We start from the raw sequence: 283,960 nt of genomic DNA, 5'->3' as shown, positions 1-283,960 counted from the left end.
TCATGCCATTTTGACAGTAAGTGTCAAGAAGGTGGTGAGTTGGAAGACCCACCATTCTAAATTTTTATAAATTATTCAGGTGGAAGCCCATTTGACCAGGGGCTTTCTCAACCTTTAGTTGACTAATTAAGCATTTACTTTCAATGAGTCTCATGGTAGCCTATTCTGAAAGATCACAGTGAATAGAATCTTGCTCAAAAATATCTGCTGATGGACCTCCCAACACTCATTCATGAGATCTCAGGCAATATGTTGCGTTGCTGAGACTGTCCCATAAAATACACAGACCTCTCCTCCCATTGTCATGATTTTCCTTTTTAGATCTGTTTGACCCCCCCCCATGACCCAGTAACATTTTCTAAAAAAAAAATAACTTTACTTCCTGCCCCTAGACTTCCCTCCTCATCTCTGCATATTTTATTTTCTGAAAGGGTGGGATTTTGAAAATCTGCTTCCCAAGATTCTCTGTGTTTTGCTACACACATATAAGAAACAGGACCAACTGCCTCCCCCTTTTCAGAACCCGGAGAAGAAATTCCATCCGTGTTCTAAAGAGAATCAAAAAGAGAACCGGAACTTTGGGATGGAGCTCGCCTAGAGGCTGTCGCTTTGAACATTTCTGAAACTTCTCAGAATACCAGTTGTTCATACCATGACAACAGAATGTGGGAGTGAAGACGGTTCTTACTCTGGAAGCTCAAACAACTTCTGTGAAGGATGTTCTGTGAAAGGAATCGTTTGAACCATGTAATAGATCTGAGAAGAAATGCCACCAATGAGGAGGTCACCAGGCTGATACCACTCCTGAGGCACAGGCAGAGGGTCATTCTCAGGACACCTTGTGCTACTTACTCTCCAGGCTATGAGAAGCAGGGACAGTCGCAAAACCACTAGCTTCAGCATCCTGAGAAGCTTCTCTCTGGATCTCAGACAAGAGAGCTCAAATGGACAATGTTCTGCCTAGTTCCTTTTCCTTCTTCTCAATGACATTTCATAGCCATTTGTTGACTGCTTTTCGTCTCCTGCGTAAAAGCCACTGGAGCTTTGATCAGTGGAACCAATTACAGTGATGTGGATAATTGCAAGGGAAGGTAATTACCACTCTGAGGTTCGGCCCCTCATTGACACACTTGGTATCATCCCCACCCCTCCTTGAACTTTACCTCTAGTCTTGACATTCCTGATAATAAACAGGAACTTTGATCCAATTCTCCATGAAGAATAAACACCAACAACTGGCCCTTGTAGAGTTACTGTAACAACTTCTAGATGGGGAATGGGGTTCTCCAGGAATTACAGCCAATATGCAGACTACAGAGTTCATTTCTCTTTGGTAGCAACTCCAGCTGAAGAGGATGTGGTCTATGGCAGGGGTGGTAAAACTGTGGCTCCCCAAATGTCCATGGACTATAATTACCATGAAGTATGGCAGCCTTTCTCAATATCTTTACCATTGAGAAACCCTTGAAACATTCTTCAGGCTCTGAGTAACCCTAGAAGTTGTGTGATCATGCAAAATATGGCTGGGAATAATAGTTATATATATGCCTACACATTCCTATACCCATCAGTATCCGTTTGGGGGGGGGAGGTCAACTTGACCATATATGGTCATGTCACTCATACATGTTTAATAAATTTAAAATATATATTTTAAAAAAATTAATTAATTCTCACCCATTTGGGAAATCCTTCCAGGGCTGTCAAGAAACCCCAGGTTTTCATGAAACCTTAGATGAGAAAGCCTGGTGTATGGTATTAGATCCCAGTGAGTTCCCTCTCTGCCCAAAACTCCCCAGGCACTCCCCACCCAAAAAAAAAAAGTCTTTAGGATTTCTGCTGTCAGACTTGACAACCCCTTGTCAAGCAAACCTTTGTTAAGTCGTGTCATAAAGCTATTGACTGTCCTGCAAATATGATCCATTAGGTTCATTGAAGATATTTGTAGTCTGGTTTTATGCAATTGCTTCCTACTCCTCCCACCAGCAGTGATGCAGGGACCTCACACAACTGCACCCATGAGATGTGACTGGGCAGCTGTGGCAAAGAAGAGGTGAGAGATTGCTGCCCCCTGTGGCAGCCCCATATTCCTCCTAGCATTTTGGCTTGAAGCCTCTCTCAACCTTTTTTTTAGCAGCAGTTGCTTTTTGCATGAAGCAAATGACTTTCTGATCCAGCCTCCTTGAAAGGGATGTTCCCAGCATAATGTTTTAGATTTCATTCCCCCTTCAAGTCTTCTGAACTCGGGCCAGAATCCAGATCATGGAACTGGGTCCCTTGATAAGTTTCCTCTGGCTCTTCTCAGCATGTAAGACGGCCTCCTAATATCCCCCTACAGAGTTAGGATCTGAGATTCAGGACTAATTCTCCTTCATATCTCTTAATAATGGTTTTACATTATTGTTGTTTTTTTTTTACTGGCCTATAGGTGTTTCTTCCCAGACTCTTGTAGAGACCGGTGGTGGAGTGAAAAGACCCAGAGAATCTTTACGACTGACCTGTACAGTGTCTGGATTCTCTCTCACAAGCTATAACGTACACTGGATTCGTCAGCCACCCGAAAGGGGACTGGAGTGGACTGGAGGTATCTGGGCAGCCGGAGGCCTTTACTATAACAGGACTCTCCAAAATCGACTAAGCATCACAAGGGACACCTCCAAGGGCCAAGTGTCCCTGCAGCTAAATCTCCTGACACCTGAAGACACTGGCATGTATTACTGTATAGGACACTATGAGACAAGCCCTATCAGAAACTGCAGAACAGCTGCCCTCTTGGAAAACCAGGCATCACTCCTGCATGCATTCATGTACAAAAGCAGGAGACCAGCTCCTCTTCCATCCTGTTCATTTCCTTAGCAGGTGGCATACATTTTTCATTCTGCAGTACCATTTCTTTGAAGCGGGGATACTGACAAAGGGAGAGGGGGGGGCCTAACCAGTCCTGGCTAGCCAACGTTCAGCCTCTGTGGTCAGTGGGATAGTCAGAATGTCTTTTCCATCAGAAGAAGACTTCTCAAACAGATGGATTCTGAACAGATATGGTTAGGATTGCCCTCTGAACCTAGTGTACCCTGCATCAAGAATTGCTCCTGTACATTCAAAACCCATTTGTGCAGTCGTGAAGACCGGAATCTTTCTAGGAACCAGGGAGAGTTCAAAGGAACTGTACAGAAGACAAAGATCGGGGTAAAACCAATGTCTTTTGGGAATAAAGACAATATGGAAACCTCTCAGTTAAAAAGAAACCGTAATGTCTGAACAAAAAGCCTGTAACTAAGAATTATAAACTAAACAATAACTGATGTATAACTACATCCCCTCCTTGTGAATAAAATATTGTATTGGTTCACTTATAAAAACGCCTCAGTGCTATTCTGATTGAGGGGTCTAGCCCTTCCCAGATGCTCCCAAAGTGACAGGTTGGGGCAGTGAGCTTCATTTTGGAGGGAATTGTTTCCTCACAGAGGGGGAAGGGCATAGAAACACAGAGTATAAGATTTTTCAATCCTTTAATTCTTTCTTCTGATTATCCCCTCTTTTGTGTTCAGCTCAGGCCTGAGTAGAATAATGTAAACCTTTGGGGAAAAGATACAACCCAGTAAGCCAGCACCAGAAACCAAGATAGAGAAGATCTCCATGGCTACCACATATTTCCCTTTGGTGCTCAGGTAAGTTGGCACAAAAGACACCCAAACACTGCAAAACATCAACATGCTGAAAGTGATGAACTTGGTTTCATTAAAAGTGTCCGGCAGCTTCCTCGCTTGGAAAGCCACCATCAAGCTGATGATGGATAGAAATCCCATGTATCCCAGGACAATATAAAACATGGGAGCAGACCCTTCATTACAGAAGGCCACAATCTCTTTAGTCAATGACTGCATGTCAACATCTGGGAAAGGGGGAGAGGTTCCTAGCCATATTGTACAAATGCCTATCTGAAGAAAGGAGCAGGAAAAGACTATGGAACTGGCCAGTTTTTTCCCCACCCACTTCTTCATGCTGGACCCCGGTTTATTGGCCATGAAAGCTACAACTACAGTGATGGTTTTGGCCAACACACAGGACACAGCCAAGGTGAAGATGATGCCAAAAGCAGCTTGACGGAGGAAGCAGGTCGCCTTCTTAGGTTGTCCGAAAAAAAGCAAAGTACAAAGGAAACAAAGCAGAAGTGAGAGGAGTAGACCATATGTGATATCCCGGTTGTTGGCTTTGACTATTGGGGTATCCCTGTGTGTAATGAAAGTTCCTAACACCAAAGCTGTGATTAGTGAAAGAGAAAATGCTATTGAAGTCAAACTGATCCCTAAAGGTTCTTGAAAGGATAGGAATGTTGTAACTTTAGGGATACATCCATCTTGGTCCTTGTTTGGATAGTGATCTTCTGGGCATTCGACACAGACTTCCATGTCTGAAACAAGCAAAAGGAACAGGGGTCTTTACAGTGACAACTCATGGTCAATTCTGAAGGAGGACAATCAAGGGAAATGTTATCCGTGTTTAATACTTACTGCTTGGAGTAGGGGCTCACAATTTTCAAACAATTTGAAACCATGGGGAAAATAATGTTTTGTTTTTTGGGTGAATGGGGGATCTGAAATTTCGGTGGAGACCAAAAGATATGCAACATATAGTTCCTATCAAATCCGTACTTATTTGATTGATTTAATAAGATTATTTATAACAATATATTTTAATAATATAGTTTCACAGAAACATAGAATAACAGAGTTGGAAGGGACCATCTGAATCATCTACTCCAAACCCCTGCACTATGCAGGACGCTAACAACCCTATCGCTCACCGACTGTAACCTCCCACCCACTTGAACCTTCCCAGGTTTTAACTTAAAATATATAATAACTCTTTTATTCATGTCACTTTATTATTTGTACTTTTTTGTTGTGACCTGCCGTGAGCCAGCTGGGAAGGGTGGGCTATAAAATAAAGTTATTACTATCTTATTATATAAATTTTTCAATTCAGTATTTTATGAAAATCAAAAATAGTAATATTTTACAGAAATTCCAAATACGTCCAATATTTGAAAAAGGTGTTATTTTTCAGTGCCGCTGTGTCCGTGCCCCCCAACTCCATGCCATGGACTAAAGTTCAAAGACCCTTCATCCTCCGTCTTTTGCTTTCTCGTTTCCCTCCCTCCTTCCCTGCCCCACGCCATGCCCTTGACCCACACACAGGCCTTTCTGTCTTTAGTAGACAGAGAACTCCAAGCTAAAAGGCTCATTGCGACTGATTTCTTCATGAAGTCAAATTTACCAGTCAAACCTCCACCATCACATACCCTTCTGGGTGGCTACCTTCCCTTCTGGGCATCGAGCACAATCGTAGCAGCAAAATTTCTCCCCTTCCTTCTTTTTCTTCTGATAACCGGGAGGGCAGTAATCGTTGCACACAGACAGAGGCTGCACCTGTCCACAGGTGAAAGAGTTTTGGGATGGGAAATACAGAGAAAATATCACAGCATTGTTTGACATGTAAAGAGGAGCTAAAGCAGAATCAAACGGAATCAGGACGATTGTAGTACTATGCTAGAGATGTCAAAGGTGGTTTTTATTTTGTACTCCATTTCTTTACCAAATCAACAATCTGGACACTGAAGTGGCCTCTAAGAAGGTTCTGAAATGCAAACCTGGTTAAAACTTGCTTGCCATGTAATCATATCTTCATCTATGATGAATTCTTCTCCTTCCACCCTTCCCACTTTCACGCTGCTAAAGGTCTTGTTTGGGAAGGTGACCAGGTTCATAATATCCAGTCCAGTTTTCCTCTTGCCAGTCTTATCAAAAGATATCCTTTCTCCTGCTGAATTGTTAAATGCAATGCCTTGCAGAATGAGGTGCAGCTAGATGCCGAAAGGAATAGCAAGATACTTCACCCGATTATATAAAAACATATCTTCTTGAAGACAGACTTTACTTCAAACCCAGACAGGCTATTTTTCAGTGAGTAGGAAGACAAACTCCCCCCCCCCACACACCAAAAAAACAAAACTAAAAATAAATAAATTTCGTAGACTCAGAGAATTATAGAATCATAGAGTTGAAAGGTACCTCCAGGGTCATCTAGTTCAACCCCCTGCAGAATGCAGGAAATTCAAAACTTCATGTCCACCATAGTGACCCCAATTCCATGGCCAGATGATTGCCCCCCCCCCCAAAAATAAAAACCCCTCCAAATTCCTGGACAGTCTGACCTGGAGAAAATTCACTTCTCGAATTTCACTGAGTGGACATTACCTGCCAAGGCTGAACATTTTGAAATTCAAATCTTTTGCCACTTATCGTTGCTGCATCCTTGGATTTTGACGACAGCAGGACATGTAGAGCATGTGCTACCGCATAGACTGCATTGTAGATGCTGTAGCTGTGGCCGGTCATGCACATTTCAAAAACAGGATACGGCAGGCTCTCTAGCTTCTCCTTTCCAGTACATATGTCATTGTCCTTCAAGAGCTCCAGAGGACTTGGAAACGTGCAGTCAAATACTTGCTCCCAGAAATCCCGGAGGAAACCATCTCCTTCAGTCAAGTCAGGTTTTAGGTGCTGAAGAAATTTCTGGAACCCTGGAACTGCCATTGTGTGAATCGTGAATGAAATCGCACCTTGGAAGTACTGGAAATCAAAGTACTTATGATGGCCTATTAAGACATAATCCATCTGGACTGTCATGATCCACACCTTTTTCAGTGCAGCACTTTCCTTACATCCAGGATCTCCTAAAAACATAAATGCGCTGAATGTTACTATGCCCATAGCATCTCCATAGAAAATAAGTGCACTGGCTTTGGTAGCTGGAAAAGTTTCATAAATCTTGGAGGCAAATTCATTAATGTCATCCATGGTGTTCCAGAAGAATCGTTTCGGGACTCGCATTGTGAAGTCCAAACAGATTTCATTTTGGGACAGCAGCAGCTCCATGGTCTGCACAAAATGTTCTCCGCTTTCATCTTCCACGATGAACAGCCCAACCCAGGTCCATCCAAAGTGGAGAAGCAACCTGACAATCCCCATATACTGATAGTGTTCATTTGGAACCATGTGGTAAAAAGAAGGAGATTTAGTTGCATCCGTATCCTCAGGGGCAAACGAGCCATAAGTGAGCTAAAAGAGGAAAGAGGCCATCTGTCACTGGTGGAACACAAATGGTCCCTGATCTGGTTCCTGGCATCTTCAGCTAAAGGGCAATAAGTAGGAAGTGCAGGGAAAGACTTTATCTGCCTGAGAATCTGGAGGTCCATTGTCCATCAGTTAGATGGGCCAATGATTTGACTTAGCCATACATTGTTTTAAAGATGGCCAGGAGCATATGTTTTGGGCAATTAATGCTCCCTGACTAAATTTGAAGCTTCTGCAACAGTTAAACCATACAAATGGGCCTGGATTAATTCTCTCACATGTTGAAATTTCTGGGAAATGAACATGGGGCAGAAATCTACCTTTTCTTCTTTCCCCCCACCTCCGAAATAACAATATGACATCCCCCCCCAAAAAAAAATACCCATGATTGAAGACTGTATTTGAAGTCAGTCATATATTTTCAGTCAAACCGCTTCCAGATAGACAAGAATGTATTAAGCAAAGCATTACTGTAATATACACATTCTACCTGTGGAACCTTGTAAAGACTTAAGATGTCGGCCAGGTGGAAGGAAGTCTCAGCCCCGAGTCCCCCAATGACAGCAACGAGGTTCTTCTGGGTGTCACATATGTAGTTGGGGACAAATCTCTGTGATTTGAAGAGCAGGTCCAGAATGACACGGTAGGTCATCTTCACATCATAGTAGCTGTCGTAGATGTGGGACCCAAGAGTGACATTTGGCAAGATCCTGGGATCCTCGTTGATCTCATTGATAGCAAACACCAAGGCAAGACTGTGCTGGTAGAATTTTGTCACTATGCTGTGAACAGAACAGAACGCTCTTCAACAGGAGAATGCTACAAGCAGCATGCCTTCCACCACTCAGCCACATTCTGACGGTAATATCATAATATGTAAAGGTGGGATGTTCTGGAAGAGGGAACATTCCGGAGAGGGAAGAAGGAAGATCTATTTTATTTCATTTGCTTGTTCTGGCCTCGACCAGAAGCCTGGTGGAAGAGCACCACATTACGGGTCTTGCGGAACTGAGTTGTAAGGACATTTTTACATTTTTCACTGATATTTCTGAGTTTATCAATATTTTGGCTAAATATCAATCATGCTGAATTACAGAATTTGTGGTCAGCATGCAGCCCCCAAATATGCAGCTACACTAAAGATGAACCCTTTCCTAATTATAGATGAAGAGATGAACTTGGCAACCATTAAGATGACAAGAGGGAATACATCTACCGAAAGAAATATTATTTCATTGTTCACTAGTATTTCAGACCGATGGATGATTTGAACTCAGCCCCTCAGACCTTTTTAAACTCACATTTCGCTGGTCCAAAATATACCTAAGTATTAGAAGAAGAGGTGACTTATATAACACACTTTTCCCTAAGAAATTAGTCTTAAAGAGGCTTACAATTACCTTTCCTACCTCTCCCCACAACAGACATCCTGTGAGGTAGGGAAGGGCTAAGAGAACTCTGAGACCACTTCTCTGTGAAGAACAGCTCTAACAGGACTGTGACTAGCCCAAGGTCACCCAGCCGGTTGCATGCGGAGAAGTGGGGAATCAAACCCAGCTCGCCAGATTAGAGGCCATCGCCCTTAACCACAACACCAAGTCATTCTCAACACACTGAGTTCTTATATTACAGATTACAACTGCCCTGGTGGATAGGGTGGAGGATGAAAGAAAATGGCTTACGTTGGGTCCTCATGCCCTTGCTTTGAAGGATGCTTCCTGAATGATGAGGTGTGAAGAGTATATGTGATCAGAGAGGAAATCCCACCCACCAGAAGTTCCCCAGGCTGGAACTGCTCCTGTGGAATTGGGAGGGGGTCAGGCTTTGGGCACCACATTGTATGTACTCTCCAGTCCACAGGTGGGAACAACATCAGAAGCACCACCAGCCTGAGCATCCCAGCAATGCATCCCTCCAGAGGCATGCCAGCTTGCGCTCATCTGCCGTGTCACCGGCTACCTTCTCTGGTGGCTCCCTGTGGCTCTACCATTTGATCCGTTGCACATGCATGCCTGAAACACTAGCTCAAATTGGCCAGACTCCGGACTCAAAGCAGAATGCGGTAAATCAAACTGGCACAGCTCAGCTCAGCTCAGGTCTCTTGGCCTGCCAAATATTTGTTGGACTGTTCTTTTTAAAAATAGTCCCTTTCCATTTTGCTTAATGAATGTTTCCTAGAATCTTCTGAAAATCCCGCTGGCCCTGGGCCAGAACGAGGAAATTACCATGACGGAGCTAATTGCGGTGGAGGGAGAGAGAATTACATGGACAGTGTTTGGACTGTTAGTGCCACATTTGGAACGAAATGCTCTTTCCCCTCCCCCACACACGACAAGGGATTTTCTGGCTTCTTGTTTTCCAGATGGAACCGCTGCCATTAGCAAAGTCTGGCCATACCAGGGAGGCAAAGAAACAGTGCGGAGTTTCACTTTGGGATTAAGGGGAGGGTGTATGTACATCAACCAAGTGCAATGCCTTAGAAATCACCCTGCAAAGCAGCCATTTTCTCCGGAGGGAGTCACCCCTGTATTTTGGAGATCATTTGTAACTCCAGGAGATGTCCAGACCCCATCTGGAGGTTGGCAACGTGGTTCCCTGGAGATCAAGGGGACCCTGAGGACTGATGTAAAAGGGGAGTTGGAATGAGTGGAAATCGTATTTATTTATTAAGTTTATATACCACCCCTCACTGTGACATCTCGGTATTGTTGTGACGTAACACAAAACTTTGCAGGCAAAAATATAATTACTTTTTCTTTTTAAAAAATCCTGTCATTTTATCATCCATTAGATTACTTTGAACATCTGAATTGCTAAGACTGAAGCTATAAGGGAGCCAAAATATATCATAGAGGAGGCTCAATGTAATTGTTCTGACAAAGACACACAAAAACAAACGTACACACAGATGCGAAATATTGATTCTTAATTTTTTCGCATGAGGTAAAACTTCTTATTCAGTTCAGGCTTCAGCAGAATTAAGTAGCATTGGGGGGCAAAGATCCAACCGAGTAAACCAGCACTGGAGACCAAGATGGAGAAGATCTCCACAGCCACCATCTGTTTCCCTTTGGTGCTTAAGTAGGTTGGGACAAAACACAACCAAACACTGCAAAACATCAACATGCTGAAGGTGATGGATTTCGCTTCATTAAAACTATTGGGCAACTTCCTGGCAATGAAGGCCACAAGCAGGCTTATGAAGGACAGAAGTCCCATATAGCCCAGGACAATGTAAACCATAATGGCAGACCCTTCATTGCATTGGGCTATAATCTCTGCATTCAGGGTCTGTGTGTCCAAATCTGGGAAAGGGGGAGAGGTTCCTAGCCAAACCACACAGATGCTTGCTTGAATGAGGGAGCAAGAAAGGACAATGAAGCTGGCCAGTCTTTTCCCCACCCATTTCCTCAAGCCAGACTCTGGCTTGGTGGCCATGAAAGCGACCACCACAGTGATGGTTTTGGCCAAGACACAAGACACAGCCACAGAGAAGGTGATGCCGAAAGTAGGTTGCCGGAGGAAGCAGGTCACCTTGGTTGGTTTTCCAAGAAAGAGCAAAGAGCAGAGGAAGCAGAACAGCAGGGAGATGAGGAGAGTGTAGGTGATATCTCTGTTGTTGGCTTTGACAATGGGAGTATCTTTGTATTTAATGAACATTCCTAGGACTAAGGCTGCAGTCATGGACAAAGAAAGAACGAGTGAAACCAGACTGAGTCCTAGAGGTTCTTCAAAAGACAAGAAGTTTGTAATTTTGGGGATGCATCCATCCTGATCCATGCTTGGATATTGATCTTCTGGACATATGAAACAATCATCCATATCTGGAAAGAAAGGGAAGAGGGGTTATTCCAGTGCTGATTAAAATATGCTGTAACCTGTAGCTACAGGTATCTCTAAAGGTATAAAGAAAGAGCTATAATTATCCCCTAAGGTTTTTATTTTGTTAAATAAAGTTCAACAGTGCAGGAGGTATGCAAGCGATGTGCAGGAGATGCGCCATCTTTTGAATTTTTCCTTTTCTTTACACAAAATTATCAACCTGTATTTTTTGGGATCTTGTTCTATTCTTGTCTGACACATGCAATGGTGAATTATCAATTTATTAAACAGACTTCTATAATAATGGTCAATACATAGGAAACCCAATTCACTGCATTACCTACCTTTGTGGCTGGAAAACTTCCCTTTTGGACAAGGAACACAGCCGTAGCAGCAAAATTTCTCCTCTTCCTTCTTTTTCTTGTGAGAACCAGGGTGACAAGGATCATTGCACAGAGAACTGGGCACCACCTATATCGGTATATAAAAAAGAGTTGAGGATAGGAGAAAATATTTATTGCTCACAGAATATATTCTAAAGGTGAAGCAGAACATTATCCAAGAAACGTAAAGTTTCTGGTTATGGCAGATAATATTTTTGCTGCATTACAAAGAAGAGCATTTGATGATTCAACTCAGTGCCTAATTTCAAAGAAAAGGGAGTGACCAGTTACTGTGGCCATTTATGACACTTGAAGACCTTTGCTATAGGTATCAGTAAGTGGTTGGGCGCTTTTTGTGAGATGAGATGCGGGAGCAGAAGGATCGCTGGTTTGATATGCAGTGTCCTCCTTATGTTCTTATTCCTCACAAATCTTTCAAATTTTGAGGAAGGTCCAGAAATTCTACAATAGTCCTTTTTCTCAAGATGCTCTGAAGAACAGAGATATACAGGCAGGGAACCTGTGAGGCAGTACCTCATTTTATAGACTCTCATAGAAAGATTTCTATTTTGTGTTCATGGCTTGAGTCTCCAGATCTAAGTATCCGCACATGGAATCATGTTAAGAATAAGATACATGGATGAGACTTTAATGGTTGCATCTCTTACTAGTCCTTGGATGCAGTGTGAGACTCACACTATTATAGAAACCAATCCTTCATGAGAGGGGCTTTGAATTTGGGGGTGGATGGGGAACAACAACAAACAGTGAATTCAGTTTTGTCACAAGAGAAGGTCCCCAGGAGTATCTTGCAACCCGTACCTGGTTAAAATGCCTGTGCCATGTAATCATATTTTCATGAATGACAAATCTTTTTCCTCCACGATCATCTACCTCCACCCTTCCAACTTTTACTCGAAGGAAGGACTTGTTTGGGAACATGACCATGTTCACGATGTCAAATCCAGTTCCCATCTCCTTATTCTTGTCAAAGGACATGGTTTCTCTGGCTGAATTATTAAAGGAAAGGCCTTGAAGAAAAGAGTGGAGCTAGGTGAAAGAGGGAAGGGGAGATCAGAGTATGTTCCAAATAAGGGTCCAGTCCAATGTCAGAAAGATTACACAGCTGGAAAAATTATCTGCTGCAGTTCTTCCTCACTCCATAGACCTTATATGTTCAGAATATACAGTCTTCACTGATATTTATTTTATTTATTTATTTATTTGATTTCTATACAGCCTTTCCATATGGCTCAGGGCAGTTTACATACAACATCACAGGGGGATACATGGAATGAATCAACATACAACAGATTCAAATATGGTTAATGCACTGTCCCACCCTTAGATTTAGCCTGAAAAAAACAGGTTTCTTGCTATGATGAATGGCTGAAAATAGTAGCAATTATAGGATGTTATCTGAACTCACAAAATGAGGTGATTAAAAACATACACAAAAGTGATCTTCCGGGCCATTGCTGAAAAGCAGTGTTGATTGTCATCTCAACAAGTACTTTGACATAATATATTTATTTTTATTTGTAGCTGGTATTTTTCACTAAAACTCAAGATGTCCTGCTCAGTTTTAAATATTGCAGCCACAGAATTCAATGTAAAGTCATCAATGTAATAAAACAGGGTTGTACAATTGTTTTATTGCACTAAACTGTAGGTGATGGACAATAACACGGAATGCATACAACAAATTTATGAAATAAAACTAGATTATAGTGTTTGGGTGTCCACAATGGTATCCACAACAAGAAAACAATAGAAATGGCCTTAAATTTCACAGATGTTAGAATCATAGAGTTGAAAGGGTGCATACAGACCATCTAGTCTAACCCCCTTGCTCAGTGCAGGATCAGCCTAAAGCATCCAGGATAAGTATCTGTCCAGCTGCTGCTTAAAGATCGCCAATGAGGGGAACTCACCACCTCCTTAGGCAGACTATTCCACTGCTGAACTGCTATGATTGTGAATTTTTTCCTGATATCTAGCTGGTACCATTCTACACATAGTTTAAACCCATTGCTGGGCATCCTATCTTCTGCTGACAACAGAAACAGCTTCCTACCCTCCACCAAGTGACAACCTTTCAAATACATAAAGAGAGCCATCATGTCCCCTCTCAACCTCCTCTTTTCCAGGCTGAACATTCCCAAGTCCCTCAGCCAGATCATCTTCATTGCTCTCCTCTGCACCCTCTGAATTTTGTCCACATCCTTTTTGAAGTGAGGCCTCCAGCTGTACAGAGTACTCCAGGTTAGCTATGACTCTACCTACATTATAATAAGGCTCTCCTGGACCATTAGAGAAACAATGTGATGTATAACACATGACAAGATGTTCAAAGCAATCAAGCTATTTTATTCTGCTAAACTACCTTCCAAGGCTGGCTTTCATCATTTCTTGTTGCTCTACAGTGAGATCTAGAAGAGTACATGCCATGTAAAGCCAGTGCCACGGCATAGACAGCATTATGGATGCTGTAACTGTGACCCAACATGGGCATTTCAAAAATGTGCCCAGGAAGACTCTCCAGTCTCTCCTCTCCAGTACATGTTTCATTGATGTTTACCAGGCCCTTTGAATTTGGAAGGATACAGTCAAATGCTTGTTCCCAGAACACCTTGAGAAAAGCATTGCCTTGTTTCCAAAAAGGATTGACATTCTGAAGAAACTTTCTGAATCCAAGAAGCTCATTGGTGGAAACTGTGAATAAGAGGGAACCTTGAAACAGGTAGAAACTCAAACCACTTAAAATGGTGCTTTGTATGAAATCAACTTGGGTTGTCATAATCCATATTTTTCTATATAGTGGGTTTTCTTCATATCCAGGCTCTCCTAAAAACAACAGAGTATTCATTGTTATCATGGTCATAGATGTTCCATAGATAATAAAAGCATTGGCTTTGCTCCGTGTCAAAGGTCGATATACTTTTGAGATTAAGTCATTTACATCACTCAAAGAATCCCATCTGGATTGGGTTGGGATGTTTTCTGTGAAGTCCAAACAAATTCTATTCTGGAACAACAATGTCTCCAGGGCCTGCAAGAAAAGTTCTCCGCTATGATCATCTACTGCAAAGAGGCCAACCAGCATCCATTCAAAATAGAGAAGCAAGTGAACGATCCCCATGTTCTGAGGCGTTTCGTTTGGAACCATGCGGAAAAAGGAAGGGAAGTCTCTCTCCTCAGGTGCGAATGAGCCATAGGTGAGCTGAAAGAAAACAAATATTTTAGAAATCAGTTACCAGAATGATGAAAATGGTAAACAGAATAAATTACAAATGGAAGGATCCTAACCTAGTTCAGTGGTGGACAATGCAAAAAGAAGTCCCAGAACTTCTTGCTAACTCTTCTCTCCAAGAATAATTGGTGAGATCATAGCTGACAAGCAGAGTGGTCAAGGAAGTCCCTTAAAAGGCCCATCTCCTCCACCCCCCACTGCCCTGAGCTGGCTCACTGGGAGGGCAGTATATAATTTAAATAATTAATTATTATTATGGGCCTTTTAAGTGCCTGAATGTTGTACCGTTGTCCCTTTCCTTCTGCCCCCATTGTCAATTTACACTAATTTTGGCGTTTCGCTCTACGCGTTCTAGCAGTCAGAATTTCCCTTCCTTTGTTACCTACAAAATAATCCCAAGAAAGAAAGAAAAAAATGACGATGCATCAATGAATTCACACATCCAGGCTGTCATCCTACCTGCGGAATCTTGTACATTCCTAAGATATCTGCCACATGGAAGGAGACAGCAGCATCGAACCCACCGACAAGGGCTATCATATTTCTCTGGGAATCACATTTGTAATTAGGAATAAAACTCTGTGTTTTAAAGAGCAGGTCCAGAGTGGTCCGGTAGGTCATCCTGGCATCATAATAGCTGTCAGAGATACGGAACCCGAGGGTGAAGTTGGGCAGGATCCGGGAATTCTCATTGATATCATTTACGGCGAAAGCCAAAGCTAGGGCGTGTTGATAGAACTTAGTCACCATTCTAAGGAGGGAGAGCAAAATTCTCTGTTTTAAGAGGATTCTACAACACCTTGGTACATTTTGAAATAACTGCGGAACATTCCGTGTCTGACTTAATGTCCTCGGTGTAATTCTGTCCATATATGTTTCCATTTCTATGTCTCGGATAATGATAGCCAAACGGCCTGATTAGGGTTCTTTTGCCCAGCCCCAATTAATCACACTGAGAGAAAAACCTTTTTATATATATTTTACTACAGAAGAAATATAGATACAGGGGAGCTCCCAAATCAGCGCAGAGAACAATAGGATTGATGTTGTTGTTAGGTGCGAAGTCGTGTCTGACCCATCGCGACCCCATGGACAATGATCCTCCAGGCCTTCCTGTCCTCTACCCTTCCCCAGAGTCCATTTAAGCTCGCACCGACTGCTTCAGTGACTCCATCCAGCCACCTCATTCTCTGTTGTCCCCTTCTGCTTTAGGAATTAAAGGTAAAGGTAAAGGTATCCCCTGTGCAAGCACCGAGTCATGTCTGACCCTTGGGGTGACGCCCTCTAGCTTTAGGAATTACACGGTGTTAAATACCCTGTTCTCAGAGGTTGGAAAAGATGACAGTCTTGCAGGATGAACCAATAGCCTGGGGTCTCTACCTCCCCACTCCACCTCCTGGGGAACATCCTCCAGTCCTTATGCCAGCCTTCCAGGAATTGCTGACAGGTCCAAAAAGCTGCTTGCATTCTCCCCCCCCCCCCCAACCTCCAGTTGTTTACATAAACAGTAGTGACACACTCTTCTTCCATTTCTCTAGCCTTGAGATAAGGACTCGGCTATAGCATAAACTTTAGGTTTGTGAGAGAGCTTATCGAAAAATACATTCCAGAGAAGAACAGGCTGTTTTCTCTGTCTGGTAGGAACTAAAGACTTGGACTAGGACAGACCAATACCTAATAACTATGATCAATCAGAAGGTTGCATTTTTTTTTTACCATGCCATCAAAGCTAGCATTGATAATGCAGTTATAATTCATTATAGAATCAAGTTTTCCTTTCTCCATATCATATTGATACTTTAATGTATTTTCAGATGGATGGATGGATGGATGGATGGATGGATGGATGGATGGATGGATGGATGGATGGATGGATGGATGGATGGATGGATGGATGGATGGATGGATGGATGGATGGAAAGATTCTTACTCTGGAAACTCAGCTATCTTCAGCGAAGGATGTTCCGTGAAGGGAACCTCATGAAGCGTGTAAATGATCTGAGAAGTAACTCCACCAATGAGGAGGCCACCTGGCTGGTACCATTCATGTGGCACAGGGAGAGGGTCCGTCCTGGGACATTTCCCGCCGTTTACTCTGCATGCCACACAAAGTAACAAGACTTGCAAACAGCCCAGCTTCACCATTCTGAAAAGCTCACCTCTAGTTGCAAAATGTGAGATGTTGCACTGGCAAAGTCCTGTCTAGCCCCTTCTCCTGCTTCCGGCAGACAGAGGGGGGCAGTTCACAGCCACTTTCAGATCTCTTGACAGGTGTTCTGGGTTCTAAAAAGCACTTCTGAAAAGCCACTGGAGCTTTTGGGTCAGTTGGGCCAATTACCGCAAAGTCGATAATTTCAGGGGGAGATGATTACTGCTTTGAAAACAAGCCGACAAAATACAACTTTGGCACCATTTGTTTTTCTTTTCACCTAACTCCTAGTCTCCACATTTCTGGTGGGAGTGTAAACAGGATCTTTGAGCCAGCCCTAGACTGTAGTAAAGTTACCACTCTCCAGCTAAGAGCTGGAGTTCTTTGGACATTAAGTGACATCTTGACCAACAGTCAGTTCCCTTGGAGGAAACTGCAGCTGCAGAGGACATGAGTTATGACAACATATCCCCACTGAGCTCCCTCTCCTCCCCAGTTTTCACCCTACCCAAGCAACTGGTCCAGTTCCCTGGGACTCACCTTGGGGGACTGCCCTCCACCCTACTTGAAACTAGGCCACAGGGAGGGATGCAGAGCACCCCAGGCTAGCCACAATGGCAAGTCCTCACAGGCGGCAGTGAGACAAGCAAGAAAATCGGGGCCGAGATGGTGGGACACGGCAGGGCTCAAGCTGACAGCAGCCAGCAGGAGGACCAGGACTTGCAGCTGAGGTGACCAGGAAAGCTAGGCTGGGCCTGTCTGAAGCAGCAGGCTCAGCCTGACTGCAAAAAATGGGAGAAGGAAGAAGGAAGTTCTTAGACTGCACTGCTAGGAGCAGAGAATCTAGAGCAAGGAAAAATATAATATTACTTTATTCTGCTTTGGTTAGAACTCATTTGGAATAGTATGTGCAATTCTGGGTCTTGTAGCTCAAAAAGGATATTGACAAGTTGGGGCGTGTTCAGAGAACGGCAACCAGGATGGCTGAGGACTTGGAATCCATGTCTTAGAGGAAGAGGTTGAGAGAATTGGGGATGTGTAGCTCGGAGGAGGGCAAGGGGGTGATAGGACAGTCTTGTTCAACTATGTAAAAGGTACACTCATTGAAGAGGGGGACAATTTTCATTTACAAATTGTTTAGGGATGGAGAAAGTATGCCCTGGTTTGCAATGTGTGTTGGGGAATTCAGAGGAGACTCTTATTTGGATTCACATATGCAAAATTCATCCTTATTGTAGAGGGGAATAATGGACGACACGCCCTTCTTGGTTTAGTGGTTAAAAGTGGCAGGCTCTAATCTGGAGAGCTGGGTTTATTTATTTATTTATTTATTTATTTATTTATCATACTTCTATACCGCCCTCCCCGGAGGCTCAGGGCAGTTTACATTATAACAGAGAACCATACATAAAACAGTCTGTAGAACATGTACATCAATAACCAACAATTTGATCCCCCACTCCTCTCCATACAGCCAGCTGGGTGACTTTGGGCTAGTCACAGTCCTGTTAGAGTTATTTTCACAGAGTAGTTCCATCAGACCTCTCGCAACCCCACCTACCTCACAGGGTACCTGTTGTGGGGAGAGGAAGGGAAGGCGATTGAATCTCCCTTGGCTAGTAAAAGTGAGGTATAAAGACCAACTCTTTTTATTCTTCCAGGAGCACAGTGGTCTCCTGTGTGGGGGAAGCTGGAATGACTGGTAATAGCTTTTTCTCATCTTCATGTAACAGAATACTCATCAGGAAAAATATAATTACTTTTTCTTTTTAAAATGTCATATAATTTAGACATATATTGAGCTGATTAGGACATCTGAATATGTGGGATAGAAGGAAGTTATAAGGGAGCCACAACAAATTCTAGAAGAGTCTCAATGTTCTTGTTCTGACAAAGACACACAAAAAGAGGTGAAATATTGATTCTTAATTCTTTCGCATGAGGTGGCCTTTCTTATTGAGTTCAGGCTTCAGCAGAATTATGTAGCACTTGGGGATGAAGATACAAGCCAGTAAGCCAGCACTGGAGACCAAGATGGAGAAGATCTCCACAGCCACCATCTGTTTCCCTTTGGTGCTCAGGTAAGTTGGAACAAAACACAACCAAACACTGCAAAACATCAACATGCTGAAGGCGATCGATTTGGCTTCATTGAAACTATCAGGCAACTTCCGGCCAATGAAGGCCACAAGCAGGCTTATGAAGGATAGAAGTCCCATGTAGCCTAGGACAATGTAAAACATGATGACAGAGCCTTCGTTACATTCTACTATGATTTCTACAGTCAATGACCGAGTGTCCAGTGCTGGGAAAGGGGGAGATGTTCCAAGCCACACGGCACAAATGCTTACTTGAACAAGGGAGCAAGGAATGACAATGAATCTGGCCAGTCTTTTCCCCACCCACTTCCTCAAGCTGGAGCCTGGTTTGGTGGCCATGAAGGCTACCACTACAATGATGGTTTTGGCCAACACACAAGAGACAGCCACAGAGAAGATGATGCCAAAAGCAGATTGTCGGAGGAAGCAGGTCAACTTGGTAGGTTGTCCAAGAAACAGCACAGAGCAGAGGAAGCAGAACAAGAGAGAGACGAGGAGAGTGTAGGTGATATCTCTGTTGTTGGCTTTGACAATGGGGGTAGCTCTGTGTTTAATGAACATTCCTAGGACAAAAGCTGTGGTCATGGACAATGACAGAGCAAGTGAAACTAGACCAATCCCTAGAGGTTCTTCAAAAGACAGGAAGCTAATTATTTTGAGGATGCATCCATTCTGATCCATGTTTGGATAGTGATCTTCTGGACATGTGAAACAGTCATCCATGTCTGAAAGAAAGTGGAGATGAGCCATTTCAATACTGATTTAATTGTGACAATTCTGTGTTTCAAAAAATGTGATGGTAAATCATAATTTTGTTAAATATATTTCTCTATTATTTCTCAATATTTTGGAAATCCAACTGACCACCTACCTTTGTGGCTGGAAAACTTCCCTTCTGGGCAAAGTGAACAAGCATAGCAGCAAAAGTTCTCCCCTTCCTTCATTTGCTTGTGATGTCCAGGGTAGCACGGATCATTGCACATGGAAATGGGCACTACCTACGCCAGTGTGTGAAAAGTGTTACGGCTGGGAGAAATTATTCATAGCACATTTATATTTTCTGATGAGAACAGATAATATGCTGAATATGAAGCTAACCCATCTTATAGAAAAGTATGGATTCTGACAGCCCTGAGCCTTCAGGGAGGGTGGTATATAAATATAATCAATAAATCAATATATCAATAAATAATTGATAATTAATCTCGTGCTTGGTTGAGGAGAACTTGGATTCCAGAGAAAACCATTTGATTATATAACTCAGTAACTTATTCAAAAGAAACAGGACTAACCATTACTAAGTCCAGCTTATGATACTTGAATCTGGGTTCTTCATATCCTAGGCCGAAACTCTACTGCAGGAGTGGATGGAGGCCACTGGCCTGGGTGCTCTTAATGACCAACCTTCATGTGAGATATATGATATTGCCAATCTCTCAATTGCTGATGGTCATCCAGGGTAGAATAGGGATTCAAGGTACTAATATGTCATAGAATCCTAGAATTGGGAGGGTCATCTAGTCCAACCCGCTGTAGAATGCAGGAAATTCACAACTACTTTCTCAAAAGTAGACAACACAGGCTTTTGTGCTGCTGAACTGTAGCAATGAACCATGCTTAGGTAAGCAGCGAGGCTGGTTAACAGGAAGTAGCCCCACAGTTGATGGAGGGCTTCTGGGTTTTACAAAAGGATAACCGCGTTAGTCTGTCTGCAGCATCAGAAATGAGAAAGAGTCCAGTTATCGCCTTAAAGACTAAGAAAATCTGTGGCAGAGTATGACCTTTTGTGGGTCACTGTTCACTCTGTCATATGCCTGCATCTGAAAAATGAGCAGTGACTCACAAATATTCGTATCAATCACCAAAGTTTGGTACTCTTTAAGGTGCCACTGGCCTCTTTTCTGCTGTTACACTGATGAGACTTCAGTGTTTACATCTCTAAGACTGTTTATGCAATGGGAACTTCACTGCCTCAGCTCCTGTGCAGGAGCACAGATCGGGGGTGGATGAGGTGGACCAGGCCAAATGCTCTCCTGTGTGGGTCCAGGAAGAGGTGGGGCAACCTGCCATGACTAAAACTCCAGCCTGCAGCCTGGCATGAAACCTCCAGTGCATAAACGGTCTTACTAGTTCTTGAACACAGGACCAACTTTATTGTGGACCCCAGTCTTTCATGAAAGATCCGCTTCCAATCTCTGGATCTAAGTGTCCACCGAAATAGACATCCTGAGAATAAGCTACATTGATAAGACTTTAATGTTTACATAACATGCTAGTTCTTGAATGTACCATGGGACTCTCACTTCACAATGGAACCTAATTTCTCATGAAAAGGATAAGGAATTCTGGAGACCCAATCTGGAATTTGTTCTGTCTCAAGAAGGGTGTGGTCCCCAAGAATAGCTGCCCACCCATACCTTGTTAAAATATCTGTTCCAAACAATTTTATTCTCATGAATGATTAATCCTTTCCCTTCAAGAACTTCGGCATCTACCCTTCCAACTTTCATTCGAAGAAAGGACTTGTTGGGGAACATGACCATGTTCACGATGTCAAATCCAGCTCCTATTTCCAAATTCTGATTAAAGGACATGGTTTCTCCAGCTGAATTGTTAAAGGGAAAGCCTTGAAGAAAAGAGTGGAGCTGGTTGAAAGAGAAAAAAGAAGAAGAAAGGATGCTCCAAATAAAGGTCCAATTAGATGATGAAAATATTACACAGTGGGAAGAAGAATCAGGGCATCAGTTCTGCACCATTCCATAGAATTTATATGTTTGGACTGTAAATTGCTTTTCCTCATTCATACAGTTGAAACGCTGCACTGCTAAGAGTTTTAGCCTGAAAAAGCAGCTCTTTAAATTGACTAAATCCCTTTTCTTTACAATTCCAACAATAGGATCTGAACTCACAATAGTTGGCCATTAAAAACAGCCGCGAACCAACTTGCCCAAGTTATTGCTGCAAAACAGTGGTGAATGCAACCTAAACAAGGTCTTTTATCTATACCTGTCTTTATTTTTCATGGCCTGTCTTTGTCAGTAAGACTCCAAAAGGATTGCATAACTTAACAATATACGGTTGCCGTATGCTAGGTAAAACAATTTAATAATAAAACCAGACGGCAGAATTGCAATAATACACTAAACTTTAGGTGATCAACAAGAAAAGATCATGCATACGACAAACAATGAAATAAAACATGGTTACAGTATTCGGGAAACCCTGGAAGAGTATCACGTAGGACAGCAGCACAGCGATGGAAGTGGCCGTACATTTCACAGATGTTTGCTATGATTCTTTTCATGCAACAGTGGAATGTATAAAATGTCATAATATATTAAAGGCGATGAAGATATTTCATTGTGCAGAATTACCTTCCAAGGCTGGCTGATAGGAGGTGCATCTTTTTTGCCACCTACTGTCCCTCTATGGTTGGATCTTGGCAAGACCATGGCATGTAAAGCCAGTGCCACGGCATAGACAGCATTATGGATGCTGTAACTGTGGCCCAACATGCGCATTTCAAAAACATGCCCAGGAAGACTCTCCAGGCTCTCGTCCCCAGTACATGCTTCAGCGATGTTTATTGGCTCCTCAGCAGTTGGAAGGGTACAGTGAAATGCCTGCTCCCAGAACTCCCTGAGAAAATCATTTCCTTGTGTCTTGTAAGGGCTGATGTCCTGAAGAAATGTCTTGAACCCGAGTGGATCTTTGGCACCAACTGTTATGGAGAGAGCCCCTTGAAACATGGAGAAACTCAAGCTGTTTACAGTGCTGGTTTGCACAAAATCAACTTGGGCTGTCAGAATCCATACTTTTCTATAAGATGGGTTTTCTTCGTATTCGGGATCACCCAAAAACATCATAGTGTTCATTGTTATGATGGTCTTAGATTCTCCATAGATGATAAAAGCATTGGCTTGGCTCTGTGTCAAAGGCCGATATACTTTTGAGATCAAGTCATTCAGATCAGCCAAAGTATCCCATCTGGACTGGTTTGGGATATATTCTATGAAGTCCAAACAAATTCTGTTCTGGAAAAACAATGTCTCCAGGGCCTGCAAGAAACGTTCTCCGCTGTGATCATCTACCACAAACAACCCAACCCACGTCCATGCAAAATGGAGGAGCAATTGAATGATCCCTCTATATTGAGGGGTTTCGTTCGGGACCATGCGATAAAAGGAAGGGAACTCGCTCTCCTCAGGTGCAAATGAGCCATAGGTGAGCTGAAAGGAAACATACAGTTACTTTAGAAATGATTTATAGAAATATAGTGCATTTTTGGTGGAAATTGTCAATGGAAAGGATTTGCCTGAACGTTCAAGACATTTTCACATTCTGTATTTTCCCGTTTTCTCCCTCTTTGTTACCTACAGAATAGCTCCAGGAAATAAAAGGGATGACTGGTGAAATCATACACATATGCATGCACATATCCAACCTGTGGTATCTTGTAGAGGTGTAAGAGGTCTGCTATATCAAACGAGACCGCAGCATCAAGTCCACCAATAATGGCTACCAAATGTCTATGGCAATCACAGTTGTAATTAGCAGAAAATTTCTGTGATTTGAAGAGCAGGTCCAGGGCAGTCCGATAAGTCATCCTGGCATCGTAGTAGCTGTCAGAGACATGGAACCCGAGGGTGAAGTTGGGCAGGATCCGGGAACTCTGATTGATGTCATTTACAGCAAAAGCCAAAGCTAGGGCATGTTGATAGAACTTAGTCACCATTCTTTAAAAAAGAAGAAGAAGAGAGCAACATTTTATATTATAAGAGATTTCCACAACATCCTCTGACATTTTAAAATGATTCTGGACCATTCTGTGTCAGACTTCATTTCTTCCATGTAAGGAGAGACAGGCAGACAGACCAACAGACATGGATGGATGGATGGATGGATGGATGGATGGATGGATGGATGGAAGGAAGGAAGGAAGGAAGGAAGGAAGGAAGGAAGGAAGGAAGGAAGGAAGGAAGGAAGGAAGGAAGGAAGGAAGGAAGGAAGGAAGGAAGGAAGGAAGGAAGGATGGATGGATGGATGGATTTTCAAAATCTCACTGTATAAGTTAATATAAAATATGCTGATAGAATCATAGACTTGGAATGGGCCATTCTGGCCATCTGGTCCCACCCTCTGCTCAATGTAGAATCAGCCTGAAGCATCCAGGAGAAGGATCTGTCCAGCTGTTGCTTGAAGACCGCCAGTGAGGGGGAGCTCCCCACCTCCTTAGGCAGTTGATTCCACTGCTGAGCTACTCTGACTGTGAAAAATGTTTTCCTGATATGTAGCTGGTATAGTTCTACACATAGTTTACACCCATTACTGTGGGTCCTTTCCTCTGCTGCCCACAGGAACCTTTCCCTGCCCTCCTCCACGTGACAACCTTTCCAATACTTCAAGAGAGCCATCGTGTCCCCTTCCAACCACCTCTTCTTCAGTCTGAACATTCCCAAGTCCCTCAGGCTTTCCTCCTAGAGCTCCCATATTTTTTCGGCATTTTGCTACAACTTTAAAGTACACAAGGCACAACACTGAGTGTACATTCAGTTCCCAAGAGAGATCACAAATTCCATACGGGCTGTGAACAGAACAGAGAAGATTGACCAAGTGATTGGGAAACGAGGAATGGAACACAGAGATGGACCATGCCTACAGGTCCTTTGAGGAGTACAGCTGTTGTGCCTCCCTTGAACCAGAGGGGCCCTTCTTACTCTGGAAGCTGAAATAACTTCCGTGAAGGATGTTCCGTGAAAGGAACCACGTGGAACGTGTAGAGGAGCTGAGATGAAAGGCCACCAAGGAGAAAGTCACCCGGTTGGTACCATTTGTGTGGCACGAGGAGAGGGTCAATCTCAGGACACCTCCTGTCATTTTCTCTGCATGCCACAAAAAGCCACTTGAGTGATAAAGCTAGCAGCATTTGCATCCTGGAAAGCTTCTTCCTGGCTTCGAAATGTAAAAAATTGAACAGGCAACACCCTGACTTGTCCTGTCACCCACCTCTCAATGGCATAGGGGTATATCATAGCTACTTTCAAATTTGTTGACTGCTTTCTGGCACCTTTTGAAATCCCCCTGGGGTTGTCATTCCTGGACTCAATTACACCGATACAGATAATTTCAAGGGAAGATAATCACTACTCTGAAGTTTGGACCATAAGTGACAAGATTCGGGGAGTTTAATTTTAGAAATACCAACGAGCCATTTTTATTCCATCAGGAGTTGGCTCTCTTGATATTTTTTTTAAATAGTTTTCTGCAAACCCTATTATTCTCCTTCGTTGACGCATGGAACACCGAGCTAGGCATGGAGAACCTCCATTGGGAAACCTTCCGCTTATTAACCAAAAGTTTTCCAGAGGAAAGGAGGACAAAACATTTAAAAGGGGAGTTACTAATTTTTTTGAATACTCAAAGCTGTAGGCAATTGAATTGTCAAAGGGTTTCATGGACAGAGTCAACTGGTTGTTGTGGGTTTCCTGGCCTGTGTGGCTGTGATCTGGTAGTTTTCATCCATGATGTTTTGTCAGTAACTGTGGTTCACCTTCAGAGATAGGTCCCGGCAAGATGGGAATCTCTACACTTTGGCATGGAGAGATATTATCTTGTTGTGTTCCACCTCTGAAGGTGCTAGCCACAATTAATGGTAGAGCGTCCGCTTGGTACGCAGAACCCTGGTTCTATCCCTGGCATTTAAGAGACCCGGGAAGAGTGAAAACGCCTCTCGTAGGACCCATCTAGTCAGAGCTGACAATATGGACCTTAATGAATCAAAGGTCTGATTCTCTGTATGACGGCTTCATGTCTTCATGTGTATTGAAGCATTTCCTGGTGGGGTCGCTCATGTTCCACGGAACTGGCAATCCAAACAAAATGACCTACTAAGGGAAACCGCAGCTCTGTCCCAAAGAGGGAGATCTAATTTTAGTGCAGGAAGCAGATGTCTAAGAAAGCCCCCTCCCCCCTTCAAGGGAGAATGGGAGTTGAACAGAGGGAGAACTTGAATTTTTAGTCCACCTTTTCCATCTGCAGTGCTCCTTAGATTTTAATTGCAGCCTTAGCCTTCCCAATGAAGTTGTCAAGCTGCTTTATGTCAGCTTAAGGCAAGGGTGGCTGAACTGTGGCTCTCCAGATGTTCATGGACATCTTCAGAGGGCTTCAGAGGGCTTCTAAATGAGTAGAATCCCAGACCTCATGCAAATCGCTTTGTAGTGTAACCTTCATAAAGTCAAATGGCAGCTAGAGGACAGAGTAGGGAGAGCCGCTGCCAGAATAAGGAGGGCCTTCAAGTCCAAGGCATGGAACTGAGGTTCTTCATAAGTTTCATCTTGATGCTCCCTACATGTAAGGAAGGATCTCATTTTTTTTCTTATGTGGATGACATTATAGCCTTGTGACATCTTTTTAACATATTTGTGCTTTCAATCTTTGTTTCTGTATTCTTTCTGAACCATGCAGGGGTTTCTTCTCAGAGATGTACCGAGACCGGAGGAGGGATTCAAACCTCCGGAGAGACTCTTCGGCTGACTTGCACGGTGTCTGGGCTTTCTCTGGAAAGCCATGCGATGGCCTGGTTACGCCGACCTCCAGGGAACAGAATCGAGTGGCTGGGAGATATCTGGAGCAGTGGAGGCACGGCCTATAGCAGTGTTTTCCAAAACCGAATCCTTATCACGAAAGACAATTCCAAGAGCCAAGTGTTTCTGCAACTCAGCAGCCTGAATCCTGAAGATACCGCTCTGTATTACTGTGCAAAAGCCACACACTGATGAAAACCACAGCCACAGGGGCACGAAAACATCCCTCCCAGCAAACACAGGGTCTCTCATGCCTGAAGGAAACAGAGAATCTCTGGGTTCATTTCCTCCTCCTGTATTGCATGACAGACCTCTCCAGCAACATTACAATATTGGATGTTTTATTCTCAACCCTAAAACAGAGTTTGTCTTTTTCAGCGCTGCAGCACACTGGGTTGACCCTTTCATTGGGCTGTCCACGATCACCGTTCTTTCCGTCTTTGTTGTTGTTATTATGTGCGAAGTCGTGTCCGACCCATCGCGACCCCATGGACAATGATCCTCCAGGCCTTCCTGTCCTCTACCATTCCCCGGAGTCCATTTAAGTTTGCACCTACTGCTTCAGGGACTCCATCCAGCCACCTCATTCTCTGTCGTCCCCTTCTTCTTTTGCCCTCAATTGCTCCCTTCCTTCTCATGAGGTGGCCAAAGGATTTGAGTTTCATCTTCAGGATCTGGCCTTCTAAAGAGCAGTTAGGGCTGCTCTTTCCGTCTACTTCTGTTCAATCCTACGAGATTCATGATTTAGATCTTGTCTTCCCATTCTTTGAATACATTACTCCTGTCCTGTTATTTGCAATTGTATGGTTATTTGCTTATGAATTCATCGCATTAAATGTGCAGTGTAGCCAGGAGATCAGGGGAGCGTCTGGCAGCTGGGCAAGGGACGTCCAGTGGTGGTGCACCATTTCCTGCCTCTGGGGCATGGCCCTTAGTCTTCTTTGGAGGAATTCCATCCAGATCCTTGGAGGTCTCCCATCCAAATATTAACCAAGGTTGACCCTGCTTAACTTCCAAGGTCTGACAGGATTGGGTTTACCTGGGCTAGCCAGACCAGAGCTAGTACTATGGTAAGGAGAAGGGTTTTCCCATTCATGCATATGGGGTTAAGCACATGACGATTATCACTGCCAACGAGCTGTAGTGTTGCTCTTTTATGCTGGGCCGCATGCAAATGCAAGGACCGCTTCCTGTTTTAAATCAGCCCCGTGCCAGTCCCAGTGGCACTCAGAGACACCATCTTCGGTGCCTCATACCTTCCTAGTCTTATTTTTTCCATCCGAGAAAGGAAAGAAAATGATACGGCAGCTTCAGATTGTTTTCTTTTTAGCAATACTCAGAGGTAAATTTTCATTTGCACAGAGCAAATAACGGCACTGAGATGTAAATGGAAAATGGGCATCTTTAAAATGTCTTTCTTTTCAGGTGTCCTGTCTGAGGTCCAGCTGGTGGAGTCTGGAGGGGACGTCAAAAGGCCCGGAGCGTCCCTCCGCCTCTCCTGTCAAGCCTCCGGGTTCACCTTCAGTAGCTACAACATGGACTGGGTGAGGCAGGCTCCCGGCAAGGGTCTGGAATGGGTGGCGTATATAAGCAGCAGTGGAAGCACCATATACTATGCCAGCTCTGTGCAAGGGCGCTTCACCATCTCCAGGGACAACCCTTCCAACATGCTCTATCTGCAAATGGGCAGCCTGAAAGTGGAAGACACGGCCGTGTATTATTGTGCAAGAGACACAGTGAGAGGAAGTGCCTGTGAAGTCAGGCAAAAACCCACCCGTGCCTCTGGTGTCTGTCCAGCGCTGATTGTGCTGAAAGAGGAACTTAAAGTGCACAGGCCCACACTTTTGGCATTAAAATCAATTTCAGCTGGACTTCATTGATTAAAAAAAGACAGCACCTCATGCCGCACTGAGGTCAGTTCATACACACCAGTGTCCTTAAGAGCTGAGATAAGGTGGGCAATTGGCTCACATACGACATGCACAGATTCATTCATTCATTCATTCATTCATTCATTCATTCATTCATTCATTCATTCATTCATTCATTATATTTATATGCCACGCTCTTCTGAGGCTCAGGGTAGTTTACGTGGAACTGGAGAAAAACAGTATAAATAACATGATAAACTGAACAATAGCAATACAGTCATCCAGGAGGAACCATATCATAATGGAACAAACATGATAAGGACTTCCATTTAACTGTAATGTCCTGACGGCCCTGTGGGATGGACATATCGGGGGTGGTTTTCGTGGGAGGGGGCTCAGGGGCCAATGGAAGGTGATTGAATTTTAGTTGGCAAATCAGGGCCACAGCTTTTTTTAAACCATTTTGGGAGTGTCAGTGTCTTGGCACCCCGTATTTTAAAAATAATTTTTACTGTAAATCTGCCTTTCTATCATATTTTGTAACTCCGCAATTCCTGTCCTGTGGGATTGTCACAGGATTCTTCCACATCATCTGCACTGTGAATGCAGAAGGAGGTGATCCCATAACCAAAGGGTTTTTATGCTGAGGTGTATGCAAATCCAGGGCCAGCTTCCTGTTTAAATCAGTCCCGTGTCACTGGCAGTGACACCAAAAGACTCCACTGTATGCACCGGAGAACTTCTAGTCCTTCCTTTTTCCTCAAAAACCTGGAGGAAAATGCTGTTGCAGCTTCCATTCCTTTTCTTTTTGGCAATATTCAGGGGTAAGTTTTTTGTTCTTTCAAAGGCAGAGCATACAGTAGTTACACTGAAATCCTAAAGTCAGACCTGTCTGAAACATCTTCCTTCCTCCCCTCCCAGGTGTTCTCTCAGAGGTCCAGCTGGTGGAGTCTGGAGGAGACCTCAAAAGGCCCGGTGAGTCCCTCCGCCTCACCTGTAGAGCCTCCGGCTTCACCTTTGCTAGTTATTACATGGCTTGGGTGAGGCAGGCTCCCGGCAAGGGTCTGGACTGGGTGGCCTATATAAATACTGATGGAAGCAGCCAGTGGTATGCAGACTCGGTGCGAGGACGCTTCACCGTCTCCAGGGACAACCCTTCCAGCACGTTGCATCTGCGGATGGACAGCCTGAAGCCTGAAGACACAGCCCTGTATTACTGCACCAGAGACACAGTGAGAGGAAGTGAATAGGAAGCCAGACAAAAACCTTCCCCTGGTGATTCTGTTGGCTGAGCTGCGATTAAATGAGGAAATTAAGACACACCAGAATCTGCCCTGAAGAAGACAGTGGGTTTAAACTTCCCTTTGTGGATACAAAATGCAAGAACAGCCAGTGGCTCTTATGTCAGTTCACGAATACCACTATGTACACCGTGCCCTTAAACTCTGAGGAGTTTGCAGTTAGCAGGGAGACCGGGGGATTTCTGGGGTCTCTGAAACGCTGGCTTTGCTTCCACTCATTGAAACACTACAATTGCAGCCAAGCAGTTTGAAAAATCCTAGTCAACAGAAATGTTTTCACTTCTCACAAAGCAGTTCACTGAGTGCTCTCAGCCTCACCTCCCTCGCAGGTTGAAAGGTTGTCACTTGGAGGAGGGCAGGATGCTGTTTCCATTGGCTGCAGAGGAGAGGATGCGCAGTAATGGGTTTAAACTTCAAGTACAACGATATCAGGAAAAAAAATTTCAGTCAGAGTAGTTCAGCAGTGGAATAGGCTGCCTAAGGAGGTGGTGAGCTCCCCCTCACTGGCAGTCTTCAAGCAAAGGTTGGATACACACTTTTCTTGGATGCTTTAGGATGCTTAGGGCTGATCCTGCGTTGAGCAGGGGGTTGGACTAGATGGCCTGTATGGCCCCTTCCAACTCTATGATTCTGTGATTCTGTGATTCTATGATTCTATGATTCTATGATTCTCTTCCAGCAGGAGGCAGCAGATTCATGACATATAGCCTATCCTTGTAGGGAAATAAAAACAGATAAATGCCTTTGTTATGATAAAAAATATTACCCTGGCTCTCTTGCCAGTTCCCCTGTGAATCAATGCAGTCAACTGGCTAAGCGGGCATTTTATGGAGGTCCTCCAATGCTTTGTTTAAAGGGAAAGGATGCATGCAAATCACCTATCCCGTAGGCTTTAAAGGCACTCCCACGGTTCAGTTGAGGAGGAGCCATAAATCTCCGCTCCGAAGGCGTTTCGCACCCCAGGGACAGACCCAACACCTGCACAATATGGCGCCGGTGATACAAATCTTTCTGACAATTGCAATGCTAAGAGGTATTTCTCTCTGCTTTTCAGCCCGACTGTTGCGTGCGCGGTGCCTTCCTCAAAGAGCATCGAGGTCGTCAGGCCAAAACTTGCTCAAGATCCCCAGAGAGGTATGATTAGCCTTGGACCAAGGCCTGGGCCTTTTCAGCCTTGGCTCCAGCCTGCTGAAAGAGATGAGGGCCTGCAGGTCCTTCGCCAGTCCCGCAGGGCCTGCCACTTGGAGCTGTTCCACCAGGCCTACGGTCAAGGCCAGACAGGACAACCAAAGTGCCAAAGTCGAAAAAGATCAGCTTCTCCACAGAGACCTGGAAATACGCCTCCCACCCCAGGCTTACGGAGGGAGGCTGAAACATGTATATAATGTTTTAAATGTTTTAACTTATGTCGTTACACACCCTGAGCGACCAAGAAGGGCAGGATATAAGTTATTGTTGTTGTTATTTTCAGCCAATGGTATCATCCTCCATTTCAGCATGGCGTAGTGTTTGACAGCGGTGGCTTCTAATCTGGTGAGCAGGGTTCGGTTCCCTGCTCCTCCACATGCAACCAGCTGGGTGACCTTGGGCCACTCGCAGTCCTGATAGCACTGTTCTCACAGTGCAGTAATGTCAGGGCTCTCTCAGCCTCGCCCGACCTCACAGGGTGTCTGTGGTGGGAGGAAGAAGGGAAGGAGACTGTAAGCCACTATAAAAAACAGCTCTTCTTCTTCTTCTTCTTCTTCTTCTTCTTCTTCTTCTTCTTCTTCTTCTTCTTCTTCTTCTTCATTGTGTCTTTATTTCAGGCATCCATATGCAAGTTCAGCTGGTGGAATCAGGAGGAGGCATCAGGAGACCCGGGGAATCCCTACGCCTTTCCTGCAAAGGCTCCGGGTACAATTTTGGAAACTTTCAAATGAGCTGGATCCGAGCAGCTCCCCAAAAAGGACTGGAGTGGATTGCCTACATAGATGTCACAACGATCTACTATGCAAACTCGGTCAAGGGCCGATTCACCATCTCCAGGGACAACTCCATCAGCACAGTGTACTTGCAAATGACCAGCCTGAGAGATGAAGACACCGCTCTCTACTTCTGTGCCAGAAGCACAGTGAGTGGAAAGCTACCCTCAGACTGACAAGAACTTGATAAAGGGCAGGAGTGCTGTTCTCATTCCTGTGACAAAAGGGGGCAGCAGACACACAGCTGTGGAAAGAAGAACCTTCCAGCGAAGATCCATCACCCACGGTTGGACGCTCTGCAAAACATGACACTTCAGCAGGAAGGCTGATAATACTTCCACTGACTTTATACAAAGATGCATAAGGTCTAAAATAAGCCCTGTAGGAATTTGGCAGAAATAAAATTCTGAATGTCACATGTACTGTTCCCAAGCGCCCTTGAGAACTTTCCCTCCTTCCCTTCTTCCATACTTTGAAAAGAGTTGTCTGGGGCAGCCCCAGAATCTGGCGTGGATCGTAGCTCATATTTCATTTGTATGCCAACGGATACATTCAAATTAATCAACGGGGGAAGATTCAAACATCTGCTTGGTCTTCAGAAGGTCAGACTGGAGAAGAGGAGGTTGAGAGGGGACCAGATTGCTGTCTGTAAGTATTGGGAAGGTGGTCACTTAGAGGAGGGCAGGGAACAGATCCTGTTAGCAGCACAGAGAGCAGGACCCACAGTAAGGGGTTTGCACTATGTGGAGAATGATATTGGCTAGAAAAACCCAGGTCACATTGCCAGTGTCGCACAGGAAGTGACATCATCACACCAATGACTTCCGGGTGATAGCAAAGAGTGATAGAGTAAAGGCTGATAGAGTTTTTGCCCAAATACTAGAGCATCTTCCAGGTCTTGCTGGTGTGATGTCACTGCCTATGAGATACAAACAACGGGGACTTGGCCTCTCACTTTCTCCTGCTAGGAGTGACCTGACAACTCTGAACAGGTGAGACATGGGTTTACATAGGAAAGAAATTAATAATATAGATCAGTTGCCTTTTTTAATACTTAAGGTTAACCATAGGCTTATTATTCATTTCTAAATACAGGAGCCATAATTGGAGAGAAAACGTTCAAGGAAATTGAAATCACTCTATAAGTTTACCCCACGCCCAATGGCCATGCTTCCCTTTTCTTGGTCCCACCCTACAGTTTAAAGAAACGATGGGTTAAAGAAACTATAGGGTCCCGCCCTATAGTTTAAAGAAATGACGGTCTGTTGGAGGCGCTCCAGCAGCTCTTATAACCTGGAGTCCATGCAAATTAGCGGCCCCATTTTGTCTCCTTAAAACCCACGATGGCCAGCACAGTCCTGGCTGTTAATCCTCTCTCCGCATCATCCAACACAACAAGAGACATGATCTTCTGTCTGAAGCTTCTTCTCCTCCTTGTGGCCCTTTGGGGTACTTTTCTTCTTTCCTATCTACACTTTGAACAATAGTTCTTGTTTTCTTTTTGCAAACAGTTTCCCCAAATCCGTAACTTGCTTTTCGTTTGCAGGCTGCCACTCAGAAGTCCAACTGGTGGAAACCGGAGGGGGGACTGTTGCGCCTGGGGGCTCCCTCCGTCTCTCCTGCAAAGCTTCAGGGTTCACTTTTACTGACTATGCAATCTCATGGGTCCGTCAGGCTGCAGGAAAAGGGCTGGAGTGGATCGCTAGAGTAAGCCAACCCAGTGGAAGCAGCCAGTGGTATAACTCCCAGGTGCAAGGAAGATTCACCATCTCCCGAGACAATTCCCAGTCGTCAGCCCATCTGCAAATGAACAGCCTGAAGCCCGAAGACACAGGCCTGTATTACTGTACGAGAGACACAGTGACCATTTAGAGCTTCCTGCTGGTACAAAAACCTTCGGAGCAGAAAACGAAACCAGTCTCGCTGGTAGGAAGCTGTGGCCGAATGAGGGTGCCAGAGAGCTATGATTTGACAGGGACACGGCCAGAAAAAGGCAAAGATTACAGGAGAAAAAAAATAATTTCCAAAGTCATCAAATCAACCATAGACCTGGCAGAAGAGCTCCATTTTGCAGGCTCTGCAGAACACTGAAAGAACATAAGAACATAAGGGAAGTCAGATTGGACGAGGCCAGTGGCCCATGAGGCTCATGTGTGCAAATGTATGGATCAGGTCTTTAAAAAGCAACATCAATAAGAAATGTTCAGAAGAAGGAGAGCTGTTTTCCGTATCTCGCTTTCTCAACCCGAAGGAGCCTCAAAGTGGCTTACAGTCGCCTTCCCTTTCCTCTCCCCACAACAGACAACCTGCGAGGCGGGTGAGGCTGAGAGCACTCAGTGAACTGCTTTGTGAGAACAGCTCTAAGAGAACCATGACTGACCCAAGATCACCCGGCTGGCTGCATGTGGAAAAGCTGTTCTTAACCGCAAGGCCACGCTGCCTTTATGTTCGGAGTTCAAAGACTTGGGTGGGTGTCATACATGTCCTTGGAGCATTACCATGATTTTGTGGCATTTCATGGGGCCTTCACTCAGAAAAGAGCTGGTGGCAGAATTCTTCTATGCCTCCAGCTTCAATCATAACTTCTCTCCTTTTGGCAGATGCAACTACTATGGAAACCCGAAACAAGGCCTTCCCTCGGCTCTGCTTCTGACACCTCCTTTATAACTCATGTAGGAGGGAGGACTCATGCAAGTCCCTACTGAAAGCCCTCCCTGAAAGCGAATGCTGGCAGGGGCTCCTGGGAATTGTAGTTCATGGACATCTGGAGGGCCGCAGTTTGACTACCCCTGACTTAGACGTGGCCCCACCCTGATGGAATACTCTGCTGCAAGAGATCAGGCCCCTGCAGGACCTTAGACAGTTCCACAGGGCCTGTAAAACAGAGCTGCTCCACCAGTCTGACCATTGAAGCCTATAGCAACGTCTAGCCACTCACTGCTCTGCTTGTAGCCACCAAAAAGGAGACAGAAAGAGACCTCGCAGTCTAACGCTTGTTCTTTCATTCTGTCTGCTCCGGAGGCAAGCAGGAAGTCTCCAGCTGAGCAGGAAGAGATGATTTGGAAAAAAATACCCAGGAGTTCCTGTTCTGACTATGCTAAATGCACATCCCCTTCAATGCCCCCTGGAGGATCTTTTCCATGTATTTTTGAGTCGTGCACACTACAGATCTTGCCTATTCTAACACAGAGAACGCTCTTTTTAAAACAAAACTGGTCAAAATGGGCTGGGTCAGATTGGTCTATTCCCAATTTGAAGTCCAACCCAGCACTGATCTTTGCTGTAGGTACACGGGCCAGTTCACTCATGGCACCAGTGAGAGCTCTCATCCAGGAAAAGATGCAAGAGGGAAGGGTCAAAACATCTAGTCTCTCAGTGTCATTGACTCCCCCCCCCCCTGATCCAGGAGTGGGCCAACCTGCTCACACTTTTCTATTTTCTGCCAGATTTCAGCCCTTGATTCCATCCTCTGGAAGGTGGTCTTTTAACATCTGCCGATGGCTCTATGTAAATGCCATGCAAATCCATGCCCGGCGTGATTTGCTTCAGACAGAACCACGGCGTCCAATAAATCAAACCACCAGACGCTGGACCAGAGGGAAGAGATTCTCTAATTGCACACCATGGACCTTCTCTTTGCCTTGCTCTTCTTCTCAGCCTCTCCACTGTGTAAGTACCCACCAGATACATGCCAAGCATGAAATGGAACTCAAGTCAGGATTTTGATTGACAAATGTTTTGTTGTGTTGCCTTCAGACGTCCTCTGCAGCGTTCAGCTCGTGGAATCTGGACCGGGCACAGTGAAGCCAGGAGAATCTCTCCGGCTAACCTGCACTGTGACTGGGGACTCTGTTAAAAAAGTATTCTGGGAATGGATCCGGCAAACTCCTGGAAAAGGCCTGGAATGGTTGGGGCAGATTGACTGGAGTGGCGGATGGCGTACGTACTATGCCCCGTCCATCCAAGGTCGAAGCACCCTCTCTGCCGATTCTTCCAGCAACACCTACCATCTCCAACTGAACGCCCTGACGGCTGCGGACACAGCCACATATTATTGTGCCCGAAGGCACAGTGAGGCAAAGGAAGGAAGGCGCTGTACAAAAAAGGAAGCCAATTGATTCTGACCCCTTGGAAATGCACACAAGAGGATGTATGCAAATAGAGAGGGGGAAGTGAGGCTCAATAAAAATGTTGCAGTTAACAGAAGAATCTCGGTTTTCCAATGATGTTAACATTAAGAATAAAGATAAGTTCTTGTCTTCAGAGTCTTGAAGAACGGTCAAAACAAGACTAGAATCCTAGGGGGTGTCTAGTTTCATTGTAAGACTTCCTCAGCTTTGAAATAACAATGGCTGTGAATTGTGAAGTGTAATGTATCATTATTCTATCCCTACGATAGAATTTGAAATAAAGTTGCAAAGCTAATGTGCTTAACGTGCAAACAAAGCATTTATGTCGGGGAGATTTAATGCTTTCCCCCTTGCTGTTCTCCTAGGGAGATTCTCAAAAAAAAAATAATAATAATAAAAGCCCTACTCTGAAAGAACATGTTGTGAATTTCCTGCATTCTGCAAGGGGTTTCCTGCATTCTGCAGGGGCTACCTTTCAACTCAGTGATTCTATGTCCCTGTAATTCTGGCAGTGCTTAAGAGCAGTGGTTTGATTCCTGGCTCCTTCATATGCAGCCAGCTGGGTGACCTTGGGCTAGTCAGTTCTGATAGTGCTATTGTGGCCAAGCAGTCCTGTCAGAGCTCTCTCAGCCTCACCTACCTCTCGTAGTGTCTGTTGTGGCAAGGAACATGTATTTTTTTTTCCTGTTTTCTCTTTTGTGTGCCAATAAAGGCCTGATTAAGAGCATTCCTAGCGCAATGATTCCCCATCATTTGTAAAAACAAAAAACATCTGCTTGGTCATGAGCAAACATGGAGACCACCTGAAATAAACCTACCTGGAGAAGAGTTCTTATTGGCTGGAGCCTCATCCGGTTTGATCTGCCTCAGTCCAGGCTCAAATATGCATATTTGTCACTGAATGAGCAAATGTCTATTTTCACTGATTATAAACTACTTGAGCTCTAATACTCAATCTGATACCCATTCAAACACTATTTGATCAATAGAGCTCAGGTCTGCTTCTGACACCTCTTTTATAAGTCATGTTGCTGGAGGAAGGAATCATGCAAATCATTTCCAGACACCCCCCCCCCCCCCCGTAGGAAGATTTCCTCTTCAAAAGGAGCCCCCTCACATTTAGGAACCCCACTTCCTCCCCATTCTCCAGAATCATCCTTCCAGCCCTGCTAGCATATTTCATTAACACGACCATGAAACCAGTCCTATGTTTTGTGTGTCTCTTGGCCACCATCCCAAAATGTAAGCAAAGTTCAGCTCACATGGGTGGATTCCCGTGTTATCGGTCGCTCTCCATTCATTGCCGCTTTCTCTCTTTCCCAGGGGCCTCTTCAGACACTCAGTTGACCTCCTCTGGACCAGGAACGGTGAGACCTGGGGAGAACCTCGGCCTGCTCTGCAAAGTGACCGGCGTCTCCATGTCAAGTTCTAGCTACGTCTGGAACTGGGTCCGTCAGCCCCTGGGGGAAGGCCTGGAATGGGTTGCGAGAATATATTACGACGGCAGGAAATGGTATAACCCTTCTCTCCAAAGCCGGGCCACCATTTCTGCAGACTTCTCCAAGAACGAGTTCTCCCTCCAGCTGAGCTCCCTGACGGCTGCCGACTCGGCCGTGTATTTCTGTGTCCGAGAAGCACATTGGGGCAAAGTCTATTGGAGCTGCATCAAAAAGAGGAACATGGTTATCCTGTTCCACCAGAATTAACTTCAGCGTGAAGGAACAACACACGGCCGCATAAAACACTGGCACAAATGCACAACTGAGCCAAGTGTTGGCTCATGGCTGGTTAAGCAGCAATCATGTGCATCACCACTACATCATGTGCAGAAAACTTTTAAGGATTCTGCTGCTGCATTTGAAATGGGAATGAGATGGCCCCAGAAGTCAGTTCATGAAATTGCTTCTGCTTCTGTGCCTTTAAAAATGGAGTTTCCAAGCTGTGCAACATAGTCTGGTAGCTTTAGTCCCTGGTGTTTCACCAGGATCTGTTGCTGGTATTCTCAGAAGTACAACATGGCTTTGCACATTCTCAGAGGTACAGCAATGGCCAAAATGTGGAGAGTGAAGGCAGTTGTTGCGTATCTTATTGACTTCTCGGAGGTACACATATTCCTGCCTTATTTGGGAGTCTCTCAGGGGGTGGGTTGGCAGTAGGAAGCACTTTACCTGCGCCTGGCTGGAGTTCATTAGCAAGTCCATTAAGAAGTGTTTTACTGTGTCGGGATGGTGTTCATTAGAAAACCCATCAGTTAAGGTCTCTGACAATCCAGCCACAGTTACTGGTGAAATGTCAGGGGCCTAAACTACCAGACCTACATGGCCTGGAATACCCACAACAGCCAGTTCACTCTGACAATTCATCAAACTATGGGGACTTGACTCTTGCAACCCATGTCTTGAGATCTTAACACCAGGGAATATGTATTCATCTGGACTTAGCAGACATAGCAGAGCACAAAAAAATGTTTAAGCATGTACACTGCACACGATCCTTTCCCGCTGATGCTTTGATATCAGCCTCTTCAATCCTAGCTATTCCACAGATGCAAAACTCTTCTCTTATGTAGGGACATATCTTCAGTCATGCAAATGGTATGAGGCAGAAGCGTTCTATAAGAGCACACAAGAGGCTGGCCATAAATTCAGTTGCTGATGAGGCTGGTAGAAAGAGTCCCAGCAATGAGAAATATGTGGCTTTCCACAGCTGTGTTACCAATCTTCCTGGCCAGTAAGGGATCCTCATGGTTTCTCTTTGTTGTTAGATTCCATGGCCCTCTTCTGTTCCCATCATTACAAATCAACGGTTTGGATTTTCTTTGCCCACACTGCAGGTGTTGCATCTGAGGCCTTCGTGGAGACAGGCGGTGGGATCAAAAGCCCTGGATCAGACCTACGACTGACCTGCACAGTGTCCGTCTCTCTAACAAGCTTGCATGTATGCTGGATACGCCGGTCAGTGGGGAAAAAGCTGGAGTGGATGGGAACCGCCTATAATAATGGAAACATGAACTATAACCCTGCTTTCCAAAGTCGGATCACCCTCACAAGGGACACATCCAAAAACCAAGCTTTCCTGCAGCTCAGGAACCTGAAAACTGAAGATACTTCCATTTACTTCTGCGCGAAAGACACACAGAGAGAAAAAAAATACAAGAAACAGACCAAAAATTCGTCTTGTAGGAATAAGAAACAGTTGGTGCCTGGCCAGACATAACAACCACCAGGAAATCTCTAGTGATGTTTATTTCCTCAACTGTTTGGGCATGGAATCAGACCACACGTACCATGCCACTGTGCCTAGCAATCTTCAAATCTTTCAACAGTTGTTCTCACTCCTCCAAGGACTCTGGGATTGCGTAGTTGTGTGAAGGCAGCTAACAGCACAGCAGACAATTCCCAGCCTCTTAAATTTAACTACAGTTTCTGGAACATTCTGGAACGTTCTGGAACGTTCTGGAATGTTCTAACCCTTTCAACTGGCAGAAAAGCCATATTTCTTGCCAGTGCTGTTTCTTGGATCTCCATAGCAACCCCTCCTGATCCCCCACAGAGAAAAAAGGCTTCTTCAGGAGTCTGGATCTAGGCTGGCTTTCTCTTCGACTTGGTCGTTTTGATTTTGGTTACTTAAACACAATCCAATGCTTCATTTGTATCTCACAAGGGGGCAGAAGTGCTTCAAAGACTACAAAATGTCCTTGGCCAGGTGGAAAACGAAATGTTTAGTCACGCATGTCAAAGCTGTGGTTTCAACTGTGAGCCACAAGATTTCCTCAGAGGTTCCTCAGCTCCGACGGAGGCTTTTGACTTGCCTCTTGAGAATTTGTCTCCCCAAGGGACTTCCTCACAACGGCCTTGTCGAAAGCCAGTCGAGAATTAAGACATGAAGCAAAAGGACTCATGAATAGGCAAATAGGTTTTCGTGGTGCGGTCTCGTTTGGAAGCCAGTATACGGTTCTTCTCATCATAGATCCAAGAGAAAGTTGCAGTGCTGGAAAAAGTACCAAAAATGCCGACCAAGGTGATTAAGTGGATGTTTTCCTTGAGGAAAGACTGAAAAGTCTGGGAGAGTTAGAAAAAAGGGGGGAAGAGAATGGAGGGGAGGCATGATAGACATTGGGCACTTCCATGTGTACTAAATGATGTAAACCGCCCTGAGCCTCCGGGGAGGGCGGTATATAAGTATGATAAATAAATAAATAAATAAATAACCCACTTTTGATGCACTTTGCCGATGAATTTTACTGTGTGAAAGCACAAAATCCACTTGGAAACTGCCAATCCTGTGGATTGAAACAGCCATATTTTGCATTTATGACATGGCAATTTCTAAAATCATGACAGTGGATTGGGAGAACATTTTCTCCCATTCCCAGTCTGCCATTCCTTGAGGGCACCTAATGAACTAGATGGAAAACCAATTCAGCATGGCCTGATGTATTTCCATTCAAGGTCTGTTTACTAAGTAAGAGATCGGAGTATGAGTAAAAGATGTCGGAATTCACTGGCAAAGAATGTGGTGATCATCTCAAGAGGGGATTATACGGATTCGAGGAGGACACATCTTTCAGGTGCTACTAGCTGTGCTGAGTGAAGGGAACCTCCACCTTTAGAGGCAGTCAACCTCTAAATCCCAGTGGCAAGCTACAGCCTCAAAAGAAAAAGAGAAGATCTGGTTCTTATATGCCGTTTTTCTCTACCAGAGGGAGTCTCCAAGCAGCTTATAATCGCCTTCCCTTCCTCTCCCCACAACAGAGCCCCTGTGAGGTGGGTGGGGCACAGACAGCTCCAAGAGAACTGGTGATGGCCAAGGTCACCCAGCTGGCTGCATGGGGAGGAGTGGGGAATCAAACCCAGCTCGCCAGATTAGAAGCCACTGCTCTTAACCACTACTCCCAGTAGGGAAAGGCCTCAGCCTCTCTGCCCTGTTCTTGGCCCTCCAGATGAACTGGTTGGCCACTGTGTGAGACAGGATGTTGTGTGAGACAGGTTGGCCACTGAGACAGGATATTGGACTAGAAGGACCCCTGGTCTGATCCAGCAGGTCTCTTCTTATTTTCTAATGAAGGCCTTGGCCTTTCTACTCTGTTGATGGCTGTCTGGAGGAACTGGTTGGCCACTGTGTGAGGACTAAGTAGACTATGGGTCAGACCCAGCAAGCCTCTTCTTAGTTTGTACACCACTTATCCTGTATTTGGTTCTGTGTTTTAAGGCGAGGTCATTCTTAACTTAAAACTACATTCCCATTCCTTGAATACATTTTTCCTCCGCTAGGATTTACAATATTATGGTAAGCATTGGCTCTTCCAGATCTGGCACAAGGTGACAACTGTTGCCGGTTAAGTTGCATTGTTGCTCTTTTATTCCGGGTTGTATGCAAATGCAGGCACAGTTTCCTGTTTAAATCAACCCTGTGCCAGTCCTACAGGCACAATCTTCCGCAACTCGTACCTTCCCAGGCGGTTTGCCAGCCTAAGAAATCAAGGGAGAATGATAGGGTGGCTTCAATTTGTTTTGTTTTCAGTAACGCTCAGAGGTAATTTCTGCTCATTCACACAGAGAAGATCATTGCGGTGAGATGTATATGTGCAACTGGCCTCTTAAAAATGCCTTTCTTTCCAGGTGTCCTGTCTGAGGTCCAGCTGGTGGAGTCTGGAGGAGATGTCAAAAGGCCCGGAGAGTCCCTCCGCCTCTCCTGTCGAGCCTCCGGGTTCACCTTTGGGGACTATGGCATGAGCTGGGTGAGGCAGGCTCCCGGCAAGGGTCTGGAATGGATTGCACGAATATATTACGATGCGAGCAAGAAATTTTATGCCAGCTCGGTGCAAGGGCGTTTTACCATCTCCAGGGACAACCCTTCCAACATGCTCTATCTGCAAATGGGCAGCCTGAAAGTGGAAGACACGGCCGTGTATTACTGTGCTAGACACACAGTGAGAGGAAGTGCCTGTGAAGCCGGCCAAAAACCCTCTTCCTTCCTGGACAATTCTAATAGTTCACAAACACACCATTTTCCAGGTGGCGGAAGCTTCACAGGGAGCGCTGGGTTTGGGTTTTAGGCTCCTTTTGGTCAGAGAGTCTTCTGCCGTCTTTGTAATCTCTGATTTGTTTGCTTCTGCTGAAGCAAATCATCGCTGTTCCCAAAATGAAGAGAATCAAAAAAGAATCTCAATCCCCCCCACCTCCATTTTCTTTCTCCCTCTGGACATTGGAAACAGGGGTGGTTGGATAGAGCACCTTCTTTGGGTGCTCATGGAATTGGATCCCCTGGTCCAATTTTATATTTAAACTTGGGGGGATCTCTTGAGGAGAGGCTCCCTCAGTGATGCTAAAAATTTGGCACCTCGACCTCAAACCCCACCCCCCCTCCTCCAGATCATTGAATAGACAGAAAAAGGGGGGAGATGTTCCCTTGAAACTGCCTGCTCTCCACATGGCCAAATTGCATTTGAATTGTGATCCAGCAAATGACCAAGACTGATTCCAACCATTTAATGGGGAGGTGTGATTTGTACCAGATTTGTCCAAACAGTATCTGAATCGACATTGATTTGGGTGCTTTTCGGACTATGCACAACAAGTCACACATGTCTTTGTATGGGAAGCTAGGGTTGACTGTAGCACCCATATGTCACTGGAAAATCAGGTGGGAAATAAAGTTAGAGATCAGTTTTAGGAGGAGACAAGGACTTGCAATACCGAAAATGAAGAGCACTGGACAATCTTGACAGATTAGCTCCAAAATATTCCTCTCACCGTTGCTATGGACCAAATGGTCTACTAATAAACCATACTTATAAATGATCTGAATGCAGGATTATAGGGGGTGCTTAATAAATTTGCCAATAATACTAAACTGGGTACCCAGTTTAATGAGTGCCCAGCTTGCTGGGGGGTAAACGGTAATGACTGGGGAAGGCACTGGCAAACCACCCCGTATTGAGTCTGCCATGAAAACGCTGGAGGGCGTCACCCCAAGGGTCAGACATGACCCAGTGCTTGCACAGGGGATACCTTTACCTTTACCTTTACTAAACCGGAAGGGGGAGCAAACACAGCAGAAGGCAGAATCAGGATACAGGATACAGGATGATCTTGACAGGCTGGAAAACTAGGTTAAAACGAATTTCAATAGATATAAATGCCCAAATACAGCCCAGTAGACAGTGGAGGGGGGGGGGAATCTGGTCCGCTGTAATTATTGCAGCTCTCTTCCAGTAGGAGGCATTACAATCTGTCAAGAGCACCATTCATATGTAGACAATATCATTTTGTTTGTGGGGAGAGGGGAATACCAATAAACATGGTACCAGAAATATATGCATTACTATGGAGGTTTCTAGAAAAAGTAGAAGAGCTTAGGTGGCATGATGGCTACTAAACCAACAAAATGCCTCAGTCAGGCCCAAATGTATTTCCCCGATTGACATTCAGCAAGGGGTATCCCAGAAGGTCATTTCATCTTAACTTTCCCCTTGTGGGTATACATCTACTGGTTGTTGTTGAAAACCTGTATGAAAGGAGATCCCATAAATGATTTCTTGCATCAAGGTCCTCATATTTTATTGATATAAGCATCCAATTTAGACCTCTGCTATCCCTGGACATTCTTTAAACCTAACCCGAACCTTAAACCTGATGCTTTTCTTCTGGACCCCAATAAACTAGGAGAGAGAATTCTTCCAAATCAGGCGCACGGTGTGTGCACAAGGAGGCACACCATTGCCAGTGCCCTGGGGTGTGGCTCCTTTATAGGGAGCGGCATGCAAATGCAGAGGCCCTGTCCTGTTTAAATCGACACTAAGCCAGTTCAAGAGACAATCACAGAAACAAGTTTTCTGCAGCCTCCAAGGCGGATTTCCAGTCAAAGGAAGCTGAGGGAGATGATGCTGGGGCTTCAGATCATATTCCTTTCAGCAACCCTCAGTGGTACTTCTGCTTCCTTTATACAGAACAAACAATAACTTCAAGATGTATATGTGAAGCAGGCCTCTTTAAAATGTCTTTCTTTCCAGGTGTCCTGTCTGAGGTCCAGCTGGTGGAATCTGGAGGAGATGTCAAAAGGCCCGGAGAGTCCCTCCGCCTCTCCTGTCGAGCCTCCGGCTTCACCTTCAGTAGCTACGATATGCACTGGGTGAGGCAGGCTCCTGGCAAGGGTCTGGAATGGGTGGCAGGTATCAGCTACAATGGAAACAACCAGTACTATGCCGGCTCAGTGCGAGGACGCTTCACCGTCTCCAGGGACAACCCTTCCAACATGCTCTATCTGCAAATGAACAGCCTGAAAGTAGAAGACACGGCCATGTATTACTGTGCAAGAGACACAGTGAGAGGAAGTGCCTGTGAAGCCGGCCAAAAACCCTCTTCCTTCCTGGACAATTAAAATAGTTCACAAACACACCGTTTTCCAGGTGGTGGAAGCCTCACAGGGAGCGCTGGGTTTGGGTTTTAGGTTCCCCTGGATCAGAGAGTCTTCTGCTGTCTTTGTAATCTCTGCTTTGTTTGCACAAGAGGAAGTGGATTATTACCATGCCCAAAATGAAGGGAATCAAAAAATATTCTCTGTTCTTGCCTTTCCCCCCCTCAACATTGGAAACAATGGAGGTTGGATGGGGGGCACCTTCTTTGCGTGCCTGTAGAATTGGACTCCCTGCAGGAAGATGAGTACCAGACTTCTGTTCCTTCTCACCTGTTGCAAGGACTAGCCATGTGGGAACGAAGGGACACATTAACTGGCCTTCTGGGACTAGGCCTACCTGCCCTTTGGTCAAGGATGAGTCTTAAAATAACCAATGAAAGGATCAAAGTCAGGTGCCACCATGGAAGCAAATTCAGGAAATGGGGACGCAACCAAGGGAAGGTGAACATGGAGGGGTGGATGTGCTTCTCATGTATAAAGCCATGCACGAATAGCAAGTTAGCAACTCCTTCATTTCTAAATAAGCAACATATTCCGGTTCTGATTCTGAGATGCCAGTCCATGACTCTGGCACAACTGAAGAAGTGACCCCTTTACTGAAGAATTGTTGCCTATGTGATATCCTGTACCTGTACCTGTACTGGTGATGTTGCATGATGTTATATTAAGACTCTAATTGCAACCACTGAAGAAGCAATAGAAAGCGGGACTGAATACCTGGGACCCCGTCCTGGTTCCGAAATTATTTAGAAGACATGACTTTTTGCCTATTGGTTTCGTTTGCTTTGGGTATAGTCCATGACTCGTAGCATCATAGTTCCTGCCTGCCTGCCTACCTATCATATTTGGAGGAGGATTAAAGAGGTGAAATAAAGTTGTCATGTCTATTCCAGCACGGGGGAACCATGGAAGGTCATTTCATCTTCACTTTTCCCTTCTTCACAACCCATCTATTGGTGGTTGTTGAAACCCAGCATGAACGGTGGTCCCATAAATGATTTCTTGCATCAGGGTTATCATAGTTTATGGATGCAAGGGTCGTAATTTAGACCTCTGCTGTCCCAACACATTCTTTGAACTCCTGGTGCTTGTCTTGTTGATCTCAGTGCACTGTAAGGAATGGTTCTTCCAAATCAGGCACACGGTGTGTGCACAAGGAGACACACCACTGACAGTGCTCTGGGGTGTGGCTCTTTTATAGGGAGCGGCATGCAAATGCAGAGGCCCTGTCCTGTTTAAATCGACACTAAGCCAGTTCAAGAGACAATCATAGAAACAAGTTTTCTGCAGCCTCCAAGGCGGATTTCCAGTCAAAGGAAGCTGAGGGAGATGATGTTGGGGCTTCAGATCATATTCCTTTCAGCAACCCTCAGAGGTACTTCTGCTTCCTTTATACAGAACAAACAATAACTTCAACATGTATATGTGAAGCAGGCCTCTTTAAAATTTAGTCCTTCTTTCCAGGTGTCCTCTCAGAAGTCCAGCTGGTGGAGTCAGGAGGAGATGTCAGAAGACCCAGAGAGTCCCTCCAGCTCTCCTGCCAAGCCTCCGGGTTCACCTTCAGCAGCCACTGGATGTACTGGATCAGACAGGCTCCTGGGAAGGGGCTGGACTGGGTGGCAACTATAACCAGTGATGGGAGCAGCCAGTACTATGCCAGCTCGGTGCGAGGGCGCTTCACCGTCTCCAGGAACAACCCTTCCAGCGTGATGCGTCTGCAGATGGACAGCCTGAAGCCTGAAGACACAGCCCTGTATTACTGTGCGAGAGATGCACCGTGAGAGGAAGTGAGTGGCAATCCAGGCAAAAACCCTCCTCGGTCTTTGGCCGCTTTCCAGAACGAGGCTGAGCTGAAAGAGGCTAAATGAGGAAATTCACACACACACAAACACACACCCTTCATATTAACTCAGTTGAGCTTGTTTTCATTGATTCTAAAAGGCAGAAACACGTTACACTAACATACACACACTAACACTTCTACACGCACCATGTCTAGGGTGTCCGAAGGCAGTACAAGCCTTGAATCCATTTGCTGGAAGATGAGAAGTCCTGGACCATTTCCGCACTGAGGACTCACCTAGTCCTCATTTCACAAGGACTCCCTGTTTTCAGGCGCAGGATCACTCCCCGAATCCCAGACCATTTCCGATTTCTACATTTGGGCTTTCTTCCCCTAATTGTCCAGGCTGCAGATTGCCATTTGATTTCCATATTGGGGTGAGAAGCCATAATGCTTTCATTCAGGGTTTCATGGTGCCCACCATTTTGAGTGTTTGGGCATGTCCCTTCCATCGTCACTAACCTCCCTCCCCCTCCTTCCCTCCCCCTCCCATGAGAAAGGCGTCCTCATGCTCAGCTCTTCCATATGCCCCATGTTCTCCCCCTCCTCCTTCATTCCACAATCCTACAACAGGCAACAAAACTTAAATTCTGCACAGGAATGCAATACCAATTTCCAATCTCAAAGAAAATTGGATTCTTCAGACACATTGGCTCTCTGTGGTTTTTTTTTTTTTTTGAGGGGGGGGTTAAACATGGTGTGGAAAAGGGATCTGGGAATTTTCAGGAATACTCAAACTCATATTCCCAAATGCCCAAATGCGGCCCAGCAGACAATGGAAAAAATCTGGTCATCTGTAACTATTGTAGTTCTCTTCCAGTAGGGGGCAGCACAATCCTTCAAGACCAGCATTCATTAGAAGGCAACGTCATTATGTGTGTGTGTGTGTGTGTGTGTGTGTGTGTGGAGGGGCAATACCAATAATCATCACGATACCAGAAATACATGCAGTACTGTGAAGGATTCTAGAAAGAGAAGAAAAATCCTTTTTTTCATTTTGGATCTTCCTTCTCCAGAGGTTTCAAGAGGAAACTTCCACTCCTGCAAGAAGTGGTAAAGACTTCATGTATCAGCAGCTTCAAGAAGAGATTGGAGAAACAGATGCAGAAGTCCATCTCAGCCACACAGTATAGATGGAACCCTGTCTGGGGCAGGGATGCTCTGTCTTCTCGGTGCTTGGAGGGGGGCAAGACTGGGGGGGGGGGCTTCTGGAGGTCTGGAGGTCTGGCCCTGCTGGTGGACCTCCTGGAAAACACCTGTTTTTTCAGCCATGATGTTAGACTGAATGGGACACTGGCCTGATCCAACCTAGCTTCTCTTATGTTCTTTTGTCTGGGGCAGTGAAGCCCTGTTTTCTTGTTGCTGGGGGGGGGGAGCAGGAGGGCTTCTGGAGTTCTGGCCCTACTGGGTTACCTCCTGATGTCATCTGCATTTTGGCCATTGCGTGACACACAGTGTCGGACTGGATGGACCATTGTCCCGATCCAACATGGCTTCTCTTGTGTCCTTTTGTTTACTTCCTCCTTGAAGAAGGTGAGAACTGAGAGGCATGAATGGTGCTGGGAGGACACACAACTTGGAATAGCTTGAGCTCACTCAATCTCAGAAGCTAAACAATGTCAGTGCAGGAAGACTCTGAGGAGGAAGGTGATAGCAAATCCCCTCTGCTTCTCACTTGCTCTGAAAGCCCCTTGGCTGGAGTGACCATTAGCCAGTTGTGGTTGGTCGGACGTGACCTGCATCATCTGTCAGAAGGGCTTCCTCCTTTACCCAAATGCTGTCTCCACGTATTTTTATCCCGGGCTATATGTAAATGCAAGGCCGGCTCCTTGCATAAATGAGCTGCCTGTCTCAGCTACATCCAGAGACACAAACTTGGTGTCTGACAAGGGTTCTTCCAGCTCCTCTCAAAGCATCCTGATTGGGGGAAATGACATATTCACTTCGATATGTTTTTCTTTTGGCAATGTTTACAGGTAAATGTTCGACTTCTGGATAAAAGGGAATAAGAGGAGGATGGTGCTGTTCTAGGGAACGGGGTGCAGAAGGCTTAATGATTCTCTTCCTAGGTATACGGTCAGAGATCCGGCTGCTGGAATCTGGGGAGAAGGTCGTAAATTCCGGGCAGTCCCTCCGCCTCTCCTGTCAAGCCTCTGGGTTTGATTTCAGCAGCTACTGGATGAGCTGGGTGAGGCAGGCGCCCGGGAAGGGTCTGGAATGGATCGGACAGATAAGTCCAAGTTCAAGTGAGGTATATGTGGCGCAGGAACACTTCGGGCTCTCCAGGGACAACCCTTCCAACAGGCTGTATCTGGAAATCAACAGCGTGAGGTCTGAGGACACGGCCATGTATTACTGTGCGAGAGACTCACAGTGAGAGGAAGTGAATTTGAATCATGGTAAAAAATCAAAACCTTCCTCTCCCTTTCGCAGCTCCGCAGTGTGATTCAACTGAAACTGACAGATGAAAATAGAAGGGTGCAGGAACCAAAAAGTGTTAACAAAAAGAGCTCCCTGAGAGCTCCCCGGGGACTCCCTGGCCTTTCCCCCATATCCAGCCTTAATGGGCTCAACCACTAGCTGTTCCTAGGATTGCCTAGAAAGCAGGGAACTGGGCATATCCATTGACCTGGGGGTGATGTTGTCAAATGTTTACCATGCCAGGGAAAGGGGGCAGAGTCCGAATGGCTACTCCTGCCTCAGACTGCTTCCTCTCTACCCTCCCCACCCAGGTCCTCCTCAGGTATGACCACTTCCGGCCTTTTCAGTTCTTGCCTGATTCTGGGCCTCCTTGAGAGCTGAAAAAAATATTTCAGGGGCACTTCCATGGCCAAAAGGTTGAAAAGGGCTGCTATAGGCAATATAGAAGGAACATAGATAATAGGGCAACTAATGCTTTCTCCTTACGAGTTGTTCCCTCCTGTTTAACTCAGGCCTCAGCAGAATAATGTAACATTTGGGGGAAAAGATACAAGCCAGTAGTCCAGCACTGGAGGTCAAGATGGAGAAGATCTCCACGGCCACCATGGATTTCCCTTTGGTGCTCAGGTAGGATGGAACAAAACACATCCAAACACTGCAAAAGATCAGCATGCTGAAGGTGATGAACTTGGCTTCATTGAAACTGTCAGGCAACTTCCTGGCTAGAAAAGCCACCGTCAAACTCACAATGGACAAAAGGCCCATGTAGCCGAGAACAATATAAAACATGAGAAAAGATCCCTCATTGCATTGTACTATTATCTGTCTCGTCATTGACTTGGCATCTAAATCTGGGTAAGGGGGAGTGGTCCCTAGCCACAATGCACAAATACACATTTGGATAATGGAGCAGGCAAGGACAATGGCGTTGGTCAGTCTTTTCCCCACCCATTTTCTCATCTTAGACCTGGGTTTGGTGACCATGAAAGCAACAATCACTGTGACAGTTTTGGCCAAGATGCACGAAACAGCCATGGTGAAGATGACGCCGAACGCTGACTGTTGGAGGAAGCAGGTCACCGTTCTAGGTCTTCCGAGAAAGAGCAAGGGACAGAGGAAGCAAAGCTGGAGAGAGACCAGGAGACCATAGGTGATGTCTCGATTGTTGGCTTTGACAATGGGGCTGGATCTATGCCTTATGAATATCCCAAGCACCAGGACTGTGAGCAGGGAAAAGGCGATGGCAATAGAAGCTAAACTGATCCCCAGAGGTTCTTCAACAGACAGGAAGCTTATCGCTTTGAGAATACATTGATCCTGGCCTGAGTTTGGATATTGATCTTCTGGGCATCGGATGCAGTCGTCCAAGTCTGAAAAGGAAAAAGGAAATGGCTTCAACGCAATTCCAGACCTTAATGCCAGTTCCCATGAACATAAGTGAAATCGAATGCACTTCCTATATCAGGGGTAGTCAAACTGCGGCCCTCCAGATGTCCATGGACTACAATTCCCAGGAGCCCCCTGCCAGCGTTCGCTGGCAGGGGCTCCTGGGAATTGTAGTCCATGGACATCTGGAAGGCCACAGTTTGACTACCCCTGTATATGCTTCTTTATGCTATTGCCCCTGTATCCATTTAGCCTAGAATCTTAAATGCGTGTGCATGATTTTATTACAAGACCTTTATGATTCAGGGTTTAATGGTTCAACTGACAGCACAGAAACATTCTGGGTTCTTGGACTTGTGCACAAATTACCATAAATTTCTGGCGGGATGAGACACTGTGCTAACATGTTTTGCATAGCGAGTTTGGTTCTTGGTCATCAGTATTACCAGTATGTTGGAAAGTGGGGTGTACTACCAGCGTCATCCGAAGCAGAGTCACGCCCATCTAAAGACCTTGAAGTGTAACATTACGTTGTTTTAAGGTTGCACCTTACCCTTTTGGCTTGAAATCTGTCCTTCCGGGCACAGGATGCAATCATAGCAGCAAAACTTCTCTCCTTCCTTCTTTTTCTTCTGATAGCCAGGCAGGCAGTAGTCATTGCAAATGGAAATGGGCACCACCTATCAAAAACATGAGGCGATTGGGACAGGACACATTAGAATAGATGCTCACCTGTTGTAGTATAAGTCCCAATATATTCCCTGTTGAGCCCTGGCCCCAGAGAGATCCAGATGGCCTTGACCAGAACCAGGGCCTTTTTAATATTGATCAGAGCCCTGGTAGAGCTGCCAAAGTTCTGTAGGGTCTTTAAATGTTGTTCTTTCACCAGGCCCGTGGTGGAGGCCAGGCTGGTTCAGAGGTGCTTGGGACTTCCTTCCTCCCCTCTTTAAATCCCCCTACCTTAGTCTTCTCCCTTCCCCCTACTGCTGAAATAAAATTGCTAGCAAGACCTATGGCAAAATGGTGAAGCACCTTATGAATTATATTGATGTTTATAATATTTTTATGAAGTATGGTTTTAAATATTTAAAAGAGTTGTTGTAAACCCCCTCAAGCCCACTCCCGGCCTAGAAATTAACTTAGAAATCAATAAATATATAAATGCAATTAAACCTTTGAGATTTGCAATGAAAGAACATCAACTCTCCAGTGAACTGACGGGCAGTGGAACTGAGGACTGTACAGAGCTGCTATAGAATCATAGAACCATAGAGTGGGAAGGGGCCATGCAGGCCATCTAGTCCAACCCCCCTGTTAAAGGAAGCCAATAAATAAACACCTGGTTAAAACCTCTCTGCCACACAATTAGATCCTCGTGAATGATGAATTTTTCTCCTTCCGGAGCATCGGTGTTCACCTTTCCAACTTTCACTCTTTGCAAAGACCTATTTGAGAAAATCACCAGGTTTGTAATGTCGAAGCCAGTACTGATTTCCATCTTCTCGTTAAAGGAGATTGTTTGTCCAGCTGAGTTGTTAAACGAAACGTGTCGTAGGAGTGAGTGGAGCTGCATGGAAGACAAGTGAAGGAGTCATAAGGAAGCAGAATTTTCATCCCACGTTCTCTTTCAAAATCTCTGTTCCTCCACCTGCATCTGCCCTGTCCAGGCACAACAAACAAATCTTCTGTGGCATGAGACATAACGTGCTTCCTTGAGCCATAGGTTACCTGCCAAGGTTGGACGCCTTGAAGGTCAAGTCTTTTCTCTCCTACCAATGATCTCTGTTTGTATCGGGATACATAAAAGGCATGCAGAGCATGGGCTATGGCATAGGCAGCATTATAGATACTATAGCTGTGGCCAAGCATGGGCATTTCGAAAACAGGCCCCGGAAGAGTTGCCAGCCTCTCCTCCCTGGTACATGCTTCGTAGGTGTCCAGGTGGTCACTGGAATTTAGAAAAGAGCAGATGAACGCTTGCTCCCAGAATTCCTTTAAAAAACTGTCTTGTTTCGTCCAGTCGGGTTTGATATCTTGAAGAAACGTCTGGAAGCCTGGGAGCTCTTCAGTGTGAACCGTGAAGGAAATGACACCATGGAGATAGGCCATATCCCAGTCCACGATGATGCTGGTCATTGCGAATTCTGCTTGTGCTGTTGTAACCCACACCTTTCTTAATGCCCCATCTTTGTTCCTATCAAAACCTCCCATCGCTGCAAAGACGAACAACGTGATAATAGTCCTGGATTCCCCATAGAGGATAACTGTCTTTGCTTTGCTGCTGGCAAAGAGCTGAAACGTGCTCGAAACTGACTCCCAAATGTCTTGCAGGCCTTGCCAGTAGAACTGGTTATTGATTCTTTTGGCGAAGGCCAAACAAATTCCATTTTGGGCAAGCCGCGGCTCCAGCGTCTGCAAGAAATGCTCCCCGCTGTCATCATTCACAACAAAAAGCCCAATCCACGTCCATCCAAAATACTGGAGCAGCCAAATAATCCCCATGTACTGCTGGTCTTCTTTTGGGACCATGGAGTAAAAGGAATGCAACTGGGTCACCTCATCCTCCTCTTGGGCAAATGGCCCGTATGTGAGCTAGAAGGAAATGTGCAGATATTTTAGAGGTGACTCAGAAGGAGCTTTGGTGATTCTGTCCCTGTTTATGCAAAGAAGACTTGCAGGAGGAATTTTCAGCATGGACAAGAGTTCAGCTCTAGGATGCTCCGGTTGAGTCCTATCTGGTTGCGGTAATAAGAGACACTTTCATGGCAATGGTCATGGAGCAAGGATTTTCTGAAAGACTGCCACATTACTCTCACCCTAATGCCTTGGAGACTGTTCCCATTTCAACTGGTTCTTTGGCGCAAAAGTTGAGATTTTATTTTTGATCAATCACACATCTCCCTCCATCTGATACACACGAGATCTCCCATCATTAAATCTCTCATTCTTCCATGCACAGTTCTTACTTGTGGAATTTTGAAGAGACTTAAAATATTGGCCATGTGGAAGGAGACATCAGAGCCAAGTCCTCCGATGATGGCTGTTAGCGTTTTGTGGGTGTCACAGTCGTAGTTGGGAAAATATCTATGAGATTTATAGAGCAGCTCCAGAATGGAACGGTAGGTCATCTTTTCATTGTAGTAGCTGTCGCAGATGTGGAATCCAAGAGTGATGTTGGGTAAGATCTTGGGGTTGTTGTTGATCTCCCGGACAGCAAACGCCACAGCCAAGAGGTGTTGGTAGAACTTTGTCAGCATACTTGAAAAGGAATTCAAATATTGTTTAAAGGAGAATTCTATAACATGCCACCAAGTTACCGAAAAACAATTCTGGTTTGAAATGATTCAGAGTTATGGGCCTCAGTAGAACACATAATTGTCTATATCACAATACAAGTAACAAACTGAGGTTTGTGATAGTTAACATTTCAATGGGCATTGCTTACATTCCTACTGTCCTTGACCACAGAAACTCCTTACTGTACAATATTTTCTTCTAGAAAACGAGTGTCTCACATTTGCCTCTGGTTATATCACAGCTTTTCAACATCTTCGCATGTTATTTCAGACACATTTGAAAGTTGACTTTTTTCAAATAAAACTTTTTAAAATGTTTTTCAACACTATACATTCAAGACATCGACGAATCTGACTACATTCAAAGAGATCACATGTGAAACAATGCACGCAATCTCCCCTTCAGTCTCCAGATAGCCCCTAACCATCCCAAACCCAGAAGAACAAATAAGATTCAGAAAGAGATGGTAAAGAAGAATGGCTTAGCTGGGTCAAGCTGAAATGTTCTTTCAAGTCATAAGAAGCAGGACGCGGACGGTCCTTTCCTTACTGTGGCATTTCTAATATATTGGGAGAAGGATATTCATCAAATTCCAGCACTCGAATCTCATAAAAGATCAGAGAAGTCATTCCACCGATCAGGAGGTCTCCTGGCTGAAAGAACTCATGAGGAACAGGGAGGAAATCTTTCATGTGGCACTTCATTGTATCCGCTCGTTGGGCCATGCAAGAGAGGATCAGCAGAAACAGCAGTTGGCCCAACATCTGGATCGCCACCCTGGTCTGGATGCAGCCTCGCCTTGCCCTGTCTTCACCTTGACTGAGTCCACCTTCTTTGCGTAGAGGATAGATCTATCAATACACTTTTGAAAGGTGAATGCTAGAATCTGCCTCCATGGCTTTGTTTCCAGCTGGGTAAGAACTGCAGGGCAGAGAACACCAGCAGAGAGTGCCGTCACGCCCCTCACACGTCTGGCCGTCAGCAAAGCGGGACGTCAGAGATCAAGCTGACAGATTCACTAAGCCAAGTGACTTGTTTTAATACAACATCCCAACTATGCATAGAGCCTTCAGGCTGTTTTTGAAAGTTCTTGGGAATATTGCTGAGATGTTCAAATTATAGTGATGGGTATAATTCCCGTAGGAGCTCATTGTCCCGGCAGTGTCTGGGCTGTTATTGGCAAAGATGGTCACAAACATGTTTCTCACCCCATAACTGGCCGCCCAAATGTCCTGTGTTCCATAATATGTCAAATCACCTCCCACTCCCAGAATTCCACGGTGAACAAACACACACAGGAAAGGCTTAACATGAAGCCAATAATTTGATTCTTGAAGAATTGTATGATTCATTGAGAAGGCACACATCACTAAGGAGTGGTGCCTCAGAAGTGAGCCCAAGGGAATTCAGTGGACCTAACTTGCTTGTAGGTATACTTAGGTTTATAATAGAGGTATGGGGGGGAATGATAGATAGATAGATAGATAGATAGATAGATAGATAGATAGATAGATAGATAGATAGATAGATAGATAGATAGATAGATAGATAGATAGATAGATAGATAGATAGATAGATAGCTACACTATTCATTTTGTCTCTCTATCACCCCCTTCTATCTTCTGCATGAAAGGACCATGTTCTTGGACTTTGTGATTTCAGCTGCTCCACATTGTGCCTTTTCATTAAGACAATCTAATTCATCCTGACCTTTCCCCTTCTCCTTTCTAAGTGTCCAGATCTTGAATCTTTTAGAGTGACCCGCAAGGATCCTCCGCCATACTTCAGATAAATAAACAAAATGAACATTTGCAGTGCATCACCTGCCATATTTTTAGTGGACCGCTTTATGTGATGTTGAGAGCCCCTTGTGGTGCAGAGTGGTAAGGCAGCAGACATTCAGTCTGAGGCTCTGCCCATGCGCCTGGAAGTTCAATCCCAGCAGCCGGCTCAAGGTTGACTCAGCCTTCCATCCTTCTGAAGTTGGTAAGATGAGTACCCAGCTTGCTTGCTGGGGGGTAAACAGTAATGACTGGGGAAGGCACTGGCAAACCACCCCATATTGAGTCTGCCATGAAAACGCTAGAGGGCGTCACCCCAAGGGTCAGACATGACCCGGTGCTTGCACAGGAGATACCTTTACCTTTACCTTTTATGGGATGTTGACAAGGCAATATCTGAGAGGGCAGGCAGTTGTATGCAAATAGGCCTCTAACCTAGAGTAGCATGTCTTTCACAAAAGTGTGTAACAAAACTTCTGGCTAGATTCATGCAGGTCACCAGGTTGGTGTGAAGCCGGAGAACCAAGTTTGAATCCAGGGGCAACTTTAAGACCAACAAAGTTTTATTCAAAATATAAGCTTTCATGCGCATGCATACTTCTTCAGATATAAAACTCAACAAACCATAAGGCTGGTTCGGATCTAGTCCCCTTCCTTTTTTTTTTCTAATGGTAACATCACCCAGTACCACTAGATCACATCTCAAGAAATCCAGAAGTGGCAGAAGGCAGTTCTAGGAATCCCTGGCCATTGCAAGAACTACCACGCATCATTTTCAGACTTTCCCCAGAAATTACATAGCAACATAGCCCACATCATTCATCTACTCCCATTTTTCTCTTCCAACATTCCCTCTAGTTGCCAGGTTTACAACGTCTGTGTGGATTGACTGGGGAAGTGTCACAAACTTTTCAGACCATCACTATGCAAGGATGCTAGGACACATACTTATGGGGAAGGCAACTACAGCAACTGTCCTCAGTCACTCAGTTGAGTTCATCACTATAAACAAATGTGATGAGTGAAAATCATGAATAAGCATGCAAGCATATTTTATTCCTATTAATTTGTTGGTTTTGTTACTTTGGACATGCAATGGCATGATCTACGAAATATGCTTCATTAGTTTTCTTTCTTCCTCTGTTCTGACCTACAAACCATGAGTAGTATCAATTAATTCCAGCTGTGACTAAGAAAAAAAATTCAAGTCAGAGTGGGTAGACTATACCTTATTAGAGAAGCTGCCTGAACTCTCATGACCAAAACAAGGAAAACAGTACACACTCATGCCTTCCATGTTCTTTCCATGAGAATAAATAAATATTGTAGGAATCTTAGACACTTTAATTCTTCCTTCTTGATAGCAGATCCCTGTTGTTCAGCTGGGGCCTCAACAAAATAATGTACAATTTTGGAAAGAAGATACAAGCTAATAATCCAGCACTGGAGGCCAAGATAGAGAAAATCTCCATGGCTACCATGGATTTACCTTTAGAGCTCAGGTAGGTCAGAACAAAACATACCCAGACACTACAAAACACAAGCATACTGAAGGTAATGTGCTTAGATTCATTAAAATTATCTGGTAACTTCCTGGCAAAGAAGGCCACAGTCAGGCTGATTATGGATAGAAGTCCCATGTAGCCTAGGACAATATAAAACATGATGGTAGATCCTTCATTACATCCTACAACAATCTCTTTAGTCAATGACTTTGTGTCAAAATCTGGGACAGGGGGCCAAATTCCTAGCCAGATCGTACAAATGACCACTTGAATCAAGGAGCATGAAAGCACAATGGAGATGGCTAGTCTTTTCCCCACCCACTTCCTCATGCTGGACCCTGGTTTGGTGGCCATGAAAGCTACTACCACTGTGGTGGTTTTGGCCAAGACACAAGACACAGTCACTGAGATGATGCAAAAAGTAGATTGTCGAAGGAAGCAGGTCACCTCATTTGGTTTCCCAAGAAAGAGCAAAGGACATAGGAAACAGAGCAGAAGAGAGATGAGAAGAGTGTAGGTGATACTCCGGTTGTTGGCTTTGACGATGGCGGTTTTGTTGTGCTTAATGAAAGCTGCAAACACGAACACTGTGATCTTGGAGAGAAAAATGATAGCTGACAACAGACTGATCCCTAAATGTTCTTCGAAAGACAGGAAGCTTGTAACTTTAGGAAAGCAATCGCTTTGGTCTTTGCTTGGATAATAAGCGTCTGGGCAACTGATGCAATCATCCATATCTAGGGAGAAACAAAAATTAAGAGTAGCCATCCCAGTAACAATTAATAATTGCATAAAGATTACCTTGTCTGTCTCTGATAAGTGAAGAACTCTGTAGATCTTTAAGCGATGGGGATCCTGATTCTTTAGTTCTGCCCAAGAGGAAGGCTGTGGCCCTGATCACATATTACAGTAGAGCAGAATTCCCTCTTTTTGGAAGGTTTTGTATTGTATTGTATTGTAAACATGGGAAATCATGTTATATACATTTTAATTTCCATTAACCAAGAGTACTGGGGAACCAGTAGGCTACATCCTGTACCTATCTGGTTTGAAATCTTCCCTTCTGGGCAGGCAACACAATGGTAGCAGCAAAATCCCTCGCCTTCCTTCTTCTTCTTGTAATAGCCAGGACGACAATAGTCGTTACACACAGAACGGGGTGGGATCTATGCAAGAAAATAAACAGGGATATTTGACACCCTTCCAGTTCCGCTCAAATTCTGATTTGCAGTTGTAATCAAGAGGTACTGAAATAAATGAACTATGTATCTGAATGGATCATTATTTCCATGATTAGAGTCCATTTTGCAATTTCTGATAACCCGGTCCCCCTTTCCAATGCAGCTTCCTCCTACTCCGATAGCTAAAAGGCATACTTTTAAGCAGAAATATGATTTTTTTTTTGGCGATCCTAACTACTGTCTCTGTACGCTTTCAATAACTCCCAGGCCAACCATCCTGAAGGAACACCCTAGAACCCATACCTGGTTAAAAGCTGCCTGCCACACAAATAGATCTCCATGGATGATGAACCATGCAGGAGCACTAGGATCCACCCTTCCGACTTTGACTCTGACGAAGGACTTATTTGGCAATGTCACCAGGTTCAGTATATCGAATCCAGCCCCCACTTCTTTATTCCCGTTTAAGGACACTGTTTCTCCAGCCGAGTTGTTAAATGAAAGGCCTTGGAAAAACGAGTGAAGCTGTAGGGACGAGGGAAAGAAACAAAAAGTTGTTTCCAGGTGAAGGTACCTGTTCTTTCCTTTGTGCCTATTTGATAATGACAGACCCCAAAGCTTTCTCTCGTTTGGAGGGGGGGAAGAGAGCCCACCAAACAGCTGATAATTGCAGACATGTCAATCCCTTTAAATACCGTTAACGACAGTCGTGCCTGAGAGAAAGTGGGGGAAGGCATTTAAACTGGCCAGATCATGATTCAGTCACTACTGATCCAGCCCGTTTAAATTGAAGGGCTGGGTGGTTTGGCTTGGATACGTCCTAAAAGTATCTGAATAAAGGTATTTTGTGGTGGAGAGATTACCTGCCAAGGATGGGCTTCTTGAAGGTCAATGCTTTTTCGTCCATCTTTTGTTCCAGGATTCAGCCTGGATGTAGACATGACATTCAAAGCATGTGCAACAGCATACACAGCATTATAGATACTGTAGCTGTGACCTGTCATTTGCATTTCAAAAACGGACGAAGGAAGACTCTCCAGCCTCTCCTCCCCAGTACACGTGTCCTCCATCTCCACCGACCCCCAAGGGTCTGGAAATGTGCAGTCAAACGCTTGTTCCCAGAAGTCCTTCAGGAAACCATCTCCTTTTTTCGATTTAGGTTGTATGCTATGAAGGAATTTCTGGAAGTCAAGAACCTCACGAGAGTGGATGCTAAAGGAAATGGCGCCATGGAAGAGGTCAAAATCCCAGCTCCTTTGGAGCCCAGATAACGCAAAATCAATTTGGGCTGTCAAAATCCATACCTTCCTAAACATGGCATTTTCCCTATAGGTTGGATCTCCCAGAAATATCTTATTATTCATTGCTATCATGGTCATAGATCCTCCATAAAGAATAAATGCGTTGGCTCTGCTGTCTGTGAAAGACTGGTACACATTTGAGACTAAAGCACTGATGTCGTCTAAATTATCCCATTTGCCTTGGTTTGGGATTCTGCCCCTGGAGGCCAAACAGATTCCATTCTGGGCAAGCAGTAGCTCCAGGGTCTTCAAGAAATGTAGCCCGCTCTCATCATCTGCTGTAAGGAGCCCAACCCACACCCATCCAAAGTGGAGAAGCAACTGGATAATCCCGGCATACTGATAGGCTTCATTTGGAACCATGCGATAAAAGGTGGAGATCTTGGCTGTATCCTGCTTCTCGAGGGCAAAGGAGCCATACGTGAGCTAAAAATGAACGAGGATTTTACGGATAAGTGTGGAGGTATATTTTGTATTTTTGCATATGCGTGGCATGAAATTTTACTGAAGGAAGGGTTAAAATCCCGTTCTCTCGTTGCTACTTGTTTTCACGTTGTGATAAAATATCCTAGTTCGATACATGCTAAAAAATCCCTAGGTGATATCACACTTTCCTCCCCCACTTTTCCTGTATGAAGCAACGCCTCTTTGCAACTTCTTCTTCACACTGAAGGAGAAGAAGAAGAAGAAGAAGAAGAAGAAGAAGAAGAAGAAGAAGAAGTAGAAGTAGAAGTAGAAGAAGAAGAAGTAGAAGTAGAAGAAGAAGTAGAAGAAGAAGAAGAAGAAGAAGAAGAAGAAGAAGAAGAAGAAGAAGAAGAAGAAGAAGAAGAAGAAGAAGAAGAAGAAGAAGAAGAAGAAGAAGAAGAAGAGTTGGTTCTTATATGCCGCTTTTCCCTACCTGAAGGAGGCTCAAAGCGGCTTACAGTCGCCTTCCCATTCCTCTCCCCACAACAGACACCCTGTGGGATGGGTGAGGCTGAGAGAGCCCTGATATCACTGCTCGGTCAGAACAGTTTTACCAGTGCCGAGGCGAGCCCAAGGTCACCCAGCTGGCTGCATGTGGGGGAGCACAGAATCAAACCTGGCATGCCAGATTAGAAGTCCGCACTCCTAACCACTACACCAAACTGGCTCTCTAGAAGGCTTTTTTTTTTTACCTATCCATAATAATAATTCTCCTACCTGAGGGATTTTGTAGACTCCCAAGATGTCTGCCATATGAGAGGACACGTCGGCCTCAAGTCCCCCAATGGTGGCGAGAACATTTGTCTGAGTACCGCATTTGTAGTTTGGGAGGAATCTGTCTGAATGGAAGAGCAGGTCTATAGTGGTACGATAGGTCATCTTCGAATCATAGTAGCTGTCATAGATGTGGAACCCAAGAGTGACATTGGGCAAAATCTTGGAATTCTCATTGATCTCATAGACAGCAAATGCCAAGGCCAGCAGGTGCTGATAGAACTTCATCACCGTTCTGTAAATAAAGTTTAGACATCATAACTTCATATGTTCTTTTCTCGTCTTGGTGTATTTCAGAATACACTTAACTACACATTAAATTGATTTCTTCGTGTTTGTAATAATCTGCTCTCTGGCCCATAGTACATGAAGAAAGTGAAAAAAATAAACAAATATAAACCATTAGTTTTACTGTGGCAGGAAGCCATCTATAATCCAGAAGATAAAAGCTTGAGAAATGGCCTGCTTGGTGAGACCTGTGGTCCACTGAGGCCAGCATCCTACACCACACAATGACCAGGCAGCTCTTCTGGAAGGACACCAAAAGAACATAGAATTTCAGGGTTTCCCCAGTGTTGATTCTGAGCGCTGGTGAGCATATGAAGCTCCATTATGCTAAATCAGACCAGTGGCCAAAGTTCTATGTTGTCTAATCTGATTGGCTGCATGTCCCCAGAATTTCTGGTAGAGATCTTTCACATGCTTCACTACCTGAATTGTTTTCCAAGTTAGCAATCCTGGTCCTATGGCATTCGTTTTTGGAGGTCCTTTCCATCTGGTTAAACTTCTCAAAAATTGCAGTTTGTCTTGTGATCTTTCATAGAATCAGAGAATAATAGAGTTGGAAGGGGCTTCATGGGTCATCTAGTACATTTTTTATTACAAGTTTTAAATTACATTGAAAAGAGCAAAAATGATAAAAAAAGGAAAAGTTTAAAATAACACAAAAAAGGGAAAGAAAAAGAGAGGAAAAAAGCAATAGAAATTCCAGACATACAAAAATCTTATTAAATACTGTTCATCAGTCTTACATTTATCATATTAAAATGCATTAAGATATCTTCTTATAGTCTAAATATCCAATCTAACATCATTCCGCGTTTCTATATAGATTAATCTAACATGCTTCAATAACCCCTCTGTGCAGAAAACACAATCAGAGATGTGACCAGCCCAAGGTCACCCAACCGGCTGCATGTGAAGGAGGAGTGGGGAATCAAACCCGGCTCACCAGATTTGAAGCTGCCAATCTTAACCATTAAACCCAGCTGTAAGAGCAGTAGAGAAAGATATGGGACAGGTACTTCTATAAACCATTGCGAGAGTGCATGAGATGGAGAGTGGAGGGGAAAACTTACTGTGGAACTCCAAACGGGTCTATCAAAGAAGGTTGTGCCTCAAAAGAGAGTGAGTGAACTTCATAAATAATCTGGGAAGCTATCCCACCCACAAGGAGGTCTCCTGACTGGAACCATCTGTGTGGAATGGGGATGGCTTCATTCCTAAGGCATTTCATGGTACATCCTCTGGATATGATATGAGGTAACAGGAAGAACCCCACCATCCAAGCAGAGACACATCTCTCCTCTGGCCATTCCATCTGCCACATTACAGGAGACCTGGAATGGCAGCAGCAAACAGAATCAATTCCGGAAAGAGAAATCTATCAGCCATGTGCCTTCCAGTTCCAAAACAGGAGGCATCATATTCACAGTGTCCTACCAAGGATCCTCTCCTGGTTCTCTGTGAAAAAGGAGGGCTATTTTATAACCGCGTTCAGTCTTGTTGATGGGCTGTTTCCTGGTACCAGATCAGAGTTTTTGATCAGATGAACAAATTATAGTGATGTGACTAATTGTGTCCACGGTGTGTGTGTGTGATAATAACTTTGGGATAATTTAGGCTTTGAAATTGTCTTTGTCCCCCTACTCCCACCCGGCCATCTCACCACAGGTCTCCTGAGTTCAGTACAAGGAAAACAAGGGGAATTATGGGATGACAACAACCCATCTCCAGACTCAGAAGCTAGAGATTCAAATTGATCACCCTGCAAATGGCTTCTTAAAAATACTTTTAAAAAATAGCAGAGCCTTTGGGGACTGCTTATTCTTCTTGGGCCTCCGTAAGGCAACGCCTCGACTCAGGAAACAACTGAGCCTGTGGGTAGCTTCTTGTGAGGGGGTTATAGGCTTGATGGAATCCTATGGGATTCTTGATGACATTAATTTAAGAATGGGATTATTCCCGGGGTACGCCTGGCTAAGTTGTTTCTTTGCTTTCCTTTGCTCCGGCCTTGTCAGGAGTACAATACTGCAGGGGTTCGCCGTCTGGAAATGGGGGTTTAATGGGGTTACCTGTTTTATTTTTTTACTATGTTTTATTGTATTATGATTACTGGAGTTATGTAACCCGCCGCGAGCCAGCTGGGAGCGGCGGGCTAAAAATCGAAATAATAATGAAATAAATAAAATAAAATAATAATGTATTAAATATATAATAATGAAATAAATAAATAAATAAATAGTAGTTCAGCAGTGGAATCGGCTACCTAAGGAGGTGGCGAGTCCCCCTTCATTGGTGCTCTTCAAGCAGTGCCTGGACGGATCCTTCTCCTGGATGCTTGAGGCTGATCCTGCACTGAGCAGGGGACTAGACTATGTGGCCTGTATGGCCCCTTCCCACTCTATGATTTCTCAATTCTCATTTCACATAACAAGACCTTGAAACACTCCCTTATTCTCACAAGGGGGCAGAAGCACTCTAACGAAGGCAAAACGTAACCATCCCTGAAAGAAGGAAAATGAAATGAATTTCCAAGTTGCGGTTTCAGTGGTGAGGCTGGTCATTTCCTCCGCCATGTGTCAGAAAACTGCCATCAGACCAGTCTTTCAACCTCTTGACAGCTCAGGGGACTTTGCCACAGTTTTCTCTTAAAGTCTGTGAACCTCTTATGCAGCTCTAAGCTCTGGGGGGGGGGGCGTGCTAAAAAATAGGAATCCCTTCCCCCCAGTTACTAATATGCAAACTGGATGGTTTAGAACACTTAAAATATTCATTAATTAAATCGTTCCCCGCTGTTTCCAAGGTCAATTTGTAAGTCATGGTAAAGCAGGGGGAAGATGTACCACATCCTACCTGGATATATGGCAGGATATAACGATAAAATCAGGATTCGAGTTAAGAACATGTGTACATTATCTCTTTTTATGATGCTGCTGGAAAAGGTCCAACCATGGTGTAGGGATGGGCACAAAACGAAACATTCTGGTTCACTTTTGGGTTCCAGACAGCCCGTGAACCGTGCCCTGAACTGAGTCAGAATTTTCCCAAATTGAACCACTCAGTTCAGACCCCTTTCACCCTTTTTTGCTTCCCCTCACCTGAACAGGTTACATGGCCCAGAGACATTTAAACCTAACGGCTGACGTATGGACAAATTTAAGTAGTCCAAACAGCCAAACCGAATTGGACCAAAATCCAGTGAATGTTCGGGGAAGGCACTTTCCTTGAACTTTGGTTCATGCCAAATGTTGACTTGGGGACCGGTGCATGCCCATCCCTACCGGTTAGCCCATTGTCAAAAAGAAAAGGGTGAATAGGATTGTTCATTGATCTAATCCTGTTGTTTTCGAAATTTGTAACTGTAGTTTATAACTTGAGATCCCATAACCGTTTCTGAGGTTTGTGCTCATCCCTCCAAGATGGTTGGATCCAGCCCAGAACCATTTCCATCAATGTCATAAAAAGAGAGGACAAATCCTGATTGTGTTATGATATCTTGCCATATGATATGATGAGTGGATAAAGAGGCAGAGGTGGCCCCAGAGCTCTCTGTTTGTGCTTTTATTCTGAGGCATATGCAAATGCAGGGCCGGCTTCCTCCTTAAAGCATTCGGACACTCGCCCTGACCCAGCAGCACCCAGAGGGACAACCTTTGTGCACTCACCCATTTTCCAGTCGATATTTATCAAAACAGTAGAAAAAATGATTTTTTGGCTCCATGTCCTCTTTTTCACTGTATTCCAAGGTAAATTGTTTTCCTTTAAATACTGACTTGGGAAATATGGGGCACTCATGGGCAACGGGTCTCTTTCAAGTGTCCGTTCTTTCCAGGTGTTCAATCGGAGATCCAGCTGGTGGAATCCGGAGGGGATGTTAAAAGGCCTGGAGACTCCGTCCTTCTCTCCTGTCGAACCTCCGGGTTCACCTTTGGGAGCTACTACTTTGCCTGGGTGAGACAGGCTCCTGGAAAGGGTTTGGAATGGGTGGCCTACATAGGCACATCCTCCTCTCCCATTTATTACTCGGATTCGGTGAGGGGACGCTTCACCGTCTCCAGGGCTGATTCCAGCAGCCTGCTGAAGCTGCAGATGAACAACCTGAAACCCGAAGACACGGCCGTGTATTACTGTGCGAGAGACACAGAGAGAGGAAATGAATTGGCAGCCAAACAAAAACCATCTGTAGATCAGGAGAGGGTCCTCCAAGCATTTTAATCTTCAGACTAGGGAATGGAATAAATTGGAGGGGTGTAACAACACTTGATGGATCACATTCCTCCTCCCAAGGCGTTTCATTTCAATGGGCTGAAAATGGTGTGCCTGTTTAGGACGGCCCAGTTGCAGTAACGCATGAAGGACATTTTCCTGGGAGTAAACCATACTGAATATACTCGATCTTTGCTTTTGTTGTCATTCACCTCATTCCATTGGCTTTGAAACTGAGCTCAGGCGACCATCCCTGAGCTGCTCTCTTTGCATCTTATTTTTGCCTCAATCTTAAAATTAATCTGCCTTCTTTTCGCACACTTAAAACCCAAAATGGTGTGGCTTCATATATGTTAAGGGAGGACGTTGTCAACCCTGACCTGGATAGCCCAGGCAAGCCTGAGCTCAACAGATCTCAGAAGCTTAGCCGGATGGACCCTGGGTAGTATTTGGATGGGCGGACTCAAAGGAGAATGGGGGTCATGATATGGAGGCAGGAAGTGACAAAATCATGTCTGAAAGTTCCTTGTCTTGCTGCCAAGCAAGCCTGGAATCTCCTAGGATCTCCTGGCTACACGACACACACCATCTGATAAATAAATAATAATAAATGTATGATGTCCTCCCAGGATGCATGGATAAAGAGGTACAAGGGACCCCGGGGCTGTCTATTTGTGCTTTTATTCTGAGGCATATGCAAATGCAGGGCCTGCTTCCTCCTTAAAGCATTCGCACGCCCTCCCCATCTCAGCAGCACCCAGAGGGACAGCCTTTGTGCGCTCACCCACTCTCCAGGCGATATTTATCAAAACAACAGAGCAGAGGGGAAAATGATACTTTGGTTCAATTTGTTCTTTCTTACTGTATTCCAAGGTAAATCGTCTTCTTTTAAATACCAAGACTTGTGAGATACGGGGTGTTCGTGAGCAACTGGCCTTTAAAGTGTCTGTTTTTTTTTCCAGGTGTTCAATCTGAAGTCCAGCTGGTAGAGTCTGGAGGGGATGTTAAAAGGCCTGGAGGCTCCATCCTTCTCTCCTGCCGAGCGTCTGGGTATAACTTTGGAGGTTACAGAATGAACTGGGTGAGACAGGCTCCAGGAAAGGGTTTGGAATGGGTGGCCTATATAAGTACATACTCCTCTCCCATTTATTACTCGGATTCGGTGAGGGGACGCTTCACCGTCTCCAGGGACGATTCCAGCAGCCTGCTGAAGCTGCAGATGAACAACCTGAAACCCGAAGACACGGCCGTGTATTACTGTGCAAGAGACACAGTGAGAAGGATGATAGCAGAACTCAAACAGAAACCCTTAGTGGCTGCATGAAGTTTGGGGAGAAGGCGACAGAAGGGGGCACCAAACAGCCACAAGCTAACCAACAGAAGAGCAGAAGGCAGCGGGAAAAAACCCAACTGATAGTTGACAGCTGTTAATTCTTGGCCCAATTCCAGCCTGCCCTGGGTTGCTCCAGAATTGTTTCATAAAAGTCCTATCGAAGGACCCTTTCCTCCAATTGGGCCTGAGTAAACCGCAGAGTAAACCTGATTAGACCTGCTGTGCCAGGGACACAAATAAGTTGAACCAATAGAGGTCCCAAACGGTCCTTCAAAAAACAACATCAAGAGAATCCTTAATAATAACCAGGATCCCCTAAGTAAAGGCAATGATTGATAAGGATTTCTTAGCAGCCCAAAATACTGAGTGGGATTTCATGGGCCTTGAAGCACGTTTGCAGTGTCTATGCACTCTGATGCCCTAATTGTCCGGTTCCATGAGTCCAGTGGGCTAAGTTCTCAACATTTCCAGGAGCTTCATGCATAAGAAATTATTAGCATTGTGTCCGCAACCCACAGGCTGAATGTGGCAAGTCACAGAACTCTCATCTTGAAGATTAAGCTTCAAGGGAGAGGAGCTGTAAAAATGGCCTGATATTGTGTGGCTTTAATAGGAGAACAGGCACACATTGTGACCCCTCAAAAAACTTCTTGAGCATAAATACCTGCTACCCTCATTCATTTTGTCCTTTCTTGCTGTGCCACATAGATTGAAGCTCAGCTTGGTATCTCCCAACCTCCTGATCTGGCAGAAGGGACCTAGGAGTTCGCAAAATCACTTCCTGCTGGCCAGCTCATCCCCCTCCAAGCAGATGGCTGTCATGTAGATCCTTGACATGAAACAGGCATGAACTTCATGCACCGTCCCCTCCATCCAACGATTTCTTTTTTCTGACCTTCTGTTGACAGGTCATACGCATACAACGTTTCCTTCTGGTATCCCACCACCTGTCACAGGTCAGAGACAGGCTGCCCACTTTCACACTTGATGGGAATGTTGTAAAATTTAATGTAGCGTGCATAAGTGTTTTGTGGGACCTTCCATCTGATGGCCAAAGAAGAATGGCACAGCAAGGGAAACAGGAATACAAAAGCTACAAACGTGGGTGAACTTTCATCTCCAAAAATATACACCATGAAGCCTGGATGAGCTGGGGCTTCCCTGATGGGTCCTGAGAGGCGCTATTGATTTCAGGACCCAACCATCAGGATAGCCATAGAAGAAGTGTCCCACCCCAATGATGAACCTGTCAGGACAAAATGACAACATGGACCAGAAAGAGGAACATGCGGAGAAGTTTGTCCCTGATGCTTGGAACCAATAAGACAAGCCACACATCGCAGGGCAATGGAGCTCCTCCCCTTCTTGGAGTCAGTAGGAGATCCTCTACTAATACTATGAGGGGGGGAGATTGCATGTTATAGCCCAATAACATCAGATCCTGGAAGCCAACCAGCATCAATGTATGGATGGGAGACCACCAAGACAGTAGCTGTAGAGGAAGGCAATAGTGAACCCCCTCAGATTCTCAGTGGCTTTAAAAGCCTCTTGCTGGGATGTGACTTGAAGGGCCTAAAATATTATTAGTTCCGATTATGCAAAGCTAAGAGCCCTTCCGCCTTTTATTTAAACCCTTCAGCCCCCATTGCCTCTCACTCTCCCGCTGCAGCACAAATGGCTCATCGGAGAAATATCATTGCTCCCGTGATGCCATCCTTACTGCCCATACTCCTTGCCCTGGCTGCCTTCTCATGTATGTCAAGAGGCATTTTCATTCCCTTTGCCACTTCATTTGGATTTTATATGATAATCATGGTGGGATTTTTTAAATTTTTTTTTGCCAACTTCTGCTTTTCTCCTCCAACCAGGTGTCTCCTCACAGGTGGTTCTGACCCAGTCAGAAGCTGCGCAGAAAAAACCTGGAGAATCTCATCGGCTCACCTGTGCCACCTCCGGGTTCACACTTAGCAGCACCTGGACAGCCTGGGTCCGAAAGAAGCCGGGGAAAGGGCTGGAATGGCTCGTTAACTACTACGATTCTCGCTCTGGCAACCAATTTTATTCCCCCGCCATCCAAGGGCGATTCACAGCCTCAAAGTCCGGCTCCAATTTCTACCTGCAAATGAGCAGCCTGCAAGTGGAGGACACGGCTGTATATTACTGTGCAAGAGACACAGTGATGGACATCCTGGCCGAGCTCAGACAAAAACCCTTAGTTGGCTGCATGAAGTTTGGAGAGAAGGCAACAGAAGGGGGCAGCAGACCGCCACAAGCTCACCAACTAAAGAGCAGTAGGCAGGACCCTCCCTCCCCCCCACCCCAGGAAAGAAATTCTATTGATCATCAATGGTCAATTTTCTCTGGCCCCCTTCCAGCCTGCCCTGAGTTGCCCCAGAGTCCTCCTCTTCCAGGGCAGAGAGCATTCTCTTCTCTCTCCCGGCTTTCTTGCACATGTGGCTGGTCAATATTGCTGCCAATCAAAATATTCTGTTCTTATGAGCACTGAGAAAGGCAGGTGTGCCTCAGGTGTAGAAGACTCTGCAGAAAGTAGGAAGGAAGGTAGGTAGGTGAGTGGGTGGAAGGATGGAGAGAGATAGATGATAGGGAGAGAGAGGGAGGGAGGGAGGGAGATAGGGAGGGAGCCTGACAGACAGACAGATATTGTGTGTTTGTGTATGTGTGTTCCTTATTCATTATGCATCCTTCTCTGTTGCGTCCCAGATAGGAAGAGAAGATTGGGTCACATCTCAGAAGCGAAACAGCACCAAGGCATGGATGGGAGAGCCTTCTGCCGGAACGTGACTTGAAGGCCCTTAAATAGTATCCATCCCATCGCTTCCCACGGCAGTCCCATCATGCAAAGCTAAGAGCCCTTCCGTCGATTATTTAAACGCTCCGGCCCCCATCGGCCCACACCCTCCTGCTGTAGCACCCAGAGTTCATTTCAGGAATATCCTTCCTTCCGTGATGCCATCCTTACTGCCCATATTTCTTGCCCTGGCTGCCTCCTCATGCATGTTAAAAGGTAATTTCATTATATAATTTATATATGTTATATAATGTTATATAATATATAATGTTCAATGTAAACCGCCCAGAGCCGCAAAGAATGGGCGGTATAGACATCCAAATAAATAAATAAAATGAATAAATTCCTTTTGCCACTTGGCATAAATTGTATATGACAATCAAAGTTTGATTTTTTTTTTGCCAACGTCTGCTTCTCTCCCCCAACCAGGTGCCTTCGCCCAGGTGGTTCTGACCCAGTCGGGGTCTGTACTGAAAAAACCTGGAGAATCTCATCAACTGACCTGTGCCACCTCTGGGTTTGATCTTAGCAGCTACTATATGGATTGGGTCCGGCAGAAGCCGGGAAAAGGACTGGAATGGCTGGTTCACTACTACAGTTCTAGCAACCAATATTATTCCCCCGCCATCCAAGGGCGATTCACAGCCTCAAAGTCCGGCTCCAATTTCTACCTGCAAATGAGCAATTTGAAAGTGGAGGACACGGCTGTTTATTACTGTGCAAGAGACACAGTGATGGGCATCCTGGCCGAGCTCAGACAAAAACCCTTCGTTGACTGCATGAAATTTGGAGAGAAGGCAACAGAAGAGGGCAGCAGACTGCCACAAGCTCACCAACAAAAGAGCAGGAAGCAGGACATTTTTAAAGTGGGTGCTTTTGAGGGATAAGTCAGGGGGATGAAGCACGATTGATCGATCAAGGGGTGGGGGAACTGAACTCTACGTGCTCGGAGGCGCCACACCAATTCTTCCTGGTTCCACCAATTGTATCAGTCCGGAATAAATCACTTCTGGCCTTCCTCGTGGCTGCTGACTCCGTTGGTAATAGAAAGCCAGCCAGCCGCTTTAGGTGTTGCTCCCTATCTTTCACACAACAAGGCAAATGCAGCTTTCTTAAAGGCAGAGGGCAGAAAAGAAAAAAATATCTGTGGACATGTCAAAGAAGGTCAATGAAACTGTGTTGCACTAGCAAAAAGGCAAATTTTATGTTAGGGATAATTAGGAAAGAGATGGGGAAAAAAGTTAAAACTTGATATTGTAATATTATTGTATAGATTCATGGTGTGGTCTCCTTTGAAACACTGAGTACAGTTCTGGTTATCTTATCTCCCCCCCCCCCAAAAAAACAACCCAACAAAAGCAAGACATCACAGAGCTGGAAAATATATAGAGGAGGGTGACCAAGATGGCTGGAGGGCTTGGAGCATGAGATTATTTTTATTAATAATATTATTATTATTTAAATTTCTATAGCGCCTTGCCCAAACTGACTCAGAGCAGTGTTTGTAACAATTAGCAATTAGCAGGCCATTAAAACCAACAGAATAAAACATTACTAATGATTTTAGAAACCTATTAGCAAATTAGTAGCATCTAGATCAATAGCTGGGGAAGGCCCTGGCAAACCACTCCGTATTGAGTCTGCCATGAAAACACTAGAGGGCATCAACCCAAGGGTCAGACATGACCCGGTGCTTGCACAGGGGATACCTTTACCTCCTAGATCAAGAGCAGTATCAATATGTTGTCTTATTACCCAGAAGGTAACCACAACCAGTGACTCTTTCCCAGACTGGATGTGTCTATGGGAGTGTTTGTGTCAGGGAGGGCCTGAAGATGTTATGAGATCATTGGCCCAACTAAAAGTTTCTTGGACTACTATGAGGAGGGGGGATTGCATGGTACAGCCCAATCTCATCAGATCTGAGAAGACAAGCAGCATCAATGCATGCATGAGAGACCGCCAAGAAAGGCCCTGCAGAGGAAGGGAATGGCAAACCATCTCTGATTCTCATTTGCCTTAGAAGCCTCATGCTGGGATGTGACTTGATGGGATTTAAATATGATCTCTTCCCACTGAGGTCCCATTATGCAAAGCTAAGAGCCCTTCCACCTCTTATTTAAACCCTCCAGCACCCATTTCCTTGCAACCTCCTGCTGCAGCACACAAAGTTCATTTCAGGAATATTCTTCCTTCTGCAATGCCATCCCTTCTTCCCATACTCCTTGTCTTGGCTGCCTCCTCATGTATGTTAAGAGGCATTTTCATTCCCTTTGCCACCTGTTTAGGCTTTTGTATGATAATCATAGCTAGATTCCCCCCCCCCCTAATTTCTGCTTTTCTCCCCAAACCAGGTGCTTCCTCACAAGTGGTTCTAACCCAGTCGGAATCGGTGCTGAAAAGACCTGGAGAATCTCATCGAGTGACCTGTGCCACCTCTGGGTTTGATCTTAGCAGCAGCTGGATGAACTGGGTCCGGCAGAAGCCCGGAAAAGGACTGGAATGGCTAGTTTATTATTATAAATCTGCTTCTGGCTACGAATTTTATTCCCCTGCAATCCAAGGACGATTCACAGCCTCAAAGTCCGGCTCCAATTTCTACCTGCAAATGAGCAGCCTGCAAGTAGAGGACACGGCTGTATATTATTGTGCAAGAGACACAGCGAGGGGGATCCTAGCCGAGCTCAGACAAAAACCCTTTCCTGTCTTAACTCTGGAGAGCAGACAATAGAACATTGCACCAGGCAGTCATGAGCTCACCCACCAAAGAGTGGAAATCTCCCCCCAGGGAAAGAATCATTCTGACAGTCTACACAGTACAGATGCTTTTTGAATGAGAACACCGAAAAGAATGAAGGAATCAGACCTCGAGCTAATTCCTAAACACTGCAGGATTTGGGGGGGGGGGCAGAATAATTAGGTTTGATAATTTATTCTTCGTGTCAACAGTTCTCTTTGATTAAGCTCAGGCCTTAACAGAATCACGTAGCATTTAGGAGAGAAGATACAGCCTAGTAAGCCAGCACTGGAAGCCAAGATAGTGAAGATCTCCACGGCCACCATGTATTTCCCTTTGGTGCTCAGGTAGGTTGGAAGAAAACATAACCAAACACTGCAGAAGATCAGCATGCTGAAGGTGATGAACTTGGCTTCATTAAAAGTGTCCGGCAGTTTCCTGGCTAGGAAAGCCACCATCAAGCTGCTGAGGGACAGAAGTCCCAAGTAGCCCAAAACACTATAAAACATGATGGCAGATCCTTCATTACATTCTGCTACAATCTGTGTATTCAGGGACTTCATGTCTAAATCTGGGTACGGGGGACAAGTTACAAGCCACAACGTACATAAACCTGCTTGAATAAGGGAACAAAGAAGGATGACAGAATTGGTCAGCCTTTTCCCCACCCATCTCCTTGCTCTGGACCCTGGTTTGGTGGCCATGAATGCCACAACCACAGTGATGGTTTTGGCCAAGACACAAGAGACAGCCACTGAGAAGATGATGCCGAAAGCAGATTGTCGGAGGAAGCAGGTCAACTTGGTAGGTTGTCCAAGAAACAGCAAAGAAGAAATGAAACAGAGTAAGAGCGTGACAAGGAGAGCATAGGTGATGTCCCGGTTGTTAGCTTTGACTATGGGAGTGTCTCTTTGTTTGATGAAAATTCCCAGGACTATCATAGTGATTAGGGAAAAAGAAAGTGCAGATGAAGCTAAACCGATCCCTAGGGGTTCTTCATAAGACAGAAAGGTGATTACTTTGAGAATGCATTGATCTTTGTTCTTGCTTGCATATTGACCTTCTGGGCATTCGACACAGTCTTCCATATCTAAACAACAATAAATAAAGAAGGTTGTTTCAGTGCTACCACATATTCACTTTACGTACTGGTTACATTCTTCACTATTGTCGATCAAAGCATGAATCACACCCACAAACCTACATGCCTCCTTTCTCAACACTTATGATCTTTACCAGCAAGGTTGAACTGGCTGCTCTGAAAAGAACTAAGTCACCCAGATGTTTTAACACAGTGAGGAAAATCCCCTAAACTTTTGGCAGCATGAACAATGCACTGGTTTGTGTACACTTTCATAAACCAGCATTTGGTAAGCAGTGGTCAGAATTTACTTTGCATGCTGGAAAATGGAGGGTGATATATTTCCTACCCGTGCCATTTGCAATCTTCCCATTTGGGCACGAGACACAATCGTAGCAGCAAAATGTTTCCCCTTCTTTCTTTTTCTTCTGATGTCCAGGATAACAGTGGTCATTGCATACAGAGAGGGGAATCACCTATTCAAAAACACAATGGGATATTTTTTTGATGTGGAAGAAATCAGGAATCTTAATGTTCATTTGATGAAGTGTACAGTAGACATAAGTATTTAGTTTATTAAACCCAAAACAATACCAAAAAATACCCTTATCAATATTTTTCTGGCCTTGAAAATCCTATGGGGTCTCTATTAGTCAGGTGCTACTTCAGAGCACTTTCACTATGCAAAATGTAGGAATTCTTAACATCCTTAATAGTGTCCAAATATCCCAAAAGGGAAATTTCTCAACCAGGAAACACCCACCCCAGCAACAGAAGAGCCCTTGAGAACATCCCAGAAAGGAGACCTGGTTAAAACTTTGCTGCCACTCAATCATATCTTCATAGATGATCAACTCTTTTCCTTCCGAAGCATCAGGAGCCACCTGCCCAACTTTCAGCCTATGGAAGGACTGGTTCGGATATGTGACCAGGTTCATGACATCAAATTCACCGCCAATTTCTTTATTGTCATTAAAGGACACTGTTTCGCCTGCAGAGTTGTTGAATGTGATTTCTTGGAGAATGGGGTGCAGCTATAGGAAAAATGCACAAAGAAATCAAGTTGGAGAATAATGCTGAAATTTGCTAGCAACTTTATTCTCGGATAGAATTCTTGGCTACTTGATAGCTTCTCGATGTAGATATGTTGCTGTGATAGGGGAAAAACTTATCATGAACATTTTTAACACTACAAGGACAAAAACGTATAGATCAAGGAGCTGGGGATGTAAACAATTTATTATCTTTTGAACTCCCAAGATTAGACCAGATCCTGATGAGGATCAGGTTTCTAAAAACATAAAAGTATAGATTTCAGGTATCATAGAATCATAGAGTTGGAAGGGGCCATGCAGGCCATCTAGTCCAACCCCCTGCTCAATGCATGATCAGCCCAAAGCATCCTAAAGCATCCTAAAGTATCAAACAGCATCCTAAAGTATCAAACAGCATCCTAAAGTATCAAACAACTTTATGTGATTTAGGAAGGGGGATTTTGCTCAGAGTTTGGGTTCAGGCAGCCTTTTTCATCTCGCCAGGCTTTGAGAAACCCCAGAAGTGGTGCAATCATGCAGGATATAATTGGAAAGCATAGCTGTGTAAATGCCCACCTAGGGTCCCTCCCCTTCCTTCAAATCCACCATTGTCCATTTTGGGAGGGGGTGGGTGGGTCAACATAACCATATATTGCCAGATCACTAGATACATTTTTTTTACAAATTTAACTTTAAATGGAATGTCCATGACAATATACATATTTCATTTGGGAGTTATTACCTGCCATGGCTGGAATTCTTGAAAGGTCTCTCTTTTGTCACCACCCATCATTAGTCTATGTATGGGGTGAGACAGGTACACGGCATGAAGAGCATGGGCTACAGCATAGACCGCATTATAGATGCTGTAGCTGTAGCCAGTCATGTCCATTTCAAAGAAAGGCCCAGGAAGACTCTCCAGTTTCTCCTCCCTGGTGCATGTTCCCTCAATTTTAGATCTTTCCTGGGAATTTGGAAGTGAGCATCCAAATGCTTGTTCCCAGAATTCCTTGACAAATCCATCTCCTTGCGTCCAATAAGGCTTTATGTTTTTAAGAAATTTCTGAAATCCGAGAACCTTTTGTGAGTGAATTGAGAAGAAAATGGCGCCCTGGAAGCATTCAAGTCTCAAGTGCCTCTGAAGGCCAGTTAATGCAAAATCAATCTGGGCTGTCATAATCCACACTCTTCTAGAAGAACCATATTGTTTGACTCCATAACGACCCAGAAGTATAAATGTTACCAGCGCTACAAAAGTCCTAGGTCCTCCATAGAAGATTGAAGTCGTGGCCTTGCTGTCTTCAAAAGACCAAACAGAATGTTCAATGAAAATGGAAACATAAAGGAAATCATTCCAATGGGCTCTGTTTAGAATCCTTTCCATGAAGGCCAAACAGATTCCATGTTGGGAAAGCAAAGGTTCCATTGCCTGCAGGAAATGTTCGCCACTGTCGTCGCTTACAACAAACAGCCCGACCCAAGTCCATCGAAAATGCTGAAGTAAATGAACAAGTCCTATGTATTGATGGGCTTCATTGGGAACCATGTGGTAAAAGGAAGAGGTCTTCGCTTTGTCTCCATCCACCAGAGAAAGTGACCCATAGGTGAGCTAAAGGAAACAGAAAGTTACATTAAAAATTAAATGAGTTCCGGTGGGTCTGGAAGGCAGAGCTATGCCATCAGGCTTATGGGTGGGGCCCAAAATGAGATCAACCAAAGATCATGTTCTCACCACTGTGGAAAGAAAGAAGAGCAACTCCTATCTTCAAAAAACCCTTTCTGGAATTTTTATTGTGGACATTGGTTGAATCAATAATGTTTTAATGCTTTATGGTGGTATGATTTTAGAGTGTTGTTAAAGATCCTGAGTGTCACGGAAGGGTCCGCAAAAAATAAAGTTTTAGTAGTGGTAGTAGTAGTGGTAATAGTATTTAAAAATTAGCGGTGTCTGGGCCTGTCTATAGGTTAATATTTTCAAGTGAAGTTAATATGGTGCGACTGGTGATAAGACATGTCATAGGAAAGGAGTCTGCTAAAATGACCTTAGCTGCCCTCTCCTCCCCCACCCCATTGCCGCTTTCCATTTGGCTATGTTGGCTTCAGATATCATTTCTGTCTCTCAGATAAACCTCTCCTTCCTTTGAGTCATTTCCAGCAAGAAACGTACTTTGTTATTGGAAACCTCCCCATCTTTGATGCCGATGGCCTACCTGTGGAATCTTGTAGAGACCTAGGAGGTCTGCCATATGGAAGGAGAGATCAGAACCGAGACCCCCAATGACAGCCATTAGCTTTTTTTGGTTGTCACATTCATAATTGGGGAAGTATTTATGCGACTTAAAGAGCAGATCCAGAGTAGTTCGGTAGGTCAGCTTATCATCGTAGTAGCTGTCATAGATGTGGAATCCAAGAGTGGCGTTGGGCAAGATCTTGGGGTTCATGTTGATCTCATTAACAGCAAACGCCAAGGCCAGAGGGTGCTGGTAGAACTTTGTTATCATACTATTAAAAAGAGTGAGTTAATCATAGACATTTTCTGCCCCAATTCAAGATGACCTTTTTTCTCTGATGCTGAAAAAGAACCTTCTGTTTCCACAGACACACACACCAATATTTATTAGGCTGTGGGTAATCAGAATGTTAGGATAGACAAGGCTAAATTAAGCAGACTAAATTGGTTTCCAGTTTTTTCACGGCAAACTATCTCACCAAATTCGAGATCCAAAATTCCTTCCACAATGCATTTGTTTTCGAAAAACAATTCCTTTCAATTGCATGCCCCTTTGATGATCAGCTCTCCAAGACACAATTTTTCAATACTTTGAAATAAAATTGTAGATGGAGCGGCTTTTCAAAATCTAAAACCAAGGCTATGTGATAATACTTATTTAAAATAAATATTAGGAATTTAGGTGGGTTTTCTTAGTTTATTCATTCTCTGCCCATCTAACCACACATATATGTGATGCCATTAAATCCAGACAACTGTACAACCCTACTTGTTCCCTGCCCCCCCCCTCAATGAATGAATAAATAAATAAAAATTAAGAGTGGATATGATGGGAGAAGAAAATTCACACAGAGAACTCAAATAAGATTCTGAAAGTTATAGACTAGGAGGAGTGCTAGACTAGGCCATGTCTTTCTAGGTGTTCCAGGTGACAAGAAACTGAAGAAAACCAATTTCCTTACTGTGGAACATCAAACAAGTCCTGAGGAAATTCCGTAAAGGGTAGTGTTTGAAAATGGTAAATGAGCTGGGAAACTATCCCACCAATGAGGAAGTTCCCTGGTTGATACCATTCGTGTGGAACAAGAATTCCTTTTGTGGTGCACTTCATTGTATCTGCTTTGTATATAATGCAAGGCAGTAGCAGCAACAGCACCACTAGCCTCAACATCTGGACAGCAACCTCAGCCTCTGGATACAACTTCTCCTGTCCTCATCTGTAGCATCAACCTATCTTAAATTGGCTTCCTTGGATAAGGGCTGAAACTGTCAATACTCTTCTGAAGTGGAAAAGCAGACAGCAGCCAACAATTTCCAAGGAAACACAAAGGACATCGATAAAGCAGCCTGACAACATCCACTCGCTCAGCAGCACAAGGGGGGGTTTAATCACTGCTTTTCGGTCGGCTGTTTTCGGCACTTTCTTCAACTCTGTTTCAGCTTTGGTCAAGAGGAAAAATAACAGTGATTTGGAAAATCCCCCTGGGAAACAATTGTGTAGACAGCAGTTGGAGCCTAAGTAAAAATGTTGGAAGCAAACTTTTTTTTTTTTTACCCCACACCTGACTGCACAAGTCTCCTCTGCTCCTAGGTGGCTGAAAATTGCCTCTGACTTCCATGGTGAGCAAAAACTAACTGAGCAATCAGGGCCCAAGAACAGAACCTTCTTTTGGGGGATAGAATCGTAGAGTTGGAATGGTCCACACAGGCCATCCAGTCCCCTGCTCAATGCAGGATCAACCTAAAGTATCCAGGAGAAGTATCTGTCCATCCACTGCTTGAAGACCACCACTAAGGGGGAGATCACCACCTCCTTAGGCAGTCTATATCACCGCAGAACTACTCTGACTGTGAAAATTTTTTCCTGATGTCTAACTGGTATTGTTCTAAAGGTAAAGGTAAAGGTATCCCCTGTGCAAGCACCGGGTCATGTCTGACCCTTGGGGTGACGCCCTCTAGCGTTTTCATGGCAGACTCAATACGGGGTGGTTTGCCAGTGCCTTCCCCAGTCATGACCGTTTACCCCCCAGCAAGCTGGGTACTCATTTTACCGACCTCGGGAGGATGGAAGGCTGAGTCAACCTTGAGCCGGCTGCTGGGATCGAACTCCCAGCCTCATGGGCAAAGCTTACAGACAGCTGCCTTACCACTCTGCGCCACAAGAGGCACAAGAGGTATTGTTCTACACATAGTTTAAACCCATTGTGGTGGGTCCTGTCTTCTGCTGTCAACAGGAACCTTTCTCTGCCTTCCTCTAAGTGACAGTCCTTTGGCCAAACCTAGGTTTTATTGGTGGGGAAAACTCTTTATTTCATTTATTAGGAATTTAGGATGCTTTAGGATGCTTTGGGCTGATCCTGCATTGAGGAGGGGGTTGGACTAGATGGCCTGTATGGCCCCTTCCAATTCTATGATTCTATATGATTATAAATAATTTCAGCAGTAGGGATTGGAGCTTCCCATGAACCTTGGAATCAATCCAAAACGCAGTCAAGTGGTATCTGCAAGAAGACTAAGATGATAGAGGATTTCGTCCAAGTAGACTTGTTTAGGAGGTCAGAACATCTTTCGAAATCGAAACCTAGGAAGATGAGATAGTGGCTGTGGGCAGAAACACGGATCAGGTCACAGACCTTCAGGGGTGCTTATGAAGCTTTTGCATGGAGTTACCCCAAACTCACTGGAAACTCATATATTAAAATCAGGTCCAATGACTGCATATGATGGATGACTGCACTCTGAAGTAAAATTTTCCCTCCAGAACACCATGTTCCCTCACAGAATAAACTGCCACCACAGCATGGTTTTCTTTGCTATAAAAATGAAGCTCACCGCATCACTTGTCACTGACATTTCTTTTAGCTTTAATTCAGCTTTGGAATTTTTTTCAGAAGGTGTAGAGCCCTCTTTTCTTATTATCAGAATGGCACTAAGGTGTGGTTAAAAACAAACAGAAGATTTTATTTTGCAAAGAGGAATAGGGAATTCAAATGAGGAATCAAAGTTTTTTTTTTCATACAAATCAGTACTTTCACAGTTCTTTGTTTCAGGCTTTTGAGATGTCCATAGATTTTTCTTTCAGAAGTTAATATTTCTTTCAACCTGAGATGTTTTATTACTATGTTTATCCACAAGCGTATCTGTCTTCCTTTGTTCTTTATGCATTCCACTGAACTCCCCTGGCTTCTTGAAGGTGGTAACTCTTGCTAGGACCACTACTAGCCTCAAGTTATCTCTTACGCATTACAGAAGAAAACAATAGAAAAGTTATATTTCACGAATTCCTTCTCCGTATTAACTGTCCCTTTGTATTTAGTTCAGGCTTCATCATAATAATGTAGCATTTAGGAGAGAAAATAAAACCCAATAACCCAGCACTGGAGGCTAAGATGGAGAAGATCTCCACGGCCACCATGTATTTCCCTTTGGTGCTCAGGTAAGTTGGGACAAAACATAGCCAAACACTGCAGAAGACCAGCATGCTGAAGGTGATGAACTTGGCTTCGTTGAAACTGTCAGGCAACTTTCTTGCTAGGAAAGCGACAGTCAAGGTGATGAGGGACAGAAGTCCCAAGTAGCCCAAAACACTATAAAACATGATAACAGATCCTTCTTTACATTCTGCTACAATCTGTGTATTCAGGGACTTCATGTCTAAATCTGGGAATGGGGGACAAGTTACAAGCCACCACGTACATAAACCTGCTTGAATAAGGGAACAAAGAAGGATGATAGAATGGGTCAACCTTTTCCCCACCCATTTCCTCATTCTGGACCCTGGTTTGGTGGCCATAAAAGCTATAACCACAGTGATCGTTTTGGCCAAGACACAAGAAACAGCCACTGAGAAGATGGTGCCAAAAGCAGACTGCTGGAGGAGGCAATTCACCTTCCTAGGCTGTCCAAGGAAGAGCAAAGAAGAAACAAAGCAGAACAGGAGAGAAATGAGTAGAGTGTAGGTGATATCCCTATTGTTGGCTTTGACTATAGGGGTATCTCTGTGCTTAATAAAAATGGCCAGCACCGAAAGAGTGATTAGGGAAAAAGAAACAGCAACTGAAGTTAGACCGATCCCTAAAGGCTCTGCATAAGAGAGAAAAGTGATGGTCTTGGAAATACATTGATCTTGGTCCTTGTTTGGATATTGGTCTCCTGGACATTTGATACAGTCCTCCATATCTGAAAGAAAGCAATAGGAATGGTTCTCAGCATTTCTCCTCCATATCTGAATGAAATAAATATGTTTCTGGCTATATCTCTGGGTATATCTGTTAACTCATGATTACAACTTGTCATAGCTACATCAGAAATAGAAACTTTCATATCAAAACATACGTTCACCAAATGGCTTACATTCTTAGCTGCTATTCATTAAAGTATGAACCTCATACACCAACATATCTGTCAATTTCTCTGCACCTAAAGTCCTTACATTGTTGGATCGATTGGTGTCTCTGGAATGCACAAAGTTGTCCAAACGTTTAACACAACAGGGAAATGCTCCTAAACTTTAGGCAGGATGTCACAAACAACTGGCTTAAGTGCACGAATAAATTAGTCTTTGAAAAGGCTTGTCAGAATTAATTTGTATGATTGGGTAATGCATCCCCTTACATTACTTACCCATGATATTTGCAATCTGCCCGTCGGGGCATGGAGCACAACCATAGCAGCAAAATTTCTCCCCTTCTTTCTTCTTCTTCTGATAGCCAAGGTGGCAGTGGTCATTGCATACAGAAAGGGGTAGCACCTATTCAAAAACATGACAGGGGTATTTTCAAGACGGAAGAAATTAGGAATCTTACTATTAATTTTCTGTGTTGTTGAAGCAAGAATCTTAAGTAATCTAATTTATTGGGATGCTACTGTTCATGCCAGAGGTGAAATGTAGCCTTGAATTCCAAACACAATCAAATCACACTTGACAGTGTGCCAGTGTACCGGAAAGTAATTTCTCAACCAGGAAACAACCAGCAAAGCAATGGAAAAGCCTCTGAGAACATTCCACAATACAGACCTCGTTGAAACTTTGCTGCCAGACAATCATATCCTCATATATGACCAGTGCTTTGCCTTGCAAAGCGTTAGGATCTAACTTTCCAACTTTCAACTTATGGAAAGACTTGTTCGGTAACATGACCAGGTTCATGACATCAAAACTGCCTTCCATTTCCATCTTATCATTAAAGGACACTGTTTCTCCTGCAGAGTTGTTAAACGAAATGTGTTGGAGGACAGAGTGGAGCTATGGGGGAAATATGGAAAGGTAATTAGTTGGAGAATCACGGTGGGAGTTACAGACAGCTTTCTGTGGTGATAAAATCCTTGGCTATTTCATTGACATGTACATGTAATGTAATGGCTGCAAGTTTGTTGTTCACACTAAGTTAACTTCTGTTTTACCTCTGTGTCTCTGGTCATCTCTCTTTGGGCTATGTATCTCTGTGCAATGGCTTCCAATGACCTCCCTTGAAAGCCAGCTTCTGAATGACCCCATGAAGAATGTCTCCATCAGTCTTAAAGAGCCATCTACTTCCTGACACACAAGCCCTTTGACAAAATACTCCGAAGCAGAATAAGATTTTTCCATGGCCTAAATGGCCAAGCCAGAATACTGTTTCTCCTTTACTCCCTCAAGTTGCCTCATTACCAAACTAAGCTGAGGGAAGGGAAGTCTCCCTTCGACCAAACGACCCGTCAGGGCAGTTTGAACTTAACTTCCAAACATTCATGCCATACAAAACCAAATCTTATTCACAGTATTTGTAGTCTGTCTTTTTCGCAGGAATTCAACAAAAAAATGGACATTCAAGAACCCGTGCTTTAGGGCAGGGGTCCCAACTTGAGGCCCCTTTTTCTGTGCTGCAGAAAAATTCCCACTTTGAAAAAATTCCCACTTTGTAGTTACATGTCCGTGGCAATATCAATATTCCATGATGGAGACATTACCTGCCAAGGCTGGAAATTATGACAGCTCTTTCTTTTGCCACTCACAATGTTTCTATGTATAGGTTTAGAAGAGCACAAGGCATGTAAAGTATATGCTATGGCATAGACCGCATTGTAGATGCTGTAGCTGTGACCAGTCATGTGCATTTCAAACGCAGATGCGGGAAGATTCTCCAGCTTCTCCTCCCCGGTACAGGTTCCGTCAATCTTAGATGGTCCCTGAGAATTAGGAAGGGAGCAGTCAAATGCTTGTTCCCAGAAATCCTTGATGAAGCCATCCCCTTGGGTCCAGTAAGGTTTTATGGTTTTAAGAAATTTCCGAAATCCTAGAAGATCCTGCGAGTGAATTGCAAAGAAAATGGCTCCGTGGAAGAATTCAAGGCCCCAACTCCTTTGAAGGCTTGATAATGAAAAATCAACTTGGGCTGTCATAATCCACACCTTTCTAAATGTATTTCCTTTTAAGTCAGAATTACCAAGAACAATAAAAACCAGCATAGCGATAAGAGTCCTAGACTCTCCGTAGAAGACAAATGTGGTGGCCTTGCTCTCTTCAAAAGGCCGATAACTGTTTGAAATGAAATTTAAAATGTCAAACATGTCGTTCCAGTGGGCTCTGTTCAGGATCCTTTCTGTGAAGGCCAAGCAAATCCCATGTTGGGAAAGCAACGGTTCTATCACCTGCGAGAAATATTCTCCGCTATCATCACTCACGGCAAGCAGCCCGACCCAAGTCCATCGGAAATGCAGAAGTAACTGGACAAGCCCCATGTAATAATAGGACTCATCCGGAACCATGCGGTAAAAGGGAGGTGATTTTGTTTTGTCTCCATCCAGTAAGGAAAATGACCCATAGGCGAGCTAAAGGGAACAAATAGAAATGAGGAATTAGGAGAGGCTGTTCCTGTCTTTATTCTACCTTCCAAAGTTATGGGAATATGGTGCAACAGATGGGAAATGGTCACAGGAAACTGCTAAAGGCACCTGCTGTCTCCTCCCACTCCTCTACCTCTCTTTGTACTTTGCAGCAACTTTCCATATAGCTTTGTTTCTTGGTCCATCAGACATGGACCTCTCCCTCCTTCGAGTTATTCCCAGTCTGAAATGCAGGTCATTCCTGAAAGCTTGCATTCTTCTATGCGCACAGCTTACCTGCGGAATCTTGTAGAGGCCCAGTATATCTGCCATGTGGAAGGAGATATCACCACCAAGTCCCCCGATGGTGGCCATTAGCCTTTTCTGGTTGTCACATTCATAATTGGGAAAATATTCACGCGACTTAAAGAGCAGATCCAGAGTGGTTCGGTAGGTCAGCTTATCATCGTAGTAGCTGTCGTAGATGTGGAACCCAAGAGTGACGTTGGGCAAGAGCTTGGGGTTCATGTTGATCTCATTAACAGCAAACGCCAAGGCCAGGATGTGCTGGTAAAAGTTAGTAACCATCCTTTAAAAAGAGTTAATGTATCATGGTCAACTCAACAACCCATAGTCAACTCAACAACCCACTTTCCTGTGCTGCCGGAAAGCTTTCTCCAGTATACTTGACTTTTTCCTTTATACCTGGTAGGACTGGTCAGAATATCAGATCATGCTAAAGAAAAGGCTAAATTAAGAAGGCTGGTTTCCAGTTTTCTCATAGCAAACTCTGCTCCTAAACTCATGATCCAATATTCCTCTTATAATAGAGTCATTAAAAAAATTTCCACTCTACTACACACTCCTTCCCCACTATTTTCAGAAAAAAAATACTTTTGAAATTAAATTGGAGATGGAGGGGCTTTTTAAAAAATCTAAAGCCAAGTTATATATGGAAACACTTAAAATAAACATTAAGAGTTTGGTGCTATATCCCATTTAATAATTTCAGTGGATTAAATAAAATGATTTAAATTTAATGTGTCACCAGACGAACCCTCTGAACTATTGTGGTCATTAGAAGAAAGACAAAGCATTACAGAAGGTCCTTTCACACAGATAAAAAATAACTCTCTTTCAATCCGCTTGCAATGGATTTTGCAACTGGGTTGAAACTGCATTATTTAGCATGTGTGAAATCACAGTTCTGTATAGACATGGTTGTTTTTGAGCTGCCTGTTTCTTTCAAAAAATGGCCTCAGTACGTCCAGATCACATTACATACATTTGAATGTTGAAGGATATTTATTTATCACCACCATCCTCATTACAATATCACGGATTCTCATATGTGCATATCTAACAACATGCAAATGTGATGTCCTTAGAAACATACATGCTACAAACCACTACTTTCTTCCAATCCCTCCCCCGAGAAAAAGAGCAGGCTTTCTGGGAGATGAATGTATGGCAGGCAGAGAAGCTAAATAAGATTCAGAAAGTTGTGGGGAAAGGAGGAATGCTGGTCATGTGTTCTCGGGTTTCCAGGTTACAAAAAAGCTGAAGAAAATTGATTACGGGTTGAGTCCAGGACATATATAAATAAACAACTACAGGCCACCCCCTACATACATACACACACACACACCCTTTTTTCACCATCCAACAGGAACTGCCCTGGCAAATACTGGATTGATTCGTGACGAATCCAAGTTTTATTGATTATTGATTATTTATACTCTTGCGGTTTTATCTATGTTGCACTTTATTCATGATGTTCGCTGCCCTGAGACACTGAGTGAAGGGTGGGATATAAATGCAATACCAATAATAACGGCAATAGCAGTCATAATAATAACATCCTTACTGTGGGATATCATACAAGTCCTGAGAAATATCTTCGAAGGACAGCTTATGAAAGTGGTAAATGATCTGAGAAGCTATCCCTCCAATGAGAAAGTCTCCTGGCTGGTACCATTCATGTGGAACAGGGCTCTCTCTCACTGTGCACCTTGTTGTGTCTACTTTGTACGCAATGCAAGGCAGAAGCAGCAGCAGCAGCGATAGTGAGTTGAGCATCTGGACCATAACCTGAACCCCGGAATACCGCTTCTCCTGCACCTGTCTACAGCACCAGCCCTAGCTTAAGCTGTCTTTCTCAGACAGCACCTGAGACGATCGATCCACGCCCAAAGCTGACAGCAGGTGTGTTCTCTTTAGCATGCATGGAATCGGAATGGGAAAGCTGAGCAGGCCATTTGGGGAGGCTAGTGCTCTGATTAACACGGGGGGTTAAACAAAGCGAAATGTCACAGACCGAACCGGCAGAGGCCTGACTACGTCTAATCTCATATTCTGGCTCTGAAAAACACAAGGGGAATTATAATCTTCCCCCTCCAAAAAACTGGCTCGTTGACTTTCGTCATTTCTGTTTTCATCCAACTCTGATCAAATTAATAAATTATAGTGATCTAGGTAATTCCAGGGGCAAATAATTATGTCTATGGAGTTTGGGCACTATCTAGCAGATGGAGTAGCAAGCACATTTTTTCCCCCTTCACACCTGGCCAGAAAAGACTCCTTTGCTCCTAAGGGAGTCAAAGTTTCCTCTGGCTTCCAACCTTGGTTGGTGAGCAAACAAGAAGATAGAACAAAGTTCGAATCCTGCAATATCTTAACAATTAAAGGCTTAGAGCTAGGGAAGAATTTAATGAGATTTTTAGGAAAAACCATGGGATGTATAAACATTTTTGGCATTATTTTATTTGTAAAAGATATGTTAAAAATAGGCATTTTTCAGGGTAAATTCTCAAGTTAGGGTTATGAATCACTTAGGTAAAGTTTGGGTTGGATAGATGTCATGTTTAGCGGGAATTTTAGGGCTGTGGAAGACTTAGTGACATAGTTAAGAAAGTCCATGGGATGTATAACCATTTTTTGACATTATTTTACATGCAAAAATATGTTTAAAAATAGGGATTTGTATCAGAGTAAATTCTCAAGTTAGGGATAGGGTAAGCTTAGGTATGGTTCCGGTTGGGGAGTTTTTAGATTTAGTGGGAGCGTTAGGACTGGGGAAGACTTAGTGACATAATTAGGAAAGGCCATGGGATGCCGAAATATTCCCTGTGTGGGATGAGCCCTATAATGTTTTCCTTGTGGAGACAGAAATTCCTGTGGATTATTCCCCCCATTAACCAGCAGGGGGAACAAGTTTCACACTTCCGTGCTATTCTGTTCCAAAAGCACCCCAGATCTCATTCTGCTGCAATATGTACTCTGCTGCACACGTCCCTCTTATAGCGGGACATAACGCAGGAGCAGAATATGCAAAACAGGCCAATAATGTGTCCCTGCTTAAATAGAAGTCTCAGGAATGGCACGAGCCATCTTGGAAGACATCATGGAGACCTTCATCCTAATTCTTTGTGTCTTTTCAGTGCTTAAAGAGGGTCTGTGTTCCTAACAGAGATTTCTTTTCTGCTAATGAAAAATGGACGGGGTGGGGGATAATTCTGCCTGCTTCCTTTATTTGATCTTCAGACCCTTCAGAGAATTTCAGATGATGTTTCATTAAGCAGCTCCATCTAAACCTGTGCTTCTGACCTATCGTATGGATCTTTTAAGGAACACGGGGGAAATCTGCCACTTCAGGCAAAGTCGGATAATGACTGTCCATGAAAATCTCTCCAACAGCCATGCTATGTACTTTCCCACTTCGTATCTTTGCTCAATTTCTTTTTAATGATTGCCTTTTCTTTTCTACCAGTGGTCCCCTCTGACATCCAGCTGACCCAGTCTGGTATGGGACTGGTTAAACCCGGGGAGTCCCTAAGATTGACCTGCATGGTCTCCGGAGCCTCCATTACTGATGGATACATTTATGTTTGGATCCGCCATCCACCCAACGAAAGCATGGAATGGCTAGGAAGGAGGTACTACAGGAGTTCTACCTGGATCGCAGACTATGCCTCAGTCTTGCAGGGCAGGGTCTCCATCTCTCCTGACACCTCCAAGAATGAGCTCATTCTCCAGTTGAGCTCCCTGACAGCTGCAGACACGGCCAAATATTACTGCGCCCGACGGCCACACAGTGGCACGGTGCCAACCTGCCGTCAGCACAAAAAAAGGGGAAGCTGGCCTCGTAAGCAGATAGTCGCCTGGGGCTACAGACTCCTCCCCCACGGCACGGCTTCGTATTTGTTGTAGCCTGCATCCCTAACGCCACTTGTAACCACGTGATAATGAAACAGGGATTATTGACCCTGTCATGTCCTGGAATTCCAGGTGGGTAAATAAGTTGCAAAGAGCAAAACGTTCAAGATTCTTAAAAGCACAGATTAAAAACAGGCGCCTTTGCTCAAGAAGGACGTGACAGGGGGCAACCAAATTTGAAAATTGTGCAGCATGCTGAACCTCTCTTGCAGTTTACGGGCTGCGAATGCCAGCATAAAATTGACGATTGACAGAAGCCCCATCATCTCCGATCTCAGGCTCAGGGCTGCCAACTGGAATGCATATGAAGGCCCACCAAGGGGCTGAAGGGTCCACCAAAGCCTGGCAGACTTGATCTTGGGACTACACAGCAAGGAAGGAAGTGATCAGCTGACTGGAACCTATATTCAGCCGATATCAGAAGGCAGAGAGTGCTACTAGGGGAGCGAAGGAATGCCGGGCAGTTCCAGGCAAAGCACGTCCTAACAGAGGCTCATTTCAAGTACCCATTGGCATTCCAGATAATCTGATCATAAACTTACACTCCGCATCACCAAACCAACAAGCAAGAGGGGGATCTGAATGAATTTCTCCTCGTGGAATGTATTTCTCCTCGTGGGGAGAGAAAAATGCAAGAAGACGCAAGATGAGGAGCGAATTCCATATGCGCTGCAGAGTCCCTCTTATAGCTGAACATGAAGCCGGAGCTGAATATGCAAAACAGGCTCTTCGCCTGTCCCTACTTAAATAGAAGTCTCAGGATGGTTGGGAGCCATCTTGGAAGACATCATGGAGACCTTCATCCTAATTCTTTGCGTCTTTTCAATGCTGAGGCAGGGTATGTGTTCCTAACGGAGATTTGTTCTCATTGTTTTTTGTCTGATGGAAAATGGAAGCAGCGAGGAGGGGGGAATTCTTCCTCATTCCATTATTTGATGTTTAGGGACCCTTCAGAGAATTTCAGATGTTAAAGCGTTAAGCAGCTTCCCCTAAAACTGGGCTTCTTATCTACAACACAAACCTTTTAAAGAGCAAAATAATCAGCAGGTTTGGCCAGATTTGCACAATGCCTGTACTCGACAACCTCTCCCAAATCTTTGCTCAATGTCTTTCTACCATGATTTCTTTTTTCTACCAGGGGTCCTCTCTGCAATCCAGCTGACCCAGTCTGGAGGAGGAACAGCCAAACCTGGGGAGTCCTTAAGACTGACCTGCACAGTCTCTGGTGCCAAGATCACTGATGGATATGCTACCAATTGGGTCCGCCAGCCGCCCAACCAAGGGCTAGAATGGATAGGAAGGAGATACTACAGCAGTTCTACCTGGCACAGTCAATATGCCTCGGCCTTGCAGAGCAGGGTCTCCATCTCTCCTGACACCTCCAAGAATGAGTACACGCTCCAACTGAACTCCCTGACAGCTGCAGACACGGCCAAATATTACTGTGCCCGAGACACACGGTGACACAGAGCCAAGCTGCCGTCTGTACAAAAAGGAGAAGCTGTGGCACTGTGTGAAAAAGAGCTTTGGACTAGATGGGCCTTTGCCTGGTCCAGGGCCACTTCCCTTATGTTCTTAAGACATGAACACAGGGACTGTTCGTTGTGATGGAGCAGTGAGTCCAAACAGCACCAAGCCAGAGTGAGAAGCCATAAGAACCCTGCCAGAGACAATTCCACCAGAGACTGGAAGATCTTGGACTTAGGGATGCATGGCAAGAAAGGAAGTGACCAGCTGACTAGGGTCTATACTAAGCCAATATCAAAAGGCAGAGAGTCTTACTAAGGGGTTGAAGGAATGTGGGGCAACTACTCCCTCCACCATGCACAGCCCATTCTAAGATGTGTTCAATCCAAGTCTCTTTTCCTCAAGGACATCTAAAACTCCTTCCAGATAATTTGGGCTTGAACTCATGATCCTGTTCTCCCAAAGACTAAGCGTCTGGGGGCACCTGAGTGTATTTCTCCTCATGAAAGGAAAACAGAGGAAAAGGCAAGATGAGGAGCAAATGATGTGCATACTACAGAGTCCCTCTTATAGCTGAACATGAAACCGGAGGAGAATATGCAAAGCAGACCCTTCATCTGTCTCTGCTTAAATAGAAGTCTCAGGAATGGAAAGAGCCATCTTGGAAAACAATATGGAGACATTAATCCTAATTCTTTGTGCCTTTGCCATGCTGAAGCAAGGTAGGCGTTACTAACAGGGATTTCTTCCGACAAAAAATGGAGAGGGTAGGAGGAAATTCAGCCTGCTCCCTGTATTTAGTGTTTAGAGACCGGTGGCAGAGTTTATTCTTTTTACATTTCTTTTCAAATTTTATGCTGCCCTTTAAGTTATTCAGCAGTTTCCACTAAAGCTTAGCTGTGCAAAAAAAAAAACCCAGCCACTTCAAGCCAATTTGGACAGTGACTCTACATACAACTTTCTCCTTCTTGCCAACAGCCATTCTATGTACTGTACCATTTCATAACTTTGATGGATTTCTATTTGAAATTATTTCTTTTCGACCAGGGGTCTTCTCTGCAATCCAGCTGACCCAGTCTGGAGGAGGAACGGCCAAACCTGGGGAGTCCCTAAGACTGACCTGCACAGTCTCCGGCACCTCCATTAATGATGGAGCTGCTTATCATTGGGTCCGCCAGCCACCTAACAAAAGCATGGAATGGATAGGAAGGAGATTCTACGGCAGTTCAATGTGGCACAGTGAATATGCCTCAGCCTTTCAGAGAAGGGTCTCCATCTCTCCTGACACCTCCAAGAATGAATTTTCTCTCCAGCTAAACTTCGTGACAGCTGCAGACACGGCCAAATATTACTGTGCCCGAGACCCACGGTGACACAGAGCCAAGCTGCCATCTGTACAAAAAAGAGAAGCTGGCTACTCAAGCAGATAGTTGCCCGGTGCTGCAGATTCTTCCCCTAAACAGTACTGTGGCTTTTACCCAAATACAATGTGACAAGTATGAAACGGGGACTTATTTTTCTCATTTAATCAAAATAGTTAGCCCCTGCCTGATATCCTTGAATTCAAGGTGGCTAATGTTAAAATAATAAAGTCACAAATATTCATCGAAATCAGGGATGAGATTCTTAAAAGCACAGATCAAAAACAGTCAGATTAGCTCAAGCTGGATGTGACAGCTGGCAACCAAACTCTGCAAACGATGCTTCTGTACCACTGGGAGATGTTTTCTCATCTCAGTTCACCATCTGCCCAATGACTTTGCTGATATGAGCTTGGAAACCACAGCCAAAGAATGTGGGGAAATGCCATTCATTGTATAATGAAGGAGCTGATCTTTGGCTCTCTTCTCTTTTCTCACATCCACCAGTGCTTTTGTAGGGCAGGGTTTGTGGTTTTGTTGTTGTTGTAGAGTACAGAAAGATAGCTGACTGTGCAATTTGGGTAGCATAGTCTCAAGAGACAGAGGCAAGACCAACCCTGCAGGTTCATCTCAGGGCTCCATGGCAAGGAAGGAAGTCACGACCCAACCGGAGACTATACTAAGCCAGTATCAAAAGATGATCTTGGTTATTTTTGTCATCTTGGTTATTAGATGTCTCTTCTTCTGGATTGTATCGATGGACATAGTGCAATATTCTTGGGGTCCCAATGAGAAAGGCAGACAATAAATATGAGGGTAATTAAAAAAAAAACTTATTGCTACACAATCAGAGAAACCTTTATTAAGCAAAAATATAAAAACGTGAAGCTGTTGTTTTTCAACATATCCTCTGTTTAAGCCTAGGAGGTGCTTCCATTCTGTTCCTTTAATTAAATTTACAATTTTAAACTGGTGATGTGCAAAAAAAGAAGAAAAATCTAGTTGTATGCCATCCGGAATAAACTGTCTTCCTCTGCATCTTAAAGATCATGAGTGAAGGGGGCGGGCAAGGCAGATTGTTCCTTTACAGTGGAGCTGGCACCAAAAAAACCCTCCCTCCAGATAGGCTTCTTTGGTTGATGATAGTTTTAGCAGGTGGTTGTGTTGATCTGTGCTGCAGAAATTAGATTTTCGCTCAGTAGCACCTTAAAGACCAATGATATGGTGGGGGGGGGGGTAGAATTTTTCAAGAGTCAAAGATGTGATGCATTTAACAGGAATACTATACTCAATTCTTTTTCAGTATTAACTGTTCTCTCCTGTTTAGATCAGGCCTCAGCAGAATAATATAGCATTTGGGGGAAAAGATGCAAGCCAGCAAGCCAGCACTGGAGGCCAAGATAGAGAAGATCTCCACGCATACCATGTATTTCCCTTTGGTGCTCAGATAAACCGGAACAAATGACAACCAGACGCTGCAAAAAAGCAACATGCTGAAAGTGATGAATTTGGACTCGTTAAAACTGTCTGGCAATTTCCTGGCTAGGAAAGCCACAGTCAAACTGACTAGGGACAAACACCCTACGTAACCCAGAGCAAAATAAAGCATGACAACAGATCCTTCGTTGCATTCTGCTACAATCTCTCCGGCCAATGTCTGCCTATCTAAATCTGGGAAAGGGGGTGAGGTTCCTAGCCACACTGTACAAAGGACTGCTTGAAGAAGAGAACAGGACAGGACAATGGAGTTGGTCATTCTTTTCCCCACCCATTTCCGCATCCTGGATCCTGGTTTGTTGGCCATGAAAGCGACCACCACAGTGACAGTTTTGGCCAAGACGCAAGAAACAGACACTGAGAAAATGACTCCAAACGCGGCTTGCCGAAGGAAACAAGTTCCCTTGTTTGGTTGTCCAATGAATAGTAAAGGACAGAGAAAGCACAGCAGAAGGGAGACAAGGAGGGTATAGGTGATATCCCTGTTGTTGGCTTTGACGATGGGGGTAGATTTGTGCCTAATAAAAATACCCAGAACCAAAGATGTCATCAGAGAAAATGCAAGAGCAACAGAAGTCAAACTGATCCCCAAAGGTTCTCCATAAGACAGAAAACTTATTGTCTTGGATATACATTGAGCTTGGTCCATGCTTGGATATTGATCTTCTGGACATTTGATACAGTCATCCATATCTGAAGATAGAGAAATAGGCCCAATCTCAGCATCGGTTCACAAGAGTTTTTCAGCTGATTCTAATTGCAACATTTGAAGTTGGAGTTATGAGGGAGAATCTATGAACCTCTTTTTTTTGGGGGGGGGGGTAGGGCCCTGATATTAACTAGGGATGTGCACCGAAGAAAAATTCAGTACAGTTTAGTTTCAGTAGAAAATTATTCGGGTATATCCAAATCACTGACATCCCTTTATCGGTTCTTATTATTGAATTATTTCTATGTTTTCTTAAATGTCACGCATGTTGATGATACAATACAATTACGAAAAATTAGACCAGGGATTTTCAACCAGGACAATGAGTATATATAAGTCTGTACTTGTGAGTTGCCACTTGCATTCTGGATTTTTTAAAGACATCGATTAGAGGTGATCAACATCAGATGTATGATCCTGCACAGAAATTCTCTAGATTCCTTTTTAGAATAAAACTTGGCAGGGTTATTGAAGTGGCTACTAGAGCACAAACTGATGACACAACCTTTTTTTTGGGGGGGGGGGGTGATTATCAGAATTTTCCCGTTTGCATCACCTACCGATCTGATTTGCAAATTTCCCTTCCTGGCATGGAACGCAATCATAGCAGCAAAACTTCTCTCCTTCCTTCTTTTTCTTATGGGAACCAGGCTGACAGTGGTCATTACAGACAGAAGTAGGGAGCACCTATTCCATAGCATAACAATATAGTAAATTATTTCATTCACTAATGAGCAGTTAAGATACTATACATGGAACAGTCATCTAGTAGTCCTGTGATTATGGCAGGTGTTTGCCGTCACATCCTTGGTTGGAAACTGTTGGGGACTAAGAAAGAAATCATCCCAAAAGACAGGCAAGGTCAGCAAATCCATTTTCCCTTTCTCTTTATTAAAGCATTATTCAGTTTTGCATAGCCTGTGGGAAGCCAGGTGAGTGGGTCCCTTCCTGATCTCATCTGGCAGGCCATTCATTAAGGCAGAGGTTTCTGGGGGTTGAATTATTATTATTATTATTATTATTATTATTATTATTATTATTATTATTATTATTATTAATTAGATTTATAAGCCTCCAGCTCCAAAGTCAGGCTTTGGGTGACAACATGGTTATTATGAGTACAAAGTTTCCAATGAAAACAGTTCCACAATAAAAACAATAAAACAGTGACCCTGAATGCTCAGTTGCTTATTTCTTGGACCTTGATTATCTTTTTGTTGCTAGTGGGCAAACTGGGAGAGAGAGGAGGCCCATTCGATTGTATTCAGGTGAAATGGCCTCAACCAAAGGCCTGGTGGAATAATGTTGTTTTTCAGGCCCTGCAGAACTTTGCTAGCTCTGTCAGGGTCCAAGTTCCCACTGGCAACATATTCTACCCTGCTTAGGCCAGGGCAAGGCCATGCACACATTTTTAAATACTTGAAAAAGTTACATATCTTTAGCTTTGCATGTTTAGGCTGAAAGTCACACTGGCTTCAGTATACAGCCAAAGACTAACTATCAAGGACTATGTCAGAGTGTTTCCCCCTAAGATATATGTAGAGAATAGAATTAGCCCATAAAATACCCAAGAGTCAACACCTGGTTGAAAAGCGGAGGCCACACTATTTGGTCCTCGTAAATGATCAATTCCTCTCCTTCGGGAGCGTCAGGATTCAGCCTTCCGACTTTCACTTGCAATAAGGAACCGTTTGGAAAGGTGACCAGATTCATTAGATCAAATTCAGCCGCCATTTCCCTCATACCATTAAAATATACGGTTTCGCCTGCTGAGTTGTTGAACAGCATTCCTTGAAGAAATTGATGGAGCTACGACAAAAGGAAAAACAGAACGAAAGGCAATCCATCAGAGTGCCTATGTCAAGTGTTACAAATATGTGTAGTGGTGGAAAGGGTTGTCAAATCACAGCCAATTCATGGCCACCTCACAGGGTTTCCAAAGCAAGAGATGTTTAGAAGTGATTTGTCATCGTGACACTCTGCATAGCAGCCATGGAATTCCCCAGTGGTCTTCCATCTGAATAACCCAACCCTGGCTCACCCTGCTTAGCTTCTGAGATCTGATGGCATTGGGTTCACCTGAGCCATAGAGGTCACATCTCAAATATTCTCTCCATTACTTCAGCTAAATCTATGCCAAGGTAAAAGAAGGTCAGCTACAAATTTGTACATTCTAAAATAATGCCAACCTAGAAAACATTCCTTTTTGGACACGACAACCAAGTTCACAAGCAAGAATGGACACCACTCACAATGCTCTTGCCACATGGAATCACAATTTTGCATGGATAAAACATCTCCCTGTTGACACTATATGTTGACAATGTGTATCGAGAGTTTTGCAAGTATCACACCCTCCTGTTACTGGATTTCTAGAATGTAAAGCTGGGACATCTGAACAAGAAAATTGTCCACCAAGAAACACACGCGACATCCTTTTGCCAGTTATTCATGTTGGAGAAAGTTGGAAACACCCTCTTCCAAAACATATTTTCCTTACAAGATTGACAACTGATTGAAAAGCTACTACCTGCCAAGGTTGCAGACTCTGAACTTCAGGTACTCCCATAGGCACCATTGGTTTGCGGCTGGATCGGAAAGACTGCAGCGCATACAAAGCATGTGCCACAGCATAGACAGAATTATAGATGACGTAGCTGTGGCCAGACATGCTCATTTCAAAGATCGGTTGAGGGAGGCTCTCGAGCCTCTCCTCCCCAGTACATGTGCTACTATCTTTCAGGGGCTCTTGGGTTTTTGGAAATGAACAATCAAAAGCTTGTTCCCAGAAGTGGCCGAGAAAATCATCATGTTTCCGGTAAGGTTTCACATGTTGAAGAAATTTCTGAAAGCCTTCTGGGCTATCTGAGTGAATCATGAAGAAAATGGCTCCTTGGTAAAACTGAAAATTCCAGTTCCTTTGAATGCCTGTCAGTACGAAATCGACCTGGCCCGTCATAATCCACACCTTTCCTTGGGGAGGATTGTCCTTATATCCAGAATCTACAAAGGATAGTAAAGTCATCAGCCAGGTAATGGTAGTGGGTCTTCCATAGAGGATGAATGTACTTGCTTTGCTATATCCAAAAGCAAGGTATGATGTGGAGGCGAGGTAATTAAAATAGTCTAGACTCATTGTAAGTGACTTTGATAGTAATCTTTCTGTGAAGGCTAGACAGATTCCATTTTGGGTAAGTAATGGTTCCAGACTATGTGAGAAGTGCTCTCCAGTTTCGTCATCCAACACAAAGAGCCCAACCCATGTCCATCCGAAATGTTTAAGCAACTTCATGGTCTGATGGGCTTCATTGAGTGCCCTGTGGTAAAAGGAAGGGAGTTGTCTGGTGTCCTTCTCCTCTTGAGCAAACAATCCATATGTGAACTAAAGGGGGATGCAGATAGATAAGAGAGGGGAAGGATCTAATTAAACATTTGCCAGGATCTGCCTGTTGTTAAGATGCCTGTCATGGTCTCTGGATGTTCTCACTATAATGTCATCTGTCAAAGGTTTACTGCTCTCAAAATGCGCAGTACAATGTATATGCACAATGAGCCTGAATGTTCTGAGATCATTGGAACGTGGTGCAAAGCCCAAGGATGCAATCTCTATAATCCCTATGATCTCACGACTCGATGGAATAATATTCCTTTCAAGTTTCCACTTAGTTTGTTTTTCTTTTTGTATCGTGTAAGACTTCCTTTCCTTCTGACTGCTTGACCTTGCAAGTCACAAATCACTCCCGGAATGAAAAGCATCTTTAACCAAACAATCATGGTCCTTGGCACAGAATTTACCTGTGGGATCTTGAAGAGATCTAAAATCTCTGCCATATGGAAGGAGATCTCAGAGCACAGTCCACCAACAACAGCAATTACACTCTTTTCAGTGTCACATCTGTAGTTGGGGGAAAAACTATGGGATTTGAAGAGCATATTCAGAGTACTGTGATAAATCATCCATTCGTCATAATAGCTGTCATGGATATGGAATCCAAGCGAGACGTTTGGCAAAATCTTTGGATTGTTGTTGATCTCATTAATGGCAAATTCCAAAGCCAGGACATTTTGGTAGTTTTTTGTCATCATGCTGGAAATAGAACGCAATATTCTTTTGTAAACCAAGGACTCTGAATATTGTTTATACTAGGAAAAGACTGTAACATATAAACTGTTTTGCCAAACCCCTCCAATTCCCTCTCTTCAGAGAGCCCCAACAAAGGTGCCCTTACTCAACACTGGTGGACACAATCACAAACAGACACACATACACAGAGAGAGAGAGAGAGGGGGGGCATCCTGATTGTTGCCAAAACCAGATTTCTAACAAACATTGAACCCTGGATGGAGAAAAAAAAACAGCACATACTCATACCAACTCTGTGAGGAGGGTCAGGCTGAGAGGGTGTGACTGCCCCAAGCAAACTCCCAACCTTCCATGGCAAGGGGAACATTTAAACATGGGTCTCCTTGACCCTATATTCCAACATTCTAACCATGACGCCACACGGGCTTTGAAAGATCAAGGAAGATGTGGTCCCCTTTGTGTAATCCCAGAGGAGATAATTTCCATTCCCGCCACTTCTGCGAGGACTTACGCTCTCTAGCTCATCCCTGAGTTTAACAACTGTAGTCACTGTACATTTCTTGTGTCACACTGGTTTATGGGTATTGCAAGAAAGGATGATTGATATTTGTAGTGCATTTCTGACCCAAGGATAAATTGCAAGGCCCTCAAATGGGAACAGTGTAGGCTACCCCAGAATTAATAACTATAGTATACTTCACCCTTTGCAGGAACTTCATCACTATACGGCTTAAGGCCAAGGTTTGTAGAACATAATCAGAGCATTTCTAACCACGGTCATAAAATGTCTTGCCTCATGTAAATCTTGGAGGAGAGGGGAATCTTATTTACCAACAGTACCCAATTTGAAAATCAATAAATCAATAAAAAGACAAACATGAAAGGAAGGGTTCAGAGTGCAGACCAAAAATAACCCTTATCCTACGTGGACTTTCTATGCGTGTGATCAGGACTAGCTCCCCAGAAGGTGGGGGGGGAAATATTTTCTTACATCGTATTCTCAAACACATCCTGGAACGGCATTTCTCTGAAAGAAAATTCGGGGCGAAAATTAACAATCTGAGAGATAATTCCACCTAATTGGACGTTCCCCGATTGATAACTCTCATGCAGAATGGGGAGGAAACCCTTTGAGTGACAGCTATTGATTTTGCTTGCCACGGAAGGGAACAGGAACAACAATGTGACCGCCAGCAGCACCATTGAACAGCAGTGATTATCTACTGATACAGAAGTCCCCGTGCCCATCTAAAGTGCCAGCCCCTTTTAAACAGGCTGCCTGGGATGGCAACAGACACTGTCAATACCCGTCTCGAAAGACTCCCTTTTAGCATTAGTAGAGCTGGAATGTTACGCCTTCCTCCTGCATGAGCTTTCGAAAGCTGTGCTCAGAACCACAGAAGCCTGCCTGCCTCTTGCCCTTTGTCATTCAAAAGGGATATGTTTTATAACCAATACAGACTTGCTTTTTTGTTGATTTCAACCAACTTCTGGAACAACACTGGAGATTTAGTAGCATGTATAAATTATAGGGATCTGAATCCCTCTGAGTGGAGATAATTACCTCTGCAAAATTTGCCTCTGGTCAGCAAGCAGCAAAGGAGAAAATCAATCTCATCCCAAATCTCCTCTGCTTCTTGGTGGAACATGAGAAAAATAGTCAGAATCTTGGTAGAAGTTTATTTAGGGTGGAGGGCTTGAACTTCTTGCCATGCATTGGTCCTGAACTGAGTGGTTGTCATATCAGCAGTGTGACTTAAGGATTTCAAATGGAGAAGGGGTGTGCTACTTCTTCATGGACTCCCTAAATCTGAGTGTCCAAAGCTGATCAAGACATGTGTGAGACAAGGGGCCAATAATCTTGTTTGTTCTGGTTTTACTTTTGCAGTTTCGCCTACCTCACAGAGTGACTGTTGTGGGGAGATGAAGGGTAGACAATTGTAAGCTGCTTTGAGGCTCCCTGGAGGTGGGGGTACAAAAAACAGTTCTTCGACTTTTGAGAAAAGAGCTAAGGAACATCTGTTTTTAGACCCTGCTTTTCACTACCCAAAATGTTCTAAAAGGGCTTACAATTGCCTACCTGTCCCCTCCCCACAACAGACACCCTATGAGGTCCTTGGGATGAGAGAGCTCTGAACAGCCTTGCTACAAACCATTAACCATATAAATAAATGAAAACAAATTTGATGTGGTGCAGAATGTATTTTTAATCATATATGCAACAAGGGAAGGGGCAGATATATCATGTGGACTCAATTAGATAAATAAGTTGATGCACAACTAACAACATAAAATAATGACAAGGTTTCTCACTGAGTGATGTTTCTGACAGTTTTGTATGTTGGGATTACATGGAGCATTTGAATACTATATTAGAACCACTAGAATCTGTGCTTTGAGAAGTTGTAGATTCTGGTGTTCAGCCGTGGGCCCTTTCCAATACTCATAGATTAAACCATAACCTCTACACTAAAATGGAAAAAAAATGTTCAAGAGGTACCCTAAATACTTTAATTCTTTCTTCTTGTTAGCTGCTCCCTGCTGTTCATCTCAGGCCTCAGCAGAATAATGTAGCATTTAGGGGAAAAGATACAAGATAGCAGCCCAGCACTGGAGGCCAAGATGGAGAAGATCTCCACGACCACCATGTATTTCCCTTTGGTGCTCAGATAGGTGGGAAGAAAACACAACCAGGCACTGCAAAAGATCAGCATGCTGAAGGTGATGAACTTGGCCTCATTGAAACTGTCAGGCAACGTCCTGGCAAAGAAGGCCACAATCAAGCTGATGACCGACAGAAGGACCAAGTAGCCCAAGACAATATAAAACATGGTGACAGAGCCTTCATTACATTTTAGGATGATCTCATCAGTCAAAGAGAGGATATCAAACTCTGGGAAAGGGGGAAAGGTTCCAAGCCACACCATACAAATGGCTGCCTGGATGGAGGCACAGGAAGAAAGGATGGTGTTGGCCAGTTTTTTCCCCACCCACTTCCTCATGCTTGACCCTGGCTTGGTGGCCATGAAAGCGACCACCACAGTGATGGTTTTGGCCAACACACAAGAAACAGCCACTGAGAAGATGATGCCAAAAGCAGATTGTTGAAGGAAACAAGTAACCTTCTGAGGAAGTCCAAGAAACAGGAAGGTGCAGAGGAAGCAGAGGAGAAGAGAGATGAGGAGAGTGTATGTGATATCCCTGTTGTTGGCTTTGACAACAGGGGTATCATTGTGCTTAATGAAAATTATCAGCACGAAGGTTGTGACTAAGGAAAAAGAAAGTGCAAGAGAGGCCAATCCAATTCCCAAAGGTTCTTCAAAAGACAGAAAGTTCAGTGTCTTGGGAATACACTGGTCATGGTCTCTGCTTGGGTATTGACTTCCTGGGCATTTGACACAGTCATCCACATCTGCAAAGAAAGAGTATGATTCAGCAACACAGTGGCTAATTTCCCGGCCATCTTTGCTACAGAAAATGTTCTATTTTTCTTGCCAAACACATTTCAGAGTTGGGATTCTTCTACTGGTGTTCCTAAACGTTTGGGAGCCTGTGCAGATGAATGGCCAGCTTCTCCCTCTCTGTGCCTCCACTGCAGAGATGTGGCAGAAGTGGCAACATGGGCACAAATCTACTCTGCATGCTGGTACAGTACTCCACTTACCCTTCTGGCTTGAGATCTGGCCTTCTGGACACAGAGCACAATCATAGCAGCAAAATGGCTCCCCTCCTTTCTTTTTCTTGTGATAACCCGGGTAGCAGTAGTCATTACACAGAGAAAGCGGCCGCACCTGTTCCCAAACATGAAAGAGGGGGTCGGATGTAGGAAAATACATAACATGATATTTTTTGTTCACTGAGCAATACAAACCTGGTTTCGGTCAAAATGAACTAATGATGCAGCCACTCCAGTCCTTCTGCTGAACAAAATTTGAGTCCAAGGGCACCTTTGTGACCAACAACATTTTCTTCAAGGAATGACCTTTTATGTGTATGCACACTTCCGGAGACAATGCGTAGGCACATGGAAGCTCACACCTTCAGTAAACGCTGGTGGTCTTAAAGGTGCCATTGGACTCAAAGGTTATTGTCCTACTTCAGACTAACATGGCTACTCACATGAATCTCGTTTTTCTGCAACTGGTGTTGGGAAGGCACATCAAGTCATCATTGACAAATAAGAAATACACACACAATGTTCAAGGCAAGAGATGAACAGAGGTTGTGTGGCATTCCTTGCCTCCATGTAGTAACCCTGGACTTTCTCAGTGGTCTTACATCCAAGTAGTAAACAGGGCTGAACTTGCTAGTTACTGCATCTAATAATATTGACCTAGACCAGGCAGTCCATGTCAGGGAAGAGAAATCATAACACGTAGAGGAAAAAATAGGAAAAATTACTGTGAGTATGGTAGAACCATCATGACAGAAAAGGATTCTTAGATGGTAGAAGACTAAACTAGTGTAGGACATCCAAGACAGGGCACTCCCATATATTTTGCTGTCTAATTGCTTTCAAATGATAGCAGAAAATGGGATTTCAAAACATCAGGACTGCATCTTTCTTTAGTAGTTGCTTGTCAAATATGGTCATATCATTGCTATAGAGCCTGAAGAAGCAACAAAACAGACTAAAATAAAGAACAGAAATTCCCCAGTGTCTGAAACAAACATTTCAGGAATGGCGTGTCTCCTAATAAGATCCAGCAGTCCATACATGGTTAAAACTTGTTTGCCACACAATCTTCTCCTCCTGGATGGTGAATTCTTGTCCTTTGGGGGCACTTGAGTCCACTCTGCCAACTTTCACCCGGAGAAAGGACTGATTTGGGAATGTGTTCAAGGTGGTTATGTCAAACCCACTGCCTACTTCCATGTCGGCGTTCAAAGCCACTGTTTCTCCAACTGAGTTGTTAAATGAGATGCCTTGAAGAAATGGATGGACCTGTTTAAAAGGAAAAAACAAGGGCCAGAGGTTGCTGTTGGTGGTTTACACTGTGATTTCAAAATGTCTTTCCTTCTTGATACAACTTTTATCACAACATTTGTAAATAAATTTTCTAGATTCAGCTGGGTCATCATATTGGTCTGAAGCAGACCAATTTTCCATTTCACCCATTGCTACCAGGTGCCTATTTCTGGGGCCAAACTCAACCAACTCACCATGGACACGTACAAAGGCATATAAACATACATGAATATGTCAGAAACCTGTTCATGGCCATTGAATTTGGAGACATTACCTGCCAAGGTTGAAGATCTTGAAGTACAACTGGTTTGCTGACCAACAGTGCTCTGCTGTGGGATTGAGAGGAGCGCATGAGATGTAAAGCATGTGCCACAGCATAGACAGCATTGTAGATACTGTAGCTGTGGCCAGTCATGTGCATTTCGAAAACCGGTCCAGGGAGACTCTCCAGACGCTCCTCACCAGTACAGATTTCATTGGCCTGCAATTCCTCCTGGAGATTTGGAAACATACAGTCAAATGCTTGTTCCCAGAAATCCTTAAGGAAACCGTCTCCTTGTGTGGAGTAAGGATTCTTCTCCAGAAGAAATGTCTGGAATCCAAAAGGCGTATTTGCTTGAAACATGAAGGAAATGGTACCATGGTAGAATTGGAAATCCAAAAATCTCAGTGAACCTATCAATGTAAAATCAACTTGGGATGTCATAATCCACACCTTTCTAAATGAAATATTTTTCTTGATATCAGAGTCGCGCCAAAGCAGCAAAAAATTGAGTGCCATAAATGTAAGAGATTCTCCATAGAGCACAAATGTCCTGGCCTTGCTCCTTGTGAAAGGCAGATATACCTTATCTGTGAAATCATTTATTTCATCAAGGGCATCCCAATGGATTTGATTAAGGATTCTTTCTGTGAATTCCAAGCAGATACCATGCTCAGAAAACAATGGATTCATTACCTGCAGGAAATGGTCCCCACTGTCATCATCCACGGCAAAGAGCCCAATCCACCTCCATCCAAAATGCTGGAGTAACTTGATGATCCCCGTGTATTGCTGAGTTTCTCTTGGAGCCATCGAGTACGAAGAAGGGAAGTCTATTGTTTCCTTCTCTTTTGGGGCAAAGGAGCCATAGGTGAGCTAAAAAGGAAACACAAAGACATTTTGGAGAAGATTTGAAAGGAACACCTGCAAATGTACTCTTTCTCATTTGGAGGAGAAAAGCTGAAGTTTAGGAAGGCAGAGAATCAAAAATTTTAACTTCACAATTGGTGGCAGTGCAGATTCTCTGATATTATTACAGCAAGGATATCTACTTAAAGCACCATATTCTACCTTATACTAGCTGCTACAACCCCTCCATCCCCTGCTGGGTCCATCAATTCTTTTTGGCACTTCCTTTACTTCCACAGTGCAACAGGAAGAACTTGCTTGTGCCACATACATACCTCTCTCTCCCTCTGAGCCCCAGACCAACTGCTAGAATAAAAGGGATATTCTCAATTTGTTCCTAGATCCTTTCCTGGAGCCTACCTGGGGCATCTTGTAGAGACCTATGAGATCTGCCATATAGGAGGAGACTTCCAAGCTAAGTCCACCGATGACAGCAATTACGTTTTTCTGGATGTCACATTTATAATTGGGAGCATATCGATGCAATTTGAAGAGGAGGTCCATAGTGGAACGGTAGGTCATTCGCACATCATGGTAGGAGTCGTAGAGGTGGAACCCAAGGCTGACATTGGGCAGGATCTTTGGGTTCTCATTGATCTCCTTCACAGCAAAGGTCAAGGCCAAGAGATGTTGGTAGAACTTCATCACAACACTCCTAAAAGATTTAAAAACACTTCAATTATCGCTTCTACTTGGAACATTTGGAAGACTTCTGGAGTTGTGGTCTTTGTGGTGAATCTCCTGATAGCTCGTGGGTTTTGGTTGCTGTGAGACACAGAGAGTTGAACTGGATTATGTACTGTCCTAATCCAATATGGCTGCTGTTAGGTTCTTACATATAGATTTATATCTAGTGCATGTAAGGACCTTATCCATACCTTGCTAAAGCCACAGAGTTGAAAATGAAACTTCTGTACATACTAGTGCTTGGGCAATGGATCTAAAGTTTTAAAATATTTTTAAAATCCTATTATGACTATGATAACCATTTCAGAAGGTATTCAAATAATCTGCATGTTTATTGTCAACTATATGAATCTTTGAAAGTGATTGGACATGAGGGTGACATGCTCAATGCACTTTTATTGTACAACTGACTCGTATATTTATTTATAGTCACTGTCTGCCATTTACACAATTGATATTGGTGCAATCAACAGAATTAGACATCTAACGATATGTAGAACTAGGATTACTGAAATCTCAAACAAAGCGTACAGTATGAGACCTCAGATGTTAAACAATGAAGATATTCAGTCATTGCTGTAACACATACAGCAAACAGGCAACCAAGTTGACTTGAAATCATAGGAAGAGGATTCCTTACGAAAGAGTCTGAGACAAGCCCTGATTGGGAACTTCTGTGAAGTCGATTTTATGGAAATGGTAAATAATCCGAGTAGCCATCCCTCCAATGAGGAGGTCCCCTGGCTGGTACCATTGATGTGGCACAGGGAGGAAATCATTCAAGTTGCATTTCACGGGATCTGCTCCAGAGACTATCAGTGATGGGAACAGCAGAAAGAGCACCAACATCAGCCTCAGATCCAAATTTCCCTCCAGCACTTTTAGTGTCAGCCTGCCTTTCATAGTTTATGTTGGATGAAATTTGACTTGCTTTTTTCCAAGGAAAGTCAGAAGTCTTTGAAAAAAGCATCAGCAGGCTTATAATGGCTCAGATTATTTTCCAGTAGGGACGAAATGACAGTGATTTAGATCATTCCGATGATGCAGATAATTATCTTGGCAACATCTGGGTTTTGAGAGACACTCCCTCCCCCATGAAGATTTGGCTATAAACATCTTTTTTCCCCTGGGGTGGTTTCCAAAACCAAACAAAAACACCAAGGTGGCCTGAAGAGGAAGCCAGGAGGTCAGAGAAAGGACATCATCTTTATAGTTCTTTATTATTTTATTATTGTCCACTTTCCTCCCTGAAACTCAACATGGTCTTTGCAGGAAGTCTAGACAGTCAACAGGATAGGACATCCTATGAGCAATTAGACCAGAGTCCAGGGGGAGTTAGCGTCTGAGAGTCCAAACTCAGGCCTTGCAAAGTGAAATCCAGGGCTTCCTTTGTTGCTTTGATTCAGTCCCCCTAGTGTTGTTGTATCTTTCTCTTCCTGTTTTCCCCTTCGACTGTTACCTGTTTTAAAAGGTCCTCCTAAACAAATCAGTTTTGCATCATTTGTGGAATGTCGGGATAGGGCCAATACAATTATTTCTATTGCTTGCTTTCATATTTTGTCTCTTGCTGACCCCACCAGAAGTATTTGAGGCAGCTTACACAAAACAAAAGTATTACAGTCATAATTTTAAATCATCAGTACTGAAGAGAACATCACATTCCACATCATATTTCGTAACTCAGTCCTAACATATTCTTTTACCCCATCCCAATGAGAGGTCAATGGCGGAGGGGCAATAGTGTCACATCTCAGAAGCTAAGCAGAGTGAGCGCTAGTTAGTACTTGAATGGAAAACCAAGAGTGTCTAGGGCTGCTCTACAAAGGAACACCACGACAGACCACTTTTCTTCTTCCCTTGCTTTAAAAACCCCTACAGGATCAACAGATCAGCAGAAGTTGGTTGTTAACTTGGTGACATGTTCCATGATCATTTAAAGCTCCTTCAGCAAGGAAGTTCCAGACCAAAAAGAAACCACAAGACTTGCTAGATATATTATTTAATTGTGCTGCAATCCTGGACATCATCATCATCATCATCATCATCATCATCATCATCATCTATTGTCCTCCCAGCAGACCAGTTCAGGGCAGTGTACAACATGTAAACATAATGCCATTATTTAAAACATACAATAAAATATGACTTAAACTAAAATGAAATTACGGAACAATGGCAGCATCAACCAGACAGATGTTATATCGCTGAAATGGGAGACATTTGTTAATCTCTAAATGATAACTGAGCAGAGTCCATTTAGGAAATGGGGTTATTTGTTACTGCATAAATTACATATTTTCACTACCACACTATATATTCATTGGTCCAATAGTCCTTCTTCATTCATAAACATTTGTCACACGCTGGTTTCCTTTCCATTCAATATGAATCCCAGGCAAATAAACAAAGGCAACAGACATGGATTTGGCCAAACTGAGTCTCACACTAACTGCACAGTCTCCATTCTGTAGATACCACATAAGAAGTAAATATGACAGTCAGATTCTTGATGTTTTCTTCAATGCTAGTTGTTCCCTGCTGTTCAGCTGAGGTCTCAGAAGAATGATGAAGCATTTGGGTGAAAAGATACAAGCCAGTAACCCACCACTGGAAGCTAATATTGAGAAGATCTCCACAGCCACCATGTACTTCCCTTTGGTGCTCAGGTAGGTTGGAACAAAAGACAGCCAAACGCTGCAGAAGATCAGCATGCTGAAGGTGATGAACTTGGCTTCATTGAAACTATCTGGCAACTTCCTGGCTAGGAAAGCCACAATCAAGCTGATGAGTGAGAGAAGCCCCATGTAGCCCAGGACAATATAGAACATAAGAACAGACCCATCGTTGCATACTAGCACAATCTGATCCGTTATTGATTCTTTATCTGCATCTGGGAAAGGGGGAGATCTGACTATCCACACTGTACAAATGGCTCCTTGAATAAGGGAACATGAAAGGACAATGGAGTTGGTCAGTCGTTTCCCCACCAACCTCCTCATGCTGGATCCTGGCTTGGTGGCCAAGAAAGCGACCACCACGGTGATGGTTTTGGCCAACACACAAGCCACAGCCAAGGTGAAGATGACGCCAAAAGCAGATTGTTGAAGAAAGCAAGTAATCTTCTTAGGCTGCCCAAGAAATAGTAATGATGAAAGGAAGCAGAGTAGAAGGGCGACCAGGAGTGTATATGTGATATCTCGGTTGTTGGCTTTAACTATGGGGGTATCACTGTTTTTAATGAAAATTCCTAACACCAAAGCGGTGATCAGGGAGGAAGACACTGCAACTGAAGCCAACGTGATCCCTAAAGGATCTTGATAGGACAGAAAGCTGATTTTCTTTGCAATACATTGATCTCGGTCCTTACTTGGGTATTGATCTTCTGGGCATTTGAAACAATCGTTCATGTCTAAAAGGGGGGGAAAAACAGAGGGGCCATATCATTGCAGGTACATACGGAACCCTTGGGTGATTTTCTTCACCATTTTCAGGATGAGAGCAACCTGTGAGATGTTCTTCATGCTGATTTTAGCAACTCTTTCTATGAATGAAAGTGTTCCTCTGAAGAGCTATATTTTTGGCTGTGTGGTTGAGGCTGCCCACGCATCTGTCTTACCACTCCCAATGGCACCAACAGCTGCGGCCCACCCACCCCTCCACTTGGATCAAGAGCACTTGGTGGTGTGGTGGCCCAATGAGCCATCAACTATCCAGGGTTTTTACGTAGTGTCCTCAATGGCCAAACTTACCCCTACATGAACTGCCGCTCTATAGTTCTATTATTCTACATCACCTACCCTTCTTGTCGGAAATCTTCCCTTCTGTGCATGGATCACAACTGTAGCAGCAAAATTTCTCCCCTTCTTTCTTTTTCTTTAAATAGCCAGGATGGCATGGGTCATTGCACACCGAGAGAGGCACCGTCTACCCATAAAGATGAAAAACGTGAAGGCAATGAATAACTCATCACTGAGAGGCAGTTCACAAGGTGAAGGGGGAATAAAGCCCTCCTAAGAACAACAGCACACAAGGATCAAGAATGGGCAAACATCTGGTTTTGATGACCATCCATCCTAGCTCTACAGGTAGCGACATAGACAGCAAAGGTGCATGACAGGTAAGGTAGATAATATATTAAGAGGTTGGATTCCAAGTACTCTATTTAAGTCAAGAAGACTGTGAAATGTGCATGGAAAGAAATCACCAGTCCATGACACGTATCTCAGCACAGCAGTGATTTAAAACAAACAAACTTGTATTCAGTGCCTGATAATAGCTTGACCACTGAGTACTGTTGAAATAAAATGGGGGGGGATCTTTCTTTGGCTTTTGGAGGGGGTTGGAGATAATGATTCACTATGGAGACTTATCAATTATGACAATACCAGTAAAATAAATATCTCTCACACTAGTCCTTTTCGTGCCGTCTCAAGCAGAGTCAGCCCTTCTAAGCCATTTTATTTCAGTGGGTGCAACTCTGCTTGGGGCTGCACTGCTAAGATCCTTTCCTCTGGTCCGCAGAATGGAATTTTCCCCAAAGATTCCCCGGAATCCACACCTGGTCGAGATGGGATTGCCACACGATCTTCTCCCCATTCATGGTGAAGTCTTCCCTTTTGGAAGTGCTGAGATCCACCCTTCCAATTTTCCTTCTGAGGAAAGAATAGTTTGGGAAGGTGACCAGGTTTATGATGTCAAATCCGACTCCCATTTCCTTGTCATCATTGAACGACAGTGTTTCTCCAGCCGAATTGTTAAACAAAACACCTTGAAGAAATGGGTGGAGCTGGTGGAAATTTAAAAAAATAACAATAGCATAGCATCATATTGGATTATTCATACTGAGGTTCCCCAACAACTTTGTTGATCACTCTCTTTGATATCATTCCATCTACAGCCCAATGCAAGTAATCTGCAAGGACAACCCCTAACAAGACAACAAACAATAAGGAAAATACCATTTCGAGTAAGACTCATGGGGAGGAAAGAGGGGAGTTGTCTCACCTTGTATTAATCTATTCATGACAATAACATAATTTTACCATGACAGCATTACCTGCCAAGGATGGAGATCTTGAAGCTCAACATGTCTTGTCCCCGCAAATGATCTGTTCTTAGATCTTGATGTGTACATTGCATGCAAAGCATGTGCCACAGCATAGACAGCATTATAGATACTGTAGCTGTCACCAGTCAAGTCCGTTTCAAAAATGGATCCAGGGAGGTCTCCCAGCCTCTCTTCCCCAGTACACATCTCCTCAACATTCACTGGTTGCTGGGGTTCTGGCAATGGACACATGAAAGCTTGCTCCCAGAATTCCTTGAGAAAATCATCGCCTTGTGCCTGATAGGGTTTCACATCTTGGAGAAATTTCTGAAATCCTGGAAGCTCATTTGAATGGACGGTGAAGGCAACGGCACCGTGGAAAAAATGGAATCCAAGTCTTTGAATGATGGTTGTTGCAAAATCAATCTGCCCTGTCAAAATCCACACCTTCCCAAATGTTGTGTTTCCCTTATCACTTCCCATGAACATAACAGTTTTGAGTGATATAATGGCCATAGAATCACCATAGAAGATAAACGTATTGACTTGGGCATCTGTAAAATATATATTCTCGACATTGGAGAAGATATGCTGAAGGTCCTTATAATCTTCCCAGTTCGTTTGCCTTGGGGTTCTTTTTGTGACAGCCGAACAGATTCCGTAGTTGGAAAGCAAGGGTTCTATGGCCTTGAGGAAATGCTCGCCACTGTCATCGTCCACAGCTAAGAGTCCAACCCACTTCCATCTGAAATAGAGAAGCAACTGGATAATCCCCATATACTGATGGGATTCATTTGGGACTGTGCGGTAAAAGAAAGGGAACTTGGTCATCTCCATCTCCCCCGTGGCAAAGGAACCATATGAGAGCTAAGAAGAAATATATGAATATTTTAGATAGCAGATAGGCAAAGAGGTGGGACCTCACGGATTGAGGACATTTGATCCCACAAGCAATCCATGGCATCTCAACTCAAAGGATGCAAGGTATAAGGAAAGGTATTTTTGTATCTGAGATTCTTGATAGCCAGTGCCAGTAAGGAGAGGAAGTAGCTAGCTGTCCCAACAGTTTGACTTGGCACATATGTGGAATTTTGGAAAAAGAAATTTACTTTCCCATATGGGATGAAAAATGGTATAGTATGGCACAATCTAGTCAGAGCTCAGAAGCTAAGCAGAGCTGGAAGACTTTGCATAAGAAAGTAATGGCAAGCCACATATGCTGAAGCCAGGATTTCTCAACCAGGGTTTCATGAAACCCTGGGGTTTCTTGATAGCCCTGGAAGGATTTCCCAGATGGGTGGGATTTAATTAATTTTTTATACATTTTTAAAATGTGTTAAACATTTAATGGGATGATATGACCATATGTGGCCAGTGATAGGCCTGGGGGACCTCAGGTGTGCATGTATGCAGCTCTGCTTCCCAATCATATTCTTCGAGATACCACCACTTCTAGGGTTTCTCGAAGCCTGAAGAATGTCTTAAGGGTTTCTCAATGGTTAATCGCTTGCCTTGAATGCCCTATAGGGTTGAAATAAGTTGCCTGCTCCATGTCACTTTACACACATGTAACAACTTGAGTAGACCATAGCTAGACCATTGCCTAGTTGTCTGATTTGGTACATACATGGCCTGTTTCATTGTCCCTGTTTAGGGAGTTAATGTTACTGAGAAAAGTTTCATCTTTCACTGTTGTTAGTCAGGAGTAAGTGAGACTCATTGATGAAAATATGATATGGTTTCTGAAAAACGGAAATGGACCATAAATTTATTCAATACTATTTCAAGTGCTCTGTATTTTTGACCTTCCTCTATGCACAAAGATTGCAAACAACTTGGAACCGCTCCCGGAATCATTAGAACATACTCAATAAAATTACTCATGTCTCAACATGCACACCCACACACATCCTACCTGTGGAGTCTTGTAAAGACCTAAGATGTCCGCCATGTGGAAAGAGGACTCAGGATCAAGTCCTCCAATGACAGCTATGAGGTTTTTCTGGGTGCCACATTGGTAGCTGGGGGCCAGCCTCCGTGATTTGAAGAGAAGACCCAGAGTGCTACAATAAGTCAACCTCACATCATAGTAACTGTCAAAAATATGAGATCCAAGAGTGACATTGGGCAAGATCTTGGGATTCTCATTAATTTCACTGATTGCAAAAGCCAAGGCTAGAATATGCTGGTAGAACTTGGTCACCATTCTGTAAAGAAAGGGAAATGCTCTTTAACTGGCAAATTCTAAAATGCACCAAATCATTTGTTCTGGTCACCTCTGACACTCATTTAGTTGCCAAAGAAGGTACATATATGCTTAAATTTGTTTAAAAATATTTCAGAGTTAAATAACATCTTCATTTTGGGCTCCCTTGAGATTGAGGATGCCTCAAAGCCCCATTATCTGGTTATGTATAGAGCACTAACTACAAAATATGTTTCCACTTGTCCTTATTTAACAGAGACATGACTTGCACCTGGTTATGTTATGCTCATTAAGGTTTTGTTACTTCAAGGTTAAGCTTCCTCCCCTAAGTCTCTGGAAGAAAAAAATGACTGATTATACCTTGCAACCACCCTTGCCTTAATGGCTCAGGATAGTCTGATCTCAACAGATCTCAGAAGCTAAGCAGGGTCAACTCTGGTTAGGACTCGGAAGGGAGACCACCAGGAAAATCCAGAGTCACTATGCAGAGGCTAGATATGGCCAACAGCCTTTGGCTCTTGCCTTGAAACCCTCTGTGTCACTATAAGTTGGCTGGGCCAACTTCTTGTTTCTGGGATACATACATACAGTCTTCAAGCAGTGGCTGGACAAATCTAATCCTGGATGCTTTAGGCTGATCTTGCACTGAGCAGGGGGTTGGGTTAGATAGACTGTATATGCCCCTTTCCAACCCTAGGATTCTAGAATTCTATGCACATCCATCATCCCCAAGGAATCTAGCATTCTGCAGACATCATGTCTAAAGGCATGTTTTGACCTGGCTACTATCATTTTCTCGGGTTGTGGGACAGTGTTCTGGTAGCTTCTGCTCCAAATGTTTTGCCTATATCCATGGCTGGCATCTTCAGAGGTCTGTCACAGCACGACGTCTACCCCTCTGTAAACACTTGAAGCACATGGCAGGATAAGCATAGTTTCTTCCCTTGTCTGGGCTTTCCAGGATCTTTTTTATTATTATTTAAAAGACGAGAGAAGAAAACTCACAGAGAATGCCAATAGAGTGGAACATACTAAACTTCCAACAGAGACTGGGGAGGAGGTGAGGTGCCGGGAAACTGTTGGACGATGCACAATCTGTATTGGGCATGACTGAGCAGACTATGAGGAATATCCTACAGGAGACATGGGAGATCAGGAACTTCCTGAGGTTCTTCTTATAGATTCCTTCTATGCCGTGACTGGCTCATGTGGAGACTTCCTGCTCCTTTGAGCCACTTCCTCCCTGACTGGGTGGACAGGTTGAAGAGAGGGCCAACTTGTTTCCTGCAGCTTTAGAGACAAGGACTAGGAGCAAGGGGCTCATATGACGGGAAAGGAGGTTCCACTTAAATATCAGGAAGCCTTTCTTGACGTAGAGGGCTGTTCGTAGATGGAATATAGGGAAGTGGAGTCTCCTTTGTTGGAAGTCTGTAGGGGGAAATTGAATGAGCACCTGTCGGGAGGGTGCATGTTTTAAGTCCATTAGAAGGTAGGGGGCTGGAGTGGATGGCCCTTGGTGGTCTCTTCCAGAACAAAAGAATGATGCAAAAGAGAGCACAAAGTCAGGACTCTCCCGCTCCTCTTCTATACATAGTCATTTCTATTCATAAATAAAACAATTTCATTCTTTAAAGCAACCTGGTGCTCAGCCCTCTTTGCATAGTGACACTCCACCAACAGAAAACAGCCCTTACAGAGACACCAACCCTAGTCAAAACCATGATTGCCATCTGGCCAGTTTCACAGGAAGGGGGAAGGGAGGGAATGCCTTACTGTGGAACTTGATACATGTTATTCGAAGGATGTGACTGGAAGTGAAACTGATAAAAAGTGCAAAAGATCTGAGAAGCCATCCCACCGATGAGCAGGTCCCCCGGCTGGTACCGTTCGTGCGGAATACGGAAGGGGTCCTCTGCAGGGCACTTGAAAACATTGCACACCACAGGAAACAGGACGGAGAAGAACAGCACACGTCTGACCATCCTGGGGGGACAGACTTCTTTCTGAGCACAGTTTCTCCTGTGCCTGACTACAGCAGAAGGAGCAGAGTGGGATAACGGCTGTCCAATGCTCAATGAAAGGACAGTGGATCTGGGTCAAAGACACGTTCCTTATAGACACCAAGACATGCTCTGAATGCTAGCAGAGATCACACACATAATGAATGGGGAGATTGTCACAGCCCAAAGAAACAAGCAAAAACAAAGGTGAACAACATGACAGAATCCTGCCTGGGTTTTTTTTTCTTTCTTTCTTTCCCCCCAGTTGGAAGGGTTTTATAATTTCATTCAGAGATCTTTGCTGGTTATTGTCTCACACCTGCTAAATGTCATGGGATTTGGCCAGGAAAGAAATCACAGTGATCGGGATGATAATACCTTAGGGAGATGATTATCTCTGCAGGGTTTGAGTTCTGACTGGCACCACAGCTAGCAAACATGTGCATCCCCCCCCCACCGAATACACACACAGGAGTCCTGTGGAAGTGTGTACTATATACAATCGATGAAAATGGTTTTGAGTGAACTGTCTTTGCAAAACTTTTGCCTGATGTTGTATCTGAAGAAGTGTGTGTGCACACAAAAACTCATCCCTCCAATAAAACTTTGTCAGTCTTAAAGGCGCCACTGGACCCAAACATATGTTTGGCACCCTGACTGTCAGCATCCAACCTAGCCACTGTGATCCATACATTAGCCACCTCCAGATCTGACTACTGTAACTCACTGTGCGCCGGGCTGCCCTTGAAACTGCTCTGGACCCAATGGAGAGCACATATTCAACCTATGCTCTCCCAGCTGCACCGGCTCCAGATTGAAGACTGAAACAGAGTCCAAGTTTTCATGCTAGCCTTTAAAGATCAAAACCATCTGGGACTACTATATCTGCAAAACCGTCTCTTCTACTATGCCCCCTTCTTTGGAGGGGCATAGTAGAAGAGACGGTTTTGCAGATATAGTGCTCTTTGGGCACTAAGGTCTAGCGTTAAGAATGTGCTCAGAGTTCTTGGCACCAAAGAAATAAAATTGGCCTCAACCAGGGCCAGGACTAAAAGGCCTGGGCCCTGGACTGGTGGAAGACTTTTATCTAGTGAGATCAGGGCCCTCCAGGGTCTTAATGAGTTTCCTTACAGCCTGTAAGTCTTAGCTGTTCTCCCAGGCATATGGTTGAGGCCCAGAAATAATTCCCTGTTAGGAAGTGGAATCTGCGATCTGTCGGGCTTAAATTTTAAATGTAATTCTAAATGTTATAATTAGACTATACCTTTTCTATATTATCTGAATTTTAACATTGTATGGAATCTTATCTGCTCTGAGCTGATAGGAAAGGACAGAACACTCGGGAAATTAAAATAAATTAAATTATGCTCTCAAATTATTTCTCAGTATTAGCTGTTCCCTCTTGTTCAGCTCAGGCCTCAGCAGAATAATGTAACATTTGGGACAAAAGATAAAAGCCAATAACCCAGCACTGGAGGCTAAGATAGAGAAGATCTCCACATCTCCCATAGACTTCCCTTTGCTGCTCAGGTAAGCTGGAACAAATGATAACCAAACACTGCAAAATACCAGCATGCTGAAGGTTATAAACTTGGAATCACTAAAAGTGTCTGGCAACTTCCTACCCAACAAGCCACAGCCAAACTGATGAAGGACAGAAGCCCCATGTAGGCCAAGACAAAAGAAAACATGATTACTGATCCTTCATTACATTCTGCTATGATCTCTTTAGCCAGTACTTGAATATCAAAATCTGGGAAGGGTGGAAAGATTCCTAGCCACACTGCACAAAGACCTACTCGGAGAAGAGAACAGAAAAGGACAGAGGAAGCTGTCAGTCTTTTCCCCACCCATTTCCTTATATTGGACCCAAGTTTGGTGGCCATGAAAGTGAGAACCACAGTGAGAGTTTTGGCCAACACACAAGAAATAGCTACTGAAAAGATGATGCTGAAAACAGATTGCCAGAAGAAACAAGTCACTTTGGTTGGTTGTCCAAGGAACAGCAAAGGACAGAGGAAGCTGAGCAGAAGTGAAACAAGAAGAATGTAGGTAATATCCTGGTTGTTGGCTTTGACTATAGGGGTACCATTGTGCCTAATAAAAATCCCTAGAACCAACAACGTCAGCAGGGAGAAAGAAAGAGCAATGGCCATTAAACTGATCCCTAAAGGTTCTTCATAAGACAAAAAGCGTATAGTTTTCGGCATACACTGATCACGACCCATGCTTGGATATTGAGCTTATTGGCATTGGATACAGTCATCCATATCTGAAAAAGAGAAGTGGGTCACATCTCAGTGCCAATTTACAGGTGACTTATATCTGATTCTAAATTTCTACATTTGAAGCTGGAGTAAGCATAGAGAAGTTCTTCATGGTGGGTTCAATAGGAGGATCTACAGTTCCGATCGACTTCTATATTCATAAGCACAGTAGTAGCAAGCACCTGTCTAGTCATCTGGTAGGGTCATTCATTTTTGATGGCAAAAAAAACCATTGAGAACAATACCCACAGTGGGCCTAGAAAGATCAACTGATGCAACAAATTCTTGGCATACTGATGACCCAAAATGCCATTTCAGATCAGAATTCATATTTGAATAGTAAACTGAGTTTGATGAAGAAACAATCCGACTCAGTTCTTAGTTACAAAACAATTCCCAAGATGGATCGGCTATATCTCCAGTTAGCCACACTTCCATTTTTCCCCCCTAGTAAGTGCCAATCTGCTTGTAAGCAACCACCGTCTTGAAAATTAATTTAACATTTCTACAACATTCTGGAGGATGGTATAGAAAAAGGAACAGATTATAGTGTTTTAGCATAGACTCAGGGCAGTGTACACGAATGGCAGTAACAGTCATGTAAATAATTAACACTCTTTTGCTGTATTTTGTACTAATAAAGGCAAAGGAAACAATGTTTCCTAGCATCCATGTTCGTGCTCCATGGTGTTGCCATGGAAATCCGAAACCTGCTTGCCGGACCATTGTGATGCAGACAAGACTCGCACATCTGAGCAAAATAACCCAACCCACACCTCTGTACATAACAGGAGTAATTATCCCCTTCTGGAATTCGCCTAATCATTGTAATTTATTCACCTGACAGGAAAAAGCCAGGAAAAAAAATAATAACAAGCCTGTCTGAAACTGTTATTTTTTTAAAGTCTGGTACTGAGAGTTGAGAGGAAGAAGAAGGCCAGGGATCTGTCACTGTGACCTCACACATCTGGCGATGCCAGCAGTTGAAATCCTGAACTGGTATTCAAAGTGTGCCTTCTTACTCCATGGTTACACCGAGAAAAGTGTGTTGGCCGGATGAGCTACCATCCAGTTGGCCTGTCTAGCGTAGGAGACAGATGGACACGGGCAAGTTGGCATCTAGAAACCAGCATCACTACCAGGATGCTGAAGCTGGTGCTGATGGTGATGGTTTTACCTCCCATGGCCTGCACAGCAGATACTACGAAGTGTTCCTTGAAAGATCTCTTTCCTGTATCAGATGAGCGCTACCAGCCAGGGGACCTTCTCATCGGCGGGATGACTTCTCAGATGGTTTATCATATCTATGAGCAAACTTTCCAAGAACATCCTTCTCAGGGGCTTTCTCATTTTTCAAAGTAAGGAATGATTTGCTCCTGAATGCCTATAAGTACTGCCAGACCACCAGTAACAAATGCCCAAAGAAAGTACATGAAGGCATATCTGCTGGCCTTGGCATTTCCTTTTTCCAGTTGCTTCCTCATGCGTTTCTGTTCAGCTTACAGAGTCTAGCTTTCTTTCTTCTTTCTAAGCCTTGCATGATACACAACACGAAAAGCTGTGGGTTGGATCCTATGCAAGGTTCTCCAGGAAGTTATCTACTTTGCACAAGCAGAAGTACTGAAATCATTATGGGCTGTCAGCTTCCACTAAGTGAAAGGACTTGTGTCTTTTCTGTTTTAATAATACTGACGTGCATGCCGTACAGTGTGTAACTGGGGAACAAGAGTTAAAAACTCTTGGTGTCACTTGTGCAAACAAAACTGTGCTAAGCTCATTTTCCTTTGTGATCACCCATCACCGGATCCAACCAATTGCCCTGAGCACATTGCCCCGAGCTACTTGGAAGAATGGCAGCTGATCATGTATTAAATGGACAGACAGGTCTGGTTAACTATGGTGAAACCATACAAAACATGCACAGTTTGTAACTAGGGAAGCGTTCACAACGCAAGCCAAATTCCAAAGTATCTTTGCATAGTAAACTATCATGAAGCAACCCCCTGTTTACAGCTGCAGCAGTCTTACAATATCCGTACACCTAGAGTTTGGAAGTGCATGTTCACATAAAGTATGGAATTTTGCTTTTGAATATGTTGTTGACATGTTAGGTTAGCTTACCTCCCCTGAAAATGTTTCTACCTGTGGTGAGGCATGTGTTCTCTGGTGAAAACATATCAGCAAGTATCACTATTCATTTCAGTGATTCTCATACAGCATTCAGTTTCAGGACTCTGACATACAGAACTTCTCTAATGATCTAACTGCAAAAGCACTCCGTGGTTGCCAACTTGGAAGGGAAATGACAGCATTGTGGTTTAATGGATGTGTTCACAGTGTAACTTTTATTACGGATAAAGATTCTCCTACCCTAATTGCCTTAAACAGAAATGTTTGCATGCCTTGTTTGGTCCTTCCTCCTTCTCTTTTCTACAGTCACAGCCCAACTAGGGTTGGCAAACACATGTTTAAAATGTCCTGTCCCTCTAACAGAGGCTTAATAGGAGTTGATTTGCCTGATAATATGATGTACTTGCCCGTCATGGAAAACTTTGCCATTTCCATAAACTAAGCCTTTATGAAAAGGATAAGACATTATTCTCCAGGTCTGTTGGCAACCATAGACCTAGTTGTTTGTTTGTAAGCTGTGACTTCTTTTGGGTAGTAAAAAGTTCCAGTTATTCAAGTATTACTAGGAATTTTTATTGTTAGACTGCTGCTTGTTGTTATATTAAAATATTATCGTATCTTATAGTCATCTCTTGTACCATCTCTTGTAATGCCACTTACTGAGGGGCTGAAAGTATTTTTTTTAACATACACGCTATCCACCTTGGGTCCTAATGAGAAGGCAGACTATAAATGTTGGTAATTTTATCATTAATAACTTACCCGGAAACATTTTTTAAAAACCCTTCACCTAAGCCCAGAACAGGAACAGGACCTGGATAGCCCAGGCAAGCCCCATCCCACCAGACCCCAGAAGCTAAGCAAGATTGGCCCTGGCTAACACTTGGAAGGGCAGCCTCCAAAGAATATCAGGATCATGATTGGGGGGGGGCAGGTAATGGCAGAACCACTTCCAAACACCTCTTGCCTGGCAGCCAGATCTCCTGGCTATCATAATAATGAGAGCATACCCTTTTCTTAAGACGATAAAAAGGGGTGCCAAAGGTGAGCTAGGTTCTACTAAAATTGACATGATGCATAGTGACAATGTCCTATAAAAAGAATTTCACTGTTTTTAAAGTACGCTGACAAAGTTCTACCAACATGTCCTGGCCTTGGCGTTTGCCGTAAACGAGATCAATGAGAATCCCAAGATTTTGCCCAATGTCACTCTTGGGCTGCACATCTACGACAGCTACCATGATGTCCGAATGACCTGTCATACCACTCTGGAACTGCTGTTTAAATTGCACAGATATTTTCCAAACTATCGATGCAATGCCCATAAAAATCTCATGGCCGTCATCGGAGGACTTAGCTTTGATATCTCCTTTCACATGGGCCAGATCTTAGGGCTCTACAAGATTCCACAGGTAGGATCCATGCATATGTGTGTGTCTGTCTGTTTATGTATATGGTCTTAGAGCATCAAAGTCAAAGAAATGTAACAATAAATATATGCATGGACAATCAGCAATTATAAAATAACAAATGATAAATTAAGGCATCAAAAATTATTCAAATGATAGGTCACCAATTGCTGATTTCCTCAATGCACTGCTGTCGCTTTTTGAGTTATTTTGTGATGCAGAAGGAGGGATAACTATTGGGGGGGGAGGAACAAGTCTTGTCTGAAGGATGCTTGAACACATGCTAAACAATGCACTTGCAATCCACTTTCAAAGCACTTTGCAAGTACAGGATAGCATTGTGGTTATTTTGGAAGATATCTTCTCCGCAACCCTTTGCCAGAATTGATTTCTAAAAGTTCAGCAAGACGTTTCATCCAATTTGACATACAAAGTGGACAAGAGAAAGAAAGCACGTTGCCTAATCGAGACAAATACAGATTACCTTTCAAAGCATAAAACCGACTCAAGCATACGCAAAGAGGCAGTTCTCCCAACACTTCTCTAAGCTGCCTGTGCATTTTCGTCCTAGATTGCTTTTGGATCATTTGCCTCACAGGAGAGGGGTTCAACAGAATCAATTCCCTTTTACTGTACGGTCCCCAATGAAGCCCATCAGTCTAGGGGAATCACCCAATTATTGAAGTATTTCAGATGGACATGGGTAGTTCTCTATGCTCCGGACAACGACAGTGGAGAACGTTTCTTGCAGGGTCTGGAGCCATTGCTTTCCCAAAGCGGCATCTGTTTGGAATTCACAGGAAGAATCCCAGATCAAGCCCACTGGAATGATTTGGATGATATTAACAATTTCATCTCAAATATATTTCTACCTTTTGCAGACGGCAAAGCCAATGTGTATATCATCTATGGAGAATCCAGGGTCGTTTTAGGCCTGATCACTTTTATGTTTGTAGCCTGTCCTAGATATGAGGAACTGACTTGGCTTCGAAAGGTTTGGGTTACGACAGCCCAGATTGATTTTGCAGCCACAGGCCTTCATAAAAGCTGGGGTTTCAAATTATTCCACGGTGCCATTTCCTTCGCAATTCACTCACAAGGGATTTTAGGCTTCCCAAAATTTCTTCAAGGTCTAAAACCTTATGGAACTCAGGGGGACGATTTCCTCAAAGCCTTCTGGGAGCAATCCTTTGATTGTTTATATTCAGATTCCCAGGGTGGGAAGAACGATGATGAAATATGTACTGGGAATGAAAAGCTGGACAGCCTTCCTAGGTCTCTTATGGAAATGACCATGAGTGGCCACAGCTACAGCATCTATAATGCAGTCTATGCCATTGCACATGCTATTCATGCCATGGACTCTCGCCAATCAAAGCACAGAAAAAATGTGGATGATAAAAAAACCAAACTTCAAGATTTCCAGCCCTGGCAGGTAATATTTCCACAATGCGATGGTATCATAAGCACAAAGAAGTTATACATTTTTTACCTTGCAGTAACAGGCCAAATTAGATTGTCCACGTCATTCATTGATGATCCGCTGAAGATCTTAGCACAAAGACTCTGGTTATCATCTCTTGGTTTTGTTTTTTCTTTTGTTCTTTTGAACAGCTCCATAATTTTCTTCGAGGCATTTCATTTAATAACTCAGCTGGGGAAACAATATCGCTTGATCACGAGAGAGAAATGGGAGCAGGCTTTGATGTTACAAACCTGATAACATTCCCAAACAAGTCTTTCATTAGAGTGAAAATTGGAAAGGTGAATCCAAATGTTATTGGACAGAAAGGGTTCAGCATCCAAGAGGATATGATTGTGTGGCAAAGAACTTTTAACAAGGTATGCACTCTGAAGCAGGCAAGATTCCAGCAAAATCTTGTACTGTTTCACAAATGTTCTATGGACTTCCATATCAGTTGTCTATTTTTCACACTTGTACCTCAGCTGATGAAACACAAAATATTGAATTCCGCCCTTCCTAAAAATCTTTCATTTTCATTGATAGGGGTTGCCTGTTTCAATGTGTAATAATTACTGCCAACCTGGATATCAGAAGAAAAAGAAGGAAGGAGAGAATTTTTGCTGCTACGATTGTGTTCCTTGCCCAGAAGGGAAGATGTCTATCCACTTGGGTATGTAATGTTCCCTTCCCTTCTGTTGTGGGGAGAGGAAGGGAAGGTAATTGTAAGCCATTTTGAGACTCCTTTGAAGAGTGGAAAGCAGGGCATAAAAACCAACTCTTGTTCTTCTTGCCATCCCTAACTGAGTTCTACCCTTCTGAACACATCCATATCAGTGGATTTAGAAAATGGTTTATGGTGGACCTGGTAATGGACTATATTTCCCAGCACTCAGGGCACCTTTGATGACCATTTTTCAAATAAACATTTTATGCACACTACGGGAATGAATAATTATAATACAATGTAAAACTCTCAGATGCCTTTTCAAATATTCACTGTCAAGCACATAAACAGTAGTTCAATGTGATCCTTTCCTACAAAGATCTCTCTTCAATAATGAGCATTTTAATCTAAGAATCTCACTTGAACTGGCATTATGTTCTTCTTTTTCATTTCAGATTCAGATGACTGCATGAATTGCGCAAAAGGTCAATATCCGAGCAAGGGCCAAGACCAATGTATTCTAAAGGTGATAAGCTATTTGTCCTATGAAGAGCCTTTAGGAGTTAGTTTGAGTTCCATAGCAGTTTCTTCTTCCCTGGTTACCATCTTGGTTCTGGGGATTTTTATTAAACACAGAGATACCCCCATAGTGAAAGCGAACAACTGGGACATCACTTATGCCCTTCTTGTTTCCCTTCTGCTCTGCTTCATCTGTTCTTTGTTGTTTCTTGGATACCCTATGAAGATGACCTGTGTTCTTCGACAATCAGCTTTCGGAATCATCTTTGTAGTGGCTGTTTCCTGTGTGTTGGCCAAAACTGTCACTGTGGTTGTAGCTTTCATGGGCACCAAACCAGGATCCAGGATGAGAAAGTGGGTGGGCAAAAAGCTGACCAATTCCATTGTCCTTTTCTGTTCCCTTTTGCAAGGAATCATTTGTATGGTGTGGCTAGGAACATCTCCACCTTTTCCACAGTTGGACATGCAGTCCTTGAAAGAAGAGATAGTGGCAGAATGCAATGAAGGATCAGTCACCATGTTTTATATTGCTTTGGGCTATATGGGATTATTATCTATCATAAGTTTAACTGTAGCTTTCCTAGCAAGGAAGTTACCCGACAGTTTTAATGAAGCCAAGTTCATCACCTTCAGCATGCTGATCTTCTGCAGCGTTTGGCTGTCTTTCGTTCCAACCTACCTGAGCACCAAAGGAAAGTACATGGTAGCTGTGGAGATCTTCTCCATCTTGGCTTCAAGTGCAGCATTACTGGGTTGTATTTTTTTCCCCAAATGTTACATTATTGTGCTGAGACCAGAGTTGAACATAAAGGAGCATCTAATAAAGAGAAAGCACTGAAGAACTAAAAATAAGAAATGGAAGATAAAATCTGTGATTATGAGGTGATTGTTCCAACACACACACACACACACACACACAAAGCAATGGATATTCCAAAATGTAGCATGTAACATTTAGCAATTTTAGGCAGGTCTGCTCAGAAGTAATATTAGTAAATAACCAACAATTGTTAGTAAATGATTCCTAGGATAGGATTTCTGTCATTGCAGACTAATTCATACTTTGTCCTTTTCTCCCTTAATCCATAAAAAAATATCTTGCCCCACCTACCACACAGGGTGGCTATTATGGTGAGACAAAGGAAATGCAGTTGTAAGCCGCTATGAGACTCCTTCAGGCAATGAAAAGTAGGGTATAAAAATCTACTCTTTTTCTTCTAATGTAATGGTTGTTGTGTATTTTAAATTTCCTGTAAGGAAAAGGATGGGATGTGATTGTAAAAATAAATAAATAATTTATACTTTCAGAGTTTTGGCCTGTCTAGTCTTGCTCACAACATGGGGGAAGAAAAACTGTCCTGGCTCTTTATCTGAAATGCAATATGATGACTTCTCACTTTTCTTTGGATTGAACTGGGGTCACCTAGAGCAGGGGTAGTCAACCTGTGGTCCTCCAGATGTCCATGGACTACAATTCCCATGAGCCCCTGCCAGCGTTTGCTGGCAGGGGCTCATGGGAAATGTAGTCCATAAACCTCTGGAGGACCACAGGTTGACTACCCCTGACCTAGAGCACCAGAAACACTTGAACCTCCCCTGGTTCAAATTCTGGCTGTTTCATTATAATAAGGTGTAGAGGGGGTCAGTGTACATAGTTTTGAGTTTGCTGAATTGCAGCTGATGACCAAAGGCAAATTTGGCAAAGATAATGATATCTTCCTGGAATGGTAGAAATCACTGTAATTTTTTAACATGGGGCCAAAGCTACATGGCTTTTCCAAAGAGGACAGAAATCAATGAATAAACATGTTGCATTGCTTATAAGAACACCTACTGCTCTTTTGAAAAATGAAAAAAGCTGAAAGACTCAGGCAGGGATGTGTTGATTTGATCTCTCTTACACACATCACTTGAAAAAAACAACTTTGCAACTCAAGTTTTTGCAATCTGCCCTAGCATTCAGTATTTCAGTTGGCACATATATTGTTGGCATAGTTATGTACTGGCATTATGAGTTGCCATCCCAAACAGCTCATTTCAATGGGCTTCAGATGGGCACAGATAACCTTCGCCATCAGTCAATGTTGCTGGCAATCAAGTTGATGTTTCTGTAACCTCCCATGGCATCCAAATGAGACATGTTCCTCTTGAAAAGTTTCTTACCTGGAGTGCATGGGAGTTATCATTCAGGGACTTGGGGTTGGTTTTTATACCCTGCTTTTCACTACCTGAAGGAGTCTAAAAATGGCTTACAGTCACCTTCCTTTCCTCTCCCCAAACAGACACCCTGTGAGGTGGGTGAGGCTGAGAGAGCTCTGACAGGACTGATCAGTCAGAACAGCACTATCAGGACTGTGACAAGCCCAAGGTCGCCCAGCCGGCTGCACGTGTAGGAGCATGGAATCAAACCCATAATCTGGCATTCTTAACCACTACACCACACTCTAACCCTCATGCTCTAAACCCTTGCTAGTTCACCTCATGTCCTGCTCACTGTTTTCAAGCAAGAAACCAATTGGTTTGAACAGTTCAAATCAATGGCAAGCAAATATAAATGCATGTGATTTAAACATACATTGCTTTCTTCTAGAATTAAATGGCTTTCTTTTTAAACACCTAATCTAAAATTAATAATTCATTAAAAGACTTGTAGAGTTTGTTACCACAACCCAAAATGATATTCTTTTACTAATTGTTTCCCAGAATAATGTAGGAGAATTCCAATAGCATCTTGGTAAAAGCCCCATAGGATCCTTCTGGTCTTGCATTTCTTTTCCATTCAGCATTTATCAGAAAATGTCACTTCAGAGGTCATAAAGTAAAACTATTTCTCAAAATTGTTTATTTTCTATAAACAACACATTTAAAACACAAAAGAATTACCAGTCATTTTGCAATTACAGATTTAGTTCTACATTCTATTATCATATTTTTGGTCACATACTAGTTTTCTTTGTCTGGAAAAGATGAACTGACATATAGTGAAGTATTCCTATAGGTAATCTATGGTCTCAGTCCTATACAGAGAAGAACTACAATAATTGCATTCTTTAATTCCTTCTTTTTATGAGTATTTCCCTGTTGTTCAGTTCAGGCCTCAGCACAATAATATAACATTTAGGTGAAAAGATGCAAGCCAATAACCCAAAACCAGAAGCTAAGATGGAGAAGATCTCCACGGCCACCATGTACTTCCCTTTGGTGCTCAGATAGGTTGGAATAAAAGACACCCACACACTACAAAAGAGCAGCATGCTGAAGGTGATGAACTTGGCCTCATTGAAACTGTCAGGCAACTTCCTGGCTAGAAAAGCAACAGTCAAGCTGATGAGGGATAGAAGTCCCATGTAGCCCAGGACAATATAAAACATGAGGACAGAGCCTACGTTACATCCTGCTACAATCTCTTTGTTAAATGACTGTGTGTCCAAATCTGGAAATGGGGGAGAGGTTCCTAGCCATGCAGTACAAATGCTTCCCTGGATAAGAGTACCGGAAAGCATTATTGTGTTGGCCACTCGTTTTCCAATCCACTTCCTCATCCTCGATCCAGGTTGGGTGACCACGAAAGCTACAACGACAGTGATGGTTTTGGCCAAGACGCAAGAAACAGCCAGTGAAAAGACAATCCCAAAAGCAGTTTGTTGGAGCAAGCAGGTGACTTTCCTAGGTCGTCCAATAAACAGCAAAGAACAGAGGAAGCAGAAGAAAAGGGAGAAGAGGAGAATGTAGGTGAGATCCCGATTGTTGGCTTTGACCATGGGAGTGTCTTTGTGCTTAATAAAAATTCCCTGAACCAAAGCTGTGATCACGGCACAGGAAACTGCCACTGAGGCTAAACTGATCCCCAATGGTTCTCCAAAAGACAGAAAGCTTATCCTCTTGGGAATACATTGATCTTGGTTTTCATTTGGATATTGATCAATTGAGCACATGATGCAGTTGGCCATGTCTGTGAAGAAAGGAAGAGGAGCACTCTATAAATTCATTATTTTTGCCGAACCCCTTTTGTACCCTTAGCATTAATAGAAGAGATACATGTACTTTAAGAAATGAATCCCTTTTGCTTGGCTAATGATAGAAAACCAGGATTGGTGACTGGCATTATTGTATTGTTGCCTAGCAACATCCACCGAAGGCATTCGTTTCTTAAAGGGCCATTTGCAGGGCTGTTTCAGTCCTAGAGGAATGACTTATTGTAGGGTCCCTCTCTCCCTGGAAAGGAGGGCATGTGGAATGCATCCTTCATAGTCACTAGGCAGATATTGGCTGATGTTTTGGGTACTTTAGTTAGGGAGGCAGAACAGCTCTGTCTTATGTGCCCTGTGGAACAGTGGTTTGTCTGCACAGGATAATCTTGTTGCAAATGACGGCAAGAGTGAAAGATCTGACAATGGGTGGATGAAGCCCTGGAGGCATGTGGGATAATGGGATCACCTACCCTTCCGGTTGGAAATCTTCTCTTTTGGACACGGCACACAATCATAGCAGCAAAATTTCTCCCCTTCTTTCTTCATCTTGTGATAACCAGGTGGGCAGTAGTCATTGCAAACAGAAAGGGGCAACACCTGTCAAAAAATTTAAAGGAGTTCGGAGAAGAAACCATATTATTTTATGAACCCCCTCCCCCAGGATGGACTGTGGTTCACTCAGGGGGAGAAGCAGAATGACTCTTGAGAATACATGAGAGTCCACACCTGGTTAAAAGTTCTGTGCCATAAAATCCTGTCCTCATGAATGATGAATTCTTGTCCGTCAATTGCGTTGGGATCCATATGTCCGACTTTTACCCTAGTGAAGGACGTGTTTGGAAAGGTGACCATATTATTGATATCAAATCCAGTTCTCATTTCCATGCGTTCGTTAAAGGATACCGTCTCTCCAGCCGAGTTATTAAAAGAAATGCCTTGAAGAAATAGATGGAGCTAGTGGAAAAAAGGGAGGGAAACCAAAGGACTAGCAACAAAATTGAGATTGGGTAGGATATTTCATAGAATCATACAGGCTTCTCATCCAACCCCCTGCTCAATGCAGGATCAACCTAAAACATCCATGAGAAGTATCTGTCCAGCTGCGACTTAAATACTGCCCTGTGACAGTGTTTTGTGTGTTCTATGTTATTATTTAGTGGATGCCAGAAAATGAACTCATTTTGTTTTGGTAGAAACCTAGCAAATGCTGATCATTTAAGGACCAATGGCTTTCTCCACGCTGGGGTTTCTTGATGGCCCTGGAAGGGTTTCCCAAATGGTGGGAATTTATATATATATATATTTGCTAAGCATTTATTGAGTAATACAGCCATATGAGGTCATGTCATACCCCCAAATGGCCAATGATGGGTCTGGAGGGGGCAGAAAGGGGAGCGGCTCCGGGTGGGTGTGTATACAGCTTTGCTTCCCCTTTTCGACCATGTTATACACCATCGGGCCCCTTCTGGGGTTTCTCAAATTCTGAGGAATGTTTCATAGGTTTCATAATGGTAAAAAAGCTGGAAAAGGCTGCCTTAGAGGAAATATGAACCCATTTTATTAATAGCCCATCATGCCGCTACGACTGGTTTGGGGAGGACCCCTCAATGGATACTAACCTATCCATGTTAATAAAGCTGTTACCTGCCACGGCTGCAGTTCTCGAAGCTCAGTTCCTGGGCCATACACCCTTTCTCTCCGATTGAATCTAGACGAATGCACAGCGTGCAATGCATGTGCCACAGCATAGACAGCATTATAAATACTGTAGCTTTGGCCAGTCATGTTCAGTTCAAAAAAAGTCCTAGGAAGGCTCTCCAAGTTCTCCTCCCCAGTACATATTCCATCAGCTCGGAGGGGCATGCCGCAGTCCGGATAAACACAGTTGAATGCTTGCTCCCAGAAGTCTTTGAGAAAACCGTCTTCTTGTTTCCAGCAAGGCTTCACCTTCCGAAGGAAGTTCTGCAACCCAAGTATCTCATTAGAGTGTACCGTGAAAGAAATGGCACCTTGGAACAAGTGGAAGTCCGCTCCCAGTTGAGTGCCTGCTAATACAAAATCAATCTGGGCAGTCAAAATCCACACCTTTCCAAAGGATGCATTTCCATTCAACTGAATGCCTCCTGCAAGTAGATAAGTAAGCAACAGTGTGATGGTCATATGTTCTCCACAAAGGATAAAGGTACTGGCTGTGCTCCCTGTAAAAGATTGGTATATTTTATCAATTAGCTTATTCATTTCATTTAGATTATTCCAGATGAGTTGGTTTAAGATCCTTTCAGTGAAGGCTAAACAGAGTCCGTTCTGAGAAAGCAATGGCTCCAGGGCCTTCACAAAGTGTTCTCCACTGTCCTCGGCTGTAGCAAAGAGCCCAACCCATGTCCACCCAAAATGGAGAAGCAGTCGGATAATCCCCATATGCTGTTGGGTTGTGCTTGGGACCGTGCGGAAAAATGAAGGGAGAATTCTACTATCACTGTCCTCAGAGGGAAACGAGCCGTATGTGAGCTACAAAGAAATACACAGATATTTTAGGGATGATTTAGGGGGAACATCTAAGCTGACATGCCGGGTCGCAGTGCATATTTGTAGATTTAATAGTTGTTATCCTGGAGTGAACCCCCTCCCCCAGTTGCATCATTTTTGGGAAGAATGCATAGAGAAATGATTTTACAACTTTGGCTCTTGGGATACTGTCATTTGATTATCAGTTAAGAGCATCTTCAGTTGGGAAATGGACATCGAAAGAACAATCAGACCTCACAAAAATATATTAATTTTGCTACGGAGGTTCCACAGGAGATAAATGCATGGAGAGAGATTTATTTTTTTGGAAACATCTCATGTCACCCCACCTCCCTAAAACCATAGAAAGCACTGTTATAGCTCTGAAAAGAGAGAGTTTCTCCCTCATATCAACTATTCTACATGTAAAAACAGTAGGGGGAGCAAAATGAAATGAATATTCCATCTCATGGGAAGGTGTGGATCAAGGCTTTGGATGTTTGAAATAAGTTGCTGCCGTTGAGAAAAATCTTGATTTGGGACCCTTCTCAGTTTTCTTCGGTGCAAGGGAAATTATTTTTGATTGATTTGATTGATTATTTTTTATTGTCTCCCAGCACAGCCCATCAAAGAAGAACAGCATTCTCTCAGAACAAGAGGACCATGCACAGATCCTACCTGTGGGATCTTGTAGACACCTAAGATGTCCGCCACATGGAAGGAGACCTCGGAGTCAAGTCCTGCAATGACAGCAATTACATTTTTCTGGGGACTGCATTTGTAATTTGGAACAAACCTAAGTGATTTGAAGAGCAAGTCCAGGTTGGTACGGTAAGTCATCCTCGCATTGTTGTAGCTGTCGTAGATGTGGAAGCCAAGGGTGGCATTGGGCAGAATCTTGGGGTTCCCATTGATCTCCTTGACTGCAAACACCAAGGCCAGAGCATGCTGGTAAAACTTGGTCAGCATTCTGTAAAGAGAGTTAAATGCAGTTTTTATAAAAAGAATTCTATAACACAAGAGCCCTAAGGAGGAGAGGAGGACCTCCATGTTTGTTCTTTGGCCATTAAGGAATGATTCCTCTATGTGAATCTGACCAAGAGCTCAAGATAAGGAAAGGGAAAATATCCTTACTCCGGAAACGTAAATGTAGCCTTGGAAGGATGGGCGTCAAAGTTTAGGATCTGAAAAGCATGAAGGATCTGAGAAGTAATCCCACCAAGAAGGAGATCCCCTGGCTGGTACCATTCATGTGGAACAGAGATGGGAGGATGTCCAGGGAATCTGATGGTCTTCCCATTGCCTGTGATAGGAGGCAACAGAAGCAGCAACGTCACTAGCCCCACCATCTTCTCAACAAAGCTACTCTCCGGGCTCAGACCTTCCCGGGCCCACCTACAGTTGAACAGGCTGCTTTGATTGGTGGCTGCCTATGTCATTCTACTTCGGAAAAGGGACCCAAGCAGCCTGGCATCTGCCCTCTGCACAGCTGGCTTCCAAAGCATTGTCTAATCTCAAGCCTGGTCTATCTGAGCAAAAGAACAAAGATTGAACTCGGGAACCCCCTGCCTGCCGCAGGCCCCGGCTCCTAGGAAAGAAGGGGCCTTTTTATGGCCATGTTGAGACTTGTTGATGGATTGTTTTCCACTGCATGCTGGAAGCCACTGGAGCTTGGTCAAGGAAATGAATTATAATTATCTGGGCAGGTCCAGGGGGAGATAATTTTCTCTGCCAAGTTTGAGTTCTGAGTGATGCCACCTGTAGCATGTCTCTATTCTACTTTGGACAATAATCTTCTACTTTTCTATTGGGTCAACAAGCAGGGTGTGGGTTTCTCAGACTCCCAGAAATGGTCTTGAATGGTTGTCAGGAAAACACCCTTATCAAGGGGTCAAAGTTTATTGGTTTATTCCCCTTCTCTTTAGAGCTCTATCACCATTTTTAGCACACCCCCCCAAATGAGTTCTCCCTCTGCTCAATTCAATGCCAGCTGTCGACTGTACTCTGTAGCACTGTAGAAATGATAGTCTGAGGATTGTTGACTGGAGTTTGAAACAAATGCACTCTATCAGGGGTGGTCTTATTGATTCGGGGGCACTGAGTTAAAGTCTAGGATGGGGCCTCAGAATTTCTCTGACAACCCCTGACACGCCCCTTTTTGTTAGCCCCTTTTTCTGTACCAATCGAGGGGAAGCCGTTGCCCCATGTAAGTGAACAAGTCACAAAGGGAGCATGGATCATAAACCCAAGGCGACCGATGTGATTGATAACGATGATGTTAGCCATTCAGGTGAGTCCGGCTCTTGGCAATCCTGCATCTCAACTGTCACCACGATTTCCAATCTTGCACCACTTCTTTTAGTTGGGTAATGTTCTGGCCAGTATCCATTTTGATCATGTCTAACCACTCTGTTTCCTTTGTCACTGACCATTCCTAGCATTGGACCATTCTCCAATAAGTTGGGTTGCATGGTACGTCCAAAGAAAGCAAGCTGGAGTTTCATGATTTTCCTACCAGTGACATATCAGGCTGTATGCGCTGGTATGGCACAGCTCTCAAACTAACTTATATACACATCTGTTGGCTAAGCAATATTCAGCACACATTGTCTGCTAGCCATGAGTGAAAGAAGTGTGAAAAATACATTTGGCATTCTGATCTCTGAAAAATTGCACTAAAGGATACAGCCCTCTGATTTCCATCATGGTGACCTCCAAGGAAGTGAACTTTGCTGTCGTCTTCATCAGAGATTTATTGGCTTGGTAGACGTAGGCTGTCAACTAGAGGGGAGGTTTTTGTCAGGGTTTGTATCACTGTGGAGAGTATGGGGACACGGTGACTTATTTCCATACAAATATAGACATTTGGCAAATGAAGACTTCTGTTCAGAAAAAAAACCTTCCTGGCCAGGAAGCCTGTTCTCAGTGGATTTCCTCTCACAGTTGGAGCAGGATGTTGGTCAATGCCTTGGGGATTGGTTGGGCAAGATGGAGGACGTAACAAACAAAACAACTTGGTAGAGCCTAGGGAAGCAGAGATCTTGTACTTTAGTTCCTCAAAAGTGAACAACATGGAATGGAGGGGAAATTCACGCTGTCGTATTTAAGTGAGAAAGTCACTGGAAGCCGACTTTTCCCTGGAGATTCACAAGTGAGAAACCCCACAGGCTGCCTGCCCATGACAAGCAATTTCATCATAGTCATCGTAACAGCTAAGCTATTTTTAAACTGGATGGGCTTTTTCATCTGTTCCATGTGGTTCTACATTGTTGGGAGATATTAACCTGTTCTTTGTGGCCTTGTTAGGCCCCAACTAGGGATTGTGGGAACTGTGTTTGTTGCTCGGCACCCTTCCTCACCAAGATGAAGGGTGGTATTTATTAAAATATTCTCTAGATACTAGAGTAATGTTCTCCTTGGCCAACAGGAGGCTTCAATAGAACAACTCAGCTTAATTTGGGTCATTCCTAGAGCACATTTCAGATGTTCAAAGTTCTTTAAACCAGAAAACAATGACAAGAGCTGAAGTATCAAAAGGTTACACTATCTGCAAGGAGAAATAAATAAATGACTTTTTAAGGAGAAAGAAGAGAATAAGATAAGTCAATGGAAAAGAGAAATCCCCCCACTCCAAACCACAGTAATCTAATGAGTCATGCTCCCCTACCCTTGAAGAAGGATCAAAATAAAGGTGGTACAGAATTATCTATGTATCCTAGATACAGGTGGCTGGCCAGGTAAGAGAATCAGCAAAACAAAGTTTGAGATCAACAGCACCTTGAGGACCACTGAAGTTTTATTAAAGGTACAAGCTTTTGTTGCATGCACGCTGAAGACACCTGACAATGCACACAAAATTTTATATTTTGAATAAAACTTCAGTGGTCTTAAAGGTGTCACTGGACTCAAAGTAGGTATCTTCATGTCATCAAGATCTTTCCTAGAACTCTGCCTTATTGCAGAAAATTTGATTGAATGCGTCTCTCTCTCTTTTTTTGCCCAAGAGATCCATGGCTGAAGATCCTGTGAACTGCTTCTTCCATTGCCGAGTGGCTGCATTTATTGTTACTGAGTCTTTCACTTAAATTTTGTCTTTCCGTTGAAGATATGCAACCCCAGATTCACGAGGTTATGACCAACAAAGTGAATCTTCTTCCCAGTTGTGTCTCTTGCACAGACACGATGAGATCAAGATTTCCAAAGGTCTACGCTTCTGTCATTTTATCCTGGGCCGTATGCAAATGCAGAGACGGCTTCCCGTTTAAATCTCCCCAGTGGGACAGACAGAGAAACCAGCTTCATCAGCCTGATCACTTTCCGTCCAATCGGCCTCAAGCCAGAAAATGACCTCTCTGGTTTTGCTGGTTGTCTTTTTAGCAGCCTTCAAAGGTACCCGTCTTCTCATTCAGAAAAACACAGGGGGCTGCGACCTTCTAGAAATAATCCTGTCTCCTTAAAATGTCTTCTTTCCTCCCTTTTCAAGGTGTCCACTCAACGGTTCAGCTGGTGGAATCGGGCGGGGAGGAGAAAAGGCCAGAGGAGTCCATCCGCCTCTCCTGTCAAGCTTCTGGATTTGACTTTGGCAACACATGGATGGCCTGGGTGCGGCGGGCTCCCGGGAAGGGTCTAGTGTGGCTTGGAGAGATACGAGGGGACGGCCAAAAGCAAAACTATGCCCCTTGGGTGAAAGGGCGTTTCATCATCTCCAGGAACAACCCTTCCAATACTGCATTTCTGCAAATGAACAGCCTGAAAGCTGAAGACACAGGCCGGTACTACTGCGTTAAGATCACAGTGAGAGGAAGTGAATCAGAAGCCAGGCAAAAACCCTCCTGTGCTCCTGACAGCTCTTCACGTTGACTGAACTGCAGTAGAACCAATGAGAGGATCTTGCTGATATGACGTAATAATACGAAGATGCCCACCACAGTCGCTGGTCAAATGTCAGGGACTAAAACTACAAGAACACCTTGGCCACACACCCCCAACAGGCAGTTGATCCTATCCATTTAAATAAAGCAACACACCATTTTGACCAAGGACTTAAACCACTAAACCAGATCCACAAAAAGTCAAACAGAAACACCACTTTTTTATGCCCCTGAGAACCCTGTGATAAATTACCTTTGGCAATTGCTTCTTGGCCCTGTGAATTGCTTCTTGATGCCCCCTTTGGGGATATTGTTAAACAATGTCATCGGATAGGGTATCAAAATCACTGACTACCCTGAAGGCTTGTTAAGACATTGCCTGTCCCCGCCTGACAAACCTGGATTTATTGATGGTCTCCCATCCAAATAATAAGGAGGGCTAAATCCTGCCTAGTTTCCAAGGTCTGATGAGATCAGACTAGTCTGCATCACCCAGGTTAGGTCCTACACAGACATCTACAAACACACACCCTAAGGGAAAGAGTTAGGCATTTCCATTTCAAGTGCTCCACCCCCAGACTCATTAGGACCTCCGCCAAAAAGTGGGAGATCCAATCTCAGGCCTTTGACGGTTCCTTTGACTCAACTGAGACACGGAAGACTCAAAATTCCCTCTCATTTAAATTCTATCCACAATTGGACGGAAATCACATGCAAAATCTTTGCCCAAATCATTCACTCTTTAAATAGACTCTGTGCTCCAGCCGCACAAAAATCACGCTTTCCGATCTGTTACTGATCCAGACTAGCTCATACAGTGGAGTTCCTCCTTCATACCATGACACTGCCCTTTGCCTTATTTTCCTTCTTAACGTCCCTGTCATGTGAGTGTATTCCAGGGAAATGCTAAGAATGAAGGGTCATAGAAGGAAACCTTTTATTAATAAACCTTTGTCCTTCGCCTTAGATGTCCACAGCCACGTTCAACTCAAGGAATCTGGACCAGCAATTGTGAGACCTGGAGAATCCATCCAGCTAACCTGTGCCATCACAGGAGACCTCGTCACCAACACGAACGTCTACTGGGCATGGATCCGACAGGCTCCCGGGAAAGGCCTGGAGTGGGTGGCCGAAATAGACATGTCCCCCAGTGGGTGGCGCAGACGCTACTCCCCGTCTCACCAGATCTCCATCTCTGCCGATGCTGGGAAGAATGAATATTCCCTCCAGCTGAGGTCCGTGACAGCTGCAGACACAGCCAGATATTTTTGTGGTAGTTATACACACGGTGAGACAAAGCAAAGAAGAAACTCTGCAGAAAAGAGGAAGACCCTTTGCTGCTGGCTCCTTGTCTAAGGGAATTCAGGCACCAGGGTCTAGAACAGTGTTTCCCAACCTAGGTTACAGGGAATCCTCACTGCTAGCAGGAGGAGGAGGAGGAGGAGGAGGAGGAGAAGAAGAAGAAGAAAAACACCAAGAGCTCAGGACGTCAGTTTTCTCCAAGCTGCAAAAGAGAGGCCCTGAGTGGTATCCTGGGCCCATTCTGCACACCTTGTAGGGCAATCAGGGGGAGGAAAATCAGGTGTGTCTGGAATAACCCCCTCTGCTAGTAAAGTGTTCAACAAAGTTGTCAAATCGGGCGTGAAAGTTCACTGGAAAACCCATCCATCTGGCAAAGTGGGAGGGGATATGGTGCTGGGGAACTGGAACGGTCTTTCCTTCAGCCCACCTGCAGGTTTCCCCATCTAATCCGCTAATTGTCAGCCAGTTAACACCAGGTCAAAGCCAGAGATGGATCTTTTACTCAAGCCTGCATCTCAAAACATCATTATATTGCACAGATCACTGGAGGAGGGACTCATGCAAATCCCAGACAAAGTCCGTGGGGGAAAGGTGAACTCAAAAGGAACCAGAACATTTAGCAGGCTCACTTCAATTCCTTGGTCGGTGCTTCATCTTTCCTGCCAAACAAAGCTCTCTTTTTTCTAATTGCATTATGAGTTCAATGATATTATCTGTATTGTTCTTGGTGACAACTCTGAGAGGTAACAATATGATCTATGACAATTTGAGAACCATGGGTTCAGCCGCCCTCCAATTGTATGATCCTCTGAATTCACTGCAATGTATTCTTTTTCCAAGGGGCCTTTTCGGACATTCAGCTCACATCATCCGGACCGGGAACGCTGAGACCTGGACAGAATCTCAATCTGCTCTGTAAAGTGACGGGAGTCTCCATCACTGACAGTAGTTATGCTTGGGAATGGATCCGTCAGCCTCCTGGGAAAGGCCTGGAATGGGTTGCACAAATATATCTCTACAACGGCGGGAAATGGTACAACCCTTCTCTCCAAAGTCGCGCCAGCATTTCTGCAGAGAGCTCCACCAGCCAATTCTCCCTCCAGCTGAACTCGGTGACAGCGGCTGACTCTGCCGTGTATTACTGTGCCCGACAAGCACAATGAGACAAGGTCTACGGGATGTCTGTCTAAAAAGAGGAACATGGGCTTCTCGTTTTATTTTGCTAGTGTAGAGGGAGAGAGAAAAAACTTTTCAGCTACAGCAATGGATCTTTTGAGAGTTCTCGAACAGAACTGCTATGTGAGAATGAAGCCACCCTTGCTGGTTGCATGTGGAGGAATGCGGGATCCAACCCGGCTCTCCAGATTAGAGTCCACCATGCTTAAGCACGACACCACGCTAGCTCTCTAGTAGTAGCTTTTACTATGACCTATGAGATTTACTCCGGCTGTTGGGCTAAGGCAGGGGTAGTCAAACTGCGGCCCTCCAGATGTCCATGGACTACAATTCCCATGAGCCCCTGCCAGCATTCGCTGGCAGGGGCTCCTGGGAATTGTAGTCCATGGACATCTGGAGGGCCGCAGTTTGACTACCCCTGGGCTAAGGCATTAAATACAGCAAGGGAAGACGGTGGCAGCCTTTTTCCAGATGTGAACTGTTCTGCTTTCATTAACAAGGTCTTGATCTAGCAAGAGGGAAATAAAGGGGCTGTTTCTCGCTCTGGCCACTCGGAGGCAGCAGTTGCGCATTTGATCCCAAATCCTTGAGAAACGAGCAGTGCTCCATCGGGTGATCAACTGAGCAGAGATGAGTCCTTTGGAAACAGTCAGTGAAGGATTGCACAGTTAGTGAAAAACTTCCATTGCTTTGGGGCCACTCATTCTGCCACCCCATATCCATCCAATTAGACTGGGCCTCTTTTTCCATCCGTTACTTACGGGGTCCTTGGCAGATTTTTCATCCCCCTCCATCTGTTCTCCCAACCAAGGCCTCCGTCAAATCATGTCCTTCTCGAACATTGTGGGGGAAAAGTGCTTCTACACTCTACATCAGGGGTAGTCAACCTGTGGTCCTCCAGATGTCCATGGACTACAATTCCCATGAAAGTTGTAGTCTGTGAATATCTGGAGGACCACAGGTTGACTACCCCTGCTCTACATGGATCCCACAGAGGAGGAGGCTGCTGGGCTTGGGGGACATACCAGCAGAGCATACAGTGGACAATCAGTAGGGCTTCCAGACACCCCCCCAGCTTCATCCAAACTGCCCAGAATTGCCCAAACCAAACTTAGGTACCCTACCAGCAGAGGGCAGCACACAGCTAAACTGCAACATTCAGGGGCAAGAAGTCCAGGGCATTTTGTTTGCACAAGAATTCAATGGCTATGACTCAGTCTCCTAGAGGACGACAGAGTGGGCAGGGGAGATGGTGCTGGGGGCCTGGCATTGTCTGTCCTCTGGTTCCCGGGCTTTCTAAGCAATCTAATTCACTTATACTCTCCCAGCTAACACTGGGGGGGGGGGGGGGAACCAAGGTCAAATGTCTTACTGAGGTCTACTTCTCAAATTGTCACTTTATTGCACAGGTCACCGGAAGAGGGACTCATGCAAATCTCAGTTGAAGTCCATGGAGGAAAGAGGACCTCAAAAGGAACCTAACGGTTTGTAAGCTCACTTCTACTCCTGGGTCAGAGCCAGGTCCTTCCTGCCAAACGTAGCATTCTTTTTTTTCCCCCAATTACACAATGAAATCAATGATATTTTTCGTATTTTTCTTGACTACGACTCTGAGAGGTAAGGAGGAAATGAGGATCATTGGTTTTACTCCCTCTCCTGTTGTAGGATGTTCTGAATTCACTGGCATGTTCTCTTTTTCCAAGGGGCCTTTTCGGCCATTCAGCTCACGTTCTCTGGGCCAGGGGTGTTGAGCCCCGGGCAGACTCTCAATCTGGCCTGTCGAGTGGCGGGATTCTCCATTTACGAATCCGGCTATAATTGGCACTGGATCCGTCAGCCCCCCGGGAAAGGCCTGGAATGGGTGGCAGCGATACACCCCTACGGCACGGGCAGATATTACTCCTCTCCTCTCCGCAGCCGCGCCACCATTTCTGCAGAGAGCTCCACCAACCAGTGCTTCCTCCAGCTGAACTCGGTGACAGAGGCTGACTCTGCCGTGTACTATTGTGGTCGAGATTCACAGTGAAACAAGGCCTTTGGGGCGTGCATCCAAAAAAGAGGAACACGGACTTGTTTGCATTTACAAGCAATGACAGATCCACTACTGCAAGGGATCCTTTGCCAAAACGATCATAGAACCATGAAGTTGGAAGGGACTTCCAGGGTCATCTTGTCCAACCCCCTACAGAATGCAGGAAATTCACAACTCCCTGCCCACCCACAGGGACTCCAGTTCCATGCCCAGATGATGCCCCTTCCCCAAAACCAGAATCCCTGGCCAGTCTGGCCTGAAGGACATTCGCCTCCCAAAGTGGTGATTGGCATTTCCCTGGGCATGCAAGAAAGGGCCATGACACAGTCCCTTCTGCCCACTCACTCCCACTCCCATGATCCTTCCCATGTTCATGTAAAAGAAACCGCACCACATGATACAGACAAAAATCTTAAACCTTCTGTTGCCACCTCTGGTTCACATGCTTTCTAAACCACTGGCCTCACTTATTCTCCCCTGATTAATTCTCTCTCCCAGCCTGCTTCTAACGCTGCCATTTTATTGCATAGGAGGAGGAACTCATGCAAATCCTGGTTGAAGTCCGTGGGGGCAAGATGAGCTCAAAAGGAACCGGAACGTTTAGGAAACTCACTTCCATTCCTCAGTCCGAGCTAGCCTGCCAAACAAAGCACCATGAATTTAATTATATTTTCTGTATTTTTCTTGGCGACAGCCCTGAGAGGTAAGAATATTGTCCGTGAAAATTTGAGAGCCATTGGTTTAGCTGCAGCTCCCGTTGTAGGGCGCTCTGAATTGATTGCCATGTTCTCTTTTTCCAAGGGGCCTTTTCGGATGTTCAGCTCACGTCATCTGGACCAGGAACACTGAGACCCGGACAGAATCTCAACCTGGTCTGTAAAGTGACAGGATTCTCCATCAGTACAAGATATTATGATTGGCACTGGATCCGTCAGCCTCCAGGGAAAGGTCTGGAATGGGTTACAGCAATATACCCCTACGATGGGAGCAAATATTATGCCCCGTCTCTCCAAAGCCGCACCACCATTTCTGCAGACAGCTCCGCCAACCAGTTCTCCCTCCAGCTGAACTCGGTGACAGCGGCTGACTCTGCCGTGTATTACTGTGCCCGACAAGCACAGTGAGACAAACCATATGGGACGTGCATCCAAAAAGAGGAACGTGGACTTCTTGTCTTGTTTAGCATTTACACAGTGGGAGAGAACAAAGACATTTCAAGTAGAGCAAGCAATCCTTTGCCAGAATGATCCCATGAGCCCTCCCATGTTCATGTCAAAACCCCACTGCATCATATCAAAATCTTAAGCCTTCTGTTGCCACTGTTGAGATGGGTGGAAGACGGAGTCACAAGTTTGGTTGCTGCATTTTATCATTATTCTACCACTCCACTGAGCATCATTGGCCCATTTATTCATTAAAATATTTATATACTTTTTCCCACTTTGGTTTTGGCTTGGAACCTTCCTGCCGACTAAAGAGCTTTTGTCCAATGAAATCGGCTCTTCCGTTGGAAGAAGGGCCACATAAGTTGGAAGAAGAGCCACACAACAGATGATGGCTGGATTCTTCACACACACAACCTCCCTCATGCCCAGATTCAAGCCCAATTATTCACCCAAATCCTAATCACCCGAATCACTGGTTTGGATTCGGGTTCGGCTGAATCGATTTGGCGCCATTATAACTTATGGCACCATTAAAGTCAATGGGAAAAGTTGACTTTAGGATTGCTTTAGGATGCTTAGGGCTGATCCTGCGTAGAGCAGGGGGTTGGACTAGATGGCCTGTATGGCCCCTTCCAACTCTATGATTCTATGATTTTAAGTTGCCTTTTCATCCATTCTGTAGTGGGGGAGGGGGCAGATTTGTGGTAGAGGCATTAAATGTGCAGCATAGCTGCAGGAGCCTCTCCTCAACAGACTGAACGGGGGGGGGGTTCAATTTAACAGGCCCCCATAGGAAATAATGGGGAAAGAAAGATGATAAAAAGCCTACTTCAAGGTTTATCTTTGCCTAGAAAGTGGCAGGAAATGCAAACTGCACTTATGACACAGTACATATACACCTGCATGTTCTTGCAAACTTCCACAGCAGGACGCCGCCTAAATTGGTTCTTACGTTGCTGAGCTATTTCATTTAGCATACATTTATTTTCCGCCATAACTTGCATCCGTGTCCCAGACATTTAGCCCCAAATCCTATGGACTATCAAGGGGAGGTTATATTGCAGAAGTTTGTCATCTCCAGGATGCACCTCACGTCTGTCTGCAGGCCCATGGAAATGCAGAGACCACTTCCTGTTTAAATGCATTGACTATTATATGTTTGAAGCCCAACACAGTTGTTGCTGTGGCTACAGCCTGGTCAATCTCCAGGCAACACTCTCCAGTCGGGCAGAAAATGACATTCCAGCTTCAACTACTTTTCTTTTCCCCCGGGAAGGGGCCCGAATGGCTGGCGGGGATAAGTGGTGATGCAAAAGTGCAGAGCTAGGCCAATTCTGAATGATTTTTAATTGTTTAAATCAGGGGTAGTCAAACTGCAGCCCTCCAGATGTCCATGGACTATGATTCTCAAGAGCCCCTGCCAGCGTTTGCTGGCAGAGGGTCATGAGAACTGTAGTCCATGGACATCTGGAGGCTGCAGTTTGCTGGCCTGTGGAGAAGGAGTGGGGAATCAAACCTGGTTCTTCATATTAGAGGCCACTGCTCTAATCTAGGTCCTTCACCCTGTCTGACCCACTGCAGATTATTTAAGGACAACTAACCCTGATTCATTCCTATCCACCCTTTTCTAGAAAGCCTGAAGAGATTTCAGGGGCAGGGCTTTGCTCCCATTGCTGAGCTATTCCATTGTTTTTTGCTTCCTTTGAAACTCCCATCTGCCTTCCTCTGATCCACATCAGCCCCAAAATTCTGCACCAGTTTCTTGCAAGACATAAGGAAACTATGATTTCCTGCCTTCGAATATGTGTGCGGGGTAAACACAAAAAAGACAATCTGACAGCAGAGTTATGACCTTTTATCCTGAGCTGTATGTAAATGTTGGACCGGCTTCCTGTTTAAAGTAGTCCAACGCTCTCATTAATGCAAGCTCACCCAGCAAAACGCAGCCTTCTTTGCCCTGACTCTCTGTCTTGAAGCATTGAGGAGACAGGATGTTTTGCCTCCAGTTTGTTTTCCTGGCCGTGCTCTTCAGAGGTGAATTCCCTTCCTTTAGATATTGAAGACTGAGAGCTGTAAATTCACAGCAAATCTGGTTAAAATGTTTTTTCCCCTTTCCAGGTATCCTGTCAGAAGTGCAGCTGGTGGAATCCGGAGGGGATCTCAAGAAGCCCGGAGAGTCCCTCCGCCTCTCCTGTCAAGCCTCCGGATTCACCTTCAGCAGCTACTGGATGAGCTGGGTCAGACAGGCTCCTGGGAAGGGGCTGGAATGGGTGGCCCGAATATCAACCTCAGCTACCACCTACTACTCAAATCTCGTGAGAGGACGCTTCACCATCTCCAGGGACGATTCCAGCAGCCTGCTGAAGCTGCAAATGAACAGCCTGAAACCCGAAGATACGGCCCTGTATTATTGTGCCAGAGACACAGTGAGAGGAAATGAGTCAGCAGCCAGGCAAAAACCTTCTACATGCTGTGTAGAGGCTCTTTTGCTGAGCCAAAGCCATTTTCCTGCATCTTCTTATGTCAGAAAAGACTGCCATGCCTATAGTCCCTACACTGTCCTGGCACATGGGATCTGACAGTGACGCATCATAGAATCCTCTGGACTGCTTGTGAATTCCTCTGGGTGAATACCTTTTGGGTACATGCACGTTTGCCTGTGTTCATCTAACACTTTCTTAACAATAGACGAGTTGCATGAAAAAAGACCTGGGAAATGTCATGTATTGAGACACTGTAAAACAAACATCAGATAATTGGCAGTCAAGTGGAAGTTGACACAGTCATTGTTGTGTTAATAATTCAGGAACATTTTGATGAGGATTAGTAAGGCAGACTTGCTACTATACAATTGTAACAACAAAATAGAAACAGTCTTTCCATTCCACAAGAGAAACCTATAGACTAGGGCAATTAGATTGTTCAAGTCTTTCTCCTAGTTACCTGTTCCCTTGTGTTTAACTCTGGCCTCAGAGCAATGATGTAACATTTCGGGGGAAAGATGCAAACCAGTAATCCAGCACTGGAAGCCAAGATAGAGAAGATCTCCACGGCCACCATGTACTTCCCTTTGGTGCTCAGGTAGGCCGGAACAAAAGACACCCAAACACTGCAAAATATAAACATACTGAAGGTGATGAACTTGGCTTCATTGAAACTGTCTGGCAGCTTTCTGGCTAGAAAAGCAACAGTCAAGCTCATGGTCGACAGATGTCCCATGTAGCCCAGGACTATATAGAACATGAAAACAGACCCTTCCTTACATTCTACTATGATCTCTTCAGTCAGAGACTGCATGTCAGAGTCCGGGAAAGGGGGAGACATTCCTAGCCACACCGTCCCCAGTCCTCCAGCAATTCCCAAACCCAGCATTAGCAACTCTACCAGCAGAGGGCAGCACACAGCTAAGCAGTAACCTTCCAGGGCCCAGACCATTTTGTCGGGGCAAGAATTCAATTACCATAATACTCTCACAAAACCTAATTCCGTTTTATAATGCGACACAAAGGAAACTGATGAGTTCCTTTGACTCATGGGGAAATTAGGAGAGACTCTCTCTTTGATCTTAATACCCAGGCATAAATGTATGGGAGAAGATGGTCCCCTCGGAAATTCTGGTCCTAAGCCATGAAGAACAAAAGACAAAATTAACACCTCGATTTAGGCTCTGGAGCAGATCGATAGCCAATGTAATTGCTGTCGAATCACAGTCACATGCTTAAGGTAGCTAGCCCTGACCAGCACACTGCCTGCAGAGTTCTGCACTAGCTGCAGCCTTCAAACAGTCTTCAAGGATAGCCCCAAAAAGAATGCATTGCAGTAGCCCAGTCTGGATGTAATTGGACATGCAGTTTCCACAGATGCAAGTCAACTATGATTGAGTACATGAAATTCATGTATCCAAGTGTATCTGCACCTAACGCGGGCAGTGGGGGTCCCTAGTTCACAATTTGCACGCACATCAATTTGGCATACTCAATCATTTTTGCTTTCCACCTGTGGAAATTCCAGATCCACTTTCATCAAGACTGTATTATTGCAATGTGTTGTCCTCGGGGCAATCCATGAAGATATTTGGGGGCTGCAGCTAGACTGCCAGTCAGGGCCCAGTACTTGGAGTGTGTTCCCCCAGTTCGACAACCATTACACTGGCTATCAATCCGCTCAAGCCCTGTTCTCCAGGTTAGAGGCTGCCACTCTTAAACCCAACACCACGCTGGCTCTTGATGAGCGGGAGGGGAGATGAGCCCCCTTATGCAAATCACAACTCTGAGTTATATACTCTTGAGCAAACCCTCCAGTGTTCCCCAAATTGGCTCTTCCCAGGCAGTTGGCCAGTAACAGCCTATCAACCAACATGATAGGCTTGTTAGCACTGATGCTAATTTTCATCAGTCCTCCGCGTAAGTCCCTCTCAGATGGGAAGGCATGATACAGATCTCCTGTAGATTAATCGTGGCTGAACTTTTCTCTTCTTCTCCTCTGCCTAGGGGTCCTTTCCCAAATCACCCTTGTGCAATGGGGCCCAGAAAACGCCCAGACGGGGGAGTCCATCCAGCTGAGCTGTGCCGTCACTGGATATTCCATCTCCATGGGCTATTGGTGGAACTGGGTACGGCTGGCTCCCGGCAAAGGCTTGGAATGGTTAGCAGTGATACGTTACAGCGGGGAAACGTACTATGCACCCGCTCTCCGCAGCAGGATTTCGATCTCCAAAAACAACGGCAAGAATCAGTTCTACCTGCAGATGTCTTCCCTGACTGTTGCCGACTCTGCCGTATACTACTGTGCAAGAGACCCACAGTGAGAGAACTGAACTAAGAACCCAGATGTTAAAAGGAAATAGGCTTCAGACACAGGAAAACCCCGACTGAATTTTGTCAACACTGTGTCCTCGGACCTTACTGGAACATGAACGGACCACTTTCTTGTTCCTCCAACAAAGGTTTTCCTCGAAAAAGACTAAGGGGGAAGTTGAAAGGAAGTGTCAGAGTCAAAATTCAAGGACAGTAATGGAAGAGTTGGAATTTCTAAGTAATCCTTGGTGGGAAATTTGGGGTCTTTAAAAAAAAAACCCACTGCTGGAGGAAGCTCCTCTGCAAATGAGTCCCTATTATTTTTAACAGCCCTATTTCTTCAGTGTGCCTTTTGATGGAAGGGAACAGAACTGGGAAGAAGCAGCCAAGAAACCTTTCCTGAGTGAAAGTGGTGGGCTCAGAAGGGGTTAAGCAGTCCAGGTGAAAGTCAAAGTGCCGGGAGGAAACATGAGGGGGATACCCTCTTGTTGGCCTTCCACTATGGGAGCCAGGATGCAGGACGATGAATCCTTTGCAAGCCAGGACTTTCTAAGGCTGACCTCAGGAATGGCTGTGGAGTCTGCCAGGTATTACTATGTGTGGGACGCAACAGGGCACACTCAGTACCAGCCTGCCCTAAAAGGGGAAATAGATTGTGGTAAGAAGAAGGGTGTTTTTTTTTATACCCTGCTTTTCACTCTCCAAAGGCATCTCAGACTGACTTACAAAACCTTTCCCTTCCTCTCCCCACAACAGGCACCCTGTGAGGTAGGTAGGGCTGAGAGAGCTCTGAGAGAGCAGCTCTGCAAGAATAGCTCTAAGGGAACTGTGACTGGCCCAAGGCCACGCTGCTGGCTGCATGCGGAGGGGAAGTGGGGAATCAAACCTGGTTCTCTTCAGGCAGAGAAAAGCGGGGCATAAAATCCAACTCTTCTTCTAGAATCAGCAGAACAAAGCTTGGATCCAGTTTGTGAAAGAAAACCACAGAGAACAGTCAATCTTCCCCGACAGCCATGGCCCTTTTGAATGAAGGCATCGCCCTCCCCTCCCATTTATCCTATGGCAGGGATGAAGGGGCCCCGGAAGGTGAGCCCCCTTATGCAAATCACAAGCCCGGAGCTATAGCGTCTTAAAGAGCGTCTCGGTTACAGCCTCCTGGGTTCCCAAAACAGGCACTTCCTCAACCATCGGCAGGTCCCTGCCCAGCAGCGAACATGAAATACTTGCTTGCTTTGATGTTGGTTTGCATCAGTCCTTCTGGTGAGTCTCTGGGGAGGGGAGGGGAGGAAAGAATGCTGCTGTTATCCGTAAAGGGGCTGATGGAGACTGAACTATTCTCTTGTTCCTTCTCCCAGGGGTCCTTTCCCAGGTCACGCTGGTGGAATCAGGCCCAGGAACAGTCAAACCAGGAGCGTCTCTGAGGCTGAGTTGTGTGGTCACCGGCTACTCCATCTCTTCTGGATACTATTGGCACTGGATCAGGCAGGCTCCTGGAAAAAGCCTGGAGTGGGTAGCAGCTATATATTACAGTGGGAGCACGTACTATGCGCCCGCTCTCCAAAGCAGGATTTCGATCTCCAAGAACGACGGCAAGAATGAGTTCTACCTGCAGGTGTCCTCCCTGACTGTTGCCGACTCAGCCATGTATTACTGTGCTAGAGAGACACAGTGATGGAGTGGGACTGGGAGCCCAGACATAAAAAGGGAAGCAGGTTTCAGACACAGGAAACCCCAACTGAATACTATCAACATCATGCACACAAACAGACAATTTTCTTGTTCCTCGGGCAAAGAAAAGCTGAAGGGAATGTTGGTGTCAAAATTTGATAACAATAATGTAGGAGGGGTAAAATTTGCAAGGAATCCTTGATGGGAAAGGCAGATCTTTGAGAGACCTGCCAATGGATGGAGCCAATACATGAATCCCAGTCATTTTTTAAAAAAATTTCAGCAGATCTTATGATGAAAGGGATCAGAACTGGGAAGAAGCAGCTGAGGAATTCCTTTCCTGGGTTACAATGGTGGGCACAGAAGGGGTTTAGCAGTCCAGGTGAAAGTCAAAGTGCTGGGAGGAGACATCAGGGGAAGGCCTCAATGCCCTGTGATTGGCCTTCCATAATGTGAGCCAGGATGCTGGGCCAGATGGACCACTCATCTGATCCAGCAAGGTTCTTCTTAGGTTCTTAGGACACTGGACTATATGGACCTCCCTGGCTGCTACCGACTCAGCCACATATTACTGTGCAAGAGGCACAGTGAGAGAAGTCAATTGAGAGTCCGGACCAAAAAGGAAAGCAAGTTGTAGTCACGGGAAGGCACCAGCTGAGTTTACATGCCTAGTGTTCTGTTTTACATATAAACAGACAATATTCTTGTTCTTCATACAAAGACAAACACTCAGCTTTATACGAAACTTAGAACCTCCTTGATAATGCATTTAAAAAGCACTCCATCACACCAAATCTGGATAGTCCAGGCAAGCCCGATCTTGGAAGCCAAGCAGGGTTGGATCTGGCAAGTTCCTGGATGGGAGAAGTCCAAGGGACACCAGGCAATGACCAATGACCTTTGAACATCTCTTGCCTGACTGCCAGACTGTCCTAGGATCTCCTAGCTACACTAAATATACTACGTGAGATATAATAATAAATAATCATAATCCATCCCACCATTTCACAAAAAATTCAGAAAAGGGAAGGTACTTCAGTTTATGCGAGAGTCTATCATGAAATGGTCATTTTGACATCCTTTTGTTTATTCTCAGGTGTCACATTATTAGTGGAAACCAGCTGGGTGACAAGGACATACAGTCAGTAATTGAGGGAAAGTTGACATGCTCATTGTTTTGAGAGAGCAAGAAGATTTTGACATAGGTGAATAGGCCCTAATTTCTGCCATAGGTTTGTAACAACACAATAGAAACAGTCTTTCCATTCTATGGGAGAAATCCATAGGATAAGGCAACCTGATTAAGTCTTCCTTTTTGTTAACAGTTCCCTCTTGTTTAACTCTGGCCTCAGAGCAATAATGTAACATTTTGGGAAAAAGATACAAGCCAGTAGCCCAGCGCTGGAGGCCAAGATAGAGAAGATCTCCACGGCCACCATGTATTTCCCTTTGGTGCTCAGGTAGGTCGGAACAAAAGACACCCAAACACTGCAAAATATAAACATACTGAAGGTGATGAACTTGGCTTCATTAAAAGTGTCTGGCAGCTTTCTGGCTAGAAAAGCAACAGTCAAGCTCATGGTCGACAGAAGTCCCATGTAGCCCAGGACTATATAGAACATAATAACAGACCCTTCCTTGCATTCTACTATTATCTCTTCAGTCAGAGACTGCATGTCAAAGTCCGGGAAAGGAGGAGACATTCCCAGCCACACCATACAAATGCATACTTGAACAAATGAGCAGGAAAGGATAATGAAGTTGGCCAGTCTTTTCCCCACCCACTTTCTCATGTTGGATCCTGGTTTGGTGGACACAAAAGCTACAACCACAGTGATGGTTTTGGCCAAGACACAAGAAACAGCCACAGAGAAGATGACACCGAAAGCAGATTGTCGGAGGAAGCAAGACACTTTCATTGGCTGTCCAATGAAAAGCAAAGAACAGAGGAAGCAGAGCAGGAGGGAGACCAGAAGAACAGAAGTGATATCCTGGTTGTTGGCTTTGACAATGGGTGTATCTTTGTGCTTAATGAACATCCCTAGAACTATGATGGTGATCAGAGAAAAAGAAACGGCAAGTGAAACTAAACACACTCCTAGAGGTTCTTCAAAAGTGAGGAAACTGATTGTCTTGGGAATGCAACGGCTTTGGTCCTTGCTTGGATACTGATCTTCTGGACACTTGATACAGTCATCCATGTCTGAAAAAGATTAGATGTCCTATTTCAACATCAATTTCTTATGCAAAGGAACAGCTTTCTTTCCACAGTTTTCACTTCAAAATGAATACCTAAATAACTTGGGACATCCTACCATATGCATTGCATGGCTGTTTCCCCACCACCCCACAGAGTTTTTCAAGCATACACAGCAGCATAATCAGTATCTTTATTTGCACCAGGCCTGCACATGGTACTGACAGCCACACGTCATAGATGTTTGTTACAATCCAGGTCCTTTTAACCGAAGACCCTGAGGGCTGAACCTGCAGCCTTCTGTGTGTGAATCAGAGACTTTTACTCATGGGTGTTTGGAGCAGGAAGTCCTTTTTATTTCCCAGATCTTTCCTCCAATAAAATATGGTTTCTCACAATTTCATGTGCATCACTTGGTGACTCGTAACTGAATGGATTCTATTGGCTAACGTCACACAAAAGATTATCCTCAGATTTATCCTGCTACCCAGAAACGGGTTCTTAAAAAGTGCTTGCATGCAACCCCTGGTGAATGCAGCTTGCTGTGTTGCCTCCTGAATTCATGCCATGAGACAGTCCCAGTGTTGCACGCTGTCCCTTACCTTTGCGGTGTGAAATCTTCCCTTCTGGGCATGAGATGCAATCATAGCAACAAAATTTCTCCCCTTCTCTCTTGCTTTTCTGATAACCGGGGTGGCAGGAGCCAGTGCACGAGGAGACTGGCAGCACCTATCGGCAGACCAAGAGGAGAAATGGTTATCCATCCAGGACTCCCCAACGAATGGAAAAAAAAATGTTGATAGATCATAACGGATTGATACAAAATGTGATGTCAGAAACAAATGTGCTCATGCCTATCAAGGAACGGTAGGACATAGGTGCATTCTATTGTTCCACTGAAAAACATGTGGCGATTGGATGGGGAAAATGTATGTCTACACCCATCACCTCGCCCCCACATAAAAAAGAACATGCTGAATAATGCAGTTTCGATCCACTTCAGCAACCATTTGCAAGTGGATTTTGTCATTTCACACAGTACAATCCAGAAGCAAAGTACACTGGAAGGGCATTATTCTTATTTATATCTTTATTTATTTAATGTGTCTGTGAACGTACCTAAAGTATCATGGCTTTCGTTGTGATCTTAGAACAATACGGCTGACAAATAAAGTGGGAGGAGGGAGCAATCGGAAGGGGGTCTACTCAGAAATAAGTCCCCTTCTCTTCAATGGGTCTTACTCCCATCAGAGTATGCGGCCTGTATTGTAGAAGCGGAGAATGTGGTGGTTTGGGCTACAGATACGCCGCGTTATGGGTGTGATATTTTAAATAGCCCTTGGTTTTGAACTTCCTCTTTAATTAAATGCTAGCGTTTGAATCATAGAATCATAGAGTGGGAAGGGGTCATACAGGCCATCTAGTCCAACCCCCTGCTCAACGCAGTTTGCTCTAAGTGGTCCCCCAGAGACGAAAGGAAATCTAATTTACATGCCCGACTTCTCTTTGCTAAAGATCCGAAAACTACTATAAGACAATTGATGCGCAGAACAATTCCAACTGCAGAGCGGCCCACGTTGGACCTGCAAGAAGCCACACCTGGTTAAAACGCCTGGGCCACACAATATGATCCTCGTTCACGATGAACTGTTGTCCTTGGAAATCACTGTCATCCACCCTTCCAACTTTCATCCTAAAGAGGGAGTTGTTTGGGAAGGTGACCAGGTTCATGATATCAAAGCCGGCTCTCATTTCTTTGTTGGCACGGAAAGACAACATTCCTCCGGCCGAATTATTAAATGAAACGTCCTGGAGAAATGGGTGGAGCTGGTTGTAGGAACAAATCAAAACAAAAGCACAATATATTATTATTATTCTTACGGTCACCCGTTTCTCAGTGATAACTCAGTGAACAGCCAGCAGATACTGTTGGGAAATGGGTCTTTGCTACCTTTCCCATCCTGCGGCCATCCATCAATCTTAGACATGGTAGAATGCAGTGCCAAGGACTGCAGGGGAAGGATTGGCAAAAATTCTACATACATTTCCTCGTGCAAACTTAGCTCATTTGTGGAACAGAGGAGTCATTGTCCAACAAGTCCCCTTCCCACTGCAAGCCTACTCCTTGTGTTATATCCTACTTTGTTCCTAGTAGACTTAGGAAAAATTTGGAAGGATTGCAGCCCAATGCAGGAAAAACACTACCCCATTCACACATTCCTTGGATCCAAGATATCATTTTGTGCGGTTGTATCGAGACCCAGTTTGGTTAAGCAGCTGCATCCCACTTCATTTCCCTAGAAGAGGAAGCTGTTCATTGACACAATGCTTTGTGAAGGAGTTACCTTCCAAGGGGGGAGATATAGAAGATCATCTTTGTTGGCATCCCATACACCTCTGCGATTGGATCTGGAGGAGTACATGCTGTGTAAAGCATGTGCCACAGCATACACAGCATTATAGATACTGTAGCTGTGGCCAGTCATCTGCATTGCAAAAACAGTCTCAGGAAGACTCTCCAGCCTCTCCTCCCCAGTACAGGTTCCGTCAACTTTGATAGCCTTGCTGCAATTCGGATAAAGGCAGTTGAACGCTTGCTCCCAGAAGCTCTTGAGGAAACTATCCCTATTGGTCCAGCAAGGTCTAATGACCCGAAGGAATTTCTGATATCCTGGAAGTTCACTAGAGGGTATCATGAAGGAAATGGCACCTTGGAACATCTGCAGATCTGAGAGCGATTGAATGCTGGTTAAAGCAAAATCGATCTGGGCGGTCATGATCCACACCTTCCCATCAGATGCATTTTCCTTGTGCCCAGGTGCTCCAAGAAGCATAAAATAGCTTAGCCATATAATGGTGAATGTTTCTCCATAAAGGACACATGTGTTGACCTTAGCATCTGTAACATGTCGATAAATATTGAAGACCATGTCATTGATCTCAAAGAAGTTGGTCAAATAGGTTTCTCTTGGAACTCTTTCAACGAATGCAGAACATAATCCGTGGTGGGCAAACAGGGCCTCCAGAGCCTGCAAGAAAAGTTCTCCGCTCTCATCATCCACAGCATAGAGCCCAACCCACGTCCATCTGAAATGCTTCAATAAGTGGATAATTCCGGTGTACTGTTGGGCTTCATCGGGTACCATGCGGTAAAAGGATGGCGATTGTCGTGTGTTGCCATCTTCAGAGGCAAACGAGCCATATGTGAGCTGAAAGGCAATGTGGAGGATGTTTAGAGAGGAGGAGTATGCAGCCCGCATTTCAAAATGAGTATTTGTGAAACCAAAAACCTGATTTCACCTTGCAGTTTCAAAGAATGTGAACTTCAAGGATTCCTCTGACTGGTATGTGCTATGAAAGAGATGCAGAGGTCCTACCTGTGGGATCTTGTAAAGGCCTAAGATATCTGCCATGTGAAATGAGATATCAGAGCCAAGTCCCCCAATGATGGCTATGAGGCTCTTCTCAATGTCACAGTTATAGTTGGGAACAAATCTGTGTGATTTGAAGAGCACTTCCAGAGTGGTCCGATAGGTCAACTTCGCATCATAGTAGCTGTCACAGACATGGAATCCAAGGGTGACGTTGGGCAAGATCATGGGATTTTCATTGACCTCATTGACGGCGAATGCTAAGGACAGCACGTGTTGGTAGAACTTGGTCACCGCACTGCACAGAGAGATGCATATTCTTTCACAAGACAAGTCTCCGATGCCTAGGCATGTCTTTACCATAATGCAGATCCACTCTGGACCCAAATAAATTAATCTCATTTGGAAATCAACTCATCTGAACTTTATGAGCCTGCATAAGTTTTAGAATGAATAGGAAGCTGGCAGTGGCTGAGGAGTAGAGAATTCAAAGGGGTGATTATTGGGGGAGACAGGTTGGAAGGTGCATAGGATAACGAGAGTCCACCAGGCAAGTGTCAAAGGGCTTGGCTCTGGAAGTGCCTGATTAGAACACTCTTTGGTTATTTTGACTGGCTGGATCCAGCCAGCTTTTCTTTTGGAGGAAAAGGAAAGTAGAGACCCCTTTCCCCATCACAAGGCAATGGTAGGAATAATGGGATCTGGATGGACAATAGTCATGGAGAAAGAAGGCTACACGAAGAAAGAAAATTGGGTGACATGGAGTAAAACAACTGGCTGAGTCCCACCATTGTGTTTTATGCATCCACAACATCTTGCTGTGTTAGCTACCCTGTGTCAAAGGCGAGGCACTTTTTTTTATTGATCTATTTAAAAATATTTATCTCTGTAATGAATTCACAATGTCCCCTGAGGTACACTTTTCCTCACCCTTCTCCTTCTTCAGTAATATGGGGACAGCGGTACTCTTCTCCCTAAACAACTCTGAGGAGCTCTGTAACCACTTCTAAGCACACCGCGTAAATGTATGTGCACCACCTATGGACGTTCTTTGTGATGCTTATCGCTACATTACATTTGGTCAGATTTCCACCTTCACATAACATGGAGGGGGGGGGAAATAACTTACATTGGGATGTCAAAGAGCTTCTGAAAAGGGTGTTCCTCAAAGGAAGGGATGTGTAATGCATAAAAGACTTGAGAAGTCATCCCACCAACTATGAGGTCACCAGACTGACGCCACTCATGTAGAACAGGAAGCGCATCGATCATCAGGCACTCCTCCTTAGCAGTTCTGTTGCACACCATGTGAGGAAGGAGAAGCAGCAACACAACCAACACCACCGTCTGGTAGGAAAGTTTCTCTCTGGCCACGGGAGCTCCTGTGACCATTTGAATCCTCATGACTACATTAGTGAGGGTGAGCCAAGCAAGAGAGGTTGAGAATGCATTCTGCCAAGATATCTCTCAGGGACAAGATTACCACTCTTTTAGTTCACCTCAGCAAAGTTCGACAGATTCCTGAAATCAAGGGAGACTTCGTCAGGATTCAAATGAATAGAGCCCTGCCTACCTCTTACTCCTAATCCCGTCTTTTGAAAGACATGTGGAGAGGTTTATAACTACTCTCCAGTTTGTATACTAGTCATTTTTTTTGTCCTGCTTCGGAAAGGCTGTGAGAGTCCAGGCACAAGTAATTTATTATGGCTATTTAGATAATTGCAGGGGGGATGAATTACTTCTGCCAAAGTTGGGATCCGAATGATAATCACTGTTCCCAAACGGCTTGTCTGCTCCTCCGCTTCTTAGTAGGATAAATACGTAGGAGGTGGTTTCCATCTCGCCAGAGCAAGAAACTCCTGAGGCCTGTGGGGAAAGCAGACCGCTATGCTTGTTGATCCAAAAAGGATTAGCTAACGTCCTCCCTCATCCACAAGAAGATCAAAGAACGACCAAAAGTTTTGCTAAATGTCATCGCCTGTTCCCCTGTTTAATGTTTCTCTGGATCTCTGGTCAAGACTTTTAGGAAGCCCAAGTCTGTAGAGGAAAATCAGTTGAAGGCTGAGGCCTAGCTCTGCCCTCTGAAACTGGCCCTCAGAAAACTCTCGAGCACAAGCTGTAATCAACTTGTCCCAAAGGTGGCAGCACTGGCAAACCACCCCATATTGAGTCTGCCATGAAAACGCTAGAGGGCGTCACCCCAAGGGTCAGTCATGCCTTGGTGTTTGCACAGGGGATACCTTTACCTTTTACTTAAGACCCTGCTCTACCTGGTGCAGGCTACTATAGCTGGCTTTCTAATGGTTTTTTTAAAGATGAAATTTGGTCTTTTGATTAAAGAGATACTAGAAACACCAACACTTGGGCGAAGATGACTTGACATCTCAGCTCCTGCAGCTGGAGCACTGGAGGCTACACTGAATGAGGCCATAGGCTTTGGGGGTATGTTTCCCTACCCCCAGATCTAGTTCTGACTGCTATCTGCAGGGTAATGTCAAGTCAGTATGGGAACGGATAGAGCCAAACCTATAAAAAAAAACCCTGTAGAGCCAAATGAAAGTTTATATAGCTTAGCAGCTCGATGCTTGTTTCAGACTCCACCTTCAGAAAGAGGTCAATGAGGTAGATGAAAGAATCCATACCAGATTCAAAAGACAATTATTTTGACAGGGCCATAGTCCTCCCACCACCCAAAGGCTTGGGGGGTATGGCTAAGTCCACACATATGTAAGGGACCGCCTGACTAGCCATACCCCCAGAAGTATGTTTGGCCTTAACCCTAATTAGTAGAATTAGCTTCTGGAAGAGCTATAGGTCCTCCAAGAGCCGGTGCAGCTTCAAAGGGCCTGCAAGATGGAGTTCTTCTGCCAGGCACTTGGTCAGGGCCAACAACTGGTTGAGTTTTGAATGGCTTGTTCATTTTAATAAGCCTATATCAAATTTGCATTATTTTGATGTGATACTGTTAGGCAGCAATACAGTTGTCCTGGGAGAGGTATTTTCTCAATAAATAAATAAGATTGCTTTGCTGGAAAAGAGTCACTCATTACATTTTTACAATTTTTGCTAATGGCTAGTTATTCTTATTTTATTCATTATTACATTTTTACCTGGCCTTTTCCGCAGGCTCAGGATGGGTCACCACAGAAAATATACAATTTAACATTCCATCCAATTTAAAAGCATCAAATCTGAGCCTGAAATTTACCTAAAATACAATTCTAAAAATATGAAAATAAAATCACAGTACATACAAAATATAGCCCAGTTTTTAGACAGGTTGCTACAGTGGACAATATTCTGGCAGATATCCTCCACACGCTGCTGGTGAAAGGAGACTTCAAGCTAGTCTTCATGAGCATGATTAGCTCTGTGTTTAAGAATTTTGTAATTTTTATTTTCATATTTTTAGAATTGTATTTAAAGTAAATTTTAGACTAAGATTTTATGCTTTTAAAGGGGAAGGGCAATGAAAGAAATATCAATACATTACAATAAAGTTAGATTGATGGATTTACGTAGGCAGTTGGTAGGGATATCAATATGCTATACTTATCATAAAGTTATAATTGAATAAAATGTGACTCACTTCGAAAACACCTGTTTAGAATTGCTCCCTTAGTCTTTCATTCTTACCCCGCATTAAATTTCCCCTTTTGTTTAGCTCTGGTCTCAGTATAATAATGTAACATTTAGGGGCAAATATACAACACAGTAACCCAGCACTGGAGGCCAAGATGGAGAAGATCTCCACGGCCACCATGTATTTCCCTTTGGTGCTGAGATAGGTTGGAACAAAAGTCACCCAAACACTACAAAACACCAGCATACTGAAAGTGATAAATTTGGCTTCGTTAAAACTGTCGGGCAACTTTCGGGCTAGAAAAGCCACAGTCAAGCTGATGAGCGACAGAAGTCCCAAGTATCCCAGGATGGCATAAAACATTATGACAAAACCTTCATTGCATTCTGCTACAATCTCTGTCTCCATGGAATGCATGTCTAAATCTGGAAAAGGGGGAGATATGCTTAGCCAAATTGTGCAAATGCTGGCTTGAATAAGAGAGCTTAGAAGGACGATTGAGTTGGTCAGTCTTTTCCCCACCCACTTCCTCATGCTTGACCCTGGTTTGGTGGCCATGAAAGCAACCACCACCGTGATGGTTTTGGCCAACACACAAGACACGGCCACGGAGAAGATGATGCCGAAAGCTGATTGACGGAGGAAGCAGGTCGCTTTCTTTGGACGCCCGATAAAAAGCAAGGCACAGATGAAGCAGAGTAAGAGGCTGATGAGAAGTGTGTAGGTGATATGCCAGTTGTTGGCTTTGACTATTGGTGTGTCTTTATGCTTAATAAAAGTTCCCAGAACAAAAGCTGTGATCAGAGCAAAGAAACCTGCAATGCTAGCTAAACAGATCCCTAAAGGTTCTTGATAAGACAAGAAACTTGTAATTTTGGGGTTGCATCTGTCTCGATTCTTGCTTGGATACTGATCGTCTGGACATCTGATACAGTCTTCCATATCTGGGGGGAAAAGAAGAGAGTCCAAGGGATGGCCAAGTTATATGTGACCTAGGAAGATTCCATACCTTCAGGGTGGGAATTGCTTGCCATTATCATGTCGCTGGTTCCATAGGTGGAAATGGTCCCTACAGTGCAATCTGGTGTAATTTTTCTATGTGGGTCCCTATGACTCCTAGTATACCTAGAATCATAGAATCATAGAGTTGGAAGGGGCCATACAGGCCATCTAGTCCAACCCCCTGCTCAACGCAGGATCAGCCCAAAGCATCCTAAAGCATCCAAGAAAAATGTGTATCCAACCTTTGCTTGAAGACTTCCAGTGAGGGGGAGCTCACCACCTCCTTAGGCAGCCTATTCTATACCTGTTTTGATCCAAAGAGACCCACCCCCCTTTCTGTCTTTATTGGGCTGGAAAATATGGTAGGAATACCATTCTGGTCAGCTAAGTGGTCCTCTTCCTTATAAAGCAAGATAGTTTATACTGGTGGAAAAGATCCATCTGCTCAAAGCAGATTCTTTGAGCTGCAGGATGGTTTTATATATGGCTAAGCAAAGGGCTACAACACATGTCATTCTGTGCTGGGTTTTCCCCATCTTTATTTACCCTGACTGTTAGGAAACATGTTACATCACATACTCTTCTGAGTTGAAATCTTCCCTTCTGGGCATGGAACACAATCATAGCAGCAAAACTTCTCTCTCTCTCTCTTCTTTTTCTGATAACCAGGCTGGCAGAAGTTGCTACATAGAGAAACAGGCAGGACCTGTCAGCAAATATAAGGATCACTTAGAAGGAGGGGGGATGCAAAAAAAGTTTACAATTTTAATTAATTGGTGAAATGAGCTCCCTGAAGAGATCGGGGCCTTATCTGAACTTCCGCAGTTCTGAAGGGCCTGCAAAATGGAACTGTAATAAGTCCCAGAAGGTCTGGATCTCTGCTGGCAGAATGTTTCACCAAGTTGGTACCGGGATTGAAAAGGCCTTGATCCTGGTAAATTAAAGGTACACTTGTTTTGGACCAAGGACTACCATGAAGCTCCAGTGGGGGCATATATTTTCTATCAAGGAACATAAGAAGGCAGCAGAAAGCTGAACTACCATATGCTTCCAAATTCCTTTTTTGCATGCTATCACACCCTGGATCAAGGTTAGATCAAGCATTCCCTGAATTTCCCATCCAGAAAGTATCCATAGAGTCCACACCTGGCTAAAACCTTTGTGCCACACTATTATATCTTCATTGATGACAAATTCTTGCCCTTTGCATGCGTGAGGATCCATCCTTCCAACTTTTATGTTCACGAAAGATGTGTTTGGGAAGGTGACCAAGTTCATTAGATCAAATCCAGTTCCCACCTGCTTGTTGTCATTAAAAGACACTGTTTCACCCACTGTGTTGTTAAACAAAATGCCTTCAAGATATGGATAGAGCTGGATGAAAGAAGGAAAACAATATAAAGGGAGAGCAACATGTTGAAAATAAAATGAGATTTACAAGAAGATTCACAAATGCCTCTCTTCAGTTATAAATTTTTCCAAGGAGGGGTTAAAGATTCACAAAGGAGAAGAAATTCCATATTCCCATTCACTGCTGTTCATTCCCTAGTATTAGCTTCCCCCCTAATGGCTTTCCCCTCTTTGTCTCACCTTCAGTCAGCTGCTGGCCTCCCAAACCCACATCTCAGCTACAGAATCTCCCTCACCACACTATTAAAACCAGAGGGCTTACCCCCAAATGGTTTTTTTTTTTGCATTATTAAAAGTTTTTTTCTGCCATCATGGTGGAACCAAAATCATAGCTGTGGTTCTCCCCCTTGTGTAGATTTATCTATCCACCCAAGAGGGCAGCCCTATGGTATTAGATACCAGGATTTGAACACGCAACTCTTTTGCAGTGGTTGAACTTCCAGAATAGGAAGAAATGTGGACCCACTGAACTTTGGCAATGAGTAATGTGCAGACTGAGTATCCTTTCCCAGTTGCTTGCTGAGAATTTTTGAAGGTGTCTTAAACTTTCTGTGTGGTAATAATAACTGCACAGGACAAAACAAATCAAGCAGAGCTCAAGGTCTCTTGGAAACAGAATACTAGTCTTTGGTTGTGATTAAAGGCTCTGAAGACAAGAACTTTTCTTCATGCTTAATGTTGCCCTCCGGGTGGAATACACAATTACTTCTGTAACTTTCAAGATTCATTGAACCACACCTTTTTTTTCAGTTTCATTACCTGCCAGGGCTGCAGATAATGGAGGAGAATATTTTCACTCTTCCTCCTTGTCCTGTGCTTTGAATACAATGTAATCATGGCATGGAAAGCATGCGCCACAGCATAGACAGCATTATAGATACTGTAGCTGTGGCCAGTCATGCCCATTTCAAAAAGAGGTCCTGGAAGACTCTCCAATTTCTCTTCCCCGCTGCATATCTCAGTGATTTCCACAGACTCCTGGGAATTCGTAAGCAAACAGTCAAATGCTTGCTCCCAGAAATCTTTGATAAACCCATTTCCTTGCGTCCAGTCAGGTTTTATATTATGAAGAAATTCCTGGAACCCTAGAAGCTCCCTTGAGTGAACTTTGAAGGAAATGGTCCCATGGAATGGTTGGAAATCAAGGCCCCTTTGGAGGCTGATGGCAGCTAAATCCACTTGGGCGGTCGTGATCCATACCTTCCCAAGAGAGGTGATTTCCTTATACCCAGGAACTGCTAGGGCCAAAGTTGTGCTCAACCACATAAAGGCCATGGTTTCACCATAGATGAGAAATAAATTGGCTTTGCTTTCTGTGAAATGAAGGTGTAACCTTGAAGCCAAGTTGGTCATTTCACCTTGTGGATGCCAGTACGGTTGCGTTGGGATTCTCTGTGTGAAAGCTGAACAGATCCCGTTCTGAGAAAACAGGAGCTCCAGAACCTGCAAGAAATGTTCCCCACTCTCATCATCCACCACAAAGAGTCCAACCCACGTCCATATGAAATGCAGAAGCAATTGGATGATCCCTCTGTACTGGTGCTCTTCACTGGAAACCATGCGGAAAAAAGCAGGCGGTGGCTTGGTGCCCCTCTCCTCTGGGGCAAAAGAGCCGTATGTGAGCTAAAACGAAATGCATGGATATTTGAGAGAGAGGTTCAAAGGTGTGCGTGAAAGCAGGTGTGTTCCCTTTTAATACAGGACATTTTTTGAGAGATTGGAAAACATAGCTTACAATTTTCAAATTAAATCCAATTCTCCCAAGTAGGATCAAACTCTCCTCATTATGGGTTACATCTAAGCAAGGTGTTTTTTTCTGTTGCCCAGTTGTCCTCCTTACTGTGGCTCCTGTCTGATATGACTTTTATTTATTTATCTTTATATACTGCCCTCCCTTGAGGCTCCAGCAGCTCTCATAATTCCCAGCATAGACTTTTTGTTTGTCCTTTATCCCTTTTTCACCACCTGGTGAGGCTTACTCATGCCCTGGTGGGTGAACAGAAAAGTTATGGAATCCAATCCAATATTGTTGCACTCAACCATGTTCTGAGCTAAATTCTTTAAGGGGACAAGTAGAGAACGGTTCAAAGGGCAGTAGAGTATTTAATTACTAATCATCACTGTGGTTCACCTGGAGAGGAAGGGTATATATAGAACAGACAGAAAGATACGTCAATATAGAAATTGCAAGTTGAAGTAATACAAATTTGGATATGCTGCCACTGATTTTTTTTTAACCATTTCCCCCCCATTCTAAACACAAATTCTCATTCTTTAAACAATACCTTTACTTTTGAGGGGTTTTTTTGTTTAAGAAGTAGTGCAAATCAGTTAGGATATGATACCCACTAGCCCTGCTCTGGCTACAGCCCTGACCTGGCTTAATTTCTACTGAATATCTCAGAACACAATGTAATAAGGCATCCATAGGACAGAAATCTGATTTCCTGAGTTCCTATCTTGTCCAATGAAATTGAGCCCCACTGCACTTTATTGTTTAATGACTGGAGAAGGTTTTTCTCTCAGTGATAACTCTTCCTCTTTCTATATTACAAAAATCACCCCTTAAATGACAAGAGAAGGTGGCAATTCATATAAAATATTCACGTTCTCATGTGAAGACCCTACCTGTGGGAACTTGTAGAGATCTAAGATATCTGCCATTCTGAAGGAAATATCAGAGCCAAGTCCTCCAATGACAGCAAGAAGGGGTTTCAAGGGGGTACACCTGTAATTGGCAACGAATCTATCCGATCTGAAGAGCAGGTCCAGAGTGGTACGATAGGTCATCATGGCACTGTAGTAGCTGTCATAGACATGGAAGCCAAGGGTGACGTTGGGCAAGATCTTGGGATTCTTGTTGATTTCATTTACTGCAAACGCCAAAGCCAGGACCTGCTGATACAGTTTGGTCACCATACTGGAAAGAGAGTCAAACACTCATTCACAAGCCGATTCTGCCATTTCATCACAACGTTCTGCACTACCAAACTCAGAGACATGCACTGTGTGCTTTTCAGCCCTTCGGGAGGGTATAAGAGAAGACGCGGGGATTCTCAGAGCCGATGCGCAGATGTGGGAGAGGGCGATCTAAAACAGTACCAGTCTGTGAGCTACAGCTGAAAAGGAGGTCAGGGCAAAACGTGGAGGTGAGTAAAGGTGTCCTAGAGATGAGGGAAGGTGTCCTAGATAAAGCAAAGCAACAATGAATGGGCACTCAAAGATACCTTATAAAAATATCAGAATACACCGACCAAAGGTCAGCTTCTGGAGCTCCTGGAGTTTGGAGGTTCTATCAGGGGGGTGCTGTTATCGTAGACACTTAACCAAATAATTCAACACTCTTTTTATCAAGGGTGATCATCCTCTTCCACCAAACATGCAGCTTTGGGAGGGGCACAGATGGAGTGGAGAGAGAGGGACGGAGGGAGGAGACACCCAGCCAGAACAGCCAAATCAACCCAGACATTCAATGAGGTGTCGCAGCCAGATTGCCCTAACAAAGGTCCATTTAGTTCAGCATCCCATTCCCCTCACTGATCAAGCAGACATCTTTGGGAAACCTTCCAGTGAGGAACGCAAGCATATTTTTGCCATCTCCTGCTTTTCAAAGGATCTTTTCATACACTGCCGTGCCTAGAAGTTACATCTCATTTTATGAAAGTTCAAAGCAGTTCAAGAAATCCGTCTCTGCCTTTTAGAACTGGAAAACGCTGTTTGACTATGTCAGAAAGAAGTCCAGGCCTAATATAAAACAAGGCATATGGCACCCAATTTGCAGGAGAAATTTCCCTATTACAGAGAAAAAGCAGCATGGATTCAAACACACCCAACACAGTGACTCACAACTGACATTCCCATTCAACATCTTTTAAGGTCATTGAGTTGACATTGCCCAGAAAAGAATTCCTTACATGGGAAGGTCAAACATCTGTACAGATGGTTGCTGCTTGAAGAGAGATGGGTGGAAGATGTAAATCAATTGTGAAGCCATCCCGCCTATGAGGAACCCACCTGGATGATACCAGTCATGTGCAACAGGGAGAGGACCACTTATAGGGCACTCAGCGGTGTCTGTTCTGCATATCAGATGCAACAACAGAATCAACCGTACCATTGAGACTGCTATGTGGTGGGAAAGCCCCTGTTCAGATTCAGACTCAAAAAGAGCAGAGTTTTTTATACCCTGCTTTCCACTACCCAAAGGAGTCCTAAAGTGGCTGGCAATAACGGTCTCTTCCTCTCCCCACAACACACATCCTGTGAAGTAGGTGGGGGTGAGAGGGCTCTAACAGAACTGCTCTGCAAAAATAGCTCTCATAGAACTGATTGGCCCAAGGTCACCCAACTGGCTGCATGGCGAGGAGCAGGAAATAAAATCTGGCATGACACCACACTGGCTTCAGTGACCTCTGTATCCAGTGTTAGCCTTACTACTACAGCAACCAGCTTCCCTGTTTCTGCCTCTTTTTGAGCATCAGTAATTTTATACAAGCATGACTGAAACAGACGGCCGCCAAGGTACACAGATTTGAAGCCAGAATCCCCAAACGGAATCCTGCAGATCCCTGCCTGCCTTTCAGCTTTTGGTGGCATAAAGGGAAGCGAGTACAACCATTTTCAGATGGGATTATTGAACATGCTCTTATACCTCCTTGAAAGCCATGGTAGGTTTAGCGAGAACAATCAATGACGGTGATTCAGATATAATTGCAGAGGTCTATAATTTCTTTCTGCAAAAGTCGGCCTCAAAGGATGCAAATTGCTGTCAACCAATATTGTTTTTTTCCACCTCCTCTGAAAACTATTGTCCACTTTCTTTCTTTTTTTGTGTGTGAAACAGTTAGTGGGAAATAAGCTCTCTGTGTGCAATAGGTGAGGAATGCCCTAGTATTGACATCAGACCCAAAAAAAAGAGTTTTTACTGAAAAGAAGTAGAAACAAATCAACTTCTTTTTTTTTCCCTCCATGGGAAAATCTATAACATATAAAGGAATGGGCATACTTCTGCTGACCTGCTGAATGTTTCAAAGCCTCCAGGCTGCCCAAAAGCCTGAGGAGGCTTTTGAATGTTCAGCAAGCCGGTCAAAGCATGTTCTCACACACACACACACACACGCACACACACACACCTTCTCAGGCAAAGCTGTCTGCAAAAGTAGAGAGAGCAATAAAAGGGAGAGGGCAGCAGCTTCCCAGCTGAGAGTGACAACCATGCCTCCTGCTTCCTTTAAATTCTTCCCCAAGTTCCCTTCTAGTGCCCACTGCAACAGACTTTACTGTTGGTAGTAATAATAGAAGGCATTTTTAGGGCTGTCTTCTGCAGACTCCTGAAGACTCTAGCTTAGATCTCCGAGGATGTCAGTTACGGGAAGACAGAGCTCTTCATGAGCCTTCCTTTCTCCTCCAGAGTTTTCCTAGAATCAGTTCTTGGTTCTCCTCTAGTTTCATTCGACACTTTGGATAGTCTCATTGTCCAATAACTTTCCAGGACTTTCTATATACTGATGACATCCAAATCTGTCACCCTGACATTTTGATGAACTATTAGTGACTCACGCTCAATTAGTCCTCTGCCTCTGTCCAGGTCCTGAGTTCAGAAGCTCTGCAGACACCCCAAGGCTGCCTGGCTATGTCCTTCACACCCTTAGCACCCTGTAACCCATACTTGCTCACTGTTTCTGTGAAACACACACCCAGTTGTAAGAACCTTTCTGTCACTGGAGGATTGAGACTCCAAAAATCTGTCTGGCATGCTCAGAGATGGAAGGGTAGACCTACCAACTCTTCTTAATTTTCCTCTATTAAACATGACTAGCTTTGATATAGCATGGCCTCAGAAATCACCCTTCAGGTATTCAAATTTCGAAGATCCAATAAACAAAAATGAAAAAGGCCATATATAGTTTGCTCAAGAATCAGGCTGAGAAAAGGTATTCTTGAGCTGACTGAAAAGGTATTCTTGAGCCAGTGTGGTGTTGTGGTTAAGAGTCTTATCGTCTCTGGAAAACCCAGGTTTGAATCCCCCACTTGTGCTGTGGAAGCTTACTTAGGCCAGACACACTCTCTCAGTATGATCTAGCTCACAAGATTGCTGTGTGGATATAATGAAGAAGAGAATGATTTACGATACCTTGGTTCTCCCACTGGAGAGAGAGGCAGAGTATAAATAAATTAAATCAATTTATAAATATATCTGTATTCTTCCCAGCTTGTCCCCATTGCAAACACCATCTCAACCTGTGTTCAGTTGGCCCCTAGGCTATGAACCTATTCCAACTCCATTCAGAACAAGAGATAATCCAATCCCTAGGTCACACCTTTCCCCCTAGTCGTATCAACTGGATCAATTTTAATAAATATCTCAGTATTCTTCCCAGCTTGTACCATTTGTATTTATGATGTATCAGATTGTTCTGTGCATGTAAGACGAGTCAAGCCCCAGATGCTTTTCCTTGGCACAGCAAATAACCGGAAGATATGTACATTGCTTCCTGCCAACAATCCTGTAGTATAGTTAATATAAATGGAAATTCTAGGGCACCTGTCATTTCTTCATGGATCTTGATTAGGCCTGAGCAGGCCTGTGAGTAGACTTGCTTTGGGCTGTATAGTTAATCACCTGAAACTGCTGGCCAGTTTTGGGGCTCCTGACTTTTTCTTCTGAGGAAATTTGCCTGCTAGAGATGACTATAGCTCACAATGCAAAATGCAAGGGGGAAAGGATCACAATTTTCCAATTCCCTCCTTATTGGCTGCTGCAAATTCTAAAATAATCCAGAAAACTGATGACCAATGTTGAGGCTCTTGGCTTTCTTTGCTGAGGATTTACACCTGCCACAAATGGACAGACATATAAATTTATTAGTATGGAAAATAATGCAGAAATCAAAATATAATAAGATGGCTAGTCTTTAGTCCTTTCTTCTTATTATTTGCTCCCTCTTGTTCAGCTCAGGCCTCAGCAGAATAATGTACCATTTGGGGAAAAAGATACAAATCAATAACCCAGCACTGGAAGTTAAGATGGAGAAGATCTCCACGGCTACCATATATTTCCCTTTGGTGCTCACATAGGTTGGGAAAAAAGACACCCAGACACTGCAAAAGACCAGCATGCTGAAGGTGATGAATTTCGCTTCATTAAATGTATCAGGCAACTTCCTGGCAAGGAAAGCCACAGTCAAGCAAATAATGGACAGAAGTCCCATGTAGCCAAGGACAATGTAAAACATAAGGACAGAACCGACGTTACATTCAGCTATGATCTCCATAGCTAGTGAATGATGGTCAAAATTTGGAAAGGGGGAAGAGGTTCTGAGCCACACCACAACAATTCCTCCTTGTATAAAGGAACAGGACAGGATGACAGAATTGGTCATTTTTCTCCCCACCCACTTTTTCATGCTGGACCCTGGTTTGGTGACAAGGAAAGCCAAAACCACAGTGATGGTTTTGGCCAAGACACAAGAAACAGCCATGGAGAAGATGATACTGAAAGCTGGTTGTTGGAGTAAACAGGTAATCTTCACTGGTCGTCCAAGGAAGAGGAAAGTACAGAGGAAGCAGAGCAGGAGAGAGACCAGGAGAATATAGGTGACATTCCGATTGTTGGCTTTGACGATGGGGGTGTCTCTGTGCTTAATAAAAGTTCCCAGCACCCAAGCGGTCGTGAGTGAAAAACCAAGTGCCATGCAGGCTAAACTGACCCCTAAAGGTTCTTGATAAGACAGGAAACTGATAATTCTAGGGATGCATCCATCTTGATTTTTGCTTGGATACTGATCATCTGGACATTTGACACAGTCTTCCATATCTGGGGAGGGGAAAAGGAAGAGTTTCAATGTCAGTGGTGAGTTGTATATGACTTAGGGGCATTTCTTATCGTCAGAGTGGGAGTTACTATTCACGTCCTTGAAATTATTTACTATGTCTCACCTATGCTACGTGGTCCCTTTGAAGCTTAACCAGATTTGTGATTAGGTGTCAGCTCAAATATTCCTCCTTGCCGAGGCTATTATCTCTATATCTCCTCCGCATATTCTCCATTCCCCAGTCATATTATCAGTGAAAGCCTGGTTCACTTGTGCTATCCATATAATCTGATTGACCATCACACATCAAAACCAATTTCTCAACTGATGGAGATTATCACTATTGGATTAATTATTCTTTCTCACTCCTAATGTCTTGAAGATATGGTCAAATTCTCCTGCTATCTTGACAGGATGATACACACCATTGTGTGAATGATGAAGTTAGTTGCCATGTTTTCATGTGTCAACCCCTAAATTGCATAGCATCACCACCCTGCCTGGCTTCAATTAAATCCTTCTGAAGGACACATTGGTGCACGTACCTTTCTGATATGTAATCATCCCTTCAGGGCATGCAACACAATTATAGCAGCAAATCTTCTCCCTTTCCTTCTTTTCTTTCCGATAACCAGGGGGGCAGCAATCCACACACAGGGAAACCGGCAATGCCTATCAGCGAGGAGGAAAGAGTTCAGAGGTGTCAGGGGGGGGAGTCATCCTTTTTACCCATCAAGGAACTCAAGAAAGCAGCATATATAGGATTCCCAACATGTTTCTTAACCCAGCTTACTGGGTGATGCTGTATGAGCTGAACAACTATTAAAGGGTCAAGTTATAAAGGCCAACAGGAGGCAGTGGTTAGACTATCTCATGAGGTTATTGTTAAGTTAAACAAAGAGGGTATTGTTCTGTGTGTTGTTGGGAAGGGAAAGGTATTTAAAAATCAAAATAGATAAGTTATGCAACAGAGTAGGCTCTTGTATCACAAAATGTTATTTAAGAATTATTCAGAAGATCTCAAAATCCATACCTGGTTGAAATCTTTGTGCCATTCAATTAAATCTTCATCGATGATGAATGGTTTTCCATCAACAGCATCGGGATCCACTCTTCCAACTTTGACTTTAAAGAAGGATGTATTTGGGAATGTGATCACATTGATGATATCAAATCCCATTCCTAGTTCCATGTTCTCATTGAAAGAGATCGTTTCACCAACGGAGTTGTTAAACAGAACATCTTTGATGAAATGATGGAGCTGGTTGAAGGTAGAAAAGCACAACAAATGGAAAGGAGCATATTGAGGTTGAGAACATTCACCACCCCCTATTTTATCAATATTCTCATTTTCATTAATGTAACATAAAATATGTTACATCTAAGTAGTATGATTAATGAAATTCTCCATAGAGAAAAGGCTGTCCAGTAAGCAGCAATTACTACACATTTACACAGACAATGAAGGAAACCCATAGTAAGTTGGGCTGTATTTTCTCCTCTCTGTAAATATGCTAATATTATCACGAGCATCTTTACTTTTTCAAAACCAGCCTTGAATACTCTGGATTTCATCTTTTTTCCAGAGTCCTCAAAGACAATCCTAACATTTGCAATTAAAATATAAGTATATTGAATTTCTATCTAGATATCTTGGGGGGGAGGTGTTCAGAACATTGAGTGATTTGAAGTACATCTATATTTTCTGACTATACGCTTCCAATTCAACATGTTTATTTTTATTATTAGATTACATATTTTTACAAGGGCAGAGATATGCAGACACATTCCTCCCCATCCCAGCAAGTGCCCCATTAGCAGCCCCTACGGACCAGGCAATTACCTGCCATGACTGCAGATCTTGCATCTCTATCTTTCCACCCTTCAGCATTGCTCTTTGGTTTAATCGAGAAGAGTACATGATGTGCAAAGCATGCGCCGCAGCATAAACAGCATTATAGATACCATAGCTGTGGCCTGTCATGCTCATTTCAAAAACAGGCCCTGGAAGGCTCTCTAACTTCTCTTCCCCAGTACAGGTGTCACTGGTCTTCCCTGGCTCCTGGAAATCTGGAGAACAATCAAAGGCTTGCTCCCAAAAATCCTTGAGAAAACCATTCCCTTGCATCCCCAAAAGTGTTATATTTTGAAGAAATTTCTGGAAGCCCGCAGGCTCCTTTGAATGAATTTTGAAGGCAATAGTTCCATGAAATAGTTGAAAATCAAGACCTCTTTGGAGGCTGTTTAAAGCGAGGTCAATCTGGGCTGTTAGGACCCACACCTTCCCAAGGAGTGTGGTTTCCTTATCTCCAAGAACCACTGTAGCTAAAACTGTGCTCAACCACATCAAGGTCATGGTTTCTCCATAGACAAGACATACGCTGGCCTTGCTTCTTATGAAACTTAAGTCACTGGTTGAGCCCAAATCACTGGTTGAGTATTTCTGTTGCCAGAACGGTTGAGATGGGATTCTATTTGTGAAGGCCGAACAGATCCCATTCTGGGAAAACAGGAACTCCACCACCTGCAAGAAACGGTTGCCGCTTTCATCATTCACAACAAAGAGTCCAACCCACGTCCATTTGAAATGCAGAAGCAACTGGATAATCCCACTATATTGGTGGGTTTCATTGGAAACCATGCGGAAGAAACGAGAGGACTGGGATGTATCCCTCTCCTCCAGGGCAAAAGAACCATATGTGAGCTAAAAAGAAAGACACAGATATTTTACAGTAGGGTTGAAAAGCATGCATGAGTACATGTATGTTAGGCAGAAAAAAAGTGTTCCTTACAGATCAAGAAAGTGTTTTCATTTCTCTTTCCTTTCATTTGAAACTTGTCAAATCCTCCTGTATTACCTGTGGAATCTTGTAAAGCCCCAAGATGTCTGCCATTCGGGAAGAAACATCTGAGCCAAGACCTCCAATCACAGAGATTAAGTTTTTCTGGGTGGTGCACCGGTAGTTGGCAGCCAATCTGTGCGATTTGAACAACAGGTCCAGAATGCTGCGATACGTCAGCATCATATTGTGGTAACTGTCATAAAGGTGGAACCCAAGGGTGACATTGGGTAAGAGCTTGGGGTCCCCATTTACCTCGCTGATCGCAAATGCCAGGGCCAGAACATTCTGGAATAGCTTGGTTGCCATTCTGCAATGAGAGGGAAACTTTCCTTCACAAATGCTGTCTTTCCAAAAGGAGACAAATGGCCAGATACAATATAAACAACGGTAAATCACATCAGACTCACAAGCTTGGGGGGGAAAGGCCTTGCTAATATAGCGTTACCCCTTCTGTAAATCTTTGACAATTGCATTCCCCACTCTGCATTCCCTAAGGTTACCGAGCTGTGACTGCACAGCATGGTGAAAAAAACAAGTTCCTTACATTGGGAGGTCAAACAGTTTTGCAGATGGGTGTTCCCTGAAGAAAGCTGGGTGCAAAATGTAAATCATCTGAGAAGCAATCCCACCAATGAGAAAGTCACCTGGACGAAGCCACTCATGATCAACAGGCAGGGCATTGTGTATAGGGCACATAATGGTGTCAACATGGCATGCCACATGAGCCGACAGAATAAGTAGCAGCACCACTGAGACCGCCATCCAGACAGAAATCGGTTCCCAAACTCCAGGTTCTTCTATGCTGGCCAAACACGCTTATCACTACAGCAGCCTGCTTTCCAGAAGCTATACAAGATGGGAGCAAACTCTGTCTGCTATGCTTCATTAAGACTGTTTATGCACTGGAGGTTTCAAGCTGGGCTGCAGGCTGGAGTTTTAGTCATGGCAGGTTGCCCCACCTCTTTCTGCACCCACACAAGGGAGCATTTAGCCTGGAGCACCTCATCCACCCCTGATTTGTTCTCCTGCGTGGGAGCTGGGGCAGTGAAGTTCCCAGTGCGTAAACGGTCAAAGACAAGCCAAACAGACTTATTCTTAGAAAACATACACTGGGATCAGACCCACAAGCTTCGAATGAATACAGAGCCCTGCCTGTCTCTGCCCAAGTTCAGGAGGTTCTAACCATTTTCAGAATCGCATATTGTTTTCATATAGTTCCTGGAAAGCGGCAAGAGCTTCCATAACAAGAATCAATAACAGTGATTCAGATAATGAGAGGGATACATAATTACTTCTGCTAAGCTTGGTCAAAAAAAGTTACAGGTTGGTGTCAACGCACGGTGTTTTTCACTCAAAGGAGGAGGGGAATCATTGCCCAGTCAGTTTCTTTGAGGAACAGGAAGTGCAAAATAAGGTCAGTGAGCCAAAGAAGAGCTAGACCTTATGGTGATATCAGCCAGAAATGGGTAACTTTGAACTGGAAGTGGAAAGGAGACACTTTAATTCTCCCAGGAGAAGTTTTCACTTATCTGCCAATGAGAGATGTACGTTCTCATGACCATTAACATCATCTGACCTAGATAGCCTGGGCAAGCCTGACCCATTCAGATCTCAGAAGCTAGGCAGGTTCAGCCCCAGCTTGTGTTTGGAATGGTGACCTCCAAGGAATGCCACAGCCGTGGCAATGGCAAACCACCTTCAAATGTATCTTGCATGGTTGCCAAACACTGGATCTCCTGCCAACATTACATACACATACCATATGATAGATTGATAGATGGGTGGGTGTGTGGATGGATGGATGGATGGATGGAATATCCAATAATATGGAAGGGTGGATGTACTCCCTCTTCTTATTTTTCCTTTGTTAAACATGACTCGCTTTGGCATAGTATGGGTCCAGAAATTGGACTTCCAGTTTTCAAATTATGAAGATACAATAAACAAAAATGAAAAATTCCATACATAGTCTGCTCAAGCATCAGGCTGAGCAAAGGTAGAACGAAAATATGAAAATGTGTTATTCCTATGCAGTGTTTAATTAGCATTCCTTCCAGTTGCAGTTGTCTAAAATGCAGTATGACCTAACTTCTCAGTGTTGGGACTTCTCTCCATTGCACCTTGGTGTGGGCAAGATGGTGTCCCTAGGTAAAGACTCAGCCAGTCATGGTTTCTGCTCTTCCCCCGTCAGAAGTTGGAAGAGCAACTAATGGCTTCTTCCTCTGGAACAGGGGGAATATATAATCCCTCCTTCCTTTCCTTTTTTCTGGGTCAGCATTTCCTTCCTGCATAAAAGAATGGGATGCTTTCTAGTCTTTGATCGTTTGGTCACTGTGTATTCCTCCACGTACTCTAGAGCTGCATATGAGATGAGCCAGGGTGGTGTTGTGGTTAAGAGTCTTGGACTAATCTCTGGAAGACCCCAGTTTGCATCCCCGTTGTGCCCTGGAAGCTCACTTGGTGACTTTGGGCAAGTCACACCACCTCAGCTCAGCCTACCTCACAAGGTTGTTGTGAGAATAAAATGAAGGAATAAAGAATAAAGTCTGATCATTGGTTCTCCATTGAAGAGAGAGGCAAAGTATAAATGAATTAAGGCAATTCATAAATATCTCTGTATTCTTCCCAGCTTCTCCCCTTTGTAATCACCATCCCAACCTGTGTTCAACTGGCCCCTAAACTAGGAACCGGTTCCTTTAGGGGATTGCAACTCCATCCAGAACAGATCTCCCAGTCCCAGGGACAAACCTTTCCCCCAGTCGTATCACCATCTGTCTGGATCACTTTTCATACGGTATATTCTGAAGAAAACAAATCTGAAAATGGAATGCATTCATTTATATTTTTCATACTTTACGCTGATAAATTTTACATGTATACAGAAGGAAACTATCAGGAGAAGCAAGAAGTTCACCACATGCTGCAGAATAAAGTAGCATTTGGGTGAAAAAACACAAGCCAATAAACCAACACTGAAGGCCAACAGAGAGAAGACCTCCACAGCTACCATACATTTCCCTTTGGGGCTTATGTAGTTAGTACATATGTGATTTTACATAGACAACTCTGGCGCCTTTTTCTCTGCTGTCCTCCATATTACTTTGTATTACAATCAGTCAATATCTTGAGTAATTCATCAATTTTTTAAACAATAGAAGTCACACCTGGCCACTCAAGATGATTAAAGTACATCTTAAATGGCACTTCCAGAAAGAAAGGCAGCTCTTTTATACTGGAAGGAAGGAATCGCACTACTCTGTAAGCTAAAAATGTGATTTGTTTTGAGAATTCCTTTTCCTGTACTACAAACATTTAGAGAAAATGAGACTTCCAGAGAGCAAACTCTGAATCATGCCGTAAGTGAATGTCTTCTGCCAATCCTTCCTCCATAGACACCACCCACACATTTCCAGGAATTTCCCATGCGGAAGTTGCCCACCATAAGTGGAAGACCCAAGTAAAATGTGTGAGACTCAACTTAACATTTCAGTAACTGCAAATGTACCCAGCAAGTTGGCAACTGTTCCTGACCATGTTCAGGGGTGACTCTGAAGAGGGATGGGCAACAAGCCTTCTGTGAGACTCGGTCCTACCTTTATTTTCTGATGAGATATGCCTGCCAGAGAGAACTATGGCTCATAGCGCAAAAAGCAAATCGAAAGGGGGGTTCTGGAAATTGTGTGAGCCAAAATTTTCCAATTCCTTCCATGTTAGCCACTACAAATCCTACCATAATCCTGAAAACGAGTGGCCAGTGTTGAGGCTCCTGGCTTTCTTGGCTGAGGAGTTACACTTGCCACAAATGGACAGACATATATACTTATATTAGCATAGAGGTTAATGCAGAACTCATAAAAGTATATGGCCGTCTGCCTTTAGTCCTTTCTTTCTTATTAGTTGCCCCCTCTTGTTCAGCTCAGGCTTCAGCAGAATAATGTAGCATTTGGGGAAAAAGATACAAGTCAGTAATCCAGCACTGGATGCCAAGATGGAGAAGATCTCCACGGCTACCATATATTTCCCTTTGGTGCTCACATAGGTTGGGAAAAAAGACACCCAGACACTGCAAAAGACCAGCATGCTGAAGGTGATGAACTTTGCTTCATTAAAAGTGTCTGGCAACTTCCTGGCAAGGAAAGCCACAGACAAGCAAATAATGGACAGAAGTCCCATGTAGCCGAGGACAATGTAAAACATAAGGACAGAACCGACGTTACATTCAGCTATGATCTCCATAGCTAGTGACTGGTAATCAAAATCTGGAAAGGGGGGAGAGGTTCTGAGCCACACCACAACAATCCCTCCTTGGACAAGGGAACAGGAAAGGACGATTGAATTGGTCATTTTTTTCCCCACCCACATTTTCATGCTGGACCCGGGTTTGGTGACAAGGAAAGCCAAAACCACAGTGATGGTTTTGGATAAGACACAAGAAACGGCCACAGAGAAGATGATACTGAAAGCTGGTTGTTGAAGTAAACAGGTGATCTTCATTGGTTGTCCAAGGAAGAGGAAAGAACAGAGGAAGCAGAGCAGGAGAGAGACCAGGAGAATATAGGTGACATTCCGATTGTTGGCTTTGACGATGGGGGTGTCTCTGTGCTTAATAAAAGTTCTCAGAACTAAAGCAGTGATGAGTGATAAACCAAGTGCCATGCAGGTTAAACTGACTCCTAAAGGTTCTTGATAAGAGAGGAAACTGATATTTTTAGGGATGCATCCGTCTTGATTTTTGCTTGGATACCGATCGTCCGGACATTTGGCACAGTCTTCCATATCTGAGGGGGGGAAAGGAAAACTGGCAGGTTAGTGGCATTTTCTGCCTTCAGGGTGGGAATTACTTTTCATGTCCTTGATTTGAGTGCTGCTTCCAAAGCTGAAGAGGACCACTGTGCTGCCACCTTGTGCAACTTTTGTCGCTAATGGATTTGTTATTCTTTTTTGTTCCTAACATCTTGTAGATCTGGTGAAGAAGAAGAAGAAGAAGAAGAAGAAGAAGAAGAAGAAGAAGAAGAAGAAGAAGAAGAAGAAGAGTTGGTTCTTATATGCTGCTCTTCTCTACCTGAAGGAGGCTCAAAGCGGCTTACAGTCACCTTCCCTTTCCTCTCCCTACAACAGACACCCTGTGAGGGAGGTGAGGCTGAGAGAGCCCTGATATCACTGCTTGGTCGGAACAGCTTTCTCAGTGCCGTGGCGAGCCCAAGCTCACCCAGCTGGCTGCATGTGGAGGAGTGCAGAATCAAATCCAGCATGCCAGATTAGAAGTCCGCACCACTACACCAAACTGGTTAAATTATCCTGCTATCTTGACAGGATGATACACACCAAGGAACTGTGTGAAAGCTGAAGTTAGTGGCCACTTCATCATGTGTCAAACCTAAATGCAGTGAAACATACTTTGTAGCATCACCAGACTGAATGAAATCTGTCTGAGGTACTCATTGGAGCACACTGCCACCTACCTTTCCGATATGTAATCATTCTTGCTGGACATGGAACACAATCATAGCAGCAAATTTTCTCCCTTTCCCTCTTTTCTTTACGATAACCAGGGGGACAGCAATCCACACACAGGGAAATTGGCAATGCCTGTCAGTAAAGAGGAGAAGAGCTCAGAACAGGGGCAATGAAAAAGGTTGTCCATTATTTTTTCCCATCAAGGAATGCAAGAATGCAGCATGTACAGAATTCCTGGCAGGTTTCCTGTCCAGGAAGTGATGTAGGACTACCTATTCAAGGGTCAAGTCATGAAAGCCAGCAGGGTGTAGTGGTCAGAGCAGCCTTTTCAGCCTTTTAATGATGGAAGACCCCCGGAAATAATTTTTAGGAGGAGCCCCAGAAGTTATGTCAGCTGGTCACACCTTAACAGGCAGACTCAAGGAGGTGTGAGGGGAGAGAGACAGGAACTGGTTTATGGCAGGAGTAGGTTTGAAGGCTCCACCTCCCTCCTGGATGTAGAAACCACAAGAGTGCTCAGGAGGGAGAGGAAGCAATGGAAGTGACTGGTCCCCTACTTTGCAACCACAGACCCACTCCAGAGTTCCTGTGAACTCCCAGTGTCCATAGACCCCTAGTTGGGAATCCTGGGGCTAGATTGATTGACGAAAATCAGGAAACCCCAGGTTCAAATCCACACTCTGCCATGAAAGATCATCCAATTATTTTGGGCTAGTCACACCCTCTTAGACTATTTCACTGGGGTATTATAAAGATAAACAAAGAGGTTAACGTTGTGAATTGCATTGGGAAGGAAAAGTTATTTAAAAATCAATATAAATAAGTTATGCAACAAAGTATTCTCTTGAATCACAAAATGTTATGAAGAATTATTCAGGATATCCCCAAAATCTATACCTGGTTAAAATCTCTGTGCCATTCGATTAAATGTTCATCGATGACAAATGGTTTTCCATCATCAGCATTGGGATCCACCCTTCCGACTTTGACTTTAAAGAAGGATGTATTTGGGAATGCGATCACATTGATGATATCAAATCCCATTCCTAGTTCCATGTTCTCATTGAAAGAGATCGTTTCACCAACCGAGTTGTTAAACCGAATGCTCTTGAGAACATGAAGGAGCTGGTTGAAGGCAGAAAAGCACAAGAAATGGAAAGGAGCATATTGAAACTAAGAATGTTCACCAACTCCTTTCTTTTTTATCAATATTTTCATGTTCATAAACTTAACGTAAAGTATCTTATATCTAAGTAGCATGATTAATGAAATAATTGAGAAAAGGTTATCCAGAGAGCAGCCATTACTACAAATTTACACACCTACAATCAATGAAGGAAACTCATAGTAAGTCAAGTGCAATTATGTTATGTCCTCTCTGTAAATATACTAAACCTGAGCGTGTTAACTTTTTCAAAACCAGCCTCGGATACTCCAGCTTTCATTTTTTTCCCAGAGTCCTCAGACACAATTCTAGCATTTGTAATTAAAATGTAAGAAGATATCTTGAATTGTTTTTTTCAAAACATCTGGTGACTTGAAATATCTTGAAGTATCTATACAAAAGCCTCACTATAGCTTTTTAAGTTTTTATTTCCAATTCAAGTGCTGGTTATTTGGTATTATTAGATTATATTTATTTTACATGGACAGTGATATGAGGACACACATTCCTCCCCATCCCAGCAAGCGCCCCAGCAGTAACACCGGCAGACCTGTCAACCCTTGACAGACATTACCTGCCATGACTGCAGAACTTGCCCTTCAGTCTTTTCACCCTTTACCATTCCTTTGAGCTTCAATCGAGAGGAGGACATGATGTGCAAAGCATGCGCCACGGCATAGACAGCATTATAGATACCGTAGCTGTGGCCCGTCATGCCCATTCCAAAAACAGGCCCTGGAAGGCTCTCTAACTTCTCTTCCCCAGTACAGGTGTCACTGGTCTTCCCTGGCTCCTGGAAATCTGGAAAACAATCAAAGGCTTGCTCCCAGAAATCCTTGAGAAAACCATTCCCTTGCATCCCCAAAGGTTTTACGTTCTGAAGAAATTCCTGGAAGCCCGCGGGCTCTTTTGAATGAATTTTGAAGGCAATGGTTCCATGGAACAGTTGTAAATCGAGACCTCTTTGATAATTACCTAAAGCAAGGTCAATCTGGGCTGTTATGACCCACACCTTCCCAAGGAATCTGACTTCCCTATAGCCAAGAGCCTCCATGCCCCAAATTGTGCTCATCCACATCAAAGCCATTGTTTCTCCGTAGACAAGAAATACACTGGCTTGGCTTCCTCTGAAATGGCTTGTTGAGCCGAAACCGTGAGGTATATATTTCTCTTTCCAAAATGGTTGAGGTGGGATTCTTTTTGTCATGGCCGAACAGATCCCATTCTGGGAAAACAGGAACTCCACAACCTGCAAGAAACGGTTGCCGCTTTCGTCATTCACAACAATGAGTCCGACCCACGTCCATCTGAAATGCAGGAGCAACTGGATAATCCCACTATATTGGTGATCTTCATTGGAAGCCATGCGGAAGAAGTGAGAGGACTGGGGTGTATCACTCTCCTCCGGGGCAAAAGAGCCATATGAGAGCTAAAAGGGAAAACACAGATATTTTAGAGTGGGGTTGGAAAATGTGTACGAGGACATTTGCATTAGGCAAAAAAAAAAAAAGATGTGTTCTTTACCAATCAAGAAATCATAGAATCACAGAATCATAGAGTTGGAAGGGGCTATACAGGCCATCTAGTCCAACCCCCTGCTCAACGCAGGATCAGCCCTAAGCATCCTAGAGCATCCAAGAAAAGTGTGTATCCAACCTTTGCTTGAAGACTGCCAGTGAGGGGGAGCTCACCACCGCCTTAGGCAGCCTCTTCCACTGCTGAACTACTCGTGACTGTGAAAAAAATTTTCCTGATATCTAGCCTATATCGTTGTAAATGGTTTTCCTTTCCTTTCATTTGCAGCTTGTAAAATCCTCCAGCCTTACCTGTGGAATCTTGTAGAGACCTATAATATCTGCCACTCGGAAAGAGACATCCGAGCCCAGGCCTCCGATCACAGCCATTAAGTTTTTCCGGGAGGTGCACCGGTAGTTGGCATCCAATCTGTGCGATTTGAACAACAGATCCAGGATGCTGCGATACGTCAGCATCATGTTGTAGTAGCTGTCATAAAGGTGAAACCCAAGGGTGACGTTGGGTAAGAGCTTGGGGTCCCCATTTACCTCGCTGATGGCAAATGCCAGGGCCAAAACATGCTGGAATAGCTTGGTTATCACCCTGCAAAGAGAGGGAAACTTTCCTTCACAAACAAATTCTGCTGTCTTTCCAAATAGGGTGAAACGTTCAGATATCATCTAAACAAAGGTAAATCACACCAGACTCACAAGGCGTCAGGGCTTGGGGAAAGGTACTGCTAATACAGAGTTAGCCCAAATATAAATTCCTGACAACTGCATTTCCCCGTTCTGCATTTTTTGAGGTTACCAAGCTGGGATTGCACAGCATGGAGAAAAAAAAACAAATTCCTTATCCCTATATCTGGTCAGCAGCAATGCAAGAAAGCTAACCCTGGCTCTTCCAGCCTTGAGATTTCACTTAGTGCCTTCTTCTATTTTTGCCTGGGAGATATGCCCTAACCCAACTATCACGAAGTCCCTGTATCTGCAGGAATCCAATTGTTGAAGAACTTCCACATTGTCCCTTGGACTGAAACAGTATTTGAGTCCAATGGCACTTCCAAGACTAACAAAGTTTTATTCAAAGTGTGAGGTTTCGTGTGAATGTAGACTTCCTCAAACAGTGGAACAGGAATCATAGGAGGCTACCCACCTGAATCAGATCCTAGGGGAAATTTTCTAACTAAAATAATGTCAAGTGAATTATCTTCAGCTCATGACAAATTAGGATATGAGCTTTCTGATACAGATCCTTATCTGTCACAAAGGGGCTTTGCATTGGCAGCAAGAAAGATCTGAGCCGGCCATTTGGCAAATACTTTGTATTTTTTAAACAGCTGATATGTAAAATCTTTGGCTAATGCACATTTTGTTTTAGTGGATAATCATGATATCTTAGTTTTGCAGTTGTCTTGAACCAATTCATTGCACTGTGTATTTGAACTTGTGATGGCCTATGGCCTGGTACAATAAAGTTTACTTACTGATGTACAAATTCCTTACATTGGAAAGTCCAACAGAGTTTCAGATGGCTGTCCCTTGAAGAGAGTCGGGTGCAACGTGTAAATCATCTGAGAAGCCATCCCACCTATGTGGACTTCACCTGGATGGAACCACTCATGGGCGACAGGCAGCGCATCACTTACGGGGCACTTAACAGCGTCAAGTTGGCATGCCACGTGAGACAACAGAATCAGCAGCACCACTGAGATGGCCATCCAGATGCAAGTTTGTCCTTGAAGTCCAGGTTCTTCTGTGCTCACCCCACAGGCTTATCCCTGCGACGGCCTGCTTTCTATAGGAAAAACCAGATGGGAGAAGACTCTCGGCGGTGTTTCAAAAAGTTAAGCCGGACAGCCTCACCCATAGCAAACAGGCATTGACATCAGAGATCCGTGCTTAGAATGACTAACAACCAAGGTACACAGATTGGAAGCCAGAACCACGCAAACAACGAGGGCAGTTCTCACAGTGGAATCCTACAGAGTCCTGCCTGCCTCTTAGTTCTTAATGGGCTGGATGCAGGAGGTTCTGATCATTTTCAGAGTTCCTTATTGCTTGTTTTCTTGCCGTTCCTGGAATGCTGTAGGATCTCCAGCGAGAAGACTCAATAACAGCGATTCAGATAATGGCAGGGTTGCATAATTACTTTGGCTAAGTTTGGTCTCAAAGGGCACAAGTTGGTGTCAACTCGTGATGTTTTCAATTCAAAGGAGGAATAGGACTATCATCGCCCACTCTGTTTTTTTGTGGGACCGGAAGTGCAGAATACGGTCAGAGAGACAAAGAAAAGCTAGACCGTATGAGGGTATCAGACGTCAGAAATGGACAACTTTGAACCCGAACTGGAAACAAGACACTTGAGTTTTTCCATGAGAAGTTATCACTTCTCAACATTAACTATTTTTTAATGCAGGTCTTGAACGACAACCAAAGGACCCTGAGGTCTACAATAAATAGGTGAATGAGTTTAAATGGAAATAGCCCAGCCAGGCCTTATCCTTAATCTATCTCTATGAGTGGGGGTTCCCCAACCTTTTATAAAGAAAAATAAGAGTCCATCTTAAGTTCACAGACTAATTATGTCTAAAGGGTTAAACCTTCTTTTAAGGAGCAACATCATACACATCTTATTTTTGGATTAACAAGGTCTTTTTCTTATCAATGCATGATAATCTATGGTCCCCAGAGTTCTCTTTTGAGGAGGAATAACTAACCAATCAGTTAATGTCTGAGGTGTAGATAAGGCTTCTTGGGGCAACCTTCCGAAATTCCTCCCACACGAGCTATATTATCCATATCCAACAGATGGCAGCAGAGATCCCCTCAAGCCTCTGATTTTGCTCCCAGCTACACAGCCTTAAATCCTTGGTCCAACAAACACATGCAAATCCCCACAGCAGAGTTTCCTTTTTAAGCACAGAGCCACAGAGCTAAGAAACTGGCTGTCTCTAGGCGTTCTAACCCGATTCCTTCCCCGAAATCTTTTTGAGGAGCAGTCATGAAGTGGCTCATCTGCTCTTTGCTTTTTTTCAGTCTTGGCCCACTCTGTAAGTATTTTGTGCAGGAAACCTGCCCATACATCCCTGCTTCTCTTTGTTTCCTCCTTGCCTTGTTGATTTCAGTGCATCACCGCACTAAGGCCAGAAGGAAATCCGCAGGATTCGAGTGCTCGACTTTGCACTCGGATTTCATCTGGCATTAAAATCCAGGCACGTAATATTTCCCAGTTCTGCATTAGAGCATCTCCCCTCTGGTGCGTCGATCTGGAGAAGTAGGATCTCGCCCGTAATAATTTGGTGCCAAGAGAAACAAGTTTCTGTTGCAATGCTGTTTCACATGGGACTTCGTTTTTAATTCTTTCGCACAGGCATCCTGTCCAACGTGCAGTTGGCCCAGCCAGGATCAAAGGGGATGAAGCCAGGAGAAAGTCTCCGCTTGACATGCATTGTCTCCTTTACCGATGCTACTAAAAGTATAAATGACTATTATTGGCACTGGATCCGACAGCCTCCTGGGAAAGGCCTGGAGTGGATGGGACGTATAGATCCAGAAGATGACAGCACAAGGTACTCTCCCGCATTCCAGTCTCGAATAAACCTCTCAGCTGACTCTTCCACCAATGAGATCCACCTTCAGCTCAGCTCAACGACAGCTGCAGACACGGCCACGTATTACTGTGCTAGGAGGACACAATGAAGAGAGGAAGGCAGAGACTCGTACAAAAATAGGAAAGGAGAAGTGGTTTATCACCAGTGCCTTTTATATCCCACATATAAATCGTTTGGGGCACAACGGAACATCCGCTCCTCTGTTGGTTTCATGGATTGAAACCAACACTGGCAGTCTTCAAGCAAAGGTTTGATACACACTTTTCTTGGATGCTTTAGGATGCTTTGGGCTGATCCTGCGTTGAGCAGGGGGTTGGACTAGATGGCCTGTATGGCCCCTTCCAACTCTATGATTCTATGATTCATTCTGCCATTCTTTGCACACCTCCTGATTTCTCAGAGAATGGCTAAAATCACTTCCAGAACTGGTGCAGGGACAGCCCACCATAGCTTTCAGATCATTTTATTCCCCAGTGCGCGATCCACCTGATAAAAGATTTCATCAAACAGGCAGAGATCCGGAAGTGATAAAACCTTGACAACAGAACCAAGTTTTGAGTCCAGAGGAACCAGGACACTCCTATATTTAAGGGTTTTGTGAAAACCTGAGGTTCCTTGACAGCCCTGGAAGAGTTTCCCGAATGTGTGGGAGTTAATTATATTTTTAAAATATGGTAAACATGAAGAAGAAGAAGAAGAAGAAGAAGAAGAAGAAGAAGAAGAAGAAGAAGAAGAAGAAGAAGAAGAAGAAGAAGAGTTGGTTCTTATATGCTGCTTTTCTCTACCCGAAGGAGGCTGAGAGAGCCCTGATATCATTGCCCGGTCAGAACAATTTTATCAGTGCTGTGGCGAGCGCAAAGTCACCCAGCTGGCTGCATGTGGGGGAGTGCAGAATCGAACCCGGCATGCCAAATTAGAAGTCCACACTCCTAACCACGACACCAAACTGACTCCATTTATCGGGTGATACGTCCATTTCTCCAGATTAGAGGCCTCCGTTTTTAACCACTACTCAACGCTGGCTCTCTTAAATTATAGCTCATCTTCAGACTAAAGTGATCTGAAGAAAATGGCAGCTTTGGAGGGGGGACTCCACGGCATTATGTAACACTGAGGTCACCTCCCCACCCCAAATCCTGCCCACTCCTGACTCCACCCCCAGAGCCTCCAGGGATTGCTCAATCCAGAGCTTTGCAACCCTAAATGACAGGGATAAGTAAGCCACCACTGGGAGGGAATTTCTTTTTCAAAGCAACCATTCTGGTAACTGCCAACATAGCCGTGGGCCAAGGAGCAGGACCATGGGTGACAACCTGCCTTGCAGGCCAGGAGGGGGCAGGAATCAGCTGCCTAAGGAGACAGTGAGCTCCCCTTCACACTCCACGTCCACATCCTAACCACTGCACCAGGCTAGACACCCATCATGCAAATTCCCCAGACAGACTCCTCCTGTTTAAATGCCACCGTCCAAACTGGCTCTGCGGCTTCCCTGTGGTCCGTCCCATTAGGAAGGAAAGGAGGAGCGAGCCGAAAGGACCAGACATGAAACCCCTCCTGATTCTACTCGTTCTACTGAGCATCACAGCAGGTGGGCATTTACGGGTTCTGCAAAAGACCCCTGAAGCACCCGACAGAAAGAGAATCCCGAGTCTGACTCTTGTTCTTGCACTTTTTTCGCAGACGTCTCCCCCGGCCTCCAGCTGACCCAGTCGGGCCCAGGGGCAGTGAAGCCAGGAGAGTCCTTCAAACTGACCTGTGCTATTTCGGGCGCTCAGGTCAGCAGTACTTACTGGATCTGGGTCCGCCAGCCCCCGGGGGGAGGGTTGTTATGGGTGGGACGTATCTCGGGCTCCGGTGGCACAGAGTACTACCCCGCATTCACTGGCCGGATCAGCATCACCAGGGACACTGCCAGGAACGAGTACTATCTTCAACTGAGCTCCGTGACAGATGCTGACACGGCCATGTATTTCTGCGGGAGGGACACTCTGAGGCAAAGCAACAGAGCACCCAGGCAAAAACCACAATCGTACGTGCATGGCTACTACGTGAATGCAGCTACTCAGAATTTGACCGGAATCCCTTTAAACCTTTTAAAATCAAGCTTGTGGGGGTCGCTCTAATGCAGGGGTAGTCAACCTGTGGTCCTCCGGATGTCCATGGACTACAATTCCCATGAGCCCCTGCCAGCAAGTGACTCAGCCTTCCATCCTTCCGAGGTCGGTAAAATGAGTACCCAGCTTGCTGCTGGGGAGGGGGGGGGTAAACGGTCATGACTGGGGAAGGCACTGGCAAACCACCCCGTATTGAGTCTGCCATGAAAACGCTAGAGGGCGCCACCCCAAGGGTCAGACATGACCCAGTGCTTGCACAGGGGATACCTTTACCTTTACTTTTTTACTGTTGCTTTCGTCCTTTGGTCCTTTATGCAAATCTCCCTGGCTGGCTCCTCCTCCTTAAATCGCATCCTCTACCAAACCTCCAGGGCTCAGCTGCATCCAGTTCCTTTTCTACGAACGGAAGATAACGCAGCAAGAGAGAAAGAACAGAGATGGAACCCACTGTGATTGCTCTTGTTCTGTTGAGTGTTACAGCCGGTGAGGGTTTACGCACACTGCATAAATATAGTTAACAAAGGCAACAAGAGAGTGTCCTGGAACTGGCTCTCATTCCTAACTCTTTGGGGTTTTTTTTCCAGGCTCTTCTTCCAGTCCCCAGCTCACCCAGTCTGGCCCAATAATAGCGAAGCCAGGAGGGTCCTTCAAAGCGACTTGCGTTGTCTCCGGGGCCCAAGTCAGGGATTATTACTGGACCTGGAACCGACAGCTCTCAGGAAAACACCTGGAGTGGCTGGGGTTCGTTCGGAGCAACCCGGCTGGAGGGACCAGTTACTACAACCCGGCCTTCAGCAGCCGTATCAGCATCTCCAGAGATGTCTCCAGGAACGAGGTCTATCTTCAGCTGAGCTCCCTGACAGTGGCAGACACCGGATCCTATCACTGCATGGGGGACACAGAGAGGTGAAGCAATGTGGCATTCAAGCAAAAACCACCCTCAGATCCCAGCACCCACACACCACCCCTGGGCTGGTCTCCAGGAGTCACAGCCCACAGAGAACCACACGCTGGTTAAGAGGAGAAGAAAAGAGCTGGATTTTTAATACTTTTCAATCCCCGAAGGAGTCCCAAAGTGGTTTACCCACACTTTCTCTTCCCGCATCAGACGAGGCATCTCAAACGTTTTCCCACAGCAAAACCAATGCAAAGATTCAAATGCCTTTCAGCCGTTAATGTCTAGTTTTGGGGAGTTTCCTTCCCTAAAAATGCTTGTCCCTTTTATTAGATCATCAAGAGGTTTGCAAACCAAGATCCCACGGCTTCCTCTCAGTATGGCAAGAATGAACCGTCAGGCACAGCGACTTATATGTGTGTGTGTGTGTATTGTTTTTTTAAGAGAGAATCAGAAATCCATTATTATTATTATTATTATTATTATTATTATTATTATTATTATTATTATTATTATTATTTCCCACTATTCTCAGCAGAATGGCGGCTCGTGGCGGGTTACAAGATAAAAATAAAGATACAAAGTCCCCCCCCAAAACCCGCTAAAATTACAACAATTGACAGAGATACAGATTCCAGTAACCAGCCCAGCAGCAAACCAACCGCACCTACCCCACTAGGGACTAGGGGAGATCTGCTGGCATGCAAAACTATCCCAATAAAATGGGGATAAATAAATGTCGGTGTGGAATAAAATGACAGAACGAACACAAAGAACACCAAAGGAAAACAATAAATATGCTACCAGTTGTCCCTAACACATAACCTGGCACATCTTCATGGCACCTTGCAAATATTTAGCCCTGTTAATTCAGAATATGCTACTATTCAAAAGAAAGATCAGGACATCCCATCTCATTTAACAAAATGAGACCAGTATTTTGCATGGACATCTGTGTAGAAGGGGAAATTTTAAAAGCACTTGCAAGATAGCTTGAGTGGCTTGTTTTACATGAGCAGTATCCATCTGAATAGCCTCCTTATAGAAGGATAGCTGAGGGTAAACATATCTGGCCAAAGAAAAGGCTCTGCGTTGATTTGGTATTTAAAGATAATGTAAATATGGTCCTCTCTGACCTGCTTCCAATGGAACCCCCAGATTCAAGGGGGAACAAGTTTTGTTTCTAATTGTGTCCTTCTGTAGATTCTTAAACGGTGTGTTTTAACTATGAATAGATCTCCCTTTATCACAGCTCATCTCCAGGTGACAGAGGTCAGTTCACCTGGAGAAAATGGATGCTGTGGAAGGTGGAAGGCCCTCTCTTCCCCAAACCCTGCCATGGTCAGGCTCTACGCCCACCGTCTCCAGGTATTTGCCAACACAGAACTGGCAACCCTGCTCCTTTAATCCACTCTGCTTCCCAGCCACGCACCGTTTATGCAAAAAACCCTCATCCGGCTCCTCCTTCTTAAATAGCCTCTTCAGCTGCAGCTCCAAGGCCTGGCTGCATTGCCTTCTCTGTGAAAGGAACAGAGACGGGTGAGAGAGAAGGAAAAGAAATGGAACCTGTGGTGGTTTTTCTCACTCTGCTGAACATTGTGCCAGGTGAGTCTTTATGCCCTGAAGACAGATAAAAGGGGATGACAAAACCCTGGCACTGATTCTCAGTGAGACCCAGCTTGGAGTAGTAGTTAAAAGTGGCAAACTCTAACCTGGAAGACCAGGTGTCATTCCCCACTCCTTCTCTGCATGCAGCCCTTGGGCTAGTCACAGGGCTGTTCTCGTACAGCAACTCCCTTGGAGCCCTCTCAGCCTCACCTACCTCACAGGGTGTCCGTCGTGGGGAAAGGAAGGGTGAAGTGTTTGTGAGCCACTTTGGGTTTTCTCTTCATTGTCCTCCATTATTTCCCCCCAGGCACCTTGTCCAGTCTCCAGCTGACCCAGTCTGGCTCAACCTTGGTGAGGCCAGGAGAGTCCCTTAAACATACCTGCACTGTCTCTGGGGTCCAAGTCAGTGCCTATTACTGGGGCTGGATCCGACAGCTTCCACGGAAAAGCCTGGAGTGGCTTGGAAATATTCGTAGTACTGCAGGTGGAGGAACCCCCTACTACAACTCAGCCTTCAGCAGCCGGATCAGCATCACCAGAGACACCTCCAGGAACGAGATCTATCTTCAACTGAGCTCTCTGACGGCTGCAGACACCGCTGTGTATTACTGTGCGAGAGACACAGAGAGGCAAGGCAATGGAGCGTCCAGGCAAAAACCACACTCAGATTCCCTGCCCATGCACGTACGGCTGGCTAGTGATCTCCATAACCACAGCCCACATAGAAACTGGTCAGTCCAGTAAAAGTGTTGGTATTTTCATAGCAAAATGAAGGCTGGCAACAGGGATTAACTTTCCCATGAGCCCTCTAAGCATATAGCTCAATCGGCCGAGCCATTTATTTCCACATCTCTCCCTCTGGTTCTCTTTCTTCCTTGGACCTTGATATCAAGGGTCTCTTCTCAGGATATCTCCTCAACAAAATATCTCAGAATTCTTTGGCCACAGGTTTTCCACCACAGATCAACTAAGCAGTGGCAAAGAAGTGCTTGCTAAGGTTGGAGGTAAATAATTGCAAAGTTACTTAGGATTTAATAAATCCTCCCCTTCCCTAGGAAGCCATTTTGTAGCTGACTCCTCCCCTTCTCATGGCAGCCATTTTGTAGCTTACTCCTCGCTTTCCCTAGGCAGCCATTTTGTAGCTCACTCCTCCCCTTCCTTAGGCAGCCTTTTTTTAGCTGACTTATGACAGCCATTTTGTAGCTTACTCCTCCCCTTCCCTAGGCAGCCATTTTGTAGCTAACACCTCCCCTTCCCTAGGCAGCCATTTTGTAGCTGACTCCTCCCCTTCCCTAGGCAGCCATTTTGTAGACTCCCCTTCCCTAGGCAGCCATTTTAGCTGACTGCTCCCCTTCTTATGGCAGCCATTTTGTAGCTTACTACTCCCCTACCCTAGGCAACCATTTTGTAGCTGACTCATGGCAGACATTTTAGTTGACCCCTCCCCATCCCTAGGCAGACATTTTGTAACCTCCCCTACCCTAGGTAGCCATTTTGTAACTGACTCCTCCCCTTCCTTAGGCAGCCTTTTTTTAGCTGACTTATGACAGCCATTTTGTAGCTGACTTCTGCTCTCTTCTGGGCAGCCATTTTGTAGCTGACTCCTCCCCTTTTCATACCAGCCATTTTGTAGCTGACACATGGCAGCCATTTTGTAGCTGACTCCTCCTCTTTCCTAGGAAGCCATTTTGTAGCTGACTCCTCCCCTTCCCTAGTCAGCCATTTTGTAGCTGACTCCTCCCCTTCCCTAGGAAGCCAATTTGTAGCAGACTCCTCCCCTTTTCATACCAGCCATTTTGTAGCTGACACATGGCAGCCATTTTGAAGCTGACTCCTCCCCTTCCCTAGGCAGCCATTTTGTAGCTGACTCCTCCCCTTCCCTAGGCAGCCATTTTGTAGCTGACTCCTCCCCTTCCCTAGGCAGCCATTTTGTAGCTGACTCCTCCCCTTCCCTAGGCAGCCATTTTATAGCTGACCCCTCCCCTTCTCATGGCAGCCATTTTGTAGCTTTCTACTCCCCTACCCTAGGCAGCCATTTTGTAGCTTACTACTCCCCTACCCTAGGCAGCCATGTTGAAGCTGACTCCTCCCCTTCCCTAGGCAGCCATTTTATAGCTGATTCCTACCCTTTCCTAGTCAGCCATTTTGTAGCTGACTCCTCCCCTTCTCATGGCAGCCATTTTGTAGCTGACTCCTCCCCTTCCCTAGGCAGCCATTATGTAGCCTCCCCTTCCTAGGCAGCCATTTTGTAGCTGACACCTCCCCTTCCCTAGGCAGCCATTTTGTAGCTGACTCCTCCCCTTCCCTAGGCAGCCATTTTATAGCTGACTCCTCCACTTTCCTAGGCAGCCATTTTGTAGCTGACTCCTCCCCTTCCCTAGGCAGCCATTTTATAGCTGACTCCTCCCCTTCCCTAGTCAGCCATTTTGTAGCTGACCCCTCCCCTTCTCATGGCAGCCATTTTGTAGCTTACTACTCCCCTAGCCTAGGCAGCCATTTTGTAGCTGACTCCTCCTCTTCCCTAGGAAGCCATTTTGTAACAGACCCCTTCCCTTTTCATACCAGCCATTTTGTAGCTGACACATGGCAACCATTTTGTAGCTGACTCCTCCCTTTCCCTAGGCAGCCATTTTGTAGCTGACTCCTCCCCTTCTCATGCCAGCCATTTTGTAGCTTACTACTGCCCTACCCTAGGCAGCCATTTTGTAGCTAACCCCTCCCCTTCCCTAGGCAGCCATTTTGTACCTGACTCCTCCCCTACCCTAGGCAGCCATTTTGTAGCTGACTCCTCCCCTTTCCTAGGAAGCCATTTTGTAGCTGACTCCTCCCCTTCCCTAGGCAGCCATTTTGTAGCTGACTCCTCCCCTTCCCTAGGCAGCCATTTTGTACCTGACTCCTCCCTTTCCCTAGGCAGCCATTATGTAGCCTCCCCTTCCTAGGCAGCCATTTTGTAGCTGACTCCTCCCCTTCTCATAGCAGCCATTTTCTATCTTACTACTCCCCTAGCCTAGGCAGCCATTTTGTAGCTGACACCTCCCCTTCCCTAGAAAGCCATTTTGTAGCAGACTCCTCCCCTTTTCATACCAGCCATTTTGTAGCTGACACATGGCAGCCATTTTGAAGCTGACTCCTCCCCTTCCCAAGGCAGCCATTTTGTAGCTGACTCCTCCCCTTCTCATGGCAGCCATTTTGTAGCTTACTCCTCCCCTACCCTAGGCAGCCATTTTGTAGCTGACTCCTCCCCTTCCCTAGGCAGCCATTTTGTAGCTGACTCCTCCCCTTCCCTGGGCAGCCATTATGTAGCCTTCCCTTCACTAGGCAGCCATTTTGTAGCTGACTCCTCCCCTTCCCCAGGCAGCCATTTTGGAGATGACTTCTCCCCTTCCCTAGACATCCATTTTGTAGCTGACCCCTCCCCTTCTCATGGCAGCCATTTTGTAGCTTACTACTCCCCTACCCTAGGCAGCCATTTTGTAGCTGACTCCTCCCCTTTCCTAGTAAGCCATTTTGTAGCTGACTCCTCCCCTTCCCTAGGAAGCCATTTTGTAGCAGACTCCTCCCCTTTTCATACCAGCCAGTTTGTAGCTGACTCCTCCCTTTCCCTAGGCAGCCATTTTGTAGCTGACTCCTCCCCTTCTCATGCCAGCCATTTTGTAGCTTACTACTGCCCTACCCTAGGCAGCCATTTTGTAGCTAACCCCTCCCCTTCCCTAGGCAGCCATTTTGTACCTGACTCCTCCCCTACCCTAGGCAGCCATTTTGTAGCTGACTCCTCCCCTTTCCTAGGAAGCCATTTTGTAGCTGACTCCTCCCCTTCCCTAGGCAGCCATGTTGAAGCTGACTCCTCCCCTTCCCTAGGCAGCCATTTTGTAGCTTACTACTCCCCTACCCTAGGCAGCCATTTTGTAGCTTACTACTCCCCTACCCTAGGCAGCCATGTTGAAGCTGACTCCTCCCCTTCCCTAGGCAGCCATTTTATAGCTGATTCCTACCCTTTCCTAGGCAGCCATTTTGTAGCTGACTCCTCCCCTTCTCATGGCAACCATTTTGTAGCTGACTCCTCCCTTTCCCTAGGCAGCCATTTTGTAGCTGACTCCTCCCCTTCTCATGCCAGCCATTTTGTAGCTTACTACTGCCCTACCCTAGGCAGCCATTTTGTAGCTAACCCCTCCCCTTCCCTAGGCAGCCATTTTGTAGCTGACTCCTCCCCTACCCTAGGCAGCCATTTTGTAGCTGACTCCTCCCCTTTCCTAGGAAGCCATTTTGTAGCTGACTCCTCCCCTTCCCTAGGCAGCCATTTTGTACCTGACTCCTCCCTTTCCCTAGGCAGCCATTATGTAGCCTCCCCTTCCTAGGCAGCCATTTTGTAGCTGACTCCTCCCCTTCTCATAGCAGCCATTTTCTATCTTACTACTCCCCTAGCCTAGGCAGCCATTTTGTAGCTGACACCTCCCCTTCCCTAGGAAGCCATTTTGTAGCAGACTCCTCCCCTTTTCATACCAGCCATTTTGTAGCTGACACATGGCAGCCATTTTGAAGCTGACTCCTCCCCTTCCCAAGGCAGCCATTTTGTAGCTGACTCCTCCCCTTCTCATGGCAGCAATTTTGTAGCTTACTACTCCCCTACCCTAGGCAGCCATTTTGTAGCTGACTCCTCCCCTTTCCTAGGCAGCCATTTTGTAGCTGACTCCTCCCCTTCCCTGGGCAGCCATTATGTAGCCTCCCTTTCACTAGGCAGCCATTTTGTAGCTGACTCCTCCCCTTCCCCAGGCAGCCATTTTGGAGATGACTCCTCCCCTTCCCTAGACATCCATTTTGTAGCTGACCCCTCCCCTTCTCATGGCAGCCATTTTGTAGCTTACTACTCCCCTACCCTAGGCAGCCATTTTGTAGCTGACTCCTCCCCTTTCCTAGGAAGCCATTTTGTAGCTGACTCCTCCCCTTCCCTAGGCAGCCATTTTGTAGCTGACTCCTCCCCTTCCCTAGGAAGCCATTTTGTAGCAGACTCCTCCCCTTTTCATACCAGCCAGTTTGTAGCTGACACATGGCAGCCATTTTGAAGCTGACTCCTCCCTTTCCCTAGGCAGCCATTTTGTAGCTGACTACTCCCCTTCTCATGCCAGCCATTTTGTAGCTTACTACTGCCCTACCCTAGGCAGCCATTTTGTAGCTAACCCCTCCCCTTCCCTAGGCAGCCATTTTGTACCTGACTCCTCCCCTACCCTAGGCAGCCATTTTGTAGCTGACTCCTCCCCTTTCCTAGGAAGCCATTTTGTAGCTGACTCCTCCCCTTCCCTAGGCAGCCATTTTGTAGCTGACTCCTCCCCTTCCCTAGGCAGCCATGTTGTACCTGACTCCTCCCTTTCCCTAGGCAGCCATTGTGTAGCCTCCCCTTCCTAGGCAGCCATTTTGTAGCTGAATCCTCCCCTTCTCATAGCAGCCATTTTCAATCTTACTACTCCCCTAGCCTAGGCAGCCATTTTGTAGCTGACTCCTCCCCTTCTCATGGCAGCCATTTTGTAGCTTACTACTCCCCTACCCTAGGCAGCCATTTTGTAGCTGACTCCACCCCTTCCCTAGGAAGCCATTTTTTAGCAGACTCCTCCCCTTTTCATACCAGCCATTTTGTAGCTGACACTTGGCAGCCATTTTGAAGCTGACTCCTCCCCTTCCCTAGTCAGCCGTTTTGTAGCTGACTCCTCCCCTTCTCATGGCACCCATTTTGAAGCTGACTCCTCCCCTTCCCTAGACCTCCATTTTGTAGCTGACCCCTCCCCTTCTCATGGCAGCCATTTTGTAGCTTACTACTCCCCTACCCTAGGCAGCCATTTTGTAGCTGACTCCTCCCCTTTCCTAGGAAGCCATTTTGTAGCTGACTCCTCCCCTTCCCTAGGAAGCCATTTTGTAGCAGACTCCTCCCCTTTTCATACCAGCCATTTTGTAGCTGACACTTGGCAGCCATTTTGAAGCTGACTCCTGCCCTTCCCTAGTCAGCCGTTTTGTAGCTGACTCCTCCCCTTCTCATGGCACCCATTTTGAAGCTGACTCCTCCCCTTCCCTAGGCAGCCATTTTGTAGCTGAATCCTCCTCTTCTCATGGCAGCCATTTTGTAGCCTACTACTCCCCTACCCTAGGCAGCCATTTTGTAGCTGACTCCTCCCCTTCCCTAGGCAGCCATGTTGAACCTGACTCCTCCCTTTCCCTAGGCAGCCATTTTATAGCTGATTCCTAAGCTTTCCTAGGCAGCCATTTTGTAGCTGACTCCTCCCCTTCTCATGGCAGCCATTTTGTAGCTGACTCCTCCCCTTCCCTAGGCAGCCATTATGTAGCCTCCGCTTCCTAGGCAGCCATTTTGTAGCTGACTCCTCCCCTTCCCTAGGCAGCCATTTTGTAGCTGACTCTTCCCATATCCTAGGCAGCCATTTTGTAGCTGACTCCTCCCCTTCTCATGGCAGCCATTTTGTAGCTTACTACTCCCCTACCCTAGGCAGCCATTTTGTAGCTGACTCCTCCTCCCTAGGTAGCCATTTTGTAGCTGACTCCTCCCCTTCCCTAGGCAGCCATTTTGTAGCTGACTCCTCCCCTTCCCTAGGCAGCCATTATGTAGCCTCCCCTTCCTAGGCAGCCATTTTGTAGCTGACTCCTCCCCTTCTCATAGCAGCCATTTTGTAGCTGACTCCTCCCCTTCCCTAGGAAGGCATTTTGTAGCAGACTCCTCCCCTTTTCATACCAGCCATTTTGTAGCTGACACATGGCAGCCATTTTGTAGCTGACTCCTCCCCTTCCCTAGGCAGCCATTTTATAGCTGACTCCTCCCCTTCCCTAGTCAGCCTATTCGTAGCTGACCCCTCCCCTTCCCTAGGCAGCCATTATGTAGCCTCCCTTTCCCTAGGCAGCCATTTTGTAGCTGACTCCTCCCCTTCTCATGGCAGCCATTTTGTAGATTACTACTCCCCTAGCCTAGGCAGCCATTTTGTAGCTGACTCCTCCCCTTCCCTAGGAAGCAATTTTGTAACAGACTCCTCCCCTTTTCCTACCAGCCATTTTGTAGCTGAAACATGGCAGCCATTTTGTAGCTGAATCCTCCCCTTCCCTAGGCAGTCATTTTGTAGCTGACTCCTCCCCTTCTCATGGCAGCCATTTTGTAGCTTACTACTCCCCTACCCTAGGCAGCCATTTTGTAGCTGACTCCTCCCCTCCCTAGGCAGCCATTTTGTATCTTCCTCCTCCCCTTCCCTAGGCAGCCATTTTGTAGCTGACTCCTCCCCTTCCCTAGGCAGCCATTATGTAGCCTCCCCTTCCTAGGCAGCCATTTTGTAGCTGACTCCTCCCCTTCTCATAGCAGCCATTTTGTAGCTTACTACTCCCCTAGCCTAGGCAGCCATGTTGTAGCTGACTCCTCCCCTTCCCTAGGAAGGCATTTTGTAGCAGACTCCTCCCCTTTTCATACCAGCCATTTTGTAGCTGACACATGGCAGCCATTTTGTAGCTGACTCCTCCCCTTCCCTAGGCAGCCATTTTATAGCTGACTCCTTCCCTTCCCTAGTCAGCCATTTTGTAGCTGACCCCTCCCCTTCCCTAGGCAGCCATTATGTAGCCTCCCCTTCCCTAGGCAGCCATTTTGTAGCTGACTCCTCCCCTTCTCATGGCAGCCATTTTGTAGATTACTACTCCCCTAGCCTAGGCAGCCATTTTGTAGCTGACTCCTCCCCTTCCCTAGGAAGCCATTTTGTAACAGACTCCTCCCCTTTTCATACCAGCCATTTTGTAGCTGAAACATGGCAGCCATTTTGTAGCTGAATCCTCCCCTTCCCTAGGCAGCCATTTTGTAGCTGACTCCTCCCCTTCTCATGCCAGCCATTTTGTAGCTTACTACTGCCCTACCCTAGGCAGCCATTTTGTAGCTAACTCCTCCCCTTCCCTAGGCAGCCATTTTGTAGCTGACTCCTCCCCTTTCCTAGGAAGCCATTTTGTAGCTGACTCCTCCCCTTCCCTAGGCAGCCATTTTGTAGCTGACTCCTCCCCTTCCCTAGGAAGCCATTTTGTAGCAGACTCCTCCCCTTTTCATACCAGCCATTTTGTAGCTGACACTTGGCAGCCATTTTGAAGGTGACTCCTCCCCTTCCCTAGTCAGCCGTTTTGTAGCTGACTCCTCCCCTTCTCATGGCACCCATTTTGAAGCTGACTCCTCCCCTTCCCTAGGCAGCCATTTTGTAGCTCACTCCTCCACTTCTCATGGCAGCCATTTTGTAGCTTACTACTCCCCTACCCTAGGCAGCCATTTTGTAGCTGACTCCTCCCCTTCCCTAGGCAGCCATGTTAAAGCTGACTCCTCCCTTTCCCTAGGCAGCCATTTTATAGCTGATTCCTACCCTTTCCTAGGCAGCCATTTTGTAGCTGACTCCTCCCCTTCTCATGGCAGCCATTTTGTAGCTGACTCCTCCCCTTCCCTAGGCAGCCATTATGTAGCTTCCGCTTCCTAGGCAGCCATTTTGTAGCTGACTCCTCCCCTTCCCTAGGCAGCCATTTTATAGCTGACTCCTTCCCTTCCCTAGTCAGCCATTTTGTAGCTGACCCCTCCCCTTCCCTAGGCAGCCATTATGTAGCCTCCCCTTCCCTAGGCAGCCATTTTGTAGCTGACTCCTCCCCTTCTCATGGCAGCCATTTTGTAGATTACTACTCCCCTAGCCTAGGCAGCCATTTTGTAGCTGACTCCTCCCCTTCTCATGCCAGCCATTTTGTAGCTTACTACTGCCCTACCCTAGGCAGCCATTTTGTAGCTAACTCCTCCCCTTCCCTAGGCAGCCATTTTGTAGCTGACTCCTCCCCTTTCCTAGGAAGCCATTTTGTAGCTGACTCCTCCCCTTCCCTAGGCAGCCATTTTGTAGCTGACTCCTCCCCTTCCCTAGGAAGCCATTTTGTAGCAGACTCCTCTCCTTTTCATACCAGCCATTTTGTAGCTGACACTTGGCAGCCATTTTGAAGGTGACTCCTCCCCTTCCCTAGTCAGCCGTTTTGTAGCTGACTCCTCCCCTTCTCATGGCACCCATTTTGAAGCTGACTCCTCCCCTTCCCTAGGCAGCCATTTTGTAGCTCACTCCTCCACTTCTCATGGCAGCCATTTTGTAGCTTACTACTCCCCTACCCTAGGCATCCATTTTGTAGCTGACTCCTCCCCTTCCCTAGGCAGCCATGTTGAAGCTGACTCCTCCCTTTCCCTAGGCAGCCATTTTATAGCTGATTCCTACCCTTTCCTAGGCAGCCATTTTGTAGCTGACTCCTCCCCTTCTCATGGCAGCCATTTTGTAGCTGACTCCTCCCCTTCCCTAGGCAGCCATTATGTAGCCTCCGCTTCCTAGGCAGCCAATTTGTAGCTGACTCCTCCCCTTCCCTAGGCAGCCATTTTGTAGCTGACTCCTCCCCTTCCCTAGGCAGCCATTTTGTAGCTGACTCCTCCCCTATCCTAGGCAGCCATTTTGTAGCTGACTCCTCCCCTTCTCATGGCAGCCATTTTGTAGCTTACTACTCCCCTACCCTAGGCAGCCATTTTGTAGCTGACTCCTCCCCTCCCTAGGCAGCCATTTTGTAGCTGACTCCTCCCCTTCCCTAGGCAGCCATTTTGTAGCTGACTCCTCCCCTTCCCTAGGCAGCCATTATGTAGCCTCCCCTTCCTAGGCAGCCATTTTGTAGCTGATTCCTCCCCTTCTCATAGCAGCTATTTTGTAGCTTACTACTCCCCTAGCCTAGGCAGCCATTTTGTAGCTGACTCCTCCCCTTCCCTAGGAAGGCATTTTGTAGCAGACTCCTCCCCTTTTCATACCAGCCATTTTGTAGCTGACACATGGCAGCCATTTTGTAGCTGACTCCTCCCCTTCCCTAGGCAGCCGTTTTATAGCTGACTCCTCCCCTTCCCTAGTCAGCCATTTTGTAGCTGACCCCTCCCCTTCCCTAGGCAGCCATTATGTAGCCTCCCCTTCCCTAGGCAGCCATTTTGTAGCTGACTCCTCCCCTTCTCATGGCAGCCATTTTGTAGCTTACTACTCCCCAAGCCTAGGCAGCCATTTTGTAGCTGACTCCTCCCCTTCCCTAGGAAGCCAATTTGTAACAGACTCCTCCCCTTTTCATACCAGCCATTTTGTAGCTGAAACATGGCAGCCATTTTGTAGCTGAATCCTCCCCTTCCCTAGGCAGCCATTTTGTAGCTGACTCCTCCCCTTCTCATGCCAGCCATTTTGTAGCTTACTACTGCCCTACCCTAGGCAGCCATTTTGTAGCTAACTCCTCCCCTTCCCTAGGCAGCCATTTTGTAGCTGACTCCTCCCCTACCCTAGGCAACCATTTTGTAGCTGACTCCTCCCCTTCCCTAGGCAGCCATTTTGTAGCTGACTCCTCCCCTTCTCATGGCAGCCATTTTGTAGCTTACTACTCCCCTACCCTAGGCAGCCATTTTGTAGCTGACTCCTCCCCTTCCCTAGGCAGCCATTTTGTAGCTGACTCCTCCCCTCCCCTAGGCAGCCATTTTATAGCTGATTCCTACCCTTTCCTAGGCAGCCATTTTGTAGCTGACTCCTCCCCTTCCCTAGACATCCATTTTGTAGCTGACCCCTCCCCTCCTCATGGCAGCCATTTTGTAGCTTACTACTCCCGTACCCTAGGCAGCCATTTTGTAGCTGACTCCTCCCCTTCCCTAGGCAGCCATTTTGTAGCTGACTCCTCCTTTCCCCTAGGCTGCCATTTTGTAGCTGACTCCTCCCCTTTCCTAGGAAGCCATTTTGTAGCTGACTCCTCCCCTTCCCTAGGCAGCCATTTTGTACCTGACTCCTCCCTTTCCCTAGGCAGCCATTATGTAGCCTCCCCTTCCTAGGCAGCCATTTTGTAGCTGACTCCTCCCCTTCCCTATGAAGCCATTTTGTAGCAGACTCCTCCCCTTTTCATACCAGCCATTTTGTAGATGACACATGACAGCCATTTTGAAGCTGACTCCTCCCCTTCCCAAGGCAGCCATTTTGTAGCTGACTCCTTCCCTTCTCATGGCAGCCATTTTGTAGCTTACCACTCCCCTACCCTAGGCAGCCATTTTGTAGCTGACTCCTCCCCTTCCCTAGGCAGCCATTTTGTAGCTGACTCCTCCACTTCTCATGGCAGCCATTTTGTAGCTTACTACTCCCCTACCCTAGGCAGCCATTTTGTAGCTGACTCCTCCCCTTCCCTAGGCAGCCATGTTGAAGCTGACTCCTCCCCTTCCCTAGGCAGCCATTTTATAGCTGATTCCTACCCTTTCCTAGGCAGCCATTTTGTAGCTGACTCCTCCCCTTCTCATGGCAGCCATTTTGTAGCTGACTCCTCCCCTTCCCTAGGCAGCCATTTTATAGCTGACTCCTCCCCTTCCCTAGTCAGCCATTTTGTAGCTGACCCCTCCCCTTCCCTAGGCAGCCATTATGTAGCCTCCCCTTCTCATGGCAGCCATTTTGTAGCTTACTATTCCCCTAGCCTAGGCAGCCATTTTGTAGCTGACTCCTCCTCTTCCCTAGGAAGCCATTTTGTAACAGACTCCTTCCCTTTTCATACCAGCCATTTTGTAGCTGACACATGGCAACCATTTTGTAGCTGACTCCCCCCTTTCCCTAGGCAGCCATTTTGTAGCTGACTCCTCCCCTTCTCATGCCAACCATTTTGTAGCTTACTACTGCCCTACCCTAGGCAGCCATTTTATAGCTAACCCCTCCCCTTCCCTAGGCAGCCATTTTGTAGCTGACTCCTCCCCTACCCTAGGCAGCCATTTTGTAGCTGACTCCTCCCCTTTTCTAGGAAGCCATTTTGTAGCTGACTCCTCCCCTTCCCTAGGCAGCCATTTTGTAGCCTCCCCTTCCTAGGCAGCCATTTTGTAGCTGACTCCTCCCCTTCTCATAGCAGCCATTTTCTATCTTACTACTCCCCTAGCCTAGGCAGCCATTTTGTAGCTGACTCCTCCCCTTCCCTAGGCAGCCATTTTTTAGCCTCCCCTTCCCAAGGCAGCCATTTTGTAGCTGACTCCTCCCCTTCTCATGGCAACCATTTTGTAGCTTACTACTCCCCTACCCTAGGCAGCCATTTTGTAGCTGACTCCTCCCATTCCCTAGGCAGCCATTTTGTAGCTGACTCCTCCCGTTCCCTGGGCAGCCATTATGTAGCCTCCCCTTCACTAGGCAGCCATTTTGTAGCAGACTCCTCCCCTTCCCCAGGCAGCCATTTTGGAGATGTCTCCTCCCCTTCCCTAGACATCCATTTTGTAGCTGACCCCTCCCCTTCTCATGGCAGCCATTTTGTAGCTTACTACTCCCCTACCCTAGGCAGCCATTTTGTAGCTGACTCCTCCCCTTTCCTAGGAAGCCATTTTGTAGCTGACTCCTCCCCTTCCCTAGGAAGCCATTTTGTAGCAGACTCCTCACCTTTTCATACCAGCCATTTTGTAGCTGACACGTGGCAGCCATTTTGAAGCTGACTCCTCCCCTTCCCTAGGCAGCCATTTTGTAGCTGACTCCTCCCCTTCTCATGCAGCCATTTTGAAGCTGACTCCTCCCCTTCCCTAGGCAGCCATTTTGTAGCTGACTCCTCCACTTCTCATGGCAGCCATTTTGTAGCTTACTACTCCCCTACCCTAGGCAGCCATTTTGTAGCTGACTCCTCCCCTTTCCTAGGCAGCCATGTTGAAGCTGACTCCTCCCCTTCCCTAGGCAGCCATTTTATAGCTGACTCCTCCCCTTTCCTAGGCAGCCATTTTGTAGCTGACTCCTCCCCTTCCCTAGGCAGCCATTTTATAGCTGACTCCTCCCCTTCCCTAGTCAGCCATTTTGTAGCTGACCCCTCCCCTTCCCTAGGCAGCCATTATGTAGCCTCCCCTTCCCTAGGCAGCCATTTTGTAGCTGACTCCTCCCCTTCTCATAGCAGCCATTTTGTAGCTTACTACTCCCCTAGCCTAGGCTGCCATTTTGTAGCTGACTCCTCCTCTTCCCTAGGAAGCCATTTTGTAACAGACTCCTTCCCTTTTCATACCAGCCATTTTGTAGCTGACACATGGCAACCATTTTGTAGCTGACTCCTTCCTTTCCCTAGGCAGCCATTTTGTAGCTGACTCCTCCCCTTCTCATGCCAGCCATTTTGTAGCTTACTACTGCCCTTTCCTAGGAATCCATTTTGTAGCTGACTCCTCCCCTTCCCTAGGCAGCCATTTTGTAGCTGACTCCTCCCCTTCCCTAGGCAGCCATTTTGTACCTGACTCCTCCCTTTCCCTAGGCAGCCATTATGTAGCCTCCCCTTCCTAGGCAGCCATTTTGTAGCTGACTCCTCCCCTTCTCATAGCAGCCATTTTCTATCTTACTACTCCCCTAGCCTAGGCAACCATTTTGTAGCTGACTCCTCCCCTTCCCTAGGAAGCCATTTTGTAGCAGACTCCTCCCCTTTTCATACCAGCCATTTTGTAGCTGACACATGGCAGCCATTTTGAAGCTGACTCCTCCCCTTCCCAAGGCAGCCATTTTGTAGCTGACTCCTCCCCTTCTCATGGCAGCCATTTTGTAGCTTACTACTCCCCTACCCTAGGCAGCCATTTTGTAGCTGACTCCTCCCCTTCCCTAGGCAGCCATTTTGTAGCTGACTCCTCCCGTTCCCTGGGCAGCCATTATGTAGCCTCCCCTTCACTAGGCAGCCATTTTGTAGCTGACTCCTCCCCTTCCCCAGGCAGCCATTTTGGAGATGACTCCTCCCCTTCCCTAGACATCCATTTTGTAGCTGACCCCTCCCCTTCTCATGGCAGCCATTATGTAGCTTACTACTCCCCTACCCTAGGCAGCCATTTTGTAGCTGACTCCTCCCCTTTCCTAGGAAGCCATTTTGTTGCTGACTCCTCCCCTTCCCTAGGCAGCCATTTTGTAGCTGACTCCTCCCCTTCCCTAGGAAGCCATTTTGTAGCAGACTCCTCCCCTTTTCATACCAGCCATTTTGTAGCTGACACGTGGCAGCCATTTTGAAGCTGACTCCTCCCCTTCCATAGGCAGCCATTTTGTAGCTGACTCCTCCCCTTCTCATGGCAGCCATTTTGGAGATGACTCCTCCCCTTCCCTAGACATCCATTTTGTAGCTGACCCCTCCCCTTCTCATGGCAGCCATTTTGTAGCCTCCCCTTCACTAGGCAGCCATTTTGTAGCAGACTCCTCCCCTTCCCCAGGCAGCCATTTTGGAGATGACTCCTCCCCTTCCCTAGACATCCATTTTGTAGCTGACCCCTCCCCTTCTCATGGCAGCCATTTTGTAGCTTACTACTCCCCTACCCTAGGCAGCCATTTTGTAGCTGACTCCTCCCCTTTCCTAGGAAGCCATTTTGTAGCTGACTCCTCCCCTTCCCTAGGAAGCCATTTTGTAGCAGACTCCTCACCTTTTCATACCAGCCATTTTGTAGCTGACACGTGGCAGCCATTTTGAAGCTGACTCCTCCCCTTCCCTAGGCAGCCATTTTGTAGCTGACTCCTCCCCTTCTCATGCAGCCATTTTGAAGCTGACTCCTCCCCTTCCCTAGGCAGCCATTTTGTAGCTGACTCCTCCACTTCTCATGGCAGCCATTTTGTAGCTTACTACTCCCCTACCCTAGGCAGCCATTTTGTAGCTGACTCCTCCCCTTTCCTAGGCAGCCATGTTGAAGCTGACTCCTCCCCTTCCCTAGGCAGCCATTTTATAGCTGACTCCTCCCCTTTCCTAGGCAGCCATTTTGTAGCTGACTCCTCCCCTTCCCTAGGCAGCCATTTTATAGCTGACTCCTCCCCTTCCCTAGTCAGCCATTTTGTAGCTGACCCCTCCCCTTCCCTAGGCAGCCATTATGTAGCCTCCCCTTCCCTAGGCAGCCATTTTGTAGCTGACTCCTCCCCTTCTCATAGCAGCCATTTTGTAGCTTACTACTCCCCTAGCCTAGGCTGCCATTTTGTAGCTGACTCCTCCTCTTCCCTAGGAAGCCATTTTGTAACAGACTCCTTCCCTTTTCATACCAGCCATTTTGTAGCTGACACATGGCAACCATTTTGTAGCTGACTCCTTCCTTTCCCTAGGCAGCCATTTTGTAGCTGACTCCTTCCCTTCTCATGCCAGCCATTTTGTAGCTTACTACTGCCCTTTCCTAGGAATCCATTTTGTAGCTGACTCCTCCCCTTCCCTAGGCAGCCATTTTGTAGCTGACTCCTCCCCTTCCCTAGGCAGCCATTTTGTACCTGACTCCTCCCTTTCCCTAGGCAGCCATTATGTAGCCTCCCCTTCCTAGGCAGCCATTTTGTAGCTGACTCCTCCCCTTCTCATAGCAGCCATTTTCTATCTTACTACTCCCCTAGCCTAGGCAACCATTTTGTAGCTGACTCCTCCCCTTCCCTAGGAAGCCATTTTGTAGCAGACTCCTCCCCTTTTCATACCAGCCATTTTGTAGCTGACACATGGCAGCCATTTTGAAGCTGACTCCTCCCCTTCCCAAGGCAGCCATTTTGTAGCTGACTCCTCCCCTTCTCATGGCAGCCATTTTGTAGCTTACTACTCCCCTACCCTAGGCAGCCATTTTGTAGCTGACTCCTCCCCTTCCCTAGGCAGCCATTTTGTAGCTGACTCCTCCCGTTCCCTGGGCAGCCATTATGTAGCCTCCCCTTCACTAGGCAGCCATTTTGTAGCTGACTCCTCCCCTTCCCCAGGCAGCCATTTTGGAGATGACTCCTCCCCTTCCCTAGACATCCATTTTGTAGCTGACCCCTCCCCTTCTCATGGCAGCCATTATGTAGCTTACTACTCCCCTACCCTAGGCAGCCATTTTGTAGCTGACTCCTCCCCTTTCCTAGGAAGCCATTTTGTTGCTGACTCCTCCCCTTCCCTAGGCAGCCATTTTGTAGCTGACTCCTCCCCTTCCCTAGGAAGCCATTTTGTAGCAGACTCCTCCCCTTTTCATACCAGCCATTTTGTAGCTGACACGTGGCAGCCATTTTGAAGCTGACTCCTCCCCTTCCATAGGCAGCCATTTTGTAGCTGACTCCTCCCCTTCTCATGGCAGCCATTTTGAAGCTGACTCCTCCCCTTCCCTAGGCAGCCATTTTGTAGCTGACTCCTCCACTTCTCATGGCAGCCATTTTGTAGCTTACTACTCCCCTATCCTAGGCAGCCATTTTGTAGCTGACTCCTCCCCTTCCCTAGGCAGCCATGTTGAAGCTGACTCCTCCCTTTCCCTAGGCAGCCATTTTATAGCTGATTCCTACCCTTTCCTAGGCAGCCATTTTGTAGCTGACTCCTCCCCTTCTCATGGCAGCCATTTTGTAACTGACTCCTCCCCTTCCCTAGGCAGCCATTATGTAGCCTCCGCTTCCTAGGCAGCCATTTTGTAGCTGACTCCTCCCCTTCCCTAGGCAGCCATTTTGTAGATGACTCCTCCCCTTCCCTAGGCAGCCATTTTATAGCTGACTCCTCCCCTATCCTAGGCTGCCATTTTGTAGCTGACTCCTCCCCTTCTCATGGCAGCCATTTTGTAGCTTACTACTCCCCTACCCTAGGCAGCCATTTTGTAGCTGACTCCTCCCCTCCCTAGGCAGCCATTTTGTAGCTGACTCCTCCCCTTCCCTAGGCAGCCATTTTGTAGCTGACTCCTCCCCTTCCCTAGGCAGCCATTATGTAGCCTCCCCTTCCTAGGCAGCCATTTTGTAGCTGACTCCTCCCCTTCTCATAGCAGCCATTTTGTAGCTTACTACTCCCCTAGCCTAGGCAGCCATTTTGTAGCTGACTCCTCCCCTTCCCTAGGAAGGCATTTTGTAGCAGACTCCTCCCCTTTTCATACCAGCCATTTTGTAGCTGACACATGGCAGCCATTTTGTAGCTGACTCCTCCCCTTCCCTAGGCAGCCATTTTATAGCTGACTCCTCCCCTTCCCTAGGCAGCCATTATGTAGCCTCCCCTTCCCTAGGCAGCCATTTTGTAGCTGACTCCTCCACTTCTCATGGCAGCCATTTTGTAGCTTACTACTCCCCTACCCTAGGCAGCCATTTTGTAGCTGACTCCTCCCCTTCCCTAGGCAGCCATTTTGTAGCTGACTCCTCCCGTTCCCTTGGCAGCCATTATGTAGCCTCCCCTTCACTAGGCAGCCATTTTGTAGCTGACTCCTCCCCTTCCCCAGGCAGCCATTTTGGAGATGACTCCTCCCCTTCCCTAGACATCCATTTTGTAGCTGACCCCTCCCCTTCTCATGGCAGCCATTATGTAGCTTACTACTCCCCTACCCTAGGCAGCCATTTTGTAGCTGACTCCTCCCCTTTCCTAGGAAGCCATTTTGTTGCTGACTCCTCCCCTTCCCTAGGCAGCCATTTTGTAGCTGGACTCCTCCCCTTCCCTAGGAAGCCATTTTGTAGCAGACTCCTCCCCTTTTCATACCAGCCATTTTGTAGCTGACACGTGGCAGCCATTTTGAAGCTGACTCCTCCCCTTCCATAGGCAGCCATTTTGTAGCTGACTCCTCCCCTTCTCATGGCAGCCATTTTGAAGCTGACTCCTCCCCTTCCCTAGGCAGCCATTTTGTAGCTGACTCCTCCACTTCTCATGGCAGCCATTTTGTAGCTTACTACTCCCCTATCCTAGGCAGCCATTTTGTAGCTGACTCCTCCCCTTCCCTAGGCAGCCATGTTGAAGCTGACTCCTCCCTTTCCCTAGGCAGCCATTTTATAGCTGATTCCTACCCTTTCCTAGGCAGCCATTTTGTAGCTGACTCCTCCCCTTCTCATGGCAGCCATTTTGTAACTGACTCCTCCCCTTCCCTAGGCAGCCATTATGTAGCCTCCGCTTCCTAGGCAGCCATTTTGTAGCTGACTCCTCCCCTTCCCTAGGCAGCCATTTTGTAGATGACTCCTCCCCTTCCCTAGGCAGCCATTTTATAGCTGACTCCTCCCCTATCCTAGGCTGCCATTTTGTAGCTGACTCCTCCCCTTCTCATGGCAGCCATTTTGTAGCTTACTACTCCCCTACCCTAGGCAGCCATTTTGTAGCTGACTCCTCCCCTCCCTAGGCAGCCATTTTGTAGCTGACTCCTCCCCTTCCCTAGGCAGCCATTTTGTAGCTGACTCCTCCCCTTCCTAGGCAGCCCTTATGTAGCCTCCCCTTCCTAGGCAGCCATTTTGTAGCTGACTCCTCCCCTTCTCATAGCAGCCATTTTGTAGCTTACTACTCCCCTAGCCTAGGCAGGCCATTTTGTAGCTGACTCCTCCCCTTCCCTAGGAAGGCATTTGTAGCAGACTCCTCCCCTTTTCATACCAGCCATTTTGTAGCTGACACATGGCAGCCATTTGTAGCTGACTCCTCCCCTTCCCTAGGCAGCCATTTTATAGCTGACTCCTCCCCTTCCCTAGGCAGCCATTATGTAGCCTCCCCTTCCCTAGGCAGCCATTTTGTAGCTGACTCCTCCACTTCTCATGGCAGCCATTTTGTAGCTTACTACTCCCCTATCCCTAGGCAGCCATTTTGTACCTGACTCCTCCCCTTCCCTAGGCAGCCATGTTGAAGCTGACTCCTCCCTTTCACTAGGCAGCCATTTTATAGCTGATTCCTACCCTTTCCTAGGCAGCCATTTTGTAGCTGACTCCTCCCCTTCTCATGGCAGCCATTTTGTAACTGACTCCTCCCCTTCCCTTGGCAGCCATATGTAGCCTCCACTTCCTAGGCAGCCATTTTGTAGCTGACTCCTCCCCTTCCCTAGGCAGCCATTTTATAGCTGACTCCTCCCCTAAACTAGGCAGCCCATTTTGTAGCTGACTCCTCCCTTTCTCATGGCAGCCATTTTGTAGCTTACTACTCCCCTACCCTAGGCAGCCATTTTGTAGCTGACTCCCTCCCCTCCCTAGGCAGCCATTTTGTAGCTGACTCCTCCCCTTCCCTAGGCAGCCATTTTGTAGCTGACTCCTCCCCTTCCCTAGGCAGCCATTATGTAGCCTCCCCTTCCTAGGCAGCCATTTTGTAGGTTGACTCCTCCCCTTCTCATAGCAGCCATTTTGTAGCTTACTACTCCCCTAGCCTAGGCAGCCATTTTGTAGCTGACTCCTCCCCTTCCCTAGGAAGGCATTTTTATAGCAGACTCCTCCCCCTTTTCATACCAGCCATTTTGTAGCTGACACATGGCAGCCATTTTGTAGCTGACTCCTCCCCCTTCCCTAGGCAGCCATTTTATAGCAGACTCCTCCCCTTCCCTAGGCAGCCATTATGTAGCCTCCCCTTCCCTAGGCAGCCATTTTGTAGCTGACTCCTCCACTTCTCATGGCAGCCATTTGTAGCCTTACTACTCCCCTATCTTAGGCAGCCATTTTGTACCTGACTCTCCCCTTCCCTAGGCAGCCATGTTGAAGCCTGACTCCTCCCTTTTCACTAGGCAGCCATTTTATAGCTGATTCCTACCCTTTCCTAGGCAGCCATTTTGTAGCTGACTCCTCCCCTTCTCATGGCAGCCATTTTGTAACTGACTCCTCCCCTTCCCTTGGCAGCCATTATGTAGCCTCCACTTCCTAGGCAGCCATTTTGTAGCTGACTCCTCCCCTTCCCTAGGCAGCATTTTATAGCTGACTCCTCCCCTATCCTAGGCAGCCATTTTGTAGCGGACTCCTCCCTTTCTCCATGGCAGCCATTTTGTAGCTTACTACTCCCCTACCCTAGGCAGCCATTTTGTAGCTGACTCCTCCCCTCCCTAGGCAGCCATTTTGTAGCTGACTCCTCCCCTTCCCTTAGGCAGCCATTTTGTAGCTGACTCCTCCCCTTCCCTAGGCAGCCATTATGTAGCCTCCCCTTCCTAGGCAGCCATTTTGTAGTTGACTCCTCCCCTTCTCATAGCAGCCATTTTGTAGCTTACTACTCCCCTAGCCTAGGCAGCCATTTTGTAGCTGACTCCTCCCCTTCCCTAGGAAGGCATTTTATAGCAGACTCCTCCCCTTTTCATACCAGCCATTTTGTAGCTGACACATGGCAGCCATTTTGTAGCTGACCCCTCCCCTTCCCTAGGCAGCCATTTTATAGCGGACTCCTCCCCTTCCCTAGGCAGCCATTATGTACCCTCCCCTTCCCTAGGCAGCCATTTTGTAGCTGACTCCTCCCCTTCTCATGGCAGCCATTTTGTAGCTTACTACTCCCCTAGCCTAGGCAGCCATTTTGTAGCTGACTCCTCCCCTTCTCATGGCAGCCATTTTGTAGCTTACTAATCCCCTAGCCTAGGCAGCCATTTTGTAGCTGACACCTCCCCTTCCCTAGGCAGCCATTTTGTAGCTGACTCCTCCCCTTCTCATGCCAGCCATTTTGTAGCTTACTACTGCCCTACCCTAGGCAGCCATTTTGTAGCTAACTCCTCCCCTTCCCTACGCAGCAATTTTGTAGCTGACTCCTCCCCTACCCTAGGCAGCCATTTTGTAGCTGACTCCTCCCCTTCCCTAGGCAGCCATTTTGTAGCTGACTCCTTCCCTTCCCTAGGCAGCCATTTTGTACCTGACTCCTCCCTTTCCCTAGGCAGCCATTATGTAGCCTCCCCTTCGTAGGCAGCCATTTTGTAGCTGACTCCTCCCTTCTCATAGCAGCCATTTTCTATCTTACTACTCCCCTAGCCTAGGCAGCCATTTTGTAGCTGACTCCTCCCCTTCCCTAGGAAGCCATTTTGTAGCAGACTCCTCCCCTTTTCATACCAGCCATTTTGTAGCTGACATATGGCAGCCATTTTGAAGCCGACTCCTCCCCTTCCCTAGGCAGCCATTTTGTAGCTGACTCCTCCCCTTCTCATGGCAGCCATTTTGTAGCTTACTACTCCCCTACCCTAGGCAGCCATTTTGTAGCTGACTCCTCCCCTTCCCTAGGCAGCCATTTTGTAGCTGACTCCTCCCCTTCCCTAGGCAGCCATTTTATAGCTGATTCCTACCCTTTCCTAGGCAGCCATTTTGTAGCTGACTCCTCCCCTTCTCATGGCAGACATTTTGTAGCTGACTCCTCCCCTTCCCTAGGCAGCCATTATGTAGCCTCCCCTTCCTAGGCAGCCATTTTGTAGCTGACCCCTCCCCTTCCCTAGGCAGCCATTTTGTAGCTGACTCCTCCCCTTCCCTAGGCAGCCATTTTATAGCTGACTCCTCCCCTTTCCTAGGCAGCCATTTTGTAGCTGACTCCTCCCCTTCTCATGGCAGCCATTTTGTAGCTCACTACTCCCCTACCCTAGGCAGCCATTTTGTAGCAGACTCCTCCCCTTTTCATACCAGCCATTTTGTAGCTGACACATGGCAGCCATTTTGAAGCTGACTCCTCCCCTTCCCTAAGCAGCCATTTTGTAGCTGACTCCTCCCCTTCTCATGGCAGCCATTTTGTAGCTTACTACTCCCCTACCCTAGGCAGCCATTTTGTAGCTGACTCGTCCCCTTTCCTAGGAAGCCATTTTGTAGCTGACTCCTCCCCTTCCCTAGGCAGCCATTTTGTACCTGACTCCTCCCTTTCCCTAGGCAGCCATTATGTAGCCTCCCCTTCCTAGGCAGCCATTTTGTAGCAGACTCCTCCCCTTTTCATACCAGCCATTTTGTAGCTGACACATGGCAGCCATTTTGAAGCTGACTCCTCCCCTTCCCTAGGAAGGCATTTTGTAGCAGACTCCTCCCCTTTTCATACCAGCCATTTTGTAGCTGACACATGGCAGCCATTTTGTAGCCGACTCCTCCCCTTCCCTAGGCCGCCATTTTATAGCTGACTCCTCCCCTTCCCTAGTCAGCCATTTTGTAGCTGACCCCTCCCCTTCCCTAGGCAGCCATTATGTAGCCTCCCCTTCCCTAGGCAGCCATTTTGTTGCTGACTCCTCCCCTTCTCATGGCAGCCATTTTGTAGCTTACTACTCCCCTAGCCTAGGCAGCCATTTTGTAGCTGACTCCTCCTCTTCCCTAGGAAGCCATTTTGTAACAGACTCCTTCCCTTTTCATACCAGCCATTTTGTAGCTGACACGTGGCAACCATTTTGTAGCTGACTCCTCCCTTTCCCTAGGCAGCCATTTTGTAGCTGACTCCTCCCCTTCTCATGCCAGCCATTTTGTAGCTGACTCCTCCCCTACCCTAGGCAGCCATTTTGTAGCTGACTCCTCCCCTTTCCTAGGAAGCCATTTTGTAGCTGACTCCTCCCCTTCCCTAGGCAGCCATTTTGTAGCTGACTCCTCCCCTTCCCTAGGCAGCCATTTTGTACCTGACTCCTCCCTTTCCCTAGTCAGCCATTATGTAGCCTCCCCTTCCTAGGCAGCCATTTTGTAGCTGACTCCTCCCCTTCTCATAGCAGCCATTTTCTATCTTACTACTCCCCTAGCCTAGGCAGCCATTTTGTAGCTGACTCCTCGCCTTCCCTAGGAAGCCATTTTGTAGCAGACTCCTCCCCTTTTCATACCAGCCATTTTGTAGCTGACACATGGCAGCCATTTTGAAGCTAACTCCTCCCCTTCCCAAGGCAGCCATTTTGTAGCTGACTCCTCCCCTTCTCATGGCAGCCATTTTGTAGCTTACTACGCCCCTACCCTAGGCAGCCATTTTGTAGCTGAATCCTCCCCTTCCACAGGCAGCCATTTTGTAGCTGACTCCTCCCATTCCCTGGGCAGCCATTATGTAGCCTCCCCTTCACTACGCAGCCATTTTGTAGCTGACTCCTCCCCTTCCCCAGGCAGCCATTTTGGAGATGACTCCTCCCCTTCCCTAGACATCCATTTTGTAGCTGACCCCTCCCCTTCTCATGGCAGCCATTTTGTAGCTTACTACTCCCCTACCCTAGGCAGCCATTTTGTAGCTGACTCCTCCCCTTTCCTAGGAAGCCATTTTGTAGCTGACTCCTCCCCTTCCCTAGGCAGCCATTTTGTAGCTGACTCCTCCCCTTCCCTAGGAAGCCATTTTGTAGCAGACTCCTCACCTTTTCATACCAGCCATTTTGTAGCTGACACGTGGCAGCCATTTTGAAGCTGATTCCTCCCCTTCCCTAGGCAGCCATTTTGTAGCTGATTCCTCCCCTTCTCATGCAACCATTTTGAAGCTGACTCCTCCCCTTCCCTAGGCAGCCATTTTGTAGCTGACTCCTCCCCTTCTCATGCCAGCCATTTTGTAGCTTACTACTGCCCTACCCTAGGCAGCCATTTTGTAGCTAACTCCTCCCCTTCCCTAGGCAGCCATTTTGTAGCTGACTCCTCCCCTTTCCTAGGAAGCCATTTTGTAGCTGACTCCTCCCCTTCCCTAGGCAGCCATTTTGTACCTGACTCCTCCCTTTCCCTAGGCAGCCATTATGTAGCCTCCCCTTCCTAGGCAGCCATTTTGTAGCTGACTCCTCCCCTTCCCTAGGCAGCCATTTTATAGCTGACTCCTCCCCTTTCCTAGGCAGCCATTTTGTAGCTGACTCCTCCCCTTCTCATGGCAGCCATTTTGTAGCTTACTACTCCCCTACCCTAGGCAGCCATTTTGTTGCTGACTCCTCCCCTCCCTAGGCAGCCATTTTGTAGCTGACTCCTCCCCTTCCATAGGCAGCCATTTTGTAGCTGACTCCTCCCCTTCCCTAGGCAGCCATTATGTAGCCTCCCCTTCCTAGGCAGCCATTTTGTAGCTGACTCCTCCCCTTCTCATAGCAGCCATTTTGTAGCTTACTACTCCCGTAGCATAGGCAGCCATTTTGTAGCTGACTCCTCCCCTTCCCTAGGAAGGCATATTGTAGCAGACTCCTCCCCTTTTCATATCAGCCATTTTGTAGCTGACACATGGCAGCCATTTTGTAGCTGACTCCTCCCCTTCCCTAGGCAGCCATTTTATAGCTGACTCCTCCCCTTCCCTAGGCAGCCATTTTGCAGCTGACCCCTCCCCTTCCCTAGGCAGCCATTATGTAGCCGCCCCTTCCCTAGGCAGCAATTTTGTAGCTGACTCCTCCCCATCTCATGGCAGCCATTTTGTAGCTTACTACTCCCCTAGCCTAGGCAGCCATTTTGTAGCTGACTCCTCCCTTTCCCTAGGAAGTCATTTTGTAACAGACTCCTCCCCTTTTCATACCAGCCATTTTCTGGCTGACACATGGCAGCCATTTTGTAGCTGACTCCTCCCCTTCTCTAGGCAGCCATTTTGTAGCTGACTCCTCCCCTTCTCATGCCAGCCATTTTGTAGCTTACTACTGCCCTACCCTAGGCAGCCATTTTGTAGCTAACTCCTCCCCTTCCCTAGGCAGCCATTTTGTAGCTGACTCCTCCCCTTCCCAAGGCAGCCATTTTATAGTGGACTCCTCCCCTTTCCTAGGCAGCCATTTTGTAGCTGACCCCTCCCCTTCCCATGGTAGCCATTTTGTAGCTTACTACTCCCCTACCCTAGGCAGCCATTTTGTAGCTGACTCCTCCCCTTTCCTAGGAAGCCATTTTGTAGCTGACTCCTCCCCTACCCTAGGCAGCCATTTTGTACCTGACTCCTCCCCTTCCCTAGGAAGCCATTTTGTAGCTGACTCCTCCCCTTCCCTAGGCAGCCATTTTGTAGCTGACTCCTCCCCTTCCCCAGGCAGCCATTTTGGAGATGACTCCTCCGCTTCCCTAGACATCCATTTTGAAGCTGACCCCTCCCCTTCTCATGGCAGCCATTTTGTAGCTTACTACTCCCCTACCCTAGGCAGCCATTTTGTAGCCTCCCCTTCCCTAGGCAGTCATTTTGTAGCTGACTCCTCCCCTTCTCATGGCAGCCATTTTGTAGCGTAGTACTCCCCTTGCCTAGGCAGCCATTTTGTAGCTGACTTCTCCCCATCCCTAGGAAGTCATTTTGTAGCTAACTCCTCCCCTTCCCTAGGCAGCCATTTTGTAGCTGACTCCTCCCCTTCCCTAGGCAGCCATTATGTAGCCTCCCCTTCCCTAGGCAGCCATTTTGTAGCTGACTCCTCCCCTTCTCATGGCAGCCATTTTGTAGCTTACTACTTCCTTAGCCTAGGCAGCCATTTTGTAGTTGACTCTTCCCCTTCCCTAGGAAGCCATTTTGTAGCTGACTCCTCCCCTTCCCTAGGCAGCCATTTTGTAGCTGACTCCTCCCCTTCCCTAGGCAGCCATTATGTAGCCTCCCCTTCCCTAGGCAGCCATTTTGTAGCTGACTCCTCCCCTTCTCATGGCAGCCATTTTGTAGCTTACTACTACTACCTTAGCCAAGAGCCTCTTGTGGCGCAGAGTGGTAAGGCAGCGATATGCTGTCTGAATCTGTCTGCCCATGAGGTTGGGAGTTCAATCCCAGCAGCCGGCTCGAGGTTGACTCAGCCTTCCATCCTTCCGAGGTCGGTAAAATGAGTACCCAGCTTGCTGGGGGGTAAACGGTCATGACTGGGGAAGGCACTGGCAAACCACCCCGTATTGAGTCTGCCAAGAAAACGCTAGAGGGCGTCACCCCAAGGGTCAGACATGACTCGGTGCTTGCACAGGGGATACCTTTACCTTTACTTTACTACCTTAGCCTAGGCAGCCATTTTGTAGCTGACTCTTCCCCTTCCCTAGGAAGCCATTTTGTAGCTGACTCCTCCCCTTTTCATATCAGCCATTTTGTAGCTGACACATGGCAGCCATTTTGTAGCTGACTCCTCCCCTTCCCTAGGCAGCCATTTTGTATCTGATTCGTCCCCTTCTCATGGCAGCCATTTTGTAGCTTACTACTCCCCTACCTTAGGCAGCCATTTTGTAGCTGACTCCTCCCCTTCCCTAGGCAGCCATTTTGTAGCTGACTCCTCCCCTTCCCCAGTCAGCCATTTTATAACTGACTCCTCGCCTTTCCTAGGCAGCCATTTTGTAGCTGACTCCTCCCCTTCCCTAGGCAGCCATTTTGTAGCTGACTCCTCCCCTTCCCTGGGCAGCCATTATGTAGCCTCCCCTTCCCTAGGCAGCCATTTTGTAGCTGACTCCTCCCCTTCCCCAGGCAGCCATTTTGGAGATGACTCCTCCCCTTCCCTAGACATCCATTTTGTAGCTGACTCCTCCCCTTCCCTAGGCAGCCATTATGTAGCCTCCCCTTCCCTAGGCAGCCATTTTGTAGCTTACTCCACCCCTTCTCATGGCAGCCAATTTGTAGCTTACTACTCCCCTTGCCTAGGCAGCCATTTTGTAGCTGACCCCTGGCAGCCATTTTAGCTGACTCTTCCCCTTCTCATGGCAGCCATTTTGTAGCTTACTCCTCCCCTACCCTAGGTAGCCATTTTGTAACTGACTCCTCCCCTTCCCTAGGCAGCCATTTTGTAGCTGACACATGGCAACCGTTTTGTAGCTGACTCCTCCCCTTCCCTAGGCAGCCATTTTGTAGCTGACTCTTCCCCTTCTCATGGCAGCCATTTTGTAGCTTACTACTCCCCTACCCTAGGCAGCCATTTTGTAGCTGACTCCTCCCCTTTCCTAGGAAGCCATTTTGTAGCTGACTCCTCCCCTTCCCTAGGCAGCCATTTTGTAGCTGACTCCTCCCCTTCCCTAGGAAGCCTTTTTGTAGCAGACTCCTCACCTTTTCATACCAGCCATTTTGTAGCTGACACGTGGCAGCCATTTTGAAGCTGATTCCTCCCCTTCCCTAGGCAGCCATTTTGTAGCTGATTCCTCCCCTTCTCATGCAACCATTTTGAAGCTGACTCCTCCCCTTCCCTAGGCAGCCATTTTGTAGCTGACTCCTCCCCTTCTCATGCCAGCCATTTTGTAGCTTACTACTGCCCTACCCTAGGCAGCCATTTTGTAGCTAACTCCTCCCCTTCCCTAGGCAGCCATTTTGTAGCTGACTCCTCCCCTTCCCAAGGCAGCCATTTTATAGCTGACTCCTCCCCTTTCCTAGGCAGCCATTTTGTAGCTGACCCCTCCCCTTCTCATGGTAGCCATTTTGTAGCTTACTACTCCCCTACCCTAGGCAGCCATTTTGTAGCTGACACCTCCCCTTTCCTAGGAAGCCATTTTGTAGCTGACTCCTCCCCTTCCCTAGGCAGCCATTTTGTACCTGACTCCTCCCTTTCCCTAGGCAGCCATTATGTAGCCTCCCCTTCCTAGGCAGCCATTTTGTAGCTGACTCCTCCCCTTCCCTAGGCAGCCATTTTATAGCTGACTCCTCCCCTTTCCTAGGCAGCCATTTTGTAGCTGACTCCTCCCCTTCTCATGGCAGCCATTTTGTAGCTTACTACTCCCCTACCCTAGGCAGCCATTTTGTTGCTGACTCCTCCCCTCCCTAGGCAGCCATTTTGTAGCTGACTCCTCCCCTTCCATAGGCAGCCATTTTGTAGCTGACTCCTCCCCTTCCCTAGGCAGCCATTATGTAGCCTCCCCTTCCTAGGCAGCCATTTTGTAGCTGACTCCTCCCCTTCTCATAGCAGCCATTTTGTAGCTTACTACTCCCGTAGCATAGGCAGCCATTTTGTAGCTGACTCCTCCCCTTCCCTAGGAAGGCATATTGTAGCAGACTCCTCCCCTTTTCATATCAGCCATTTTGTAGCTGACACATGGCAGCCATTTTGTAGCTGACTCCTCCCCTTCCCTAGGCAGCCATTTTATAGCTGACTCCTCCCCTTCCCTAGGCAGCCATTTTGCAGCTGACCCCTCCCCTTCCCTAGGCAGCCATTATGTAGCCGCCCCTTCCCTAGGCAGCAATTTTGTAGCTGACTCCTCCCCATCTCATGGCAGCCATTTTGTAGCTTACTACTCCCCTAGCCTAGGCAGCCATTTTGTAGCTGACTCCTTCCTTTCCCTAGGAAGTCATTTTGTAACAGACTCCTCCCCTTTTCATACCAGCCATTTTCTGGCTGACACATGGCAGCCATTTTGTAGCTGACTCCTCCCCTTCTCTAGGCAGCCATTTTGTAGCTGACTCCTCCCCTTCTCATGCCATGTAGCTTTACTACTGCCCTACCCTAGGCAGCCATTTTGTAGCTAACTCCTCCCCTTCCCTAGGCAGAGCCATTTTGTAGCTGACTCTCCCCTTCCCAAGGCAGCCATTTTATAGTGGACTCCTCCCCTTTCCTAGGCAGCCATTTTGTAGCTGACCCCTCCCATTCCCATGGTAGCCATTTTGTAGCTTACTACTCCCCTACCCTAGGCAGCCATTTTGTAGCTGACTCCTCCCCTTTCCTAGGAAGCCATTTTGTAGCTGACTCCTCCCCTACCCTAGGCAGCCATTTTGTACCTGACTCCTCCCCTTCCCTAGGAAGCCATTTTGTAGCTGACTCCTCCCCCTTCCCTAGGCAGCCATTTTGTAGCTGACTCCTCCCCTTCCCCAGGCAGCCATTTTGGAGATGACTCCTCCGCTTCCCTAGACATCCATTTGAAGCTGACCCCCTCCCCTTCTCATGGCAGCCATTTTGTAGCTTACTACTCCCCTACCCTAGGCAGCCATTTTGTAGCCTCCCCTTCCCCTAGGCAGTCATTTTGTAGCTGACTCCTCCCCTTCTCATGGCAGCCATTTTGTAGCGTAGTACTCCCCTTGCCTAGGCAGCCATTTTGTAGCTGACTTCTCCCCATCCCTAGGAAGTCATTTTGTAGCTAACTCCTCCCCTTCCCTAGGCAGCCATTTTGTAGCTGACTCCTCCCCCTTCCCTAGGCAGCCATTATGTAGCCTCCCCTTCCCTAGGCAAGCCATTTTGTAGCTGACTCCTCCCCTTCTCATGGCAGCCATTTTGTAGCTTACTACTTCCTTAGCCTAGGCAGCCATTTTGTAGTTGACTCTTCCCCTTCCCTAGGAAGCCATTTTGTAGCTGACTCCTCCCCTTCCCTAGGCAGCCATTTTGTAGCTGACTCCTCCCCTTCCCTAGGCAGCCATTATGTAGCCTCCCCTTCCCTAGGCAGCCATTTTGTAGCTAACTCCTCCCCCTTCCCTAGGCAGCCATTTTGTAGCTGACTCCTCCCCTTTCCTAGGAAGCCATTTTGTAGCTGACTCCTCCCCTTCCCTAGGCAGCCATTTTGTACCTGACTCCTCCCTTTCCCTAGGCAGCCATTATGTAGCCTCCCCTTCCTAGGCAGCCATTTTGTAGCTGACTCCTCCCCTTCCCTAGGCAGCCATTTTATAGCTGACTCCTCCCCTTTCCTAGGCAGCCATTTTGTAGCTGACTCCTCCCCTTCTCATGGCAGCCATTTTGTAGCTTACTACTCCCCTACCCTAGGCAGCCATTTTGTTGCTGACTCCTCCCCTCCCTAGGCAGCCATTTTGTAGCTGACTCCTCCCCTTCCATAGGCAGCCATTTTGTAGCTGACTCCTCCCCTTCCCTAGGCAGCCATTATGTAGCCTCCCCTTCCTAGGCAGCCATTTTGTAGCTGACTCCTCCCCTTCTCATAGCAGCCATTTTGTAGCTTACTACTCCCGTAGCATAGGCAGCCATTTTGTAGCTGACTCCTCCCCTTCCCTAGGAAGGCATATTGTAGCAGACTCCTCCCCTTTTCATATCAGCCATTTTGTAGCTGACACATGGCAGCCATTTTGTAGCTGACTCCTCCCCTTCCCTAGGCAGCCATTTTATAGCTGACTCCTCCCCTTCCCTAGGCAGCCATTTTGCAGCTGACCCCTCCCCTTCCCTAGGCAGCCATTATGTAGCCGCCCCTTCCCTAGGCAGCAATTTTGTAGCTGACTCCTCCCCATCTCATGGCAGCCATTTTGTAGCTTACTACTCCCCTAGCCTAGGCAGCCATTTTGTAGCTGACTCCTCCCTTTCCCTAGGAAGTCATTTTGTAACAGACTCCTCCCCTTTTCATACCAGCCATTTTCTGGCTGACACATGGCAGCCATTTTGTAGCTGACTCCTCCCCTTCTCTAGGCAGCCATTTTGTAGCTGACTCCTCCCCTTCTCATGCCAGCCATTTTGTAGCTTACTACTGCCCTACCCTAGGCAGCCATTTTGTAGCTAACTCCTCCCCTTCCCTAGGCAGCCATTTTGTAGCTGACTCCTCCCCTTCCCAAGGCAGCCATTTTATAGTGGACTCCTCCCCTTTCCTAGGCAGCCATTTTGTAGCTGACCCCTCCCCTTCCCATGGTAGCCATTTTGTAGCTTACTACTCCCCTACCCTAGGCAGCCATTTTGTAGCTGACTCCTCCCCTTTCCTAGGAAGCCATTTTGTAGCTGACTCCTCCCCTACCCTAGGCAGCCATTTTGTACCTGACTCCTCCCCTTCCCTAGGAAGCCATTTTGTAGCTGACTCCTCCCCTTCCCTAGGCAGCCATTTTGTAGCTGACTCCTCCCCTTCCCCAGGCAGCCATTTTGGAGATGACTCCTCCGCTTCCCTAGACATCCATTTTGAAGCTGACCCCTCCCCTTCTCATGGCAGCCATTTTGTAGCTTACTACTCCCCTACCCTAGGCAGCCATTTTGTAGCCTCCCCTTCCCTAGGCAGTCATTTTGTAGCTGACTCCTCCCCTTCTCATGGCAGCCATTTTGTAGCGTAGTACTCCCCTTGCCTAGGCAGCCATTTTGTAGCTGACTTCTCCCCATCCCTAGGAAGTCATTTTGTAGCTAACTCCTCCCCTTCCCTAGGCAGCCATTTTGTAGCTGACTCCTCCCCTTCCCTAGGCAGCCATTATGTAGCCTCCCCTTCCCTAGGCAGCCATTTTGTAGCTGACTCCTCCCCTTCTCATGGCAGCCATTTTGTAGCTTACTACTTCCTTAGCCTAGGCAGCCATTTTGTAGTTGACTCTTCCCCTTCCCTAGGAAGCCATTTTGTAGCTGACTCCTCCCCTTCCCTAGGCAGCCATTTTGTTGCTGACTCCTCCCCTCCCTAGGCAGCCATTTTGTAGCTGACTCCTCCCCTTCCATAGGCAGCCATTTTGTAGCTGACTCCTCCCCTTCCCTAGGCAGCCATTATGTAGCCTCCCCTTCCTAGGCAGCCATTTTGTAGCTGACTCCTCCCCTTCTCATAGCAGCCATTTTGTAGCTTACTACTCCCGTAGCATAGGCAGCCATTTTGTAGCTGACTCCTCCCCTTCCCTAGGAAGGCATATTGTAGCAGACTCCTCCCCTTTTCATATCAGCCATTTTGTAGCTGACACATGGCAGCCATTTTGTAGCTGACTCCTCCCCTTCCCTAGGCAGCCATTTTATAGCTGACTCCTCCCCTTCCCTAGGCAGCCATTTTGCAGCTGACCCCTCCCCTTCCCTAGGCAGCCATTATGTAGCCGCCCCTTCCCTAGGCAGCAATTTTGTAGCTGACTCCTCCCCATCTCATGGCAGCCATTTTGTAGCTTACTACTCCCCTAGCCTAGGCAGCCATTTTGTAGCTGACTCCTCCCTTTCCCTAGGAAGTCATTTTGTAACAGACTCCTCCCCTTTTCATACCAGCCATTTTCTGGCTGACACATGGCAGCCATTTTGTAGCTGACTCCTCCCCTTCTCTAGGCAGCCATTTTGTAGCTGACTCCTCCCCTTCTCATGCCAGCCATTTTGTAGCTTACTACTGCCCTACCCTAGGCAGCCATTTTGTAGCTAACTCCTCCCCTTCCCTAGGCAGCCATTTTGTAGCTGACTCCTCCCCTTCCCAAGGCAGCCATTTTATAGTGGACTCCTCCCCTTTCCTAGGCAGCCATTTTGTAGCTGACCCCTCCCCTTCCCATGGTAGCCATTTTGTAGCTTACTACTCCCCTACCCTAGGCAGCCATTTTGTAGCTGACTCCTCCCCTTTCCTAGGAAGCCATTTTGTAGCTGACTCCTCCCCTACCCTAGGCAGCCATTTTGTACCTGACTCCTCCCCTTCCCTAGGAAGCCATTTTGTAGCTGACTCCTCCCCTTCCCTAGGCAGCCATTTTGTAGCTGACTCCTCCCCTTCCCCAGGCAGCCATTTTGGAGATGACTCCTCCGCTTCCCTAGACATCCATTTTGAAGCTGACCCCTCCCCTTCTCATGGCAGCCATTTTGTAGCTTACTACTCCCCTACCCTAGGCAGCCATTTTGTAGCCTCCCCTTCCCTAGGCAGTCATTTTGTAGCTGACTCCTCCCCTTCTCATGGCAGCCATTTTGTAGCGTAGTACTCCCCTTGCCTAGGCAGCCATTTTGTAGCTGACTTCTCCCCATCCCTAGGAAGTCATTTTGTAGCTAACTCCTCCCCTTCCCTAGGCAGCCATTTTGTAGCTGACTCCTCCCCTTCCCTAGGCAGCCATTATGTAGCCTCCCCTTCCCTAGGCAGCCATTTTGTAGCTGACTCCTCCCCTTCTCATGGCAGCCATTTTGTAGCTTACTACTTCCTTAGCCTAGGCAGCCATTTTGTAGTTGACTCTTCCCCTTCCCTAGGAAGCCATTTTGTAGCTGACTCCTCCCCTTCCCTAGGCAGCCATTTTGTAGCTGACTCCTCCCCTTCCCTAGGCAGCCATTATGTAGCCTCCCCTTCCCTAGGCAGCCATTTTGTAGCTGACTCCTCCCCTTCTCATGGCAGCCATTTTGTAGCTTACTACTACTACCTTAGCCAAGAGCCTCTTGTGGCGCAGAGTGGTAAGGCAGCGATATGCTGTCTGAATCTGTCTGCCCATGAGGTTGGGAGTTCAATCCCAGCAGCCGGCTCGAGGTTGACTCAGCCTTCCATCCTTCCGAGGTCGGTAAAATGAGTACCCAGCTTGCTGGGGGGTAAACGGTCATGACTGGGGAAGGCACTGGCAAACCACCCCGTATTGAGTCTGCCAAGAAAACGCTAGAGGGCGTCACCCCAAGGGTCAGACATGACTCGGTGCTTGCACAGGGGATACCTTTACCTTTACTTTACTACCTTAGCCTAGGCAGCCATTTTGTAGCTGACTCTTCCCCTTCCCTAGGAAGCCATTTTGTAGCTGACTCCTCCCCTTTTCATATCAGCCATTTTGTAGCTGACACATGGCAGCCATTTTGTAGCTGACTCCTCCCCTTCCCTAGGCAGCCATTTTGTATCTGATTCGTCCCCTTCTCATGGCAGCCATTTTGTAGCTTACTACTCCCCTACCTTAGGCAGCCATTTTGTAGCTGACTCCTCCCCTTCCCTAGGCAGCCATTTTGTAGCTGACTCCTCCCCTTCCCCAGTCAGCCATTTTATAACTGACTCCTCGCCTTTCCTAGGCAGCCATTTTGTAGCTGACTCCTCCCCTTCCCTAGGCAGCCATTTTGTAGCTGACTCCTCCCCTTCCCTGGGCAGCCATTATGTAGCCTCCCCTTCCCTAGGCAGCCATTTTGTAGCTGACTCCTCCCCTTCCCCAGGCAGCCATTTTGGAGATGACTCCTCCCCTTCCCTAGACATCCATTTTGTAGCTGACTCCTCCCCTTCCCTAGGCAGCCGTTATGTAGCCTCCCCTTCCCTAGGCAGCCATTTTGTAGCTTACTCCACCCCTTCTCATGGCAGCCAATTTGTAGCTTACTACTCCCCTTGCCTAGGCAGCCATTTTGTAGCTGACCCCTGGCAGCCATTTTAGCTGACTCTTCCCCTTCTCATGGCAGCCATTTTGTAGCTTACTCCTCCCCTACCCTAGGTAGCCATTTTGTAACTGACTCCTCCCCTTCCCTAGGCAGCCATTTTGTAGCTGACACATGGCAACCGTTTTGTAGCTGACTCCTCCCCTTCCCTAGGCAGCCATTTTGTAGCTGACTCCTCCCCTTCTCATGGCAGCCATTTTGTAGCGTACTACTCCCCTTGCCTAGGCAGCCATTTTGTAGCTGACTTCTCCCCATCCCTAGGCAGCCATTTTGTAGCTGACTCCTCCCCTTCCCTAGGCAGCCATTTTGTAGCTGACTCCTCCCCTTCTCATGGCAGCCATTTTGTAGCGTACTACTCCCCTACCCTAGGCAGCCATTTTGTAGCTGACTCCTCCCCTTCCCTAGGCAGCCATTTTGTAGCTGACACATGGCAACCATTTTGTAGCTGACTCCTCCCCTTACCTAGGCAGCCATTGTGTAGCTGACTCCTCCCCTTACCTAGGCAGACATTTGCAGACATTTTGTAGCTGACTACTCCCCTTTACTAGCCAGCCATTGTTTAGCTGACTCATGGGTAAGGAGCCAAGCACACAATGGTGTCCAAGACAGGGGTGGAGCTAATCTCAAAATGGCTACAAATCAGAGGGGAGGAGCCAAGCAAAAAATGGCTACCAAACAAAAGGGGGAAGAGCCAAGCAGAAAATGGCTACCTTTGAAGGGGAGGAGCTAATCACAAAATGGCACCCAAGGCAGTGGGAGTGGCCAAGTACAAAATGGCTACCAATACAGGGGGAGGAGCAAATCATAAAATGGCTATCAAGAAAAGGGGAGGAGCCAAGCACAAGATGCCTACCACAATAGGGGGAGGGGCCAAGCACAAAATGGCTACCAAGAATAAGGAAGAGTAGCCAAGCACAAAATGGCTATGAAGCCAGGGGGAGGGGCTAATCACAACATGTCTACCAAGGCAGAGGGAGGGGCCCAGCAAAAAATGGCTAACAAGGAAGGAGGAGGAGCTAATCAAAAATGGCTAACAGGAAAAGCAGGAGGAGCCAAGAGCAAAATGGCTAACAAGACAGGGAGAGGAGCTAATCATAAAATGACTATCAAGAAAAAGATGGAAGAACCAAGCACAAAATGGCTTCCAAGGCAGGGGGAGGGACCAAGCACAAAATGGCTACCAAGGCAGGGGGAGGGGCAAAGCACAAGATGGCTACCAAGGAAGGGGGAGGGGCCAAGCATAGAATGGCTACAAAGGAAGGGGAAGGAGCAAATCACAAAATAGCTACCAAGACAGGGGGAGGTGCTAATCACAAAATGGCTCCCAAGGAAAAGGGGAGGTGCCAAGCACAATATGGCTCCCAAGGCAGAAGGAGGGGCCAACCATTAAATGGATTATAAGGCAGTGGGAGTTGCCAACCACAAAATAGCTACAAAGGTAGTAGGAAGGCCCAACCATAAAATGGCTCCCAAGGCAGGAGGAGGAGCAAACCACAAAATGGGGATCACTGGTTAACTTGCCCAGGACCTGTGGATTTTAATGAAGCAAATCACAAAGAAACAGTGTATCAAATATGTCATGGGGGTTCTTTCAAAGCTGGAAATATCGGCCTCAAGTCTAAAGACTCTGACTTATGAATAAGTCCTCCAAAAGCCGCTCTTGCCTGTGGTTTTAATTCCAGCCGTAGAACAGGCATTTATTTCTTGCCGAAAACTGCTCAATTCCCTACTAAAGTAACCAGGCAGCTTTTTGTACGATACTGAAAAGAGAATCAACCAGTGTGACTACTGGGCATTAGACTGCTGGGCTTTCTCTCTCCCTCTTTCTACACAAAGTTGTTTTCTCTTCATTATAAAGCTATTGATTTTTTTAAGCCACCCGGTGCTCCACTCCTTTGCCTATCTGAATTCTGCCGACAAGCAGAATACGACAACCTAAAAAGACACCTGGGTTACGCTGTTCATCAGAGCAGGGAAGGGGATGAGATCCACCTCGATGGAGAAAACCCCTGGCAGAAAATGCATAGAGAGTACAAGTTGGATGGCCCGTAGGCTAAATTCCATCTCTGATAGAATGACAGCTGTGGATTTAGCATCTGAGACTGGTGCAAACTTCTCTGTGCTATATTATATAGGACCAAGGTTCCCCCTGAGATTGAGACAACTTGAAGGCATCTCCTGGCCCCTGCATCTAGACCTGCTGGGCAAAAAACATTTTTCAGTGACACTGTGTCAGTGGGCCAACGGTAACCTTTTTCTATTCCACTCTCCTGATTTTGTCTCAATTTATTTCTGCAATCCTCATACGCATCTGTGCTCTGCTGTGTATTTGGAGGATACCACTGCACTCCAGCTCACACCATCCCTGAAACAACTTCAGCCCAAGCCAAGAACCAGAAGACACCATCTGGCTCTTGGTGAGGTGTCTGGCTTTCGGTGGGTTTCCAAGGGCCACTAATACCCAAACGCGCTCCAGCAATATGCAAATTCCCGCACTGCTCCCTGTCAAATATGCGCTCAGAGCGGCTGATTTCTTACCATCGCTCCACCTCGAAGAAACAGCTGCGTTAACATTTTCTCAGGGAGTTCAACATGGCACACGGCTTCCTTTCTCTGTTTCTCCTGACTTACTTCCTAGGTTGGTAACTCCTACCGATCTCCCAATTGATCCTACAAGCCAGTTAAATAAAAAAATATTGGTGCATTGGCCATTGCTTCTGATGGTATGAAGCGCTATTTTTGGGATTTGGAGTACAGTGAGTGAGATTTGCAGGGGGAAAGCTTTTCAGGTATGACGATGCATGTCTAACTCTGTTTTTCTCTGTCTCTCCCAGGGCTTTCGTCCCAGCTCCAGTTACAAGAATCTGGGCCAGGAGTGGTGAGGCCCAGAGAGACCCTCCAGCTGACCTGCACCGTCAGCGGTGGCTCAGTCACCAGCAGCTACTGGTGGCACTGGGTTCGGCAATCTCCTGGGAAAGGGCTAGTCTGGATGGGGTACTGGACAGGTAGCACCAACTATGCTCCAGCCTTCAGAGACCGAATCACCATTTCAGTGGACCCTTCGCAAACCAAGTACTTTCTGAGGCTGGCCTCAGTGACGGCTGCAGATTCTGCCACGTATTTCTGTGCAAGAGACACAGTGGGACAGACTGGAGCAGGAGCCTGCACAAAAAGGGGAAGCAGCTTGTGGCTACAAACAGGCTCCTTTCCAAAGAGGCCCGTCTGCTACAAACAGTCGGGGATTAACATAGGCAAGGCTTTTGTTTGTTCATGTAAGACAAGCACCTTTCCTATCCGTTTCCCCCTGATCTGCCCGTCATTTCGCAATGTTCTTCCCTCTCTCACTCCATCCTCACCCCCACAGCATTGCAAGGATTCATGAATCCGAGAAAGTCTAATGGGCCCGAGGTCACCCAGTGGATTCTAACCCAGCCATCCCAGATCCTAAAAGGAAAAAAAAAGGGAAAGGTATCCCCTGTGCAAGCACCGAGTCACGTCTGACCCTTGGGGTGACGCCCTCCAGCGTTTTCTTGGCAGACTCAATACGGGGTGGTTTGCCAGGGCCTTCCCCAGTCATTACCGTTTTGCCCCCTAGCAAGCTGGGTACTCATTTTACCAACCTCGGGAGGAGGGAAGGCTGAGTCAACCTTGAGCTGGCTGCTGGGATCGAACTCCCAGCCTCACGGTCAGAGCTTCAGACAGCAAATTGGCTGCCTTACCACCCTGCGCCACACCCTACACCCTACACCTTACACCTTAACTCTGCATCCATATAGCCTACAGCTGCAGTCTTCAAGGGCTGCAACCACAGAACATGCATCCCTGCTCAGGATATAGACATCAGAGTCCCTGAACAGAGACAAGGTTGGCAACTTCTAGGTGAGCTTGGAGATCTCCTGGGATTAACGCGGATGTCCCGCCCACTCCCAGCTCCACCCTCAAGTCTCCAGATATTCCCCAACCCAGAGCTGGCCACCCTAATTGGACGAGGGGGCAGTGCCTGATTCCCAGAGCAGCCCCCGCATTTGCTGCACTCGAAGTCTGGATCTGCTAAGCCTGGCAAGAGCACATCCCTTTATTCGCTCTGCTTCTGGGCCGTGTGCCCTTGATGCAAACCTCCCCAGAAGGTCCCTCCCTCCTTAAATAGCATCATCCATCGCAGTTCCAAGGCCCGGCTGTATCCTGTTCCTTCTCTATGAAAGGGAGGGAGGGCAGCGAGAGAGAAAGAACAGAGATGGAACCCACTGCGATTGTTCTCATCCTGTTGAGCGTTGCACCCGGTGAGGGTCCGTGCACTTAGGAAAGATCCAGGAGGAAGGAGAGATCACCAAGCAAGAAGACAGAACCTCAGGGCTGGTTCTCATGGTTCTCCCTTTCTTTTCCAGGCGTTTTTCCCAGTCCCCAGCTAACTCAGTCAGGCCCAACGATGGTGGAGCCGGGAGGGTCCTTCAAAACAACTTGCGTTGTCTCCGGGTCCCAAGTCACTGGTAATTACTGGAACTGGATGCGACAGTTCCCAGGGGGATGCCTGGAGTGGCTGGGGTTCATTCGGAGCAGTGCGGCTGGCGGAACAACAAACTACAATTCGGCCTTCGGCAGCCGGATCCGCATCACCAGAGACACCTCCAGGAACGAGGTCTACCTCCAGCTGAGCTCCCTGACGGCTGCGGACGCGGCCATGTATTACTGCGCAAGACACTCACAGAGAGGCGAAGCAGTGGAGCACCCAGGCAAAAAAACGTGCTCAGACTTCAGCGCCCACCACACACAAGGCTGGGTCATGGTCTCCTTAACCACAGCCCACAAAGAAACTCCAACCAGTCTGCTTGAAGGCGTTTGAGTAGGGAGATGCCCATTGCGATGGTGAACAGAGGGGAGTTTTCTATCCACACAGACCTTTTTAAGCATGCCTCTCGATACGTTCACCCCATCAACATGGTGAAGCCTAATCTATTTAAAGTGGGCTTTCTCAACCAGGGTCTTGTGGAACTCTGGGGTTTCTTGATGGCCTTGGAAGGGTTTCCAAGATGGGTGGAAGTTCATGACTTGTAAATATATTTTTAAAATTTGTTAAATATTTATCAAGTGATAGGACCATATATGGTCATGTCAGCCTGCCCCCCCCCATGGCCAATGAAAGGCCTGGAGGGGGTGGGAAGGTGAGGGGCCCTGGGTGGGCATGTCCACAGCTCTGCTTCCCAACCATATTCTGCACTATTGCACCACTTCTGGCATTCCTTAAAGCCCGAAGAATGTATCAGGGGGTTCTCAATGGTAAAAACATGGGAAAGGATTTAAGGATGGGACAGTTTAGCAATGCCATCATTTCCCAGGGAGAAATTCAGGTGGAATACCAGCCAAAACTGCTGAAAGGGCTGTCCGGTAGCCCCCTTCAACCTCCCTTTCATGATTTTTCTACGGTGTCCTTGACTAAAGTCCCAGAAACCCCTGAGGAGAGTCCTCCAGTGGTTTCCTTCCCCAACTATGTGTTCTCATGCTCAGAGTCAGCTGACCTTTCAGCCACTATCTTCGCAACTTGAGGTTGTCCCCATCTGCAGTTTCCTTTAAATTCTCCGGGAATTAAATCCAGAGATCAGTTCCTCTGAGGGAGAAACGGGAGCTTCAACTGTTGGGCTCTACCAGGGAGTCTAGGAGGAACTCAAGCCCCACCCTCATCCAAACAGTGCCCCAAATATCCAGGAATTTCCCAAAGCAGACTAGGAAAGCCTCGGCACAGAGGACCTTCCTTAGATCACTTGCTGGTTAGATTCCAGAGAAAAGCCAACCCCAATGGGTATATTGGCAGAACCAAGGGCGATTGGTTGTTCTCCATCTCTGCATTTTTGAAGGCCAGAAGATCCAGCCAGTCTCTAAGAGGGCTACCATTTCTCCCTCCCCAACAGCTGTCCCAATGGGGCCCTAACCGTGGGGGTGATACCTGACCCCCTGACCACCCACAGCATCCATTGCACTTGGCCTCTGGATCCGCTAAGCCTGGCTCGGTTGCTTCCTTTTACCCACTCCATTTCTGATCTCCACACCCTTTATGCAAACCTCCCAGGAGGTTCCTCCACCTTAAATCACATCATCCGCTGCAGCTCCCAGGGCCTGGCTGAATCCCGTTCCTGAAACACTGAGAGAGAAAGGCAAGAGATGGGACCTGTTGCGATGTCCCTCATTCTGTTGAGTTTAGTGCAAGGTGAGAGCCTTTTTCAAACCTTTTGACCCTGGAGGAACCCTTGAAATGTTTTTTAGGCTCCACAGAACCCCAGAAATGTCAGGCCCCTTTAGAGAAGCAGGCGCAGAAGCAAGATATGGGAGCCAGCCAATCAACTGATCTATCAATCGATCATTTTCCATTTCAATTGTGGAGAAAGAGACTAAGCCTGTAGAGGAACAGGGAAAGCAGGCTCCAGTGATATCAGTAGACATCTGAACTTCTGGCCACATTACTCCTGGGGAGCTCTTGCAGAACCCCAGTTGAGAATCCCTGGCTTATGTACTTAGTAAAGATCCATGAGAAATGCAACAAACAAGAACCACATGACTGGCCCTAACTGGTCTCCCTTTGTTTGTTTGTTTTCACCAGGAACCTTATCCAGTTCCCAGTTGACCCAGTCTGGTCCAGTGATGGCGAAGCCTGGAGGGCCCTTCAAAGTAACCTGCCAAGTCTCCGGGGTCCAAGTCAGTGATTATTGCTGGGAATGGATCCGGCAGTTCCCAGAGGGACGCCTGGAGTGGTTGGGGTTCATCCGTGATACTGCAAGACAAGGAACAACCAAGTACAACCCGGCTTTCGACAGCCGGATCAGCATCACCAGGGACACCTCCAGGAACGAGGTCTACCTCCAGCTGAGCTCCCTGACGGCTGCGGACACGGCCATGTATTACTGTGCGAGGCGCACAGAGAGGCGAAGCAACGGAGCATCCAGGCAAAAACCATGCTCGGTGTTGGAGTAGGATGCTGAGCAGATTATCCTTCCGTCCAGGATTTCGTACAAGCCATTTAAAGCACACATCTCAATATGCTCACCCACCTGCTCACCCTTGCATGCCATACGCTGATGTATCGCTCACCCTCTCCCTACATGTAGGACTGGTCATTCGCATTTCACTGTGTCGGAGAAAGTGGTGCCAGCATGGTGCAAAGGGCTGGTCGAGACTATTTTTATCTCTCTGGGGCCCAGGACCCCGAGCAGATATTGAAAAGGGGGGGGGGGAGAACGGGGCAATGGGACTTTTAAAAGACATCCAGCAAACGGGAACAAACTGAGCCCTGAAGGGAGCTCGAGCCATGCCAAAGCAGATCAAGAGCCCAACTCACCTGGGAAGTGAAACTGAGATGCTACACAGAAGACAAAAATAACACCCGAGGGAAATGCAGGGCAAAAAGCAAAGGGGAAAAACAAGCGCATAAAAGGCCCTGTGGTGACAGCCATCAGCTGCACTTCAGCACCAAGGCCAGTTCCACAAGCAGACCTATCTGAGCCTATCTGAGCCTCATACAGAATTTATTTTCAGAAGGTCTTTTAAAAATATTCATATTTAGATAACACAAAGTGCCAAGAACACAAGACTCTGCTCTGTTGGCTTCCTTTTATCCACTCTGCCTCCGGGCCTTGTGCCCTTTATGCAAATCTCCCCAGTCGGCTCGTTTTACTTAAATAGCCCCCTCTTCTGGCCCTCCGAGGCCCAGCTGTATCAGTTACCTTCTGCGTAAAAGGGAGAGAGAGACAGAGAGGAAGGAACAAAATGGACCCTACAGTGATGCTTCTCATTCTGCTGAGCATCCTGCCAGGTGAGGGTTCGTGCAGTGAGTAAATGTGCAGTTTCAATCCACTTCGGAGTCTTTTTGGATAATGCACTTTGAATGTACTTTAGAAGCTGGATTTCCTGCTGATCTCTGAATTTAATTCCAGGAGAATTTAAAGGAAAATCCAGTTGCAAAGTGCACTAAAAGTGTATGGTTCGGTGTATTCCGCACACGTTAGAACTGTGCTGTTGCAGCTGGATTTTCCCGTGTGGACCGCTTCTAAAGTGCATTCAAAGTGCATTCTCCAATGTGTTTGGCAAAAGTGCCCAACGAATGAGGAACACGCCGTATGAGAATCCCGGCACTAGGTCTCATTGTTGCCCCCTTTCTTTCAGGTACCTTTCCCAGTCCCCAGCTGACCCAGTCTGGCTCAATAATAGTGAAGCCAGGAGAGTCCTTCAAAGTGACCTGCACTGTCTCCGGGGTCCAAGTCAGTGCTTATTACTGGGGCTGGAACCGACAGCTTCCAGAGAAACGCCTGGAGAGCTTGGGATACATTCGTGATACTGCAAACGGAGGAACCACCCAGTACAACCCCGTCTTCAGCAGCCGGATCAGCATCACCAGGGACACCTCCAGGAACGAGGTCTACCTCCAGCTGAGCTCCCTGACGGCTGCGGACACGGCCATGTATTACTGTGCAAGACACACAGAGAGGCGAAGCAACGGAGCATCCAGGCAAAAACCATGCTCGGACTCCACCACTCACACTCACATATAACCACAGGTCTCAGAGGAACTGTGGCCCCTCTGATTGAAACACCGGTGTTGGAGTAGGAATATGGTTAGCAGATTATCCTTCCGTCCAGGATTTCGTACAAGCCATTTAAAGCACACATCTCGATATGCTCACCCAGCATGCTCACCCTTGCATGCCATACGTTGATTTACCCTCTCCCTACATGTAGGACTGGTCATTTGCATTTCACTGTGTCAGAGAAAGTGTGCTTGGTGCCAGCATGGTGAAAAGGGCTGGTTTGTCCTCAGCCACGGATGCCCACCCCATATAGGGCCAGCAGCCACAGCTCACAGAGCACCGCAGTCAAGGTAAAGCATTGGTCTTTGGGCACCTGAATGCCCACCCTGCCCTCTAGGTTTCCACACAAACCCTTTCAAGCTTCCAGATCTGTATAATTGGAATATGCCAGATCTGCCTTAGTTTAGCAGCAGAGGGTGTTCGATTAGGAAATTCCCGAAATTTTCAAATAATCTCCTCTTGTGTCCTGAGTTGGCTCAGTTGGAGACTTCCTGAACTGAAGTTTCCAAACGAGTCGATCAGAATGCTGGAGGAGATGATCTTTAAAATATCAGGAGGTTCCTCTACTAGGCTCATGAGACATCTCCTCTGGTTCCCCCTGCAGGATATTCTTAATAAGCTCCTGGATCGTGGCTCTATGGATCAGGACTAGCAGTTGCGAAAATTGTCATTGGCTGATGCGGGGTTCCTGACACCCTCCCGTGATGTCCGAATGGCACTTCCCCGTCTCAGATTTTACACCGAGTAGAAACCACTGTGGGATGGTCTAGCAGCCACAGTGGTACATCGCAGGACAAAAACCGCGTGCTGAGAAGAGTACGAGAAAAGGGGCTGGGGAAGCAGCTCTCAAGTCACAAGCCGGTTCTCATTCTGGCGAGTATGTCAAACCCCATTACATTTTTACACGCATGCCAGTATCTTTTCTGTGAAACGTAATTACAACAAAATGGGTGAAATGGTTCGCTTTGTGATGGGCCAGACTGGAGGCCCCTCTAGCCTTGCCACCCACCCACTCAGGTCCAGAGCTGATGTCTTCCCATCTCTGCCGATCACTTGACATTCATGGGCCCAGCCAGATTTGCAAGTAACGATAAGATCATCAATGCTTGACTTTTTAATGCCAAGTAGAAGAAGAAGAAGAGTTGGGTTTTGCATCCCACCTTTCACTGCCTGAATGAATCTCAAGGTGGCTTACAATCGCCTTCCCTTCCTCTCCCCACTGTGAGGGGAGGGGAAGCGTCAGAGAGCTCTGAGAGAACTGCTCTGTGAGAACAGCCTCTAACATTACTGTGACCAGCCCAAGGTCTCCTAGCCGACTGCACATGGAGGAGTGGGGAATCAAACCCGACTCACCAGACTAGAAGTCACCACCAATGAGCTGACTTGTAGTTGGTTATGGACTGGATCCTGTGAACCACAAGCGCTTGCCAGTGTGGACTAAACACCCTCCCCAGCCTCTGCCAGAAACCGATGGGACTCCTGCACCAAATGCAGTTATGCAAATGGAACTATTTTGCATAACTGATTGCGCTACCACGAAGGAAGAAGCATAGGACCACCGGTGATCCTAGCTTACCCCCATCCAACTCTAACCCTGATCTTTTTTCCATATATCACGTGTGAATTTTTCAACCCTAACTTCCTAAGGCCTAGAAGCGTCCTCTTTTATAACAAAGAAGAAAGAAAGCTACGAGCCTCAGGATGCTAAATAATCCTTGCAAAATTCCCTGCCGGCATGGAGCGAAAGGCGATGGGACAAGACAAGCCTACTTATTCCATAAGCCAACAAGAAGAGGAGGATCCAAATGAATGCAAATGTCTTTTCCCAAGTGAATGATGGCCACAAGTGAAGACTGAGGATGGGGATTTCCCCAGCAATGGCGCTGCTCCGTATCACAAGCCAATAAGGGTTTTCAGGCTAGCCCGAACCACTGTGGGTGAATATAGCGGCCACAGTGTTACAGCCCAATACAAAAAGTGCACAGGGAACCTGCCCCGATGCTATTTAGAAAATAAGCTTGGTCAAAGGTCAGACAATGGAGGAAGGCAATGTCAAGCCACCTGGGAACATCCCTTTCCTGGTGCCAGACAAGCCTCAGATCTCCTGGCTACACAACACACACGTGGCACAATCAATGGTTAAATTAATGCCCTGCTTCCTAGTTCATACCAGCAAGCCGATTGCTCGTGTCCTAATAAACCCGAACACATCCCTTAGCACAATTCCACCCTTTTCTCAAATGATTCAGGTTTTTCCCTCTCCTCCCCCCTCCATCTTGCACTGCTGTTTTTGGTTATTAAAAGGGCACATCAGTTTTAAAATCAGTTTGAGATTCTTGAGTTCAGACTTACTACTGAGTGTCTCTCAGGTGCCATTGGAGTCTGCCCACGAGCCAGGCCGGTCTTGGGATCGCTTTTTACACCTACTGCTGGCAACGAGTTGTGTCTGCCATTACCCGTTTAGGAGATGTCTCCAGCTGCACAAGTGCGAAAAGGAGATGAACGGCAGTGAGTCTGTGCTTTATATCAGCTAGTCAGTTTACAATCTGAACAACCACATCCTGAGGAGGTACTTTTTACTCCAGTCACTGATAGGATGTGGCCGTATAGCCAAGGGGTGAGGCGCCTGTCACATTATATGAAGGAATTCGATCTGGAGAAACAAAGGACATTTTTGTCAAGGCATTAGTCATTGTGGATGGACTGGCAGCCACAGTGATACGGACCCTTACAAAAAAGTCCCGTGGAGACCAGGGAGTATTCTGCACACATAGGATAATGCACTTTCAATGTCCTTTGGCAGATGGATTTTCCTGTGCGGGACAGGAAATTTTCCTTCTAAAGTGCATTTAAAGTGCATTATCCAATGTGTGCAGAATGAGAGGAAATCTTTTGAACAAAGTTTTTAGTACTTTTTTTCATCCAACGTCTCCACGAAATTTATTCCCACCTAAATCTTAAGAAATCTATCGATTGTACTCCTCTGTTTCGTTCTAGATTCTAATTGCAATCTAAACCTGCAGCCGTCTCTTTTTTTTTTACCTGACACACAATGGTGCTAAAGTTGCAATGTCGAGAACATGCAGGCCTTCATTTAACACTGGAAAATTACACATGTGAGCAGGAACAGTAGCCTAGACCACGCCAAAAGTTTCATCCAAAAATTCCACAAACTTTTATCCACGTTTGCACTTGTACTGAACAGAGTGTCACTGGTTTTCTACAACCAAGCTTGAAGGATACACTCAACATTGTGAAAAAGGCCGTTGAAGAAGCTGAAATATGAATGACCAATGGAGAAGTTCTATCAGTTTGCTACCAACCATCCAAGGACTTTGCTAGGATCAATCAAGTTATTTGTCTCATGTCTACTTTGGGGAAACATGTCCTATTAGATCAAATAGCTCACACCTGGGGTACAATGGAGCAGACAGCAGAGAAACAGTAGCTGACCTCTCATACCCACACAATCTTTCTTTGTCTAGCAGAGATTATTCATCTCCCGTATTTGTCAAGCCATGTATCACAGTGTATACTATAGCTGGGGCAGCTACCACAGTGATGTAAACTTGGTCAAAAACCTGCTCATATTAACATTCAGATGTCAAGCTGTACCTGCTAGGCCTTGTGGCCGAATATCGACAGGAAATAATCACTTTAACATCCCCCAGTGAGATGGGAAAGGGACCTCTGTTTTCAAGAAAGCCAGCAAAGAAAAGGAAAAGGCTCGATGAGATGATTTGAAGATAATTCTCGGTAGAATATTCCAGGTTTCTGTATAGGGACACATCACCGTGCTCCTGGGAGCAGCACTGTGACTAACACTCATACAAAATTCTCCCATGCTCAAAAGGGGAAGTTGGGAAGAAGGATGTAACCCATGACAGATGAAAGTCCAACAGGACCGCCACAACAACGTGTGAAGCAGTTCTTGACCCTGGAACTGAAATGAGGCAGGCAAGGTTTGTCTCTTTCCCTTTTGATGTTCTTGGAGAAACAGTGCAAGTATTTAACAGGGATTCCACAGTCTTCCATACAGACCTACTGAATCTTTAGGCTCACATAAGAGAGAATGGATCAGGTGGGAAATCGAGGGTTAAGTCTAGCCTCATTGGGCCTGTCACTCACCCTAATCCCATGCCCTCACCGTTGAAACTGAGATTGTAAAGGACCAGCCGGCCTGACAGAGTTTGTGTGAGACATTGTAAGCCACCTTGAGATCCGTAAGGAAGCAAGGCAGACAACATATGTTTGAAATGAACAAAAATTAAAATGTGGATACCGCAAACCGGTTTATGAAATTCCCGCCTGACTCTATCATAGTTTGATTTCAAATTATCTCACCGACCTGCCGCTCCATAAGACTGACACTAGAAAATTGGGAAAGCAAACTCGAAAGCACGCACATTTCAATGACAAATGATAAAATATCAAAATAATCAAATCTGCTATCAAGAACGGAGACATGGTATTTTTTTAAAATTAAATCTGGGAAATCCTTACCAGAGTCCCTCGAAAACAAATGGGATTGTGATTATTTTTTCTAGCAGGCGTTGAGCAAGTGCACACATTGGTGTGTGAACAGTGTGTGACTCTCTTAAGTGTACGTGAGCCTCTCTCTGTCCACCATTCAGCAGCTTTAAACATTGCATATCAGTACACGGCTGCATCATTCCCCATTTCAAGCTATGTACCTAGACATCAGCCATCAGCCATCCTTCGCATGCCTTCCTCTAGGTTGTACTGTATAGTCTTGGAACCACGACCAAAGTTCCTCAACAAAGTGGCACTTTTAAGATGCATTGGGGTGTAGATAACTGACAAAATGGGCATGCACCCAAAAGCTTCTTCCTTGAACAACACTTGGTTGGTCTTAAAGGTGCCACCCAATTCAAACTTTGTTCTGCTGCTCCAAACCAACATGGGCAACCCGCCTGAACAGAAGTTCTTGTCAGGGTTTGTATCATAGTGGAGACTACAACAGCACGGTGATTTGGAACCGTGCAAATACCCACTGCAGCCCCCAAGAAAACACAGCCTGGGCTGAAGGAACTTCACGTTTGCCTTCCAAAGAGATGGAGAAGGGATTTGGCAGAGTTTCCTGAAAGAGACACCCATCTTACTTAAGGTGAAGTGCCCATTGCCCTGTTCACAGTCTTACTGATCACTTTTCCGGGTCACCCTTCACCCAACCCGGATGCACTAGGAATTGATCTTTATTATCATCATATCAAAAATACTGCCTGACCTGAGACCACTCAAACTTCAGATGAATCAGGATTCTGGGGTTTCCCATGTCCAGCCCCACACATGACCTGTTTCCTCACTTTGAATACTTCCTGGACAGACCAATAAAGCCCAGCTGCTCAGAGAAGGAATCATAAAAACAGACTCGCAAAGCAAAACATGAATTAGTCAGGCCAAACAAAGCAGAGTTAAGACACCACGGAGAGATGGAGAGAGAGAACAATCATAAATACATTACTTGGAAATGAATCCTATTACAACCAAGAAGGCTATCTCCAGTTAATGGGAACAATTTTATCACTCACCATCAGTACAACTGATGGTTGACAAAATATACGTATACCCTCCTCTTCAAGATTCCAGCCTCCAGGTGGGACCTGGAGATCCCCCAGAATAACAGCTCATCTCCAGGTGAGAGAGATCAGTTCCCCTGGAGAAAATAGCCACATAGAAGTTGATGCTATACCTATTGAAGCCTCTCCTTCCCAAATCCTGCCGGCCCCTTCAGGCTACACCCCAAAAGTCTCCAGATTTTTCCCAACCCAGAATTGGCAAGCCTACCTCCTGTACGTTTGTCTGTTTCTCTCTCCATACTTTTACATAAATACCCGTCTACTTAACTTCTGATATTCTGTCCACACCTTGGCCCCAAGCTCTCTGCACGTTCCCCTCCCCCCCTTCCTCAGCATCTCCGAATACACAGTGCCAGCTAAGCTCAAAGGAAAGCCTCCAAGCAAGGCACCAAGGTATTCAAGATTAATCCTAGACAGGAAATCTATTTTAGCTCTGTTTCCTCCCACAGTTTAAGCAGGAAGCTGCTAAAGACCCCTGGGATGAGTTGGGGCAAATGAGATGAGAAGCAGGAAATATTGAAAGAGAACATTGGCTGGCTGGCCAATGGGGCAGCGGAAGACATGACACTTTCTAGTTTCTCAAAACAAAACTGAGCTAAGTTCGATCGTAACTTGAGCTTGATAAATGGGAACTGGGGGAACTTCACTAAACCGCTTTTGAAAAATGTGTTTATTTCAGCATTTCTACCCTGTTACTCTTCTTGACTTATGGCAGCTTACAAGGAATAATTCAAACTTCACAAATTAAATCCGAGCAAAGGGAGGGAGAACTGTTGCCAGTTGGTTCCCTCCTATGGCAAAGACCGAAGAGCCCAGGAAGTGAATTGTTATTACGGTCACAGACCATCAAATATCAAATACGGATAAAAACAGTAAAAAGCCATCTGACTAGAACAGCAAAGATCAGCCGACACAAAACGTTTGGACAGATTTGCTTTATAAGATGATCCTAAATAAACAGCGTGTCCATTCACATATCACAAAGCATCAATACATATCTAGATCAGCATGGGGACCCCTTTATTGTGAGGGGCCCGGGCAACTGTCCAGAGGGCCCATGCGTTAAGAGAGCCCTGCACTTTACCCACATGGTCATTTTGTGGACACAGCTCAGCCGTCTGACTCAGCACCTGCTGCTCAAAGTGACGTTCTTTTAACCTGGGATTTTGTGCATGCAAAACATGCCCCCCTAGCACCAACTCACAGGCACTTCCCGTGGAATTCATTCATATTCCAAGTGAGTAAAGCAGGAGCTCAGTCAAAAGCGATCATTTATGGAAACTGAAGGCAAACCTTCATTACTCTGTGAGAAAGCAGCTTGAGAAAGGGGCCGTCTCACCACTGCTCAGCCAGACCTGGGGATTTTAGACAACTATATATCACGGTGCCGACTGGAATTACCACAGTGAAATGAAGTATATCAAAAAGGTAGAAAGATCAACAGGGATGCTAGGACCCCCTGGTCCTGTTTCCTGCCATGGCACCTACGGACAGCAGAAGAAGAATGGCAGGAAGAAAATGACATTAGCGATGGTATCACATCCAGGTTTTTCCGGAAGTGGCATCCATCCTCTCTAGGAATTTCCAGAAACTCTATGGTTTTACCATAGAGATTCTGAAATCCCTACAGAGGTGTGATGTCACTTCTGGGTTTCCCCTAAAATGGAACATCACATCACCACCGGCATCCACCAGCATGTCCTTGTCGTCCCTCGATTCCCACTGCTTGTCTGCTGGCAACCTTAACAAACTTTCAGAAATTCTGTGATAAGAAGTAGCACAGCATTATGTTGGTAGAGTGATACCGGAGGCTATTTAAAAATAGTCTGAATGAATGCTCATGTGCCTGCTTGCAGCATTATGGTGTTTGCTTGTCGGCATGATCAGAGTGCGTTTTACAACTGTGGCTTTACTAGGATCACTCAGGAGAATATGCTCCATTCAGCGATCGCTAACCGCTCGAGTCAGAAGAAGCAAAACTGGTTTGACTAGACTCACCCTGGAGTAGATGGTTTCATCACTGCCTTTCTCAGTTCTGTCTAGGAATTGCCATTATCTTCTGCCTGGGGCACTGTGTAGGCTACAGTCAGAGTAGATGCCCTCCTGCCTCATGGAGGTAAATGGTCTTCTCAAATGTTTTGTATTTGTTAAGCTATGTATCATGGTGCATATTACGGTGGGAGCTACCACAATGATTTACAGTCTGTCAAAAACTGGTTCTGATCCAGGGGCCAGGCTAAATCTGTCTCTTGCTGCCTTGAAGACAGGACTTTTCAGTGGGCTACATTAAACGGGCACCAACCATGCAAGACAGAAGAGGCCACACTGGCCAGATGAGCCCTGCTATAGGGTAAACGGTTCCTTCATCACCTTCTAGAATTCTGAGAGGTGCGGATCTCTGACATATGGAGTTTCACAGGCCCGGTTCTGGATGGGTTAGGTTGCCAACTCTGGATGCTTAGAGAGGTTGAGGGAGGGCAGTGATTTGGGGAGAAAGGGGCCTCAGTATAGTGCCATCTAGCCCATTCTCCAAAGTGGCCATTTTCTTCTCTGGAGATCAGTGGTAATTCTGGGAGATCACCCGGCCCACCTGGAGGACAGTGATTCTACTGTCAGATATATTTGAAAAGCAATATTTGTCAAGCCACGTATCATGGTGGATACAGTTATGGAAGCTACCACAATGAAGGATTCTCCGTCAAAAACTGTGATTGGCAACAAACTCTGAGATCCCAAGCAACCTCTAGGCAACGTTCAACTATCACCAACCAACCAGGTCATTAAAAGCTCTACTAGCTGGCTTTTCCTTCTCCAGAAGCAATAATCCCAGGATGACCACCATAAAATCCTAGCAGAGAATAGGAAATCTCTGACATTTCAGTGACCATGGGCCAAAGTCAGGTGAGATATCCTGCCGTGTATCTCTAAACAACATTCCTGAATCCTCCATATTTGTCAAGCCATGTATCACAGTGCCTACTTATTATAGCGGGAGCTACCACAGTGATGGATGCTCCACCAAAAACATGCTCTGGTTGACCGTGGACAGCTGGCTCAATGGCTGCACTGAAAGCTATTCCTGATATTCTCCCAAATTTGGATAGGGCTCTAGTGGCGATTGTAAAGACCACACATGAGTGAGACCTAGAAACGCCATCACATAGACAGATCTCTGGGTCAGTCTTGTATATGCAGGAAGGATATTTCATTGAATAAGTAAAACTGAATGAATGAATGAATGGAGAAGGATGAACCTAGATGGTCAATGGTTTCATAAGGTCCTGGAAGCTAAATCCCTTCTATTCTCTCTCTCTCTTTCTATTTGGGAGGATGAGCAAACTCCATAATGTTCAAAGTTTGAGTCCAAGTGTACCTTTAAGACCAACAAATTTTTATTTAAGATACAAGTTTTCATATGCATGCACATTTCTTCAGATACCACACAAAAGCTTATACCTTGGATAAAACTTTGTTGGCCTCAAAGATGCTACCGGACTCAAACCTTTTCCTGTTGCTACAGACCAACACCTGAATCTATCTCTGTGGTTTTTGTGAACAGTTGCATGAAACCAACGCAACAAATCATGGCTCAAAAAAAATCATTCAGAGGTCACAAAATTTTCATCTGTTGAGGGGCGCCATATTGTCAAGAGGTCATCGAGAATGTTCACTCTGATGTCTTCCTTTTGATCCTCTCCAGGAAATGAAACGTTCATAGACTATTCATGGACATTTGAGCCGGTGTAGCTAGGGAAGCTCACTAGATGACCTTATTGGTTTCACTTAGAGTATTTCTGTACCACCTCTTCCCCCTCCTGACTTACCCCACACAGTTGTTGTGAGGGCAAAGGGAAGAATAAAAGTTGTCTTGAGCACCAGTTACAGAAAAAGTGAAACATTTTTTAAAAATTACAAAATAAGTGTAATGAACAATCTGACCCTCAAGTATTTCTTCTGGGACTCCAGGCTTTGAGGACTCCCATTCATCTTCACCTCCCACATAGTTCTTGTATGGGAAGACATCACTGTGTAACCAGTGCAACAGCAATGTACTTTATAGCTTTATAAAACAAGTCCATGTTCTGGAAGAAAGGTCACCTCAGTCACAAGCAATATTAGACTTTACATGCACTGAACAATCTCTGTCTCTCCATCTCTATATTCTTCAATATAGACTCCATTTTCATCCTGGCTCCCATAATAGTAGTTATTGATAGGGTTTGTATCAGTGTGGAAACTACGGGGGGGCACAGTGATTTCCAGGCGTACAGATACTAAGAGCAAAGTTCAGACCATCCATGACATGCGGATTGGAAGTCAACAAGCTAGAGAAAGCCAAGACAAGGGACACTACACCCAGTCCGCTATGACCCGGTTTCCATGACCCGTTTGGAAAGCCGTAAGTTGTTGACTATCAAAGTGATATTCACAGCCTTTCTCTGATGGACATGTTGACTGACAAAAACCTCACACTCTGAAAGTTCAGACCATCCATGACATGCGGATTGGAAGTCAACAAGCTAGAGAAAGCCAAGACAAGGGACACTACACCCAGTCCGCTATGACCCGGTTTCCATGACCCGTTTGGAAAGCCGTAAGTTGTTGACTATCAAAGTGATATTCACAGCCTTTCTCTGATGGACATGTTGACTGACAAAAACCTCACACTCTGAAAGTTTGGGCCATCCATGGCATGTGGATTGGGAGTCAACAAGCTAGAGGAAGCCAAAATTGTGAGCAGAACCTTCAAAACTCCCCACCCCCCAAGTTTGTTTTTCATTCCATGCTCAAAATTATCATCATCCCAGCCTCAAGGGCTTCAAGATACTGAAAGAGAAAGCTGTCTCGACTCACCCTTCACAGCGAAGGTCAAGTAGATGACTCTCAAGGACGGTAGCAGCCCCTCTTTGACTGGAAAAAATGATAAACCTTTCTTCTGTCTCTCAGTGATGGACACACACACACATCCCAATTCTTCAGTAATGGATCCACAGATGAATGATGAGCCTTCAAGGTCATAGTCACAGCCCATGAAAATCCTGTGGAGTCATGGAATCATGGAGAGCACAGGTAGTCAACCTGTGGTCCTCCAGATGTTCATGGACTACAATTCCCATGAGCCCCTATCAGCATTTGCTGGCATGGGAATTGGAGTCCATGAACATCTGGAGGACCACAGGTTGACTACCCCTGATGGAGAGGGTTACCAAGGCAAGAGATGAGTAGACTAGTCTTCCTTGGTGGTCTTCTCCCAAGAACTAGCCATGTTGACCCTGCTTCCAAGCTGCAATGAACTTAGGCAATTTGGGCTGCTCATCTATAAGTATCTAACTACCTAAACATGCACACAATATATGATTCCTTCTGCTTGCTGAATCAACCCAGCTCTTTCCTCTTTTTCACAGGTCTTCCTCTTCAAACATCTTGCACCTGTCCTGAATGTCATAAAAATCTCAAGATAAGCAACACCAGCCCGCTATCCAGGATCCTTTAGAAGACCATGCTGGTGGATTTTTAAAAAGCATCTCACGGCTGTCTCAGAGCATTCCAAATCAATCTTCCATAGGAAGCCGGCTCTATTTCGGTTTCCTCCAACAGTTTGAGCCCAAGGATGTTGGTTGCACAGATGAGATGAGAAGATAAAAATAAAGAAAGGGATGGGGGATGGGTGTGGGGCAGTGGGAGGAGGACTTTCCCCTGTAGTTTCTAAGAAGCAAGCTGAACCAAGCATGAAAGATGGAAACTGGAAATGATCCCCAGAGAGATTGCACTTCCTGGTGTCTTTTGCCTCCGTGCTGCAGACCCAGAAAGTTAGTCCACCAAGAGAAGGTTATGAACTGACTGGAGCTATGGGACAGCCACCTCTTGCATTACTTTATTTCAGACATTTTTGCTCACTTCTAAGTTACTGGTTTTCAATCACAATCAAGCAATCTGGCTAACCTTGAACTTTTATCACGCACTGACCATACTCTTCTCAATTTATTTTTCCAGCTCTAAGGTTGGATCCAGTCAGCTATGTCTGGTTCTCCGCTTTTCCCATAGGCTTTTGCTCAGGAAGTTCCCAGGATCATCAGTAGAGCCTTTTTGAGTGATCAAAAGTGCCCCTTGGATCCAACCAGGACTGCCATTCCATCACCCCCAGCGGGAGCTTCCCTGCTGCCATTTTGCTGGCAGGTGGAGGGGAAATGATGGGAAACAGGGGGGGGGGGTTGTATTAGCTGTGTCCTGACTCTCTGACATCACTCCCCATGACCCCAGAAGTGATGCGAAGATATTGCCAGGGACATATTGGCATTTGGACAAAGCTTTATGGTTAAATCATAGAGTTCTTCTCAAATGCCAGAATGCCCACAATGTCCCCTAGTGAGGTGATGAGATCACATCCATCCACACAGGAAATGACATTAGTCAACAGCAACATCATTCTATCAACTGCTAGAGCCCCTGCTGTCAGTAATTTCCCCTAAATTGCCAGGCCAGTATACTGGTAAAGAGTAGCAGCCTCTAATCTGGAGAGCTGGGTTTGATTCTCCACTCTTCCACATGCAGCCATGGTTCCGGCACAGCTGCTATCATAGAGTAGTTCTCCCACCTACCTCACAGGGTGTTGTGGGGAGAGGAAGGAAAGGTGATTGTAAACTGCTTTGCGATTACTTTGGGTAGCAAAAATCAGAGTAGAAAAACTTTAATGTGAAAAAGTGGGGTATAAAATCTTTAATGTGAAAATGTTTCACTCCGTTATTATAAATGGTGTAGCCCCTGAGGAAGGACAACATACAAACTGGATAAATAAATAAATAAATAAATGCTTTGTTGTCTTCTTCTTGCTGAGCAATCCCAGATCCAACCCATAAAATCTAGAAAAATCCCCCTTTTCAAACCATGTAAGATTTTTCAGGGCGCTAAATTCTTGTTCCTGGATCCAGTGCCCACCTCCACGTATGCTGTAAACTGGAGCAACAACACGGAACCATATGCAGGAACAATTTTCTTAGATCTAAATAACGCGTCGCCGATGGCAAAAGCCATCAAAAAGGATTGCGTGATTCCGGATATTCTCCCGCAATGTCTCCGAGATGTTTCTCTGCCTCCTGTGCTCATGAAGGTTTTACTACTAGAAGAAACCACTGTGAAGATATAGCAACCACAGTGTTACGACTCAGCACAAAAACTGCTTCTTTAGGCGAGTCAAGACAAATTGGGTGTCCTCAAATTGTCATTGGTGGATACGTTTTCTGTGTGGCAGACCAAATCCTGCCACATCAACAGCATAAAAAGAATATCCTGCAGGGGGCATTGGAGGAGATGTGTATTTAGCATAGGAACTTTCTGGAATTTTTCAAATGCTCTCCTCCAGAATCTTGATTGGCTCTTTGGAGACTTCCTGTTCCTCTGAGCACACTTCCTCCCTGGTTGCCTCCAGAACAGGCTGAATGAAGACAACAGAACAGTTAGACAGTTAGTTAGGCCTGTCTCTCTCCTCTCTACAAAGTTTGTTTCTCTTCTAAATAAAACTATTTTACTCTTGTCAAGCAGCTTCGTTCGTCAATTCTCTGTGCATGTTTAAACTCCATCAGCAACTTGAAGCCTTCTGGGTGCTCTTGTTCTTCCCCCCCCCCCAAACTCTGGCTAAGCCCCCACATCTCCAGGAATTTCTCAACTCAAGAGCTAGCAATCCTAAATCATGTTCAGAGAGGGGCATGTCCAAATCTAGCTCTAGGACTTTAATTTCATATCAGCCTCCAGGTCTGCTTTGTGGTCATGTTTAATTCATCCATTTCTTTAATGAGCTAAAAGAGTTGGCCAGATGTTTCCTAGGGATGATGAGAGTTAGCCAAGCTGTTCCCTCCCTGATTGGTCTATTACTCATAGTGGTGTTTCTCAGAGAAGAGTTGGTTTTTATACCCAGCTTTTCACTCCCTGAAGGAGTCTCAAGATGGCTGACAATCGCCATCCCATCCTCTCCACCCCCCCAGGCACCTTGTGAGGTAGATGAGGCTGAGAGAGCTTTGACAGAACTGCTCTGTGAGAACAGCTCTATCAGTGGGACCTGGGGATCCCCTGGAATGACATCTCCTCTTCTGACAACAGTTGAGTTCCCCTGGCAAAAATGGCCACTTACAGTAGGTGGGCTGTATTTATTGTTTATTTATTTATTGTTCATATTTCTAGGCTGGCCTTCCCCAAGGAACATGTCGCATGACCTTCCATCCCCAATTCCCGTGGGTTCTACCCCAAAACTCTCCAGATTTTTGCCATCACAGAGTTAGCAATCCTATCAGGCTCCTTGCATTAGCCTGCCATGGCAAATTCTGCACATGGGCCCATATTTCCAAGAGGAAAGCAAGAACTTCCAGGCGGAATTCTCGCCCTGCTTTTTCATATGATCTTGGCATCCCCTGAAGTTTCTGTTGGGCTCTACACAGGGGTGGCCAAAATGTGGCTCTCCAGATGCCCATGAGCTACAGTTCCCATGAACCCCTGCCAGAATGCAGAGCTCTGACAATCCACCCCCTGGGCTGGCAGGGGCTCATAGGAATTGTAGCTCATGAACATCTGGAGAGCCACATTTTGACCACCCCTGCATAGAGCCCAACAGAAACCTCAGGGGATGCCAAGATCATAGTTTCATGGGAGCTGACTGGGGAAAACCACGGATAAGCCATCCTACAAATACTTGGTAGTTCAGCACTGGGGAAAAAGCCTCAAAGAGCAGCCCATAACTGGAAATCATGCCTGATGGTCACCACACTATATAAACGGACACTGTAATGTCATGGAATGTACCATGCTGGCCCAAGCTGTTCCAGACACCCTCACAGATGTGCACACAGCAAGGACCTCAACACCCATTTGGGGCTGGCTCCCAGCAGCTTCCACAAGTCGTGAGGAAATGCGGTTTTTGTCAGACTTTCATTCATCGTGTATGGGGGCAGCACAGTGATACAACCCCATACAAAAAATAAGCCTTTGGAGTCAAAGTTCAGGAAATGGTCAGATTCGCTCCGTCAGCTGCAAACGAACCGCATTTAAGAAGCCCCAACACAAAATGGAGAAGCACTGTTGTAGCTTGGTCTTGTGCATTTGCTGGCAGGGGCTTCTGGGAATTGTAGTCCATGGACATCTGGAGGGCCGCAGTTTGACTACCCCTGGTCTTGTGGTTAAGAGCAGCGGCTTCTAGTCCAGAGCACCAGGTTGGAATCCCCGCTCTTCCACATGCAGCCAGCTGGGTGACCTTGGGCTAGTCACAGTCCTGTTAGAACCGTTCTTGCAGAGCAGTCCTTTCAGAGAAGAGGAAGAGGAAGGGCCATTCTTTGTACCCCGGTTTGTATCTGCTCTCCAGACCCAATTGTGTATCTTTTTATCCCAATATTTTCATCAGGATAAAGAACACTTCAGTTAGGAATATAAAAACATACTGAAAGCTTTCCTGAATTAGACCATCTTGTTTCCCACAGTGGACAACTCTACGCTTCTAGGAAACCCCTTAAGCAATGTAGCCCTCTCATGATGATGCCCTCCACTAAACTGGTCTTCAGAGGTATACTTGGAAGATGAAGGTTTCAGGTAAGTATCGTCACCAATGGCCACTGAGAAACTGAGGAAATGCCATCAAGTTACCCCTTAAGACAGTGGTTCTCAACCTTCTTAATGCCACGACCTTTCAATACAGTTCCTCATGTTGTGGTGACCCCCAACCATAAAATTAGGCAAGGGTTTTTTCTCAGAAATTAAACCTAAAATGACCAATGGTGTGAAGATCCATTGTTCATAATTGTATATAATAAATTGTATATAAATTGGCAGGAGCCTTCAGGAGGGGCAGCAACACCCAAGCTGCTTGCCCTGCCATGACTCCTGTGAAAGGGTCGTTCGATCCTCAAAGGGGTCCTGACCCCCAGGCCGAGTACCACTGCCTTAAGACAAGCCTGCAGGGTTTTCAAGACAAGAGGTTGTTGGCCATTCTCCTTCCAAGGTGCACCAGTTCTTGACGACCACCCACCTTGCTTAGCTTCCAAGATCTGGTTGACATCAGGATAGCCTGGGCCGCCCAGGTCAGGGTGCGAATTTGGCTAGTCCTCTTTAAGTTAATCTAAGCTAGTAGCTATCAATGACACATCCCGTGTCAGTTAGTTCCATCTCTGCAACCCAAGGCCTCTTCATACAACACGCTTGGGTAATGGTCATTTAGATGCAACGCGGCATAGGCCCTGTTTTTGATGAAGAGGTTTATTCAAAACCTACAATGTGCTACTGGGATGCCCTCTATCACTGGGGCCAAGGGGCGACAGTGACTGTGACCACAGGTAAGTCCCGGCAATGTTTCCTAATATTTAGAAATCGCATATTGGGATGTTTTCCCCGTTCCAAGCAGATAACTGTGGGAGAAGTCAGTTTGGCGAACCCAAAAGAGGCTGCTTGCGTCTTCTGTATAGCTGGGGAAGTTAACTAAATGGAATATGGGGGAGCCTTAGAGGAATGGGGACAGCTCACTTGTAGGTTGCAGTAAAGGTTGGGCTTGGACTGAGAGACGCACTACTGTGCTATGGGGATTTCTACTACTGGGGAAAAGGAACCGTGGTGACCGTAACCTCAGGTAAGCGATTCCCAGTTTTTAACACATTCTTTTTAATTCCATACTCTGCGTCTGTTTTAAGGACCTTATAAAATTCAGAGAAATTGAGTCAGTCCTCAGTTGCTACCTGATACAGGCTGAAATTCTCAAAACGAGGGTGGCTTCGCAAAATCCAGGACAGGGCTACTGTACTTTTGATAGGTGAGGCCATTTAGCCAAAATTCTCTCTTCCACAAAACTGTTCAGTTTACAGAAGAGCTCAGCCCTGGATTACTTCTGGCTATCCCTAGATCTAGGTCACGGCTGGGTGACTTCAAGTAGAACTTAAGGCTGCACGCCTTGGGACGTTTACCAGGAGTCAGCCTCAATGAATAAGACGGGAATGGCGTCTCGGTAAACACGCTTAATATTGAACCCTACTTGAGAGGAAGCTCCTCACGATCGAGTTGGCAAATGGAGCTTCCATGTGATATCTTCTCCTTGCAAGAAGATTACATTTCAGATAGCTTAAAACTGAAGGGGATTAATTAAAGTGGTACAATCATCAGTGACTGCTTGATAAATGGACTCTTGACATAGCTCAAAGAACGGGGTGTTTGTTTGTTTTTTGACCTATTTGGACGGTAGATCCATAAGGTCGTTTTAATTAGGATTTTGCATGGCTATCAGAAGGAAGTCATGCATTGTGCTATCTACAGTACTGGGGGAAAGGGACCCTCGTAACAGTCACATCAGGTAAAGTACTCTATTTTCCTTCTTTGAGGTTATTGAAATCTTTCCTTAAACCCAATTTCTTGAGGACAGGTGGGGGAAAAACCCGCACCTTAATTGCAGTCTGTCCTAACAGCTGACTCTTAATCTGCTGCCCTCCTCAATACTAACTTCAGGAGGGCAGCCCCAAAAAACGTGGACTTAGCTTCTTTCCTGAGAATAAACAGCAACAAATACGTTTTCGTGGATCAAATTCCATTGGCCAAAAAGATTATGAGTCTTCCTTAGACAGAGACCTGAGCAAACATTACATCAAAGATGTCATTGAGTCTGTTTTGGAGACTTAAGAGTCAGCCTAAGTAACTGACAGTTCCAATTCCGTATGCACGGGGGACAGTTTTCGTGTCTCCCTCTCTATGGGGATGACGTTCCTCTATGAAGTCAAACTCCAGACAACAAAGTATTTGTAGAGTTCCAATTAGGGCGGATACAACTGTGCTACTACGGCTATGCTTGGGATTATTGGGGCTCAGGCACCTCGGTCACAGTGACTTCAGGTAAGCATTTCTTCCCTTCTGTTTCTCTTACAACAATTGGAGGAGGAGGAGAGGGTTTCCATGGAGAAATCACTAGGAACCTTCCCCTGCTTTTCTATTGTGGTTTATTTGTGCCTCCCTCATTGGTTTCTTTAGTTCACCCATTTGTCCGGCCTGCTCTGAATGACGACTCCAATTGATTTTAGCAATTGTATTGGACAAGGAATATTGATCTGTAACTTTGGGACGCTTTCTAGTGCCTTGGGAAAGTCCTAGGGACCCCTTGATCTGAACAGGGCCTCAAATCGACTCCAGGGATCACAGCAGTAGTGGGTAACTTTGGGCAGAATCAATTGGAAGGAGATTTGCTGTGTTACTGGCCAGCGTCTGATTGCTGGTTGTTGTCACATCAGGCAAATATCTAAATCGCAACCGAATCCTCATTTCTGATGTCCATTCTGCAGTGGTTGGGTGTGGGAGGTGGATTCTTGGTTAGGTATTTGAAATGAGCAGCTTGGTTATTAAGTGACTGTGTTATGGCTGGGATGCATTCGATTACTGGGGACAAGGGACCATGGTCACCGTCACCTCAGGTAAACATCTCATCCTCCCTTGAGTTCTTATTTCTAGCACAAAATGTACCCTTCTTGACTTTCTTGGGTTGGGTTCTCCCACGACTATCTGAACTGAGGAGCTTAGAAATTAGGTGACTGTGTTACAGCTGGGAAACTTTCAAGTACTGGGGACAGGGGACCATGGTCACCGTCACCTCAGGTAAATATCTCATCCTCCATCTAGTTCTTATTTCTAGCATAAAATGTACCCTTCTCGACTGTCTCCCATGACTATTTGAACTGAGGGGCTTAGAAATTAGGTGACTGTGTTACAGCTGGGCAGCTTTCGAGTACTGGGGACAAGGCACCTTGGTCACCGTCACCTCAGGTAAATGTCCAGTCCTTATTTCCACCACAGATGTACAGCTCTTGACGTTCTTGGGTTGGGTTCTTCCTTGAGTATTTGAACAGAGCCATTTCGGCCAGGTGTGACTGTGTTACTACGGGGATGCTTTTGGTTACTGGGGCCAAGGCACCCTCGTCACTGTCACATCAGGTAAGACCTGTCTGCCCTTTGATCCCAGTGATATTAGTACAAATTATAAAGGACATTTTCTGAAGAGGGGTTTTATGGGTTTACCATCTGGGGTATTTTCCTTCCAATTGGCAGTCACAACACTGAAACGTGAGCCTTTGCTTTAAAACTGGCCCTGTAAAGTTGCCAAATGGTGGTCATTCTTTTCAAATGTAAAGTTTGAGGTGTAAAAAATCTGTTCCCGGTCTTTTTTCCCCCTATGTTGTCGGTGTCGTTCAGCTCCACTGGAACAATAGACACACTGAGATAGGACAAATTGGATTAAACCTTATTTTTAAATCTGTATTTTCCATAAGAGAGATAACACCGTTAGAATCTGTATGGCAAAGAACCTCTAAGGTAGTTTACAGATAGACTGTGGTAAAATATACAGGTGTTTCCTTTTAAAGTAAAGGAACGGAGGGGGGGGGACAAAGTTTGCAGTCAAAGACTCTGTCCATTAAATCAGTGAAGCCAATAGAAAAGTGTTTGCTATAGCCCGAAAACTTGATCCTACCCTGTTTTGACTTTTTACGGCTTGAGTTCGAAACCTCCTGTAATGGAGTACAGAGCTTTTTGTGCAAAGGCAATCTGGAATTATTCCAGTGTGCTATCCGTTTGATTTCTGGGGTCCAGGAACCTCAGTGACTGTGACATCAGGTAAGGATTCTTTCTAATCTAATTCATTTAATCTTGGCCCACTTTGGCTTCATCACAAACTGTTTGAAATATAATTGTTGGGGCTGCTTTGGGAGGAGCTGTGTGAAGTCTGCTTCCAATGTCCCTTTGTACAGAACCATACCAAGGATGACCCGTCCGTGGGAGAACACGTTCAAAGTTATTGGCACAATGTTTAAGGTGGGATTTTCCGCCGAACGTTTATCTCGCCAACGAAACTGGCGAAACCCACTCTGAAGTAGCACTTGAGGGTCTATAAAGGGATATTGGAAAACTGAAAAACGCAAAGTAATAGGGACAAAAAGTGGATTAGAAAGAGGGCAGTGTTGTGCCATTTATTACAGCAAAAAAAAAAAGAATGAAAACGTTTTCAAGATTTCTGCACAGGGGAGAAATTTCATCTTTTCTAAATGAGTTTGGTTCGGGCCGGGAAATCTAGAAAGAGATCAGAGAGATGGTTTTGGAACCAGACTGTAGGGAATTAATTTCTTCGCCGGAGCAATACTATGTGTCCAAAATGTCTAAGCAGCACAGAGGTTTTGTGCCAGATTCCTAGTTAGAAGCATCTCTGTGCAACTGGTACTTCGACTATTGGGGGAAAGGCACCCCGGTGACCGTCTCACCAGGTAATTATTTTTATTCTTCAAATGCTGTTTGTTGCAGATTAACCTAGCATGTATGATTTTTTTTTTTAATTCCTTGTTCCATAATTCGGAAAGTGGGTCTTCTATAGTCCCTTTCTACAATCTTGAGGGTTAGAAAAATCAAGAGCCTGTGGGTAGATTTCCTGTGTTTTAGGGATAACGCCACTTTTCAAAGGATAGCAACTCATTCTGGGGGGTCCTAACTCTGCCATTCACAACTAGTTTGAATTAGAGAAGTCCTATTAACACCAACAGGGCCGTACCAAGCTGAGCTGAGGATCATTATTTAACTTGCCCAGGACCTTTGAATTTTAATGAAGCAAATCACAAAGAAACAGTGAATCAAATATGTCATGGGGGTTCTTTCAAAGCTGGAAATATCGGGCCCAAGTCTAAAGACTCTGACTTATGAATAAGTCCTCTGAAAGCTGCCCTTACCTGTGGTTTTAATTCCAGCCATAGAACACAGGCATTTATTTCTTGCCAAAAACTGCCCAATTCCCTACAAAAGTAACCAGGCAGTTTTTTGCATGATAGTGAAAAGAGAATCAACCATTGTGATTACTGGGCATTCGACTACTGGGGTCAAGGCACCTCAGTGACCGTCACATCAGGTAAAAAAAAAATGCATATTTCATTAGTTAGACTGTAAAAGGTTTGCTTGAAACAGTATTTTTTTTATTCAAAAGTCCAGTTTGCTGGGTGGGGTGGATTCTGCTGTTCTTTTCTGGACTCTTGCAGCCCTCTTTTAGTCTCCAGAAGAGTAGACTTGTAAATGTGACATAACAAAATTAAAAAGAGCTTTGTGGCATCTCGAAGACTAACAGATTTCTTATGGCAGGTTCCATGGAACCTGCCTGCTAATAAATCTGTTAGTGGTTAAGCTGCTGCCATAAATATTTTTGTAATATTTACTTTTTTAAGTGCCCAAAGTATCTGATCTCAGACTTTATGAGTTCAAAAACTCAAGGGAATAATGGCTTAAGATTACTCAGTAGAAGGGTATTAATCATTGTTGCTGCATAATTTACTTTAATGACTGGGGGCAAGGAACCCAAGTTTTGGTCTCAGCAGTTTAAAAAAAAATCCTTATATCAGTGATATCTGGTTGTACTATCACATTGGGCTAGATCCATTAATAAAATAGGATTTTGTACACCAGTCAATAAACAAATGAGTGTTGTGCTACAACTACTTTGAGTACTGGGGACAAGGGACGCTGGTCACCATCACAACAGGTAAAAAATACTTCTCCTTTAAAGAACCAGAAACAGTAGCTACTCCTACGTAGGATTTTGTACAGATTGTAGTAGATAACTAAGTAGTGTGCTACTTGGACTACTGGGGATCAGGGACCTTCGTCACAGTCACAGCAGGTAAAAAACCTTTTTGTGTGTGTGGTGGTTCAATGAACTAGACCCATTAACTAATTCTAAGTGGGATTTGTACACCTTATAGTAGACAATTGAGTAGTGTGCTACTACGGATACTTTGATGCCTGGGGACAAGGGACAGCCGTCACAGTCACGGCAGGTAAAAAAATATACCTCTCTTTTGCTGCACTGTAAATGTCCAGATGCATTAATTAGTTCTAGGTGAGATTTTGCATAGCTCTCAATTGTGCCTTGTGTAATGTGCAACTATTACTACTTCGGCTATTGGGGGAAAGGAACCTTTGTGACAGTCACAACAGGTAACCATTCTTAGGACTTATTTCAGCCTGTAGAATGTTGTCTTGAAATGTTTGTTCTTAACTCTTAGGTTTGACCCAAAATCTATGTCAGTAGAGTCATTGGCTTTGGATCACACCTGCGTAAAAATATTCACCCATTATGATTTCAGCCAAAATGGTTCGCAGATTGCGGATATAGTTTAAAAGCAGATAACACGAAAATGTCATAGACTTCACAGCTCTTGAACAATCAGTTTCCATATCTCAGTAAACTCTAACTTGAACAAAATTTATGTCTGTGCAGTGTAGACCACAAGACTGGGTATCTGAAGCCAATTTAAACTTCTTGAAATGAAGAGCCTATTGCACCTTGAATCTAAACTGAACCGGCTTTTAGAAATCATCCCACTTGTAGCCACATCCTTGCTAAAGATCCTCTGATTTTAAGTAAACTAACATAGAAGTAACTTTCCACTGGAATTACTTGGACTGACTGCTAAGCCAATTGGTTTGCAATTAGAATGCAAGAACAATCTTATTGTTTCAGTGTATGTATTGGAGAAATTTAGATTACTTCCCCGCTTCCCCAAAGTACATTCAACATCTGGAAATGTGCTTGGGGGACACACAACTGATAAATGAGGGAAATAATGCAGATAACGCAGATAGTCAAACGTATTTTAGTTGAGCTCATTTTCTTCAATTCTCTTAATATCGCCTGATTTCTGGCCTCGTGCTATAGAAATAAGCGTGTGGTTTCTTGTTCACACATCAGTGGCAGAGTAATCAATGTGATTACAATGCTCGCTTTGATTATTGGGGCCCAGGGACCCTGGTGACCGTCTCTTCAGGTAAACCTTTTCTTCTCTCTTTCCAATTTGTGTTTCTCGTTAATTCAGATATCCAGTTTGTTCAGCAAATTTCGCAGGTCTTCTTCACAGGTTTTATTTTAAAAAAAAGTTTTTTAAACAAGGTGGTTTTCTTAAGTGTCCCCTCCCCAAAATCCACATCATGTGTTAGACAAAGGCAATGTAATCTTTATTTTTTAAAAAAATTAAAAGGAGGAAAAACACTTGTTTCTCTGAGAGATAATTTAGAAGGCAGGGGACACCAGGCAGATATGATCTCCAGCGGACAAAGCACAGGAGACATTTTTAAGACACCCAAAATGGGAATTTAGACCATTGTGACAACTATGCTTTCGACTACTGGGGATCAGGGACGTTCGTGACAGTAACCAGTGGTAAGTTCAATCGCCTTGTTTGATTCTGCCTGCTGGGCATTGTAAAATTTCATGCCAGTTTTTTGTGTTTGCCGGGAGAGTTGTTGCTTTTTTTTAGGGGTCAGCAAATATATATGATAATTCCAACTGCCCCTCTTGGACAGCTTTTCTCAGTTGGTTCACTCCAGAATATCCACTGCCTTTATGAATCAGACTGGTCTCAACTAAAAATACAGTTTCATTAGTCTCACTTATGACTCAAAAAGATCAGTTGTGGATATTTTTCCCCCTTAATTTTTCCTTAATTTTTTATCTGTCCCAGCAATTGTTTCCACATAATGTTCTGATTGTCATAGACCTAAAAACCACCATTTGAGAGATAACTGGAGGCTTGGAGGGTTATGAAGGAAAGATATAGCCAACATTAAGATTTTGCACGTGGTGTTGAAAGGGTTTAGGCAATGTGATGACTTCTACAACTGGGGCAAAGGGACAATGGTCACCGTCACTTCAGGTACAATTTAAAATTCCTTTTAAGCCTGTTAGGGTCTAATGGAAAGTTTCCCTTATTTTTTTAATTTAAAAATTAAATTAAAATGTAATTATGGAAAAATTGGTCTTTCCCATTGCTACTTGGGGGGTCTTAAAGTTTCTTACTGGGACTCTAATCTAGACTCTAGTCTAAACTTTGAGGGTCAGCAGTGTTTCTCCATATAAATTAATTGGGTGGGATAGGTTTTTGTATTGGGTCCCTATGTACACATCCCAGCGTGACTGGTTTGACTACTGGGGACAAGGGACCTTCGTCACCGTTACAACAGGTAAAATGGAAAAAAAAGATTTTGGAATATGCTCAATGGGAACGACTTTCTTTATAATTATTGTTAGACCGATACAACTGTCCTTGGCTCCACTGGAATGCTCTTTAGGAGCTTCAGTAAGAACTAAATGTGCCCATCTAGCTCATAAACTAGAAACCTAGATAATTCTTAGTCTTTCTTTCAACTGGGAGCTGTTTTGTTTCTGTGGTTTTCCTGTTCCTTGAAAATATTGTCCTATTTGTTCTATAGATTTCATAAAAAGTCTACAAATGCATTTTTCCAGGATGAAAATACTTTGTCAGACTTCTTCTAAAATATGAGGGTGACCCAGAAAAGCATATTTGAAGGGAGTTAAGTAACTGGTGGAAAATGCATTTATTTTCTTTAAAATAGAAGGTGCTTTGAAATTTTAGAGATTAGGTACAGGATCACCAGCAATTATATTAGTGTGTACTACGGATTTCGCAACTGGGGCCAGGGGACCGTGGTGACTGTGACTTCAGGTAAATTACTATCCTTCTAATTCAAACTAATTTTGCACTGAGGAGATAAGATTTCTCTTTTGTAATTATAATGCTTTTGGAGAAGTTACCCAAAATGAAATACGGGATGGCTCCTTATTCTCTTCTTTAATGGACAAAGAGCTTCTAAACAAAATGGGAAAAACTTGCTAGTTCAGAAAATCTGCCAGGTCTTTCTCTATCTCTGTCCATAATGATTCTCCTTTATTCATTCTTTAATCCATTCATCCTCTGTATTGCCTCCACTCTACTAGACATTCATTTTCTCTTTCCGTTTATTTCTCTTAGTCTTTCGATCCATTTATTGGAATTCTTTCTGTCTACCTATCAGAGAAATTAGGCAGTCAAGGGGAAATGGCCCATGGACACCTAACAGATGGATAAACTAATTTCATGGGCACACTCTGACTTCATAAATTTAAATCTTCATCTGTCGGATGAAGTAGGTTCCTTCCTATAAAAGTTCATGCCAGAATCCATCTGTCAGTTTTTAATAATTGGTTTCTTCTTTTATCTCTCTTTCTTTTTGCAATGTTCTACTTTAAGATACGTCCAAGTGCTTAAGTTAATTTTCTAATAACTGCTGCCCTCACATTGGAGGGACACCTCCCCCCCCCCCAAAAAAAAGTTTGGACACTAACAAGTGCGATAGTTCTATGGGTAGCCTATGTAATTTTTAATTTTTTGTGGGAAGAGTTCTATAGTTCTGAAAGGAAAGGTTTCACTCTATTTTTCTTAGATGACAGTCAGTATTACCAGTTTAAAACCTTAGAAAGGGATTTTCAGGGATCTGGTTTGGATGGGCGAAAGGTATTCTGCATGCGCTCGTAGTATTCCTTTTATTTGTTCATCTGTTCAGGGGTGAATCATGGCCACTGAATCAAGGCCCCAGGAGTTTCTTGTCTTAAAATCAGCATTTGGGGAATGTGTCCCTTTACAAATCAATCAAACACAGGAAAGTCAATGGTACAGTTATGCCAATTAATTAGACATTAAAATCTGGAGTCAATGTGGCAATTAATCAAAGATTTTTAAAAGCAGTTTTTCTCAGTAAATCTAAAATGGAGTCTCTGAACTTGGGCCTCTCGGGGGAATTGAAAAAAGCAGGTGGCTTCAGAGTCATTTCTCGGTTTTGGTCTATTTTAAGATCATGAGTTCCTTTATGAAAAGCTAATGTGGTTTTGCATGGCTGAAAATAGCAGGAATGTTTCGAAAACAACAACATAACACCTGTCCTTTAAAAATCTTTGTTTTCCATCTTTTTTAAAAAAAATCCAAATTTATCATGTTTTTTTCTCTTAAAGAAAAAATCTGGTTCTTATGTTATAGTGATACATCAACCATTTCAACTAGAAAATTGTGCGTTTAGAGGGTAAGAAAAGTGGATTTGTTTCTCAAAGTATTTTTAACATTTTTTTCAGTATTGGGAATTACCAAGATAGCTATGATTCTTATATTACTTTATTTTGTGCATCTTAAATAACATTTATGAATATTTAGCATGAGATCCTACCCAGGGCAGTATTTAAGCAGGTAAAGTTTTTGTCTTTTATTATTTCTGTATTTTTCTGAAAGTAGAGGTAAGAAATTTGTGGAATTCAATGTTGTTTTATCGTTACTTTTCACAAAACAAGCCATTCTTAAACTTGAATTTAGGGGGTGGAATTTCTCCAAATGTTTTGCTTCACTTTCTTCATTCTTTGTGAAAGGGGTTAAAACCATTTTTATCTTTTAAAGTTATATATTTTAATTTAAACTTTTTTCAAGCATCCTTCTCTAGTATTATTGGATTTTACTTCATCAAGATCCGTAAGTGGAAAAAAATGATATTTTTTAATTATCAGAATTGATCTTTCATAGGAACAGAGTGTTTTGCAACTGGTTGAATAACCATTTAGTTTGTTTCGTTTTTCTTTTCTACATCCAGATCAATTTATTCAATGTTTAATTGCTGAATTGAATTAATTTTCATGATTATTTCATGAATTTGTGATGGCCATTATGAGGATTAATGATAGCGGTTGATTATTTAGCCATTCTTTCAGGGATAATAGTATTTTGACTGTCAGTGGCTTCTCTCAACACTCTCAGCAGCTATTATGTTGGGTTGAGGTCAACTCACTTTGCAAATGTTAGCAACAACCATGGGGGAATAGACCCCTAGACCTCTGGTTCTGAGCAATGAACGGTTGAGGTTGTTCCCTACTCAATGATAATATTTGGCCTTGCCCTAGCTAGTCTGAAAATCACTATCAAACAAGGAATACCTTGCAGGTCTTTTGTAGCACTAGCCAGAACACAGAGTGTCTCCAAAGCTAAGCAATGGGTGGTTTCTGTAGCACCCTCCTGAATACCAGTGTTGTGAATGATGGGAGATGCACTCGGCATCCCCCTAGCTATCATGAAGACCTATGGAGCAGGGAGCCAGGAAAGCCTTGCAGGACTTTTGCAGCGATAGCTGGGGCATAGAGAGCTACCATAATCTGTCTGAAAACCAGATCACTGCATCGGCAGCTTGGCTTGGTTCCCTGCTGACCGGTGGGATTCAGAAAAAAAGTATCTGGCAACCCTCTAGCTACCCTAAACCCATCACAGAGCAGGAAGCCAGGCGAGCTTTTCAGATCTTTTGCAGCAATAGCTAGAGCACAGGTAGGGACCACAATTTTTCTCAAGCCCAGGTGTGGGTGGCTCCCTACAGGGCTGTATTGTTGTGAATGATCAGAAATGCCCCCATAATCCCCCTAGCTAGCCTGAAAAACACTACGGTGGAGGGAGCTAGGCATGCCATACAGTCTTTTCCCAGTAATAGCTGGGAGTTACCGCACTCCCTCCATGTGCCCAGTGCTCCCTCCTGAAAGGTAGGCTACCCTACCCCTAGCCAGCCAGCCACCGCCAAGCAAAGAGCCAGGCATGCCGTTCAATTATTTTGCAGCAACAGCTGGTGCACAGAAGGGCCGCCGTCCCTCTGAAGCCCAGTGCTGAGCATGGAAAGATGGGGGGGGGCTCCTAGCAGAGTTCTAGGGCTGTGACTGATACAGCAAGCACCTGGCATTCCTGTAGGTAGGCACCATGAGACCAGGAGCCAGGCAACCATTGCAGAGCTTTTGCAGCAATAGCTAGACAACAAGGAGCTACCGCAATCCTTCTGAATCCCAGTGCTGAGCAGGGGAAGGGTTTGTCGGCTCTCTGTGCGGGAGAAAGCACCTGGCATCCCTGTAGCTAGTCCGCAGACCATTAAGGAGCAGGGGAGCCAGGCAAACCTTCCCAGTCTTTTGTGGGGACAGCCGAGCACAGGGAGTTCCCAGAGTCCCCCTGAAGCCCAGTGCTGAGCAGCAGCGGAATGTTTGGGTGGCTCCCAGTGTTGTTGGGCTGGGGAGGGTCAGGAAAGCCCCTGGTATCTCCCTAGCTAGCCTGAAGACATCTGTGGAGTGGAGTGGGGAGCTAGGGAAGCTTTGCCGATCTTTCACAGCTGTAGCCGGGACCCAGGGAGCTCCCGCAATCCCTCCAAAGCCCTGTGCTCCACGAAGGAAGGTTTGGACGCTTCCTTGCCAAACTGTAGCATTGTCAATGAAAGCTGAAGCACCCGGCAACCCCTAGCTAACCTGAAGCCCCTTGTGCAGCAGGGAGCCAGGCAAGCCGGCCAGCTCTTTTGCCGCAATAGCTGAGGCCCGGTGGGAGGCCGCAGTCCCTCCGAAGCCCGGTGCGGAGCTGGGGAAGGACTGGGTTGTTCCCTGCATGGTTGTATGATTGCAAGTGGTGGGGAAAGCACCTGGCCAGATGGCCACCATGGAGCAGGGAGCTGGGCTCACCCTTCCAGGTTTTTTGTGGCAATCGCTGGGGGTGGGGAGCTGTCCCACTTCACTTGGAGCCCAGTGCTCAGCGGACGCTGGTTTGGAGCGGGGGGTGCCTGTAGTGTTTTGAGGTTGTGAATGATCAGGAAAGCTCTCGGCAACCCTGTAGCTAGACTGCTTAGGATTAGGGGCTAAGCAAGCCTTCCAGATCTTTTGCAGCCACTGCTGGGTTTGGGGAGCTACCACAGTCCCCTCAGTACCACGTTCTGAGCAGCAGTGGGCTTGCTGGGCCACCTATGGTATTGTAGGGTTGTGAATGATCAGGAAGGCTCCTGGCATCTCCCCTAGCTAGCCCTGAAGGCCACCCCGAAGAACAGAGTTGGGAAGCCCTGCAGGTCTTTAGCAGCAATAGCCATGGCCTCCCCAAAGACGTCTGTAGGGTTGGGTGGATCTCAGCTGGATTGGTGAAGCATCGGGCATCCCCCCAACCATCCTGACGCTCACCAGGGAGCCAGGAAAGCCTCGCAGTTCTCTTGCAGCAATCGCTGGGCACTGGGAAGCAACCATGCCCTCCAAAGCCCACCGCTGAGCAGTAGAAGGCTAGAATCACGCTTTGCTGCATTATGGGGTTGGGAATGGGGGGGGGAGCAAAGCACTCAGCACCCCCCTAGCTACTCCGAAGACCGTTACAGAGGAAGGAGCTGGCAAACTCGGCAGGCCGTTGGCTGAAATAGCGGGTCGCAGGGGGGCTACAGCAGTCCCTAAGAAGCTGAGACCAACACCGTCGATGGCTCTGCTGACTCCCCGGGTCTTGAATGGCTGCTGAAGCCCCCGGCAACCCCGTAGCTAGGCTGAAGCTCACCCCAGAAGAGTGAGTTTGACAAGCCTTTCAAAGCATTTTCAGCAACAGCCGGGTGCAGGGGGGCTCCCGCAGTCCCTCCCAAGCCCAGCATCGGACAGGGGAAGGTTTGGGGGGTCTTCCGGCAGTGTTGTTGGGTTGTGAATGCTGAGAGATGCACCGGGCACCCCATTGCCTAGCTTGAATATTTGGGTGATTCCCTGATGAATGGTGGGACTGGGAACAATGGCCGAAGCCCCCAGCAGCCCCCTAGCTGCTCTGAAGCCTGCGATGGAGCGGGGAGCCAGGCGAACCTTCTTGCTCTTTTGTGGCAATAACCAGGCGCAGGGAGCGGCCGCAGTTTCTACAGTCTCCGGTGCTGAGCAGGGGTGGGTTTAACTGAGCTCTTGAGTGCATTTGTAGGGCTGTGGCTTCCCCTAGTTAGTTTGAAGACCGCTACGGAGCAGGGAACTGGGCATCCCCTGCAGGTATTTTACAGCATAAGCTGAGCATGGGGTGCTACTGTAGTCGGAGAAGCTTTGGGTGGCTCCCTGGAAAACTGGGCTGTTGTGGGTGAAGCAATTCCCTGGGTCCCCCCTTGCTCCCTTGCAGCCTGCCATAGAGCCAGGAAAGCCTTTTGAACTTTGGGCAGCGATCGCTGGGCGCGGGAAGGGATTGCAGTCTTTCCGAAGCCCAGTGCTCAGCAGGGGGAGGCTCAAGGGGGATCCCTGCCCGCTCGTAGGATTGCAAATGGTTTGGAAAGCACCTGATGTTCCCCTAGCTAGGCTGAAGAGCACTACAGAGTAGGGATCTAGGCAAGCCTGGCAGTTGATCCTATCAGGTCAACAAGTGAATACCCACTTTCAAGTCACATGAGAAACTTCCAAGAAATAAAAGTGTTCATTTCCATCTATATGTACTACGTCTCTCGGTTCTCACTTATACCCAGAAGTGAGCTTTGTTGGTCTGGACTCAAACTCAGTTCTAACATCTGCTTGTTAACATTTTGTGTGCTAATTTATGACTAAAAGCTCTTACCAGCCGCTTTAATCTGATCTCAGGTATAGCGGCCCAGTTACTTATGTATCTTGGCTCTAACTAGCTCTTCCTGGGAACTAACCCTCTCTCTCAGATGTTAATGAGAGATAATGTTTATTTCCATACTTTGGAAAGCTTCCCCAACTGAAGCTGTTTCCAAGCTGCTGTTGAAAGGCACCAGAAGACCAGGTCCTTCTAACCAGTTAACACAGGGGTAGTCAAACTGCGGCCCTCCAGATGTCCATGGACTACAATTCCCAGGAGCCCCCTGCCAGCATTCGCTGGCAGGGGGCTTGTGGGACTTGTAGTCCATGGACATCTGGAGGGCCGCAGTTTGACTACCCCTGAGTTAACACTAGGCTCTCCAGATGTCCATGGACTACAAGTCCCACAAGCCCCTGCCAACATGGCCATTTGGCAGGGGCTCGTGGGAATGGTCACTGTTTGGCCACTGTTTGGCTAGCATGATTAATTTCATTATATAGTGCTGTATGTACTCAAACATCTGTGGTTCTGCAGGGCAAGACGGTGCTTTTCCACCAGGTCTTTGGTTGAGGCCAGGGCACGGATGATCTAGGGCCCCTCCACACTTAATGACAGCTAAAATTCTTAATTGAAATGGCAGGCACCCCTGGATTCTCCCCTGAGGCGCTGGGTGGGAGGAGTTGGAGTTGGGGAGAGGCGATGGGATGTTTACTCTCACCATTGGGCTATCATCAGTTTTAATACTTGTAACCTTCATGTGGGATTTTATGCTTCTATGGTTGTGACCCGCCACAAGATAACAAGGGATTTTTTTTTCTAGGTACGTCGTCAAAAAAAGGAGGGGTTCACTTTACATTTCCATAAAAGTTACAGTTGTGTCAAATTATATTCTCTAGGCATTTATATAATATTTGGGGAGGGTCATCGTACACGCAGAAGCTTCTTCCCTTCAAATAGGTGGTCCTTGCGGTAGCCTTGCTAGTTCTACGAGGTGCAACGAAGACGTAGGACTGCCTTGTGGTGGTTGCTACATCCTGTATCAGCACTAAGTACCATTGTGAGGAGTGAAAATATCAGTGTTGGCATGGTATATCGGAATCTCTCCCTCCCTGGGCTCTACTTTGTATTTTTTGGTGGGGGAGGAGTGGGGAAGGATTTGGGGCTCGCTATTTTATCTTTGATTTTAGCCATGGGGGGTGCTTTAACTATAGCCCCCTTGAACCAAGAGGAAAGGTGAGATATATCTTTCCAAGACCATCGCAAGAAAGTAGAAAACAAAACAAAAAGCCCACCAGCTTCAAACTCTGCTTCCATGAGGTTCCTACAACTGGGCCCCTTCTCTTCCCTAGTTTGGCTCTTGTTTTTAAAATGCTCTGAAGTTCATGCGCTTCCTCATAGGTCATGCGCTTGATCATTCTGATACAGGCCTAAACAGGGGAATGACAAACAGATCCCATTTCCAACGTAGCTTCAGACCAAGTTTACCTTTGGAAAAGTGACGTGATAAAAGAGATTCGCCCCTGGTCTTTGCCACTTCACTGGAGGCACATGGGTTTTTCTTAATGGGCATTTGAAAGAAGATCTACCAGCTTTTTCTCAGAACTTCAACCGAACACTGAAAGGGGGCCATCTGGGCGTCCTTAAATTCCTTCAGTTGAAATCTTTCAGTAATAACATTACAAGAAGTTGGAGCTTAGCTAAACTCGCTGGACGGAACATCCCCAATATGATCAGTACTACATGAAAGGCAGTTCTCACTTTTTTAGGTCTCTTGCAGATGAGGAAACATAATAGGCCAACCCCAGGGAAAACATGCACATTTGAATGTAGGATAATCTCATCTTTCTCACCTAACATAGCAATAGATCATGCTTTGAGTGAATCGATCCTGGATGGACATTTACACCTTCCAACCCCCCCTTCCCCAATCCTTTTGTTTTCTTCTTCTCCCTTAGCTTCTTCCTCAGCCCCTTCTCTCTTCCCCCTAATTCCATCATCGGACAACACAATCTCTGGAGACAGCGTCATCATTGGGTGCCTAGCCAAGGATTTCCTGCCTGACTCAGTCAGTTTCTCCTGGCAAAAGCCAAACAACAGCAGCCTCGAGGCAGGAAAAATCAGGTCATTCCCTTCCATTGCCAACTCGAATGGGATTTACACCACAAGTTCGGAGGCGACTGTCCCTGCTGATCAATGGGAGGCAACTGAACCTTTCTACTGCAAGGCCGAACATAATTCTCAGACCAGAGTGGCCAGAGTCGTTCGTCCATGTAAGTATACGAGTCTATGTATGGTTTGTTTTGTCCTATCAGCAGCACCCCTACCCCGGTCAAAACCCAGACCCATTTCAGAAGATTAGCAACCAGTAGTCAGAAAGGGCTGTAGCAGTCTTAAATTTATCCCCTTGTAACATCTTGTGCTCCTTAACTAGTTAGTCCCTAAAGTGCAGGGTAGACTTAATATTCACCTGCACAGGAAGCTTTGCATTCTGGAAACCTTTCTCCAAACTAGAAATGCAGAAGAGGGAGAGGCAAATATTCTGTAGTAAGGAAAATGTGTTCTGCACATGTCCTGTAGCTCTCTCTTGCACATTATACTCCCCTCAGTTCTGAGGGCGAGCAGTCCAAATTCAAAGGAAGTCCTTTTCCCCAAAAATTCAGGAGTGTGTGATCTGAAGTTCCCAAGAAGGTGGGAGACTGGACTGGATGGCCTTTTGTGGTCTCTTCCAGTTCCGTGCAATTCTGATCCCAAAAGATTTTAAAGAGTTTCTCCCAAAGGAGACCATCAGGCGTACCACTTGGTGGAAAGCAAATTTTGTATGTCTGAAGGAGACAGATTCCTAGACAGATCTGTTTCTGTGGGGGAGTAGTGTGTGTAAAGTGCCACTAAGTCACAGGTGCTTTATGGAGACCCCATAAGGTCCTCAAGACAAGAGACAGACAGAACTGTCCTGCCGCTGCCAGCCTCTGAGTAGCAATCCTGGACATCTGTGGTCCTAGCCCATCCAAATACTAGCCAGGGCCAATCCCTGCTTAGTTTCTGGGATCTTCTGATGAAACCAGGGCCCATTCCGCACACATAGGATAATGCACTTTCAATGTGCTTTGGCAGCTGCATTTTCCTGTGCAGAACAAGAAAATCTAAAGTGCATTGAAAGTGCATTATCTATTGTGTGCAGAATAGGCCCAGGCTAGCCTGGGCTATCCAGATATTTATGTATAAATATTGTATCAATTACTCTTTATCTGTTGTCCTTGGGGTAATAAATGCGGTGCCTGAAATGCATTTGTTCTTCTAATCGTCCTTCCTCCCTGCAGATTGTCCTCCTCCCACTGACCCAAAGATTACTATCCACGTACCTCCTCTAGTAGAGTTTCAAGGTCCGTACCTCAATGCCACCCTTCTCTGCAAGGCTGAAAACATGCACACCGAGAGAACGACCATTAAGTGGCTGAAGGACGGAATAGTCCTTGACTCTGGATTCGCCACCACTGCACCAATCAGACAACACCGAGGCGGCTACTCCATCACCAGCGAGCTCATCGTCACCAAGAGGGACTGGTATGCCGACAAGAAATTTTCCTGCCAAGTGCAGAACGAGAAGTTTAATGAGATGAGGAACGTCAGTATGAGCTCCACCTGCGAAAGTGAGTAGCACCGTCCCACTCTGCCACACCAGGGAACCAGCCAAACCAATTCCCAGACCTTATTGATCCTCCAGACTTGAAATACACAAGCTGAGTCAGCCCTGGAATAAGCCACAATTGAGTAATCTGATGACATTTTATTTGTAGGAATTGGCAAACATGCGGAAGCACCTTCATAAATTGAAATAGGGTCTAGGACAAGAGCCCCAGAAACTATATGGGGCCACTGTAAGGCAGAGCTTCTTATTGGCTGTTTTCATTTAAATGAAAAGGTTTTCCATTAGAGGATCAGGAGGACTGGTAAGACACTGGATTTCCTTTAGCCAGTGTATAGTTCCCTTCCACCTTCCGGGTTCCCTTTTCCTCAGGATATATGAGGAAAGAGAGTGATTCCATTTGGTTCTGCCTTCTGCAGTATCCATCTTTGGTGGTCCTCACTATCCCCTCTTTTCAAAGGTGCCTTCAGGCTCAAAAACTGGATGACCTAAAGTGTGGACATAACCTGAAGGCTTGTGGAGCATTCTGACTTTGCGAAAGGCCTAGTAAGGAGTTTACCTGTGTCCCCTATTCACGTTGCCTTGAGTACTATGGCGTGAACGAGGGATACAATCACCCCAAAATGGGATATAAGCATCATACTGAATTTGGAAATACCCTTACAGTATTTCCCTTACCTTTGAGAATTTAAGGCACAACCATTTGTGAGGGAAACGTATATAGACAAATCCCACCAAGTATCAAAAGCAATATTTTAAGTCACATTTGTACAAAACACACTCATAGCTCCCATCATGTTGTTTCTGCTTTCATCTTTAAAATATACAAAAGACAAAAGAAATGGCTGAATAGTCAGAATGTTAGCCAAGACCAAATTCTCATGTACAAGGGCAGCCTTTCTCAAGTTCTCTACAATTTGGGCATGAAACATTCTTCAGGCTTAGGAGAACCCCGAGAAATGGTACAATCCTGCAGAATATGGTTGGGAAGCAGAGCTGTGGACACGCCCACCTGGGGCCCCTCCCTTTCCTATCCCCTCCATGCCCATCATTGGCCATTTTGGGAGGGGTTGGGTGGGCCAACATGGCCATATACGGTCATATCACCTGATAAATATTTAACGACTTTAACTCCCTCCCATTCAGGAAACCCTCGTTGAGGAAGCTTGCATTAGGGAAACGAATATTTGTTTCAGTCGCCCCTTTCTTGCTCTTCAGGTGGCGGAGAAAGTAACCTGCGAGTTATCGTGCAGACGATCCCACCATCTTTTGACGATATTTTCCACAACAAAGCCAAGCTGACCTGCAGAATCTCCAACCTGCCCTACGGTCAGGATCCTGCAGAAGTGAATGCCACCTGGATACGAGAACGCAACAATGAAGTCCTGCATACCGAACTTGGGCAGACTAAAGAGCAAGAAAACAAAGAGCTGGTCTATGTGGATGCCACCGCTGAAATCTGCAGAGAGGAATGGGACAGTGGCGATAACTACCTGTGCATTGTTGAAATCCCGTCCCTCCTGGCCACCACTGAAAGAAAGTCTTTGAAGAAGCAGAATGGTAGGTGGCTCTTCTGTATCCTCCCCCAAGAGAGTTCTGTGCCTGTCTGGTAGACTCCAGAGTGCCTAGAATGGTTCTGAACAGCCCTCAGGATCATTGCCCACATCTTGAATCAGGAGCAGGAATACCCTTACCTCAGTAGCTGCAGGAACCAATGGGATTCCCATTAACGACAGAAATTGAGCTATTTTTCGTCCTTTCTGTTTTGGTGGCTTGATATTGACTGCTTCGGCATACTAACCCTGGATGTCCTTGGTGGTCTCTCGTGCAAATCCTAACCAGGGCCAACCCTGCTTAGCTTGCTGAGAGCTGATCAGGGTAGGCCGGGCCTTTCTGTTTGACTGCTTTATAATGACTCTACGAGGTCACAGTGGGAGTTAGTGAACTGACCAAGACCAACACGAGAGCTTCCAAGGAAGTCCTATGTGGATCTCCTCGGTCCAGATCAAGGAAGCTGGTTAGCGTTGGCCCTGCTAACCTCGGATTGGGTCTATTTTGCTTGAGGACCCCTTTGTTGACTTGTTGACTTTGTTGACTGTTCAGAAGAGCCCCCACTCTGCTGCTTGTGCTCTGTCACTTTCAGGACAAGCTAATTGGGGTTCATTGAGTGGTCAGAGTCTAAATGGCATCTTACGAGGCTAAAAAGGTCCTATTAGGAATCCCCTCCAGTTCTCACAAGCAGTATGCATTTGTTGTTCTCTTACCTGATTGTCTCCTTTTTGCCATACAGGTGGAACCAACAGCCCTCCCTCAGTCTACCTCCTCGCTCCCTCCTCGGAAGAAGTGGCCTTGCGGCAGACGGTCACCGTCACTTGCCTGCTAAAAGATTTCTACCCCAACGACTTCTTTGTCAAATGGATGCGGAACAGTAAACCTGTGGAAGGCTCAGAATACTGGACCAGCAAGCCCATGCAGGAATCCAAGTCCCCCGAGCGGTACTTCACCTACAGCACCTTGAGCATCCCAGAGCAAGACTGGAGTTCTGGCGACACCTATACCTGCGTGGTGGGACACGAAGCTCTTCCCTACCAGACAACTCAGAAGACCATAGACAGGAACACGGGTAAACCCACCCTTGTCAACGTCACCCTTATGCTCTCCGACGTCACCTCCACGTGCTCCTAACCGCCGCTGGCATCCCTCCTGAGCAAACCTCTGTCCCTTCTCAGCCTACCGAGCGTCTTTCCCTTGTTGTGTCTCCTCTTGTCTCATTATTGCTTCTTTAGCAGAATGGATGTTGGGGATCTTTTAAAAATGTTGAATCGTTGGCTGGTTGCATCTTTTGGAAGGAGAGGAATTTGCAATAAAGTATGTTTTTTCAAAACAAAGAAAAATATCTGGCTTGCTGTGAGAAATAGCGTTGGGGGGGCGGCAGCAATGCTTTCCAATTGAACAAGCGCGGGAAGGGGCATCCAATTCCCATTTGAATTCAGGGGGAAATAATATGTCTTGTTTTTTAAAAAGAATCCACCCACTGCCTGAGATTTTCATATTAAGCTAAAAGCATTAGTGGTCCATGGATGCTTTAGGCTGATCCTGCATTGAGCAGGAAGGGTTGGACTAGAGGGCCTGTGTGGCCCCTTCCAACTCTAGGATTCTAGGAGTTTACACACCAAGAAGACCGATTTTTGTCTTCCTTCCGTACTTTGGCTGTGCTCTTTTGTTAATATTTTTTCGTTCAAGTCACTCTTGCATTGCCTCCTCCCTTTCTTCATCTCCATTACACATGGCAATGATCTTTGGTCCAAATCGTTCTGTTCCCACTTCTACGATCGGGAATAACCATTTTAGGTATGTCTAATCACATTTCTGCTCATGGATTTTCGGCAACTATGGGTCATCCAATGATGATGCAGTGACCCTATCATCTCAAGAATTACACATGTAGGGCCTGGGGTGTACATCTGTACACCTCTTTTAATAGGAAACATCCCATTTACTGAGTGTCTGCGCCCACATTAATTTACCAAGGTGAGCACATTATTAATCCTTTCTGTGAAAATCAGATCCACACTTTAAAATCATATTCAATGTTGTCTAGGGACAGCACAGCTGTTTTTTTCAGAAAGGTTGACATATAAACGACATAAATAAATCAATATAGTTACCTATTTTAAGCACATCAAAAACTAGCTGTCCAAGCACACTCTCTTCGGGCAGGTTAATCACCTGTTACAAAGAAAGATCGAAGGTACCAGTTACCCCATAAACCAACTATTTCCATGCGACTTTACACAACACACTGTGGCACGTGTTAAGTAACAAATGCAGAACATAATACCAGCAATGGTGATGCCACCAAAGTCTAATTCCATGTGTCAAAGCGGGACATCTTGATGGGTGGTAGGCAAACACTTAGATGCACATCTAGCAAAAAAAAGAAAGAAAGAAACGCTGTACATGGATTCTAAGTTAAAATGTAAGATTAAAAACATCCAAGAAATCATTTTGTCCACCGTCTTCTACTTGAGTACTGGCTTGGGTCCAAAATGTTGAGGAACGAACACGCATATAAATGAAGAAACATGGCCAACTTTACACACACACGCGCATGCTCAGGTGGTCCAGCTCAGCAGCTGATATATCCACAGCCCATCCACTATGTGCTACAATTGAATATTGTATTCCAAGATCATTCCTGACAGATGCTAATCCAGGAATTTCTTTGCTATTGATGGAATTACCCCACAATTGGACAAAAGATCTAGGATGAACCTACCGTTGTCATTTGTTTTCTGGAAGCGGCCACAGAAAGATAGAAAACTGGAGATGAGGTGCTTCTTTGGAGACATAGCTCATCCACACACCATGCTTCCTTCCTTCACTCCCAACCCCACAGAGAGTCACAGTTGATCAGGATAAAACTTAGGCAAGTCACCAGTTTTTTCAACGGTGTTTACAATAAATAAATAGGAAACTGTAGTGGTTGTCTCTGTCCTCGCTAAGCATCTTCTTCTGTGGGCGGTAAACATCTCAGATTCACCTTTGATTTCCTTCTCACCCCCATCTCCTTCTCTTCCCACACACAAATGACTTTCTTCCCTTTCCCATACATGATCTAGACCCATTCCCATTTCTTCCTTGCCGAGGTCAACCTATAGAAGGAAGAGCAAAGCAACCCCTCACCCACCTCATCTTTCTGAGAGAAGTCTTAGATAATAGAGAGCAGTAGCAGAAGGTACAGACCTCCTGCTCAATACAAATGTCTTTTGGGAAGACTCAAGATACGGGTCCTACTTGTGTTTAGCTTACTTTCTCATTTGGACTCGGGAAGGAATCTTAACAATGGTTAGCAGGGTACGTAACACCACCTCAACGACTGATTGCCGTAGTGGTAGTGAACTCATTGTAAAGGATAATAATCAAAGAGGAAAATCCATAGTGAATTCATAGAGACTGGAATGCATACACACACATACACAAATAGGGCACACAAATAGGGGGTCTGTTGTGAGGAGAGGAAAGGGAAGGCAACTGTAAGCCACTTTGAGACTCCTTCGGGTAGAGAAAAGCGGCATATAAGAACCAACTCTTCTTCTTCTTCTCTACTATGGAGTGGATTGTGTGTTGGGTTGTAGAGAAGCTCTGTTCAGCCATAAGTCTCACATTCCCTCTAACCCCTTTCCAGTTGTGACAATAAATGATACTCTAATTAAACTATACTCTTTAGGCTAGAAAAACAACACTAAATAGTTACCAACATTCCAGAAGAAAACTGTCAATGTTGGGAAAGTTTCAAAAGACATCCATGGACAAAACATAAAAGAAACTCACACGTTTTGGAGAATCATAGAATCATAGAGTTGGAAGGGGCCATACAGGCCATCTAGTCCAACCCCCTGCTCAACGCAGGATCAGCCCAAAGCAGAATGCAGACAGTCCACGAATTAAAGCAGAGAATACTGAGCCAACTGGGCCAATGGTCTGGCCCAATGTAACACAGCTTCAAGGCTATATGTTCAAAGATTACCAGAAGGATGAGCCATCTTCATCTTCTTCCATCACTTCTGAACAAGAGTTCAGTGTTTAATGAAGGGGCCTCATGAAGGCTTCTGTTGGGATCCATTTTGTTAGACGTTGAGGTTCTAGTGAACTCCTCTCCAATTCTGCTACCATAGTTGCCCCTCAGGAATTATTTCACCACATCAAGCCACACCCATCAGTTCTGTATTACAACAGGCATGGCTTTCAGCTTGAAAGAAGCCTACCTAAGGAGTTCCTTCTTCACAAATTTCCCAAGGCCCACCAACTTCATAAAGGAAAGGGTTGCCGAATTTCTGAGGCTTCTACATTGTTAGAAGGGGACCATTGGAGAGGGTCATCTCTGGCTCCCATTACAAAGCAGGTCTCTTGCCAAGAACAATTCAGTTGTTCTATGTTTCCTTCCATTTTGAGCTCAACTTCTGGGATGTTCCCAAGTTAGATATAGTGTATATCAATATTCTACTCTACCAACACGACCAAAAATACAGACACTAGCATGTTACAGCTTGATCTACCATCCCAAGCCTTATCTCATTCATTACTCAATACTCTTAATTTGCATTTCCCCTCCACAACCAATTGCAGAATTCTGGTTTCTTGGGGTGCCAACAATCCAACCAATAATTCTTTGACCAGCATGAAATCCGTATTTTCCCTCTATCTGCCAGTGTATCATTGCTTTGCTACTCAACTTCTCTTACCCTTCCAAAGTTACATATTCCACTAGAAGAGTTAAGTTAAACTATTGCCGCAACAACAACATCAAAAGTAGTTTTGTGTCACTTAAAGATTTATTGCAGGAAAAACACCCATGGGCTACAGCATGCTTCAGCAGACACATGAAGTTAAGTCTCAGTTAGTGTATATGTCAGGGATTCGCTTTCAGGGATCTGCAGAGCTCTAGAGGTTCCCCCTCCTGTCTCTCTTTCCCCCTCAGTCCTCCTCAAGTCTGCATGTTAATGTGGATGATGATGTCACTTCTGCTGATGTGTCACTTCCTGGGGGTGTAGCAGGGAGGCATGGCCAGCTAACATCATGGGTGATAGGATCCAACCCACATCCCTTTACCAAACTCCACCCACCCACCCCTTGTGGGATATATGCCAGACACATTGGATGCATGCATCTGATGAAGGTAGTTTTAGCCCATGGATTAGATCTATCCAGAATTTTCAATCCATCTCATCCCAAGTCTCCTATCCACAACTACCACCTCCCATGGCTTCTGGCCATACAGTTCCTCTGATTCCCAGCACAGCCTGTTTAAGTGATGAGAGGGAATCCCTCCACCTTTTCTCACCAGCAGAGAAACTGGTTGGATCCAAGCAAGCAGAAGCTACACTTTGATATACCTGTTTCTTTAATGTATCTCAAGAATCTTTTTCCCCTTTGTCTGTCCCTAATTCTACTCACTGCTTGCCATCAAGACTTACCAAAAACACCATTTCCCTCCTCACCTTCCCTGCCTTTCCCCCTTGCTGCATTACCATCTGTTGTGTTCTTTGTTAATGACATTGAGACTTCTCCTTTCTTTCTGAACTCCTAAAGAAACTGATTTCCGTTTATCGTCCAAAGCTTACCTTGATGGGATTGTGTTCATTGATGACGATGAGGGACTCCTAAACATCTCATCAATCCTTTCCACTTTCATCATCCTCTTCCTCGTGAGCCTTTTCTACGGAGCCACAGTGACTGTCATCAAGGTAAAATGAGTAGGATGGGAAGGAACTGAAAGGAAATTCCTAGTACGTAGCTTTACAAACTAAGGTCCAGTAGCCATTCACTTGCAGACGGGAGGAAAAGGAAGACCAAAACCTGTATTCCTTGCCAGCGGTCTTCCCAGGTCATATTCCATGGGTGGATGTACTTTTTGTAAATGGTTTCAAGAAGATACTGTATCATTTTGTTCAAGTATAAAGTTTAAATGACAAGTTCATCCAGGTGAGCTCTTCCCCTCGTCTCATGCAGAACCTCTGTAGATTCGACCCTCGGCTTCAGGGGTGGCCCAACTGTGGCTCTCCAGGTATCCATGAGCTGCTGCCAGCATGGTGCTGGCAGGGGCAATTGTAGTTCATGGACATCTGAACTGAAGAGTCGCAGTTTGGCCACCCCTATAGACAGATAGCCCCAATGCTAGCCACCCAAACTGCAAAGAGAAGCTAGCAAAGTGGTACAACAAAGCCTCCTTTGAAGCTTTGTACAAAGAGTTGCCATTCTGTTAAAATGCCAATGGTAAACCAGATGCCACATAGATTAAAAGGGAATGGGCAGTAGTGTGTTATGTATCCCATACATCAACGCTAATCCTTCTGTTTCTCCAGCTCCAGGTGAAATAGCAGCAACAACAGTCTACAGACCATGGACCAGACTCTACCCCTTCACTCTCCTTCATTGTTATGCTAATCAAGGACTTAAATCTCTCTGTCCTCCTGGCAAGAGGACTGGGAGAGGCTGTATTATTCTCTGGATTTATATCATATTAATGTTCAACCAGTGTTAAACTAGATGTATGCGACCTGTTTACATTTTACATTCCTCCCAACTATTTGGTGCAATTTTGTGTTTGTTTGGTTTTTTATCCTTACTCTTCTGTGGTGGACACGTTTTATTCTAGCTTTTGTTGGATGAAGTCAAAGAGTTCCGGTGCAATAGATAGAGGCAAAATCTCTGTTCGTGCAAAATCCATGCCAACCAGAATGTTTGTCATTCTTTTTACTGCAGTTGCATGTGTAATATTTCAATAAAGTTACATTTTTATCAACCCGTGCTTATGAATTCAGTTTGACTCCAGAGGCACCTTGAAGGCCAACACAGCTACTGCGACTACTATATGCAGTTGTACAGCTTTCCTTATTATGGTACATATAGGTAGTGAGAACTGAGTGATTCATGAATTGTTTTTGCTTATGAATTGTTACAATTACTCCCTGTAGCTCCTACATGTAATTAATCCCGGATTACTTTTGCAGCCAAAGGCAATGAAAGTCTTGTATTAGGAGACTTATGTTATTGTAAGAAGAAGAAGTCAAAAACTAGTATAAATTTCATAAAGGGATGCCTTCATCAGTTACATGTTTTCATGTTAACCAGCTTTTGGGGACAGTGAAGGGACTTATCAACCCAAAATCTGTTTTTAAAAAATTAGGGAATGCATGAATGGTATGTTTGAGGTGCTATGCTATAGAGACCAACGAAATAGAAAATATGCCACTTCGTTCCTATTATGTACCCTCATCCTAATGCATACCCCTGTTCCATTGAGTCTCTTAACCCAGTGATATGGCCGGTATGCTCTTATGACTGGGTGAGGGCGCCATTTTGAATAGTGAGCACTGAGTGGGGAGGGCAAGACTGAAGATAGTCATACAAACATCTGGCTGGGGCTGCCCCTCCATGAGAGAATTTTAACAGAGCGTGGCTGTCTCTTTCAAGGAAAGGTTTTTTCTTTATGTTAAAGGGTGGTTTTTGTGGGGGTGAGGGGCTGGGAGTTATTTTTTTCCTTGAAAACCTTTCGCCTATACTCCCTGATCTGAATTTTCTCTTTGAGCAGAATTTCGTGAAGAGTTCCATAATGGCTGAAGAGTTCTCCTGAATAACAGTTTACCATTAACATGCTTCTGGGCATGCACTCAGTTCGTGAATGACCCAGATGTGTTGACTTAGCAATTAGAGGTGTCAGCTTTGAGTGGTGAAATATCCCTATATTGGGAGGCGGAGCCCAGGGAGGGGAGGGTTTTGGAAAGGGAGGGGCTGTATTAAAGATATAATGCCATGTAGTTCACCCTCTGTTCCCCAGGGAAACTGACTTCTGTCATCTGTCATACCCAAAATTCTCTGGGTCCCACCTGAAAGTTGGGAATCCTGTTAAAAAGTACATGTTGAAGATATCCTTGGCACTACTCAAGGTGTTTATGGCAGATGCAGAGGTCTGCTTGGTTAAATTTCATTTTTATTTTTGATTATTATTACAAATAAATTGCTATAAAGTTCCACTGAGGACCTCACATTTAATTTAGTTACTGTCCCAAACTTGACTAAAGGACTGGAAGCAATGCAGCAGATGCACAGAATTCTTTAAATAAAGGAAATGATTTGGGCATGGAGAAGGGAGGGAGGAATTTACATCACTGCAAATCGGGCTGAATTGACAGCAAAATCTAAGAATGTGTAACTAAACTCGTTCAAGTTCACCTAAAGTTAAATTGGCCCTGTAAAAGGACAAGTAAAAATGCTGTGCTGGGGGGGGGGGAGAATAGTTTTGTTCTACTGTCCCCCAATGCGTTTCACCTTTACTTCTTCATCAAGGGGATCCGTATAACAGTCTCAGGCCGATCAGACAGCAGCTACAGGAACTGCCCGAGACTATTAAAACAGATCTCCTTGAAGAAATGCATAAGGGCAGAATCAAAGAAGACGATTTTCTTTTGCCTTCGTCATGTTCTAGCCCCATCATTGGTGTGGTCCTCTTCTCCTGCCCTTTTCCATCCTTCTTCACTACCGCTATAAGTTCCTTAAGGCAGGGCCTTCTCTCTTTCTCTTTGTGAACTTGGATGGGAAGCAAATATTGCCACAGCTGTGCAAAGAGCTCTCCTCATAAGGGTAGAGAGAGGGGGGCAGAGGTAGACAGAGGTGCTTCATTCATTTGTTGACAGATTCCTCTTATACAGCTAAAGGCAAGACGGGAAAAAATAGACAGACACGCATGACCATGATGGATCTGAAGGTTTAATTCTGCCTTTCCATGTTCTTTGTCACTTCTCTCCCATGAATTTCACACAGGTGGACAAATGGCTCCTTCAGTGTTCCCCCTGGTCCCCTGCTGTAGCTCTGCTGCTGAAGAACCCCAAGGAAGTGTGACTTTTGCCTGCCTGGCGGCTGGATATTTCCCAGGCAATGCACAAATCACGTGGAAACCGGAGGTTGCAAGCGGAATCAAGACACACCCAGAAATCCTGCGTGCCGACAATATGAATTACTGGAAGAGCAGTCAGGTCACGGTGCCTTCTGCAGCCTTTGAAACCAGTTCCTACACGTGCATTGTAAGCCACAGTGCTATTACAAAGAGCGGGGATGAACAAAAGACCATTGAAAGAAAAGGTGAGGCCCTACCGTGAGGTGGAAACTAAGGCTGGAAATTTTAGATATGGTTCACACTCCAGGGCCCAGTCTGCACACACAGGATAATGCACTTTCAATGTGCTTTGGCAGCTGGATTTTCCTGTGCGGAGCAGGAAAATCTACTTCGAAAGTGCATTGAAAGTGTATTATCTATTGTGTGCAGAATAGGTCCAGATCAGCCTTTCTCGACTTTTTGACCATTGAGAAACCCTGAAATATTCTTCAGGCTCTGAGAAACCCCAGAAGTGGTGGCATCGTGCAGAATATGGGTGGGAAGCAGTGCTGTGGACACGCCCACCCAAAAACCCTGGGTGAGAAAGCGTGATCTAGACGTAAGCATGTTTCATAGTTGGTCTTCCTCAGTGGTTATACTTATCATGTCTTCCTCACGAGTTATGCCTCTAATATTTATCACTAAATACATATATAGGAAGCCAGCCAGCCCTTTCATCTTTTCTTCATCCGGTACAAAGTCTTCTCGCATTGCCAGCAAGAGCATTGGCTCATTTCCTGTTCCCAGATATTAAAAAGGTGGTTTCCCCCCCCCACACTGTTTACTTTCAGAATGTGCTAAAAGCAACCTGCCCGTTCGAGTTCACCTGCTGACCCCTGACTGCGATTCACAGAACACGGAGACCCAACTGGAGCTTGTATGTGTCCTTTTGAGTTCTGGCCCTGGGCAAGCCAAGGTAGAATGGCTGGTCAACGGGGTTGTGGAGCAAACTAAAGAGAAGGTGACCCTCGCCAAACAAGAAAGCAAAAGTTACTCCAGCTACGTCACACAAAACGTCACCCAAAAGAGCTGGGACAAAGGGGACCAGTACACATGCCGAGTGATGCGCCTGCCAAAAACCCAGGACGTTGGAATGTACAACACCAGCAAATGCAATGGTGAGCACTGCCAGGTCTAAAGAAAGGGCGGCAGATCAAGAGCCTCTAGGACATAATATGGAATCTGGGAACTTGGGTGGTCAACTAGGAGCCACCTAGGACATAATATGGAATCTGGGGACTTGGGTGATCATTTAAGGCAAAATCCTGGAAGACATGGCACATGAAAACAGGCAGAACTGGGATCAGTGGATGGTAAATAACTTTGGACACAAGGGTCTTAAATAGGCAAGGAGAAAGAGGAACAACCTATCTATGTATGTAGCCAATTGAAGCTGGGAACGCTTCAATCAGCTGCAGCTAACCAACTTGTGATCCCCAGTGCCAAAGAAGTGCTTGCTGGTCTCATCCAGAGCCAAGGTCTTTTTGGCCCTGGACAATGCCTGGTGGAACAAGCTCCCAGAGAACATAAGAGCCCTGACAGAACTAACACAGTTCCACAGGGCCTGTGAAACGGAGCTCCTCTGACAGGCTTAGGGTTGAGGTCAGCACACACAAGGGGGAAAGGGGGGGAAATCAACATCTTATGGGCCTCCCCTGCTGGTTTGCCTTCTCTCTCTCTCTCTCTCTGGTCCCTCCCTTGATGGAGAGACCTATCAGGCAGTCAGCTCAGTATAAACACTAATTAACAACCGTGAGCTGCTAGTTTAGCTGTTGTGTCTATCAGGATATACTTTATAAAGTTTTAATCTATATGTATTGTATGTTTGATACTGTATTGACGTATGATGCAACGCCCCCTACGACGGCAGGACCAAGAGGGGTGGGATATAAATGTAATTATAAATAAATAAACCCAAGTAAAAACAGAGCTGGGGATATATGCACATGACAAAGCTTACAAACACCGAGTGAAAAACAGGAGTGACGCACTAGTAGCCACTTCCCATAACCTGGAGCGAAGGCTTCTGGGAAATTGATGTTGATCAGACCAAGCAAACCAGTCAAGCCCATCTGAAATAAATAAAATAAATAAAGAGCTGAGGAGTCATTCCTAATTAGCATTAGCAGGACAATTCTCATAACCTGAAACGTATTTTCATCGCATTTTTTTCTCACTGAAAAGACATCCCACTTAGACTCTGCAAGTTTACTGAAAAAGTCGGTACCAATTAGCTCAAGGGATCTTACTCTAAGTAAGAGGGCCTAGAACTGTGACAGCATTTTAACTTAGTGAAAGAAGTCGGATCACTGACTCTTGGTATCCTTCACAGCCTGTTACAAATCCATGCAAGTACCCGACATCTCTATCATCCAACCATCCTACAGAGATCTGGTCGAAAAGGAGGCCACCGTCACCTGCCTTGTGAAGAGCACCTTGCTCGAAAACATCCAAATCACCTGGAATGTTGACGGGAGGCCTAGCACCAACCCTCTGGCAGAAACGGTGAATACGGATGCCGGCAGGACCCAGAATGCAAAAAGCAGCCACTCGGTATCACTACAGCAATGGGAAAAGGGAACCACGTTTAGGTGCAAAGTCACCGCCATGTGCTTAGAAGAAATCACCCGGGAGGTCACAATCAAAAAGGACACAAGTGAGTAAAGATACCCAAGCGTTGATTGTGCTACAAGGAACCTCTCCTAACAAGTTCTTTCTCTCTTTCTGTTACGTTTTTGTCGAGAAAAGAAATAAACCTAATTGGAGATAGTGTCCCTAAAAGGCTGGATGCCTGTATGAACTAGACAAGAGGTTGCAAAAATATCTGAACGTTTATTATGCACAACTTCTGTAGAAACCGTTAAGGTTAAACACACACGCAGAGCCCATTATTGAAAAAAGTATCATGTGCTCAGTATAAACTTAGCTCTTCTTCCAACTTTAGAAGCAATCCTGATCCTAATTTACTTTAATAGTTGCCTCTTTTTACGTAGCTTTTATTAAGATTTTAAAATATAGCATACAAAATGTAGAATAAAGGGGGGGAGAGAGAAAATGCAAGGAGGGAAAAGAAAAAGAAGACTCTTCCGATCTGATCTGTGACAATTATAAATCAAGTTTTTTTTATCTGCTACACTGTGTCAGCATCAAAGAAATTAAAACGACTTTTTTCTGCACATTCATATTTTTCCTCTTAATCCTCAAAGCCATGAACCCTCATTTAATTTCTCCCAGAAAGTCTACAAGGGGTTTCCAATTAGCAACAAATACAGTGGTCTTTTCTCTAATTAAAGAAGTCCGTTTGGCCATCCCAGGCAGTTCAGCCATGTTTATTCACCGTTCTTCCCTAGTGAGTAATAACAAACTTTTCTGTTTTTGAGCATATCACAGTCCATGTACTCTATGAATAATGACCATTGCCTTGACCATTGCCTTTTAGATAGCCATGCCAAAAGGCCCATAATCACAGTCTCCCAAGCCTATCGTGACATGGCTTCCAACAGCACCGTGGCCCAGATTCTTGTGTGCGATGTGAGTGGGTTTTTTCCAATGGAAATCAGCATCTCGTGGAAGAAGAACAGCATATCATTGAACTCATCACACTACAACAATGGGCCTGTGACGTTATCGGGAGAGGTCTACGTCACTTACAGCATCCTGAAGATTGGTAGGAATGAAGAAGGGAATGGGAGAGACAGCTACACCTGTGTGGTCCACCATTCTTCCTCTCCCAAGCCAATCACAGCTGATGAAACAGTATCCTCTGGTAAGTGGATCTTCCATGAGTTCTGGAGATCAGTTAGTTTACTGGTATGAATCCTCACCTCTCCGTAAGTCTGTCATGAGCCTAGCCTAGGCCACCACACAAATGCTCCATGCTTGTTGGTAGCCTCACGGTACAAATCCACACAGGTAAATACACTGTGACATGGGTGCTGTCTTGCACATGTGAAAAATGCCATCAAAATCAAACACCATAGACAGAGCTTCACTATCACTTTGCCTCAATGTGGAGCTGCACAGTTTGTTCCCTTGGAGGCTCACCAAAGCCTGGGCATGAACACTGAATGACACATGCAAGGGCTTCACTGGTTGAGGTACTACTCAAGGGTCCTCAGGCAAGCAGGTAAGTGCCCTCCACTGAAAACCATTATCTGAGCCTGGCCCTCAGATGGGGTAATTGAGGGAGTGTTCTCTGTAATGCATTATTCTAATGTTGTTGCCCAGATGACCCATACTTCTGTATGAGGTATTGCTGGTCTCACTGACTAGTGCTTGGCCTCCATCTCCACCCTTTGGGCATCCTCAGAGTTTGGTCCTATCAATTTCTTCAACCAATTGGATTCATTTCCTCCGGCTAGCCACAAAGGAAAGACACATGAGGTCCTGATTGGCCCTTCACCTTCTTTGGCTTATGAAGAATGTCTTCCTTTCTCTTACTTATGACCGAGGGATTCCTTTTGATTCATCCAGGTAATTCGGTGCCTTCCCAGATACCTTGGGTTACTCTTCTTTTTCCTTCTTTTTGAGTTGATCCTAACTCCAGTTTCTTCACAGACCCCCCCAAGGCTCAAGCTCCTGCAGTTGAACTCCTCCTGTCAGTAGACCAAGAGAAGAAAATGGTAATGCTGAAATGTGTCGCATCTGACTACTGGCCGGGAAAAGTGACTATCACTTGGAAGGGTAGTCTGCAAAGTAAGAACGCAACATTTACCGAACAAAAAATGTCAGATGGAAGATACACAGCCAGTAGCCAAATTACAGCCACCTTTTCTCAGTGGCAAGAAGCGGACAGCAATGCTTGTGAGGTGGTGCACAAGGAATCACATTCCAAGTCTCTCAAGAGAGTCTCCAGAAAAGGTGAAGAGGGACAGTATATTCACAGCCACACAGTCAGAATCTCTGTACTGCAGTTCCCAGTTGGATGTGATGGCATTCTTTCGAATTTAAGCAAGCTAGTAAAGCTAGAGCTAGCAAGGTGACAGGCCACTGTTAGAACTGACCCAGCCTTCTTGAAACCAAGTAGGTCCAGTTCTGGTCTGTATCTGGACATCCTAGGACCTCTAAGAACTCTGTGCTTTCAGGTCAATAATAAAAATGAATGAATGAATGAATGAATGAATGAATGAATGAATGAATGAATGAATGAATGAATGAATGAATGAATGAATGAATGAATGAATGAATATTCACTCAGACCAACACAGCAGGTGTGTGGCCATGTTGGTCTGAAGCAGCAGAACTAAATCTGACTCCAGTAGCACCTTAAAGACCAACAGAGTTGTATTCAAGGTGTAAGCTTTCGTATGCACGCACGGTCCGTCAGATATAGAAGTGTACATGCACATTAAAACTTTGTTGGTCTTAATGGTGTTACTGGACTCCAACTATGAATGAATGAATGAATGAATGAATGAATGAATGAATGAATGAATGAATGAATGAATGAATGAATGAATGAATGAATGAATGAATGAATGAATGAATGAATGAATGAAAAGCAGTCTTCTGATTTGGGAGGTGTTGAAGTAGATTATGAAGTAAAGGCAAGACATTGTGTGGCCTGAAGAGTGAATAACAGAATTAATACAGTGAAAACTGTGATATATTGTGAACGGAAGAAGGAAGGACAGAGATTGAACAAACAAGGGGATTTCTCTTCCCAAGGTATCCATGGGATATGGGTCTGATTGTGGTAGCTTCATTCTCAAGTCACCAGCACTGTCTAAGGAAATCTTACATTCACTGGAACCTCATGATGCAAGCTTGGATGAAAGAATATTCCTTTCTTTCTTCCTTCCTTCCTTCAGACTGGATTATGCCCATGCCCCTCACACTGAGTCTCAGCACCCACCCACACTGCCCCAGCCTAGGCCTGAGTGACAGCAGCTACGTCACTTTAGTCTGCTCCATTAATGGCTACCTAGAGGACATCAAAGTCACCTGGGAGGCTGGTGGGAAGGTTCAAAAGAGCCTGACGATGGAGCGCCCTCGGGGAAAAGGAGACCAATTCTACACCACCAGCAACCTTACCGTACCTCTTCAAGAGTGGAACAAGTTACAGGAATATACTTGTACAGTGACTCAGCTTGAAAACAATATCACCCAAACACGCCAGATCAGCAAATGCACAGGTGAATATTTTTGATACTTTGGCTCTTTTTTCTTATGGATATTTTCACAGTCCATAAAATATATTAGTATTTCCCTATCCCATCCTGCTGTCCCATACCCATGCTCCTGCAAGAGCTAAAGCAGACTGTCAGGAAGAGAAATTTTCCCTGTATTTAACCCCAGAATTTAACCAGTGGAGGTGTTAATACACCGGAAGTTGGACATCAATTCTACCATCGGTATTGGAAATATGGTGGAATTTCCAAACTCTGATAAGGCTGGGAACCCGGTCTCATGTTTCCCTTTTCATTCTCCATCCAGTTATCCAATTCTCTCTTCCTTCCACACCTCCAAGAAGTGCTTATCCCTGCCCATTGTAGACTACCATGCTCTTTTTTTTCTTTCCAGCATGTAAAGGCAGCATCCCACCACCCAGCCTCTACCTCCTGAAGCCATCCCTTGAGGGACTACTCATCCAAAAGAAGGCCCTCTTGACCTGCCTTGTGGTAGGCTATGAGCTAGACTATAGCACACTCACATGGATGGTGGGTGGTGTTAACAACAGCAAGGACAGCATAAAGGGGAACATCCAAAATCACAAAAATAAGACCCAGAGTTTGGCAAGCCAATTGGACCTCCCCAGAGATATCTGGAATTCCGGAAGAAAAGTCCAATGTATGCTCTCTCATCCCTGCTCACTTTTCCCAAATAAGGAGGAAATCATCCAAAGCATTAAAGGTGAGAGGAGATTTAAGGAGCAAATAAGCCGTAACCAGCTGCTTTATCACACTGTCCCAATGGTAGGAACAAAAAGTTGGGGAGAAGTTTCCAAGTAGATGCATGAACCCTGGCCATTTTCCCTATGTAAAGTGAAGCCAACATTCAATGTATGAAGAGTGAGATACCCGGATCCTTCCTGAAGCACAGTAGTCAAAAAATACTAGAATCTCTCTCCAGATGTTAGGACCATCCTTATCAACAATTCTGTCTCCTTCCCCTTCCCTACAGATTCAAACAAAATCAAAGCTCCATCTCTGTCCTGGGCCACCCCCTCACCAACACAACTGATGCCAATGACCTCCGAAGCTGTAGCTTGGATAGAATGTGTAGCCTCTGGATTCTTCCCAGCAGAAATACTGTTCAGGTGGAAGAGGAACAACAGTGACGTTGAGGCCTCCGAGTACATCACTGGGGCTCCAGTGACCAAAGATGGAAACCCTGCCTATACCACTCAAAGTGTCCTGAAACTCCCACCCTCAGAATGGGAAAGCAGAACTCAGTATACATGCATGGTGGGTCACGAATCCTCCCCTGACATGTACAGCATCAGTAGGATTTTGTACGGTAAGTCTGGAGAACAGGGAGGAACTTAAACGTTACAGACCATGAGTTGCCATTGTTATTTAGACTGGCCTTTTTCAAACTTTTGACCATGGAGGAGCCCCTGAAATAGTTGTTCAGGCATCGAGGAGCCCCAGAAGTGGTGTCAGCTGGCCACGCCCACAGAAGTGACATCACCACCCACATTAACAGGCAGGCTCAAGAAGAACAGGAGAGACAGGAGCTGGTTTAAATGCAGGTTCCACTGCTCCAGGCACACAAACCATGAGCGAATGCACTCGTGCTTGGGAGAGGGAGCAATGGAAGCGGATGGTTCCCTGGCTTGTGGCCCAGTCCACTAAGGGAGGAGGGGAAAGGCTGTGGAACCCCCACCCAGATCCCTGATTGGTACCTAAAGATTCTAGGTCATCCCCAGAGAGCTCTGGAATCCTGGAAGAAAAGTCCAGTGCACACACTCTCATTCCTGTTCCCTTTTCACAAAGAAGAAGCAAATAATCCAAAACATTAACGGTGAGAGAAGATTTAAGAAGTTTATAAGCATTAACCAGCTTTTCTATCATATTGTACCACTGGTAGGAACAAAAAGCCGGGGGGTGGGCTTCTAACTATAGACTCTCACTTTGACCTCACAGGTTCAGTATCAAGCTGTAAAGCAGAAAGGGAGCCCTGATCTAGATGGTCCAGGCTAGCTCAACGCATGAGATCTGAGAAGCTAAGTAGGGTCAGGCCTTGCTTAGCACTTTGATGGAAGACCACCAAGGAAATTTAGGGTCGCTACACACAGGCACGGCAATGGAAAACCACCTCTGAATGTAACCTGCCTTGAAAATACTTACGGGGTCTCCATAAGCCAACTCCAACTTGATGGAACTTCGACTACCAACTAAAGACTAATCACAGGGTTCACATGGCTATGATACACATCATCCAACAACTGAACCTCTTTCACTCATCCCTCTCTCACCCATCCTCGTCAACGTTCCTATATTGGAAAATGTTGTGTCTTAGGTGCCGTCAGCTGGTGGAAATGCTCTGTCTGTGGTGTTTGTCCATGGATGGCGGTTCACACCTGCAAGTCGCCATTTGGAAATGCTGTCAAGTGGTAGACACACTTGTGGTAGATACATTTATCCTCTAAGCCACTAGACGTTAGAACCATGGAAGTCATTGGAATCTGGTCTTTCAACTCATGACAGCTAAAGCATTATTTGCTTCCATATAAAAACGAATAGCGAACCAGATAGCCCTGGTTAACCCAATCTTGTCAGAGCTTGGAAGCCAAGGAGGGTTGGCCATGGGAATGGATGGGAAACCACCAAGAAAGTCCAGGGTTGCTATATAGAGGAAGGCAATGCCCAATGCCCAACCACTTTCATCTTGAAAGCCCCATGAGGTGGAACTTCGTAGAGTTGTAGAGTTTGTTGTTATGATGCGTCATATGTGAAAATGTCCTAACATCTCAAGAACATGTTAGAGCATAGAAATCTGGCATCATTAGATCTGTTGTTTAACCCTGGGTGTTGAAGCTCACATCAAACACTGTGTGCAGGAGAAACAAATTATGCCAAAGGTCAACCATTTCATTTCAGATTCTCCGGAACCAACTCTCCCTCAAGTTATAGTATTCCACACTTCCGAGAAAGAGGCAAAACATAAACTCATCTGCTTCGCTACGGGTTTCCATCCCAAAAATATAGACATCCACTGGAGTGTCCCAAGCATGGACCTCAGCTGTAGTTCTAACTCTTCTGCTCTGGTGGCCCTCAGTGATGGGAAGTATCAGAAGAGCTGCAACTTGGAACTCAGTGAAGAAGAATGGAGAAAACCCAAAACATATACATGCACTGTCAATCACAGCTCAACCAACACTCTGATTAAGAAGGTCTTACATTCTTCTGGTAAGTTCGAATATGAGAGTGAATGGCATGAAAAATCTATAAGCAGATAGAAGCCAAATCTAAGATGAGAGAGAGTTCTTCTGAGTATGTATGGAATGCCTTTACCTCACCATTAATCGGACACAGTTAAGAGAATGCAATGTTCCAGACTGGAGAGCCAGATTTGATTTCCTACTCCTCCACATGAAGCCAGCTGAGTGACATTGGGTCAGTCACAGTTCTCTCTCAGCCCCACTTACCTCATAGGGTGTCTGTTGTGGGGGAGAGGAAGGGAAGGTGTTGATTTGAGAGTCCTTCAAGTAGTAAAAAGTGGGGTATAACAGCCAACCTTCTCCCATTTTGCATACTGGTGCTGAAAAAAGCTCTAGGCAGGAAGACATGTTATACCTTCTCCCTTTCTTCTCCCCAGTTTTGACATAAACATCTTTAACTTTGTAGGTTTAAGACTCACTGGGTATTTCCAACACAAGATATATTGTATTTTAGTTATGAAAAACTGGCAGATAGAGTTACTGATGAGAAGCACTCTTCAAATCAATATGTATGATGGTTTATTTTTCAAGGAATGATCTCAGCTCCCATCAACACAACAATGACATCCATGCAACCCCCATCCTTTGAAGACCTCTTTACAAACAAAAGTGCAGCTCTAACATGCACAGCACCACTTGCCAATGCAATGATGAATTGGACCGTCCTCTGGTTTATGGATGGACAACCTGCCAACACTCAAGCTGTGTCCACGGAAGTCTTGAACAAAACCACCAACACCTCCTGGATACGTAGCCAGTTGGTGGTGGACCTTACGGAATGGAACGCCACCATGAAGTTCACCTGTAGCATCTTGATGGGATTAGGAGAAGTCAAACAGCAATACGAGAGAGCGACTGGTGAGAATTCATGGCCAAAGCGAGGTGGGCTGGACATGGAGCATAAGAAGTGATGACAGGGAGGTTCATAAACATAGCCAAGTTACTAATGGTGACTTGAATGACTGGCCCGCCTAATGAGTGATTTTGGCCACTGTCAAAATCAGATGCTGTTGAGCTTGTTTTCAGTTTCTTCTTGAAAGTGTAAAGCCCTCTGAACAAAGGCATAAAATCCCTGGTCATAGGGCATACTTATATGAAAACATGCCCCTGTTCTTATGACGATTTAATTCTTGGGCTTCCACAAAGAATTCTGGGAATTATAGTTAGGTACTAAAAATGCCTACAGAGATCTTTATCCCCTACTCTTCACAGTCGTCAGGATTTCATGGTGTGGAATTATTTCTTTAGGCAGGATAAATCTGTAGCATAGAGATTCCCCTTTTTGTTCCCGTTTTCCTGTGTACATATTTTCTTCTATAGGCACAATGAGGCCTCCCAAGGTGACCCTCCAGCAGCAGCCCTCCACAGAAGACCTAAATGACGTGACCTTATTCTGCATCGCCACCGATTTCTACCCGGGAGAAGTTTTTGTGAAATGGCAGGAGGAGAATTCCGAGATGTCGCTGAAGGGCCACGATGCCCCCAACTTGAAATGTGACCGTGATGAGGAGAGATGCTCTTTACTCAGCACCCTCAAAGTCCCCAAAAGCCAGTGGATGATGGGCGTCTCCTACATGTGCCTCGTCGCTCACATCTCCTCCGCAAACACCATATTTAAAAGAGCCAATTCTCATTCTGGTAAAACTGCCCCGTCTGTACTTATCACCAGATAAATGCCTTTGTTGCAAAGACCGTCTCTTTTCCTTGGCTTCCATCTCCACCTTTGTTGTTTCGCCCCCAACGGTTCTCTTTCATTCTTCAGACTAGCGTCCCTCTCGCTTACATTCTGTCTCCGTTGTTATGGATGCACCGCATTGCTCTCATTCTTCTAGCGACGACCCAACCCACACTACCCAAGGCTCTTGGGAGTGCTGTGAATCTTGAAAAGATGAAGGTTTCACTGAGAGGCAGGACTTCCGGTTTCAAGAGAATAAACACTAGTTCCTTGAGCGCGGGTCCAAACACCAGGGAAGTGGGTATTTCTTTCATGGCATGGTTGAGGGTATCCCAGAAGTATTTGAACAGGATGCTGGGCTGTGGGGATCTTTAGTCTGACCCCAAAGATAAGTAGAAGATAGCCATCTTACAGAGAGGCTGATTCTGTGACAGTTCAAGGGGGTGGCAGGTGACAGTGGATGAGCAATAGGTTTGTGGAGTGTCCTGCCTAGTGCAGGGGGTTGGACTAGATCAGGGGTAGTCAAACCTGTGGTCCTCCAGATGTTCATGGACTACAATTCCCATGAGCCCCTGCCAGCGAACGCTGGCAGGGGCTCATGGGAATTGTAGTTCATGAACATCTGGAGGACCACAGGTTGACTACCCTTGGACTAGATGACCTAGAAGGTCCCTTCCAACTCTATTGTTCTATGATTCTATGATCCCCATATCTCTTCGTTCCATCAGCTTGGTTGGCGCTAGTATTTTGGCTTGCTCTCTTGGCTCCTTTTTCTTCTTCTCCGTGGAATGACTGTTTCTTCTCCTCCTTCCTGCAGATTCCTGGGACTGTGCTGCCCTGAGTGTCAATGTTTGTAGCACCTGCAATGAAATAGAAGAGGAATACGATGAGCCAATTGAGATAAACAGGGCCTGGAACAGGGTCTCCACTTACCTGATCCTCTTTCTCCTCGCACTCTTCTATGGGGGCCTTGTCACTTTCTTCAAGGTAAGAAGGGAAGGAGGGTTTCGGGCCCCGTCACTGCAGCTCCTCACACATCAGGATAATGCTCCCCTAACTACTAACCCGTCCATTCGTTCTGAATTTTTTACCTTTTTGGTATTTCCTGATCCATCAAATGCACTCGTGACCCTTACGTTAGAAAACTGTACATTTGCAGCAGCCTCCTGGGGTCCTGGTTTTCAGCGCAGGAGGGAGGGTCCACCCCATTCCTAAGAAAGATACACATATAATATTATGAATTATAGTACAGTTTAAAAGTAAACTTGCACAAGGTGAGACAGTTTTGCACTTGTCAATACGTGTATTCTAGGACAGGATAGGGCTCCCCAGCCAGCGTGGTGTGGTGGTTTCTAATCTGGTGAGCCAGGCTTGATTCCCTGCTCCTCCACATGCAGCCAGCTGGGTGACCTTGGGTTCATCACAGCCCTGACCGTGCTGTTCTCACAGAGCAGTCCTGTCAGCTCTCCCAGCCTCACCTGTCACAGGAGAAGAAGTAAAGGTGCTTTGAGACCCCTTCAGACAGTGAAAAGAAGGGTATAAAAATCAACTCTTCTTCTCTTTTTCTAATTTCTTTCTCTTCCTTGCCCCTTCTGTTTTTCTAGGTGAAATAGCCGTTGCTCTCTGCTCCCAATGAGGCATGACACTCCACTTTCTTCTCTGTTCTACTACAATTCCCAAGGACTCCGCAACGCGACAAGGCATTAAGGATGGAAAGCATTAACGCCATGGTTGTTTAGATTTCTTTGGCAACATTCACCATAACAAAGGCCTAGAATTCTGCTTCATATGCAACAAATGGTCAACTAACCATGTCCCTGCATCATGAGACATTCAACTGGTTCTCATTGCACTGACATGCTGAATTACGTTCCAAAATTGCACTGTTTCCATTTTTGAGAAGTGTGTTGAGACTTTATAGGATCACGTTTGCATTACTTTGTGTTTCTTGCTGCTTCTTGGTTCAGCACAACATGAAAATATGATTAAACCATATCTGTGTGGGGCTAGTTCAATCAGCAAGGCCTTTGAGTAGATTTGTCCTGAAACAGCACATCTAAGCATTATATAGTTAAATGTTGAATGTAGCACAAATAATTTGTAACTTTAACGGTCATCATACTGGGAAAACAAAGATAGTGATTGAACAACTAAAGTCCTGACAATTTGCTTTAGTTTTTAAGTTTTCAAAAGATGTAGCTTTGTTCTCATTGTTCCATGAGATGGACAGGTGGGAAGTTTCTTCTAAGCTCAACAAAGCGGCCACTTCATATTACAAAGGATGAACTGGAAGATTTGGTATGGTCATGTGAAGTTCACATAACTGGGACGATATAAACCACACCCAAGTCACTCATAAATCTCTCATAGTTGGGTTGCATGAGACCATTTAACCTTTCTGAAATTGCTTTTGTGTGAATCTCAGAAATTGTATTGTATCTTCTTAATCTTGACAGGCTGAAGGTTGTTGTGTATATCTTTCTGTTTCTGTTTTTATTTACGTACTCGAGTGATTCATATTTACTCCTTTCAAGAATGACTGGATTGATTTTAAATAAATATCTGAAAAGATAAACATGAGTGATCTTTGGCTGGGGACACAAGGTTTTCACATGTTACCTAGAATAAAGAAACTTCTGCTGTCTCTTCAGTCAGAAGGCTGTTAACCTATAAAGATTGGGAAGGGAAGAGAATAGCCATCTCAGGTTCCCACACATGCCAAGTGTCTTTAAAATGTGGGTGGAAGCCAGTAGGGCTTCTGATTGGCCATTGGATATCTGATTGGCTACCACAGCATATGGATCTTCACAGCATGACCAATGATAAGTCATGTGTACACAAGAAAATGCCTTAAAAATATGCTCATTTTTAAAAGCATCCTATTAAACAGAGCTTCTGGCTGAAACACAAGGTTTTTAGAGTTATGCATGACAACACTTTTTGACATTTTATGGTTGGCTCAGCCTCTTGTGGCAGCCATTTTGTGCTTGGCCACGCCTCTTATGACAGCCACACTGTGTTTGGATCAGCCTCTTGCAGCAGCCATTTTGTGCTTGCCCTCTTCGCCATATCAGCATCCCAAAGCTGCCCACGGACTCAAAAAGTTAAGCACCTCAGTGCTAGTATATGGCTGCAGGAGATAGACAGAGGTTTTCTGGACCTAGGTCTCCTAGGAGGACCTCATGTGGGAATTCACGAGTAATTCCACACTAAGAAAGGAGCTGTACTCAGATTCTCTTATTGGAAAGAGACATATCAGTGGCCCTGTTCGCTTGAAAGTTCATACTGCTTGGCCAACATTCATCAAAACTATAATACGCCCGGAACTGATGAACACGGAAGAAAAAAAGAGAACAAACATGTTATTGCCGATTCCTTTGGGGTTTTCCCCAGCATATAAGCAAATATGCCCTCTGAACCGAAATTGGCCCTTGGCTCCAAATGGAAGCACTGGGCTCCAGCTGTTTGAACAAACAAGGCACATCTGTTCTCAAAATGACTCATTCACATGTCAGTGTGCAGGCCTTTGACCATGAGGAGCAAATATCAGGACAAAAAAACCACACACTGCAGCTTTCAACCAACTGAATGCATTAGTATGAATGCCCTGAACAGTTATTAGTATGATCTCTATCATACAAAGATTGTTTGCCATTGCCTCCATAGCAACCCTAAACTGCCTTGGTGGTCTCCCATCCAAGCACTAACCATGGTCATCCTTGTTTAGCTTCCTAGTCTGGGTCATCCAGGTCCGCAGATGGGATGTATACAAGCATAGGTTAAAAACCAGAAGTGTTTCATAATGCATTCGTTGTGACTCCCAAGTGGAGTGACAGAAATGGATGAGGAGCATCAAACACTTGCATGTTCATAACAGTCATCTAGTACAGCCTTTCTTCACTTGTTCACCATTGAGAACCCCCTAAAACATCCTTCAGGCTTTGAGAAAGCCCAGAAGTGGCGTGATCATGCAGAATGCAGTTGGGAAGCAGACCTAATAAGAAGGAAAGACAGGCTAGTAGGCGCATTCACAGAACTCCCAACACCCCATCTGTTTTGAGTCAATTGCTCTGATTTTAAGAACCGGAGAAGATGAGGTCTTCACTGACTCACCAGCCTTAGGAAAATATTTCAGATTTCATTCATCCCCTAGAAAACTTAATGGTTTTATGGCTTTTGCTTCATTTTGAGTGTCAATTGGAAGAAAAATGATTTATATGGGAGTTGGGTCAAGCAAATCCATGTCAAGTAGGCTTTTGTTTTTCCCAGAATCTGACTTCCTGGATTTCTGAAACGAAGTCAACAAGGTGAGAAAAACAACGGGACAAAAAGAGGAAGTCCCGTCTGGAGCAAAGTTTTTGAAGTTCAAAAACATCCCCTCCAAAACCTCAGACCACCTCAGTCAAATTATTCTGAGCTTCCCGCCGACAATTTCATCTTTTTTTTTTTTTCTCAAATGCCATTTTTGAAAATGTAATTAGGGGAAAACTCTGAGTGTCCCTTTAGAAAAGCCACCGACTCTGAATAGACAGCAGAGGCCTGGTTCCCTCCGTCCGCTTGGCTTTTGGTCCTTTGGCTTGGTGAGTCAATTGGGGTTTTGT

The 283,960-nt window shown here is 45.4% G+C and overlaps 16 protein-coding genes, 1 long non-coding RNA gene, 1 pseudogene and 1 gene segment (V, D, J or C); 4 read left to right on the top strand and 15 right to left on the bottom strand.

The window, feature by feature from the left end:
• Positions 1-48,838: 48,838 nt before the first annotated feature.
• Positions 48,839-53,757, bottom strand: LOC143826529 (vomeronasal type-2 receptor 26-like). The gene is made up of 6 exons (XM_077315363.1): positions 53,603-53,757; positions 52,723-53,014; positions 51,485-52,348; positions 51,174-51,323; positions 50,310-50,436; positions 48,839-49,740 (listed from the first exon to the last, which is right to left on the bottom strand). Exons 1-6 carry the CDS (start codon positions 53,755-53,757, stop codon positions 48,839-48,841), a joined length of 2,490 nt encoding a protein of 829 aa, XP_077171478.1.
• Positions 53,758-56,177: 2,420 nt separating this feature from the next.
• LOC143826528 (vomeronasal type-2 receptor 26-like) lies at positions 56,178-60,288 on the bottom strand. The gene is made up of 5 exons (XM_077315361.1): positions 60,004-60,288; positions 58,384-59,247; positions 57,824-58,045; positions 57,379-57,505; positions 56,178-57,076 (listed from the first exon to the last, which is right to left on the bottom strand). The coding sequence occupies exons 1-5, from the start codon at positions 60,286-60,288 to the stop codon at positions 56,178-56,180; spliced, it is 2,397 nt and encodes a 798-aa protein (XP_077171476.1).
• An 11,318-nt stretch (positions 60,289-71,606) lies between these two features.
• LOC143826527 (vomeronasal type-2 receptor 26-like) lies at positions 71,607-76,043 on the bottom strand. The gene is made up of 5 exons (XM_077315360.1): positions 75,753-76,043; positions 74,285-75,151; positions 73,315-73,542; positions 72,858-72,984; positions 71,607-72,517 (listed from the first exon to the last, which is right to left on the bottom strand). Exons 1-5 carry the CDS (start codon positions 76,041-76,043, stop codon positions 71,607-71,609), a joined length of 2,424 nt encoding a protein of 807 aa, XP_077171475.1.
• Positions 76,044-79,000: 2,957 nt separating this feature from the next.
• On the bottom strand, positions 79,001-84,664 carry LOC143826526 (vomeronasal type-2 receptor 26-like). Its single transcript, XM_077315359.1, has 6 exons — positions 84,444-84,664; positions 82,874-83,165; positions 81,722-82,582; positions 80,790-81,017; positions 80,396-80,522; positions 79,001-79,951 (listed from the first exon to the last, which is right to left on the bottom strand). The coding sequence occupies exons 1-6, from the start codon at positions 84,662-84,664 to the stop codon at positions 79,047-79,049; spliced, it is 2,634 nt and encodes an 877-aa protein (XP_077171474.1). The 3' UTR covers positions 79,001-79,046.
• A 4,240-nt stretch (positions 84,665-88,904) lies between these two features.
• LOC143826525 (immunoglobulin heavy variable 6-1-like) lies at positions 88,905-89,631 on the top strand. The segment is given in 2 exon segments: positions 88,905-88,980; positions 89,306-89,631. Coding segments are annotated over 2 exon segments (402 nt in total).
• Positions 89,632-90,907: 1,276 nt separating this feature from the next.
• On the bottom strand, positions 90,908-95,911 carry LOC143826524 (vomeronasal type-2 receptor 26-like). The gene is made up of 5 exons (XM_077315358.1): positions 95,621-95,911; positions 94,356-95,207; positions 93,407-93,634; positions 92,386-92,512; positions 90,908-91,809 (listed from the first exon to the last, which is right to left on the bottom strand). The coding sequence occupies exons 1-5, from the start codon at positions 95,909-95,911 to the stop codon at positions 90,908-90,910; spliced, it is 2,400 nt and encodes a 799-aa protein (XP_077171473.1).
• A 2,260-nt stretch (positions 95,912-98,171) lies between these two features.
• LOC143826523 (vomeronasal type-2 receptor 26-like) lies at positions 98,172-100,155 on the bottom strand. Its single transcript, XM_077315357.1, has 3 exons — positions 100,150-100,155; positions 99,574-99,700; positions 98,172-99,321 (listed from the first exon to the last, which is right to left on the bottom strand). The coding sequence occupies exons 1-3, from the start codon at positions 100,153-100,155 to the stop codon at positions 98,420-98,422; spliced, it is 1,035 nt and encodes a 344-aa protein (XP_077171472.1). The 3' UTR covers positions 98,172-98,419.
• Positions 100,156-100,752: 597 nt separating this feature from the next.
• On the bottom strand, positions 100,753-101,889 carry LOC143826408 (uncharacterized). Its single transcript, XR_013227057.1, has 3 exons — positions 101,837-101,889; positions 101,153-101,371; positions 100,753-100,854 (listed from the first exon to the last, which is right to left on the bottom strand). It is a non-coding gene; the product is annotated as an uncharacterized LOC143826408 (long non-coding RNA).
• Positions 101,890-104,755: 2,866 nt separating this feature from the next.
• On the bottom strand, positions 104,756-107,591 carry LOC143826390 (vomeronasal type-2 receptor 26-like). Its single transcript, XM_077315174.1, has 3 exons — positions 107,295-107,591; positions 106,534-106,660; positions 104,756-106,145 (listed from the first exon to the last, which is right to left on the bottom strand). The coding sequence occupies exons 1-3, from the start codon at positions 107,445-107,447 to the stop codon at positions 105,235-105,237; spliced, it is 1,191 nt and encodes a 396-aa protein (XP_077171289.1). The 5' UTR covers positions 107,448-107,591; the 3' UTR covers positions 104,756-105,234.
• Positions 107,592-119,293: 11,702 nt separating this feature from the next.
• Positions 119,294-127,258, bottom strand: LOC143826388 (vomeronasal type-2 receptor 26-like). Its single transcript, XM_077315173.1, has 4 exons — positions 126,059-127,258; positions 125,141-125,368; positions 124,885-125,011; positions 119,294-119,449 (listed from the first exon to the last, which is right to left on the bottom strand). The coding sequence occupies exons 1-4, from the start codon at positions 126,830-126,832 to the stop codon at positions 119,325-119,327; spliced, it is 1,254 nt and encodes a 417-aa protein (XP_077171288.1). The 5' UTR covers positions 126,833-127,258; the 3' UTR covers positions 119,294-119,324.
• On the top strand, positions 120,394-121,281 carry LOC143826494 (vomeronasal type-2 receptor 26-like). Its single transcript, XM_077315331.1, has one exon. The coding sequence runs from the start codon at positions 120,394-120,396 to the stop codon at positions 121,279-121,281; it is 888 nt and encodes a 295-aa protein (XP_077171446.1).
• On the bottom strand, positions 123,410-124,393 carry LOC143825816 (vomeronasal type-2 receptor 26-like). Its single transcript, XM_077314147.1, has one exon. It carries the CDS (start codon positions 124,391-124,393, stop codon positions 123,494-123,496), a length of 900 nt encoding a protein of 299 aa, XP_077170262.1. The 3' UTR covers positions 123,410-123,493.
• Positions 127,259-141,823: 14,565 nt separating the features above from the next.
• Positions 141,824-142,273, top strand: LOC143826522 (immunoglobulin heavy variable 4-38-2 pseudogene; annotated as a pseudogene).
• Positions 142,274-145,231: 2,958 nt separating this feature from the next.
• Positions 145,232-149,329, bottom strand: LOC143826521 (vomeronasal type-2 receptor 26-like). The gene is made up of 4 exons (XM_077315355.1): positions 148,473-149,329; positions 147,727-147,954; positions 146,730-146,856; positions 145,232-146,133 (listed from the first exon to the last, which is right to left on the bottom strand). The coding sequence occupies exons 1-4, from the start codon at positions 149,271-149,273 to the stop codon at positions 145,232-145,234; spliced, it is 2,058 nt and encodes a 685-aa protein (XP_077171470.1). The 5' UTR covers positions 149,274-149,329.
• Positions 149,330-152,949: 3,620 nt separating this feature from the next.
• LOC143826385 (vomeronasal type-2 receptor 26-like) lies at positions 152,950-157,053 on the bottom strand. The gene is made up of 4 exons (XM_077315170.1): positions 156,253-157,053; positions 155,230-155,457; positions 154,663-154,789; positions 152,950-154,025 (listed from the first exon to the last, which is right to left on the bottom strand). The coding sequence occupies exons 1-4, from the start codon at positions 157,051-157,053 to the stop codon at positions 153,103-153,105; spliced, it is 2,079 nt and encodes a 692-aa protein (XP_077171285.1). The 3' UTR covers positions 152,950-153,102.
• A 5,354-nt stretch (positions 157,054-162,407) lies between these two features.
• LOC143826520 (vomeronasal type-2 receptor 26-like) lies at positions 162,408-172,623 on the bottom strand. The gene is made up of 7 exons (XM_077315354.1): positions 172,505-172,623; positions 171,613-171,739; positions 166,166-166,457; positions 165,151-166,011; positions 164,341-164,568; positions 163,853-163,979; positions 162,408-163,309 (listed from the first exon to the last, which is right to left on the bottom strand). Exons 2-7 carry the CDS (start codon positions 171,642-171,644, stop codon positions 162,408-162,410), a joined length of 2,442 nt encoding a protein of 813 aa, XP_077171469.1. The 5' UTR covers positions 171,645-171,739; positions 172,505-172,623.
• Positions 168,778-171,078, bottom strand: LOC143826401 (vomeronasal type-2 receptor 26-like). Its single transcript, XM_077315187.1, has one exon. The coding sequence runs from the start codon at positions 170,924-170,926 to the stop codon at positions 170,000-170,002; it is 927 nt and encodes a 308-aa protein (XP_077171302.1). The 5' UTR covers positions 170,927-171,078; the 3' UTR covers positions 168,778-169,999.
• Positions 172,499-175,872, bottom strand: LOC143826519 (vomeronasal type-2 receptor 26-like). The gene is made up of 4 exons (XM_077315353.1): positions 175,793-175,872; positions 174,599-174,890; positions 173,347-174,201; positions 172,499-172,732 (listed from the first exon to the last, which is right to left on the bottom strand). Exons 1-4 carry the CDS (start codon positions 175,870-175,872, stop codon positions 172,499-172,501), a joined length of 1,461 nt encoding a protein of 486 aa, XP_077171468.1.
• A 42,555-nt stretch (positions 175,873-218,427) lies between these two features.
• The window catches only part of LOC143826517 (uncharacterized), an 89,026-nt gene continuing 23,493 nt past the window's right edge, over positions 218,428-283,960 (top strand). The window contains exons 1-25 of the mRNA XM_077315352.1: positions 218,428-218,525; positions 218,722-219,159; positions 220,273-220,617; positions 222,477-222,779; positions 223,578-223,685; positions 224,036-224,345; positions 233,032-233,056; positions 247,200-247,248; positions 256,177-256,491; positions 257,539-257,868; positions 259,083-259,424; positions 260,155-260,539; positions 266,684-266,694; positions 268,188-268,505; positions 269,091-269,417; positions 270,632-270,955; positions 271,739-272,065; positions 272,857-273,159; positions 274,110-274,433; positions 274,822-275,151; positions 275,422-275,757; positions 277,344-277,652; positions 278,216-278,542; positions 279,005-279,322; positions 280,177-280,346. Of these exons, the coding sequence (XP_077171467.1) occupies positions 218,480-218,525; positions 218,722-219,159; positions 220,273-220,617; positions 222,477-222,779; positions 223,578-223,685; positions 224,036-224,345; positions 233,032-233,056; positions 247,200-247,248; positions 256,177-256,491; positions 257,539-257,868; positions 259,083-259,424; positions 260,155-260,539; positions 266,684-266,694; positions 268,188-268,505; positions 269,091-269,417; positions 270,632-270,955; positions 271,739-272,065; positions 272,857-273,159; positions 274,110-274,433; positions 274,822-275,151; positions 275,422-275,757; positions 277,344-277,652; positions 278,216-278,542; positions 279,005-279,322; positions 280,177-280,346 (6,720 nt within the window). The 5' untranslated portion in view covers positions 218,428-218,479. The remainder of the gene's footprint in view (positions 218,526-218,721; positions 219,160-220,272; positions 220,618-222,476; positions 222,780-223,577; positions 223,686-224,035; positions 224,346-233,031; positions 233,057-247,199; positions 247,249-256,176; positions 256,492-257,538; positions 257,869-259,082; positions 259,425-260,154; positions 260,540-266,683; positions 266,695-268,187; positions 268,506-269,090; positions 269,418-270,631; positions 270,956-271,738; positions 272,066-272,856; positions 273,160-274,109; positions 274,434-274,821; positions 275,152-275,421; positions 275,758-277,343; positions 277,653-278,215; positions 278,543-279,004; positions 279,323-280,176; positions 280,347-283,960) is intronic.

Source organism: Paroedura picta, chromosome 16, assembly GCF_049243985.1.
Source record: "Paroedura picta isolate Pp20150507F chromosome 16, Ppicta_v3.0, whole genome shotgun sequence".
NCBI lineage: Eukaryota > Metazoa > Chordata > Lepidosauria > Squamata > Gekkonidae > Paroedura > Paroedura picta.
Note: the sequence above shows the minus strand (reverse complement) of the source record. Positions and strands in the feature narration are given on the sequence as shown.

Bases quoted from the DNA above. Each gene is read 5' to 3' on its own strand.
- LOC143826519 (XM_077315353.1), bottom strand. From the start codon at position 175,872: ATGGCTTCTCAGATGATTTACACGTTGCACCCGACTCTCTTCAAGGGA. The intron at 174,891-175,792 runs GTAAGGAATTTG...CTCTCTTTGCAG, and splicing joins ACTCTGTTGGACTTTCCAAT to GGTGATAACCAAGCTATTCC. The intron at 174,202-174,598 runs GTAAGGCTGGAG...TTTCCCTTTTAG, and splicing joins GTCTCTACAAGATTCCACAG to CTCTCATATGGCTCTTTTGC.
- LOC143826529 (XM_077315363.1), bottom strand. From the start codon at position 53,757: ATGAAGTGCCACATGAAAGATTTCCTCCCTGTTCCTCATGAGTTCTTT. The intron at 50,437-51,173 runs GTGAACACCGAT...TGTTTTTGATAG, and splicing joins AAAGAGTGAAAGTTGGAAAG to GTGGTGCCCATTTCCATTTG. The intron at 49,741-50,309 runs GTAAGGTGCAAC...TTTCCTTTTCAG, and splicing joins ACAGATTTCAAGCCAAAAGG to ACTTGGACGACTGCATCCGA.
- LOC143826494 (XM_077315331.1), top strand. From the start codon at position 120,394: ATGAATTGCGCAAAAGGTCAATATCCGAGCAAGGGCCAAGACCAATGT.
- LOC143826527 (XM_077315360.1), bottom strand. From the start codon at position 76,043: ATGATAACAAAGTTCTACCAGCACCCTCTGGCCTTGGCGTTTGCTGTT. The intron at 72,985-73,314 runs GTCTCCTTTCTG...GTTTTTGAATAG, and splicing joins GGCAGCAAAGTTTTAACCAG to GTGATTCCCCTCTCTGTATG. The intron at 72,518-72,857 runs GTAGGAAATATA...ATTGTTGTTTAG, and splicing joins GAAGATTGCAAATGGCACGG to ATATGGAAGACTGTGTCGAA.
- LOC143826523 (XM_077315357.1), bottom strand. The intron at 99,322-99,573 runs GTAAGTGGAGTA...CTTTCTTTGCAG, and splicing joins CCAGATCTCAAGCCAGAAGG to ATGTGGATGACTGTGTCAAA.
- LOC143826526 (XM_077315359.1), bottom strand. From the start codon at position 84,664: ATGGTCCAGATGCTCAACTCACTATCGCTGCTGCTGCTGCTTCTGCCT. The intron at 80,523-80,789 runs GTCTGTATTGTG...GTTTTTGAATAG, and splicing joins GGCAGCAAAGTTTCAACGAG to GTGCTACCCCTTTCTGTATG. The intron at 79,952-80,395 runs GTAAGTAATGTA...GCTTTCTTTCAG, and splicing joins GCAGATTGCAAATATCATGG to ATATGGAGGACTGTATCAAA.
- LOC143826524 (XM_077315358.1), bottom strand. From the start codon at position 95,911: ATGATGACAAAAAACTACCAAAATGTCCTGGCTTTGGAATTTGCCATT. The intron at 92,513-93,406 runs GTGTTGACTCTT...GCTATGGAATAG, and splicing joins GGCCTCCGCTTTTCAACCAG to GTGCTCCCTACTTCTGTCTG. The intron at 91,810-92,385 runs GTAGGTGATGCA...CTCTATCTTCAG, and splicing joins GAAATTTGCAAATCAGATCG to ATATGGATGACTGTATCAAA.
- LOC143826401 (XM_077315187.1), bottom strand. From the start codon at position 170,926: ATGGAAGACTGTGCCAAATGTCCGGACGATCGGTATCCAAGCAAAAAT.
- LOC143826390 (XM_077315174.1), bottom strand. From the start codon at position 107,447: ATGGGAGTCGGATTTGACATCATAAACCTGGTCACCTTCCCAAACTAT. The intron at 106,661-107,294 runs GTGTGGATTCCG...CTTTATGGGTAG, and splicing joins GGCAATCCCATCTCGACCAG to ACGGTGCCTCTCTCGGTGTG. The intron at 106,146-106,533 runs GTAGGTGATGTA...CCCCCCTTTTAG, and splicing joins GAAGATTTCCGACAAGAAGG to ACATGAACGATTGTTTCAAA.
- LOC143826521 (XM_077315355.1), bottom strand. From the start codon at position 149,273: ATGGTACCCGATGAAGCCCAACAGTACACCGGAATTATCCACTTATTG. The intron at 147,955-148,472 runs GTAACTCCTTCA...TCCTACAACCAG, and splicing joins TATATCTCCCCCCTTGGAAG to CTCCACCCATTTCTCCAGGA. The intron at 146,134-146,729 runs GTAAGGGACAGC...AATCTTTTTCAG, and splicing joins GAAGATTTCACACCGCAAAG to ACATGGATGACTGTATCAAG.
- LOC143826388 (XM_077315173.1), bottom strand. From the start codon at position 126,832: ATGGGGATTATCCGACTGCTTCTCCATTTTGGGTGGACATGGGTTGGG. The intron at 125,369-126,058 runs GTAACAGCTTTA...TTTTTCCACTAG, and splicing joins GAGAACTGCAGCCGTGGCAG to CTCCATCTATTTCTTCAAGG. The intron at 125,012-125,140 runs GTGTGGACTCTC...ATTTTTTGACAG, and splicing joins GGCACAGAACTTTTAACCAG to GTGTTGCCCCTTTCTGTTTG.
- LOC143826528 (XM_077315361.1), bottom strand. From the start codon at position 60,288: ATGAAGTTCTATCAGCACCTGCTGGCCTTGGCATTTGCTGTCTATGAG. The intron at 59,248-60,003 runs GTAGGAGAATTA...GTTCATTTTTAG, and splicing joins GAGTCTACAAAATCCCTCAG to CTCACGTATGGCTCCTTTGC. The intron at 57,506-57,823 runs GTATGGGTTCTA...TTTCTTGCATAG, and splicing joins GGCAGGCAGCTTTTAACCAG to ATCCCACCCCGTTCTGTGTG.
- LOC143826385 (XM_077315170.1), bottom strand. From the start codon at position 157,053: ATGGTTTCCAGTGAAGAGCACCAGTACAGAGGGATCATCCAATTGCTT. The intron at 155,458-156,252 runs GTAATGAAACTG...TCTTTCATCCAG, and splicing joins ATTATCTGCAGCCCTGGCAG to CTCTATCCATATCTTGAAGG. The intron at 154,790-155,229 runs GTGTGGACTCTA...ATTTGCTGACAG, and splicing joins GGCACAAAGGTTTTAGCCAG to GTCCTGCCTGTTTCTCTATG.
- LOC143825816 (XM_077314147.1), bottom strand. From the start codon at position 124,393: ATGGCCAACTGCATCATGTGCTCAATTGATCAATATCCAAATGAAAAC.
- LOC143826520 (XM_077315354.1), bottom strand. From the start codon at position 171,644: ATGTCCAGCAAGAATGATTACATATCGGAAAG. The intron at 166,458-171,612 runs GTAGGTGGCAGT...CTCTCATTGCAG, and splicing joins AATGATTACATATCGGAAAG to AATGGCAACCAAGCTATTCC. The intron at 163,980-164,340 runs GTATGGATTTTG...CCTCGCTGATAG, and splicing joins GGCACAAAGATTTCAACCAG to GCATTGCCGGTTTCCCTGTG.